Source organism: Catharus ustulatus, chromosome 1, assembly GCF_009819885.2.
Source record: "Catharus ustulatus isolate bCatUst1 chromosome 1, bCatUst1.pri.v2, whole genome shotgun sequence".
In the NCBI taxonomy this organism is placed as follows: Eukaryota; Metazoa; Chordata; class Aves; order Passeriformes; family Turdidae; genus Catharus; species Catharus ustulatus.
In genome coordinates, this window is record NC_046221.1 from 151,025,887 (window position 1) to 151,281,477 (window position 255,591).

The 255,591-nt window shown below is 43.0% G+C and overlaps 10 protein-coding genes, 1 long non-coding RNA gene and 1 other non-coding gene across 21 annotated transcripts; 4 read left to right on the forward strand and 8 right to left on the reverse strand.

Annotated features, from left to right (window-relative positions):
- Nucleotides 1-4,252: 4,252 nt before the first annotated feature.
- Nucleotides 4,253-19,729, reverse strand: DERL1 (derlin 1). Its single transcript, XM_033058583.2, has 8 exons — nt 19,415-19,729; nt 17,718-17,829; nt 14,523-14,587; nt 11,990-12,016; nt 9,942-10,037; nt 9,231-9,283; nt 7,961-8,071; nt 4,253-6,889 (listed from the first exon to the last, which is right to left on the reverse strand). The coding sequence occupies exons 1-8, from the start codon at nt 19,565-19,567 to the stop codon at nt 6,751-6,753; spliced, it is 756 nt and encodes a 251-aa protein (XP_032914474.1). The 5' UTR covers nt 19,568-19,729; the 3' UTR covers nt 4,253-6,750.
- A 518-nt stretch (nt 19,730-20,247) lies between these two features.
- On the forward strand, nt 20,248-43,863 carry TBC1D31 (TBC1 domain family member 31). 3 transcript variants are annotated; one of them, XM_033058597.1, is made up of 22 exons: nt 20,248-20,324; nt 22,589-22,735; nt 23,289-23,404; nt 25,249-25,427; nt 27,769-27,920; nt 28,324-28,483; nt 28,720-28,920; nt 30,525-30,701; nt 31,480-31,559; nt 31,662-31,808; nt 31,988-32,121; nt 33,093-33,226; nt 33,795-33,974; nt 34,957-35,189; nt 35,776-35,928; nt 37,088-37,223; nt 38,143-38,235; nt 39,942-40,082; nt 40,971-41,165; nt 41,560-41,710; nt 42,726-42,842; nt 43,499-43,863. In XM_033058597.1, exons 1-22 carry the CDS (start codon nt 20,248-20,250, stop codon nt 43,639-43,641), a joined length of 3,246 nt encoding a protein of 1,081 aa, XP_032914488.1. In that variant the 3' UTR covers nt 43,642-43,863. The 3 variants fall into 3 exon arrangements, with proteins under 3 accessions (XP_032914488.1, XP_032914495.1, XP_032914502.1); XM_033058604.1 differs by lacking the exon at nt 20,248-20,324 and adding an exon at nt 20,361-20,729; XM_033058611.2 differs by lacking the exons at nt 20,248-20,324; nt 22,589-22,735; nt 23,289-23,404; nt 27,769-27,920 and having other exon boundaries at nt 25,316-25,427.
- Nucleotides 43,864-45,238: 1,375 nt separating this feature from the next.
- TRNAM-CAU lies at nt 45,239-45,311 on the reverse strand. The gene has a single exon. It is a non-coding gene; the product is annotated as a tRNA-Met (tRNA).
- Nucleotides 45,312-46,137: 826 nt separating this feature from the next.
- FAM83A (family with sequence similarity 83 member A) lies at nt 46,138-58,606 on the forward strand. The gene is made up of 6 exons (XM_033070053.1): nt 46,138-46,212; nt 46,888-47,072; nt 47,158-47,767; nt 50,420-50,587; nt 52,598-52,722; nt 57,353-58,606. The coding sequence occupies exons 3-6, from the start codon at nt 47,192-47,194 to the stop codon at nt 57,897-57,899; spliced, it is 1,416 nt and encodes a 471-aa protein (XP_032925944.1). The 5' UTR covers nt 46,138-46,212; nt 46,888-47,072; nt 47,158-47,191; the 3' UTR covers nt 57,900-58,606.
- Nucleotides 58,607-66,350: 7,744 nt separating this feature from the next.
- Nucleotides 66,351-76,414, reverse strand: C1H8orf76 (chromosome 1 C8orf76 homolog). 2 transcript variants are annotated; one of them, XM_033072298.2, is made up of 6 exons: nt 75,935-76,414; nt 75,466-75,561; nt 72,967-73,110; nt 71,672-72,186; nt 68,666-68,798; nt 66,351-66,639 (listed from the first exon to the last, which is right to left on the reverse strand). In XM_033072298.2, the coding sequence occupies exons 1-6, from the start codon at nt 76,202-76,204 to the stop codon at nt 66,433-66,435; spliced, it is 1,365 nt and encodes a 454-aa protein (XP_032928189.1). In that variant the 5' UTR covers nt 76,205-76,414; the 3' UTR covers nt 66,351-66,432. The 2 variants fall into 2 exon arrangements, with proteins under 2 accessions (XP_032928189.1, XP_032928199.1); XM_033072308.2 differs by having other exon boundaries at nt 75,952-76,082.
- On the forward strand, nt 76,138-76,941 carry LOC117002837. Its single transcript, XR_004419420.1, has 2 exons — nt 76,138-76,228; nt 76,408-76,941. It is a non-coding gene; the product is annotated as an uncharacterized LOC117002837 (long non-coding RNA).
- A 5,483-nt stretch (nt 76,942-82,424) lies between these two features.
- On the reverse strand, nt 82,425-109,896 carry ZHX1 (zinc fingers and homeoboxes 1). Of its 3 annotated transcripts, none has more exons than XR_004419417.2 (3): nt 108,960-109,502; nt 88,205-93,054; nt 82,425-83,286 (listed from the first exon to the last, which is right to left on the reverse strand). XR_004419417.2 is itself a non-coding variant. In XM_033072268.1 (3 exons), the coding sequence occupies exon 3, from the start codon at nt 92,811-92,813 to the stop codon at nt 90,189-90,191; it is 2,625 nt and encodes an 874-aa protein (XP_032928159.1). In that variant the 5' UTR covers nt 92,814-93,054; nt 108,960-109,065; nt 109,880-109,896; the 3' UTR covers nt 82,425-90,188. The 3 variants fall into 3 exon arrangements, 2 of the variants coding, with proteins under 2 accessions (XP_032928159.1, XP_032928176.1); XM_033072268.1 differs by adding an exon at nt 109,880-109,896 and having other exon boundaries at nt 82,425-93,054; nt 108,960-109,065; XM_033072285.2 differs by having other exon boundaries at nt 90,640-93,054.
- A 1,310-nt stretch (nt 109,897-111,206) lies between these two features.
- On the reverse strand, nt 111,207-142,092 carry ATAD2 (ATPase family AAA domain containing 2). The gene is made up of 28 exons (XM_033060640.2): nt 141,854-142,092; nt 137,738-137,877; nt 137,190-137,239; nt 135,663-135,816; nt 134,535-134,631; nt 134,050-134,098; nt 133,603-133,713; nt 133,079-133,157; nt 132,059-132,151; nt 131,049-131,157; nt 130,718-130,833; nt 129,839-130,013; nt 129,084-129,172; nt 128,586-128,745; nt 127,145-127,235; nt 126,367-126,681; nt 125,307-125,412; nt 123,938-124,121; nt 122,311-122,496; nt 120,917-121,052; nt 120,567-120,763; nt 119,187-119,346; nt 118,705-118,827; nt 118,468-118,608; nt 116,976-117,332; nt 115,318-115,442; nt 113,510-113,638; nt 111,207-112,105 (listed from the first exon to the last, which is right to left on the reverse strand). Exons 1-28 carry the CDS (start codon nt 142,058-142,060, stop codon nt 112,067-112,069), a joined length of 3,918 nt encoding a protein of 1,305 aa, XP_032916531.1. The 5' UTR covers nt 142,061-142,092; the 3' UTR covers nt 111,207-112,066.
- On the forward strand, nt 141,897-154,403 carry NTAQ1 (N-terminal glutamine amidase 1). Of its 4 annotated transcripts, none has more exons than XM_033060661.2 (6): nt 141,897-141,979; nt 142,692-142,791; nt 143,450-143,500; nt 145,438-145,586; nt 145,900-146,024; nt 154,114-154,403. In XM_033060661.2, the coding sequence occupies exons 1-6, from the start codon at nt 141,954-141,956 to the stop codon at nt 154,245-154,247; spliced, it is 585 nt and encodes a 194-aa protein (XP_032916552.1). In that variant the 5' UTR covers nt 141,897-141,953; the 3' UTR covers nt 154,248-154,403. The 4 variants fall into 4 exon arrangements, with proteins under 4 accessions (XP_032916552.1, XP_032916557.1, XP_032916543.1 ...); XM_033060666.2 differs by lacking the exons at nt 141,897-141,979; nt 154,114-154,403 and adding exons at nt 142,262-142,515; nt 147,780-147,905; XM_033060652.2 differs by lacking the exon at nt 141,897-141,979 and adding an exon at nt 142,267-142,515.
- A 12,384-nt stretch (nt 154,404-166,787) lies between these two features.
- FBXO32 (F-box protein 32) lies at nt 166,788-190,815 on the reverse strand. The gene is made up of 9 exons (XM_033062311.2): nt 190,512-190,815; nt 187,400-187,512; nt 185,646-185,695; nt 184,896-184,988; nt 177,947-178,040; nt 176,943-177,127; nt 173,812-173,994; nt 172,484-172,627; nt 166,788-171,818 (listed from the first exon to the last, which is right to left on the reverse strand). Exons 1-9 carry the CDS (start codon nt 190,625-190,627, stop codon nt 171,729-171,731), a joined length of 1,068 nt encoding a protein of 355 aa, XP_032918202.1. The 5' UTR covers nt 190,628-190,815; the 3' UTR covers nt 166,788-171,728.
- Nucleotides 190,816-219,036: 28,221 nt separating this feature from the next.
- Nucleotides 219,037-226,406, reverse strand: KLHL38 (kelch like family member 38). 2 transcript variants are annotated; one of them, XM_033060986.1, is made up of 4 exons: nt 226,179-226,406; nt 224,521-225,629; nt 222,694-222,799; nt 219,037-221,485 (listed from the first exon to the last, which is right to left on the reverse strand). In XM_033060986.1, the coding sequence occupies exons 2-4, from the start codon at nt 225,499-225,501 to the stop codon at nt 221,199-221,201; spliced, it is 1,374 nt and encodes a 457-aa protein (XP_032916877.1). In that variant the 5' UTR covers nt 225,502-225,629; nt 226,179-226,406; the 3' UTR covers nt 219,037-221,198. The 2 variants fall into 2 exon arrangements, with proteins under 2 accessions (XP_032916877.1, XP_032916064.1); XM_033060173.1 differs by having other exon boundaries at nt 224,152-225,629.
- Nucleotides 226,407-232,229: 5,823 nt separating this feature from the next.
- Nucleotides 232,230-243,173, reverse strand: ANXA13 (annexin A13). Its single transcript, XM_033063447.1, has 10 exons — nt 243,047-243,173; nt 240,759-240,853; nt 238,916-239,086; nt 238,315-238,348; nt 238,153-238,232; nt 236,974-237,042; nt 236,655-236,756; nt 234,663-234,738; nt 233,735-233,847; nt 232,230-232,555 (listed from the first exon to the last, which is right to left on the reverse strand). The coding sequence occupies exons 1-10, from the start codon at nt 243,171-243,173 to the stop codon at nt 232,436-232,438; spliced, it is 987 nt and encodes a 328-aa protein (XP_032919338.1). The 3' UTR covers nt 232,230-232,435.
- Between the last annotated feature and the right edge of the window lie 12,418 nt (nt 243,174-255,591).

The window sequence follows — 255,591 nt, forward strand, 5'->3', positions numbered from 1 at the left end:
TAGGCTCTGATTTCAGCTTTTAAGGGTTGACTTGAACTTTAAAAGCAAAACAGAAAACCCATTATACCTCCTAAGATAACTGAAATGTCATTTTAGAAATAAAAACCTGAAGTATTTCATCCTCACCAGTATCACCCAAATAAAATACTCATATTGCAACCTCACCTCCCCCCGCCCCCCACACTTTCTCTGCAATCCTGTTCCAGTGAAACCTGTACAAGTTGCAGGCAAACAACTGCAGATCTGATCTCCAGCTAAGAACCTTCCTTCTGCACACACTGAGGCTTTGCCCCTTCATTTTCAGATTAGGACCCTTCCCTTCTACAGCCTTCAGGAATGGCAGTTTTCATCTCAAGAGGCTTTCCTGAAATACCCTCGGAAAGGCTGTACCCAAGAGATTCCAAACCAGGACCTCCTCAAAAGAATAAAAGTACATCCCCACCAGCTCAACCCAGACAACTAGGGAAAGTCAAATAAATCAAGCTAACTATCAGGTCACCCCTCCCACTATTCCCCTTCCTCTTAGCTCCTGTGGAATTTTTTGGCACGCTGAGGTGTGCTGGTCTCTCTGGGGATTCCCTGCCCCTGGCTAAGTTCATCTTGTACTACCAAAGCCAAAGCAGATGTTGATACAGCTAGAGAGGAATGTCTGTCCCTGTGAATGAGCAAGGACTGCACTTCAGTTTGAATATTACTAAGACAGAGCTGTAGAGTAGAAAAAAACTCAAATATTGCTGTGCTGGATGATCCATAGCACTTCTAATTACAGCAGAAGTTTGAACTCTGACAAAACCTTTGCACTCCTGCTTGTAGATCCCAACCAGGTTCTTCTAAGAACATCAATCCCTAAAGATGTAATCTGGTTTCTGAAATTCACACAACACAAGGGCTGAAAGAACAGTAAAAGCTCTTTATGCCATCAGTTGCATAAAGCTTTGGGGTCTTCAAGCTTCTTGAAGCTGCCCCAGAATCTTTGCTTTCCTTTTCCAACATTAATTGGATTTTGATCTTACATACCTTGGGGAAGAAAGCGAGACAGAACAGAAAACATGACAAGATTAACTTTCCTAGACGTTTATACATGCAAAGCCCCAAACCCTCTAGCAGCCGAGCTTTGAATCAGATTTTAAGAAAATTATTCCGTATGTAAAAGCTCCAGAGTGAAAATACCAGAACATTAACATTAGTTAAAGTTAACTCCTTAGTTTAAGCCCCTTAAAACAAATAAGGTCAATGCCCAAGGCACACACCTGCCATTTTCTTTTTCCAGTTGCTTAAATTCTTAACAGCAGTAAGCACAGGCAGTTCAGAGTCAATGGACAACTGCTGAGAATGGCAAGTAAAGGGGTGTTACAGGCACATGATCAAGGCTTCCTTCCAGCCAAAGGCACATCCCTGACACAGCTGGGGGTACAAATTCTAAGCAGTGCCTCCCTTTGCCCCTCCACCTTCTGTGGGGTTAAGGATTCAGTAGATGAGGACAGAGACAGGTGCTGCTTTTCTTTGCAGTCTGAATGGAGACTGCCACTCTCTGAGCCCTAATTGCAGATAAAAAAGCACTCTGAAAAACATTATTTGATTAATACAATCCCTGATTAATGTTTTTCTTTCTCATTCTGAAGTCCAGTTAAAAATACAACTTCTCAGCAACTTTAGATCCCTTCCTGACTGATTAAAAATATTTTTCACCTGAAAAAGAGCACCTTAGGCTTCTCTACCTCATTCATACACCAACACCACACTACTTTCCCCCCAAAAAGAAGCCATGATGTAACCCAAATTGCATTTCTCCATCACAGCACCTGTTCCCCACAGCCTGGGGCTGTGAGCACACCTGCACAAGCACCAGGAACTGAAGCAGTTTGGACTGCACTGATCTGAGATCATCTGCTCTTCAGGAACCACACTGTGCAGAGGGGCACTCCACAGACTGCAGGAGGCAGCAGCCCCTGCAGCCTCACCCTTCGTGTGCCCTCTGTGAGCTCTGTACCCCATGCCCAAGGGAGGTTCCACAGCACCAACACTGAGCAGTGCCAGGCCAGTCAGGCTTAATGAAGACAAGTGCTACAAAAAGCCTTTCCAGTTGGAGTAGATGAGGGAGCTTTTGATTTTAAAAGAGGCTGAGGAGTCTGTTAGGGTTTACTAACTAGCCTGGGCTCATTAGGGAGGGCTAGCTGATACACCAACTTGAAACCAGAGGGAAATGAACTGCAAAGAAACTTCCTCCATTTAACTAAATGCCACAAGGTGACCTGAACTCTGTAGTCTGAAGAGATCTACCAAGCAGCTTGAGAAGTCCAAGGGCTGCCACAGGCATCCTCACACCTCCAGGGGCAAAAACAAGTCAATGAAACCATTAACAGAGGGATCCACCTGCTGTCCTTTAATCCATGTCCAGTCCAAGGACTAAATACACACATCCTCTTAAGAAATACCTGTAAATATCCAGATGCAAGAGGACTACTGACAATGGTTTTGATTTTGAACATGGTCCAGTGGCCATGATGCTCATCAAAAAGGGTTAGGATTGGTCTGGCAGTCAGAGAAACATGGCCTTAAAATCTGATTTTTTCTAATGGCATTTTGGAAGTGCCTTGTCCTTTGGAGAAGGGGCAAAATTAAAAAAAAAAAATGAAGTACTAGAATTAAGGTTTCATCATCACTTTCCCCCTCCCAACATCAAGATTCTCCAGAGGCCTTGCCAGCATCCCACAGCCACAGCTTTTCATGCACTTTTGCTCCCAAATAGTATAATCACTCCCAGATCCTGTTCCAGATGATGAGTGAGCCATGGCTGTAAATGGAATTCTTTTCATCACCTGAACAAGTGTGCTTGAAAAACACAAGCAGCTGAAGTGTTCTCATCTTTTCAATTCTTGAGAACAGCATATCATCACCTTTTAGATGTAAGTACTTCTGCTTAATATGCACATATTACAATATTTAGCTTAATTAATCAACTCGTGACAACAGACTCAATTCTGAACTTCACACTGTTGCTATTACCCACAGCAAAATAAAAATCTAGGGATGCTTAGAACAAGAAAATCCATTTACTAGTGCAGGCGACAGCAATGCTAAGAACATCTCCACCAAAATTAGTGCTCTGTCATACTATGGCAATTACAGATGGATCCACCATCCTAAGTCTAGCACAGAACAAGACAGAGTATGAATCATCTTAATTTATGGATGCAGAACAGGATTACAAAGTCATTACAAAGTGACTTGTTGTATCAGAAGCTTCAGACTGTAAATTGGAGTGCATCTCTCCAGCGCACTACCTGAACCAGCAAGGCAAAGCAATCTTCCTCCCTGGTAAGGTACACAGTGACACATAAACACAGGAAGAATCTTATGTTCAGTGCAAAAAATATGCTCCCCTGGAAATGAAAGGCTCTCAGTTTTCCTAGTGCAACCATTGGATGACAACAGACAATTTCTTATTAAGTCACAGGAACACACCATCACTGAGCTGTTCTGAGAGAGGAGCTGTTGCCAAGAAGTAGTGACAGGAATGACAGATGAAGCATTGGGTTTCATATTCTTGGCTCTTCTGCTGACTCTTTACACAGCTGGAGCAGAATCAAAAGGCACACACTTGCCATGCTCTTCCATTAAGTATGGACCCAGCCTTTCCAGTTCAAGGAGCACAACTAATTCATATTTTACAGTGCTTTATGTACCAAGTCCAGGATTTTCTTTGATGCCACAGTGGTAACAAACAAGAAAAGTGCAGTCAGATGAACGCTGAGGGCTGGAAGAGTCAGAGGATGCCCAATGTGTCCATCTCCACATCAGTTACAGTAAAGAGCCTCAACAGGAATTCTGGCAGCTGTGCATATCAGTCCAGACAGAGAAGGTATGCAGAATTCCAAGCTTACCTCAGGAAAAGTGAGTGATCTGTATCAATCCCACGAAGTTTGAGGGTAAGCAGAAGGATGCTTTCTCCCAGGTGACAAAGGATTAACAATCAAGTATATAAAAAGCAGCTGTAAAAATGGTAATAGCCCAGGAAGGACACCATCTGTCAAAACTCATGGTGTAAACAGAGACAAAGAAAATGCCTTCATGATTTTGCATCTGATCAGAGAAGACAAGACTCCTATCCAAAAGCAGGTCCTTTTTGTGAGTACTTTTATCAACAGCAGGAGATGGTGTCATAGTGCAGCTGTCAGACAATACTCACAGACCTGCAGATCACAAGGCTTGTCTTAACCTAAAATACAATTTAGCAAAACAAAGACAGTAATGAGATTAAAATTTTAATTTAAAACTTTGCCAACAAAAATTGATTACAAAAAGGGAAATTATCTGTACAAAATAAGAAAGGAGGTACTCATTTTAACAAGAGATTGCCATTATCAATGTGTGTGGGAGGACAAACAGCGGTTCAGGTCAAGTGACAAACTGAGAAACAAACAAACTGAGCTCTTAATATGGAATTCTGAAGTGAATTTTCCACAAAGTAAATTGACCTGAAGCAGCTCAGAAGCTAATCAAGGTTTATAAGAAGTCTATTTTCCTTGCAAACCTTTTCCTCTTAATATAAAGAACATACCAGAAAGCAAGACCCCATGCAGTGCAGTGGGCCAGCACAATGCCTTTTGCTGTGCTTTCTCTCATTCAAGCCTTCCTCTGGGCCTTCCATGCAGAGATATTCTGCAGTTTGAGTGTGCCAGGGGTTTAATTGAGTCAAGCTATTGCATCTTCACTTAAAAGTTGGGTCCTGACTCAAAATGAAGACAAATGCTTTGGAGACTGTGATATTCCTATGACTATAAAGACTCCTATCAAAATTATGATTCTCAGACTATTCAAGTCCACAACAAATAACAGCTGTTGGTCAACAACACATCTGTATTTACAACACTGCACTCCTCTTTTCTACCTACCATTTTACACAAAGAAACAGACAAGAGCATCTTTAAAACTCATCACCAAATAGACAAAAATGGCAGGTGATTTCTAAACTCCAAGTTCTTGTGAAACTTAGGCACACAGTATGATCATTACCAGTTTTCTACATTTCTCCATGAGCCAAATCAACAAACTGAGCTGCAGTGAAGACATAGAACACACATTTTTTTAAATTTCCAGTCTAACTGCTTATTTTCCACACAGCTTTGCATCATTTAATATTTACAAGTTTTTACACTTTCAGAACCCAAGTTTAGTGAAGAAACAAAGTAGTAATAAAATGTATCAGCCCAGATTCACTTCCTCTACTTATAGATACCTGAGATACCTAAGTTGGGGCAGAACAGCTTTCTGTGCCCCACCTACCCAGCAAAACAACAGACATGCTAAAGGATAATTCAGTCAGATTTGAAACTTATCCTAGCGACAAAGCTTTTCCTCCTCCAACTATAAAACAAAAAGTGAGCAACTACATTCTGACTTAGAAGTCTTGGCTAAGCTTAGAGTAATTGTGTTTCTAGCTGAAGTGTTGGATTTATGTAAAACTTAAGCCTTACTTGCTCACTAGCAGCTCCCAGCTAGGGAGGTCAGGGACAGCTGTCTTGTAAGAATACTGTGAGACATGCACGAATCCTCCTTACAGCTGGGAAAACTGATAAGTAAGAAGTTTGCTCAAGAGCATGCAGTGAGTCAGTAACAAGCTGGCATTACAGCTTCCTGATCTTAGTCACGTGCTCTGCCCATGGGAATCCAGTGCAAGGAAAACTATTGTACAGAATCATTCCCTTTTCCATGTCAATATTTTTTTATCAGAAAAAAGTACAGATACTAATGAACAGTGTATGCAATTTCTTATTGTCAATGAAAGAGTCCTGCAGTAACCTGTTATATTGTATCTTCACCCTGCAAAAGATTATTTCCAGCTTTGATTCTTAAACATCTTAAAGCTTTTATGATAAAGCTGAAGATTCAGTTAAACAACGCTGCAGTCAGTACCCTTAACCACAATGTTACATTTGCTAGTTTAAGCAGTATTTATGCTACCCAATTTGGCAATAAAAGAGAAACCTTGAAGCCAAGAATTCACAGATCTGGGGGGGAAAAAAAACATGCCAGACTTCAGTTTCACCAGAACAAGCTTTGTAACATGCCATGAAGAGTTCAGATTTCAATTCTGTGAGTATCTGTTATTGCCACTTCAAATGAAAGTTCTCTAATCCTTAGCCTTGCCCAGCTCATGATGTAGCAGGCAGGACAAATGCTGCATGGCAAGAAACAGCTTTGCTCAAAACACAGCTTAATGATGGAAATTAAACATTTGCAATTTGTTTTATGAATGCAGCAGAGAGATACCACTTAAATAATGTTTCCAAAGACCCTGGGACTTAAGCACAGCTATGGAAGAAGTCAGCTTCCTAAACCTGGGACTGTTTGAGACATCTGCCTCATACTAGATTCTTACTTTACTGTGGTCAACAAAGCTTTTAACATACCAGGCAAGACAGAACACCACTAGCTTGTTCCATCCCATCGTGGAACAGGAGAGCCAGTGGATCCTGTTGCAACAGACAATACTGTATAAAGAAGGCTTATTTTTAATGGCAGAATCACACTGGACACTACTGGCTAACCTGCAGCAAGATCTACATTTTTTCCTTCTGGAGTTTTTAATTTGCTCTTGAACCAGAAACATTCTTTCTTTCTTTCTAATCAGTTAAATCCAAGAGTACTACAGAGAGCTCAGTTCTTAAGCATGCTCTGCACCAGGAACGGTCGGTTCTACGTCCAATTGAAACCAAAGAGTTGCTGTTTTCCAAGGGCAGGAATTCTTCACTGGTCCCCTAGCCGGAAACCTTGGCCCCAGTTGTGTCTTCCACCACCCTGCTGATCTTCTGCAGCCCTTCTCATGCTGGCAGGAGGGACACCAAAGCCAGACACTCCTCCTCTCCTGTTTGGCAGCCAGCGGTAACTAGGACAAACCAGAGGAGGAGGAGTTAGAGGAACAGCTGTACCCTGTGGATAAATGCCAAGGTTGTGCTTTCTACTTTTCCATGCACTTCCTCTTAAGCTGATATACTTTGTAATAGTAGAACTTCAGAGAATTCTTTCCAAATGTAATGCCTCAGCACACTGACAAATGGAAACACTGTGAAACCTCCATCTCTGGGATGTGTATGGTAACGAGAATTGCACAGAACCAACAAGATTGAGGGCAGTTTCAGAACTGTTACCACCTTGAAAAACATTTTTAAAAACAACCTTGTCTTCTAATCTTTATGGAAAATTAGGTTTACCAGATGGGCTTGCAAGCACAAAAATGAGAGTATAAAGCTTCCCTATTCATTGAAATTGGTACAGAAAGTAAATTATCAGTGTAATTCAACACTTTAAGCTATGAAAAGGGCTGACTTGCTAACCAGAGTTTGATAGAGGAGGAATATTTGCACCCCAAAAGGATGCAGACAAGGGCAACTGAACTACAAACTTTGGTTTTTGATCATAGTATTTCAATGCCAAAACAATGAACATATCTCAGGAAAAAGCACTTCAAAAATCAAGACCTGCAGTCCCAGTGAGGGTGAGTAGCACAGACTGCAAAGCAGAATCATTTATAGCTCTGAACAAGTCTACAATTGACTGTTACTGTTAAACATTGCTGAACTGGTAGCTACTATAACAATACATGGGGATACAGAAAACACATCATTTACAGTATAAAACTTCTTTTATATACCATCTGATAATTGTTGGGGAGTTCTCTTTACTGCAGCTCAATTCAGCAGCAGAACTATGACATTGACTCTCACTCTTGAGAGTGGGTAATGACATAAACCATTCCAAGGGGCAACAAAGAACTCTCACATGGGCCATTTACAAGTAACTCAACATTTTTATGACTCACCAGCTCAGTCAATATGAGAGTCTGAAGAAGGTTCACTTAGCAAAGTATTTCACACTTTACGATCCCACCAAATAAATGTCTGACAAACCATACAAAAAACTGGACCAAATAGTGAGGTAAAGAATCAAGTCAGCTTACAGGAACTGAGGTGTGGACAGAAAATTCCTTCCTCCCAAATCCATTGGATATTTAAACATTAAGAAGAAATACAGATGTCCAACCAGGTTTCCTATCAGCTCATTGATGACTCTGTAAAGCAAAAGAAAATGAATGGGTTCACATACTGTCTTCTTTGAAAATAAATGAGTGACAAACTTCTGCTAACCTGCCACCAGGCTTTGCCAGGGACTTGACACACAGAAAATTTCCCTTTCCTCAGCATTTTGCAGCCACTTCTTTAGAAGGGCCAATCTCCTGTGCCAACACATCAATAGTCTGTTCCACCCTCTGTTCCAAGCCTTCTCTACATTCTGTATTGAAAACACAACTAAATACTTGTTTACATTGGGGAATTAGACCGTATAGCGATTAGTGCCCAAAATAATCATCTGCAGAGCTAGAGAAGTTACTGCTGTTTCCACTGGACAACCTGTCTCCTGCTGTACTCAACTGTTTTGTTCCCGGTTTTGTAAAAGCACAGTCGACTGGAGGCCCTTGAGTATCTTCTGTCATGCATAGAAACAGCAGGTATCTAACAGCAAGCATTTTTCACAAGTGACAGATGAGTCAGTAGGAGGCACAGCCAGAAAAGGGAATTTGGTTTTGCTGCACTATCTCCTCCTTTTATAACTCAACCACAAACTTGTTATTGTTACTAATTATGTTACAGCGGCACCAAGAGGCTCCAATCAATGCAGGTCCCCAGTGAGGGGGCCCACACTGTGCACGGAGAGGATTTCTGCATCAGGGGGTTTAGTTTAAAAAAAAACCAAGAGAGACCAAAAAATTCAACAAGTGCTAATATGCTATGCTGTGGACTCATTGCCATTTTCCCTTGTTTAATAAACTGAAAAAAAATATCAGGTTGGACAAGTTTGTGAGGAAAAGAACAGCACTATCAGAGTCAAGCTAAATTTGTTTCTAAAAGCAGTAATAATGGCTGGTTACAGAGGACAACATCTTTCTTGAGTGTGTGTTACTTTCTTAGTATGGAGAAGGCCTAATGCACAGTTACTAGAAAATACACCAAACTCTCATTACTCTCCCCTCACCTACATTCTGTTCTCCAGTTCTCACATGCGTATCTCCTTTTTGCTTTTATGTTAAATGACCACCATATGACACTGAGCATTATGAGTCAGATCATATAGTTTTAAGCTATTTTAATGTCACTCCTAAATTCAGCAGCAAGTTAAGAAGCTGTAAAAGCTTTTATAACTTCAAATTGGCCATGTAAGTAAATACATACGATCCACCAATGATGTAGTTGAATCCCAGAATAACCCATGGAAGGTAACAGGCCTGAAAAAGAATGCAGTGGAGAGAGTAAGTAAAAGTTAAGGATGTAAACCTGCTCTCAACTTCCCACTGCACTAATAAACATGATCATAATCTCAATGCTTTAGGCATTACACAGGTCCTGATCTATTAACTTAAGCAGATTCAACCTAAAAAGGTTATTCCAAACGGAGCAAGCACTAACATTTTTTGACAAAACATATTCATTCAAACATTATAAGCAAATGTGCCTTTTGCACCCTATGTTCCACAGCAAGTTTGCATCTGGAACAAAGTCCTAAAGTTTTTGATTTTGAAAAGGTCTAGCAATTATCAAAAGAGTTTTCTCAAAAAGATCTGACAGAAACATCCAAGGTCAAGCAGAAAAAAACCCCAATTTAAAATACCAACATTTTGTCATTGCATTCAACTTTTATCCAGATTAATGTTTATCAGGATTTTTTTCCTTCTTTTCAGAACAATGAATTGTCAGGACATCTTTGCAGTAGAGACACACTGAGTGATACCACATGGAAGACTATGAACTTTGCTGCATCTCAAGGAGTACTCTATGTGAGAGTACAGGACACCTTTAATAAGAGCAAATATTTACATTTTGCCCCTCACCCACAACACATGCACTTTATGGGCAGAAATCTTCCCAATACAGTGTCTGACATACCTTAAATCTTGTTCCAAACCAAAATGATACAATCATGTCTCTGTTCAGCTGGGCCCACACATAAAGTACTGACATGATGAGTGGAATCATCAGCAACTACAATATTTAGAAAAGAAAAAGTTACCATTACTTTCACAGAAGCACAAGAAACTCAGGCAGGAGGAGCTGTGTTTCAGAAGTGGTTTGTAACCATGGTACATCACTTAAGTCTTAACAGATTGCCCCAGAATCTTTCCCAATACATGCCCTGGATTTGTTAAAAAACTATTGGGAAGGTTAAGGAGAAGAACCTACTTGGTCATTCTTATTTACATGAGCATGCCAAAGCAAAGGGCTCTGACCTGTGCCCAGTGAAGGAGCAGCTGCAGGGAACTCCTCTGCTCACACCTACACCTACAGCAGTGACCCTGGACCTGTGCCACAATCACTGCAGTGCACCAACCCAAACACTCTCATCTGGGCCAGGCTAACATGCCAGATGAAGTGTCATCCATCCAAGTGCCACCTGTGTCCCAATCCTCCTGAGAGCACCACAGGGGGAAGGTGCTCCAGTCAATCCCATTTCAGGGTATCACAGCCAGCCCTGGTAGAGCCTGGAGCTAACCTGTGCTCCACACCAGGAGCTGAGGTTCTTTCAAGCACTTCTTTGCACTGACTGTATTAGCTGATTGGACTATTTCTAGTGGAAGAAAGACCAAAGCACTGCTTTAGCTATCTGCCCATTTCTGCACCAGCAAGATTTCCATGAACTGCTGAATGCTGTAACCAGCTCCTGTGTTTGGAAAAGAGGCTAAAACTCATCCCTTCAGGGGTGCTGCTATTTAACTGAGTCCACATTAAAGTTGGCATCCTGGCATCACTCCAGCCTTTCACAAGCCCCAAGGTGCACTCTCACCCCCACACAAGAACCTTAGGGTCTTATTAAAACCCTTTTTATTTTACTGCAAAAAGAGCAATATCTAATATCTGAATGCATTTGTCTTAGGAATAGAGGCCAAGCTATCCTACTCTCTCTCCCTTCTGAATTTCAACAAAGGTCACTCAAGACAAGTAAAAACCCCCTTATCTTTAAGAAAAAACTTTTCCATCAAAAAATTGATTCTTCTTTAATCAATACTTTGTATGCAGTAAAAACAAATTAAGTACCTCTTTAAAAATATAGAAATAACACCATCAGTCTAAAATTTGTATAATGTATGGGTAACTCTAGCATGCTTTTCAGAAATTTGTGCTATCTCCCCACAGAAAAGTAAGTATAAAGTTATGGATACCCCTTAAAACAATTCACTCCAGACCAGAGATGCATGATCACTTGTTTTGTCTACCAGGGAGCCAAAGAAGTGATCTAAAAAATGCTAAGGTAATTCTGTATGGAATACTACAGATATTGGTGCAGTCTTTAGGTATTGGAGACAGATGAAGAGGAGAATAGCAGAGGCAGACTGAAGACATGCAGTTATCTGACACTGTCGTGTCAAAAAACCCACTTTTTCACCCTTAGTATTTGGAGAGATAAGAATTATTTCATTGAAAGCACTTCTTAAGACCACTATCTTAATCATTCCTATGAGGATTTTGTAATTCACAGTTCTGGTCTCAAACTGAAGAAATTGAAACTTGACCAAAAAAATCTCCTGTTGGCAATTAAAAGGCATACTGAAATAAATTTGAGAAGATTAAAAAACCCAAGAATCATTTTTAAATAGAAAAAAAAAAGAAAGTAGATCCACATTCATTGAGAGAAACAGTGCATAGGTGACATCTTGTGTCCATTTTAGTAAAAGTCTGAGCACTTCCTGACCGCACAATTTTTACTTCTTGGCTCCCTAACTAGGTTAGGTGTGGCAGTCAGAGCCAAGCTTAATGCCTTCAGCTGAGGATAACCCAACCTGAAAAATTAACAATACACACAGCAGCCCATTCTGATATAATCTGAACAGCCTAGCTTAACTATGTTCTGCAGCTAAGTCAATAATGCTCTCTATAAACTCACTAAGTAGTCATAACGTTTTGTGCAATTATTATCTAAGAAACAGCACCACACTTACCTGCATGTCCATTACCAAGCCAGTTATCTGTCATTGCACCATGAAGGAAAATGCAGAAAAACCTGACAGACTATAACAATAAAAAGCTGCAGATACATGGAACACACATGCAAAGATCTTTAATGTTCAAAATTAATACTATACTGTTTTAGGTTAAAATTTCCAACAATCTAGGGATGTTTGTTTCAATAATTGCTTTTTGGCAGCCTTTCAAGTTCCAACCTCAAGTCATTACCCAAAGGGCCAATGGGTGCACTGGCTTTTCCTCCCTGATGACACTGGCTAGCTACAGACTCAATCAGTCCTTGCAGAAAGGCACATTAAAGTTTAACAACTGGATTCTTCCATTAGTTTAACACTGACATTTTGGTTTTCTAACTAAAGAAATAGTAGATCATTAAAAAAATACCAATATATTGCCAATGAGTCATAGAAAAGAAGCAATTTCTGAAAGTGCATCAATGCAGGCTTTTAGAACTCCTCTCCCACCTGGGAGCTCAAAGAACCTGCAGTAGTAACTGCTGAGTAGAAATAAACATTGAATGATTTTAATATGATCAGGATGCTTTTAACAGTTCATAAATACATAGAAAATGACACCCACCATTTCCCCAGATCATGCATCCACATTGGCCCTTACATCCCAGAGGGAACAAGCAACTAGAAGTTTTTAAATGACCAGTTTGAAAGTCACGTCACAATTAGATTAATTAAATGCTCACAGCCAACAGCCTGCAATCATAAAGAAAACTTTCATCTTCATAACAATGTAACTAAATGCACCTCCTTACAGTTGTGGCTCGACAGGACTAGCAGGAAGAGCAATTCCCTCCACATAGTGGAATGCAACTAGAGATTAATGCACTGATAAAGTATTTCTACACACCAGCTCTCCTGGCTGAATCTGGTTTACACCAATGTCACTGCTCCCTTTTTTCCACCTGCTGTGCCACTGCCAACTGCTACAAGGAATGGGAGCATCTCCAAGAATGGCAGTTTCACACCCTCTCTTGGCCAATCATGCCAGTGCTTTGCTGCCCTTACAGTGAAAACGGTCTTTCCTACACTTAAATGGAATTTCCTGTGCTTCACTTTGTGGAACTGGGTGTCCAGTTCCAGACCCCTCAGCACACAAGACATGCACCTGTTGGAGTGGGACCAGACAAATTACTGGAGGAATGGAACACCTCTCTTCTAGGGAAAGGCTGAGAGAGTTGGGGGACAAACTTTTTAGTAAGTCTTTTTGTAATTGGACAAGTGGTAAACTAAAAAAGGGTTGATTCAGACTAGGTATAACAAATTTTTTACTATGAGGGTGGTGAAACACTGGCACAGGTTACCTGGAGAGATGGTGGATGCTCCACCCCTAGAAACATTCAAGGTCAGGTTAAATGGGACACTGAACAACCTGATTTAGTTGAAGGTGTCCCTGCTCATTGCAGAGGGGTTGATAATATTTCAAGGTCCCTTCCAATTCAAACTACTGTATGGTTCTATGACAACACCCCAGGCTGCACAATCCCAGCTTCTCATGTGACAGCTGCTTCAACCCTTTAATCATCTTTGAGATCCTTCACTGGACTCTCTCCAGTACGTCCATGTCTCCTTTGGACTTGGGAACCCAGAGCTGGGTGCAGCCCCCATCAATCTCTCACAGGCTGAGCAGCGAGGAGCAATCACCTGCCTCAACCTGCAGGCAATCCTCTGCCTAGGGCAGCCCAGGGAGCTGGTGGCCACTTTGGCCATAATGGCACATTGCTGGCTCCTGGTCAACTTGGTATCCAGCAGGACAACTAGGGCCTTTTCTGGAAGATGCTTTGCTTGTCAGTCCCTGGTCTGTCCTGGTGCCTGAGGCTGCTCCTTGCCATGAGCAGGACTCTGCACCACCCTTTACTGAGCTTCATTCCAGGCCAGCCCATTTATCCAGCCTCTAAAGATCCCTCTGAAAGGTGGCACAATACCTGGTTTATCAACAACTCCTCCCAGTTTTTGTATTCAAGATCTAAAAAAACATTCAGGTGGACAGCAAAGGTCACAGAAATGTTTTCCAGCATTCCCAAACCAACAAGCCCAGATTTTTCAGGAAGTTGTATCGGTGAAGATATCACAACACAGCTTTCAAATTACTTGTACTCAGCAGGTAAAGGATCTCTCCATGAATTTCAGGGAATGGCAGTGATTTGCACATGGCAGCTTGAACACACTGAATTCAGTGCTAGTCCACACAAGAGCAGCTCAGCAAAGCAACCCAGCCAGCACCAGGGACACTCACCCAGCACATGCTCAGCTCTGTGTAGGCAGAGCTCAAGTCCTCACACTGCACACTGGTGTGAGCACATTATTAAGTGTTCTCTCTGCAAGTCACTCACTACCTTTTCAGGAAGTGAAAGACACTTAAAAACTCTATAAACTTGGCTGGGAATATTTGCTATATTTTAAAACTGTTCCTTGATAAAACCTGGTCTTTGAATGTATTTCAGGCAGAAACAGGAGAACCAAAATGTTTCTCAAAGTTTCATGATGAGAAGGATACAACAATGCAGATCCAGTTAAACAGGAGCATGAACATGTAATCTGCTGGCCGTCCATCAAAAGCCCCTGAAAATAAAAAGAATCATTATGAAAGGCACTGAAATTTTGATTAAAATTTTTCAGAGTCTAAGGAAATTCAGTTAATAACAGTTGCTTTGCATGCAGTCTGTGGTCTGTGAATTTTTTTTTAATTTTAAAAAGCCTTAGAATAGCACATCCTACAGACTGAAAAATAAGACATTCAGCCTACTGCATTAGAGCACAAGCAGTGTCTGTACTTACAAAAAACCACACTGACTCTGGAGATAAGTAGTTTTAACTACATAAGACTTCAAAAATGGAGTTGGACCACACAGTTCATATGAAACTGTGGGTTAGAAGCACAGAATAAGAAAATACACGTCCACAGCAAAAGCAGAAATACCAAGTCTAATAATGACTGAGTCATGTGAAAACCAGCCCTTACTTAGGCAAATTGCATCCTCTTTGCATCATCTCATCAGACTCAAGAGATGCAATGGTTTTTATACTCCAGAAAAAAATAGCACACATGAAAAGGAGGGTATGCATGTGCAGCACATTCTGTTCCTTCTGAGATGTACTGATCGTCTAATTCACCATTCCAAATATGTGTCAATTTTTTCAGGACACCGGACACAAAAATAATAGAGTAACATTCCCTGCAGGTCATATTAAATGAAATTATCTTCGATGCTCAGCTGAGTTTGTGACCTGATAGAGACAAGGACTAAAAGATAAGCCCCTAGCAACTCCCTGCAAACATGAAAAGCTGAGGTTCTCTTGCTAAATGGAGCAAAAGGCTGACAGAGACCTCAGCATCTATGCAACACTGACATCAACTTTCATATAAACCCAGGCTGGAAAGGAATGCCTGAGAATATTGTTGAAAAAGACCCAGACCAGTGGGGGTGAAACAGTGACAGCAGGAATGACAGTGACACACACAGCATATCATGGACAACCTGAATTACACACTCCTAATTAAACATCACAATGCCTAGAAAGAACACCACTGCTTAATGTGAGCACTGCTCAGCTTCACACAAGTGTTCTTAAAGGAAGAAAATCTACTTTTAAGCATTAGCTTTTTAGAACAGTCTATGTAAAACAAAATTACTAAAATACCAGTTTTATTAAGTTCAGCCATGCAAATTGCATGACAGGAAATAAACACACTTTGAAAAATACATCAGAAAGTTTTACTGTTGTAAAACTACAAGAAACTGAAGGTTTTTTCCCTACTGTTGCCATACAACAAACAAAAAAAAATAAAAACACATAAAGAGAAAAAGCTGACTAAGGCTGTAGAAATGCCAGCTCAGGAATCCTTCCAAAACAGGAAGAAATCAAAGCTACTATCACTCTTCTAAATTATTTTTCTTCTCATTCTCTACAAGATTGCTAACGAGAATATCAGACAAACCATTTAAATTCACTTTTTGATGAACATCTAAGCAAACTGGACTACAAACTGCCAGAAAGCTCAGCACAGGTATGGGGTGAGCTCTATCCCATGGGTCCTTCTGTGAGGCCTGGGGTATAATCCACTCATCTGGGAAGAGGTGCAGACCCATCATCTCACAATTCATACAGCTGGGGAGTGAACTCTGCATGTTCTGCTTACACTGTTGGTATTTGTTATGTCCTTCTCCAACCAAAGCAAAACAAAACCACATCAATCTCCCTTTCCTTTGGAAGTTACAGGTCAGCCTGTTAGGAAAGCACGAGCACAGTACAAAGCTGTACAGATATTTCTGACAGCTAAATCTGAAGCTGGCAGGCAGCAACAGTGTGTGCTCAAAAACCATGCACAATGTTGAAAATAGAAGTTTCTCAGTTTCACTGACAAAAGGAGACACAGACCAATGCAGACTTCCATCTGTAAACATTATCAGCAACTCATACACCTTCAGAAGGGTTCAGGCCTTTTCCACAGAAAGAAGGGCCAACCTAACCAAGGACTTCACTTACACCTAGAAAAATAACTGTAATATAAAAGAAATGCATTGGTTCAAACAACACAGATGATTCCCAGTTTCAAAATCTGGATCTGTTGTACAGCAGAAATTTACTCCCTTTCATGAGATTTATGCCACAGCACAGACAACTAGAGCATTTTATAAGTATACCTACAAGCAGTGAGGTCTTTTAGTTTCCACAATTAACCAGGAGCTCTTACTACACCTACCTTTGCCCAGGCAGAACTGCCAGCACTCTTATGTGCTCATAAACTACTGCAGAAAGGCTCAAAAGGAAACAGTAACCATTTCCAGCTATTAAAATAATATTTAACTTTCACTAAGAAAACAGCCAAATATAATCTTGCACCACTCCTCCTTTCCCTGCTACTCTTCTTAAGACTTAAACGTGATTTCACAATACTCCCTGGATGGAAGGGGTACCAGGGATCTCTCCTCTCTCATAGAACTTCCCAAACATCATCTTCCAAAGCATTCCCCTTTACACCATCAGTTCTAAGACTCCATTAGAACTATACTGAAATTCTTGTTCAGAAAGGCTTTCAGGAGGAGTCTGGCTTTGCAAATACTTTAATTATTTATGTCAATTGAACCAATTTTTGTCTAGCTTTAATGAACTGGGCAGTGCAAAAGGAAACAAGCTACCTTGTACCAACAATCCCTTTTTTGAGGGAAATTATCTACTATCTGAGCTCCCTTTTTTCACTTAATAGTTTCCCCTTACGTGAAAATCCTTCTATTCTCTTAACTTTTCGACATATCTGTTAGGCAGAAGGGTAGACTTCTTTTGTAGGAGGTATCTCCCAATTCAACACAGACAGTAGAATATCATAAATAAGTATCCCTATTAAAACCAGAAAAAACTGATGTTATTTTCTCCCAATGGATAAACACATTATTACATTATGCTCTATCACTCTTCTATGATAAAAAACATCAGATACAAAAAATCCAGAGGTAAACATCATCTTCTAATCTCTCTCACTTACTTCCTTAAATCCAGTAACTAAAAGCACCAGGCCTTCCTACTGAAACAAGTATCAAGTTCAGATCCTAAATAGCCAAAGGGAAGGAGCCAGCCACAGAAAATCAGTTTTCAAAACAGTTTCACATTGACCAACATAAGCTGGCACAGAGAAGAGCCATAAGCTCCAGGCAGGGCTCACCAGGTGCATACAATTTAATGGTCAACATACCTGTTTCTAATCGTGATGAATATTGATACAAGAAATACAAATTCACCAAGTAGAGAAATCCTGTTCCAGGTCCCACTGGGAAGAAGAAAGTTGCTGTTATTGGCCGCCAGATCTGTCCGGATCAGAAGAGAAAGATACATTTATAAACTGCAGAATGAACTCATATGCACAGGCTTTTAATTTACATTCATTGATTGATAATGAATGAAAACTTGGAACATCAAGAAGAAGACTAGAAACAGTCCAAGTATCGATTGTTGCTGCTTCAGCAGCTTTTATATTTGTGGCTTTTTTCCAATCCGGTAAGCAAAGCTATTAAGACTACCCCAGAAATAATGCACAACTTTTCAAACTGCTTTCCATCACATCTTTGAAGTAGTGAATCTTTAATGCAGAGCAAAAGAGACTCACTGGCAAGGATGCTACCCTGTTTAAAAAACAGCCACACAAAACCCATTCTCCCCTGTTGAACAGAGGCCAAGGAAGCCTTTGGTGTACCATTCCAGACAGCACGTGCTGCTGCATTTGGGATCTGCTCTGGGACAGTCTCCAAGCTATGAATATTGGGCACAGCCAACTGCATGGCAGCACATAGCACGGACAGAAAATGTGTGGTCATTCATGAATGAGCTCTTTAAGCAGCAACATTTCCAAACTGAGTATTAAGATCCTGCACATCACAGTTTAAGAAGGAATAACAGAACTAGAGGAAAAGAGTGATTTATGCATGTTAAAAGAGACCTCAGTGGGTGATCTAGGCCAATCTCCCTGCTCAAGCAGTCATTCTAGACTACATGACACAGGACTGCACTCAAATAGTTCTTGAATAACTCCAGTGAGGGAGATTCAACAGCCTCCTTGGTCAGTCTGTTCCAGTGCATGGTCACCAAGTACAGGTGGAACTTCCCATGCACCAGTTTCTGCTCGCTGGCATTTGTCCATCCTCTGACACCATCCTCCTGATACTTATGGACTGATGAGGTCCCCTCTCAGTCCTGTCTCCTCGAGGCTGAACAGGCCCAGCTCCCTCGGCCATTCCTCATTAGAGAGAAGCTCCAGCTCCGTGTTGCCCTCAGCTGTACCCGCCCCAGGAACTCCATGTCTCTCTTATAGCTCTGCCTCAAAACCCCCTGGGCCAGCTGCAGCCTGGGATGTTCGAGCACCCTGTAAGCCCAAAGTTACAGTTCCCAAAGCCACGGCCACACGATGACACAGAGCTGGGCAAGTCACCTGCAGCCATAGCCATAGAGCTCCTTGGCACAACAACCAGCGCCCACCAGAACAACTCCCACAAAAAAAAATGTAGGAAAAAACACACCAGAATGAGGCACAAGACAAACTACAAGGCTGACAGGGGCAACAGCCCCTTCTGTCACCCTGGCAGATACGCGCAGCCCGTCACGGCGGTGGGGGCCCTGGTAAATTCGGGCCCAGCCCGCAGGCCCTGTACAGGTTGAGCGGGAAGGCGGCTCCACTCCCGCCGGAGGGGATCTGGTCACCCCGGGCTCTGTCTTGATGCGCAGCGACCCCAGCGAGGCCGCGGAGCCGGGGGAGCGGCCGGCCCTGCGCGCAGCCCAGCGAGGCCCCGCAGCGCGGCCGTACACTACAACTCCCAGAAGGCCGCGCGCGCAAGGAGTCACAGTAAACTACTGTCCGAACGCCGCGGGGCACGCCGGGAGCGGTAGTGCGGCCCATACCTGGAAGCGGTGGATGAAAGCATCAGGCCAGAGGAAAAGGTTGACGGGGCTGACGAGGCCCAGCTTGCCCACGAGCGGGACCGCGATGGAGCCGGCGAACCAGTAACGCGTGATCAGAGGGATACTTCGGAACCAGTCCCCCAGGTCCGACATGCTGCAGCTGTGCCTGGCCGTCGCCGAGGCCTCGCCACGAACCGGCCCCTGAAGAAGACACAAGACGAAGGCTCAGCCGCTCCTGCCGCCCGGTCACGGAGGGGCCCGAGCCAGACGTGGCGCCACCGAATTCGGCCGAGCCGCCGCCGCCACTTCCGGCCCCGCCCCGGCGGCCGGGAGTCCCGCCCGGGGGTGGAGCGGGGAGCGAGCGGCCGCTGGTGCGGGATGGGGCTGTGGGGTTAACCGGCGTTCCCTTGCCCGAGGGGTGCTTGTAATGCGGCGGCGCAGGAAATAGGGGAAAACCGGCAGCAAGTCCTGCGCCTGCTACAGCCTACAGAAGCTATATTCTGAATAACCTGTTGCACTGCGTTATGAACACATTTGCCTGCGAGGACGCGACGTTTTTACTTCGTTGCCCGGAGCTGGCCGCGCTCCACTCTACCGCCCCACCCCCAGGCCCCCGCCCGACGCCCGCGAGGGAAACTACAACTCCCAGCAGCCCGCGAGGCAGCAGTTGGAGCGGTTCCATTCTCCGCTATCTGGGGGGGAGCGCTCGCCCCCCTTCCGACTCCTCCCCGTTGGTGAAGCGGGAGCGGACTGTACCACTCGTGCTGCGCCCCCCGGCGCGGAGCGTGGGCGGAGCCCTGAGGGCAGCGCGGGAGCGGCGGCGCCGGGCGGGGATGGAGCGCTGCGATCTGGGCGAGCGGCGGCGGGGGCGCATCTGGACCCGCAGGGCGGGGGCGGCCGCACCGCGGGGGTAACGGGGCCAGGCCGGGGGGAGCGGCTGCCTGAGGGCAGCGGCTCCCGAGAGGAGCGGGCGGACGGGGCAGGGCCGGCCCGGGCCCACCTGAGCCTCTGCAGGGTGGTTGAACGGGCAGCCCGGGTTAGATAACGAAAGGAGCACGTTCCCCTTGACTTACAGAACCGCTGCGGTTGGAAGGGGCCTCTGGAGAGCATCCAGTCCAACCCCGCTGCCAAGGCAGGGTCACCTAGAGCAGGTGGGCTTGGAATGTCTCCAGAGAAGGAGACTCCACGACCTCCCTGGGCAGCCTGTTCGGTGCTCGGCCATCCTCGACGTGAAGAAGTTATTCCTCCTGTTGTGGTGAAACTTTTGTGTTTTAGTTTAAGGCCATTGCTCCTCCTCCTGTCGCTGGGCACCACCGTAAAGGGTCTGACGCCATCCTCTTTGAGATACTTACATTTATTAATGAGATGCCCTCTTGACGGCAGAGCAGGTCCCCAAGGATGCTGTGAAGCCTCTGCTCAGCCTGCTCAGTGCTCCCGTTTTAGTTGTATTCAATAAAATGCTGTGGGGGAATTCCAGGAGATTAATCGCAGTGTGGTATGCTGTGTAAATACTGCAGCACAGTTGCTGCTTTGGGGGCCTCTGCCGTGGGGCACTCTGGAGGCAGCCCTGTGAACTCCTGGCTGGGTTCTCCTGGCTTAGTTTAGTGGCAGGGCAACTTTTGAAAGGCAGAGAGTGACGTTGAGAAGGTCTTGGGAGGTGCTGTAGCTGCAGTGATAAAAGTACTTATGTTTCAGGGTGGTTTTAGAAGCAGAAGTCATTCTGCATTTGTTAGGGACTTTAATGTCATAATCCCACACAAACATCGCTGGATTTTGATAACATTTTAAAATATTTTATCTCTCTAGTTTCATTTTTATGGCCCTTTTACTGAAGAAGGGAATGGTGCAGTGAGGTGCAATTAGTTATATCTCTAGTCTGTACCATGGCTGTACAATCTTGTGGTGTTCACTCAGACTCTGTAACATACCCCCACAGCCCCATGAAGGTGCTGGGTAGCATATTCTGTGTCTCAGAAAGCTGTCAGCATCTTATATAACCATGGTCAGAGCATTCTGCAAGTGCTCTGCAGTCTTTAATCAGCCTGCCAATATCCAGCACAGTTTTGGTGTTTAGTTTACCTGTGAATTTACATCCAAGTGATAATACAAAATGATTAGGCCATAAATCCAGGAATAGCAGATCTTCCAAATCTTGATGTCATGCTTCCTGGAAATACCTTCCTCTTACAGCTTATTCTGCACATTTCTGCATCTGGCTCCAGTTTATGAGGACAGCACCCTACAAGGATAGAAGTAGAAAACTGGAAACTTTTCTATAATAGCTCAGATGAATAGCAATAAATAAGTCTTTCTTCATAGAATCATAGAATGGTTTGGAGTGGAAGGGGCTTTAGAGATCATCTCATTCCAACCCCTTGCCATGGGCCTGGACACCTTCCACTAGACCAGGTTGCTCAGAGCACCATCCAACCTGCTCTTGAGCACTGCCAGGGATGGAGCATCCAGGACTTCTCTGGGAAGCCTGACTGTCTCACCACCCTCACAGTAAAGAATTTTTTCCTAATGTCTAAAGTAAACCTACTCTCTTTCAGCTTGAAGCCATTAATTCTTGTTCTGTCATTCCAGGCCTTTATAAAAAGGTTTTTTTCACCTTTCTTGTAGGCTTCTTTCAGGTAGTGCAAGGCCACAAATAGGTCACCTCAGAGCCTTCTCTTTTCGAGGCTTAACAATCCCAATGCTTTTGAAGACTGAAAAGAAGTGATATTAAAACTGATTTTCCCCACATCTAATCTGAGTTGTTTCTTACAGTAAAGCACAGCTTCTCAGTTTTCTAGAACATTTCTTTGCAGTGGTAATGATGAGCCAAGTTCCTTGCTGAGTATTGAACTGGGCTTTCAGATACATCAGCATATATTAGTGTTATCCATTAATAATGGAAATCAGGTGACCAAGAACCACACAAGAGGATCATGAATGGTGAATTTCCCCCATCTGCTTTACATGTCTCCTACCTACCTTCCAACCCAGTGAATTACTTCCTTTCCAGTATGTTTTTAATATTAGAAATACATGGGTTTCATAGAAGACTTTTCATAAAACATGGGAAATCAGAATTGTAAAATCGTAAGACAGAAACATTTTAATCCTATGTCTTGCAGATATAAATGGTAATAAAATTATTCTAAGCATGGTTGTTTTGCTGCCTTTTTTCAGAGTTATAGTGAACATCATTCACAGTGTCCAAGGGTACCATTCAAAGACAATACATTTTCTGAATGTGGCTTTCAACCATTCTGGGGATTCTCTCCTCGCTGGAGACCGCCAAGGAAATATATATCTTTTTGACTTGAATGGGAACAGGTAAGAATGTTTCTGTCAAGACTTTCTAATTGCCTGAGACATCTGTGGCATTCAGGGGTGTGGAACTTGCCTGGACAGAATCCCACAGGTCAAGTTTTAACTAGATAGTTTTAAATAGGTAATAGTTTGCTCAGGGCTGTAACTTCAACCCAGTGTCTAGTATAGGCTCCCTAAATGTTATTTCATTAGTTCAGCTGCTCAAAAAGATCAAAGGCTTGCAACTGTAAACTCAACAGCAATGCCATAGAACTGAAGTGCTACCACCAGAAGTTATTCTTGGGCCAGTATGGGTCAGTAAATGAGCCATGAATTACAGTAGACTAGATTTCATTTGCAGAAATACATCAACCAGTCTTTCAGCAGTTTACTACTGAGTTTTAAACTATTAGCACTGATTTTTAGATCTATTATAATTGGATATGATTTGCTTACTCTCTTCTTTGGAGTTTATTTTTTCCTCTCTGAAATCTATTGAAATCTATTGTAAGTATTTCACTTGACATTAAATGAATCAAAGTTTCCTAACACAATCAGAATGTCTGTTTTTAAATAGGTTCAACCTTGTTCAGAGAACAATGCAGGCTTGCACTGCTTTGGCATTTAATCTTCGCAGAAAGACAGAATTCCTCGTGGCTTTGGCAGATTATTCTGTTAAGTGCTTTGATGCAGGTAAGGAGAAATTTCAAGTCTTAAATGCTATCTGTGTTGGCATGAAAACTTACATAGTTTTAGGTTTGATCTTAAATATTTGGATAGTTTGTTTTATGGAAATTATACTATGTAATTCATGCCATCTGTCTGAAAAATAAAATTTTGGGTCATGTTGGTTATAGTCCTTGGGTAAATGAACCTAAATGAACCCCTTGCTTTGCCAAAGTTACTTATTCCCACTGAGTCACACAGGCATCTGTTTAACTGAAGTCCACCACAGGATTGTAGTTAGGTATGTTACCTTTTTTTAAAAGCAGTTTTTAATATATTTACTTAGAATGAGGTACTCTATTAAAATAAAGCCAAAACAGTTGACAGTATGTTAGTTTGCAACTGAACAAGTTCTTACTATATTTACAGTAAAATATTTGAACAAAGTGACAATGTACACTAAAAGAAATGTCAATACTTTTGAGTATTCAAGTAGTTCTATACCCTCATTCAAAAGCAATATTAAAAATTAACGTCACAGCTCTGTGTCTCTGTCTTGATTAGAAGCTAAATGATGAAGGGCAGTGATAATTCATTCTTCATAAATTATTCTTTACTTATCAGAAAATGCAGTTTTAATATCTCCATTATACCCAAATATTACCTGGATTTAAATATTTTGAAAAAGCTGTAGAAATCACTCATCTGCAGCTTTAGGGTCTGAGTTTGAGCTTATCTGTGAAGATTTTAATGTAGCTCAAAATGGAGGAAGCGTCAAAGTTAAGATTTGAAATCCTCTGCTCTTTTTCTCTTCCTTTCAACAATAGCAAGACCATACTTAGATGTTTGGATGCACTTAGACAAATCTTTATTACTCCAGAGAGTACTGCATGTTTATATGGTGCTGTTTTCCAGATATCAAGTCATGTGCTAAAACATGAATGGTACTCACCTAAGTCAGTCCAGCTCCTTAGGGTGTTAGACAATACTTACCTGATGGCTCCATCCCTTTCTTTAGAAGACAAACTCTCTAATCCCATGTCACCTCTCAGGTGATGATAGCTTTAAGCACTCCATTGTCTGTAAGCACAGCAGAAAGTTTGACTGTTAGTCTTTATGAGCTGCTTTACAGCCATTTCCTATCTTTGATGCCACAGCCATAGCTGGAACCACCCCATGGGCTGCCAGGCAAACCACCCAGTGTAAACAGTGTAACTGCCACGCGTGCAGTTTGGTTGCTGAGGGAAGATTAGTGGTCATGCAGTCACAAGTGGGAGACATTGTAGTCAGAGGAGCCATTTCCTTAGAATGCAGTACACAGCATAAAAATGCTCTAAAAGAATTAATGAGCTGTTGCTTTCTGACTCTTGCCTTTCTATAGTCATAGCCGTTGTCATTAAACCTTTCTTCTTTGCAGCTGTAAATAGTTGTGTAATCATTCACACATTCTGTCCACAAGTAAAAACAAGTGCAGCATTCTGACTAGAACATTCAGTCTCAGCTTCTATGGGTGTTCACATCAGATATTCTGTGAGGCATGCTGAACTTAACTGATCACATTGTTCATGACTTTTTAAGATTGATTTTTAGGCTACATTAAACAAGTCTGTGCAAGCTGGCTTTCTGTGCAGAACTGAGCATAACTTATAAAATCTGTTATTTGGAGGTGAGGAGAAGGTTGTGCCTCTACGAGGTGTAGTAGCTATGTGAAGGCTGATACCTTTATTTGTTGTGTGTTGAGCTGTGATGGCAAATGGATACATACTAGCTATGTTTAGAAGTCTTTCACAGCATAGTGTTGACAATGAAGACTAAAGTAGTAGTTGTTCCATTTTTAATGACTTTCATATCTTTTTCATCAACTTCTGCAGGAACCCAGGAGCTAGTTAGTTGGATGAGAGGCCATGAATCTTCCGTGTCTTCCATCTCTGTCCATGGCTCGGGCAAGTATGCCATCACTACTTCCACTGATACAGCTCAGCTGTGGGACTTGGACACCTTTCAAAGAATCAGAAAGCTGAATGTTCGTCAGTCTGTGGGTATACAAAAAGTGAGTAAAGAGCAGTTGCTAAAGGGTTAACAAGCACACCACAGTAGGTATAACATCACACATTAAAATCACATTACTTGTAAATAGTCTTTAAAATACAGCTGAGTCTTTTTTGTCATCTTTGGGTATCTCAACTGTCATCCTATCACATCACCCAGACCACTGAAATCATGACTCAGTAGTTGCAGAGATCTGCTGGGAACTTTTAAGGAACCTCCATCTTTAGAGATACTCAAAACTTGCTTGGACATGACCTTGACTAACCCAGTTTGACTTGGAAGTTGGAACCATCTTCTAGGTTGACCTTGCATTTGCCTAGGGTGGGCTCAGAGGACCTCTGTAAATTGATTCCAACCTGAATGGTAGTGGGATTTAAGGGTGTTGTTAAAAAAAGTGGTTTGTTGTCATAATGGTAACTTCAAACAGTCATCACCACCTGCCCCATTCAGCTTCTTATTCCAAAGCTCTTCTGTCTGCGCATGCAAAGCACTGAATATGGGAACAAACGAGGCTGAAAAGGAACTCAGCAAAAAGAAATCACTGTTTTAGCCCAGTGTTTTCTTTGCTGTACAGACACACTGCACAGGGAACAGCATGGGATGAGAAGGATGACATGTTTGTGTCAGGGAGTGGTTTAAGTAGGTGTCCCTTAGCATTACACTGTTTTAAACAGGTCTGCCTGCGCCACCAAATGTCACACTTTGGTCTAAGTACTACAGAAAGTCCTGACCCAGTGCCTGAGCATGGCTTGCACACGTGCTACCCTGCAGTGAATAGTCTGACAAACACCACTTCAAACCAAGGTTCTCGTCAGGCTGGCCACTAAAAAGCCATGCTGCTTTTGCAGAGAACAAGGCTATTCATTTGAGTGTCCTCAGCCAGTTCTGGGTCAGGCAGAAATTCTGTCAGCTTAAAATAGTCACCCAGCAATTACTCTGTGGAAGATCATCCATAAATTTTTGCTTGTTTGTTTTAATAAAACTGTTGTGTTGCTAAAATAATTATAACATCTTCCCTCCAAAGATGGATGCATTTCTGTACTGGAGACAAGATTTTTCTACTGCTCAGTATTTTTCTTTGTGTAGGCTATGTGTAGGGACTTCTTATTAGTAAGTGGCTCTTGGAATTTGGTAGGATCAGGATGTTGCAGTATGGAAACAACCTTTAAAGGCAAACACTAGTGATTATTATTGAATTAATAGATCACATTTGGGAATCAAGAGCTTATTCTCTTGGTTTGGTGACACCATTTCTTATAGGACCTTATGCAAGTGCTCTAGATTACCTTTTCCTGTCTTTAGAATAATGGTATTTATTCTCATGCCACAGTCTAAGACATGCAGATAATAAGTGCTTTGCTGAAGTTCAGATTTATTAGACCACAAGCCTGACACTCATTGTGCAAAGCTGGAGTCTTGCTTGTTCTCTGAGCCAGTGTAGCAGTATCACACCCATTTTGTGTGCTTTTTGATGCCTCTTAAGCCCAGCTGCACTCCAACATACACCTTCTGTTAGGTTGGTATGGGGTAAAGCTAATTTAAAAAGATAGAGTCTGAGGTGCAGAGTGAACAGACAGCAGGTGAGACAAATAAGAATACAACAAATCTACAATGAGTGTTTCCAAAGCATCACTGTTTCTTCAACAGCTGCTTGTGACCATCCTGTGGTATTTTTCTATGGCAAAGCAGAAAATGAGCAGCTCTTTGGTACTCCAGTTTACCAAAATTCATCTGCTCTCAATTAATTGTCTAGTCTTCCTCAGGGTCCCTGAAGGAGGACAGACAGCTCAATCTGTCTGAAGATAAATTACTCTGGTAGCTGAGATGACTCTTTTCCCCAGAGGTTACTTTTGCTCCCTGTCAAGTGACTCATTTGGCCTGAATGTCCAATTTTCAGTCAGTGAGATGAAACCCAGCCCACATATCCGTATTTCCAGATTTTCTAGGCCACAAGAGATCATTCTGACCAAAACTACGAACTTTGTAGCACTGACTTAATCACAGCCAGTGATATCCCCAGCGTTCATATTGTTCCTCTCTGCACTCATCGAAACAATACAGTTTAACTGTCATAAAAACAAGACAGATACAATTTAACAGCTATTTCAGTGAGTTAAACTGTCTTAGCAAAGGTACAACACATTTTAACCAGTGCAAGGAGAGCACACCTACTCCTCTAGGCTGTCACAGGGGACAGGAACTGGTTCCCTCTGGCATCCAAGCCTTGCACACTTACAGTAATAGCCACACCTTCCATGTTTTATTTTGCCATGCACTTTGTTAATTTAAAATGTACTTCCTTGACAACATCCCATTTTTTTTTCTTTTCCATATTCTTCCAGGTTTTTTTTCTTGCATTGAGTAACACCATTCTCAGCTGTTTCAAAGATAATTCTGTTTTTGCATGGGAATTTGATACTCTTCGCTGTAAATACCAGTTGCCAACTCCTGTAGAAGGTTCTGTATTAATTTATAAGGTGTTTGCAGTTACCAGGTAAATTGCTATTTTAAACACTCTAAAAACAGACTATAAAAATGTTGTTTTGAACAGGTTCTCTTTCTTTATTTGTAATATTTTGTGGAAGTACTGAGCTATATACTGTGATAAGCTTTTGAACTCTGTTGATACTTTCTGCAAGGAGCTTTTATTATAGTCCCATAACTGTTGAAATAAATTAGGTTGATTTTTAGTGACCACTAAAATAAGGTTTGAACTATCCTTTACTAAAGCAAATTTTATTATTTAGGAGCCATTTTGTTCTTTCAGGAGAGTATCACAGGAATAGTGGCTGATTCAAAAGTGATTTGAGGGCATAGAACAAAATGAACAATCTTTCTTTTTAGCTGACACTGATTTAAACTATAGTATGCTAATGGCAGTTTTACCTGTGATCCAGGGATGGTCAGACTTTGGTAGCTGGTGGGAAATCAAATCATCTCCACTTGTGGAGTTTGGAATTAAAGCAGTTGATAAGAATAATCCAAATGCCTGAGAAAGTGCGAGCTGTCCGTCACCTGGAATTCCTCCCTGACAGTTTTGATGGGGGCTCCAATCAGGTCAGTTTCTCTATAAAGCTTAAGACAGGAGTATTTGGTTACTGGATTCAGCACCTACACTTGGAGGGCTTTTGGGGGTCACTGGGGGTAGAGGGGTGTACAATACAAAAGGAAAGTTACTGTGCTGAATCTTTGCTCAGATGCTCCTTTTAGCTTAATGGAATGTTGTTGTGAATTGGGTATTCCACTTTGTTTTACATTGGCAGTATTAATGGATGAATCCTTTTAACTTACAGGTCCTTGGAGTGTTAAGTCAAGATAATATTATGAGATTTATCAATATAGAAACATGCAAACTTCTTTTTGACATTGGGAGTCCTGAAGAGGGAATCAGTACAGCAGCAATTAGCCCCAATGGACGGTATATTGCCTCAGTAATGAAAAATGGAAGCCTTAATTTATACAGTGTCCAAGCTTTGACTCAAGAAGGAAATAAGGTAGAGTATTTTACATTTCTTGAAATAGCAGTAAGTCCCCTTAAAGATGATATTTGTCTCATATTCTTTGCATCAGCAGTAGTTTGCAGACATGTTGAAGTGCTGTATTTAACAATACAAATAAAGAAAAAGTGATTTGTACAGTTTCCTTCACAGTTCCTACAGCCTGTCAGGTAATTTGATGTTTTTAAGGTATATATATCACTGTGTTACTTGTGTTGGAAGGGGGAGATGGTATTTCTCTCTATACCAATTTGTGTGTATCAATTTCTTTTTGTAATGGTGTTTTGGAGGAGATAGAAACAGAGTACAGTAATTTCACGTCTATAAGGCGCACCCTTTTGACTAAAATTTTCCCTCGAGCCCAGAAGTGCGCCTTATAGTCCGGTGCACCTTATCTGAGGTACAAAGTTGCAAAATTTGCCAAACCGGAAGTGTGAGCTGTGAGCCGTGGGGGGAGCCGGAAGTGCCACAGCAGTCGGCTGGAGGCGGGCCGAGGGGCCCGCGGCACCGCCCCTGCCAGGTGGAGGCGGGCCCAGGGGCCAATGGCTGCCGGGTTGAGGCGGGGCCTCGGCCAGCAACTGCGTAGGGGGAGCCGGGGGCGGAGCCTCGCTGCAAAAAAAAAGTGCGCCCTATAGTCCGGTGCGCCTTATCTGATCTACAAAGTTGCAAATTTTGCCGACTCCCGGGGGGTGCGCCTGATAGTCCAGTGCGCCTTATGGTCGTGAAATTACTGTAATTGTGCCTCTTCTGTTCCATTTCCTATAGGAAATGTTTTGCAATAATGCTCTCAAACTGTGGGCACGAATGGTGTTTCTGTTAATGTGATTTGGTTCTTCCTACTGTGTTATTGAATACCAGCACCCATCATTTATGGCACTCCTAATCCTTCCTAAATAACAAACATTCTAAATACCAGTTCTTATTTTATTACATTAACTTATTAATGGGAGTCAGGTTTCTAAATACAGAATTCCATATATCTTTAATCACCATGTCTTTGAAGTAAACAGTAAGCAGCTCTGGATAATGATGGAGCTGGGGCTGAGGAAGGATGTGTAAAGATGTCACATGCATTCCATTTGCACTTTTGCTGACGGTTTGACATGAACTGGGATATCCACTTTGTCACTTGCTTTCACAATCTCCAGCACTGAATTAATTAATACCTGCCTGACACTGAAGACTAATTAAAGTTTGTAAAGGTCTTCTGTATTCTTTTAACTGGTGCTATAGAAATGCAAAGTATTTTAATGACATTGGGAAACACACTAAAGTAAATAACCTGAACAGTTCATGATACACATCTATACTATCTCAATTATATTTTTACTGTTTGCTAAGCAAGGAAGTAACATGATGTTTGAATTAGCTTGGAAGCTACGTAAACCTTCTCATAGATAGAGCAGTTTTATTCATGGGCATTCTTTTTCAGGATTATACAATCTATATCTGTTTATTTCCAGTATAAATCTGTTTCTAGTCTTCTTTTTATGGCCATCAAACTCAAAAATGTGGCATCTAAAGTAGAGTTAACAACAAATTATATTTCTGTATAATCTGTTTTACAAGACTTTAACCAAAGTATTTGCACTTAATACTAGCCTCCACCATTCATGTTCAAAACTGTAGAAGATGGGCCAAAGTACACACCAGAGGCAAATAAACTCATCACAAAAGTGACTTCAGGAAGGTCAAAGGGGCCATGGAAATCCAAACAAAGCAAAATTGAAAGCAGATTGCTAAAACTGCAAGAAAATACATGGCTTGAAAATAAAGAGGTAGGAAGAAGTCGCAAATATTTTGTCCTTCAGTCTGCAGTGTTTATATTTCATTTGCTTTAAAATATAAATTCAGGCACTGATGCACTTGGATATTTGAGCAGAGTGGGAATTAAGGAAATTTTAGTACCATTTTCTCTCTCTATTTAGACCATACTCCTACAGTACGTGACACAGCCAGAGCTGCCTCCAGTCTGGGGTACCTCTGCAGTTGTTCAAGAAGCAACTTGTGACACATTTGGCATTTGCTAGATCTGATCTGATTCCCTGCAGAAAGCAAACTGGCACCTCTAAAATGTCTGCCTAGAATCCATTTCTTTATTTTTTTCATTATTTAGAAGATGAATTACTGTTACATTTATTCCCCTCCATTTTCTCTCTCTGTCTTTATCTTGTGCCTTTGAGGTGTATATATATATATAAAATATTCCTGTTTATGTGTCATCTTATGATCTATTTCTTATGTTAGTATACTTCATGGTTTGCTATATCCATCATTTAATAGTACACAGTTCAGTTAGTTTGTGTCTGATCTGCTTCTGACCAAAAACAATGGCAGCTGTTCTTTGAGTTCAGGAGACAATGTTGTGAATTATCTTTTTTTTGTTGTTGTTGAAATTCCTAGGACTATGGAGTAACAGACAGAAATGTACTTTTGATTCTTTTTTTTTTCTTTTTTTACACTATGTGATAAACTTCAATATTTAGCCACTCTCATTGATTAGTGTGCAAAGAAACAGAAAATGGTTACATTTATTGTTGATCCCCTGTTTTGTAGAACGAATTGCCAGGTGGATTGAACAAGAAACGTCTGCAGGCCTTATTGAAAGGATTTGGAGAATATCCAGCTAAGTACAGGTGTTTTTTGTGTGCATGTTCATGCTTGCACAAAATAAAATTGCTTATGTTTACTGCCTATGAAAAAGAATTTCCTTGACTAAGGCCACGTTTTAATTGCAGGATGTTTGTTTGGCGTTCCTTATTACAACTTCCTGAAAACCACTTGGCATTCAGTAGCCTGATAGATAGGGGAATCCACAGTGCATTCATGAATATTCACAAAGAGTATCCTATCAAAAGTAGGAAACTGCTGAGAGTTCTACAGAGGTAATATATATATATTTCTATTTATTAGTGCCCTCATGCAATTTTGTTTTGGTAACTCGTACAATCCTGCATGTCTTGAAGTTCACAATCTTTCTATGTTGTGATTGTAAAGTACATATTATATTTTTGTTCCGTTTTGGATCAATGTTTTCTGCACATTTGTTTGCCTCTGTGTACAGGACCTTGTCATGTCTAGCTCACTGGTCTGCTATCTTTGCTGAGACACCTTACATGCCTTTGCTAGCGTTCCCATTTGTAAAAGTATTCCAGAACAACCAGCTGATCTGCTTTGAAGTTGTTGCTACAGTAGTAGGTAAGCAATGATTTTAAAAACTCAAATATGCTGCAACATGTTTAAGCTTTACAATGCAAAAGAGCTTTTCCTGCTGAAATGAATAAGGTATTTCCTTATTTAGAGGTCACCAAGGTGTTACCAGGAATTAATATGGAGCATAAAACAAAAACCTCAAAATATGAGATTTCCTTTTGCACTATTGCTAACAAAAAGTTAGCAGTTTTGAGAGTTTTTGTAAAGTCTGATAGAAATATGTCTAGCATTTGCAAACCCAAATGTATCTAGAGTAATTATATCATAATAATTAAGTCTCTGAGACATGGGAAAAGTAGTCTCAGCCACCCACCCCACATGTAACCTGCTCTCAGTCAACAGGGAATGATCTCTTTCAAGGTTTTACTGTTTAGTTGTCCTGAGCATGTGGGAACTCAAAACTAGACATTTGTCTGAACCCTGGCTGTGGCTGTCTTCTGAAGAAACATTCGAAATTAAAGTTGTTGTAGTTGTTTCAGCTGCTGCTAAGTCTACAGAAGCTATGTGCTCCAAGCATACGTACCCACTTTGCAACCACATGCTGTTGGTCAATAAGTATCCAAGTTTACAGAAATTATTCTTAGTACATTGAAAATTACTTGATCCATGCTGTAGTTTTGTGAGACAGAAATACTGGTTGAAGTCTTTCCATCTGCCTCCCATGCCTCAGTCCCACAGCTCACTTTTTTTCACTTTATATTTGAGCCAGATTAGATCTACAGTGTGGTTCACAGTGTACTGACACAAAACTCATGCCACTACTGCTGGAGCAGCAGTGTACTGTGGGAATGGTTTAGGAATACTTGGAAAGAGAAGAGATGGGAGTATCTTAAATAGATTTTGCTGCCTGAAATAACATCTTAAATGTATCAGCTTTATAACCAAACTTCGAGGTTATCATGAGTCTTTTGCTCTGGATTACAGTGGATTGTGTTCAGCTTCTTGTTCTCTTTCAGTTAATTTTTGTCAGCACTGGTTTGAGTACTTTCCCAATCCTCCAGTTAATGTCCTTAGTATGATGGAAAATGTTTTGGCACATCATGACAAAGAACTACTTCAGCATTTAGTAAAATACAAAGTGACTTCACAGGTAATATTCTAGAGAGCTTTTGTATACAAAAATACACTGTAGCAAATAATAGTGTGCTAGCTTTTATTTTGATGTATTTCTAGTTTGGGAGAGTTTTCATTAAAGAACAGTGAATTATGTGGGAGTGTAAAGAATATATCATTGCTTTCCCATTGTGTTTCCTTGTCCATGATCATATATATGCTACTTTAGTACTTTAGAAGTTCTTTGCTTTCAAGTCCACATTGCTTGAAAATCTACTCATCAGATTATAAATGGACCCTTTTTTTAACATGGACATAAGTGTGATGAATTAATTTTGTAATCCCTGTTTATCATTACGGATGTTTTTAGCTTCACAATTCTAAACAGAACATTTAGACATCTAGTGAAATAATCACCCCAATTAACTTTGCATGTTTATAGAGTGGGTGATGAAAATTACCTTGAAATGTTCTGGTTTATTTCCTCTTTCAGTCATAAATGAATAGATTCTTGGTATAAGGCAAGAAAAATCATTTTGTTTCTTTAAAAGGGATGATAAAACTGTACTAATGGATTGTTTTGTCAATTTTCCCAAATAATTTAGGTTTATGCTTGGCCTCTCCTAGAAACACTGTTATCTGAGGTTCTAACAAGAGAAGAATGGCTGAAAGTGTTCGACAATATTTTCTCCAACCATCCTTCATACTTCCTAATGATTGTTGTTGCCTATATTATATGTTCCAGAGCTCCCTTACTCCACTGTAATCAAGCAGCAGATTTTGAGGTAAACATCTTGATATTTAAGTCAATCATGTGGAAAAGATGTATAAAACATTGTATCTATTGTTAGGTTACAAGGAGAACAATTTCCACGTTACTATCTGGTACTTGACAAATACACAATAAATTAGTAAAATATTGAGCAGTTTCCTGCAGTTTCATGCAAGGAGAACTTTAAAAGCTTTCATAAGATTTCTAATGTCACTAAAGCCATTTTAAAAACTTCCGTAGTTCATCAAGCACAAAATAATTCTGTCTCTTTTTTGAGGATCTAGTAGGGACTTCTGCCTCTAGGGACAATACACAATAATTCTGTGATGTTGTTTCATTATCCTCTTGTCAGATTTTCAAAATTAGGCAGTATTATTGGATGTTCTCTGAAGCTAAATTAAAATGTTTCCTTATGTTTAATGTTCCATGGTAGGAGGATTATTTTTCTTACAAAAATATCTCTGTAGGCAAACAAAGGGTTCCACCTCTAAAATGTGCATATGAGCAGTCAGTCTGACTGACATCAAGCAGATAACATTATTGCTATGTTTCATAATGGCCATTTAGAGATCTTCTTGGTGGATAAGATCTTTGACAGGAAGAACAGTCCTGCAAGAGGAGAAACTTCTGAGCTGCATGGCTGAACACTGAAAGTCGAGGCAGTTTATCCGTGGTAGGAGTCACTGTTGGACACTCTAAATTGACACCCAGCTTCCCAAATCCCTTACATAACTGCCATTTGAAGAGAAGGAAAAGAACCAAAGCATCCTTTCCCACCTTGAAGAAGTTTGGCTCAAGTCACTTGAGCTGGTAATGTTTTATGAATTGGTGGGGAAGACTTCAAAAACTTTTAAAACTACCTGTTGAAATATAGATCTCACTAATTTTCCTGATTATTCCAAAATATGTGTATTAAAAATAAATATATGTTTATGTGAAAATACATAAAAGTGCATAATCTTGTGTAGAATTTAATGGCAGCATGTCTCTTACAGTATTTCTTTCATCATCGTAACAACGTGGACATTAATGTTGTGATTAAGGAAGCCTATCGTCTCATGGAGGCCACACCGCTGGATATCCATCCACAGCATATGCTTGATGACTTCACACCACTTACAAAAGGACAGTACCCTGTATTTAATAAATATCCCATGTTCATTGTGGATTATCGAGCTCAGGAACGGGAGAAGATCAGACAGGATGAAATGGAATACTTGCGAGAGAGGTATTAGTGGGAAATTGGAGACAGTCACACACTGGGATGGACAGGTGGACATAATTGCCTTTGTATATTGTAATGTGTATGCTTGAGAACAGAGGAAAAGGACTTTAAATAGCTGTTAAAGGTTGAAAGTTACTTTGTTTTACATTAAACCATTAGTCTTATCTTAAATAAAAAATGTTTGCTAATTAGCAGAAGATATTGGGCCACAAGTCACCAAACTTGGAAGCTCAGAGCCAGAGCCTAAACCTCTGTTGACCTTGTGGGGTCCAAGTTTTGAAGGGCCAGGAGTTCTTAGCTTGGTGTTGAAACCAGTGGGTACCACGATGCCAAGGCACCCTTGGAAACCAGTTTTTGTTAAGAATGTGAGGAAGAAAGCACCTGCACTCCTCTGTAATGCCCTGATGTCTCTAACAGTCAATATTGTAACTCCTCCTCATGTACTTTGTCACTATGAAGGGGATGCCATATTATTTCATGTTGTCTCATTTCAGCAGTTCTTTGCTAGCATTGTCATCGATTTCAAAGTAATCAAGTAATTTCTTGGTATTTTCTTTGAATTATTAACATGTGACCTCTTTCCATGTAGACAATTAGCACATGAATCAGAAGCCAAAGCACAGGAACAGAAAGCAGAAGATGAAGTCTGGTATCGAAAGCAGAAATTACTTCAAGAAGCTAAAGAACAGAGGCAGAAAATCCTACTGGAAGAAGAAGAGAAGTTGGCAGAACAGAGGCAGAGGTATTAGAATATAGGAAGCATTAGGGGTCTGGCTACTGTAGCCTGCTATTACATTTTTAACCACTAGTAAAAGAGAAATAACCACTAATTTGTATAAATTGTAATGTGGGATAACTGTGGTCTGGTGGGTCATATTTTGGTGTGGAAATTAAGTGATCTGGATTGTATTACTACCTCACCTATTAATCCCTGGAGGAAATACAGCAGATTAGAGGTCAAATCACTTCGTATTTTGTCTCAGCTCCCAGCCATTTGTCTGGTTCCTTTGGATTGAGAAGTCTTTTTAACAGTCAATTGCTGTGTGTCTGCTCACTGAGACTTCAGACTGCATTGTGGGCAGACTCACGCTGCAGATATGAGAGTGGCTTATAGGATCAGTGACTGCACCCAGCCTTGGATTTCTAGTGGATCTAGAAAAACAACTGCTTCCTGTATCAGTTGATAAGCAAAGAGTTGTGATAGTAATGAAGCTGAACTGTAAGTTTGTACATTTTGCAGTTGTGAAGGTTTAAGGGAATCTCAACATCTCATAGTTTCTTAGATGAACTACAGGTAATCATGCAATCATTTAAGTTGAAAGTTTCCTTTGAGATCATCAAGTCTAAAGGTTAACTCAGCACTGCCAAGTTCACTTATAAACCATATCCTAACCACCACATTGTTGACCACATCTCCTAAACCTCTATAGCCTACAGAGTTTTTTTTAAAAAGGACAGAAAGCCTTTATTTACAAACTAATGCTTGAGTTTGTGATTTTGTTCCTTGCAAGAGTTTGATATTTACCAAATAAACCTGGGACTAATTTTGCGCAGCAAGACACTGGCAGTTATTCTAAGGAGTATTTTTGAGTTTTGGATCCTTGTAACATTAAACTAGTACTTACTAAAGTGGAGCAGAAACAGGGCACAGGACTTCAAAGCTTAACTGGAAATACTGCCATTAGAAGATGTGTATCTGTGAATTTAATTTTGTCTCATAAATGAAAACTGGACAATTTACAGGAATGAAAGCAACAGTCCTAAGCTTTGCTAAGCTGGAGATGAACTCACAGTAATTAATGGCTAACTGCATTGTGTGTTTGTGCTCTTTGGAACTGACCTTTTACATATATGGTGTTATTTCTGTTATTTGTTTGTTTCTGTTTATTTTGGCCTTGAAGGCTTGCTGCCGTGAAAAGGGAACTGAAAGTAAAGGAACTACAACTTTTAGATGCTTCAAGAAGGCGTTTTCTGAACTACCAGCAAGATCAGCTTCAAATGGAACTGAAACGTCTCGATAATGAAATTGCAAGAAAGGTTGAGTATTGGTCAAGCAATTATTTTCTATAAGATTTAATAGATTTAATTTAATTAAATAAACAAGGAAAAAATGCATAACTAAAAATATACTTAATACATTGTAGTTTGTGAGCCCAGAGGTGTATTTAGCATGAGGAGACTGCTTTAAGTGGTAAATGCATAATTTAACAATTTTATTTAGTACTTAGTATGTTCCACTGGCTTGGTTTAACTGGCCAAATTCCTGAGAAAAGCCAGATTCACCTGATTAGTGGCAGTGTTGAAAAATGTAATGAGCTCCTTAAAGGACTAGTGAATTCTCAGCTGTCTGTGGGCTGTATGTCCAGATTGCAGATTAACTCTACCACTGATTGAGAGGCTTCACAGTGGCCTCTGGCCAGGCCTGGCTCTGCTTCCAAATCAGTAACCCAGGCACCATGGCATGCAGGTGCTGGGAATAGAAGCTTTTGCAACTCATGGGCACATATTGAGCCTTTGCAGGGTTGTTCCTTGTGTCTCAGCAGCACATTTTGCAGAGCACAGTGCAGGTGGGTGGCTGTTCCTGCAGTCAGGGCTCTGTAACATTCCTTAGCTCCAGCTCAGCACTAGTTCTGCCAGGTGCAAAGCAGCCACTGCCCCTTCTGCCTACTGTCCTCCACAGCATTCTGGCTCCAGAGACTCCTTACTGGATTCAGAGCTGCATCTGGCAGGTTTTTAGCATTAGTTCAAGACTTCTATATACATAGCTTGGCTGGATGCAAAACTCTTTTATGCCTTTTCTCCACCTTGCCCTGTGCTTTCATTTCAGTATTTTCCATTCTTCATATGAGAGAAAATCAAACAGAACTTAGGGGCATGGGGCTTTGGACATTCTTTGTAATGATTTTTAAAGCAGAATTTCTTTACTGTATTTTCATGTGTTTCTCTTCTCCACAAGGCATCTATGAGAGAGCAGGAAACAGCTGCTGCTGTTCAAGATGTAGAGCTGCAATGGATGGAACTTGAATCACAAAAACAGCTTTTTGAACAGGTAATTTTTAGGGGACTATACTAAATACAAATATTTAATGGTTCTTCCTTTGAAGTTCTTGGATTTGACTGTATTCATTCAACCACACCTTGTAAGAAGAAATGGAGGCCTGGTTTTTTCCTCTTTTTTCTCTTTTTCTCTTTAATTTTTTTAGAATAAATCCTCTGTTGATAAAAACATCAACACAACTCACTGTTATCTTGGAGAGTTTTAGGTGAAAATACTCATATCCTCCCCATTTTATTCTTCTCCTGTGCTGAGGTATCATTTAGTTGCTGCAAGGTTTAGTTACGGGCTCAGCTGCTTGAGGGAAGTGAGGAATGTGTAAATAAGAAGTTAAGTGTATAACAATGTGTTCCTCATCCAGAAACTCCCACCTTTTCATCTGTGACATCCAGACATATCTGCATTTTCTGGAGAGAACAGTATAGCAGATTGATGTAGGTGATGAAAAAATGTCTAGTTGCCAACAGCATCATTAAGGAAAAATGAGTGGATTGTTCATTGGGAATGTGCAGTTCCTTTCTGAAATGACTGATTTATTCAGAAATACGACTATTCAGTAATAAACAGCTTTAATCAGTAATTCTCTTAAAAGTAAAAATTTAGTTAGTTATTATAAATAATTATTATAAATTACTGCAAAGCAAGGATGCCAATGGAAGGTTTTAGAAATGTTAATTTTGATTAAAAACACTCAGTTAAGTGTTTAGAAATCAAAGCTACATGTACCCATCTTGAGTATGTGTAGACTCAGTGGGATAAAGGAGAAGTAGACATCCAGCTCTCTGATCCTCATTTTGCTTATATTTGGTTTTTTAAAGCTTTTGGTCATAAACTTTGATACTGGGCTAAATTTCTGTTAGCATTTATTTATTCAATACACAGCCAACTGTATTGTGGCTACATAACACAAATCAGGCTAAGCTCATTTGTATTCCAGCAGATGTAAAGTCAGCTCTCTAGGGGAACTAATTCTACAGTGATCATCTTCTCTAGACTAGAAAGGTAGCAATTATTTAACTAGCTGAGGATCTCTGTTTGCCCACAAGAGTCTGTGCCGACAGGCTTTGCCTGCACTGTTTTGTTGCTGTCAGTGTGGGTCCCTGCTCCAGCTGCAAAGGATGTTGGCTTTGCCTCAGTTGCTGTATAGATTGCTGCAGGCTGGGAAGGGGTTACAACTTTTGGAGAAAATTGTGTAGATCCCTGGTGAATGTGAAGAAAAGGTGGTAAGCTAAAATGCTATTTCTAGGTCTGCTGCTGAGTTGCACTGCTTTGGCAAATCACCTCTGCGTTCAAGATGCAGATGTGTTTATTGTAAATCTCAGGGATATGAAACACAGTTTATAGTTATGAAACATTTTGGGGTTTTGCCTAAATTTGCCATAAATTGCAGAATATTTTCATGATGAATCTAGTTGATTTAGGTTGGAATTCTGCTTTTTTTCGCCACAGCAATCTGGAGAATGGAATTACATCCCCTGTCATGACTCAGGCCACTCTTATGACTCATGCTTCATCTAATTCCAAGTGGATAAAACAGCGGGGTCTATGACTTTCTTGGAAACTTATGAGATGTAGTGGGATGAATGTTTGGATATATTCAAATACTGGTTTAATGAGATTTTAATAAATGTTAAGGAGATAGAATTACCAATGTGAGCTAGTAGCTTAGCAACAATAATTTTTGTTTGTGTGCTTGGCAGCATGTAATCAAAGACCAAGAGGCAGTTACAAAGGAAGTGAAAGAAGAGGTGGAAGCCCATCGAAGAAAGGTGGATCTGGAAGATCAGCGTGTCCAGAGACTGATAGAAATAAATAGAGAAGAAATACAGAAAGCTCGTACAGTAAGATGACTGGATCTTAACATGTGTTCTGGGGAGTCTGTATGCTAACATATACAAGTATAAGTTAATAGTATTTTTACTGTAATTACAGTAATTTCACGATTATAAGCTGCAACATTTTGACTAAAATTTTGGTCTGAACCCAGAAGTGTGGCTTATAATCAGGTGCGGCTTGTAATAGTGAAATTACTGTAACAAGTTCAAGTTAATATGGAAATATTTTCTAAAGAAATCTCATTTCTAGATACCTGTATTAATAGATTAAGATTCTATGTTTAAAGTTTTGAGATTTCCAAAAATCTGACTGAAGTGTCCAAACATCTGTACAATATTGACATTCTCTGGACCTTCTCAAAACTTAGAAAGCATGTAAGACTCAAAAGTGCTTTTCAAAACAAGTTATCCTGCTGATAAGGAACATGATTTTTTGTTTGTAACCATAATGAAAAAAAAGATAGCCTCAAAGGAGATTTCAGTTAGTAGTACTTGGCAGGAAATTCAGCTGTAGAAGCTGTCTTCTAGATCACAAGAATGAATGTGTGTAGCTTGACATTAGGAATTGCTCAGATTTTCAAGCTCAGAACTTGTAATTGCACAGTTGGAAAAATAGTTGCAGCTATCCCACTGCCCATATGCTTAGCATGTGCATTTGTGTATTGTCTAGAAATAAACATATGGGTTTGAATTTTTGTAAACAGCATTTGATTTTTGGAAGCAGATGGATGTGGGTGAAAGCATTGGCATTCAGGTATCAATCTTATGTCAGCTGCACCTGTTGGTGAGTGGGTCTAGCAGGGACATCTGACAGGGATATTGGAGGACACCTCAGTTTTATCTTGCCTGGTCTGTAGTCAAGTTGGATTTCTGGTAAAAAAGGTGTTTTATTAGGTGGCTGAAGAAAATTTAGCCAAAGCTGAGCAGAAACACATTGACACTGACTGGAAGCTGCAAGCACAGAGGAGACTCAGGCGTGATGACCAGGACCGGGAGAAGTCCTACAGAGAGATTGTCAAGCTCCTGCATGACAACAGGGTGAAAGAAGCTGAACTGCTGAAGGCCATGAGGGAGACAGAAGAAAAACAGGTATTTGCATAATTTCTTTTTCTAAGTGGGCTGGCAAAAATGTAGCCATCTTTTGCCTATAACAAGCGAGTGCAGAAAGCTGAAATGTATTAGAGAATTATTTTGTTAGAACTCTCCTTTTCTGTTTTGACTAAAAGTTTCTGGAAGCACAAGAGTGAATTGGTAAGGATGTAAGCATATTCCTATTTCTGTAAGTTCCTCTCATTTTTATTCTCTGACCCAGGGCTTTTTACCTTTCTCCAGATGTTTGAATGAGACATTTTTCAAAATGAAACCTTCACACAGCTGACTAAAATATTTTGATTTTAGGGTGAAGTGTAATCTGTAATAATCCAGATTGTTGCTTTTTCCTTGCAACACATCTGTTAAGACATTTAGTATCTCTGTTGCACAGCGGGAAGATGCTGCACACAGTAAAGCTCAACTGGAGGAAGAGCAGAAGGCGGCTGCTGCTGCAGATGGGCAGAGGAAGCAGTTCTTAGATGACAAAACGAATAGTGCATTAGATTTGGCTGAGAAGCTGCAAAGGGAAGATGGCAGTTTTGGTGAGCATGTAAATAAAGCAGTTCTGTGTGGGTGTTTGCATGAAGCATTCAACAATTAAATACAAATGAACTGTCCAATATTGGCGATAAACTTAAGCATAACTCCTTCACCAAGCACTCCATAAGTGCTTTTTGACAATATTCTGTCATGAAGCAGATGTATGCTTTCCAAGATCAGATTTGGAAAGAAATCTCAGTTTGATACCAATCAAATGCAGCAATATAAATGGCATTTTTGGTAGGAGCACAGGTTTAGCTCATCTTAAAACAACTGTAAAATCGCATCCATTAGAAACTTTCTGTTAAATAATATTGTCCTGTGATGACATACAGTATTATACCAAGAAGTGGCTTTTCCAAGTGTTTGTTAAAAAAAACCAACAAAACCAAACAAACCCCAACACATTTATGTGTTCCATAATTGGCCAGTACATCCTTCTCAAGTGCTGCATTTGTGTCTTTTTGCAGGTATTTCTCCTATCCTCCCCCCATGCTTCCAAGGCTCACATAAAATTAGTGATTAATATTAGAGTTAGGTGATTAGTATTGCTTTGGGCAAACTTTTTCAGCCTTTGTCCCTATTTACCTAATGTTGTAGTATGGAGTAATTTGCAACTGTGCATAATTAAAATGGGTGGCTCCTAAAACTACAAACATGAGTAGCTATATTCCATATGATCTTAGTGGCCTATTTGTCAGAAGATTAATTATATAGGAAGAAACAGCACATGTAATTTCTTAAAGAGCTGTAATTTCTTAAAGGGAATTTTAAGAAATTAATGAAATTACAGAGCTGTAATTCTTTAAAATGAAATGCAGTGATGCATAGCTTTGACCCGAAGAGTAGAAACATTGACCTCTAATTCTGAGCAAATTGTACTTGCCATTAACTGGAGTGGGTGATTGTTCTAGCTTTGCTTCCTGGAGAAAAACTGCTTTACCTCCAGCTAGAAAAATTCACTAGAAACTTCAATATTTTTAATTTACAAGGAACCCTTCTTTCCATTTCCCACAGAGAGACTGCGCGATTTAAAGGCCAGGAGTGCAGAGAGAGGGGTAGAATTCCAGCAGGTGCCAAGCTCTGGAAACATCTGTCTCAATGATTTGTCTACATTAGCATCATCACCACACAGTAAGTTTCTAAGTTAGGAGTCTCTTTCACATTTAGTTTCAGAGCATTGCTGGAACACCTGGCTGTGTGATTGAGTCATTAGGTGTGTAGGTGTTTAGTGGATAGTAAATGAGTTTATTGTTGTGTTCTCTTTCACACCTGCAGAAAATGTCTTTGTTACCAGGGGTGGCACAGGGAGGAAGTGCCTGAAATGTGTCACATTATGAGAGTGGTCCTAGTAAACCTCAGCCTAGTTTAGTTGCATTCTGATCTGATCATCTTGCCCATGCTTTTCCTGTCTTCATAGCTGTTTATGATTTGGGAATGTTGAGAGGATGTAGAGCTGTCTTTCATCAAAATCTGACTGGGAGTTATAGTCAAGAATTAGTCTTATTTCCTCTGGTCTGTCTTAGCTACTCTGGCAGTGAAAGCACCTTCCAGTGCACCTTATGTACAAAAGTCTGCAGGCAATGGGAACCTCTGGACCTGCTGTAGGTCCCATTATCTGACCTGATAGCCACTGCTTCCAAAGAACTTGCTCTTACCAGTCTGAGGGCTGCCTCACATCCAGTGGCACTGAAAACCAGCATTTCTCTGCCAGAGGTGTCTGTTTTCCAAGATATTTGTAGTGTTTATGGAAAACCTCTGGTTGCAATGTTAATTTTCTTGCTCTTCAGTGTCTTCAGACAGAAGACGAGCGGAACTGGCACGCCGGGAGCGGGAGCTGATGGCAGAAGTCTGGCAGCTCAGACAAAGGCTCATCTCACAGGCCCAGGCCAGGCACTCTGCAGCTCGTTTCCCAGCTACAACGTCACCTTGAGATGGTTTGTTCTAGACCTTAGCTGTACTTTCAAATTATTAATCAGTGAAAAGCTAAATATGTATAGTGTGATTCAGGATGGATCACTGACTGTTTGTTAAAGGCTTTTGGAGATTCTTATATATTTTAATATAAGAATGAAATCCTAGGTAGAAAATACATCTTTTGTTTGTAACCTTCTTGTTATTTTTTGCTTCTAAAATAAACTCATTTTTTACTGAGTGTGCAGTATTGGTATACTTCATTTTTTCTGGTGGCTGCCCTGACTTGAAGAAACAAACCACTGTTAAAGTGTTGGTTTTGTCAATGATGTGTCAGTGGATTCTACAAGTTGCAGCAGGGAAATTTGCAATTAGAGAAAAAAATCCTTTCCAGCGAGAGCCAAACATTGAAATGAAGGCCAGGAGAGGGTATGGAGCACCTGCTGCTGGAGATGTGTGTAGTTGTTACACATACTGGCAGGTTTATTTCATGAGAAAGAGTGGGAGAGAGGATCTAAACAAATACCTTGGTCTTAGTAGGCTAATGTTTTTGACCCAAGAGTCAAGAACATTATGTGGTGTTAGAGTAAAAAAGAATAGGGCAAAGTAAATTCAAGTGAATCATCCATAATTGCTACACACAGTGCTGATACAGGGGTAGACTTGGCCCTGTGAAAATACCAGGACTGGGATCTTAATTTGTTCTGCCTCCCCTGGGGTTTTGCTGATGCTCTTTGGGGCAGCAGTGTTGGAGCAGGGCTGCCTGGTGCTGGCCCTGGGGGCTGAGGAACCGGGCAGACCCAGGATGATCCCTCTAACCAGCAGCTTTTTGTCACCTGAGGCTGGGAACAGCATCTGCTTCTCCTTAAATTACATGAAAACATAAAAGCACAAAGGTACTTAGTTATCCTTGCCTTAGCATCCTCTGCATCTGGAAGTAGAAGGAGCCACATTAGCAGCAACCAGGATCCATGGAAATCTCTTTGCAGCCCCCAGCAGAGTGTGGAGAAGAGGCATCATTCCTTTTCAAAGGCAGAAAAATGCAACAAGCCAGGATCATCTTGGAGGCAGAGGGAGCAGATGAGAAAAACTGTCTTTTTCTGATGATAGTCTTGGAGTTTTCATATGATTATTTCTATATTTAAAGGGAAATAATAAACCCACAGAAGTTTTGGCTGTATGTGTGGGCCTTATGTTTTAAAATGGGTAAAGCTGTAAACGTGCATGAACTGGAGTGTTGCTTGCAGGCAGGGCTGGTGCCCTGCGTGTCCCCACAGCCGCCCCTGGGCACGGCCTGACCCCGGCTGTGCCCACTGCCCAGCACAGGAGCCGTGTCCCCGTGTCCCCGTGTCCCCACGTCCCCGTCCTCTGATCCCGCTGCGGGCTGGCACACAGCCCAGGGGCTGCGCACCGCCGGCCAAAATCTGCAACAAGTGCGCGAGTCACTGCCGGGAGCCCAGCAGGGGAGAGACGGGCCCTGCACCTGGAGCTGCCGCTTGGGAAATCACGACAAGCGCGACGTGGAAGCGCCCGACCGGCTCCGAGCGCGGGGTCGTGCGAGCTTGTCCCGCTAAAAGCGCAGAGAGGCGGCCGAGAGCAAAAGAGCTGCCCGCCTTTGCCCCGTGTGAGGATCGAACTCACGACCTTCAGATTATGAGACTGACGCGCTACCTACTGCGCTAACGAGGCGGCTGATACGCTGCTCTCCGTAAGGGCACTCGGTCCTGCCGGCGGCCTCGCTCCCCGCCGCGGCCACGGGAGGACACGGCCCGGCCTGGGCTGGCCCGGCTCGACCCTGCCCGGCTCGGCTCGGCTCGGCCCGGCCCCTTCTCCGCCCACAGCGCTCCCACCGGGCGGGATCCCGTGCGGGAGCTCGGAGCGATCGTGTGGGAGCGCAGGTGACAGCGAGGTCCCACAGTACAACCTGTGAGGAGCCCGCCGTGCCCGTGTGGGGGACCAGGGTGACCCTGAGGGACACCGGGCTGACCACGGAGATCCTGGCCGAGGAGGGGAGGGCCGTCCTGGCCCCGACCGGCGTTGGCAGGGCACAGTCCGGCATGGCAGGGCAATTAGATGGCATCATTTTCGGCCTAATTGCGCCGAACAGGTCAGGAGATAATTAGTGACTTTCGGCCGCGTCTGGCAGCTGCGGGCGGATGTTGGGGGCGGAGGGAGGGACGGGGTAGTTTTTAAAATCACCCCAGCAGCTCAGGCCGGCCCCGCCGCCCCTCCTCGGCCCCACGTGGTCGCTCCGGGATTAATATCCGCACCATTCCATACTCTTCTGCGTTTCGTACATCTTTACGTGGGATTTTATTTTTTTTCCCCCCACCCTATAAGGCACCTGCCATAGACCCAGAATCTGTGAAGCTGCCCTGAAAACCTGTCCCTGTGACACCCGTGTTCCCGAGGCCGGGGCAGCGGGGCCCACACGCTCAGAGCCCTCAGAGGAGCCGCACACCGCCTGCCCCGCACGGCTGTGGAGCACAGGGAGCCGGGACACGGAGCTGGGACACGGAGCTGCGGGCGAGGCCAGCCCCCCGTGAGGGAAGTGTGTCACACGTGCCGCTGCAGCCAGGCACGCACACAGGTATGGGCACCTCGGGCAGGTGCTCAGCCCCGCCTCTGCTCGGTCGGACCGGCCGGCCCGGCTGCCCCGGGCCCTGCCCGCCACCCCCTGCCACCCGCCTCCCTCCGCCTAATGACACAGCACACAGCTGCCACGGGCACAACGTGACTCCAGAAGCTCCAGCCTGGGAAGCATAAAAAAAAAAAAAAAAAAGAGCCAACCCAAAAAAAAAAAACCAGCCCTAAATGTGCACAATCAAGTGATGAGTGTTTGTATTTCTGATGCTTTCAGGCCAGCTCACAACCCTCCCTCCACGTAATATTCAGGATGTTTGGGAAGGGGTATTTTTCTTTTAATAGGATGGCGTAGTCACAAAAGCTTTAAAGAAATAAGTGAGTGAATCGTCTACGGTAATAGCAACATACTCCGGACGGGGCACAGTGACGAAGTTCACATCAATTTTTAAGCCTGCCTGGCAGCATGTAGGTGCAGAACAGAGCCCATGACCCTTTTTGCTGTTTTGAAGCCATGGATAAGGCTGGTGTCTCTGCTCCAATTCAAGATCAGAGCTGTTTTTTCTCGCTAACGAATACCATGGGACGACAGAGAAGCCTCAAGCTGTTTTGAAGATTGTGCAATGATGCTTGGGAGCCTACCTGCTTTTGCTTGAGTGCTTTCCTCACTCATATTTCACAGGATGCGACAGGAAGGGAAATACAATCGAATCCGACGGCCGTGGTAAATTTGAGTCGAATCCTTCGTATGCCCTGGGGCTGAGGTGGGTGCCTCTCAGATAAGCAATCTAATCAGCTTTGCACTTGGGTCCCATCTGGAAACAGATTGTTGCCGGAGTACACCACCACCTGAGAAGCAAGCTTCAGGTTCGTTTTGAAGATAATTGTACAGACAAATTCAGGGAGTGTGAATTTGCCTGTGGTAATAAGATCTCTTTATTTTTATTCATAGTTAATTCGTTCATCCGAGGCGATTTCATGCCAGAATGCAGTCCTCAAACAAGAAGGACGATTGCACTGCCTGTGGCACGCATATGCATGGTGCCTGCCCGGCAGATCGGCTGCTGCGACAAAGAGCCATGAACCACCCCAGACATATGGGCAAGATAAGGAAGAGGCTGGAGGATATCAAGAACCAGTCCTCGAAGTTGACGAAAGTGGATTTCAGCCACAATGAAAGCATAAGATTGGCCACCGACGCCTTCTTGGATGGTGGGACAGACTCCTACCTCGAAACTCTCAGCAAAGAGGGTGAGGTGGATTTCCTCTCCTCGGTGGAAGCTCAGTACATCAAGGATAACGCCAGGGAGTCTTACTATGCACAGGAGTCCCCAGGGGCCGACGGGGCAGCCGCGCCGAAGCAGAACGATGCCGGCTCACTCCCTTCAGGGACCTACTTCCCCACCATTTCTGACAACAGCGAGTCGGCTCTGCTCCACACATGGATTACAGCAGAGAAGCCCTATTTAAAGGAAAAATCCACCGCCACTGTGTATTTCCAAACAGAGAAGAATAGCAACATCAGAGACATCATACGTCGGTACATCCACAAGACCACTCAGGTATGAGGAGAGAATTGCTGTTCCCTCTGCACTCGGTTGTTCCTTGCTCTTACAAGCTCAGGTGAACATGGTGTTTAACCCAAGGCAGCCCTGTGCATTGCAGCATAGCTTTGCTCTAGAAAATGGCTGAGAAGAACCTATTGTTGAACACAGGCAGTGCTTTTTAATTTTTTTTTTAACTCACACCATGTTTTTTCACGTTGGTGGCTTAAAAAAAGGCATTCCCTCTTCTCTTTTGTAATGCCCCATTCACCTAGCAGATTGAATGTGCTGTGCAAAGGACAGCTTGACTCTGTCCCTTCTCATGTACCTACAGCAGGATGGTTTGATCTGTTTAGACCACTGCACCATTAATGAGAATTAAGCCTAAGTGAGCTCTCAGCCATTAGGAATTTGTGGGAGATGTGGATGAAGGGGAAGCCAAAGAAAGGCAAGTATGTGTGGTATGTCAGAGGAAGGAAATTATTCAGAAAATAGACCTTTCATCCCTAATATGTTGTCTGTATCACTTAAAATGTTATGTGGGCTCCATACAGTCTGCAAAATAATTTGGCATGTGGGAAAGGTGCAGATGATGCCTCTGACTGCATACAGGTGATGGAGGCCACAGAGGTGCCAGCCCCAGCCAAAGCCAGGCCGCCCACACTCTGGGAAACCAGGAACTGAGCAGCTGGAGGGAAGACAGAAAACTGATGTCATGTGTGTTCTAGGAGCTCTCTTGTTTTCCTGGGAAAAAATCGTGATACTTCAGGGCTGTGTTCACCATCATCCAGGAGTTTTGCCCTTACATAAATTCAAAAGAGCAGCAGCAGTTTCAGCCAGGAATGGTCAGGGGCCAAGCCAGGATGCAATAGTGCTGCCCAGCTCAGACTTCCAAGCCCTCTGAAGCTTTGTTATTGTCCTGCAAGGGCAGGTGCTGGCCCTGATAACACAGAGGTAATGGCAGGGGAGAAGGATCCCCACTGGCACCTGCTCTCTCAAAGCCTACAAGTGCTTACCACACCAGGAGAATTACAGATCAGTCATTTTAAGTTGGAGGCATCAAAAAGGACACAGAAACAGAAGAAGTGCCTCTGGAACAGTAAAATAGGCATCAGGTAAAATATCAATCCAGACCAATTTTCTGCCTCAAGAAGAGAAAACTTGTATGCAAAAAATTGGGAAATGTAATATAAATCCATGGTTCACATGACCTTCTTAATAATCTAATTTACATTACAGGAGTGTGCTGAAGCAACACTAACAGTATAAATTTGTGACCTGCTTTTTGAGCAGTTTTCCAATGGCACCAATTATTAATTAGCATCTGGTAAGGGTCCATCCTGGACAGCCTAGTATTTGATATATGCATTACAAAATTAAAAAACAGAATAAAGACTGGGTTTATGGATCATCTGAAACTGGAAAGGATTGGCAGGGGATACCACAATTTTAAACACATTTGTGGAATTGGTGCAAATCAGAAAATGAAATTTGGGCAAAAGAAATGAGAAGTACTGAAAGTAAGAGAGGAAAGTCAGGTGCAGAAATATAAATTGGGAACTGATGGTGAAGAGCAGTACCAGAGAGAATGGTCTGAAGCTGGGGCATTAATAGGAAGTGTGGATGTGAAATATTTGACATAATTGTGCTTACCCAGCCATGGCAAAGCTCTTTCTGAAGCACCAGGCTTTGGCAGCAGGAGGAAGGTGGGATCCTCACTGCTCCACAAATCGTTTGGCTGCCTGAAGAGGACGCTGGCTGTGCAAGATGTGCCTGCTCTTGTAGGAAATCCTCATGGTGGCAAGGGGAATAAGCCTGCTGTTAGGTGTGGGGATAGGCTTTGCAGTAAGATTCAGAGCAAGCTGGAAGCTATTAGTAAGACAGAGCTACAGAGATGCTATGAAGTTTGTTTTGATTGAAGATGACATCCCATGAGCACAGTTCTCAAAGGTTCCCTCTCCAGTCAGAAACAAGCACGAGACCAGCACTTTCTGGTATGGTTTTATGTCACATTTACAGTTCCCTTGATCCACACTGGCTGCAGGCTGTGCATTTAATAGTTGTAAGGGCTTTTATGCCCAGTCCTGAGACTTTTACAGTTTTCTGCCGGTTGTGAATTGGGGAGTATGGATGTGTGGTCAAATTCCAACAGTTTATAAATCAGTGTTTTAAAGAAGATGAAGCTATTGGAGTCTATCACCCCACCAACAACAGCAGGGTGAGGTTTTTTATAGCCAGGGCTGTCCAGGTGTAAATCATAAAAGAGAAAGCATTGTCCAGGGATTCTTGCTGAATGTGTGTGGCTTATGACACGTAGTGAACTGTGTGGAAAAGGTCTTTTATTTAGCTACATCCTTATCATTCTGTGATAAGTATTTCAATATATTTCCTAGTGCTGAAATCTCACCTACAAATTCATGTGACATGCTGGGTTATGTGTTGTGTGATATATTGGCTTTATATGAGCAATAAAACAATGAGGCAATATGTTTAATCAGTTTAGTGATCCATGCATTTACAGGGAGAAAACCAGAAAAGATATCCACATATAACTGAATATTTGTATTTATTGGAATATTTTTTAAACAACTAAACTACATCACAGTGCCCTCACAGCAACCTTAAGTTATGTAAATTGACCCTGCTAATGCCTTTGCTCTTTTTCTGAAGGTGTTAGCTATCGTGATGGATGTGTTCACAGACACTGAGATTCTCTGTGACCTCCTGGAGGCAGCTAACAAGCGCATGGTCTTTGTCTACCTGCTGCTCGATCATGGCAGTATAGATCTTTTCTCGGAGATGTGCGACAAGTTGCAAATTCCTGAGGATCTCTTCAAGGTACTGTGGCTTTGTGAAGCTCTTAGGCTGAGAGTTGTCTGCCTAACTGCAGGCACTCTGAGCTAGAAGCATAGTTATGCTAGGGTCGATCCACCTTCTAATTAAAAGGGAGCAAGAGATTCCCTGAGGTAGTTTTAGCACCCCCAGTTCCTCTTTGAAGATGCCTGTATTTTCCCATGGATATTATAGAAAGGTAAGGCATTTCCATAAGGTCCCCTGATGAAACTAATCTTGGCCCTCAAGTCTCAAAACAGGATTAAATTTCCCTAGTAGAATTATCTAACCTAGAGTTATTTAGCTATCTAATAGGCATTAGAGCTGCTTCTGTTTAATAGCTCTGCAGCAGCTGTGGTCTGGCAGCCACAGGGACTCCTTTGCATGGCCATAGCTTGGTTGCACTGGGTGGTTTCTGATAAAATGTGTTAAAGCTCTTTAAAAGATAACACCTCAAATTTAGGTGGCTGCTAGTTTAATCTGCCTTCATCTCTGTCAGAAGGAACTGGCTTTAAAAGAAGCCTTCCAGGGATTATTTCAGTTGTTGCTTGAGATGCTGTAGAGCTCCTGTGGCATCTTCCCTGGGCATGGGTGATACTGCAGAGGCCACAGACCTCTGAAATGGCAGCTGTGGGCACACAGCAGATCTGAGGGCATCTTACATGCACCAGACACCTGGTTTTCAACAGCTGAATTCCATCCTAAATATATAAAGAAGCTGAAATTAATAATGAATGTGTATGACTGTTTCCATGCCTGTAAACCCTCACTCCTAAGGAGAACAAGCCTGTGCTATTTATTGTAAGTCTCCTGCTAAAGCACATAGGCTTCCACAAGGTGTGAGTCAAATCCTTGGTGCCACTCACTTACTAAGGCCTAGATTCTGTAAAGTGTGTGTATGGACAGAGAGTAGGGCCTGAAGGGCACTTGCTCAGGTACAAGGAAAGTGCAGAGCATCCCATGGGCCAAACTGACCTGCATCTCCCCTCACACAAGTACCTGCATCTGATCCCACAGGACAGCCTTTGTCTGGGCAGCTCCATCCCTGCAGGCCCAGATGGATTGGAGGAGCAGAGGTTTTGCCCTGCTGTGTCATGGCACAGCCAATGTAAATCAGGGGAGTACAGCTACAGCAGCTTGTGCCTGGGGTGTCAGTGGAAGGCAGGAGGCTGCTCCCAGCTATGGACACATCCATGCTCCTTTTGGCTGGGGTAGGGTCAGTTACTGTCACACAGCACTGCTCCACCTGCCTGAGATTCCACGTAGGTTTATACGCCCAGTGAAACCAGTGAGAGACCTTTGATGCCTCATTTGTGGGGGGGGGGGGGGGCGGGGTGAGGGGTGAGGGGGCAGGAGCTGGGTGTTCCTCCAGTCCAGGGGTTTTCCAGATGCCTTGAGGTCCCTTTTTGGGTGCCAGAACTGGGTGCCTTGAAAGGCTGACCTAGAACAGAGACTAGGCAGAGCAAAAGCAATAAAATAGGTATTTATAGAAAGGATGCTCTTTGGGCAGTGTAAGAGCCTGGCTGGGGCTACACCCCAGTCCAATCCAAGATGGATCCCAGACACGAGTCTTTACACTTTTATAAGTTTTGGTTCATCTACATATTGGGGTCCAACCACAGCCCCAGGCTATGAAGTCTCAGCCCCCTGGCTTGCCCCCTTTCCTTCGCCGTTGTTTCTGCTTTTTGGGTACCAGTTGTCCTTGATTCTCTAGCTAGGAAGGGATTGTTTTGTCTAACTATCCTGTGAAGAGATCTTACTAACACCTAATATGAAGTTTCAGAGTTACACACTGAGCAGCAGAGAATCTGAAAAATACAAAAGCTAAAACCCAAGGCATCACCATGACTAGGTTTCCTCTGGACATAAACCTTCAAATATCACATTGGAGAGTCCATGAAGAAATTTGACTTTGGGGCAGTGAAGAGCTAGAGGCAGTGGGGGAAAAGGGTCTTCCCTATCTGATTTTTTAATTAAAAAGACTTGTAATTCACTCAATTTTATTTTTATTTCCAGAATATTTCAGTCCGCAGTGTTACTGGAGAGGTTTACTGTGCCAAGTCAGGCAGAAAATTTTCAGGACAAATTCAAGAAAAATTTCTTATCTCTGACTGGAGATATGTCCTCTCTGGATCTTACAGGTGAGATAAGCCATTGCACTTCATGTCCAGGTGCTCTTTTATGATTTTTAGTATTTCTTCCCAAAAATGTGCCATGGAAATTTTTGTAAGGTAAGAAGCTTTTGTTTAACAAAAAACACCTCATGTTTTCAAATATGTGCCATTTTTCAAAAATCTACTTAACTTGCTTTAAAGCTGCTATTAGTTCTTTATGGAGCATGGGTTTTAATTTAAATGTTCAGAAATGTAAACAACTTTGCTAGTGCAGCCCTGGGGCAAAACTAGAAATGTGTACAGCTTAATATTATGCTTTCCTCATTGTTTGGGTTCTCAAGTGTTGTGATCATGAGACATGATACATTTCTGTTTCCCTCGGGATCCCTTAATGTAGCATATGTCACTCAGCTTATCTGAGGACTTGTTCTGTGACAAATTTAGTGATTAAAGGTAAAACAGAAATACTTCAGAGACTGTTTTTCCCTGTGTTTCATTAACAGGTGGGCAGTATATAGCTACATAACTGCTGTACCTTCATGTTTTCCCTTTATAAAAATTTTCTTTCTTTGTATGTTTGTTTGTTTGTTTGTTTTGTTTGTGCTGCTATAATTATTTCAGGTAGTGGATATAGCATCTCAACAACTGGATTTTTAAGTAAGACCCTAGATCCTCCGGTCAGGGAATTTCAGGAGACTCTGAGCTTACATCAAATAAATGAAGTTTCTGAGCATCACAGCTACATAGATATGTTTCACAAATAAGCAAGTTATCCTAGAAATTCAGGTACAAAAATACAAGAGGTGATTATTTAATTTAAAGGATGTGATTATTTTTTTTAATTCCAGTTTACAAGTTGGAAGCTTAAATGCCTCTGGTCTGGTAAGACTGCCACCAGGAAGTTTACAGAACGATAGTAATGAAGAAAAAAGTGAATTTTGGGGGATGGGCTGCAGGAGCTGAGATGTACACTAACACAGGCACCCACTTTTCATTCTATTTCCAAATGAACCATCAGACAAAACTTAGTGGACAATCAGGGTTGAAGGTTTTTTTATTGACTGTCTTTTGTTTTCTTGTTATTTTGGATGCCTTTTCATCCCTCGCCAAAGATGTGTTGAAATCCAACAGCAGACTTGTACAGAGTAGAAGTGAAGAATGTGGAGGAGAAGGACAGAACAAGATCTATTTTCTTGGGCAAAGGAGCTTCCTTTTGGCTTCTCTTTCAATACCAAAGAAACTAAAAACACTTGAAGTCCTGTGCAGTCACTTCTGCCTTTCTCTACTGCTGTTGAGTATCTTCTAATATCAAGTACCTTGTCAAACGATGTGATTCCATATCCAGCACACAAACAGAGAGGGTGGGGAGGAACAAGTGTACTTAAAACTATTTTAAAAAAAGAAATTTACTTCAGCATGTTCAGCACCAGTTTGCAATTCACATGGGTTATAGCTGGCTACCAGTATGTGGCATTTCTTGCTAGCTCTCACTTCATTAATCTGAAAGATTTTTGTTATGCCTAAATCTTATCTATCAACCTTTTCAGGTATAAACTGAATGATGTTGAGTGAAACAGACTCAAACTCATACAAATTTCACCAAAGTGCTAAGCTCTGCATGCTGTTGTAATAGTGGTGGAGGGAACAGGCTGAAGAAATAAAATAGCCTTTCAGGACATCCTCTCAATTTTTATTGCCAGTGTCCATGGTGAGGGGTTAGAATGCAGTATTTCTTTTAGAATGCAGTATTTCTTTTTGCTGTCTCTGTGTCACTCAATCTCATCTTATGGTAACTTGTATTTAAATTTTTTAAAATGAATTTGAGATTAGATAGTGCATGAACTCAGCATTCCTAAAGAAGCCAAAATGAAAACAGCAGAAAGCACAGACTTTGATCCCCAGGGGCAGCTGAGTATCTCCCTGGCTGCCACTCTGAAAGCCTCTGGCCTCTTCAGAGTCAGCATCCAGCAACTAACACAGACATGCTTTGCCAGCTCAGGTGGGGCAGGTTTCTCCCACACAGATTGTCCACCAGCAGGGAACACTAACATGTAGGGTAGCCCAAACCTGAGCCCAGTGTGTCCTTCCTTCCGTTTGAGGTTCCGTGTGTGTTGTGCTGCACATTGCTGCAGCACTGCAAACACAGGGATGAGAACATCCCTACTGAACTGCAGCTCCAGCAATGCAGAGAGGACACCCATTATAATACAAGTCCAAAGCTGAACAGGAGATGTGGGATTTGACTGAGACTATCATAAATGAGAGGGTCTGTAACAGGACATAGGACAAAGCCCTGCAAAGATGGCTGAGAAGTATCTATCTGTGACTGAATTTGTGATACAGTGTGGGCCCCAAGCCAGGCATCATTTCTTTGTGCTTTCTCTTCTTTTGATGGGCCTCACCCAAAAAAACCTGGGAGAAAAATGATCCCTCTGGACAGGTGGTAACAATAACAGACTTCTCTGAGCCTGTCCCAAAAGAGCACTCAGAATTGTAAACTAAGGAGCAAAACAAGGCCTAAAACCTAAACAATGCATTTTATCTTAGAATTAAGCTAATGAAAACCTGTTGAGTCTTTTATGCCAAGTTCTGTTTTGTTCTCCAGCAAAGTGCACAGACTATAAATTTCTGGGACTGACTACATGACAAGTGCACAAATCTTTGTCTAAAATCACAAAGGCTTTACCTTGTAATTTTGAGCTGACCCATTTGTTCTTGGAGAATCTCTGGGCTATTCATTTGATCTTTCTCTGTTTAAAAGGGTTACAGGTAAAATCAGTGACCCACAAACTAGTATCTGTCTGTCAGCTACTCCAGGAAGATACACATGGTAGTAAATTATCAGTATTGAGCAGAAGAAGTTTTTTCCTCTTATTTTGTTAGGCTTTTCAAAATAATTTACAAGTGTAATTGATTTTAATTTCTGTCTAAATTTCCTTTTATAAACTAGGTGTTATCTCTAGGACATAAATATAAACATGATACTTTAGACCTCAGCTCTTTCATGAGTTTGTAACCTTCAATGTAGATGTCCTGGAAAAATTGTGTGCATTTTTGTGCTTATTCCTGACCTGTTGTCTCTTTAACAGTTAGGTGAAGGACATGCAAAGGTTTGGAGAGCACTGCTTAGTGAATAAAGGACAAATAAAGCAATGTTGAGCTGGCACAGCAGATGTTATGATGAGCACAGCCAGCAGGGAGTTAGCTTGCTTGTGCTCTTTACCTTGGCTCCCAAGGTTTTGTCCAAATTTAGAATGATTTGAACACAGTGGATGAGAAGTACCTGTATTCTGGTAACTTACTGTGTGTTTTCATGTCCAGTCATAAAATGTACAGTATAAATTGTATGGGTGCCCAGTGGCATTAACTACTGATTTCTTCACTCCTCCCCTTGCTCTTGAAGCAACACTGTATACCTCAAACCCAACCCTCGTCAGGAATGCTCTGGACAAACAGATGTAAATTGTCTGTCCTAGTGCCTCAGTATCAGCTCGGGCTGTCAGTCCCACTGAGCTTCACAGGAGTTTTATCAAAACATGATAAGATTTTAAGTGCACACACCTACAGCCAAATCTGGCTCTCAGCAGTCCTTGTGCAAATCTAGCGTAGCTAATAAAGTCATGCAGGAATAACCATGGCAGAGTTTTGCCAACGCAGAATAACCTCAGGGTTAAATCCACCGCTGCTCTGTATCCTCTGCTGCACAGCTCAAGCCCTGGTCAGTTCAGGGAGTAATTACATTTCATTCTCCCAACTATACTCATTTTATTGGTGCTGCTGCTGCTCAGACACGGCAGCCTGCGCAACACAATCAAGGTGGCTTGTGGTTTTGTAAAAGCACAAATTTATGTTTGCTGAGTGGATTAGGGAAACACATAAAAGAAAAATAATTTTAAAGCTGTGGGTTATCCTAAGGTGTGTCTCTGAACAACCAGAATTAAAACTATTGTGGTGTTTCTCCCTTACTTTATAAAGAAGTATTACGTTTATTTTTGGAAATGCTGTAGGAAATATTTGTAATTTCATTTTCTCTGTAGTGAAAAAAACACTTGTCAGGTGTGGCGGCTTGTTTTGTGGTGTGGGACGTGACAGGAAGGTTTGGGTTTTATGTGTTTCTCTTGACCAATGCAGAAAGATTATGGAAAAATGAAAACAAAGGATGGTTCTTTTTTCCTAGTCTTTTTCATGTCATTTGGAGTGGCTGAGAGTGGTATGGCATGCTGCAGGGTACAAGGTACAATTGATGTGTGTGCAGATAAGACGTGGCAAGACCTGAATTTAAGACTGTGCGTGGAAGAGAGGTCCCCAAGAGACGGGTGTAAACTCCTTTCCGTGGAACAGACACCCGTACCTTGGGTATTGTATCTGACATTTATCCCTGCAGTGCATCTGGATCACCACTCCCTTCAGGAGGTTGCATAACTTTGCAAGGTTTCCTGAAGGTTTTAGAGGCAGCTGCAATAACAAAGATTGATCCAAGTCAAAGAGCACTGATGTGAACTGACCTGAAATTCAACTGCGACACCATCTTCATCCTGTGTTTAGACAAGAAGCTTCAGCAGTGAAACACATTTGCCTTTCACATCACCCCTGCGGGGGATCTGCAGTTCCTGATGGCCGGCGTTCACTCTAACCTTTACCTTGTCTCTCCTTCCAGCTTCACGTGGCTGTGTGGCCAGGTTCACCGCAACCTCCTCTCCAAGTTCACGGGCCAGGTTGTGGAGCTGTTTGACGAGGAGTTCCGGCACCTGTACGCGCTGTCCAAGCCCGTGCGGGGCCCCAAGACCCCGCCGCGCAGCCTCCCGTTCCTGTTCAGCCGGAGCTGGGTCCCCCCGCGCAGCCTCCCCTACAGCGACGAGGGAAGCGCCAACACCCTCTCCGACCCCTTCAGCAGCCTCTCCGCTGGCAGCACGCACCAGAGCAAGCAGACCCCGAGAACTCTGATATTCAACAGCAACTTCACCCCCCAGTCACCTCTCCACCGAGTCAACTCCTTCCACAGCTATGTCTCATTCACTCCCCCGCCTTCACAGAACGCCATCCAGCCTAACTACTATCAGCCACACTACATGCCCGAAAACTCCACGGTTCCCTACAACAACATGAACATTTACAGACCCATAAGGCTCAGGCAGGAGGAACCCAACAGGACGGGGTTAAACTCCTCCTGGAGATGCCTCCACAAAGCTAACCTGTTTGCATAATAACCACCTTGTTTGGAAATGCAAGTAAATGTAGTGAGGACCTGTTTAGCAATCGCTTGTGTACTGATGAATATAGAAATTCTGTATAATACAAATGAGGATGATTTCAAGCCTCTTGTTTTGTTGCTTATGGATGCTTCATTTCCCTGATGAAAAAGCCAAGGCTGCTAATGTGTGAACCTCAGGTGCATCAGGATCCCAGGAAGAACACATCTGAATAATGCTGCTCACAGTGTAACACTGCTGCTGCCTATCACCTGCCCCTGGCAGCATATTTGTGTACCAGAAGAACAGTAACTGTTTTTCGTATGTCTCAGCAACTGAAAAGGGGGTAAGGCGCAGTTTACTACAATGCATTGAATAAGGAGACTGAAGGCTGCTATTTCCATGGCACACAGAGATGATGCTGGCAGCAGCAGCTACCTTTGTGCTCCCATCAAACCTTAATCTTGATTTAGGGGGACTGCCTTCAGGCTGGCAGGGAAGCACAGGTCCTGCCACAGCAGTGTCTCAGAGCTCTCTCTGCTTGAGCTGCACAGCAAGGACGGTTCCCAAGGATTCTTAGGAAGGGGCCTGGTACCCTTGACACAGCCTGAGACAGTTCCAGTTATGGAAGACACCTTACATTCACTGAGTACTTTCACTTCCACTGGTCAGCAACATGGGTGTGTCCCAGCACACTTGGTTATGAACCTCCAATCCTACCAGCTCAGGGCAGAGCAGCTGTGAAGGTTCAGAATGAAAAATGAAGCTGAGTTAAAGAAGCAAAGTCCTACTCGTAACACACCAGGACTGAGTTGCAATTCATTTGGATGGACACATGGATCTTTGAAATCCTTTCTGTGGTCATCTGATTGAACATGAAGTTAAAGATATTGCTGAGTTCTTCATGGCCTCTAATTTTTAAACATAAACTGGGTGTCTGTAGTGCCCATGGGACTAGAGTTACAAAGGGAGTTACAGAGGTTCAGCAGCTTGAGCCAAGCCAGAAAAACTTTCTGCAAATAATCCATGAAAACTAAGGAAGCTTACTAAGTAAGCAAAAGTAAAAAAATTCATTAAACAAAGGATTTCCATCCAAAGTTATCCAGATGTCTGACAGCTCTTGATTTTTTTCTACACCTGCTTTGTATCATCTCTCATCTGCCTCCAACAGAAAACACACTTGCACTTCTGGTCTGTTTTCCCTGACTTCTCACCTGCTCAAAAAGGAATACAATTCAATTATGTAGACTGTGGATGATGATAATTGTATGCAGGTGAAGAAAGTTTCTCATCCTTGGACAAGCAATCATTTTGGAAGCATATCTGTAAAGTTTAAAGAACATTGGGAAAGGTACAGGATGGACACATTCCTGCTCTATATGGGTGTTAATACCAAATTTTGGAGTCCATAATAATAATCAACTATTGCCTATAATTGTAAATTCTGTACATAGCCACATTTTTTGGATTCCTTGGGGAGAAGGGAAATTTGATTTTCATTCCTACAATAATTCTACTTCATTATCTGAATATAGCAACCATTCAAATAAAAGACATTTTTTCTTCATATTCTCTTGTCCTGTATACCTTACTCTAGTCTCTTCCAAAAGCTGAATGAGTCCCATGCAGTCAGAGCCCAGATGAAGAAGAAACATATTTTGTTTCTTCTGAAATCAACAGGAACAGAATTAAGGCGTCCTAATAGACTAATTAAGATTTTCCTTCCAAATGGAGTTTATTTCACTGATCCTGTAGTGGCCCATCTGGGGGGGGTACAGAGGGGGAAATTTGTAGACCTTGATTTCCTCAGACCAGGTCCTGTGAAGTCCATGAAGGAGCTCTTTTCACCTCTGTGAGGCAAGACAGTTCGCCTTCAACAATTTTGGAGAACATAGCTAATGAAAAGTAGGTGAGGTTCAAGCTAATAATCCAGAAGAACCACTGTGAGTTAAGAGTTAATTTCAGCTGGATCAGGAAAACAGCTTGTGTTGGTTCAGGCAACATCTGAACCTGAACATCAAGTGAATGAAATTTCAGTTTTGATGGAAAACAGTCAGTTTACAGTTTCAGCAATGAGTTATGCTAAAAATCCCAACAGGCCCCACAACTTAGTGGTAAAGAACGTTTATAGGAAACTGCAGGAACTGTCACAAAGGCCATGGCAGGTGCTGACCTGCCCTGTCCGTCTGCAAGGGCTCAGATAAACTCAGCCACCACACCATGCACCCTCCTCAGGTCTGAGGATGACAGCAAGCTGAGTGCTGCAGGTGAGTCACTTGAGGGAAGGGATGTTGTCCACAGGGAGCTGGGCAGGCTGGAGGCCCACATGAACCCCATGAAGTGCAACAAGGTCAAGTGCAAGGTCCTGCAGCTGGGCAGGGGCAGTCCATGGTACATGTGCAGAGTGGGGGATGAACGGATTGAGAGCAGCCCAGAGGAGAACCTGGGAATACTGGATTGTTTACTGGACATGAGCTATCACTGAAGGCCAGACGTGCCCTGGGCTGCATCCTGGGCCCGTGAGGGAGAGGATTCTGCCCCTCTGCTCTGCTCTGCTGAGACCCCACCTGCAGTGCTGCACCCAGCTCTGGGCACACACCCTGCAAAGGCCACTAATGACCCTCCCTAGTGACTCAGGATCTCATCTGGCCTTTGCTGAGGCTTTGTTGGATTGCCCCTGGTGCCCTCCTATCTCATCCTGTTTTGAAGGAAGATGATCTAGGTGGGGCTAAAAAGCTTAAATAAACATAGTCTATACCAACCTCCAGATTATTTACAGAAGTGAATTTCTAATTAAAAGTGATTTTTTTTGGGATGTTAAGACTTTTGTAGAATGGGAGGACCTGTGGAGGGCAGGGTGGGCCTTCAACAGGTCCCAGCAAAGCCCAGGTAAGACCTCAGAGCACTCTGGAGGGCAATTAAGTCCCCATGTGGGCCCTGCAGAGCCTAGCAAAAGCCCCAGGGCTTTCTGGAGGGCAACTCTGCCATGTCAGAGCATCACTGGCGATGACAGCAGTGAGGACACTCCTGTCAGGGCTGGTTCTGTGCATGTCCTCACCACGGGGAGCAGAGAGCAGGCAAGTGCCACTGCCCAAGGGACTGCTATGCACCAGGAACCCACAGGTGCCCCCAGGTTCACACCCTGGAACTAAGCTGGATGAATAGGCTGGGCTTGGCCAGGATTTTCCAGTGTCCCTGTGTCTCTTCCCCAGCCAGAACTAGCCCTGCAGGTCTTCCAGCTGGTGTCCAGTGAGCAAGTGCGGCCCATTAAGGTGGTTTGGAATGTGCATCCTGGTGCCTGGACATCTGGATCCCACTGGTAATTGCTGCTCACATTGGAGGCACCCAGAGGAGCCTGTGCTGGAGGACATTCCCTGTGCTTGCTGCCTGAACCTAGGAGCATTTCACTGATTGTTTCTTCCACAGGCTGCTTCTAGTCCCTGGGACTTCACCTGACTTCCATGACTTCAAGCATCATGGAGAATGGCTTGGCAACCACAGCAGCCAGTTCCCTCAGGACTCCAGGACACATCTCACCAGGTCCCACAGACTTGGGTACGTTCAGGTTCCTCAGGTGCTCCGGACCCTGATCTCTTACAGTAGGAGGGACTTTGCCTCCCCAGTCCCTGCCTTGAGAGCCATTGACTCAAGAGGCAGAAGAGGTGAGGTTGCCAGTGAAAACTGAGGCAGAAAATTCATTGAATACCTCAGCCTTCTCTGTGTCCATTATTAGCAATTTGCCAGTTCTTCCATGGGCTGCCTTTTTTTTTTTTCCTTTTCTTTGTGGGACAGACAGTTCCCTGGTCACCCTGTTACTCCTAGAAAACAAAGACCATCCAGGTGTTACTCCTCCCTCAACCATTGCACACCATATTCCTTCTCCTTTTCCAGGACCCTTGCTAGGCCTGCCAACTGCACCTCCATTCCTGGGGAGATGACAGAGCAACAGATCTTGGAAATTATTTCCAGCTTGTCCTGTGATGGACAAGAAGGTGATGGGGAATAGTGAACAGGTTTGCCAGATGAGGCAATTCTACCTTACCATGTATCACATAGGAGGCAGGAAGGCCAACTGACTCATATCAAAAGAACCTGCCTAGGGCCAGTGCTCAGAGGGTCTCACCTCCAGCATTCCAGCCGCTCATTCCAACACAGAATTACATCCAGCTTGATGGGAGTCCTGAAGTACTGTCAATGTTCTTATAGTTTTCCAGAATTTTTGTCACCAGTGAACCCCATTTTATCTTACCTACTGCACTCCCTGATGACTGATGCTATCCCCAGTTTTGGCACCTTCCCAGGGAGTGTGGATCCTGCAAGAACAGTTGGGTGAACTCACCCAGTACTGGCTGTGTGGTATGCCACCACCACACTCACCAGGTGGGGAGCCCATAGAATCCCACCTGGGTTCCCAGATTGCTATCAAAATGGGTTTGCTTGTGTTTTTCATCTAGCTTGTGTATCTGTACCAGAAAGAAGTCAGGAGAAGTTAGCACTACCTAAAATCCCTTTGCTACTGCCAGCAATGAAGCTCTAAGCTGGGAGCACAAGCACGACTCCATGTTACAATCCTTGATTCCTCATTTTTACAATGACTGCCGGCTGATGAAAATAAAGAATAAATAACTTTTTGTTTTCCTTTGTTTCCTTCGGCACCCTTTGCTTTTTCTCTGTTAAACTGCCTTTATTGTGAACCACAGTTCCTTTTTCTATTAATCTTATTTCCTCCTTTCCTGTGGTGCTGGGGGGAAGGGGGTGATAGAGTGTCAGGGTGGGCACCTGGCAGCAGGCCAAGGTCAACCACCCAGCCAGTAACAGGATGACAGGTTTTAAATTGAAAGAGGGTAGATTTAGACTAGACACAAGGAAGAACTTTTATTATTAGGGCAGTGAGGCACTGGAACAGGTTGCCCAGAGAAGTTCTGGATGCCCCATCACTGGCAGTGTTCAAGATCAGGTTGGATGGGGCTTTGAGCAACCTGGTTGAGTGGAAAGTTTCCTGCCAAGCCCCCAGGCAGGAAGGCTGGAAACTGGATGATCTTTGAAGTTCCTTTCCAACCCAAATCATTCGATGATTCTGTGATGAAAACTGTGTTAACATTGCTAATTACAGCGCTAACGCGTTCCCTCACCTCAAAGCCAGCAGCATTCAAACACTCAACAGCAACACACACAATGGTGTTTGTAGACAGTGATCGCTTCAGGAGCATCAGAACCAGCAGCAGAGGGTCCTTCCCAAAGTACCTGTACCACAAGCAAGTGTTAAAATAACAAAATCAAACCTCAGTAACTGTTAATGGATTCTCACGTGCAATTTGCAATACTAAAATTTGCTGTTTAAGTCAGAATGGAGTACTGATGCATGTACTAATACCAACAATAATATCATAAAAGCCAAACCGTGAAGAAATCTATTACAGGCAGATGTAAAATTATGCAGAACGTAGAAGCAACAATGAAGCATTCAATGCAAAATGGAAATGCAAAGCTCCTCCTGAGACATGATCAGAAACAGAAAACTGGAGTTAGAAGAGGCACAAAAAAGGGAGAGAGGGGCCAAAAAAGGAGGAACCGAATTAGCTGAGATGAGAGATAGCCAGGCAAAAACGGGACAAAGGAACATTTTACAGCCCCAGTGCAATAAATGCTGGCTATTTGGAACAGCAACAGTGTGACACATTCAGAACAGCATTCATCTTCTTTTCTTTGCAATAGTTAAAACCAACATTTTTGTTTTATGGTTGTGTTTTAGAAAACAGCTCTTAAGAGCTACCACTTGTCTTTAACTCCTGGAGCCAGTGGGGAGTTAACCTTTGTGTTCCTAGCTTAAGAAACAATGTCAAGTCAAACAATCTGCACAGACAACAAAAAGTTTCCAAATCACCTTGGCTAGCTGCTGTGTATTTTGGACATCTCAGTCGCAAAATGACAACATTTGGCAAGTATTTAATTTGCTGCTAAAACAGTTCCAATGCTATTTGTGAAGCCAAATAATTTGGTGAGTTTCCATTAAATGTCTATACAGACCTGGTCCCACAAAATGATGTCCTAACAGCTGAGACAAAACAAATTACAGCCTTTTTATGTGGCTACTTGTGACCTTCAGTTTAAGAAGAAAGTGGGAGATGTCCATGTTTCCTTTTTTTGCTGACATATTTAGCATTAAGCTTTCCACATTTGCTGTCTTTGCTGTAAGATTCTCCTGATGATGCCAACATTGTAATTAATTTACAACACATTGTGGACGGTCTCTTCTGAAGAATTGCAACACCTCTTAGTCTTAAAAGCATCCCCAGCCCTTCAAGCGGGCTTCATTGCCACCTGACTATAGCGCAAACGCACACAAAGTTTCCACGTAGCAAAGCGCACGCATGACTAAAGCAAATCTTCTGTGGTACATTATGAGTGCACTAATGCTCACCCAAGCATACTTGCCAAGTCATCATCTTTTGTAACCAGCTGACCAGGATGTGGTTTAATCACATTAACTCACCAAACTATCAAAAGTAATTTGACGTGGCTGAAGGCAATATCCCATTTTTCTGGAGAAGTTTCAGTCAACTTAGCAGAGGGCAAAACCACACCAAGGGTTGAATCTCTTCATCAGTCACGCAGACGAAGGGACTGAGTGCACCCTCAGCGAGTTTGCAGGTGACACCAAGCTGAGTGGAGCAGTTGACACACCTGGAGGATGGGATGTCATCCAGAGGGACCTGGACAAGCTCTAGAATCTCGTGAGGTTTAACAAGAGCAGCCCTGCTGAGAGCTGGGGGTGCTGCAGGATGAGAGGCTGGACATGACCCAGCCATGGACATGACCCAGCCATGGACACTTGCAGTCCAGAAAGCCAAACCTGGGCTGCCTCTAAAGCCCTGTGGGCAGCAGGGTGGGGGGGATTCTGCCTCTCTGCTCTGCTGAGACCCCACCTGCAGTGCTGCACTCAGCTCTGGGTGTCACCTGAAGGCACCCAGCACAGGATGGACATGGCTCTGTTGAAATTAGTCCAGAGGAGGCCACAAAGATGTTCAGAGGGATGGAGCACCTCTCCTACGAGGAAAGGCTGAGACAAATGGTCTCTGCAGCCTGGAGAAGGCTCTGGGGAGATCTCACTGGGGCTTTCCCGTACATAAAGGAGGATACAGGAGAGCTGGAGAGGGACTTCTTACAAGGGCCTGTAGTCACAGGGCAAGGGAGAATGGATTCAAACTTAAAGAGGGCAGATTTAGACTGATATTGGGAAGAAATTCTTTGCTGTGAGAATGATGAGACACTAGAACAGGATGCCTACAGAGGTCTAGTGGAAGGTGTTCCTGCCTGTGTTTCCTGATCTTTAATGTTCCTGCCGATCCAAACCATTCTGTGATTCGTGATAGGTTCCCTGATCAGTATCTGAAAGCTTTAAAATTCATCTGAAAGCAGCAGATACAATTAATGGTGAATCATCATTCAACTGTGAATTATTTAAGGTTTTGGCACTCTTTAATACTTCAGAAAGAAAACACAGGAACACATAAAGAAAAGGGGCAGCAAAGTATGGATAAGACTCCTGGTTTTAAACCATATCCATTATAGAACATGTTTACAGAAAGCTACAGAAAAATTAAGTCTCACATTTTAACAGAAGATAGGGGAAGAGCACACCATGTATTCTGAAATGTAAACTATTTCAAGTGAAAGAAACTACAGGAGGGTCTTTGCCCTCTTCTAGATGCCCAAAGCACAGAGCACCAGTGCTTGAGAATGCAAAGCAAAGTGTTGTCACTAACAACTGAAAGCACAACAGAAGGAGCTGGATGAGGCAGAAACAACAGTGCCAGTTTTCACAGCAAAGATCTTCCTTGTAGGCTTCTACAAAGGATATGATCTGACTAAACATTCTTCAGCACATATAAACAACCTTGTCAGTTTTTCTCCTTCTCAGCTAAGCACACTGAACACGAGACTATTGCTTGTTGACACCTGCAATAAACACTTGGCTTCAAAAAGAAAAAATCTCCTAGTTTTAAGTTAAGTATTTATTACTTATATTTCCTTACTAAAAGGTATGGAATTATTATTATTGACAATTTCTCAGCATAAATATATTTGAGATTTCCAGCTATTCATCTCTGAACAGGAAATCACTATAACATTAATCAAGAAATATTATATTAAATTACTTAAGAAAACAGCTAATTCCATGGCTCTAAATGCAACAACATCTAATTTGATACCAAGAAACTTTCAAATTGGACATCAGAAAGGAAGCTTCCATCTCACCCACACTGCAAGTCTCAAAAAATTCACAGGCACCTCAAGCACAAATTGGTGAAGACTACGATGGAAAGCTACCTCTGAAAACTTGATTTTATACTGTATTCTTAATAATTTTAAATACAAACAAATCAGTGAACAAAGAAAAGGATACAAAGTTAAGAGATTAAATGTGGAGATTTATCTCTGTTCTTAAAAGAAATACAATAAGAATTCTTAAAAAATATAATATGAAATTTATTGCATGTATCATGCCATAATCATTTGGAGATACAAGAATAAATACAAAAAAAGTCTATGTTACTGAAGGTGGGAGATAAATATCTGAAGAAAATTGTCTGTCAAAGTGACTTAAGTCATCTTGGAGATTACTAAACCATTTGATTTCAAATTCCATGATGGAAGCAGTTAGCAGTGATGACAATGCTGAAGGGCCTATGCATTTTACCTCACCCTGAAACTCCTCTTTTAGTTTTTCTGGTATAAGATCCTGCCCCATAGCCTGCAAAAAGAGTAAGAAAGAAGGCAATCAAGAAAATAACTTGCAGAAAAAAAAAATCATTAAACATGGCATTAATAACAGTTTTTACAGGCAAAGTCCTTGTCACATGATCCACACACCATCCTGGAGAAGTTTCCAAGCCATGATGAAGTTGCCTGCCTTGGCACTCTCTGTTCAGGGGGAGCTGAGACCAAAGCTCAGTGCTGCACAACCCTCCAGCTTCTGGCTGCACTTGCATAGGGGGTTTTCATTCTGAATAGCAGCTGAAATCTCAATGCCAGCTCTGCATTCAGTGCTCATCTTGCATCAGCATCAACACTGAACTCCTGGGGCATGTGCGGGCAAGGGATGCAAGGAGAGAAGTTTCTTTTCCCAGCCCTTCCCAAGCCTGAGGTAGCCTGTGTGCTACTGCCCTCTCATGGATGCCATTCCTCCGGCTGCCTGCAGCCCAACAGTGGCTTGGCTGTCACTAACTTAAAGCTGCAATGCTGACAACAAAGTCAGAATCTCCCTGGCTTCATTTCACACATCCTATTATTCATTATGATAAAAGTCAGAAGCTCTTTAAAGAGCACTAAAAATGTTTAATCGCTATGAAGAGATTAAATGCAATATTGCTCTCCTCTGTTGTTTTGTTTAAACTAGAACCCAGTACATTAAACAAAACAAAGAAATGCAAAAGAAAGTCTCTGGCTTTTTCTGGAAATAGGTACAGTAATTTCACGACTATAAGGCGCACCCTTTTGACTAAAATCTCCCCCCAAAACCGGAAGTGCGCCTTATAGTCCGGTGCGCCTTATCTGATCTACAAAGTTGCGACATTTGCCACCCCGGAAGTGAGAGCCCGTCGGCATCGGGGCCTCCCCCGTGCGGGGCGGGTCCGCCGGCATCGGGGCCGCCCCAGCGCGGGGCGGACCCGCCGGCATCGGGGCCTCCCCCGCACGGGGCCGTCCCGCCGGCATCGGGGCCGCCCCCGCACGGGGCCGGCCCGCCGACATTGGGACGGCTCCCTTGTGGGGGGTGTGAAAACCGCAGGAATCGGATCGGCTGCTGCGCGGGGCGGGGCGAAAGCCCCCGGAATCACGGCGGCCGCCGCGCGGTGGGGGCGAAAGCCCCCGGAAGCACGGCGGCCGCCGCGCGGGGGGGGCGAAAGCCGCCGGAATCACGGCGGCCGCCGCGCGGGGCGGGCGAAAGCCGCCGGAATCACAGCGGCTGCCATGCGGAGAGGGGGAAAGCCGCCAGAATCGGAGCGGCTGCCACGCGGGGAGGGGGCAAGCAGCTGGAATCGGGGCAGCGGCGGCACGGGGCAAGCCTGCCGGCATTGGGTCACCCGGAGCGCCAGGGAACTCCCAGAACAGCGGGGCCCTGGGGATGCTGCACGGAGCGGCGGTGGGCATAGCCCGGCCCTGCCGGGTACAGGCAGGCCCGGGAGCCAATGGCTGCCGGATTGAGGCGGGGCCTCGGCCAGCAAGCGCGTGGGAGGAGCTGGGGGCGGAGCCTCGCTGCAAAAAAAACCCGGTGCGCCTTATAGACCGGTGCGCCTTATCTGATCTACAAAGTTGCAAAATGTGCCGGCTCCCGGGGGGTGCGCCTTATGGTCGTGAAATTACTGTAATACTTTTTATGCAAGTGATGAGTACTGCTGTGGCTATCAAAGTAATCTTCACTTCCATTTCAAACTAGTGATTCACTTTGGGGCATCTAAAACCCCTGAGCTAAAAGATGTGCATGCCAGGAAGTGCACAGTGCTGATGCATCTGCAAATACAAGTCCAGTGAGAAACTTAAGAACGCTGCACATTCCTGAAAGCAGAATCTCAGCAGATCAGAGATCCACCTGTGTGACACAGGCCAGGGCTCTACAGGCACCTCTGTCAGTTCCAGATTACACCCTCTTGCAGCCCGCCCCAGCTAATTAATTCCCCGTGCTTCCTGGCACAGTTAATTAGCTCTGGGAGTGTCTGCTTTGAGGACAACCAGCCCACACAGAGAACTGAGACCCTGCACACAGTGAAGCATCCTCTTACTTTGGACATCAACAGCAAGGAGTTTTCATCGAAACCAAGTAGAGCCACTTTGTCATCAATTTCTTTTTGACCTTTTCTGTTATTCTCTAGCACAAAGGACAACTGTTGTGACTGGGTGAGCTGAAGTAAAAGCCTGGAATGAGAAAGGCAGTTAAAAACTGGCACAGCTGGAAAAAGAGTAAGTCAGCAGACCTAAAAACAAACAAAATGTTTAATACTTTAATTAACACTTTTAATACTTCAATACTTTAAAACAGCTCTTCTTCCTGACTTTTGCCTACTGCAAACAAGTCAATACATGTGTGTCAATCTACCTGGATATTGTATATCTGTGCTATAGAACTACTGAGAAGTATTTCTGAAAACCAATATGCCAACAGCTCTGGTTACTCTAGGCAAAAAAACCATTTTTGTCCCATATATTCATCACACCATTCAGAAGTGAGGCTTGGGCCTGTGAGTCATCAGGTGTCCCATGTCCTTACTACAGCCTAACAAAGACAGCAGCACATTTTTGGCTATGGAACCCGAAAAGCTACAAATGTGAGGGTTTGGACAAATATCAAACATCCTCCCCACACAGGCCAACCTTGGATTATTTTCTAAAAACATTCACCAGTTTTATGTTCCAGGCAGTGCCCCAGAAGTCACAACCATGAACTGGTGAAGGTCACACACTCTGCTCATGACAGAGGTTGAGGTCACACAGGGCCCCATCACCAACTGCTTGACCAGCAAGAACAGTGGCGGTTTCCAGAGTCCCTCTCATACAAGGGCTGTAAAACAGGTCAGCAGAGGAAAACATCCAGGTGTCTATGCATTTGTCTCAAATCCACTGTCAGACAGATAAACAGTATTATATTTATTATACAGTTCTAGGAACAGACACATTGCACAATCTCCTGTGAACTCACTGAAATTCATAATGGGTATTAATGCAGAGATAATTACAGTTTTAGAGAATTCACTGGATCTAGAGAAGGGCCACAAAGGTGACCAAAGGCCTGGGAAGCCTTGCTATTTGGGAATGGGCAGAGAGAACTGGGTTTGTCCAAACTTGAGACAAGAAGGCTTAAGGGACACCTCCTCACCATGTTTCAGTATTTACAGAGTGGCTACAAAAAAAATGGGGACTCCCTTTATACAGGGAACCACATGGAAAAGATGAAGGACAATAGGTATAATGTTAATTCTGGGGAGATTCAAACTGGACACAAGAGGAAAGTATTCTACAATGAGATCAGTCAGTGGAATAATCTCCTCAAGAAAGTTGTGGATTTCCCAGTGTTGGACATTTTTGAGATTCAGATAGACTAGCTGCTCAGCCATCTTGCCCAGATCATGTTTTAGCCAAGAAAGGATGACCCTTGAGGTCCCTTCCAACCTGGAATTCTATCATTCTACAATATTTAACCAAGGGACCATTAGAACTTAGCAGTGTTGTTACTGAAAATGTGTTTAATACAAACTTTACGCAGAAAGAGAAACAACAACATTTTTTATCCCATTTACTGAAGTGAAGCTGGTGTTACAATAATGGTGTGCATATTTAAGGATAAGACTCAAGATCTGAGATGAAAACTTCCATTTGAATACTACAGACATCAACACTTATAAATCTGATTTTCTCAGTTAAAACTTCACAGAATTTACAGATGATTTGTTGGTTCCAAGTAAAAATGGAAAGTATTTTTAATTTATAAAGTATTTTTGTTTCAAAATTTGCATCAACATAGTATAAAAAAGAATGAAATTTAAATGAAAATTAAACAAAAAAACTCATTTTTTTTTCAAAACTATGAGAGTCAATTATTCATGATGCATTACCAGAGAACCTTATTTCCTACAAAAAGCAATACTAACATCCCTTTTTAAGGTGTAACTTATCCTGCACACACATTTATACGACATCTACATCCTACTTAAAATCCAACAGACCTAAAAATATTAGACAACTTGGGCAGGGGAGAAGCCTAGTTGGGACAAGTGTATCTGCAAATGTAAATCACAGTAACACTCTGTGCAACTGTGCAGCCAAGCAAGGAAATGCCACCATTTACAACTGTCTCAGTTCACTGAAACAAGCAACACAAATTATTGATATAAATGTACCTTCAATATTCAATATCAGTACTAAATCAATGAACTTCTTTAATTAAAGTCTTCATCTCTTATTCTGAGTACAGTTCAAAGTTACTATTTGGGATTTTTGCATTTCTTAAATCTTGTCCCAGCAGGGCAGTTATAAAAGAGCTCTCTGTAAACATTTCTGGACATTCATAAGATGCCTTTAAAAACATTCAATGACTGATACATTACTGAGAGGCAAGAGGGGGAAAAAACATCCAAGATTATTTTAACAAAACCAGTTCCTAATTATCTCTTTGAAAAACTATGTTTTGGGGATTTTTGCTGTATGCAAGAGTTTTAGGAAGAGGGAAAAGGAAAGAACATTTTTAATGCAGCCCTGTCAATCAGTTGTCACAGAGTTCATTTTCCAGCCTCATCCATTATGCAGATTGGGGTATTATTATAAAATACATTTTCACTCAAGCATAAGGCTTCAAGCAAATAAGACAGGTGGCACTCACAGAAGGAAGACTGGCTATGCCTTCCCTTTGGGGCACTTCTGCTACTGCATCTTTAATACCAGACCAGCGAACAGCAATGGTCTAGCAGGAGCATTTGTTGAAGACCAGACCTTTTTGTATATAATTACTTGAAAAGATTCACATTATAAGCTCATTAAAAAACTCTTTACTTCTCAACTGTGTGTGACACTAGTTTACTCTTTCCACTCAGATTCAGACTCTGCACAGCCACCACACAAAGTAGATTTTGCTTTTTAGATCTGAAGCAGCAGTAGGGTGCTTCTGAGTTAGTGTTGCCAACTCTGAAACAAACATTTAAATTGAAAATGCAAACTGAAAACAACTGGGAAAAATATGCTTTACATTGCTCTTGACTGAGAGAACTTAATATTATTCTAAGAATACACAGAATTACCTTGCTCTGATAAACGAGGCACATGCTTTTACCCCAACTTCCTTTAACATGTTCTGCTTCCAGGACTTGGAGTCTGCACATTTCTCTTCGTCCGTCCGTTCCAGTTCTCCCGAAGTGCAGAGGAATTCTTTCACTGCTTGGCTGCTGGGACAAGTCACTGCATTCTCTCCCTTTGTTTCTGCAACAAGGCTGAAACAAGGGCCTTCTTTCTGGCCATCTGATCTGTGAGGCTGCAAATTAATCTGTCTGCCATTCGTTCTGAAATTGCTGTTACTTACACAAACCTCTTCAGACTGATTTAGATTTGCTTCTGGAATGTCCATGGGAGACAAATTCTGTAAAAGGCTCATATAAGCTTCAGCAAGTAACTTCCAGAACCAGGGATTGAAAGGATGTAAACAGATCAGTTGCTGCAGACACATAATCTTTTTTTCTACATTTTCCAGACCCTGGTAAATGGAAAACTGCAGGTTGAGAACCGTTGTTAAGTGATCCGTGTTAGTAGCGCTGTTTCTCTAGAAACGAAAGATAAGAGATTGAAAACAGGAGTAGAACAGAATCATCCTTCAGAGCCTAAAAAAATGTCTCCCTAAATAATGACATACAAGTATCTCAAGGTAATTTTTAAACAAAATGGTGCTCTTAATTTAAAATGATACAACACAATCTTGCACAATCAAGCTGACAGCATTCCCTCGTGTTGCCTTGTCCCAGTCTGAGAGGCAAAAAGGTCCTAAATGCTGTCATTTGTTTATCTGCCTCCAGAGTGTTCTACAGCTGCCTTTCTTTGCGGCATAAATACCTTTTATATAAAATAAAAAGCATCAATAACATTCTAGCAAACTTCAGAGCCTCTGGACTTTTTCCTTTATGGGAAAAACTCAATCTGTGGCTACATACTCTTCTTGGTGGCAGTTTGGCAGTAAGTATATGGAAAAGAAAGGGAGTTTGAACTGTCACTTGTATAGTGGAAAGATTTAAGCACTCATTTATTCCCTTTCTTATAATTCCTATTACATTGCATTAATTCTGCCTGACAGAGCATGATATTTAGTCCCTTCCAGGACTACCAGTTTCCCTGCACAGGGAGCTCATTGTGGTACAGGGTGTTCCAGTTTCTAAAGAGTGATTATATCTGCAGTGACAGTTACCCTCTGTTTACCAAATACTCCAAGCACTGAACATCCTGAAGGATTATACAAATGAAAATTATTTTTCCAGAAAATAGTCCATATAAAAGAACTAGTGGCAGTGTTTTCATGTTCAGAGCCTAAAAGAAAGACTTCATTATTTACCATTTTTTCTGCAATATCCAGAGCCTCCTTGTGCCTTCCTAGGCGAGATAAACACCGAGCCTGGCCCTCCTGGACATCACGTCTCATTGCAATGTTGCTGGCAGGTAAGAGTAGCAGGCAGTCTGAGTATTCACACAGGGCTTTCTAGGAGTGTGACAGGAAGAAAAGCCAACAAAACAGGGAGATATTTGCATTTAAAAGCAAGCCTGACAGCACATTTTCTTTATGACTACAGTCACAAGGGGAATTCAGAACCTGAAGTCCACATTTACATTTCTCCAGACTCAGCTACTACCTGTGTGAGCAAGAGACACGGCCCCAGTACTACACTGCCAAGCCTAGATGGTGATGAGCAGCCTCAATTCTAGCTCAGGTTTAGGCCCAAGCAGGATTCACCACACATCTGTCCACCTCTCTCCCACCACACTTGATCCAGAAGGGATCATCTACTGACCTGGGTAATACGTGACACAATGCATCAACGATCTGTGTGCTCATCTGTCCTAAATCTGTGGGACCTTGTTTCCAAACCATTATATTCTCCATGAGAAGGTCTGAACCTGCGAGTACCTCACCTCAAATAATCAGTAAGCCAGAGAATACCACAAGGAAAGTGAATCTCCATTGTTCCTGTAGGCTGGTTTTAATGTACTTGAAATAAATATTCATTGGGCTAAGGAAAAAGGCAAGAATGAGCAATACTTCTGCAGCTTAATGCTCAGGGCACTCACCAGGACTCCAATTAACATTTAAATACATTAAATTAAGTATTCAGTGAAGCTAGGACTGGAATTTTGATTTCTCTCTCTTTGTGTAAGTGCTCAGAGAAAAGACTGAAGAACAGTGCTCATTCTCCCATCTCTCAAAATGAGTATTTAATTATTTCTTACAAACTTTAATGGTTCTAACAGAAAGAGCTTCTAAGTACCCTAAATGCTTCCTAGCATAACGGCTGAAATATTTTTCTTTCCTGATGCTGAGCTCACAGTCATTCTTAAGCAAAAGAGGGAGCTCCCCTCTGCCCAGTGCATGCAGCCACTGGTGAAAATGGATCAGAGGGTTGAGGACAACCCTGCTTGCCTTGGTATCTGACAAAGGTTCATGATTCTACAGAGATTCTTCAGTCATCTATATCCTAAAAACAGGCACAGTTTAGATGATTGCTGTCCTTGACATTTCCTATCAAGTGGCCTATCCTAAAGAAAAAAAACTGACAATAAGAGATTACTACCCCTATTTACATATTTCCAGCCCCCTTTCTAAGGTCAATGCTTCCAAATCAGTAATTTTATGTGCAATCAAGCTCTAGTTCTTGTTCCACCAATGATCTAGATCAGCAATAAAACTGAAAGCATTTCTAACATGAATCACTGCAACAGAAAAGATTTAGGAAGCAATGGTCTGTTCTGTTTAGCAGATCTGAGGAGGTGTTTTTTTCTCCTGATTGGTAACCACAGCAAGGAGAAATCTGCTTTTCCTGGGAGTCAGCAGCTATATCTGACCACAGCCTGAGGCAGCTCTGCTACCAGCACCCTTTTAAGAATCCCTTTAGGGCGTCTCAGCTGAGACTAGAAAATAGCTGTCAGGTATACACAGGGCTGCAGTGGTGCTGAAGTAACATTAGGATCAGTGCCAACCAAAGTACAAGAAGATCTACAAATCCAATGGGCAAGGCAAAAGGAGTACAGTCAGAAGTCAGCTGGAGTGCTTTGAAATCAGGGAACTTGTAATGAAAACCATAAGCTGGAAGAAGCAGATACACCTGAAACAAGGCCTGGAGATGCTGATTTCAACAAGGAAACAAGGTAATGAAAGACTAGATCCTGCAACTAGGACTGCAAAAGGCAGGAGAGCATCGCTGATGAGGAATGTGGCTCAGGACGCGCACAGTGAGGTCTGTGACCACCGCGGGCAGCAGACACGGACATTCACCACGGCAAAGGTACGAGCGGCCTTCGGAGCGAGCGGAGGCGGCACAGACCTGGCACAAGTGATGCAGAGGCAGCTCCGCGACTGCAGGAGCCTGACAGCCACTGCAGCTGTCATCGGACAGCGGGGGGAGCTCTGAGAAAGGTGACCCGCAGCCGCCTGGTGCCGGCGATCCGACAGCTTTGTGGGACACGGCATTATCTCCAGGCTGAGACACCCACACGCCAAACTCTGACCGAGACTTCCCCGGCCACAGACACCCGCCCTGCTCACGGGCGAACTGCTGCGATGCTCCCGCCTGCTGGATCAGTTCCGGGGCAGCGCCGCGTTCCTGCCCGGCTTGCTCCAGGCTGACTCCGGATGGATCGTGGCAGAACACAGATGTGGCGGGCCCGGGGCTGCCACGCGTTCAGCACGAACCAGGAGCGGGAATAACCGCGGCACAGGCCGTGGTACACAATGCACCAGACCCGCAGACCGTGGCACATCCTGCACGGTCACCCGACTGCAGCACCGCCCCAGCCCGTGTCCCCACAACTTCCCCGGCCCGGGAGAGCGCCCTGGAAATACCTCGAAGTCTCTCTGCCGGAACGCCCAGTCCGCACGGAACTTGCTGCCCGTGACCCCGCCGGCGCCTTCCCCGCAGTCAGCCGCGCTGTGGAACCACTGCGGGCACACAGAGAGCACAGAGAGCACACAACAGAGCCGTCAGCCGCGCTGTGGAACCACTGCGGGCACACAGAGAGCACAGAGAGCACACAGAGCCGTCAGCCGCGCTGTGGAACCACTGCAGGCACAGGGAGCCCACACTGCAGGCACACAGAGCGCACACAGAGCCGTGACGGGCCGTGCAACCCCTGCGGGCACACAGAGCACACACAGAGCACACACAGAGCCGTGACGGGCCGTGGAACCCCTGCGGGCACACGCGGCGCTCACAGAGTACACACAGCGCCGTCACGGCCCGCCCCGCCCCAGCTCCCCACGCCGCCCCGGCCCCTCACGCCGCCCCAGCTCCCCACGCCGCCCGGCCCCTCACGCCGCCCCGCTCCTCACGCCGGGCTCGCAGTGCCTGGCGCCGCTCGGAGCCCCGTCCCCGCCGCGCTCCCGCCGCTCCCGGCTCGGCGCGAACAGGGAATCCTCGAACTCCGGGCCCAGCGGCGGCTCCATGGCCGCTCCCGCCGGGCCCCGCGCGGGGGAGGAGCTCGGGGCCGCGCAGCGAAGGGGAAGTGCCTCCAGTGAGGAGCTGAGCTGCAGTTCCGCGCCTTGATGAACTAACTGCGTATCTGTGGAGGTGCTCTGTTAGCATCCCGTCCTAGTGACTGCGCATAGGGTGAGTGGGAATGTGTCTCGGTAACTTTTCCATTTGGTTTCAGTTCTGTCTCAAAGAAGAAAATGCATAACCTGCTCTAGGTGACCCTGCCTTGGCAGGGGGTTGGACTAGATCATCTCCAGACCCTTCCAAACCTAAAAATTCTGTGATTCTGTCAAATTCCACGCTTTCCACGACAGGCTTTCCCAGAGCACCCTGCACTGTGCTGTGGGAAACAGGAACACAGCGAAGACTGATCCTAGGCTCCTTCAGGATGCCAAGACTCGGGCACCCGGCCGCTCACTGAGAGCTCTGCATGCCCCGCCTGCCGGTACTGCTGCACAGCGTGCTGTGCTCTAAGGCTGCTGCTCCGCTGTTTGCTCTCTCCAGTCCGTCCATCCTGGAAGGTCCATTTTGTCCCATCTAATCACTACACAGGTTTGGAGAAGGCGAGCTGAAAAGTCATCCTTGCACTTCCTTAGCCTGCACAATGGACTGATGAACTTGTCTATACCAGAACACCTTTTGAAGCAAAAGCAATGCTTGTATAGATGATTTTAAAGTAGACGTGTAAAAGATGTGGCTTGCTTTTTTTTCCTTCTTACGTGCTTAAAATACTCTTCTATACCAGCAGAGCTGTGACTGGATGTAGCATGATCTGGCATAAATGCCAGGGTAGAAACTCAACTTTGGTAGTTGGAATTGATCAGAAAAATAAAAGCAGATTAATGTTTCTTATGCTTGTAAACTTGCTGTTTGGCAAACAAGCCCTCCAGCACAGAGGAAACTTTCAGCAATTAAGTCTTGAGAGAACCAGAGTTTGTTTGACATGCTTCAGACCTTCTGTTAAAAGTATCAAAGTAGGTGAGGACAGTCACTTGTATGTGCACATCAAAACCACCTGGCTTCCTCCTGCCTGCAGACCAGGGCAGGCAGAGCACACAGGGGTCAGACTGTGGAGGTTGGCACAAGAGTCTGAACAGTTTCAGCACCTGCAGTGCTCCTCACGTACACTGGACACATACATTCCCTTTCCCCCTACTCCAGGACCACAGGTCATGCTGCAACACACCGGTCTGATGGACAAGGCACAAAAATCCAGAAAGACAAATAGGCACAAATCAAAAAGAAGAAAATCCAAAAAAAGAAACATGAGTAACCAAAGTGAAATGTGGCTGCAGCTCAAAGGAAAACACAAAAAGCAAGGCACTCCCAGGGGCAAATCCCACAGCAGCTGGTTGGCTGCCAGCTTGGATTGCAGAGTCCTCCAGGGCTGGGGGGTTCGACCATCCTTTCTTCTGAGGATACCAACGTGGTCTGCAAAAAGCTCTGTGTTGCAATGCAGAGAATGCCTTTGTCTGGTAAATCAGTGATAGGAGAGCCATGATTCCCGAGTGCCACGCAGGGGGCCTAGCAGCTGACTGTGTGGTTTCAGTTGTAAGTCATGGGCAAAGTATTGCCTCTCTTCATTTCTTCTTTGCCTGGCTCTCCCCTGCCTCCCCTCAAGACATTTAAAAAAATTCTTCATATATTAGTTACAGAAATGAAAAAATGCAACTTTAAGAATTAATCCTTCTCTCTTGTCAGCACTGGAGGTTTGCTTAATTTCTCCCCCAAGATCCAAGTCATCAGTGTAGCTGCCAGAATACAAATTCTCACTGTACTTAAGTAAAGCTGTTTACCAGAGTTTGCATGGCATAATTTGCCTTGATGCTGTTAGCCTTGGCTTCACAGAGGAGAAAACATCATCCCTGTGAGAGGCAGCTTTGAGGGGGCTCAGAGATATACGAGCCCTGCAAGAGCCTGTGCTGCTGCAGCTGCTCTGTAGGCAGCTTCAGGGATGAAAGGAAGCTATAGGTTAATCTCTCTCTGAAGGCAGCCAAGATCTTACTCCACTGCCAGCCACCAGCTCGGCACATGAACACTGGACCAATAAAAATGGGCTCCAAGCAAGTTCTTGCTCATCAGCAAAGCCATTGTGGCTGCTCACACGAGCGTGACTCGGAGAGGCAGTGGTGAGGGGCTGTGACCCAGCTTCACCCCGGGTGAGTGGGGGCAGGTGAGTGAGGGTTGGCCAGTGTGCTTCATCTTGCAGCCAGGGTGAGCCCAGAGACAGCCCAGGTTGTGAAGGCAACTTCAGCAACAGGCAGGGTTTTTCCATGCAGTCCTACAGCCAGAATCTTCTGGCCAGGAGAAGAAAGCAGCATGGAAGACAGTTTGTCTAACGCCCTTCTTCTCCCCATTTCCCTGTCTACTCTGAGACAAAATTAATTCAGAAGAATCCTCCTCCAGTGTTTCTTTAATTACTGATGTTGTTATTTGTATTGTGATAGCCTGTGTGGGTCCTAGCCACAGTCCAGGCACTCTTATGCCAGCACACAGACACACCACAAAGGCTTCAGAGACCATCAAGCACACACAGCAGAAAAAAGAAACCTCAGCTGGCAATTAGGGCCCTATCTTGGTAGGCACTACCCACACACATTGGCCAGGAATAATGCAGCACACATGGCTTTATTAAAATATACTGGAAAGTAGCTGCCTTTGGAAAAAAGCAGAAGAGAGAGTAGTTCTCTCCTCAAAGCAAGAGAGCTGCCTGTAGTGAAGAGGCCAAGTAAGGCCCACAGGCAGCATTCCTTAAAGGACAGGGTGGCTCCTGAATTGTTAAGTGGATTCTTCCAGACACTGTTAAATATTCATACCTTGAGGAAGATTAGTTTTCTTGTTGGATAGTCATAACATAGCCTCTTCCCTAAACACACTCATGAAAGGAGAAGACGAGCAGCTCTTTATTTGCTGACATTGTCTAATTGTGTCCTTGCCTCTTTTATTTAGATTAAAAGTTCTTTACAGCAGAAACCATCTTTCATCTTCTTTGCATGGTGTCACACAAAAGGGTATATTGTCTGTGACTGCTGGGAGGGCAGTAAAAACACTTCATGTTTTGGGGCAGACAGAGATTATCACTACTAAAAACTGCAAACAAAAAAAGCTCTGATGAGCTCAGATGAACTCTAGAATGACTTAAAATTATGACAATAAGTTCTAGTTAGACACAACAAAAATTGAGTGGAGAGGTGAGGGGTGCATTGTGGAAATCAAAGAGAGTGAAATGTTTGTTGTCAATAGAAGTTAAAAGCTTCTTAGGGGTCCTTAGGACAGAGAGGAGAAGATGCATCCCCCAAAAGATGGTTCATTTACCTGCTCTACCTTAAGACAGTACAACCTTTCAAGCCCCTGGCAAACCATATTAACTAGGCCACAATCCATCCCCCTCAGGCCTCACAAAACCAATAAAGTTGTTATTGCCAGAAGGGTGCACTGCACACAGATGTGTTCAGCTATTAATGGGGTTTGCAACTATTTTCTGTCTAGTGGGATAAATGATGAGGAGGATGAGTACACCCTTGGGTTTGACCAGAGAGCTGTTGAAAAGAAAAGAGGATAAAAGCTTTCTGGAAAGACAGAAAGAAGAAAGTGATCAAGTGCTAGAAAGAATCCTAAAGCAATGATCTTCCCAGGCAAGCTTACACATTTCCAGTACTGATGTGATCATGTGTCTGAACTGTTTCACTCAGCCATGCAATACAAGCATTGAGGTTTTAACTTAATGGTTTTCAGAATACAAAAGTCATGGCAAAAGGGTTGGTAGCTCCAATCTACTGCTCTAACTGGAAAAACAACCAATGGAGTCCTAGGGTTGGCATGGTGAGGTTTGTATGCCTCCTTCTACACCCTTTTTTCAGTTTTATCAGTTTTTCTGAAAACTCATTAATTTGCCCTGGCCACTGTTATGCTTGTTGCTTAATTTCTACTTGTGATGAAACCAGGCCACAGAGACCACAGTGGATTTGTTAGTTCTCTAGCTTAAAACTTTCCTACTGCAGTTTTCAGGACTGGGCAGGACCAAGCAACACTGGTGGTGGCAACTCCTCTAGGACACCATTTAAGACCTTTTTTATAACAACATTGAATAAACTGAGCTGACTTACTACAAAATTGCTGTCTAGCAGGAACAAAGAGAAACAAATCAAAATAATTAGGAAAAAAATAAGCTACACTGAAGAAATACACCCAGAGTTTCAGGCCTGCCCTCACAATTCAGTTTTTTTCAGGCCTTGCTCTGTTTTTCCATATGGAGGCTGCCTCCACATGGGAAACAACCAAACTGTTGATTCTGCAGTGCCTCGTTTCCCATACAGCTTTTGCACTGCTGGAGAGGACTAGTGGAAACTGCTATTAAATTTAGCTTCTGTGTCTTCTTACTGCCTTATACAAGTAGCAGTGCCTGAAGAAAGTGTGAGTCACAGCAGAGGGAAAGCACTGCTCAATGAACACATGCAAACAAAATCAGAAATCCAGAATGGACTTTGCCCACAGTTGCTCCCTTCTCCCAGTAATTGCATGTGAAACACATTTAGAGCAAAGAAAACTGTAAAACATACATCAGTGATGCAGTTTTTAACTTTGTGGTATCTCTAGGAAAAATGATTAACCCCTTCCACAACAGTACATCTGTGGGGCTCCAGTTCTGCATGTTGTGGGTGCCAGGTTCTGATACTTGCACAGAAATTCTTGCAGCTGAACTTCACCTGGAGGCTCTGGCCAGCTGCTGGAAACTCCAGAACTGAGAGCAGTTACAATTGCAATACTATTTGTACCATCTCTGGTTCAGAACACGTCATTATTACAGGCTATTTTGTGGGCTCTCTTCCTTGTTAGTCCCTTAGGACAGGCTTTACTGAAGTTACGTTTTTTTTTTTTCTTTGGCTCTCATTTAGGAAAACTGAAGTTCACTAAGAGGAGAATTGCTGCCAACACTGACCTTTATTTTCACCCAAAGACACAAATCAACTAGGTGTGACACACACTTTCTTTCCCTTTTTCCAGCTTTTCTTTCTTCTACCAACTATTTTAAGGTAATGAAGATCAGCTCAGCACTGAACCTGTAAAGAAACACACATGGGACAGAAATTAGTCACAATGCTAGTAGTTCAGTATTATAGCAGTAGAAACATATATTCAAATATTTCATTTTTACAGTATTTGAAGTGCAACAAGCAATTTAACCACCAAAATATTGGAAACCACCATCTGTCTGAGACTAGGGACTTCCACCAGCAGTATTCCCAAAGCAACACCAAACCCACAAGGAAAAATTTATAGAGGGGACTTTCTGGCATACAAAGGAAAAAAGGCAGTACACAAAGTGGCTTGGTATTTTAAATTTGCAAAAATAGTAGCTGATAGTATTGTTATGAAAACATGCAAGCTGAAAGATGCTGGGAAGAAGGGGCTGGGAAAGGGAAAATAACCCACAAGGCCAGCTGATCTCTTATGAAAATACCTACTGAATTGCGGCCTTTTGGAATTGTATAGCACTGTAAACAAAAAAGGTACCTTTAAAAAATGGTGACTGCATACATAATCCAGTGCTTCTCGTAACTCCCTCATTAGCTGATGGATTCTTGAAAATGCTTTTTTTTTTTTTTTACCACACACCAGGCTGTGTTGACAACTCGTGCTCATCTCCAGTCCTGTGCTTAGGTCACTACTTCAGCTAGAGATGTCATTTTTCAGACTAACATTAGCTACAGCACAGGAACACTCTCTTGCTTTAAACATCTTTTTCTTTGCTGGGGATACATGTGTAAGCACAATGCCAGGTCCTGCAGGAAAATCTCAGGCTCAGGTTCCTCCAGTTGCAGCTCAATAGCTGGAATAGACAGGTGTGATGAGTCACACCTAAGCAGGACAGTGGCACTGCCTCTGGCAGGCTGGGCTCACGGAGGAAGGGCAGAGGTGAACAGACCTCAGACCCTTCTCATCTCAGGGAAACACACGTGTCAAAGCAGCCTGTCCAACTGACAGGGACTTCAGTAAGGAGGTGGTTCCTACTCAGCCTTCTCTTCCCACCCTGAACATTTAAAATGCCGTGATAAAACGCATCTGCCACAACGAGAACAATCACGTGAACGTCCCTGGGCTGCTGACACGGCAGAGCAGCTCAGCACAGCAGCTGCACTGACTCACACGTGAAGCTGACCTCACGCTGGCTGTTCCGCCAAGTCCCTTCTCCAAATGCAGTGCATCTGAGGAACTGCTGAAATTCCATTTTGTGTAACAGGGAAAATGACATTTGAGAAGATCTGGTTTGTGACATTTTCATACAGATGTCATTCCTGGTTTCTACACCACCTCTTAAAACCACACACACTCAGTAAGGAGACATTTATTCCATTATTTCTGTTTTCAAATTTTTGGTACAAAGTTTATTTTCAGAAGTTCTCACATGATCCTTTCTTCTACCAGCGTCTTTAGGATTTTTCTATCTCTGATTTATTTTCTTTATCTGTTGAAGCAAAAGCAATAATTGCTACAGAAAGAAATAATGGCAATATTACAAATATTTTACAGCAGCATCCATTCGTTTCTTTGCCTCAAAAAAATAACAAAAATAAATCCAAAGACAAGATCCATACAGCCACAAAGGCTTAGGTTTGTAATATCCAGAAGTATGCCGCGTTCCCATATACGAGTTGTACAAGTCCAGCACAACTTTCCAAGTTTGTGCAGAGCCTGATAAATAAGACACAGAAATATCAGTTACATTATACTGTTTCTAAGAACTTTTACTCTGTAAAATGTTTGGTCACTCAAAGCTATAAGCTTAATCACATATCGAAGAACACAGGCAATAAAGCCCATCTTACTAAAACATATAGTATTAGCCAAACAAAATATAAGAGGACAAAATCTAGTGGTCACTGAAGCCTCTTCAAAAAAGGTCTAAAACAGAATGTTTCCATCATGTATCAGAATAAAAATGTACTGTATTAAAATTTGATTTTTTTTTTTTTTTACAAGCTGTCTTTTAATCAGTCTTCTATTTACAGTGCAGAACTGCCAACTGCAGTAGTTTAACTTTGGCACAACACTAAGTTCCAATCCTTTTGAGTATTCAAGTCCTGTGTGTGTCCAAAAATTTTCTTGGTTTCACGAAAGATTAGGCCCATTCACAGTTAACCAGTTATCTTGAAATTTTTCAAGAATTGCTTCCCCTTCACCACACTGGGCAGCTACAAAGGAAAGACATTGTAAGCTATTGCATCATTCAAAAGAAACTCTTCATTCTGAACAGTGACAGTATTGTTGCTTCCTTTAATATCACGTCCACCAGACAGATCACACAGACGGCTACATACTGGACACCTTTCTAAAAACCTTGCTGGTTGTTAGTGAATCATCTTCCTCATACTTCAAATACATAACAATGCATTAACTTAATTTCATTTCACATGTCAAACAGGACATTTAAATATATTGCAATATATTATAGAAAATTGCAAAGCGCCATCATTTCTGTAAACGAGACTGACACCTGTTAACTCTCCTGTGCACATGAAGAGCAGTACCTAGTGCCACATTTTCTATACAATATAAAGCCTTCCCAGGTAGGGCAACTCATTTTAGTGCATTTCTGTACAGACTGTAAGCATACATGCCGATAGCCAACTATGCAGGGTTGGAAATACTTTTGTAAGCTGAAACTGGAAGATGGGAGGAACATTCTGAAATCACAGCAGAGCTCTTGTGGTTGATCATTTCATAGCATAGATGAGGACTTGACTCTTCTGTCATTCTAGCAGATTCTTTAGGGACAGTTTTATGATAGGTATGTAGTATTGAATAAGTATAAGGAAATACTTTCATCAATGGGGACACAAATATTATGTGTCCTAACACATTCTAGGTTATGCACAGTCCAATGTTCACACAGAAACCTTATCTCTAAAATACTTGAGAAAACCCAAAGCATTTTTATGCCACAGTATTATAACCAGTTACTTTATCCACCACTGTAGTGCTGCTCTAAATAAAAGAAGGAAAAAAAAAAGGCCTCATTTCCCAACAAGCATGAAGTTGGAAGCAGAGGTCAGTACCATCGCTAACCACAACACAAAGATCAGTCCTGCAATCCAGCCAGAATATCTCTCCCTGTAATGTCAGATGTCTGCAGTGTCAGCAGCTGCCTGCAAGTCAGGGTAAGTCAATGGAGCTGGGGTGCAGTTCCTCTAAGGGACTCCAGCCATGCAGAATGAGCAGGTTTACACTCCTTGCTGTGCTGACTATCTGCAGTGTCTTGCCCCAGTGCAGACATCAACATGCATCAGACAAATCCCACCTTAATTCATGAAAAGTGCTACAGGATGCTCAGTTATCCCTCTACTTTTTATAATGCTGAGTTGGTTTTGTAATGACTGTTCATTGAAAAGGTGCAGATGCTCTTCACCACAGAAAGAGAAAAATCCCCAAGAACTCCAGTCATTAAACTTGGGAATACTGGCTATAACCCACCTGTGCTTCAAAATATCCCTTTTCAGAAGTTGGGAAAAAATTCAGAAATTAGAGTTATTGTGTGTTAGTAGCCATTAAGGGGATTTTTCCCTTTCTGTTGAAATTCTTATTTCAAAATATATTCCTACAGAATTTTAATACATCAGCAAACCTCAAGTAATTTGACCTGGTAAGTTTGTGTCATGTTTCTTGGTAAATCTACTTATCTTAGGATATCACAAGCTGGATGGAGAATACAGACGTAACCCAGCACTGTTCAGTGTAGGGAACTGAATCCTCTACTAGCCCTTTCCATCTTTAAGTTGCACCATCATTCCAGGTATTATAAACAATTCTTAAAAGTTTTACTGTTATCTGGTCATGGATACTATCTCTCTATTACTACTGAATGCAAGCAAAATTGTTTTCAAAGAAAAAAATAAATTAAAGAAAATAGCTATATTTCATTGCACTCTACTTTTGTGCCTTCAGGTTAGGGCAGGGATATTTAACACTACAGAAGCTTAAAGAGTATCTTCTCTCCTTGGGAGATATGAATCTAGACAGGTATTGGACTCAGGTGGAGGACACACATCGGTACTACCATATTTACAGAAGCAAATACTGACATCCAGCCTGAATACACAGTACTCCATTAAGTGCAAAAGGGAAAACACTCCCCACCTTAAACCACAGCCTGGTTACTCAGCAGCCAGAGATCAGTTGTCAGAGTTACTGCTGTGCTCTCATTTCAGAGGAAAACGGAGGAGGAGAATGTCTGCATCTTTGGGCTTTCTGGCCTACGGGGACCGGGTACAGCCATGAATCACTTTGTATGGGATCCAGAAATGCTTTCTTTGCTCTGTAGAGGGGAAGGGAGTGCATTGGCCTGCCTCAAGCATTTCTTGGAGAGCAAAAGAAAATCTGTTTTTGTTCAAGGTGAGCAAATCATCCATTAGAAAATTATTTCATGTCATGTGTGGCATTGCATGAGTTTCCCAATAATCAAAGTTACAGTCAGTAACTTTGAATTATGAATTATAGTTCATGGAATGAAAAAGCAGTTTTCAGCATGGTACCAGATAGGGTTAAAAAAGGGCATGGCCTAATTTACTGTAGTGTATTACAGATAATACACTGAATTCTAATAATCAGGTACTAGGTATCTTTCTTCTTCTTTGCTTTCAAACAGAGATTTCTATGTGCTAAAAAGGAGTGACTGTAAAAATTTACTCTTTCTGTCAGAACAGAAGGAGTTAAACTTGTTTTGCTTATCAACTTCTAGAAAAGTAAATTCTACAGGGCAGGCAAAAGTCAGAGCCTTCAAGCTTCTGCATTTTCCCTTCTGTTCACTTCTTACAAGCCAGCACTGTTAGTTCATTCAAACCTCCAGGGGAATACAGGCCTGACTTACTTTTTTCCAGCATTAACTTTGGGGTCATTGAGAGGTGATACTGGGAAGACAGCACTGTTTAAGATGGAACTGTGCTCTTTCACTGCACTGGGAAGTGAGGGTGAAACATGAAGCAGGATGATACTGTGAAAGTGGATGTTGTCCCTGGTTGTAACACTGCTTTCTGCCTTTTAGCCCTTCTCCCTCTCCACTCTGGCACTGGATTATCTGTATTTTCTCTTTAGCTGAATTCCAGAGACAGCACAACTGGCATCATGAGAGCAGGTAGTCCTGGCAGAAACAGCAGATGAAGAGAAATGCACTAGCTTAGCTCTAAAGGAACTATGCTCACAACTGAATTCTGACATAGTGGTCCCAACGAAGACTGAGAAATCAGCCCAGAGGAAAGATCTAAGCAAGGTAAGAGTTTCTTTGTCTCGATGTCAGTGATAATCACTGAAGCCTGGTTCATAATGAGCTCAAACCTAAGAGGTGAAGCTCCACAGAAATACAGAAAACATACCACAGGTACATCTGGACACAGTCCTTACCATGCAGGAAATCAAAAAAGTCACATGGACACTCACTCCTGGGCAGATGTATTTCCTTTCCCCTTCCTTTCTCATTTCAGTCCAAATGGCTTCCAAAACACCTTGCAGGTGTGCATAAACTTTAAGAGGGAGCCAGACTTGCAGGGGTGTACTGCTGATGAGCACAGAGGTGCTTGGAATCATAATAAATTAAGACACTCGCTTATGTGCTTAATTAAGTTCAGGGAGCTTCCTGGATGTAGTGGTAGAATGAGAAGGTGCCATATCCTTTTCACCCACCAGGCCATTTCTGTGTCTCTAGGTGATGGAACTGTGCCCACAGCAGCCTAAGGGTGGCTGAGAGGAGCCTGGGCTAAACCACTGTTACCAGTAGCTTTGAGTTGCCTCCAGCCATGACCACAAATCACAGATACAACTGACCACAGCACTTTCCAATGCTTCCCCTGTCAGTGCTGATGCAGGAGGCCTCTGGAAGGAGTTTGCCTCTCTCCCACTATGCAGTGCAAATACACACATGCTGTAAACATGGAACAGACTAGTAATTAGTGGACTCTGTTCAAACAGAAATAACAATCAGAGTATGGGCAATAATGAATGCATACAACTTCTGTCTTCAAGCTGAACCTACCCAGATTTTCCTCATCCTGAAAGGCTTAAAATGTGCATGTAGCCCAAGATGCTGTGTAGACTCTGCACCTCTCATTAGGTGATCCACAGCACATGGTTTAATTTAAAATTTATGTTCTGAAAAGAGATCATTTTCTCATTGGGCTGTAAATACTGGTATAACCAGTGGAATACATGGAACTCTAATATTTACAACAACCAAAAATCTGGCCCAGTATGCATCAGCTACTGTCTCTGACCATTCTCTAAAAGAAGACCTCCAATCCAACTATATTTAGTCTGATAAACAATGTATTTCCTCTTCCTGTGTTTTTCAGACCAGATGTGCTAAGGCCTACCATTGTAGCTCAGTGTTATTTAACAGAACACTGCCAAAGTGGAAAATATCCCAGTTTAATCATGTAATTAACTTGGATCTCTGTATTTTTCCCCACTTTTTAAAGAAAGTATTCCTAGCTAACCTAAACAAGTCTCTGATAACAAAAATGGAGATATTTATTTGGACAGGCTGCTTGGTTGTTTTGGGTTTTTGGGTTTTTTTAAAGAAAATTAATTCTGGGTCAACTTCAAGGATTAAGGCAACTCCAGATCTTACTTGCTAGAGGCATATTCCCAAGGATTTGGTTTAATATTTTTGGAAACTTAAAAATAGTATCTTTTCCTTCTAGCTTTGTTCTTTCCTACTCAGCAAGCACAGATTTTTGACCCTCTATTCCCAACAGAGCTTGAAACTAGCATGAGTCTTTCTTGTTGCTGCCATCACAACAGCACACTATTACCATCATCCACACAATTACCACACAAATGAGAATCCCTCCCAACCCCATGCTGAAAAAGCCAGATCTTGATCTCTCTCGTACCACTGCACATGCAGTGTCATAAACATTCCCATGCAATATGCTTCTGCCCCACTCCAAAGTTAAATTGAGGGATTCTTGGCTATTCCTCTCTAGCAATGCTGACCACTTTGTGTCTCACCAGCTCGAGCCTTGGAAGCCAGGGAATAGTTTCATCATCAAATACATGACACATACCCTAAGCTATTGCCTTTTTCTCTCCAATAATCTTAAAACAGTCAGAAGAGCTCACCCAGTAAATGGCTTTCATATGAAACATCCTCCTGCAGTTCAGGGAGCTTATTCAATTTGTGAGCAGAAGAGCAGCTACAAGAGTCCAGAGAGGGAGGTCTGGGAGGTAAGCATTATTTTTTGTCAGACACTATTCCCTTTCTTACTTTAGCCTGGGCTTCACCCACAGTCAGATATGAAAACCAGATCTAATATGGACTCCTCTGCTTCAGAAAATCATGACTAAAAGGGCTTTCTTGTTTATGGGTTTTTTTTGACAGTTATCACAGTCCAGAAGAAAGACCAATTCTACAATTATAGAATAGGTTATTGAAGATGGGGAGACACTAGGTCCCATTTTCTCTGCACTAATCTGTCCTCATTAGTCATCAGATGCAGAAGCCTACGGAGAAGATGCTGACAGATGTGCAAAAGGACATTGCTAGTATCCATTCCATTAGTGCCAATGTAAAAGCAGACAATGCTGGTGACAGCAGCACCAATTCATCACCATCTTTTGACATCTAAAGTAATTTATCCCTAAAAATGCAGGATGGCAGTAGCAAGAATACAAAGTAGTCCTCCTCAGAGTATCAGTTCTCTAGGATGCCAAACATCTGCCTAATTTGTGTGAATTTGGCCCACTGTTTTTAAGTTGCTAATTCAAACTGCACTATGGACTTCACAATATTGAGACCAAATAGCTTTTTTTTTTTTCCTATTTTATATACGCTTATTTAAGATGGGAATGTTTTATATCAGATTAAACTACTTCTGGAGTTCAGTTCAGGTAGAGCAAATCCCCTCCAGAAATAAGTGTGTTCACCCAGTCCGAGGAGCAATCGGCACAATGGTGAATTCAATCAGGATGTTTTACAGTTAAACCTGCACACAAATCACTCAAGTGGGCCATCACTGAAGAACAATTCAACACTATCGTGTTTGTAATTACTAAGCATCTAAAAGCCATACTTCATTTTGTTTGTGAATTAAACACTATGTCATTGCCACAACTTACTTGAAAACCTTTCTTACTAGCCTCAAAAGATGCTTTTCATCTCTGTATCTGTGTATTCTTACAAACCCCTAAGCAACCCTTAACAACTTTTAGGCAGTTTCTGTCTTATGTTAACCTTAAAACTCAGTGTCAGATTTCAAGAAATTATTCTTTTTTTGCTAGAAATATAGATACTTCTTTTACCATTTCCAACAAAGGAAAAAATGCACAAGGTAGAAGTGAGTGTTACTATTAACTGCATCAAGTCTGTCAGGCATTTAAATTAGATTGATGTGGGATACACTGATTAACTGTAACAAAAAGCATCTTCTAGCATCAGATTCATTCAGTTAGCTCGTAATTATCAACAAGGAACATTTCAGTCTAAGTTCTGTAAACCCAAAACACTCCGAAGATATGCAAAAGGTGCAGATATCACCTTATTTTCTTAAACCAATCAATCCTCACCCCTAGGTTCATTGGTTCCTTTTGTCACACTTTTCCCCTTCTCTTTGTTTCAACGCTTTCCTTAAGAAATAAACCCAGGCCTTGAAACCTTTCAGATGAAATGATGTTTGCAAAAAGACATCTAATGTTTTTGTGTTTTCCTCCTTCACGAGCAGGCAATGTTCTCTTACAGCAACAACAACAAAAAAAAGTGTCTGTGTTTTTTTGGAATTAAACAACATAAGGCAATTAAATATTGAGAAGCAGTCACGTGTATGATGAACATGAATCTTCCCATCAGTAGTGTGGAAAAGGAGGAGCTGAACTTGATCTGATTTGTAACCTCCTGTCCCAGGCCAGGCCTGAGGATGTTCATCTCTTGTAGCAACAAAGCAAACAGTTCTTGCCTGCACAGGTAGCATCTTGCCCGTGTACTCTTAGGTGGAAGGAAGATGCTAAGCAGCTGCTTGCTAAACTGAAGGCCATGAAAAATCATTTGGCTCTTCACTGTAACATCAAACCTAATTCATAGGTTTTTGGCCCCCAAATTCCAAATTGTACATCAGTCTGTTTTTGAAAGTTTACGTTTAACATGTCTGGGGGGTTCCCAAGTATCACTATCATCTGTTTCCTCCTCATCCTCCTGATCATCCAGCATTTCTTCTTCCTCCTCATTCTCATCAAACAGCTCTATTCCAAGTTCTAATCTTCTTTGCCTTTCTGCAAACCATTCTCTAACCTGCTCATATCCCATGTGCGATTTGGCTACCAGTTCATCAAGGTCTTGCTCATTAAGGAATTTGTGCTTCATATAATAGTCCTTCAGGATTGCTGTTCCAGTTTTAAATTTTATGACAGACACACCTCTGTCCCAGCAATTTAACCTCTTGCTTCCCCGAGGCCTCCCCCGAGGCCTCCCTCTCCCCCTCCCTTTCGGTCTTCCTCTCCCTCTCTTCCTTGCAAAGCCTTGGCCATTCAGACTGTTTGCATTGGCACTCTGGTAATAGTAATACCATTTCAATCCACCATTTTTCCAGGCATAGCGAGTATCTCCAAACCAGCTCACAATTTCTGATCTTGGAAGGCCAGTTTCTTCTGCCAGCTTGTTGTATTCTTGTGGAGATGGCCACTGAGTACGGACAAAGGAACTTTTGAGCATGTGCAACTGCTCTGGTGATTTTTTGCCTATTTTGCTTGAAGTGGAACACCCTGATTTTGTTCCTGCTGCTCCATCTCCCACAGATGTTTCTCCAGACTCCTCTTTTGAGCTGCCAGCATTGCTTTCATTCACATCAGCTCCCTCTTCCTTCAAGACATTTGATTTCCTCTTTTCTGTAAACCAGCCATCAATCTCTCTCCTGGTCAGTTTTGTTTGGGCTCTTAACCTATTCATCTCTTCCTCAGTAAGTACAGGGTTATTAAGAAAACTTGCTTGGAGGACTTGCAGCTGTTCAGAAGTCTTCTCTTTGAATTTCTGTGGGGTGAAATCAGGGAAAGTACCCCAAGATGACTTGCTCTGTGGAGTGACTCCTGTGGGAGATTCATTCATTTCATCACTTGAATCAATAACAATGGTGGCACATGAATCACTGTTGAGATGAATCCCATGATTATTCTTTGAGTTTCTCTGATTGTAGCGTGTATCGCTGAACCACTTTTTGATTTCTCCTTTAGTGAGGCCTGTTATTTTCATAAGTCTAACAATTTCTGAATCTTGAGGAAACTGGTTTTTAAGATAGCTCACTTTCAATTCTGCCAGTTGTTCCTTAGTTTTTTTTGCTCGGATGCCAAAGGAGTCAGGATTCATCAGTGTGGATTCATTTTTGATAGGCTGAGGGGCTGGAATGGCAGCTACTTGTTTGGTTTCTGCAATAGGCTGAGCACTGTGAATCTGACTCTTCTGTAATTGTGTTTGGTTTGGGACTCCTGCTACAGTCAAAGCTATTGGGGCTGTTACTGGTAACGTATTTGTACCTGCAACTTGAGTGAGGACAAGTCCTGGCTGACCAACTATTTGGCATGTCTGTAAAATGGAAGGTAAACCATTGCTAGCGGCTGAAATGTGTGCTGGAATAACCGTAATTGTCTGTGGCACAGTATGCACTGTGCCATTAAATTGTTTCCTCCTTGCTTCTTCCACCTCCTCTGGCGTCCAACTCACTCCGTGTTTCAGACGCTGGGCAGAAAACCATATTTTAATCTGCTCTTCTGTGTACTTAGCTTGAGAGGAAAGAACAGTGATTTCTGACATGGTTGGATATGGGAATTTGTTGTAGGTGTTAAGCAAAAGAGGATTGTTATCCAAAGCAGTGTTATAGGCTGGAATGCTATTTACAGGTATTAGTACTTTAGGAATCAGGTTTGAGTTCTGTGGAGCTGTAACAGCTGTTATAACCTGTGCCACCCCCGGCTGAAGCACCGGTGCCGGGGTCACTACAGCACCAGCCACATCTCCTGCACTGCAAACAACTGAATGGCTTGGTTTGGACTCAGAAACGGCTGGTGGGGGGTTTTCTACTACTTCTTCAGAGTTTGGCTCATTTTCAGTTCCCTTTTCTTCACCAGGAATGTCATCAACTACATTGTGGAAAACAGCAATACGTTTAGCCTCGGTTTTGTTTTTCATCATTTTCATGATAGGAGTTTTGCTAATGGAGATCCCTGATGAGGGGACCTCAGAAGACTCAGCCTGTCCAGCATTTTCTTCTCTAACAAAACTCCCATCAAAAGTGAGATCATTTACTGTCTGTTCAAAGATTGTCTGGTTATTACGTTTCACCATAGTCAATTTAAAATTCTCCTCTCCAGGATGGTGCTTCAAATTATGTTCTGAGAGGGCATCATATCTTTTGGTAAGGAAATTACATTCTAAACAAACGTAGGATGAATTTAATACTACGTTGGGGTGTTCTGAATCCACATGAAAAGTAAACATATTGAGATCTGGAGTTTGAAAAGTACAGTATTTACACTCATAACCACCTTCTACTTTATTTGTGTTTTTCTTATTGTCTGAATCCACATATTCATGAACATCCTCATCACTTGTTACACTCTCTGCTGTAGGGTTATCTGCTGGCGTGAGCACAGGTGGTCCTTCCTCCAAGTCTGACACCATTTCTAGATCTGGATCCTGCTCATTGGCTAAGACCATGCAGGGTGTTGTTGATTTTCGTTTACTTGCCATGACTGTTACTGTGAAAATGATAACGACTGGTCAGATACAGACTTAGCTTCAAGCTCTTCTTGATTAATAATAGTAATAATAATAATAATAATAATAGTAATGGCTTTCGGTACTTCAAGTCAGTTCTTGTAAAGTCTCAACATTTATCCCATTAGCAGCTTTTCTTTCGTAGTGCAATCAGATTAAAAATAGTTGAGGATGAGATGTTGAGACACACTGTTTTAAAGTCCACATCCACCACCTGTAGTAAAGAAGAGACAGTGGAATTAGTTTAATTTGAATAATAACTTTTATTTTGCTACATATTATGGTTTAGGGTAATTCAGTCCTTTGGGGTTTAATGTGCCACTGCTCATCCCCTGGAAACAGCAGACCCATTCCAAGAAGAGACAGCTGAAGCTAAGATAAGATAAGTAAAATTCAATCCACTTACTACAGGCTGAAATTTATTTCAGTTCCTGTTAATACAGTGACAGACCTAAACAACAGAGTGGTGTAAAGCAGGTAACTTCCTGACTGTTTTCCTTGCTTCAGAAGCCTTTTACTTGGCACAGTGCTCATGTCAGTCTTGCCCTTGGACTGCTTTGCCTAAGCTATGTCAACTCTTGCCTGTTCTGTGAGCTCAAGTCCCTCCTATCACTGACTTGAGCCCAGTACGACATTTCCACTACTGGCTGTGTCATGTTTTCATGTCGGAGGCTGTGAAGTGTCCCAGAAAAGGCAGGTTTAGAGTATTTTTCTATTGCATTATACATGCAATCACAATCATGTGCAAGGCCTTTCTTCCATGTCTGAAAACAGGCCAAAAAATGTCTTTTTAAGGCACTCTGCCATAAAAAATACAACTATCCTTTCTTCCTAGCTTCCCAAATGTCATTCCCCAATTGAAGACCAATCCCAAACCAATTAAAGTTGATTGCTAGCACGTGGCAATTAACTAAAATCTGTTTTCATGCCTCTGTGCATTAACAGACACATGACTGATTGTGTAAACTATAACAGAGAGAAAAAGCATTAAAGACTGATATCCCAGGCAGAAACCTTAGCTTCACATGTTTTCTTTAGGCAAAAGACAAAAGTGTTCATCCATAGCTGCCACCCAGTGCCGCTCCATAAGTTCTGTTTTTGAAACTGTGTGTCACCTTACTGCTTCATAAATATCCTCCTTAAATGTTTTTAACAGTCACCCTCTGCACCACATCTGTGACTGCATCCAAAGTGCAGAACCTCACATGATACACTTTTTATGCCAAGGATATGGTTACATGGCATTAAGGACACTGAAAATGCTCAATAAATCTTGGCTAATCATCATTCCAGGATGACAATTATTTAATGGTACTGGAGTAGAAAGATATCCTTTTCCCACAAGTTAATAGTGGCAGTCTGTAAAACTGAACACAGAAGTGCAAAAGATATTTATTTTCATGTATGTACAAAGTACATATTGCAGGCCACCTCATTTCTCCAGCAGAACCATGAAGCAAAGCTAAGTAGATCCATTTGTCTCAGTGTCCTGAGGGACAAGAGGTAGAGCATTATTAACTGTGCTGCTTCTCTGTGGGGCTGGAGGGCTCTTGACAAAAGGGAACACAACTGCCAAGACAAGGTTGAGCAATGCTCTGGGGGAAGAGCTGGGTGGTATTACCTAATGTTTCTGCGATTTTGAGTAAAATTTCAGAAATGGCAGAAATGGCTGTTTTAAAAAGCAACTTAACAGCTAGTTTTGCTGACTGAAGTTGCATTTTGGGAAGTGATTGTGGTACTCTGCAGTGCCTCATCCCTAGCACAGCACACAGGAGCTATACACACGGCAATCTGAGTGACCTTAGGTGCCTGCCAAGGGTCCCATTCTGGCGTGGCCCAGAGCACAAATGAAAGCAGCATTTGATCTGACATGCAGTACTGAAGCACGCTGAAGGCAAGGCCAGAGATAAGGAATAAAATGGGAAACCTGTTCAGCAAATCAATAAATGTTCTTTTTGCAGTCTCCTCGTGTACCCAGTAGTGCTTACAGTGCCTGCAAGCCAACAGGTCTATGTGCAACTGCAGCACCTGCGGGCTTTTAGCTAAATCTGTATCACAGCTCTGCTGTGCTTCAGTTTTGTTTATGGTGCATAGGCACATTTTTGTGTCTCTCCTGTTTACCAAGATAGCAACACGTTTCAAGTTTCAGAAAAAGAAAGCTGTACCTGTGCTCTCCTGACTATACTGTGTAAAATTTTTTTTTTTTTAAGGATTTTGTGATGTCAAAACCCTGTTTAATTCATGGCTATGAAGAGCTGTGACAGCATTCAGCAAAATCTCAACAAAGTGAGATGCCTGCAACCCTTCCCAGCCTTCTTTCCTCTACAGACTTTGCAGAAACCTCCATTCCCTCCTCCCAGGAGTTAATGTGATTATTCCACCTGTAGCACCCTGCTTGACATGTTTTCTCAATTTAACAGAGGATTATGAAAATTCACAGTTGCACAGTTTATCCAACATTATGCATCATTCTTGGAATCTTCATTTCCTCTAAAATACCTCTCTTGTTTTGCTTAGAGGAGTGTGTGGGACCTTGCCACATAGCTTGAGTAAGGTCTGCAACATTCTGCACCAGTAGGCCAATGACTCCAACAAAAAATGAAGTAACAGTGTGGTTTTGCCATATCCACCTTTCTAAGAACCTTGTTACAATTCTTGAGGTTCTTACAGGTTGTTTTTTAGTAAGTTCTTCCTGTACTGAGCTGGGAATCATCCCTTTAACTGATTCACTATGTGTTCTCTTCTCAAGAATTTCCCTTGGTTGGGCAGTCTTGTGCTTGCCTGTCTCAAGGCCACTGAGACCTCCCTCATATTCCATGAATTCATGAAGGTCATCACTAATGGTTCAGAGAATGCTTTTGCTTGTCCCTTACATACCTTAAGGTCAAATATGTGACAAAATATTGTGAAATATTTTCTCTTTTTATCCCTCTTTGTAAATATTGACATTGCATTGTGCAATTTGGTTTCCAATTAAAGAATCTGGGTGTTTATTTTATGTAAAAAGCAGCATTTTTTAATAAAGGAATCCAAAGAAAAACTTTCAATTATTTACACTGCAATCCCCTTCTGTAATTTCACCTCAGATTTTCATAGAATTGACATTCCTAGCAAATCAGCCCACGAAACAGATGTTTTTCTAGGAACATAAACCAGCAAGTGCAGGCATACTTTTTGCAAGTCCAGAATCTGATATTTTATCTTTCTCAGGACACTGTTCTTCAGAAACATGACCAGTTAGCAATCCCAATTAATTAATAATTATATTAAGACACATTCATTCCGGAGTGGAATTCAACATTTAAAGTTGTCTTTATAGCAGATTTGGATGAAGACTTATATAAATATTTTCTAAATGGAGGCAGAAACATGCCCATTTGATTAAAGTCTGGGAAGGAAAAGACATAGACTTGACCAAAGAAGACACATATGGAAGAACCTGCTTCCAGAAAATTTTTTTACTCACTTCTTCCTTCCCTCCCCCAAACAGGAGTAGCTGATGCAGCAAGAAAAGTAAGTAAGTTTACTTATTTACTCATTTGGAATATTGTAGAAAATATTCACTGTGTGTTCAGGGTGTATGCTCTCTGAAAAGGCATTGCTCCCTGCTTGCTGTATGACACTTCCATCCAGTGTGCAGGAAAAGCATGACAAAAAAATTCCAACTCCATGTAATGTGATTTTAAGGATATGCAAAGAGTAGCTCAGAGAAGATGAAGCAACAGAACCTGCTTCTAACTTTTAAATCCACTTAGATTACAAATTGCTTACGACTTCACACAGAAAACGCTGCCTTCTTATAACCTGTGACAATATGCAATTGTTGCTCCTTTGTTTAGCTTTCTTCTGCTACCATTTATTCAGAGTAGATGCATCCATGTCAGAAACTATCCTGCAGAGCTCAGGATAGGCTAATACACTCTGATCTGTGCTGCCTCTCAGTGAGAAGGGTGAAGGATTTTGTTGCAGTGCCATTTTTTTCAGTTGTTCATTATCTGCTAAGTTCAGAGAGCCTTACTGCTTATGACTCCAAAATAAAGCCACATCTCTGTTAATCCTGCAATATTCACATTTGATTCCTCTTTTAAAATAAGGTCTGGTACTAATCCAACATGGGAGTGAAACTTGTCAGAGTGATTTCAGCAGAAGCCCTCATGTATTACAAAGATAAAGCCCACTTAGGGTCCTTGCTCATCAGGACTGGTAATGAGGGAGGCAGGTACCAAAAGCTGGAGTGCCCACAAAGAGCTCCAGGCTCTGCCAACGCCAGACCCGTGATGGAGCACTGGAAAGCTGACACAAAGCCCAGCAGAGGCTGAAGGGAGCCTGCACAGGACATGTGACTGGACTTCCTCCGTTACTTCCTCTCAGTGCTGGTTTTAATGGCTAACAAGCAGTTCCATCAAAGTAAATGTCAGAATTTCATGCCAGAAGTGACTGCTAAATGACCTACATTATCTTTCTCTATTGCACAATACACCCCAGGTATTGTCTGGAGAGCACAGTAAGTTGTGCCCCTGCTTTTGATACAGAAAGCCATAACCAGGTTTGGTATCTGATCCTATAAAGTTAATGACCAAACATCTCCAGTACTTAAAAACCAGGGGTGTGCTGACCAAGAGGTACCTTTAGCATGAACGGTGCACGTCTCTGCTCCTCAGTCCCACAGACAGGTACTTCCTGCCTGATACAGACACCTTGGCAGCTACACTCACCCAGGCATTGACTCTGAAGTGTCCAATTCAAACTGTGACCACTCAGTACTTTTAATGTCAGACATCTCTGCATGACTGTTTTTGAAACTGAGTATCAGACTTATGTAAATGCTTATCATACCAAATAAAACGGCAGCAGAGTTGGGGAATTTTTTCTTTTCATAGTTACAGCTCTATTTTGTTTTAATTGCTGTGCTGTTATATACAAAACAGAAAGGATGAAGAAATAAATTACTGACATGAAGAGAAATTTTAATGCGTTCTGCATTGAATAAACATTTGATTCAACCCTTCAAATGTTTCATGTTGGTTTTAAAAAAAGTAGAACAGTAAGAAATTATTAATTTTAAAAACTGTTTATCAAAAATGTTTCTCCTTAAAACACCAAAACAAAAGGTTTTATTATCATGGGATTTCCTTCTTCAAAATTAAACAATCTGGCCCACATATGACTTCACAAAATGCTCCTTTCAACTTCATTCTTTTTTTTTTTTCTTAGATGAAAAACTTCTAGAGACATTCATTTTCCCAGGCCCTAGTCCAGTGCTCCAAGCACAAGACCTTCCTTCAACTTCCTGGAGTTCATGTCCCCCGACACCTCTCAGCTCCTCCAGAGACCCAAGCTGCAGTCCTACAGATGGTGTCCTCACCAGACAGCCCAGCTCACTGCCAAGTCATCGCTGGTGCTGAGCAGGAACCCCCGCGATTTCGAGGTGACACAGCCCAGCACAGATTGTCTCGCTCTCCTCTCCCCCTCCTCCACTGATTCCAAGGAACTGTACGAGCCCTCGTCACACTGGAAACCAGATTTCACATTGGCTGCTTTCTGCTTTCATTAATACTTGGCTGTCACCACTCAAAATGGTACTTCTCAATAGCAAATAAGAGTATTAGTAGCGCTCTACCCTTAAAAAGTAGGATTGGGTCTCAGGGTTTACAGCTCCCAATGCTTTTACACCTTCTATTACACCAGTGGCATTTGCAGAAGCCCAAGGAGCAGCATCAGGTTAAGGACTACCCTGATGCATGACAATACAAGAAGCTAGACAGACAGAGAAGGAGACTGCATTAAATATAGGTGGTTTAAAGCAGGCTGCAGATGTGCATGACAGGCATAAAAGCATGATCAAGAGCAGGTAATAAAACATCCTGCAAATTCTACCCAGGATACAAAAAGGTAGTGATACATTATGACTCATAATTCTGCCTTTTTCTTTTTTTTTAACAGCGGTATCCATTTCTCAGACCTCAAGGCCAGATCCTTGCCAAATTTCAAGTTCCTATGTCCAATCCCTGAGGCACAGAGCTGCTCAGAAAAAGAAAGATAATGTGGCTTTTACATGGAGATTGTCTCTCTTCCTCTCCTTCCTTCCCTCCTCATTCTCTTAATTTTACTCTTGAACCAGCTAATGTTCCCCCAAAACGCAATGAACAGAGAATAAAAGCAACCTCAAGACAGAAACAATGTGGGAAATTCTCATTTTAACTATCATATGAAACTGAAAGCAGGGACTTGGAGTGAACTGACCAGATGACACTAATACACACTGCTACATGCTCCACACATGCACAGACTTGCATACACCAGAACAAAGACCCATAATTTAAATAACTTGTAAAGGATACCAAAATACTTGAAACAAGTGTATAAACACAGTGTTTGTATGAACAAGCAAAGACTTCGAGTGTCAGTTGTAAAGAAAAAAGATCAGTTCTACTGCATGGATCTATATAATCCCATGTCAAGGTGGAGAGTGTAAGGCACATTTTCAAGGTTTCAGCTGCTCTTTAGAATCTCCTCTACCACTTGGTCCACTACGTGCTTTTGCTCAAATGTGCTGCTCAGAACCTTTCCTGTGTACCTTGGATCCACCTGCTTGCTTCCCACCCCATGTCCTCCTTAAAGCCTCCCCCAGTCTTGCAGGTCTGCTTCCACTCTGTGAGAAGGCCACCCCTGCAGAGTGCATAAAAAGTCCTTTATGTTCAATAAAGGCACGTGATTTGCATCTCCACTATGGATGCAAAAAAACTGACTTCAGATCTGGTATTTTATAAAGTTCTTTTTAAGGTGCTCCAGAATGTTTCCAGTGTCATGTAACAGCTTTAAAATTGTAAACTGAATCACATAAGAACAGACACAACAAAGAATAGACCTAGTCCTTACTGGCAGACTCCTCCATAGTGGAAAAATGCAGAATTTTATGTTCATGCTTGCAAATACAGCTGATCTGATAGAAGTTCTCTGTGATGCTATCCTCTGGCTTGATCCAAACAATGCTGATCATGGAACAGCATATTCACAAGTAAAATACAACATGTAAGTTCCTGTCTCTATATTCAGATTACTTGGACTAAGCGCAAGTTTTCCCAGTGCAGCACTAAATTACTACCAGGACCAGGGTGAGATTAGCAAGCTCACTCAGGCTTGTCTTTCCTTGCAACACCAATGCTGCAGATGACTTCAGGGGCATAGTGATGGTGGAGCAACAGCACTTCAGCACTGGTGAGGAATTGTAACCAGTTGTCTGGAGAGTGTAAAAATCTGCTTGGGATTTTTAAGGAATTTCCATCCTTGCAAGTTTTCAAAACTTGGTAAGACCCTGAACACCTGTATCTACCATCACAGGAAACTTTGCTTTGAACAGGAGGCTGAACTAGATGATCTTCAAAAGTCCCTTCTACTCTGCTGTTTCTCTTCAGGATTTTGAGATGTTCAAGCATAAAACAATGCAAAAAGAGGATAGTCCAAGCTGCCTGCATAAACACTCTCTGCAGGTCTCAATTATCTAGCAAAATATCAGTGTGTACCAAGTTAACCTTTGTGAAAAGCAAAGCATTTTTATTTGCAACAGTGACGTGACTCCATGCCCCTGCTGAGTACTGTACTGTACTCCTTGGATACTCCTGCTGATTTCTGTGGGAGATAATGTCTTATTCTATGTGTGACAAGACCAATTTCCTCACTCCCCGCCCCATGCCCCCATCATTCATCCACAGAGTGGATAAACATTGTTTACTGCCTATTAGCCCAGTGACAAAAAAGGTAAAAGACAGGGGACTGCAGAGGCTTTCAATACAACGTGTGGACTGGAAAGATGAATCTGAAGTACAGTCAGTGCACAAGTCTGAGAGATGACTGTGTACTCGAGTTGCCATGGGGTAATGAAGAGTCCTGAAGAGTCAGCCGATCAGAACAAGCATCTGGGCCCATGGCACAGGGAACAGGAGGTTTGCAGTTACAGCATTTCACAGGCGCTGCTGGACCTGGCGCCCTGCAGTCCCACGCTGCCCCAGCTCACCTGAACAAAGGCCTTCAATGCAGCAGCAAAGAATCAACAAGTCTTTGACCAGGCTGGTTCCCTGTTCCACTGTTTCCCAGGCTAATGCCCTAAACTTTGACTGTGAACCTGACCTCTGTGTCTTAATCTGTGCCAGACACATGACCCCACCGCCACTGCTCTGCCCTGGAGAGGACAATCCCCAGCTTGGGAGCCACTGGCTGAGGAAAGCTGGAGGCTGCACCTTTTGCCCTGCTCTGCTGGAGCTGCCTGTCATGTGAGTCACTGCTCCAGGAGAAACACAAACCTCCCATGTTTCAGTCCTGGCAGGGAAGTAAGAGAGTGGATCACCGAAAACAGACTGCCCTCTTTCACTTTGTGTCTCTCAAGTATAATGGTGGAAAACTAGCACAACATGATTTAAGTGGAAAATATGGAGTTAACTAAAACACTGTACTTTAGTAGTTGTGGAGCTGTTTTTTTTCTCCTTTTTTTAAAATTAGATTTAAACACCGTAAGAAAAACGGATTTGTTCTGTTTTTAAAAATACAGGTAGATAAAAGCTGCATAAAAATCCTAGCACCAATATCACACTCTCACTGATTTAAATGAGAATGAGTAGTAAAATTTTTAAAGGAATACTGTATGTGTTGATAAAACACATGTAAGAGGTAACAGAAAAGTCTAAAAAACATTACACAGCACAAAACAGCATGGCAGTTGGGGGGGGTGGGAAGTAAGAGAAGAATCAGTATTATGTTTAAACCACCTATTATTCAGCCTGTAAGTTTTAAACAGAAAGATTTTGTTAATTTACAATAATGTTTCAAGAACACACTCACACTTCCCTCATAGAAGAAACACCAATCTTATTTACTGACATTAAACCAGACATAATCATTAAGAGCAGCAATTACTGCCGGAAGTTCTGTTCTAATTGTAAACAGCTAAGTTTTTATTAATGGAATAAAACAACTTTAAAAAAATCAGTATTATAACAGATAGTTTTAGTTCATGTCATTACTTTTTTACTTAAAAGTTTTTACTTAAGTTGGAAATCCTCTGTGAAAACATTGAATTATTGGCAGTTAACAACTAACCTTATACACAGAAATTCACTTTGTAGGCATCTGCACTGAGTGAAGGTAGAAATTACTTCCTGGATGACAGAAGTTGCTGACTCAAATTTTAAAAAGCAGGATTGGATTTTTCTGTGTAATATCTCCAATTCAGGCTTAAGGATAAACTCTGCCAGGGCTAAAATCTTAACAGACATGGATAGATCATAGAAGCAATAAATTTACTCTAGGAATTATTAAAAAAGTATCATAGTTTGTCTCAAAAAATCAATAGGCTTAAAAAAAAGTCATGTTTAAATAAATGTACTCTTAGATATGCTACATATTTACAATAATTTAATAATACAGACATGTTATACCATTTAGGTGCATTTTAAGTTAAATTTTAATTTCCAATCAAATGTAGTTAGACATAAATTTAGAAAAACAGGAACTAATCAATAACTGAAAAACAAGATATGCATAATTCACTTTTTTCTAGGAAAATGACAGAAGTAAAAATTAATAATCTGAGTGTATGTTGAGATAAAATAATCCCTGATATAATTGATCTCTTTAGAAAAAAACCTCTGCAAACTACCACAATACCAAACAATGAGAATCACTTGCCATTTTCCAAAATTATTGAAAGCATAAATTCAACTCAAGATCAGGAGAAATCATTTATATCAGGGTTCTCTATGTTCAGATTCAAGCTATGACCAAATCACCTATTTCCATTATTCTGGGTTCCATTTATTAGGACTGGTTTTGAATTAATGCATTAGTTAAATGATAGCTGAGGGAGACAAGGAAATGCAAAGACTGCTTAGGAGAGGTAAGACGAACACATCATTATTGAATCAACCAAATCAGAAGAGGCCAGGATACGACTGGGGTGTGGTACTCAAAGAGAATGTTTATAAGAGTGTCCAAGTTTAACATAGAAAATAGGCAGGCCTGGAAACCCTATGGGAATAAGATGCATCTGTTGTTGTAAGCAGCCCCAGCAAAATGTTACTGGTTCACTAGCCTGGGGCAAGCTTTTTCTTTTTTTTCCTTCTTTTCCTTTTTTACAGCCAAGTACAATATTAGCTTGCTTGCTTTTTTTTTTTTTTTGTCATCGTCAAGCTGAGGCTGGGTGAGAATATTTTGTGTCTAGACTAATAAATGTTTGTAAGGATTTTGCAAGACTGGTTTATGGGAATAGAATCCTCTTTTTGTTTTTCTGCTGGAAAAAGCAGCATTAAAAACAAATGAGCACCATCATGCATTTGTTTTAAATTGCATATTAGAGCACTGCTATTTTGTGTGCAATCAATACATAATTTGGAAGAAAGATGCTTTTAAAATTCAAAGCTATCCCTGAGCAGCTAAGGTTCTCTTGGAAACTGAAGGAGGAGTCTGAAATTATTGTTCTTTTGTTTGCATCCCCCAGTGGGAAAGGCAGCACACAAGTAGAAACCACTGTGCTTTGAGGCTGCACGAATCATTAAGAATAAAGATCAACCCCCCCCTCCATTTAAACATTAGATATTAAAACAGAATCTAGGACAAAGATAAGCTAATCAGACTCCTTTTCAAGCTGTTATTGGGTTAAATATAATATCAAATGGATTACATAAATCTTGTAACTCTCTCTACAGAAATTTTAAAAAGATACTTATATTTTGCAAAACATGGCCTGTCTAAACACCAATTACAAGCATCAACTTAATCAGTGGAAATTAGTAGGATATTAGGGCCAGAACCTACATTTTCTTCTTAATATTTGTTTCGGAGGGCGGGGTATCTCAAGATGAAATGGCTGACTGAGCTTTTTATTTCATTGCATTGCTTTGGGTGGAAATGACCGAATCTTTCCACACAAAGTAGTGCTGAAGAAATTGCTCTGGTGCAAAGCAATCTTCAGTCCTAACCCTCCAGTGAGCTCTCACCCTCAGCCTCTCACTCTCTCTCGCCAGCTCTCTGCAGCAACAGGGCTTAAACGTTGCCTGGTGAAGAAGAGGGCTCCTGTTCAGTACTTCACAGATAGTAATTACTATCTGTAATTGAGCATTTCATACAGAAATAGGATATTCACTCATATAAAGAAGCATATAGCTGTAAAGTCTGAACTTAGAATTACCTTGTCCCCATGTGCATCTGACTGAAACTGCAGTTAAAGTATTCCCCACTCTTTGTCAGTGTGTGTGACATCACAGTATGGTGCTCACACTGTCATCATCCATGCAAATATTAATATACTGGAAAGCTTTCCAAACAAAAGAATTGGAATTTCAGTGTACACAGCGATGTAGAACTTCCCCCTCTCGGGACTTTATGTACAATAATTAATGTATCTTTCTAAGGATCTGTGCTTGTGATTATTTCTTTGCTATATGTAGGAAGAGTAAACTTGAACTTTTCTTCAATACTACTCTTTTCTCCTAACATCTCCCATCTCTTCCCTCCTTTACCCCTAAAGAAACAAACAGCTGATATTAGCAAGGCCTTATATTTCCCCTGGGGGAATCCTGGAAACAGAGAATTTAAAAAAAGAAAAGAAAAGAAAAAGAAAATGGTACTTGTCATGAATCAGAGTTAAAATGAATGGTTTTGGACTGATAAAACACCAAAAGTTGTAGGCTTCTCACAAAAATCCTCATCAAAAGTAGTCTCTTCTTAGCTAAATTACTGTTTTTAATGCAATAAAAAATGAGTTCTCTATTCACCAACAAATTCCTTCAACAAAATTAAGCAAAATGTATTAAGAAGTCAAATTTAAAAAACACTCATAAGCTACAAGTACTGAAACTGTGTGTGTTTACATCATATTTAAGCAGATACCTACAGTGCCAGCAGGGAACTTGTATGGACATCAATTCCTCAAACTGATCCATGAACAAAAAACCCAAACTCACATGATACTCTAGGTGAACCTTTTGTCAGACCAGATTCCCCTGATAAGTTTGGAAGACAGAGAGCCATTAAGTATTCAACATAGCAAACAAGGCTGAACATTGTGCAGTGCTGAACACTCCAAAAATTCCACTGCATCTACAAATGTATTTTACCTTGCTGAAAATCCTGCTGAGAAACCAAAACTCCTGAGCTTTCCTGCCTGCTCTAACTCACTCGGCAACCGCTGCCAAAGGCCCAACTCCTCCTGATACAGCTTGGATTTGCAGAGCACTTTCAGCTCTCACTTTGTTGAAGGCATCTGAACCATGTGTAAAAATGCAGTATCTTTCTGCTTCAAAGGTATTCTAAAGATTGACTAGAAATCTGGGGTTTTTGAGGAAGCACACAGCTGTAACTAACATTTTACTTCCACTATTTTACAGTCAGGTAGTCAAAACCCGTTTTACTGACTCCTTCCCCTCTGTTTCCCCTTTACTCTTTTTCAGACATACAACACTCCTAGATCTCAACTAACCTAATTACCAAGACAGAGCCTTATACCCATGCACAGAGCCAGTAGGAGAGTTTTACAATCAGTGGCATTTTGACATACCAAGTCTTTGCATTATAACACAGGGAGGAAAGCAATCACATTAGTACTGCATTTTGGGTACGTTATTCTATTTCATACCTTTAAGAAAGGCAAGCTTAGAGACCTCTACCAAGATTGCCTTGGACTATGCAAACATGCACTTCCACCTACAAAGTTCTTAGCAACTTTCTGAACTAAGACAATGTTAAAATAATTGCAATGCTAACCTATAACCAATGATTCAAGGCCTAAAATCTCTGTGATTACCCAATCCACAGAATTAATTGTGAGCTAACAGCTATTTTCCACCAAATAAACATGGTTTGAAGATGCTTTGAAGATTCAGAATGCTGAACATGTGGAGCTGTTACCATAGCCATTAGAAAGTTCAAAAGCTCATTTCTGCCCTTCTGTCTGGTGAGGTGAATTTGGCGCTCACAGAACGACGCCGGCTTTGCCAAGCAGCGAGGGCTGGCGTTCCACACGCCTCATTACACAGTTCTGTCTGCCCACTCTTTAAAAATAACTGTCAGCCTTCAAGCCTTGCTTGAGCAATGGTTTCAAATTGTGGGTCCCCTCAAAGCACGTGGAGTTCCTCCAAATCCTAGTGAGACCATTAGACAAGGAAGGTGAGCAGCATATTGCAAAATTCCACCAGAGAAGGCCAAGTTGCATGAAGTGAACCTAGAATAACAAAGTCACTTTCTTAAATGGCTCCAAACATGATGCAGAACCTGTTCTTTTGAAGTAGAATATATAAAATTCCTTTAGACCTGTCAGGCACAAGCAGAGGTTATGCTAAAGAATGTTTGCAAAATTAAGTTCTTTGCTACCTTTTAGATCTTTCAAGAAGTGCAAACAGTAGCATATTGAAAGTTCTTTACAGTTTTTCCTGAAGGGTCTCCAATCACACTACATCTGCTCCTCCTTTAGTCTTCAGCAATCTTCCTGTCTTCTGTGCTTTAGCATGTCAATGTGTCTTGTAATTTTAATGGTATAATAAATGTAGGCTACATTCTTCGCCTTTAGATTATACTCTTTTAAAGGGAATTATACTGAACTTAACATATACTATGATCTCAAAGCTCTTAAGGATAAAAGAGTGGTACACACCTCCTAACAAGTGACAGTAGCTGACTTCCGCTCAATTTGGGCTGATCTCTGAACCTGATTAGAAAGGATCCACTGATAGTTCTAAGAAATACATTACAGTTCACTGAACTCTGAAGGATATGAAAAAGACCTGAGTGAACCCCCTGAAGTTCCATCCAGTTCCTTGACAGAAAGACCACAGAACTGGAAATGAACCATCAGTGCAAGTGGTGCAAGGCATAGAATTATGAAATGCCATCTGGTTGGTACAGGATAAGGAAATGTATCATTTTGGTGGCTTCCACCTCCACAGAAAAAGAAAGAACTGTTTATGCAGCAAAATGGTCTGACTATTTGGGAAAGTCCTCAACTAGCCATATTAAAAAAAAAAAACCAAAACAAAAAAGAAAATAAAAAGAGAAAAATGAGAAAAGATTAATTGGAATAAAAGAATAAAAGACAGTAAAGTTGAATTAATAGAACTAATAATGCTGAAAACTTAAGCAGTCACATCCCTTTAATGCCTAGTTTGACAATATCAGAAAGTTAAATAATAACAGAAAATTTTATTCTTAGAGGTGTATATTCAGCAAAGGTGACACTGCTGACAGGTAGTGGGGAGCTACACAAGTAGAGTGCTATACTCACTACTGCTGCCTATTTAGGAAATAGGAAGCAAACAAAAGGGAAAATGGGACTTAACTGCAAATTGCATCACTTGTTTACAAGTCCCTGACAACTCAGAAGCAAACCATCTTGGACATTTATGGATCAATGACCCTGCATCTGAAGCACAAGGAGAGGGAATATTGACCATTTATACACAGAAGAGAACAGCATGTCCATGCACTCAGCTAAAAATGCTCCAAACACTCCCCCACGCCATGACCCCAAAACTGCTATCACACAGGATTTTAACACACTGATCATCCTGAAAATTTTACAGCAAGCTCAGGATTTATAAAAATTAAGAAACATAAAAATACTGAATTTGATACCATGAAATCTTTACTAGACCTCAGTTTGATAGGTAAAGAGAAACTGATCACCAAAATAAAGATTAGCCATAGCTCACTTGCAAGTGATTGTGCCTCGGTTGTATTTATTATTCACAAACAAAAAAACCCCACTGTTTATGTGTACTTGGTTCTTTAAAAGTTCCAGCTTCGTAAAGCTGCAAAAAATCCTGAACTCAGACTTAAGGAAAGAATCTGACTTCAAAGATGAATGACTGTTTTTCAAATAAGACTCTTCTAAAGTTACATACAAACAAATGGGTCACCAATCACAACTAGATGAAAGTTAACCCAAAATTTAAACCTTTTCTCAGACTACATATAAACAAATGGTGGGAAACCAAGGGAAAATCTCAGCTATAGCAGTAAGCTTAACTGAAATGCTACAGACAGCCCAGTGAAGCAAAAGACACAAGAAACTGCCTTCTGGGTACATTAGGAACAAAAGGAATGGTAGCAATATTACAAAGTCCATTATTTGATAGGAATTCTTCAGTGTGGAGAATCTATGAAAGAGAGAACAGTTCAACACACAGCTCTACGTCTCCAACGGCAAGTATTGTGACAAACTTTGTGATAAACATTGTCTATTCTGTAACAAGCAACAGTTATAAACAAACCCAGCTAAGGCTAGATATCAGGACACTGGATCCAGCTAATGCACTCACATCAAGAGGGGTGTTGCAAGAGAGGAAATGATCCAGAACAAATCCATAAGAAACATCAGAAAAGCAGAAAAGTAAGCTTCACAAAGGAAAGCTGTACCTCAAAGTACTATGCTTCCCCAAGACAAGTTTAGGGGCAATCATAGTAAACATACACATTATCCAAATATGATAGCAGAGGGCTTTTCAGTCTAGCCAAGATACAAGAACCACTAGCCTAAATTTAAAAGCAAATAATTTCAGTTATACAAAATGGCATCTACTTCTAATCCGCTCAGGGGAATTCATTTAACACCACCAGTGGAACTGACTGCCTTGCTGGCAATGTTTAAAGAAACAAAAGGGTTTCTAAATTATGCATTTTTGCTCCAAGAGGTCTTAATTCAGGGCAGTCCTCTGGTCTACATCACACAGGTTGTTTTAAACAGGGTTTCTGTAAGTACTCACAAGCTTTCTTTTTTTTGGCATGAAATCCTTCTGAATAAAAACAAAAAAACAAGACCGCTGGTGAAAACCAACAGCACAGCTTTTAGAATTCCCCTCTCAGTCCTACATTTGAGGGAATATTTGTTTTCATGTACCAAGTTTCATAACAAAATCCACTTTTTATTTACACAATGTTTAATATGCACTTTGAAATCTCAATATACTCTTTGTATATGCCTTGTTTTAAAAATAAGTGGCACCTATACCAGCTTGCAGACCCAGACATCTCAGCCTTCGCTATTTTATGTGACACTTTGTACACAGTAAACTTCCTCACCTTTCCATTAACTATTGAAGCTACCAAGCAGGTCAGAAATAAAGTACAAGTACCTACCAGGTAACATTCACTACTGCAGATACTCTGGGTCCTTTCAGAGATACAGAACTGCCCCAATTACATGGTTTATCGAAGTTGGTGTTGGTTTCCAGTGCTGCACATCCTGGTACAGGGGAGAGCCGAGTATCAGAATGCACCCCAAAACCCAGGTACCCTCAGAGGAGTAAATCAGACATCTTCCCCAACTTTGCCTGCACATACACTGTACTGCTTCTTCTCGCTCGCCCCCGCAGCGCAACGCCACGGGCTGCAGGATAACTCTGGAGCCAGAACTTCATGGCTCGCTGCCTGCCGTCCGTCCGTCCGCCCGCCCGAGCGCCAGCGGTGACAGCGGGCACGAACTCGCCGGCTGCTCTGAGCGCATCGGGATTGAAGTTCTCGATTCTGCTTTCTGACTGATGAGTCAAACGGATTTTCCTCCGCCCTGAAGCGAGCAAAACCCCGTGCAAGCTCCCGGCACGGGGCGGAGGAAGAAGAAAGGGGAGAGGAGCCCGTCCTCGGAGGGGTTTGACCCCACTGCGGGCCGGGTCGGGGTCACGCACAGTCCGCTTCCAAGGGATGCCACGGCTCTGCCTCCGCTCTGCCTCCCCCAGCCCGCCCGGAGCCCGCCGCCCCCGACGGGCGCTGACCCCCGGCCGCGGGGGCAGCGCCGCCGCCAGACAATGGGGAGGCGGGCGGGGCGCGGCCGCCCCACCGCGCCCACCCCGCGGGCTCCGGCCCCGTGGGGCCCGGCCCGCCCGCCCCCGCTGGCCGGGAGCCGCCCCCGCCCCGGGGCGACAGCGCCGTCCCGTCCCTGCCCGAGGAGCGCCCGGCCCGCTCCCGGGGGAAGCAGGGGCGGGCGCAGGGCGCGCCTCCCCGGGCAGCGGGGTCGCACTCCCGCCTCCCGGCGCCGAGAGCCCCCCTCAGCGAGTCCCTACCTGCCGGCGCCGCTCCGCCTCGCCCCCGCAGCCCGCGCCGCCGCCCGCCCGCCGCCTGCGCTCACGGCCGCGCCGCCATCTTGCGCTTCACAAACTACTGCACTTCTTTCGGGGCGGGGGGGCGGCGGATGGGCCGGGAGCTCCCAACGCCGCGGCCGCCCGCGCCCTCGCCTCGCCCCGCGGCGCCCACTCGCATCCTCCCGGCGCGGCGCTGCCCCGGGGCGAGAGCGCGGCGAGCGCGGACAGCGCGGCCGCTGCCTCGGCCGCCCTGGCAGCGAGCGGGGGCGGAGCCGCTCCCGCCGCCCCGCCCGTCAGGCGGCGGACACCGGGCGCGGGGGCTGCCCCGGCACCGCAGCGCCGCAGCCCGGGAGCACCGGCGGCTCCTCGGCCGCCCGGGGAGGAGCGGGGCCGGCAGGGTCGAAGCTCCGGGGCGGCAGCCGCGCCCCCGCCGGCAAACTTGAGCTCCGAGCTGGCCCTCCCGCCGCGCCCGGGACGGGCTGAGGGACAGCGTCGGGCTGCCCGGGCAGGGCTGCTGCCGCCGAGGGAGGACACGGCCGAGGGGCCCGAGACCCAAACCAGGGCGAGTGAACACAGAAGGAGCGGCTCTAACTAAAAAGCCATTTCCCACACCTTGGGGTGTTGGGGATTTCTTATTAGTTAGAGAACTTGCAGAAAGTAGACCAATATTTGGGTTTAACGTTCACTGCCCAGTTCTCAAAAACGTTGTTTCCCTGTACTATTTTTTCTCATCACTGTGTGCTATTTTGGGTCAGACTGTAAAGTGTAAGGGTTTCCCTAAGAAAGAAAAAGAAAGGTGTGGCTTGTGAACCCTTAACTGTTCACAGGTGGTCACAGAAGATAAAGATTAGCACACTTGAGAACATTTTTAAAAATCTGCCTAGGTATAGGATCCTGTCAAGTCTAGTGACAGAGATTTGCTCAAAACAAAAGTTTTGATCCCAGAAATGTATCTGGTTCCTCAATTCCTGTCAGTTTTCCAAATAATGCTCTTAGGGGATGCACTCAACAAACTGCCTGCCCCAAGTCACATCGAAATGGGCAATGACAGCCAAGAGGAGACCAAGTTAAGGCCATTAGTTCATTTATTACATTTCCAATATCATAAATTTCATTAAAATGTAAATTTTCAATTTAATTTTTTTCTCTCTCCTGAGCTTGTCTTGGCTGTATAATCCCTGCACTGAGTGGAGAAGAAGCTGAGCACATGCAGTTCTTTTTTAAAATCATAGTATTTGTGCTGGTGTCTTAATTGCAAGATTATCAATGATCAAAATTGTTCTGTGATTAAAATAGAGCAGACAACCCATCACTAGAAAGAGATGAATTTTTTATTAATATCCACCAAACAATACAGAGAAAATAAAAATCTGCATAGCAAACGAATGTTTGAACAAACACAGTAAAAGGACACAAAAAGAGAACACTAGTGACAGAGGTAAAAAGCCAAACACACAAAGAGGGATTGCACAGTTTGGCATTCAGTATTGCCACGTTGTGTATGGGAGGTGACAGAACAGAAGAGCAAAGGGTCATGCCACATGTTTTATCACTATTTATATCAGATTTTATTCTCACATAGTTAAATTTTGTCTTAGTCTCTTTTTTAAAGTAACTATCAAATTAACAGATAAATTTTCTCTGCAGGTTTGAAGAGAAATACTTCTTCAAAATAGAGTGCTGCTTTGCTTTTACTTCAGTATATTTATCACCAACAATATATTCACGTTCATGTAATAAGCAGATAAAATTCTTTCCTGGTAACTAGAAAACTATTTACAACTGAATTCAACTACAAGCCATCTGATGAACTAACAACTTGCATTAAATACTTTTCTCCAGTATTGTCATTATTACAAGCATGATTAAACTTCCTAAGGTAAACTTACAGTAGTAAATCTTGTTTTGTTTCAAGTTGCATTTTCTTTTAAGGAGAGGTACTGAAATTATCTATTCAAATCTGCTGAGTTCCAAAGGCAATCACAGCAGTCTATCACATTAATATATACATATCTAAAAGGGAAATATCCGTATTTGAGCTTTCTTAATAAATTTTAAGATATCTTTGTATAAATATATATGTAGAACTAGTATTTATTGAACAATGCAAAGAAAAAACAGCATGCAATAAAACATTACAGAGTGTGTCAAGGATGCTGAAATCAAGTATCATGGATAACTGAAGGCTGTAATTTCTTTCTTCATTGCCTAAGAAGAAAAAAAGACAACTTAGGAGTCAGTGTGAATACAAACTTAAGAATCCTGTTTAGCACTTCATCAAAAGAAGTGAGAATCTGTGCAAGCGATTGTTAGTAATGATTTAGGCAGTACACGTGCTACCACCATCACTGTTGTTCTATACTCACCGACTCCAACACATCCTTATGCACCCAAAATAGAGAGTAGGCTAAAAGGACTGCAGGGATCTGTATCAGGACACTAGGGATCAATGGTGCTTTCAACAATTACAAAGAGCCACAGCTAAAAGCTGAACTATTCTTTTCTGCACTCTGAATAAATACTTGTTGAAGTCTCTGTCTTCATACAGTAGAACTTACTCCTGGACTGACTTGTGCAATCCCTCTGAACAGCAAATATTCTTTGGTTAAAGCTCAAAGAAGCAGAAAACAAAGAAATCAAGTACTGTCACAAGCCTCAAGGTAACAAACATGTAAATCATGTTATTATGATACATGAGAAAAGGGTGCATTTTTCAGGAATGGCATCCCTGAATCCAAGTAATCCTCACTGTTGCACAATCAGAGCAAGAGCATCTGATCTGACTCTATCAGATGTGGAAGCTCAAGATGACCAGGACTCAACAGAAGAAGCTTCCCAGCTTTTTTAAGGAAGACTAAGACATATAAAATAATTTTATCTATTCTTATGCATGACTACCTGGAAGACAAATGGATTCAAGGACTTTGAAGCTGAGACTGAATATTCAACCTATCTAAATCAACACTGGAAATGTCAGACTGGGACCATGGGCTCCTATGGAATATTTCCGCCAAGTTCTGACAGCTTAGAAATCCTCTCTTAGAGGAAGAGACTACAGAATTTAACTTGTTAGCTTTAAATTTTCATAGGCAGGGAGCTCCCCATATATGAAATTAATGCTTGAGCCATTCTAGCTATAAAGAAAGTCTGGTGAGACTAAAGTGTCTTATTCTAATTAAGACTCATAGTTAGTTTCCTTTCAGGAACTGAATGACTACTAGGCAAGTGTTACCATGTGTGACTGCCCGCAAGAGGAGAACGAGGAAGTGACAGACTGAGAAAAGCACCCTCCTTTCACAGTCCCCCCAGCACTGAAAAGGTTCTGGAGCAGGAGTGGTGACAGACTGAGGTTAACTGCTTTGAGAGGGCTCTGGGGGGGATGATCGTCTTCAAGCATTTTCCTGCTTAAACTGCCAACAGCTAAGCCAAATGCAACAATAGTTTTGCAATATGGAGAAATGTCTTCCAGACTGTAATGAACAAATCTTGTAACACAGGCAACTAAGCAGCAATGAGTAATACTAAATAACCATGATGTTCACAGGGCACACATATATATGCATAAAACACATCTGTAATAATGACAAAGTAGTACAAGACAAAAAAAATTACCTTTACTAATTCATTTTTGTCACCATCTTCCCGATGTTGGTAAATGCACTGGCTAAGGACAGCATATAGTTTTTCCATGCGAAATATACTGACGTTCTCAGTTACCACGGCAATAGAATGCAACACTTGCTGAAGAAATAAATGGAAACCAGAGTTCAGAATAGCAAAAGATAAGCTGCAAACAGAAAAGGTAGGACATGGCACAGGTATATGGCCAACTTCCCATGCAAAACTTTTTAACTGCTGCCACGTAAGTGACTGCACGCTCTTGCATGTGTTCATCAAATTCTAGGCCTATTATCAAACAAATAAACAAAAAACCCCAAACCAAAAAAACAAAACAAAAACAGCCCAGACAAAATCAAGCAGCTACAGTTTGGAGGTTCACCCAGCTTATTGTCTGCAAGTGAATTCCAAAGAGGCTCTCTTAACACAAGCAGCAAGTTACAGTGGCACTCATGTTAAGGAATCAAGTTTCCTAAAAGATGCATTTCATGATTGTAGCTTTGTCCTCACAGCTGAAACATCTGTAAGGGCTTTATGGTACCATCTCTCCAGTGGGCAGTACCTTCAGAGCACATGCTGTTGGCACCCTGACTTTAGAGAAACCCATGTGGATTCCTTACACAGGCAGACATGAACAACAGTTTCTTCACGAGGGGAGGTAGAGGGGCAGGCATCATTCCATCTCTGCTCTTTCAGGATCCAAGGGAACAGCATGAAGCTGTGTCAAGGGGAATTCAGGTTGGATGTAAGGAAGAAGTTCACCCAGAACACGGTCAGGCAGTAGAACAGGTTCCCCAGGAAAGTGGCTACAGCACCAAGCTTGGCAGAGCTCAAGAAACATTTAGACAGTGCTCTCAAGCACATGGCAGGATTGTTGGGGGTGCTCTCAATGGGGATGCAGGGCCAGGAGAAGGACTCTATCCTTCTAGGTCCCTTCCAACTCAGGATATTCTGTTGTTCTATGAACACAGCTCCATGAAGTTGGCTTGCTTAGGAAGCGTGTCTTAAAAAGTTAATTTCTCTCTTCTCACTTCATTTCTTCTCATGGCAGGTAAATGGCAGCCCCCTCTGGTTTGACCCACTTCCAGGACCTCCACCTGGCCATTTCCTGAATTCTCCTCACTGCAACATCTCCTGAAGACCAGGTCCACCAACCCTCTCCAATTCATGCAAAGAAACTTCTTTGACCCCCTGCAGCTAGGCATAATTCTGACCCTTTCTCAAATGTATCCTAGGATAACTTCTCTCCTACAGGGGACTGGAAAAACCTTGCAACACTGTATACCTATATGAAAGCAAAATTCTATTACTGGATTTTGAAAGCATTTGAGAAGAGCAAGTATTAGTATTTTATCCAGGATGACCTTTAAGTCAACCTGCTAACTTCAAGTTGAAAGTAATCTCTGCTTAAAATCAAAGTACTCTTCCAGTTCCTAATAAATGAAAACATGCAAACAGCAAACCAAAACAACCTCCCAGTCCATAATAAAAACCTGCCAAGACACTAATAACCACCAGCCCACTACTAGTGGGCTATTTTAAAATCTAACAAGCCCTTTTCCATTAAAGAAAGGAGATAATCCAGTCTCCTAAAATTTAGTTAAACAAAAGCAAGAACAGCAGTCTACATCAGCTGTAAAAACAGTCTTAGTCCATTATAGGTTGAATTATTTCACCAGCAATATATTCCTCCCATACTTTGTCTGAATTGGCATTAGTTAACAACTGACTCAATTTACAACTCTGCATGTAGCAAGAAAATATCCTACTTTGGTATTAACGAAATTAAAATTTAAACTTACTTTGAGCTCACAGTAATCCACAAACACTCTCTGACTGCCAATTTTCATTGCTTTCCCAACACATCCCAGCTGTTTCTCTTCCACCTGAGATGCTCTTGTACGAGTCACACGGTGTACCCACAAATCTGGAACGACACAAGTTTCTTAAGTCAGGATTTCTCTTTCTCTGGAACACAGTGTGAGTGAAGTACCCTGTACTTGGAGAAGAGAACCTCTCTGCAACAACAGACAACTGTTACCATTTTTCACTGAGAAATGCTTGACACTTTTGCCTCCTTTCTGGCAAAAGGCTTCATGAAAACTAGAAACTTGAACACAAAAAAACAACACTAGACAAAAAGGCAGGGGAAAACCAGGGTGGGAAAAAAAATCCCATTGCCATTATAGCATTGCACTGTAAAACTCCAAAGTACAGTAATTTTATGATTATAAGCCACACCTGATTATAAGCCGCACATTACAATACAGAGTGTGATAAAAGGTATCTATTCTATCACCATCTGTTGAGGGTGGGGGCAGTGATCCTTATCTCCACGGCAGATATTCTGCTAATGGGCCATCCATTGAAACCAGGCAGGGCATTGTTCTTTATCTTTTCACACCCCATCCTTCCTCCAGCGAGTCATTTTCTGCTCATGGCCATTGAGTCCCACTGTGTGACTGATAAAATTACTGCATCCCATTGGAAGTTGCTCCAGCCAGGGGGAAGAGACCAACATTTCTTACCAAGATAAAAACAGAGGTTTTGGGACACTAAGGGAGCCCCTTTCTCCACTGGACTCCAGAGGAAAACCGGATTTCTCCACATCACCACTGGAGCTCCAGAGGGAAACTGCACCTTCTACAGAAGCACTGCTCCAACTGAATCACATCTGTCACTGCAGGAGGACTGAAACCACCATTTAATGGGACTGCTACTAACACCCTGCCTGACAGGGTGTCAGGTTGTACTCTGACTTTGTCAGGGTTTGGAGTTTGTTTCTTTGTAGTACTGTATTTCTATTTTAATTTCCCTAGAAAAGAACTGTTATTCCTAATTCCCATATTTTTGCCTGAAAGCCCCTTGATTTCAAAATTATAATAATTTGGAGGGAGGGGGTTTACATTCTCCATTTCAAAGAGAAGCTCCTGCCCTTCTCAGCAGACACCTGTCCTCCAAACTAAAACATCAACTTTTTGTTCTTTGTCCATATATAAGCCACACCTGATTATAAGCCGCATTTTGGGTTCAGACCAAAATTTTAGTCAAAATGGTGCGGCTTATAATCGTGAAATTACTGTAATTTATGTCAGAAAACACCTCTTACTCCACAAACACTAGGATATAACTCTATTCCATGCATGACCCTGAGTGCACACTTCTGAAGTACAGCTAACTTACACTTCTTACTGCTGGAAAGACCCTCATGCAATAAAATAAAGCCAATGATTGTTTTTCAGTTAGGTACCATTTGTAAAACAAACTGCAGATTCAGAAATGCAGCAGCTGCAGAAATACATGAGTTTTGCTAGCATAACTCGAGGGGCAGCACCATTACACTGAAAACACTGTGCAGTGATTTGAGAGACAACCAAGAACAGAAATCAAGAAGGCCAAAACCTGGCAGGTAGTGTAACCCTCCTCAGGAAGAAGGGATTTTGTTTGATCTTTCACTTACTGTTTGAACCTCTGTCTTCAGAAGTTCCAGCTTTTTGACAATCTGGCATCTCACTTTGCTCTCTTAGGTCTGAATGTTCTCTCTTTTTTCCAGAGGGAGATTTACCCACAAGGAGAACTCTCTCTCTTTCATTTTCTGTCCCATTTTTCTGTCGTTCTTGAAGTACACTATCATGTTCTTCCACAGGAGTATCCTGAGAAGATGTAAATTCATTGCAATCCGTGTTAGACTCTTCATTACTCTCTACTTCATTTTGGTCTTCAGGAATTTTATTCTCTTTATTGAACTGAATATTTCTCTTCTTCGCTGCAAAACTTGAAGACTCTCTCTTCCTTCTGCGTTTTCTTCTTGACTTATCTACAAAGAGATACAAGCAAAAGTAATCCAAAGCATTACCACAATAAGAAGCATGTTCTTCTTACTTGTCTCACAAGGAAAATGACAAAATGAGCTTAAGTACCACTGCCCATCTCCCCATATATGTGCCTAGAGAAAAAGCTGCAATTTAAATTGCAGTCAGTTAGCTACTAGATTTAAAAAAAATCCAGCTACAGAATTTAATTCACAAAACCATCAGCTTCAAGAGGTTATGAGGACAAAAGTTCTACTTTCGACAGGAAGTCTTACTGCCAAGCAAGATTATTAGGTGACGTAGTAAGCGATGTAATATATGTGAGCAACAGAAATGCATTTGGAGATGAGCCCTCAATCTGTAAATTTCACAAAAGTTAGACACATTGGGAAGAGCTGAAGAGGCACTTTTAAAAGAGTATTTGCTTGAGAAAAAATTCCTCCACAGAGACTTACACTTCAAAAGCTTTCTGATTCAGTTCAGTAAGATAATCTTGTTCAATACAAGCTTGTCACTTTGCCTTCCAGAAAACACCACCATTCTTAGTACTCACAGAGTACCACGTAAGGTCTATGGGTTAAGTCAGTGGCAAAATTCCCAGACATGCCAGCAAGATCAGGAAATGTCACGTGTCATGTGTTTTAACAGAAAGATACCCAAGGCCACTTTTTTCCATCTCCTTTTCATGGTAAAGTGAAGAAATTATGATCTTTCCTTTACATGTCTATGATCATTGCTCCCCTTTTTTTCCCAACCCTTTCCCCTTCAATTGGAAATCACAGGAATAGAGTTTAATGTTTGAAGGCAGGGAAGGGGAAAACACTGTTGCACGTAACTAAAAACTAGGTATGCATCCAGAAACTGCCATGTACAACTTTTTTGACTTTAAGAGGTGGCAATGTAGGAGCCATCAAATATCAGCTGGGCTTCCAAGGGCAGTGCCTTACAATGTCTACCAGCCATTACACTTGAACTTGACAACCATACTGAATTAATGACCTCTGGATTTATCCCATGTTTTGCAGCATATTAAGAAATTCAATGCATTTGGCATGAAGAGCCAGGCATCACAGGAACCTGTTAGGTCACAGGAGCAGGGTATTAAGCACCTTCTCCAGGAAGGTCTAAATTACAACTTGCCTGTAGTACAGGGGGTACTGACATCCACAGGCCTTCCTGGCATCTTCAGTTTTTCATTACACTTTGGGTCTGTTTTCTTACCCCCAGGAACACAGTCCTCCTTTGGCGTTGCCCACACATGTGAGGAAGCACAGTCTGAACCTTGCAATAAAGAAGAGAGAGCAAAGAATGATGTCTTGCATGGCTGGTTACAAACACTGAGAGAAGTCTTTAAATCCTCAGTGCCAAAAACTGTACCTCTTTGCTTCCGAGATTCTTTGATTTCTTGGCAGCGTTGCTCAAAATCTTTATCCATTTCCTCCCTCACTATGGAATAGGCAGTATCTCTCAAAGCACAGGCTCTGTGCCTAAGGAGACGATCTGAAATTTTACAGTCAGAATTGAGTCCTTCTACCAGCCAATGAACCCCTTTATTTTGTTTACTTAGAAAGATTTTTCTCTTGTCATAAGTAAGTTTTGAAAGGTTATCTCAGTCAATCTTTTCAGCATGCCAACTGATAAGTTAATTATTAAAGCAAAAGCAGTAGTTTCCAATCAACATGTCTATCACAATTTCATGCCCAATAAGTTTATTTGATGCTGCAACATTCACAACCTGACCAGAAATGTTCTCTGGGGATCTTTTAAATTATCTAATCCCACATCTACTGACACAAATTACATTTATCAACTTGTACATTTAAAATTTTTACAAATTAGTGATAAAAACACATCCTCACCTCCAGGATCTTTAACTGGGTTGTACTCTAAAGCATTGCTACAGATTAGATCAATGTCTTTTAGAAAGTCTCTTGCAGTTGGGTACTGGTGCATGTCAATCTTGGACAGAACTGTGGAGAGGTCCATGGGTTGTTTAATAACAGCATTGTAATCAGGTACCTACAAAGGAAATACACATGCTCAGATTTAACACAGCAGCCAGTAAAAATAATTATTTTCATAAAGTGAAATAAAGGACTTCTTAAAAATCCCAATGACACATCCAAAGATGCAAAGTTACCCAATTAGTTTACTGAAAACAGAAAGGCTGTTTCAGCTGGTTTTGAAGAGGCTAGAAGAGGGGAAAACAAAGAAGCAGGGAGGTCAGAAGAATAAGTGGGGCAGAGAAGGGACCCAGCATCCAGACTGGGGCTCGTTTCACTTCCTTTCAGAAAATAACAGCAAAAAAACTCAGTAAAGTCACCTGAGATTCTCTTTGTTTTTGATAGCAAGAAAAAGGCTGCAGGTATTGCACCTTTGAAACATCTGTCCTAGGCACCTAGAATGAGTCAGCTGGACCCAGAGGCACCAATTTTTTTTATTCAGACAAGAGGAGCATAATGGCTAGTTCAGATGAGGACATTGTGTTTGTTTAGTTTATTCAGATCTAGAAAACTACAAGGAAAGGAAGTAAGTCAGTGGACATTTGGGGAAACAGGACCTTGTGGAAATGCAAAGCTATCTCAAATCTCCAGCTGACCTGGAAGTATGTGCCCCAGCCTATAATTACTAAATGAATTAAATGAGAAGCACATGGGAGGAAGAAAAAAAGCACACAGCCTTTATGGTCGATCTTATACCAAGAAAAGCCCCCGGAGAACAGAATCTGAAAATCTGACAAATTGATGATTCTGCTCCTATTCTTGCAGAAACTATTGACAGTTAAAGAGCTTTAGGCCTTATTAAAACAGCCCTAGAAGTACTGTTTATAATTACAGAGAACAAGAGAGATCTCTCCTTTTTAGTGCTGTAATACACCAACATATCAAAGCCTTTTCACAAGCAAACTGAGTTGGCATTTGATATAATTGGCACTTGGACTAGATGATCCTTGTTGGATGACCCTTCTAATGGAAATACTCTCAATTTTTAAAGAGTTTTTAGAAGGAACACAGGGACTTCAGCAAACACTCAAATAACAGACATTTGAGTGACCCAAAGAGTGAAAAAAAGTAAAAGCAAAACAAAAATTCACTCCCCCTATCCTGGAGACCGATAATACTGTGATCCTAAAGACAAAGATAAACCTTCCTGAAAAGAGCACACAAACACAGAGGAACATATAGAGAAATTGTGAATACACACAGGTATAATAGTATTGCACATCAACACTAATTTACCTCCTCTGGGTCAACAGGCTTTGTGAATGCCCTGAAACGTCTGTCAATGAAAAGTCTGTGAGCCACATCCCTTAAGTAAATCCTCAGTTCACGCAGTGTATCCTCTTCCTGCTCCTCCAGTTGTTTTATTTCTTCCTCTGTCAGCTGGCGAGGCTTAGGTGGCGGTGCCACAGGCAGAACTTCCAACGGCTGCCGAGCTTAAATTAATTGGAAAAGTAGTCAATTAATGGTACTCAAATACAAGCACACAAAAAATAATTAGAAAATTACCTCCAAAGGAAACACTGTATTGCATTAGCTGTTAACTTACAAGGTTTTACAAGCAAGGTTTTATATTCTGAATATCTTACCCGAGTTGTTTTTTGATGCAGGAGGTTCAGCAGCTTGCTTCATAACTAAGTCCTCAAAAAAACTTCTTCTTTCAGCACAGGTAGGCCACTGAATGTTGAAAATTTCTTCACAATCATTATTAAATAAAGCTTTTATCTAAAGCATGATGAGAAAAGATATTTCACATGTAAGTCCGCACACATTTTTTGTATTTTTTTAATATTCTATTCCAAAAAGGTGACTACCTTTCTAAACTAAACTGAATATCCATCTGGGTAAGATAAGCTATGTAAAGTCATCTTCTTGTCTTTAATGCAAGTCTAAATGTAGCTTTAAAAGGCTACATTTTCATAGCATGACAAATTAAAACACCTGCTCTGAAGAGTAATACTGTCTAGAGTAGGCCCCATGAAAAAAAAAAGTGATAAATCACTGGGAAAGAGTTGACAGTCACCACTTCCAAGGCTGGTTATTTTGTATTTACCTGCCTTTCTGTTCTTTAGTTTGAATCTTTATGGCAGCCATAGAATGGGCAAGGTTCAACGTAAGTGCCGGCTTTTTGTTAAGGTGGTCTTTAAAATTTTGTTTTTAATTAGTTTAAATGAAGTGTCTAAAGCTGTATATTTCGAGGTTTTACCATCTCTATTACCAAAGGGTATGGAAGTAATTTAATTCCTTATTTCAGAAAGCATTTAAAAATCCTTTTTAAAAAACTTTTGCTACCAAGACGAAATAATCAGAGCATCATATTCACATTTTGAACACCTTCCTTTAACACTCTCTGATGTTGTTTCTGAAACCCCAGTGCAGCTTGAGAAGGGGGGATAGTTGCACCACCACAAATATCTACAAAGCTCAGCAGGTAGTCTTACTGAATTTTGTTAAGGAATACAACTAAAAATTGATTTCCAAGTTACTTAAATAGAAGTTGGACTTTATCTTTACAGTATGTCAAGTTTTCACATACCAGATGTAAAGAGAAACTGAAATAATAATAAAGTTATTTAAATTTGAAATACCATTCCATCAATAAGTGTGAACACTGTACTTTGCAGTAAAAGTATCTTTCACTTTTCAGTAAAACAATCTTTTTCCTATTTCGAGCACTGTATATTCTTCACTAAGCACACACCTCACCATCTTGCTGATTGCCTGAAGCAAATTTGTACATCTGTCTAATAAGCATCAGTGTGTGACAAGGGTGAGATCTGGAAGTCAATCTTTTTACTCAGAAAACACTTTAGACAAATGCTTTCAGCATTGTTTTATCTAAGCAAATTTTAAGAGACTTTTAAGAGGGTTTGGGTGCCTAAGTAGTATGAATTTGCTTTAGAGTAGCACAGCATTCTCATGCTTCAAGGAGTCATAAACTAACAAGCAGAAAAGGAAGAGTTAAAAATGTATTGATAAATACCTCTTCTGGGAGATCTCCATGTTTCACATCAGTTGTTGCAAGGAGCAGTACTGGAGCAAACGTTGGAATGTTCTGCAGTAGCGTCATAAAAACAGCTTTCACTGTAGTTCCAACAGTATCCCACCACAAAGCGATTTGTGGGACATAAATGATACTTGGTGCTGTTCTTTGGGCTTCTCGCATCAACTGGCAAAATGAAAGCTCAGATAAGAAAACTACATCCTGTAGAACAGGATATTAAATAACTATGCATCAAACTATCTCATGAAATAGGAGTGCATGAAACTAAAACATCAAGGCAAACCAATAAATTAATTACTCCTCAACAATAAGGTAAAATTTTCACTTTGACTCAAACACAGACATGGCTACACAGACAGACTGGAATCTCTGCCCAATTTCAAAACTACTTAAGTGTAGAACTCCCAAAGAGCCTCAGCACTCAGCCAATCTGGTGGTGTGCCTGAAGAAACAAGACTAGTACTTCAGCAAGATCTATTAGCCTAGAGAAAACTGCCACACAACTGCAAGTGTACCAATCTCAGTTCAGAGCAGGCACATACCCAACACAGACTCTGGAGCACAGACTCAGCAAACAAAGACCTATGTGAGAAGCCTGCTTACAATGCATAATTTCAAGTACCTTTTATAAGAGGTGACCATTCTTTTGTCTGCTTGAAGAGCAGATGACATGCTTTGGAAGATCACAAGCCACTGCTTACAGATGGCACCTCAATCACAGGAGACAAAATGCATCTACTGCCAGAGGGAAGTGACAAATTTCTCCATGTGCCCTCTCAGATTAACAATATTCAGAGAGCTCCCGTCAAAAGGTGGGAAGTGCACATGGTATGTCCAGGCAGTCACTACATAGGGTAGTTACATGTGCACGGATGCAGCCATCACATAATAAAAGCAAAAGTGCTCCTCCTATCTGACACGGAATTTCTCTGTCTTGACTCCTACAGCTCTCCAGTGCTGCTACTAAAGGTCAAAATATTTTCATACAGTTGCCAAACAGCATGTATTCCTGACCTAAAACTAAAAAAGAAGAAAACTGGCACTAACCTGATTATATTTAGTTTTCCTAGCGATGGAAAGCACACCAGTGTAACAATCTAAGTGTTACATGAATTTCAATTCCTTTACTGCATGTACTGCAGTACTGCAAGCTTTATATGTAAAAAAATAAAGCTTTTCCCCCAAACCTTGACTGTCCTACAAATATAATAAAAAGTAGGGCTTCAGAAGGTGCATGATTCCATCGGGCTGATGCAGAGCCATCTACTGAGAGCAAAGAGGCTTAAGCAGCAATGAAAACTTCCTGGACCCACCACAGACCAGCAGGATTTTCTGCCACAGAGTGTTTTATTAGCAAGCACCTCCTATCTTCCTGAGCTGCTAGCAACACCCTTGCTGCCTCCTTTCAAAAGGAAAGCAGGACTATGTATAATCTTGTACAGTATCAATTTATCTAGAAAAAACAGGTTTCTAGACAGAAATAAACATAATAGCATATTCCAACCAGGTATCTACTATTAACAGTGAATTCTGCTTATTTCACAAGTTTATATACAGTTTATATTCAGTCTAAGAGTCCCACCAGATTAATGAGAAGAAAAGGTACCTGTGCACATGTTTCTTCTGGGGATGTGATGCTAACAAACAAAGCAGGTAGGTCTAGTGTATAAACAGGAAACTTCTCCAGGGCATGGATTACTGCAGGTGCCAGATGAAAAGCCTGCCCACACCCTGGATCTTCAACTAATAAGAACCGTGGCCTGAAAGATGTTGGCTGGCAACGAGGATTTCTACAACAGTAAGAAGAAAGCAAGTTTAAAAACAAGTGATTAATAGGCACACAGATGCTGAAGTTTTTTCTTATATGCCTTTTTTTTTTTGGTAAATACACTCCATGTTCCACTAAATAATAAGCTGGTCTGTGATCAGGAAGACTATCAAAGCCTATTTTCTCAAAAACTGGTACCATGCCTCCACTAAGAAATCCTGCCAGTCCCCAGCATGTCTGCCATTCCTTTAGCTGGGTTAAGTAAGAGCTCTTAAATCCTTCAGGGAAACTGTCCAGCCAAATACACACACAACACTGGTCAGTGACCTGATATGGGTAGAACAACAACTCTTTCTTTTCTAAGCACAAACCAATCTGGGTCTTTTCATTCCATGTACACAACCATTTTTAGTGGGTCTTGACTTCAAGAAACTGAGATTTCTACACCTGCCAAATCTACACCAACATTTCTATGAAAAAAATAAATTAATGTGGGCACTGAAACACATTAGTTGTATATGAAGAAGCACACAATTGGATTAGTTAAATTACTTCTATGATTTCCTCTTTGAACTGTCTATTAATTTCCTAATCATCTTGTTTTATAGGCATGAAACACACTTATGAAGAGGTCTGTGGGCTTTTCTGCCTCAAGACTGTTGTACCTTTACTTGTTGAAGTCAAAGATCATAGAGACCAAGCTCAGAAGGTCACATTTTCTGGACAGCACAGCAATAGAAAGGGAGAATAACTGACCCAACAGTGACAACAATAATCTACTGCTTCAGCTGTTAATTTATACAACTTCCACAATAAAACATCAAAAGATTAACAAACTCTGTAGGTTAAAGGCAAAAAACACATTTCTGATTTAACAATATTGGAGGGCAGAAGGGCAAAAGAATGCTACACAAATCCATACAGTTTAAGCTAAAACAGCACACAGTACATTTTTTGGGTCTTGAAACTTCGGATTAAATCAACATGTTTTAGTATTCTGTGGACCATTTTGACTTAGGCAAATAGGGCTGTGCCAGGGCAGTGTATTCGGTTAGAACATGTAGTACCCAGCTGGATCTTTACACTTCTTGCAAATATTGACCAAGCCCTACACACCCATCACTCCTTCATCCAGCACCCCTCACAACAAAACAGTTTACACACCCCGCCATCTTAAAAATATAAACATAAAGGGGACAAACAAGACCTGTTTAAAGTGAGGAATTCTGCCTTTTCACTATCAGGTTTTTTCTGAGTTGGATTTTCTTCAAAGATTGATGGTGATTCCTCTTCACTGTCAATCACATCATTTCCTAAAATGGGATTTAAAGATGAGAGCTTTGACTACTTCATTGATTTGAATAGTTCAAATCTCACTCTTGTATTAATACACTTTTGAAATCAGTGCAGAAAACCATTCTCCTGTGTTTCGTTTGAGGGCACACACTGAATTGTGTAAATCTCACTGAACTTCGAGACTGCACAGCTTCTACAAAGCTGTCCTAATGTCCCACAATTTACATCAGGTTTCTCTGCTGAAAAAAACTTGGGAGGTTCTTGTCCTCTTGGAATAAATTTGATTAGGAACAACTCCTGTACTTTCTAGACACCTGAAAAACCCAATGAGGCCACTGCTTTTTGGAACAGGTTCTCCCACCAGATGTGAAGAAATTACGTGAATGTAATGACTACAGACTTCCATTTGTCCAGAACTAGTCAGTCAGAGTACAAAGATCCACACAACTTCTAAATAAGGATCCTCAAAGATCATGAGAGGAGGAGATAATGGGAGGTGGACAACAGAGACAGAGCACAACTATCCATCTCCCAGCCCCAGTGCTTTCAGTGTGCTGGTGGGTCCCTGCCTGTTTGATCAATGCAAACAATCCCAGCTCTACTGGGAGTGGTAGTGGGAGAACACTCTCCAGAGATTAGCATAGTAACTAACTATTCACAGACCTTCATTAATCAGGAGAGAGTGTATAAATATTTATTTGTTCTCACCACCTGACAAACTAAACCTGATCAAGGCTGATGCAGTGAGGAGCATGAGCTCACCCCTATGCTATGGAAGCCAAGCCCTAAAGTGCAACTACTAAAACACTGAGTATTGCAAGTCACTCACAGCTCCCATCCAGCACTCTGGACATCCAGATTATAAAACTGAACTGTCATTATGGCTGAGAGGTTATTGTTGGCTGTGTTATTGCAGACATCAGTAGCTTTTGCTTTGGCAGATTTTTAAACAAGTGGAGTTGTTGTTATACCTTGCTGTTGGTCCTTCTTCAGTGCAAGCTCTGTGTGGGGAAATACTCTCTGTAAGGCTTGTAGAATTCTTTCCAATGTGTTTTCTAACAGTGGTTTTAAAATAGGTGATAGTGCTCGCCCAGGTGATGCCACAGCCCTCTGTGACGCTGGAACAATCTTCTGCATGGCCATGACAAAATCCTTTGCTGTTATTTTAATTGAAGCAATATCCAACTGCAGTTTCTCACTCCTTTCATAGATCTGAGGATAGCGGCGGCGCAACGCACAGAGTGCAGCTTCAGCACATAAGGCTTTAATATCAGCTCCACAGTATCCTAATCAACAAAACAAGAATCAAATGTTATGTCAGTCTCAGGCAACACCAAAGCCAAAGCCAAGATTTCTAAAGTGCAACAATGAAAGACTTTGCATGCAGCCAAAAATTAACAGGGTAAGAGATAATTTAAAGAATTACCACACTGCAGAGAAGTTTTGACATGTGCCTCACAGCCTGGTATCTCGCACTAAGGAAGTGACCCCTTAGTCAAAACTTTACTCCTGGGAAAGATGGCCTATACCCAATCAGTATTAAAAAAAAAACAACCAAAAAACTCCAAACAAACAAACAAAAAAACCCTAACCTGAAAGCAGCATCTGTCTGGGTTTGCTCCCAAGACATGCCAGATGTGTCACTGCCTCGCTCTGCAGCAAGGCACAAGAGTTCAAGTACTGCCTGGAACAAGCTCTGGTTCCCTATGACTCAAGTCGTGCAGGGACCAACAGTGTTTTCAAACTCACCAACACATTTCTCGGCCAGCTCTTCAAGAAACTTATCCAGTGGCCTCAGGGTCCAGTCTCGTGTGTGAATTTTGAAAATCTCTTTCCTTGCCTGAAAACAGAACACCTGCATATCAGTTTGCCCAAAATTTTGTCTTAGAACAACCACAAAACCCCCAAAACCCTCACACTAATACAAATACTTTTCTTATCTGCCAAACTCTGAAGCATTTTAAGGGTTAGTTAATATATTCTGATTTTTCAAGCAGGAAACTTCCTAATTTTACATTTGTTATGTTAAACTCTTGCTAGGGGCTGCAATGAAGTAAAAGGTATTTACACCTTCCATAAAAAGTGAGTTTTCAAAAGTGAGATCCACAAGAAAACAATAGTAAAAAACTCCAAACTTAACTGCAAACAGATTTCTTACAGAAAATTCTCTCAAATTCAGCAAAATTTCATGGTGGCAGTTTCATTAGTTCATCAAATTTGCTCTTCTGATAGCTCATGCAAAGAAAACAGTCCTAGCACCCAGTTGCTACTATTACTACCAAGTAAAACAATAATTATCACTCAAATTAATGTCATTCATCCAGAAAATGTCAAATGTTGCATATCCCCCATCTCTGATCTTAGCAGGACTTTCATTGAAGTATTTAGGGTACATGGACTAATTATGATGGGTTTCTAAAATTCTTCCACAGTGGGGAAGTGTGTATTAGATCTGTTCCATGGCACCTCCTCTGCTGCTCCTGAGAGCAGATAAAAGTGAAGAAAAATGTTTGCGTTCAATGCGCTGTTTAGTGCACTTTTACCAGCATTCAATTCAGCACTTTCCACAAAGTGCTGTGAAAAAGAACTATCAGTGACAGCCAGAAAGAAAACAAGAACTGCATTCCAGTTTTGCTCACTACCCCCATCCACAATTTTTTCATTGCCTATTGCCATTGAACTAGAAGCTTTCCTAGCCCTGCACCTATGCAGTGACTTCACATTTTTGTCCAAGTCCCTATTACTGAGTACTAGTAAGAACATCAGTTCCTAACATACTTAATTGGTTCCAGCACGACCCTGAATCAAAGCTTTTATTACTAAAAAAGAATTCTTGTCTGCACACCATTTCTTTCAATTTCACAGTGCTACAGCAGTACTTCTTTACTAATTCATAAAGCTCATTTTTAAACATTTCAGCGAGTAGCAGCACCCCATTTTCTTCACTGGTTGCAGAGGAACCAAAACTAATAATTAGAGGACTATCTATTACAATGATCTTCATGATATATAATTCAGTGCCAGGTCTGCCCTCCACAGTACAGCACAATCTCTCCAGTGAGACTTTTTTGTCCAAGTAGTACAATACTGAGGATACTTTCGCTGCTCCATGATCCTGCTGTGTTGCAGAGGTTTGTTACAAAGATAGACTCTGGCACATTAAGCACTGAGGTTGAGTTCAAGTTCTGACCTCTTTGTTTGGCAAGCTGAAGAGAAACTCTCGATCAAAGCGTCCTGGTCTTCGTAAAGCAGGATCTATGGAATCCAGCCTGTTGGTGGCTCCAATTACCACAACCTCTCCTCTGCTGTCTAAGCCATCCATAAGGGCCAGAAGTGTTGATACAACAGAGCTAAGAGAAGAATACAGTTTTTACTTAGTAGTTAATTTTCTTCAGTTCCAAATAATGATCAATGCTCACTCAGAAAGGGCAAGCTCTTATTAATAAAATGCTGACTAGAAAAAGACAAATCATTTTAAGACATAACAAAACAGATAAAGTAACACAGACCTTGTGCTGGTATAAAGTTTAGCGAATTGTTTTTAATTACTATTTAAAGACTATCTGAAATTAAGTAGTACTGAACTACTAGCTTTCAGGATAAATGAATGTGCCACATCAAGTTAAATAGGTTGTAGTCTTTTCACAAAGATCAAGCAGCTTCTATGTTGACACAAAACATGCCCCACCTATGAACTTGGTCTTGTTTACTGGACCGTACAGGAGCAAGACCATCGATCTCATCAAAGAAAATAATTGAAGGTCGCATCTGGTAGGCCTGCAGTGAAAACATAGGAATATTGACATCAGGAAAACAGCACTATTTGGAGAAGAAATGCACAAACAGCACTGTGGTTACAAAGTCACTGGAAGTTGATTTTTCAGACCAGCATCAGGGATTTCTACTCATTGATCTAAGCTAGTGCAGTGTCCTGAGTAACAGAAGGCAGGAGCATAGGTCATCTCATTGAGATGAGTGACAGGAAAAAAAAAAAAAAAAAAAAAAAAAAAAAAAAAAAAAAAAAATCACACCACTGGTTTTCACAGCTATTTGGCAATCACCAAGAACAGAGCCAGGACTTAATTGTATTACAGGTTCTGGAAGCAACCTTTGTTACCAATTTCAAAATAACCATGCTTTCAGCCTGCATTTATTTCCCTCTGATCAAAAATTTACCACTTCTTGAAACCTTTTTTGCAGTTGTTTGGGTTTTTCTTTCCTGAGGCAAGAAATTGGGGGTGTGTGTTGCTTTGCAAGGTTCTCTTGACTGCTTTACTAACTTTTCTTAATGCATCTGAAGACTTCAAGCTTCTAAAAATGTTACTGAAAAAGGAAACACTGACAATCCTACTTCAATGGAAGGAGATAACAAAAGCAGAATTGTTCTTGACGACAGAAATTTAGTTACAACTCAGGCAAACATAATGCACATTTCAGCCATACCTGATCAAATAACAAACGAAGCTGGCGTTCAGATTCCCCGACCCATTTACTCAGGCAGTCAGCACCTTTTCTCATAAAAAAGGCTACTCTCCTGTCACCTTGGCTACATTCATTAGCAAGTGCACGAGCAACCAATGTCTTTCCAGTCCCTGGTGGGCCATAGAATAGACAGCCTCTGCAATTTAAAAAGAAAGAAAAAAATTCACCTAAGAAAAATATCACAGAAAAGTACCTGTTACCACCCTCATCCCTGAAGCACATAACTTATCTACTAAAAGCTCTCTTCATTGTTTGTTTCGCTTTTAAAGTTATTGAAATCAAAGAATCTGAAGTCCTATTTCAATATATCATCACTGAGCGTTGATGGCTCAGAATATATAAATCTAACAAATCTCCAAATCTCTAATAATTTTATTTCATAAACCAGAACACATTCAGCTGTGTAAAAAGTGGACAGATGCATTTTTAGCCCAAGCACAACCAGCACTGCAAAGTTCTAGTTACAAGTTCCATCAATTATAAAGCTGATACAGGAACTCTTGAAAAGAGTTGGTGAGACAATTGGACTTCCACAAAACAAACTGCAGCTGACTAACTCTTACAGACTGATCAAGTCCACTTGAATGTGGAACTGAAAACCACTCCACCTCCCCCTTTCTGAAAGCAAGACACTTAAAACAGTCTCACCACACTATAAATCTTTGAACCTACATATATGCTGGATTCATCAATTTTTTAAAAATTACTTTTTTTCTACTGCTAAAAAAACCCAAAAGCATCGACACTTGAAATTCTGAATGTGGAAACATAATATTTCAGTTGAATATTTTTCTGAAAATAGGTGAATCAGAATTTACAGTTTTAAATGGCATCCCTTACCTTGGAGGTTGAATTTTGAACCTCTCAAAGACTTCTGGATAAAGCAATGGAAAAACAACCATCTCTTTTAAAGCTGAAATGTGGTCAGCAAGACCACCAACGCCATCAAATCGTACCTAAAAATGAAGGCAACAGATTTAGATGTTAAAGCTGCAACCTTGATAAAGTTCCATCAGAAATTAGATGTTGGCACAAAGGAAACATTTATGCCGATTTTCAAACTGCTTGAAACAAAACTAAGCCAAGGCAGTTATGGACAGCACATTACTGTATGAAAGCTTTCTTAATTACTGAAAATGTCTCACTGATACAACGAAGTAAAAATACTTACTGAACAATCTATTTGCACTGGATCAACATCAGCCAGACTCGCTCCAATTTTCACGCGGTCTTTGTGAACTCCCTTTAAGTCACTTTTCCGAAAGTTGACAGGAAGAGACCTGATTTGAATTAAGGACAAAAGGAAAGGTTTTCTAACTAACAATGTGGATTTTTGATTTTCTAATAATAGCAAATGAATGAAGAAGATCTTATAAACAAGTGTAAGCTTCCTGAACTGTTAAATATTGATTCCAGCTGTCTTACGTTTAATATCTGTGAGTAAAGGAAGGAAAATGGTCACTCCAGATATTAAACTGAGTTAGTTATTTAAACTATTCTTAGCACTTATAAATATCCATGCCAGCCAACAGGGCATGTGTAGGAACACAAATTTAGAATAAGTTATTCCTTTTATGCAGACCATGGACTGATAATGATTTACGTGAGGAAGAAAACTGCCCCTCCTGACCCCCAAACACACTGATACTTTTCAAACACTTTTAACCTCTATATTCAGAAAGTTACAGCCCAAGATGATACTCATTTCAGTTGGTTTTAACATTACAAAGGCTGCCTATCACCGCCAGTCCTTCCCAAGGTCCCTGGAACTTGTGTGCCAGTAGCCTACTCTGAAAACATATTTGTTAGACTGTTATCAAAACGGCTTTTCTAGAGCATTTGTTAAGAAACAACCTCCACCACTTCCTCTATTTATAACATCCTCTGTTATAGTGGCTTTCTCTCTGAATCAGCTACTGTAAAGCACAGGAGCAGCAGAATTTTACATTAAGAAATTTCATCAAAGTGTTGCTACCCTCATTTCCACCTAGAAATCAAATTGCTGATTAAAATCCATGCTAAAAATCCAGTTGTAGAGAGTCCAGTTACAGTTGTACCAACAAACACAACTGTCAGAATTTAGAAACTGCACAAAATGAAGATGGTAACACTTCACAGTTAGGAAGATGTAATGTCCTCCCAAGTAGTCTCCTTCCTCCCCTGTTCTCCAATTGCATTAACCTTCTTAAATTTCTGTTCTTCCTCTGCCTCTCAAAATCCTCTTCATCATCAGATGAGGAAGAAGAATCACTGCTGGGGACTGTGTGTCTCCTTCTGAAAACATTCAAACAAACAAAAAAATAAGTAACATCAAAATTTAAGTGAGTACTCTTCCAGTTTAATTTGAGATCTAGCAAACTTCGAGATTATTGTACTCTTCATTAATCTGATTTTAAACTACATTATGTTATTTTCCTCATGACAGCAAAATCTGATTTGTATTAGGAAGGTAAAATGTTTAACCAGTGTGCAAAGAAATTTCTTAACCAAGTTACTTTTTGTCCACCCGCTCTCATACATAAATCAAGTTTCACTTAGCATTATGTTATCTACTCTGTGAAACACCAACCCTTTAATTTCAAAATTTGGTTTCAAAACTCCCTCCTTCCATAACTGCCTGCTTTCAAAGATGCTAAATAAAGCACTCCTATCTAGCAAGGAATGGCATTGAACATTTGCAGGATGCTAATTCTATTTGTCATTTCTACTGCAATTTGTAATTTAGAATTTAACTTAGCATTTTTCTTGCTTTAAGCATAGTTTCATACAGCATCTTGAATTGATTCCAAAGAGAAACCAGAATCAGTACCTGAGTGATCAGAAAAAAATTCATTAAAACTTCCATAATCTCTCTTTGTTTTATCTAGAAGGATGGAAATTATTTTCTTAAAACTAAAAAAAATCTGAGATTTTCAGAGGGCGATTTTGGCTTCAATTCCAGAACAAATTAATTCAATTATACAATCTCAGCCATAACCCTCACCATTACCACAAAACCTGAATTCTCTAATAAAATCTAATGGGCAGTAAAAAGGATGGGTTTCCCCCCAGTATTTGCCTATTTTTTTTTAATAGACTACCACAGCAATAACCATATTGTTAATATCTAATTATCACGAGTCCAAAAACCCTTGAAAGCAGCATTCAGTTATGTGAGTGACAGCACTACTGAGAAAGAACTATCACTAACCAAACACGTACCTGTTAGTTCCCTTGCATGTAACTGTCTCTCTGACAGGTGAAGCCCTGTCTGAAAAATACATCTTACATTGTCTTGGTTCTGTTGAAAGCAAAAAAATTTGAATAATGTTACAAACAAGTTTAAGAGAAAGCAGGATGCTGAAAGAGGCAGAGAATGGGACATACGTCACTCATCTAATTTCTGGGAAAGTTTCAAGAGCGGGGAAGAGAGATGATTTTTTTAAAAAAGTGCATAATAAAAGCAAAAACATACACACCTGAGTATTAAGAACCACAAGAGTAAGGTCATCAATCTGTTTAATTACTATTCTTTCAAGGATACATAGGTGGCATTTTTATTGAAAAACAACAATAAGATGCAAAAAAGCAAGGAAATAGGATGTGCACAGGAGATATGCCTTTAACGAAGGTGCAGGTAAGATACTGAAATAGAAGTTAAGCGTGTGTATATATACTCATTCTTAAAAATCCCCATAACACTTTCAAGAAATTAGCTCTTAAAAGAAGTTGTGCCTATAACCTACTTTGCAATGGAGCTTGATAGCGCTCAACAGTTTTCCTCTGCCGAAAGGAATAACGCTTCCGAACGTCCTCACCATCGTCTTCTTTGGCTTCACTTTCTTCTGAGGAACCCCCTGCACATCAACATTATGTTGCACTGTTTAAGTACTGTTGCAAATTATATTAAATTCAAAATGCACTACATCAAGTGTATTCCCACCAGTGCATAACCTCTTCTGCTGTAAGAGCTTTGGACAAACAACAACTTCTCTTTTCCTCTGAAAACCTATTCTAAGCTCACTACAGTAGAGCCCTAGATTCTGACTGGCTTATAATGTCAGTAACAGCACAGATTATTTTCAATAGATGAAAAATACCCAGTAGTTCATCCCATCTCAATTATTTAAGATAGAGTTTTTGGCTAGAGTATAGTCAAGTAAACTTAAAACAGATTTATCCAACAATGCTACCTTGATTATCAGCTATTTCTTCATCAGTCCTTTCCGTATCGAGGCTTTCCTTGGAAAAAAACCACAAAAGAAACATGAAAGGCCGGTCACAAATAAGCATAAATCCTGTGGGCATATTTGGTGCCTATACAGTATCATCATCAAGGCACTCATCTACACAGAAGATGCAATTATTGTACAGCAAAAGGGAACATCATTCTGGAACCAGGATCAATAAGATTAATAACTAGGGTTTCCACTCTAAAATACGAATGTAGATTCAAACAAAAAAAATAAATCTATGAAAGCAGGCTATGATAGTGTTTTAAAAACCAAATTAACTGCCATTCAAAAGGACAGTGGACTTATTAAATAAAGCACAACTAAAACAGAGGATGTATGATTGCTGTCTATCATTTTAACATGACTTCCTCTTGAGGAAGGGAAATAATTTTCCTATGTGAAATGCCCTACTTATACAAACCACCAAAATAAATTATATCTACTTCTTCTGTGTCGTGGAACTCCTCCAAGTCTCCCATCCTTCGCCGTCTACGCATCTTCTCCATGTCATCCATTTTCTGCAGGACTGCTTCTGCAGTACTAAGATGCAAAGTTGACATATGAAATCAAAAACAGGCAAGTACAGAAAAAGCCCACTTAGAACAAGACACATAATCATAATATTTTAATACTGTGTGCACAACTTAAGTCATTGACACTTTGCCAAATTTTTCAATGCTACTTAAAAATTAGGTCAAATGTTTACTTTTTAATAGAGAGAATTAAGAACAAATGTATGAGTACCTGCAAACATACACGGTTTTCAGGTTTCTTTTCCCCCTCTTGCTGAGCACAATAAAAACCCAAACCAACTATTTTAGTAGGAAAAAAGAATTCTGAAGATCACAGTAAAGTAACAAAGAAATTATGGCAGTTTTTCCTAGCACTTAAGTTGCTCTGCATGAGAGCATTCAGTCACTTGGTTCACAGCCTTCTTCAGACAACAGATTGCTTCTCTACACTGTTATTTAAATATCATGTTGATTTTCAATGACTACTTATGCTAGACACAATGTCTTACTGCTGTTACACTTTCAGAAAACCTTTGAGAAAACAAATTTCAGTTTGGGCTTCACAGAGGGAATTAATCCACAGATGGGCAGAAACACTTGAATTACTTCACTTTGCCAGTATCCAACTTTCCTTAGTATCTTAAGTTAAATCGACTGGGAATCACAACATAAGCTGATTGTTTTTGTTCACAACATATCAATCCACCCAGCCCACACAAACCAGACCAGGTGGCTCAAAGCCCCAACCTAACCTTGAACACTTCCAGGGAGGAGGCACCCACAGCTACTCCAGACAACCTATTCCAGTGCCTCACCACCCTCACAATAAACAATTTCTTCCTAACATCCAATCACTAAGACATAGCACATACTAGCAGCTCAGAGGAAGTCTCAGTCTGACCAGTGAATGCAAATAGCTCTTGCTGCCAGGAAAAACAGTACCTTTTCCTGTTGTCAAAAGGAAGAGAAAGTCCCTAGCCAATATTTTGCACAGTACAAAGGGTTGCTAACAAGGCTCATTGTAGTAGCTTCGCAAGACGGTAAGAAAAACCTCCTTACTTTGTTATAAGTTTGTCAAACAAAACCGATTCATTTGTAGTGCTGTAACGGTTTTGTCGAAGTCTGCAGCTGCGGCGAACCTCCAAATCCCCATTTTCTTCATGGACTTGCTCTGCAGCTTTTGAGTCAGATCTAGTTTTCAGTGTTCTGGACACTAAAATGCAATAATACATAAAACTTTCTGTGATGGAAAATAGGTCAGTCACTTTATTTCACTCTTGCTTTAGGAAAATGTAAATGCCTTTTATTTGAATTCAGTATTTAAATTTATAAAAGTTATTTTTAGGATCACAGCATTCAACCTAAACTACTTCTGCTTAAAATAGATATTTAAAAGTCTCATTTGTCTGGTAGCTTTTTAGTAGACTGGAAAGCCAAGCTGATGGAAACAAACACCCAGCTTTTGTTCCATGTAGGAGGCAAATTCATCCCTGTTAGCTCTCTCTGGAAAAGTGAAAACAACAAATGCCTACCTCTAAGGTGTTTTCCCTCCATTCAAGTAAAATTGTATTTAACAGTTTTTTCTAAAAATTGCTTATGTGAGAGGTCTCTTCTAAAGATACATGGTTTTGGTACACTGTCTAAGCATGCATCATTTTCATTTTCTGCGCCATGACACAATAGCCCTAGAAGACAAGAAATGCCTCAAGATAAACTCCCAAATATCAAGAACTCAAAAAAACGCTTGCCTGCTTTAAAACAAATCTGCCCAATATTTACCAGACAGCATCCTTTGCTGTGGGTTCATTACTTGTACTATCATTAAAACTGTTAAGAGAGGTCAGTGAGAGAGTAACAGATGTATTACCATGTCATTTTAATCACATCTAGGTTTGATCTCATCACCACCAACTGTAACACTAACCTTGAGTTCAGTAAATAGTAATTTACATTGCCCAAGAAGAACTTGAGTTACTACACACAAAGTGCATTTTAGATCCCTTCCCACATTCAGCCTGTAGCTGGCACAATGCTGCCTGGAGCCAAAGGATTTTCCCTTTTCAAAGTGGCCTCACAGCACCAAGCCTGCTTGTGTACTCAGCGTGGCAAGTTGGTTCAAAGGTGAAATGCACAACTTCAGGGACACCTTCCCAAGGCCAGTGTGCATCTCATGACTGAATTACTTTATAACTGACTTACATTACAGTACTGCAATACCCCCTCCTACTTGAAAGGCTGATTTACAGTTAACCTGTAAAGTTAACCAGTTCTGCAGACTCCAGAAAATAGCTGACGCAAAGAAACAAGAAACGAACATATTTTTAACACCTAAAAATTCAGGAATTTACAATGCATTCTTCCCAAGCCTGAAAGGAATTAATAGCATCTCCTCCTATTTGCCCCATAGTCTTTTCATAAAACTCAGTGGAAATTCCTTTCTTCCATTATATATATTCTCACAATTTCAGGTGATTTTGGCTGATGAGTTCAGAAGTTTTTGAGGCAGTTAAACGGACAAAGTGATCACATTCAGTCTTCCTCAGAAATCTGGCTAAAAAGGAATACTAAGGAATTATAATTACTTACCCTCTTTATAGTCTTCCCTTTTTGGGCCTGATTTTGGCTTTGACAGCTGCCTACATTATGAAAAAGAGAAGAAAGGAGAACAGAATTGTATTAGAAGTACAAAAGTATTGAATCACATTGCACTGCACATTTCCCCCTCAGCACTGGGGAACTTTAATCTAATACTCCATGTCATGCACAGAAAAGCCTGTGGACTCCAGGGAAGATTTGGATCCCGAGTCTACTGTGTACCATATGCACACAGCTCTCTAAGGACAGCTATTTCCCAGCCTGCTCATCTTGACATCTCAATAGGGCAGGTAGTATCTCAGTAACCAAAGTGGAGGAGAGATCTCAAAGGACTCGGCAGGAGAAACATGCCTTTACAAAGCAGAAAACTTTTACTAAGAAGAGTGATTCTAGTTGTTAGACACTGGCACTGACATTAACGCATTCATATTCCCTTGTGGGTTTTTGGTTGTAGATTTATCATGATGTGACTCACTGTGCATGCTTTCACTTTTCATTCTACAACTTAAACAGAGATTGAACACCCAGAAATACAATACCTTGAAAAGTGTCTATTGACATTTTCACTCAGTATTTCCATGCTTTTGTCAAAGCTTGAGTCTGAACAGCGAGGCATGTTTTTTCTCATTGATCTTAAGCAGTGTCCATTGAAACATTCAGTCTTGCCAGAGGAAAATTTCTAGGAAAAGAAGAACCAGTTATTTATCTAAACAATTTACATTGCCTCATCTGATCAAGTTTAGTCTGTTACACTCCTGATTCAAGAGAGTTGCAACTAATGGCAGGTAAGCCTCAAACCACTTCTGCACCAAGAAGTAGCTCTGATGAAAAAATCCACACCAGATTTCCAAGAAAAATCCCAAAATCCTTGATTTCAAACTTGGTTCAGTGACCCCAGTAACCAAAATGTCATCTATAACATGCATTATTCTACCTTTTTGGGAAAGGTAAAAAATTACACTACAAAAGGAGGGGTTTGGGGCAAAAATACCCCAAAACAACATCAACCAAACAAACAAGCAAAACAATAGAGTAAAGCCCCTCTGGTTGCTTTGGATCAGCTGATGGACAGTGTCACTCCTTGTCCCTGGAGGGACACCTTTAGGTGAATTTTGTCTCCCAACTGTCTTGGAGCACACCTGGGAATATTTATGTAGATCTATTGCTAATGGATCTCTGTCACTATTCCTTCTGTAGCAGCACACAGTAACACTCTGCAGGGGGTGCATTTACCACCAGCAATTCAGAATCCTGTCACTTCAACTGCCTGCACTATTTGTGAATCTGGATCCTGTAAGCTCCTATTGAACTTGGCCAGGCTGACAGCGTCCAGTGGGCTATAATCAGAACTTAGGTGCAGCTGCACCCAGCTCCTCTGATTTCTGAGGAGCAGCTGGAACCCAAGGAGGTCCATTTTCTGCTAGATTTCTGTCTCTTTAATGCAACAGAAAAATGCCTAGTACTGGGATTAAAATCCTTTTAGAAGAGTTTTCCCCCATCTCTGTTCCATTTATAATGGCATTCAGAAGGATATAAAAAAAACTTCCTTCCAGAAGGTAGCATTTATCCACAGAAAACCAAAGGGAACTCAAGACAAATACAGTTCTTCATGGATGTTCATCTTGTTCACCTTGGTGTTTCTGCAAGGAGGAGACTATTGACTTTTACTGTGTGAGGAAAGCTGCGATGACCACGAGAAGCAGTTGGTTCTATTTACAACCCAAGGTCTCATTACAAGTATGCCAAACTAAATCTCACACCGAAAAGGGCAGAAAACAGACCAGATTATTCTGCTTCTTCACACTACTGTTACCAAGAGGTAATTCCACTGATTTATGGAGATGACAAGTGAAGAAGGACCACAAGGATGTAAGGTTATGCAGAGAGAAAATTACAAGGGCCACAGCCCAAACAGAATTTAATCTGACTACTGCCATAAAAGACACAAAACATTTTAACAAATACATCAGCAAGAAAAGGAAGACTAAAGAGATTCTCCATTCTTCACTTGATGCACAGGCAAACACATGAGAATAGATGAGGAGAAGGCAGAAGTACTTTGCCTCAGGGTTTAACAGTAAGACCAGCAGTCCTCATGGTACCCAAACAGGGACAGAGAGCAGAAACCCCCATAATCAGTGACCTGCTACACCACTTGGACACCCACACTTCTACAGGCCCCAAAGGGATCTCACCCAAGGGTACAGAGGGAACTGGCAGAGGAGAGTGCCAAGTCACTTTCATAGAATCATTAAAGTTGGAAAAGACCTCCAAGATTGAGTCCAACCTTTGAATGGTGAACAAAACCACAACACTAAGTGCCACATCCAGTTATTTCTTGAATATTTCCAGGGCTGGTGACTCCACACTTCCCTGTGCAGCCTGTTCCAAGACTTAGCCACCCTTTTTGTGAAAAATTTCTTCCTGATGCCCAACATTCCCTGGTGCAGCCACCTCTTGGCCTGTCAGAATTATGGGCTACCTGAGAGAAGAGGTTGATCACCTACAACCTCCTTTCAGGTAGTTGTAGAGGGCAATAAGGTCTTCCCTGAGTCTCCTTTTCTCCAGGTTGAATATCCCCAGCTCTCTCATCTGCTCTTTCTAGACTTTTCCCCAGCTCTGTTGTCTTTCTCAGGACACATTCCAACACCTCAATGTCTTTCTTGTCACAAGAAGCCAGAACCAGACACAGGATTCAAGGTGTGGCCTCACCACTGCTGAGCACAACAATCACTGCCTGGTCCTGCTGGCCACATTTCTGCTACAGATCAGAATGCCCAAACAAAAAGGGAACTCTGGAGCACACTGCCCTCAAACACAGGTCACAAGAACAAACTTGTATAGCTTGGGGAATTACAGTAGGGTTATAGACCTGGAGACACATGGCTTCCAAAGGGATAGCAGCCACTTTGGATCTCACTGGGAGACTCACTCATGAAACTTACCTGGACTGGAAACCTGGAAGAGAATAAACTCAGCAGATGTTGGTTTACCTAAGATCTCCTGTTGTATGCTTCTTACTGCCTACGGATGAAATGAGCTGTGTAACTAAAGATAAACCATATGCTGATATCAGGAAAAAAAATAAAAAAAGCAAAAGCTGCCACCACTAAGTCCTTGCACACCAACAAGACAGGAAAGAGGCATCAGGACTTGAACATTAAGCCAGCACCAGCTCTCATGATCTCTGTCAGATGGAGCACTTTTCCACTACTTCTACAGTTAAAACCCCCAGAAGAGCCCAGCATTCTACAAATGAGGTAATGACTCCATGCTCAAAGCACAGGAAAAGTCTACAAAAAAGAAAGGATAAAAAAAAAACAATAAAACAAACCCAAACCAAAGAACAACCTTACAACCAGTTTCATAACAACGATTCTGCTGTGGTTTCAGGGATGACTTTACACTTAGTTTCCTCATTCCTGTTTTCCACACAGAGAACACATGCCAGCAGTGTTACCTGCCTAACGCTGCACAGCCTTCCCTCCTGCGCAAAGCCTGCATGAGCCCCTGACAACCATTTCTAGTGCAGACTACAAAAACAAAGCAGTGATCTTTAAGCAGATCCCAGGACTCTTTGTAAGGGGGTAGGAACCCACCACTACAAGGACTTTTTCCTTCTTAGTTCAGTAGTCTTGAATATAATGCCAAAAAATATAAATCCAGATAACTGGGACTCCTGAAAACATCTGCTGGAAGGAAACAGAGTCTTTGAGCAGCATCACACCAAGGCGAGGCTCCCCTGAAGAGCAGGCCACGTCTGAGCCACAGCTAGTCTGCCTTGACTTGTCACAGAAATGCAGGACAGCCTGCAGAGCAGAGCCTGACTTGGAAATAGAGGAAAGCTTTAGTTTTTCAAAAGCTGTATTAAAAACAATGGAAAGTGAAATTATTCAGTTATTACAGTGGCAGTGCTGAGATGTAAAGCACAGGACACTCAATATCTATCCTTTACCACTGTGCAAGTTGTCTGTCTGCCTTCTAGGAGGGGAGATCAAGATTACAGAAAGCTTAAGTAACATTTTCACCGGTTTGGGTTATGCACTTTAACTACAAACGAGCCCTGACTTCTAAACAGTTTCTTTTTTAGAGCATCCGAAGTACTATTTGGATACACATGACTAAGGAGTATTTAACAGGCCCATAACTAGAACACACTCAGAGCTCCCATACATTTCGTGTCGCTCCGGTTTTGATGCATTTCTGCCATCTAAACAGAGAGCGCTCTCTAAACATTACTGCAACTAAATCAGAGAGTTTTCTTAGATCTTTTCAAGGTAAGTTTTTTAGATAAGGAACGGAACCAAAACAAACAGGGATGGAGAGTGACATACATCACATCAAACCATGAGGTGATGCAGGTTTGTATTCCCAGAGCCCGGCCCTCAGCGAGCTGCCACAGCTCCCGAACCAGGGCTTGAGCCGAGCCCCCTGTAGGCGCGGGGCGGCCGAGAACGGGGAACAGGCCGGCTGCTTTCTCACACACCCCCAGCCACAGCCGCTCGCCCCAAACACTCGGTTCTCCCCTCTTTTTACCCCCACGGAACACCAGCCCTCTCTCAGCTCCTCCCCGCAGCCCCCGCCCCGCCCCTCCGGGCCCACAGCCCGGGGCTGCCCGCCAGGCCGTGCTCACCCCACCCCCACCCGGTACTCACGGCCTCCTCAGCCCTCCTGGTCCCCCTGGACTCCGCGGCCCTAGCGGACCCGGAGCGCGTCCATACGCGGTGGTTCCTGAGCGCGGGGGACTCCAGGGAGATGAACTCGGAGCTGGAGTCCAGGAGGTCGAATGGGGGCCGCCGACAGCGGCTGTCGCGGGCTGCCATGCGGGGCGGGCGGGCGGTGCTGCTCCTCAGAACCACCATGGCGAGGGGGACACGGAGCCGCGCTGGCCCGGCCGCGCGCGCCGCCCGGATCCCTCCGCCGCGCTGCCTCCCGCGCCGCTCCCCGCTCCCCGCCGCTCCGGCCTGCGCGGCGGAAGGACAGGCGGCGCACTGCAGCTCGCCGCGCCGCGCGCGTTTGGCGCCCAAAACTCGGAGCGCTGCGCCAGGCGCCGCGGGGCGGGGCTGCTCGGCGGCTCCGCCTCGCCCCGTCCCGCCTGAGGGGTCCCTGCAGCTCCGGCCACAGCTCCGGCCGTACCCGCCAAGTGCCCGGGCCGAGCTGCGATGGCCGCGGTTTCCTCGGGGGTCGCATAGCGGCTGCCCCAGCCGGGCCCAGCGCCGCCCTCAGCCCCGCTCGGCCCGGCCATGGCGCGGCCCGGGGCCGGTTATGAGGCGGCGGTGCCGCCTCGCCCCGCCTGCACCTACACCAGCTGCTACTGGTAAGGGGAGCCGCAGGGCCGGGAGCGGGTCCCCCTCACAGCGCCCTGAGGCGCCGGGACAGCCGGAGCCGCCGGCGGGGATGGCTGCGGGCTGCTCTCACTCCTGGGCTCCTTTCTCGTCACCAGAAATGAAGTTGGAGGGAAACAAAGCGAGTAATCGATTTTGTGTTTTTCAGCGAAGAAAATGTTTGGAAGCTTTGTGACTACATCAAGAGTCAGGATCGGTTCCCTTTAGAAGAATTTTATGCGGTTTTCATATCCAATGATAGGAGGATGGTGAGTGAATGGGATGTGATCAGTCAGCTATGGAAAGGCTCGGGCCTTCACCCGGTGTGGGTGAGACATGGTCCCAGCGATTTGGACCACAGCCCAGTGTTGGGGAGTGAGCCTTTAGCCCAGCCTGTCGGTGAGATACAGTCCAAACCTGTCCTGTAGCTCAGTTTGGCTCAGAGGTGTGCCAGCTACACGTGAGATCTTTCAATAATGCGCTGCATTCAGGACAGGGGAATGAGGCACGGTGTCCCTGTGAGCTGTGGGAATAATTTTGTCTGTAATCTGTCAATTTAGAATAGTTACCTTTATAAAATCATAGAATCAGTAACAACCATAAGGTTGGAGAAGACATCCAAGACTATGATGCCCAAGTGTTAACCCAGCACCACTACATTCATCACGAAACCATATCCCCAAGTCTTTTGTATGTCTCCAGGGATGGTGATTCCATCACTTCTCTGGACAGCTGTCCTAATGTGGCCCAGAATAGCATCTCCAATTTCATGCTCCTGAGAGAGAAACTAGAAGAAATTTTCTTACTGCAGCACAGATGTAAGCTGAGGAAGTTGATAGGTTAGCAAAAAAAAAAACCTGACCAATTCCCCTGAAATGTATCAATCTGAAAGATTTTATTCACTTCAGGTTCATTTATAACTTTCAGATTCCACTGTGGAAGCAGAAATCTGGACATGGAGATGAGCCTGTTGTCTGGGTAAGGCATTCATTACTCTCAGTAATTTTGATTGTGTGCCTCTAGTTGATAGCTGCAGGATCACACAGGGATGTGTAACACACTCTTCCATCTGAACATAAAGGAACACTTTTTACCCTGAGGGTGATAGAGCACTGGAGCAGGTTGCTCAGAGGAATTGTAGAATCTCCATCCTTGGAGATTTTTGGAAGCTGTCACAGTGTCCTGGGCAGTTGGATGTAGGAGAGTCCCCTTGACCAACAGTTGGACCAGATGACCTCTTAAAGTCCCTTCCAACTTCACACATTGCATAGTTCTGCATTAATATTTACAAATCTTTTACAGATTCATAAATAGCCTAAATCTGGTGCTCCTTTGCACCATCCCTCATAAATTAATAGCAAGACAGTCAGTAAAACCTACAGGTGACAAGTTTTAGTTATAGTAAAAATGTGTAATAGATTTGTGAAAATTATTATCTGGGTTTTGAGGCTGCCAGGCCTATAGAATTGTAGGTGGATGACTGTACTTGTAAGAAGTAGATGGATGAAAATATTTATGTAGGCCTCCCAGATGATAGAAAAATATAAGCTGTGTATGTATTCAGGTGTCAGCAGTTGAACTGACCCAAACAGTGGCTTTGAATTGTCATTTGGTCAATTCCTTGATAGCATTATAGAGTCCTTTCAGTGTCTGGCACAGAAAAAACTATTTTTTGTGGCAATTTCTTTTTCTGAAATTCTGCAAAGTAATCTGCAAACTTCTGAAGTTTTCTGATTTGTTCATCATTCACTTTATTCCAAAATATTGGTATCTTTACAGTACAAAAAAAAAAAAAAGTTTGGTTTAAAAAGGGATCCAAGTGTTACAGAGATGACCTGAAAGGGAATAGCAGTCAGGAAAGGCCATGGCAGATTGTGGATTTCTTGTAAAAATTAATTTTAACTTTGACATTTCAGTGGATCATAGGTTGTGCAAAGCTTGTAAGCTATTTTTTCTTATACTCTCTAATAAGTTTTTCTAAATACTGTTGAATACAGTTGTGTATGTATATTGGTCTGGTGAAGTAGATTGCCCAAATCCTTTTCATTCAAATGTCTTTGTGGTTTTAATACTGAAAGTGTCAAAAGACAGTGCTCAACTCTTTTTGTGAGTGGATTCAAAGTAAATTTAAGTTGTTAAGGGCTACCTTTGATTTAATTTTGGGGAACAGCAGTATACATACCTGACACCTGATGCCAGTAACTGCAGCATCCCCAAACCTCCACCTGTGTTTCTTACAAGTTAAGGAGTAAAACTGCACTGCATAATCCAAATGTCTTGATAAAATATTTGCCTTGGAAAAGTGTGATGTGGTACCCACAGATATTTTTCCCCAGCTTCAAGAGCTGCTACAGGAAGTTGTCTTACTCCTGTGGTCCTCCCCATCTGAGCTGTTTGCTGGTTTTTCAGTGGTGTGCTGGTTTTTCAGGTGCTTCTGGCAGCTGAACACTCGACACTCAAATTCACAGACCGTGTTACTGCAACAGGTACAGAATCTCTTATTAGAAGAGATCACTAGGTAACTTTAATGTTAACCAATCACTTTATCTTGTGAGTTTATTTGTGACTGGATTTAATGAAAAAGTGCTTAACCAAACAACTTTGGTGGTTTGATGTGGCACATGAGAGAGATTTTCTGTTTTCTTAGGAGTAGTGTATAGTTTGCTGTCTTGGCTTAAATCAAAGGAGGCTGCAAAGAAGGAGAATAGCAAGGTTTCTGGAAGAGCAGATGGCAAGATAGACATTAGGAAATCTCTCTTCTGGTGCCAGAAATGTTACAGGCTTAATATCCAAGGACAGCAAACAGACTTTAAGAAATGGATCTGAACTTATGCTTCTAGGAATCTTTTTTATTCCACTCTCTTTACCAGTTCATTAATTGGTGTTTAACTAATGGCAATTACCCTTTTTCCCAGGACTACCATGTTATTCTACTTCACGTTTCCAGTGGGGAGCAGAACTTCATTTATGATCTTGACACAGTGTTGCCATTTCCATGTCCTTTTGATGTGTACAGTGTGGAGGCCTTTAGGTTGGATGACAGCCTTCGTCCAGAGTTTCACAGGTGATGACATGAAATATAAAGACTATGGATGTTATTTCATGAAATCAGAGTTGAAGTTCTCTTTGTGTATGCATAGTGACCGAGATTTCTTTACCATACTTCAGTAAAATAAATAGTAGTTCTTTACCTTAGTCATCAAAAGCCCTTTTCTTTCCTACTGTAGCTTCATGTTAACAATTTGGCCCAACGTTCCTGGTTTGTGTATTTAATAACATTAGTGCTCCTTGATGAGAGGAACATGCTCTTATTCTGAGTGATTAGTGCAGTATTGTGTACATGCATCTTTTAATACAATTTTGCAATTTTTTTTTAGAAAAATCAGAATGATTCGAGCAGATTTGTACTTGAAGACATTTGCTTCAGACAGGTCTCACATGAAGGATGCAAATGGGAAATGGCAGAAACCTCCTCCTCCATACCCTTGCATTGAAACTGCAGGTGAGTTACCAGAACTCCTTCTTCCTGGTTATAGTGCTGAATGAAGTAATCCAGGATGCACATGGGAAGTAAATAACTTAAATAAGATTTGTCCAGCCAGCTTATTACTTCCTATGGGAAAAAATAGGGTTAAGAAGCATTTGGTACTCACTTTTTTGAACACATAGTCTAACAGGCCTTCTGGCATTTACTTGCATTGAACATTAATTACTGATACTCATAACCTGAGCAGAGAGTGAGAGGTAAGTAATACTGTTCTTGTGTTACAGCAGGGAACTGAAGCAAACAGGCTAAATAACTTGCTTAGAGGTCAAAGTTTTTCACACAGTGATTATACCACACAAGCACACAGATCCCATCTTGGCAAAGTGGTGTTGGCAGGAAGAAGTTTTCAGGCTCTTTTCAGTGTGGTGGCTTTGCCTGCATCAAATGTTTGAGGTTTCTCTACCAGGTGAAAGGATCTCCAGGATATTTTAAGTCACTGCCAAGTTGGCAAGCTTTTACCTAAGTGTTAAGCCTCTTCTAAGCGATAGCCTAGCTAATAGCTTAGGGCCAGGCAGAGAGAGAGGTAAAGACTTGCCATCTATTCTGTAGAGCTGCTTAAAGAATTTTTGTCACACACCACTTCAGCTTACTCTAATCATGTGTTTTGCAAGCTGAGTAACATTTGCCGTGTGTGTGTTTGTTCTCTCATTTTCTTCCAAGGAAAGCATGGTGACATTTTGCTTTGAAAGAGTTTTCGTGTTACTGCTCTGCATGTTTTGTTTTGTTGATTTTTAATAATGCAGTACTGCTATGTGTTTTTGTTAGACAAGGCAGGGCCAAAGAAACGTTTTCTGTCTTTAGATCCAAGTGGTTTTAAGTTGCTGGGAAATTAATTATCAGTCTTTGCTTTGGTTTTAAGGAAGCTTGGTGTTTCACATGATAGTATAAATGAATTATGAGAGTGAGCAGGAACACAGCTGTAGTCTTTGTTATGAGGCTTTAGGTGTTTTCTAGACAATCCAGGTTATGAAGAGCCTTGAATTCTAACTCTTGGTTATTTTCAGCAGGCTTTTATGCAAAGGTGTAGGGAGTGTAGGATTCCTGAACTACAGTGAAGGTTTTCTGTTAGCTGGAGTCTCGTAGGTGCTGAGAACTCTTTGTTTGTGGAAACCTTGTTGTTTTGGTAGCTGAGAGGTAATGAAAGTGTGAGGAATATAGATGAAGTCAGACCAGGAAAGCAAAAAATTCTATTCAAATCGAAAGAGTAAAAACCATTACGTGTGGGTAGTAAGTTACATAATGATCCAAACAGATGCAGATAGGCACTTGTATCTGTAGCTGGAGTAAATGACTCCATAGCTGCAAACCCAGTAACTCTCCCCTTACCTGTTATGTCTGGCTGAGCTTTACCTCACTGGTGAGCAGCAGCCACAGGCCTCAGCCAGCCTCCAGATTGTGATGCTGGTAGATAGTGAAGGATATGTAGCTCTTACTTCCTCTTATGCTTTCATTCTTTGCTCTGTACCTTGCCATGCTGAATGAATTGTCCATAGGTCATCCCATCCAACATCTGCCAAAACAGGGATTTCTCAAGCCTCTGTCCAGCTGGTCTTGAACACCTGCAGAGATGGTGATTCCACCACCTTTCTGGACAGTGTTCCAATGTTTGACCACTGTCATGGCAAACAAAAAATTAATAAAAAATCCTAGTATGTAATCTGAATTTCCCATGTTTCAACTTGCTTTTTTCATTTCTTGTCCTGTTGCCAGGCTCCTCCAAGAAGACTCTGGCTCCATTGTCCTACCTGTGATCAGGTAGATGTAGGCAGCAGTAATGTCTCCCCTTCATCTTCTCTTTTTAAGACTGAGCAGACCCAGTTCTCTGAGCCTCTCCTTGAATAAATGTTGTCCTGCACCAAACAACTTGATTTTCTTCTTCTGGGCCTACTTCAGTGTGTCCATGTTTTGGGGTTTTTTGTGTGCTGAGGAGCTCCTAATGGACACAGCACTGCTGATATGCTCTGGTTTCCTGGTCACTTGGCTGAAAGAAACTTGTTACTCTACACCCACTGAAGGTGAAAAGTCATTCACTAGGGAGCCTCAAGGTCTGAGAACAGGACTAGATTGTCTCAGATCTAGGACATGTGGTTGAAGTTGTCTTTCATTTAGTACCAGTTCCTCCAGCTTGGCTTTTTGTCTTCCCTGTGTATTCGCTCGAGATACTTTATAATCATGCGTGCTTCAATGTGCACAGTGTGTGAGTCTGCCAGGAGTCTGGGCCCAGCTGCAATGCCTCAGCACAGTTTTATCAGGCATAAGGCTGCTTTATTTTTAACCTGATGTAAAACTGGGTGGCAGACCTTTTGTTATCATAGAAGAGCCTGGGGTATTAATGTTCATGTCTATGCCAAATTCCATTGCAGATAACTGTTTTCTCCCTGCCGTTTCACTTAGATAGAACATTCTGCTTTTCATGTTGATTCGTGTTTGCTTAAGATTAAATTACTTACATATTTCATGTTAGTGGTGACTGCAATATAGTGGCTGACAGAACCAACCCCATCTTGTTTTAATACCAATTTATTTGTGAGGCACATTTCTATCAGAGTGGGTTTGTTTTGGTTTCCTTTTTTTTTCTTCTTTCATTTAGAGTAGCCAAATTCCTAAGCTTTTGAGAAGATGCAAGGTTTTTATATTCCTTCTGTTTCCTATATGTTTTCTTTGATGTTTGTGGCAGTTTGACCCTGCCTGCATGCCAGGTGCCCACCAAAGCTGCTCAATCACTCACCTGCAGCTGTAGAGAGAAGAGAAAATGCAGTGAAAACTCATGAGTTGAGATAAGGATGGGGAGAGATCACTCTGATTACTGTCATGGGCAAAACAGACTCGACTTAGGGAAATTAGTTGAATTTATTACCAATCAAAATCAGAGCAGGATAATTAGGAGCAAAACAAATCCTGAACACACCTTTCCTCCACCCCTCCCTCTTTACCAGTCTTAGCTTTATTCCCAATTCTCTACCTCCTCCCTCCCCCCTCAGTGGGGAATGGTGGTTGCAGTCATCACAGGTTGTTTCTGCCACTGCTGCTCAGGGAGAGGAGTCCTTCCCTTGCTCCAGTGTGGGGTTCCTCTCATGGAGTTCTTCATGAACTTCTCCAGTGTGAGTCCATCCCATGGGCTGCAGATCTTCATTAACTGCTCCAGTGTGGCTCCCTTTCCACAGGGTGCAGTCCTTCAGGAACAGGCTGCTCCTGCATGGATCCCCCATGGGGTCACAAGTCCTGTCACCAAACCTGCTCCAGCCTGGGCTCCTCTCTGCACAGGTTTGTGAGTCCCTGCCAGCAGCCTGCTCCAGCATGGGCTTCCCATTGGGGTCACAGCCTCCTTTCAGGCATCCACCTGCTCCTGCCGAGGCTCCTCTGTGGGCTGCAGGGGCACAGCTCCTTCGCCATGGTCTTCACCACAGGCTGCAGGGGAATACCTGCTCTGGTGCCTGGAGCACCTCCTGCCCCTTATTCTGCACTGACCTTGGTGTCTGGAGTTGTTTCTCCTGCATGTTCTCACTCCTCTCTGGCCACAATTACTTCTGCGCTATAGCTTTTTTTAATTTCTTAAAGAAAGAGGTACTAATAATAATCACTGATGGTCTCAGCCTTTACCAGAGGTGAGTCCATCTCAGAGCTGGCTGGCACTGGCTCTGTTGGACATGGGGGAAGCTTCTAGAGAAGCCACCCCATAGGTCTCCCCTGCTACCAAAACCTTTTGGAATTGAATTGAGCAATCTCGATCATTAACAAATTAAGCATTTCTCTCCTACTTGTAATTCAAAGGGAATAAATAATCAAAAACAAACTTATGTGGAGCCATAAATTCCAGTCTATGCCTAACAAAATGAAGCTGGCACAAGGTGATTTTTTAAAAGACAAACAAATCCAGTCCAACCAATAAAACAGCAATAAAAAAAAATCCCCTGAGACTCATCAGTATCTCCTTACAACTCACATGCTAAGCATTAGTCTCTTGGAACTGGCTCTGCTCTTGCTGTTGCCCAGAGTTAGGCCTCTGTGGTTCTTACTGGCTTTGCTCTGGCCTCTGTTCTGCTGTGCTGCCGTGGATGCCAGGAGAGACTGGCCAACCTAAGTGGCTGCACAGTGCTGTCTTACCCTGCCCTGTCCTCACAGCTGCTCTGCTGGAATAAACATACCTAAGCTGCAGTACATTTCCCTGGTCCCACCTGTTTGCCAGTGATCTCCTGTTGAAAGAAAATAGGGTGTTCTGTTTAAATAATGAAAACTAAGAAAATGAGATTTGGTGAACAGATTAATTATTCTAGAGCTGGTGAGCCCAACCTTGGGTTTTCTCTTAAATCTTCTTTACACAAATTAATGAGGTCTGATTCTGTTTAGTTTCAGCCCTCCTTACTGCAAGCCTGTGTAAAATACAGCTTGCACAGTGCATTTCAAAATTACTCCAAGCAGATGGTCCTATGGCTTGTGTGCAAGTGATAGCAGCAGCTCTAGCCCTGAAAAGCACTGGTTTGAATTTCAGTTCTCCCAAGGTGTTCAGTAGCACACCTGCTGGATTGATTTGCAAAAGCTTTTTGTTCTTTTTATTATTGATAAAATCCGTGGTGGCCAATAATGATGGGGCTTTACTTGTGTTGGTTTTTTTTATTATTTTTATTTTGAAGAGGATGAGTAGGACAGCTGAGAAATTCTGGAGACGCTGTGTATCAAACATGTATGTAACAGGAAATCTGTCAGACAGAGGCCCAGCAGTTGCTGCAGTTGCTTTCTGTATCTCCTCCCCGAAGTGGTGGCAGGATCCTAGTGAAAGTGAAAAGGCACTGATAGGGATTACAAGTATGCACTAGGATAGGGATACTCCTATGCACTTCATGGGAACCTTCTGCTGCTCTCATTTGAGAATAAAACTGCAGTCTGTCAAGTTAGCTCCTTACTTCATAAGTTTTTGAGGAAGTAATGAATCAAGTCAGATACAATAAAGACACAACTAAGAAGTATTTAAATGCCCAGAGTGGTTTATTGAAATTACACCACTTGATGTAAAAGATAATTTTAAGTGGTGAGCTGTGTTTTCGTTGAGATCAACCAGGATGGTTTGCACAGTCAGTTATGTCTCAGCTGTGGAGACAGCAGCCCCTGGCTGAGAGTGGGAAGAGTCCTTCTGACTTATCTCCCTGCTCAGACAAGGGAGGAGGAGCTGAAGAGAGCTGTAAACACCTACACAAGTCTGTGAAGAGGCCTACTTTTAGGTGCCCCAAGGTTTTAGGCCTCAGCAGAGCTGATCTTTGAGGCTTTGTTCCAGACTTCCTTGCTTCCATCAGCTCTTGGGCAGTCATTATGCCGAGTTAGTCCAAGGTCTGTGAACGCTGCTGTCTAACTGGTGTTGGCAGAAGCCACAAAGCCTGAGATGGTTCATGGCCTTCTGTTTCACCCCTACTGAGGGTAACAGTGGCAGACAATTTAAACAAAAGTAAAGTTACACAAGAATCCCAGAATGGGACAGATAGGTCTCATTTGTAGGGGGAGGTCTTTGTAACAAGTGTGTTTGGTCAAAGAGGAAGATGAGCTCCAGGCATGCACAAATGCAAACTAGTATAATAGTCACAGCACCTAAGGAGGACTGCAAGGCTAATGTAAATCTTAAAAAGAAAATAATTCAGCTGCTATTGTTCTTACAAAAATGTTGTAGAATACATGTTCCTTGCTTTTGTGGAGACATGATCTTGGTCACCAGCTGTGGCATCCAGATGTGTCTTTTGTAAATGCTTGTGTCTGTTACTCTTCATCTGCTACTGGAAGAGGACTTTGTGCTATTCTCATGCATTTTTGCCGAGCTGTTTCCTAACGCTGTAAGGTCTAACATGACATTCATGGCCTTCAGATAGAGCCCATGAGGAAGGAGCAGCGTAGCGGGGCTGTTATTACACGGATAAAACGGGAGAGGTCTCACAAAGTTTTTTCCTACGGGTATCTCCCGTGCTGCTCCAGTGCCATCTACTGACAGCTTCCTGGGCCATCACTCTTCATAGGAATGGGCTTGTTTGCTTTGGTAATTTTTCTTCCCTTTCATTATATTTCGCTTGTAGGCTTGTTATGCTCTGCCACAATCCTGAAGTTAGAGAATATTTCATTTCCTACAGGCATTGTGGTAGCAACTTCCAAGTTGTGAACAGCAGCTGTGTTTGTAACTACTGGAACAATCTCCTTTGGACTGTTTTACCATTCACAGTACAGTTTTATGAATTGTTTTATTATGCTCAATGCACATAAAGCAGAGAATTGTTTATTTATTTAATCTTAAAGTATATGAAGAATTGCATTAATTTTGATAATGCATCTGTGAGGAAAAGACAAGTTTGGAACTGGAAAACAGACTTAACACTCTGCCAGCAAGCACGAGCTGTTATCCACTACTAATTTGTTCCTGAGTTATGACAGCAAATTGCTGAGCTTTTGCTATTTTAAATTCCCACATAGGCAGAAATTGTCCCTGTTCTGCCAGACTCACTTGAAGGAGGACCATGCTTGGCTGGACATAAGGATTTCCCATATGCAGAGTTCAAACAGAGAAGATTTAAGAGCCAGACCTCAGAAGGGGTGAGAATTGGGATTAGGGAAATCACAAACTGTGCTGTAGTGTAGATGTGGTGCAAACAGAGGCTGTCAGGGGTCTGGATTATGCCTGGGACTGCTGGGTCTGGGGTTCCTGAATATCATCTTCCTTTCCTTGCTTACACTGTCCATGATGGTAAGCCTAGTTACACAAGCATTTTGCAGCTGAGGCAAATTCTGTCCTTTGGATTTTATAATCTATTCATCAGAGCCTCCTCTTGTTTGATTCTTATTCCTTAAATGCACATATGAATCATCCGTGGTAAGTACTTAATACAGTGGAAGAACTGTTAACAGTCATTCTCTAAAGTAAACGTGTAACAGTGGCTTTACCACTCTGTTCCTTAAACTCATTGTCTGCCAGTTTTCTTTTGATGGGCATTTAAAAAGATTGTGCATATCACCAGTGAGAACCTAAAACAAGCCCACAGATGTTTGTCATCAGAACTGAATCTCTGATCAGCATGCTTCTGAGTCAGCAATGCTTGTACCAGGCCAGCTCTGGAAAAAGGATGTATAAGGCACCTAAACCCAGAATTGCACACCAGTGCTTTTCCAGTGAGCTCTCTGGGATCCCTCAGTGGGACAGAATGGTTTCTACCCCTCCTGCAGGGAATAGAGCAAATTAAAATCCTTGCAAAGAGCAGTCATGGTTACTTTTCTCTTGAAACTGTGGCTGTTAAACTTTTCCCTCTGTCTTCATTCTGTCATTCAGGATTCACAAAAAATAAGTATTTGTCCCCAGTCTAGGTGTGTGCTCTTCTTCACCTGAGCATCCCTCTGGGCTGGGGGCTGGATTAGGTCACACATCTCCCCTCTGCATATTCTGGCCCTGCAGTGGGCCCATGTTCAGTGAGGACAAAGTTCAGGGTTGGAGGGAAAACAAATACTGTAATCTGAAGGGTAACAATCTGCAGGTTTGCCAAGGGGTTTATCACTTCTGAGAGACAATAAGCATCTTGCACTTATGACTGCTGCTGTGAGCCTGTTCCTCTGTGGTCAGTGTAAAAGTTGACTCCGTTGACTCTGGTTCAGAATTTAAATGGTGAATAATATTTCCCCTGCTTTTGAGTCATCCCATTTGTGTGAATGCAGGAGGACTGCATTGCACTTCCCTGTGTTGGTTGTTATTTGCACTCCAGTTCTCTGACCACTACTTGACCCTTTTAGGCTGTTGTTGTAGGGAAAAATCTTACCCACTCACGCTAGTTTCTAGTGACTTACTGGATGCTTACTGATCCTGTAATGTGATTATTGCCATGGGCAGAGAGGGGAATCAGGGCAAAAGCAATGTTTCAGAGACTGGAAATAGATGTTTCTGTACTACCATACAATTTGCAGAATCTTGCTGGAGTGGAGTCAGCTATTGAGGAGGAGTTTGGAATGTTTTCTTGAAAGATGTATACCTGTGCTACAGAACCTGCATCAGGAACTTCAATATTTCCCTTTTCTGGTCCTTTTTTAGATTCCAAGATGAACTTGGATGATTTCATCAGTATGAATCCTGAAGTGGGATGGGGCTCAGTGTTCTCCCTTTCAGACTTTGTGCATCGATTTGGCAGTCAGACTGATTACAGCTATTCCTTGGAAGGACACTAAAGTGAACAAAGTTCTTCTGGTTCTGAGTGGATGTGTTTTGTTTTGCTGCTCTTACACTGTATTTATGGTTTATGTTTCTGTACATGGAATGGGTGTTTGGAAAAATAGAACACCCAGACAGAAATATAATGAACTGAATAAAAACCTATATTTTAATTATGTAAGAATGCACTTGGGTTTTGATGTTAAATCAAAGGCAGGTGTGCCACCATAAGCATATTGTTTTTCCAGCTACTGTGCCCAAACTGAAAAGAGCTGCAAAAAAAGCTTTGGGAAAAATATGTGCGTAAAATACTGAACATTGTAGCCTTAATTACTACATGTTGTCACATTTTAAAATTGAGATGTGGTTTTCATCATGTTATGATTGCTGTCAATTACATATAAACAGACAGTGCATTTCAGTTTCTTCACTAGCTTTACTGATTAGTCCTTATTTAGCAGAAGTGTAAAGGGAAAATTTATTTAGTAGTTCAGTTATGAACTCCCATGCACTATATAAAACCAGGTAAGTATCCAGGTTTCCATGCTGTACAAGGGGAGAATTAAATCCTGCCATTTCATTTAAATGTTCTAGTGCTGACAGTTCCTGGAGGATGCAGTTGCTATTTTTGCTTCTCATGCTGGCTGTGTGCATTTTCACCTGCTCCCATCTTCTTGGACTTGGTGTTTGTTTGGCCTTATGGTAATTCAGGGTAATTCTGACAGAAAGCAGGAAGTTTTGTTGAAGTTTTTTTTTCTGCCTCTTGGTTGCTTGAGCTGCCCTGCTATGAGGTCAGACAGCTGCTCCTGCTGGTGTAAGGAAATCAGCAGGGCCATATGGCTGGGGGGAAGGGAATGAGAAAGCCTCCCCCTTCAGAGCTGTCTGCTGCTGAATATCCTTAAAGGTGATACCAAACTGCATCCCTGCAGGGCATCCCAGGAAAGCCATCCTGCTGACTGAGGGTTTAGAGCAGTCTCACACTTCTTTAGAAGACTGCCCTAAACATAGAATTGCAGAAACAGGTTAAAATAAGGTCTTTAATTCACAGCTTTGCATCTGTTCTACTTTATGCCCTAGCACATCTGAGACTCAGTGTAGTGGAAGAACATGGGTTACAAGAGGTAGGCAGTCCAATCTCCTGTTCAAATCAGGTCAGACCAGGCTGCTCAGGGTTTAGCCAGCCAGGCCTTGGAAACCTACTGGGATTGAGACTACAATAAACATTTGTGATACGCTTCATTCCTGTGAGAAGCACAGTAAAGATTTTAAGTATTAAGGGATCATTTTATTTGTAAGTAAAGAAAAATATCAAAACTTGTAAAAATCTTGTGTTACTTACGTTTATTGTTACATACATGGTGTTTTACTGTATCTCTCATCAGTTCTAGAGAATTTACTCAGCATATTAACAGCAGAGACAGCCAATTGAACAATTGTGGGATTGATTCACTTCATCCAGACATCTCTGTATCATAAGGGCTGCTGAATATTGGTACTTAAACTTTCTGTTGCCAGATGCAGCACAGTTGTTGCCTGTGCAGATAGCTGCTACTACACATTCCCTGAGTGCCAGCATGGTCTGGTTAGGAGGCTGATTGTTGGGACACTCCCCTCTGGAGTGGGACAGTTGATCTGCAGTTTCTGTTACTCTGAGCAGTGTCACTGGCTGAGAAGGAACTGAGATGAAACTCAGGATTCCTGAAAAAACTGGTGCACAGAACCCCCTGAGAAGGGACAGCTGGATTGAACCCAATACTCCTGTGTAAAAGGTCTGATGTCTCCGTGTTTGGATGAAATGGCAGCTCTTTCAGCCTGATACTGGTGTAGCAGGCACACTCTGAGGGAATGAAGACGTGATTTGCTGGTGTTGAGTGATGTTGAGGCTGGCTGTGACAGTGCAGAGCAGCAGCAGTTTGCCTGCTCAGCTCCCTGAAGCTGCCAGTGCACTGGGTTAGACACAGAGTTCCTGTGCATTGCTCAACAGGCCCTTTAAGTTGTTAGAGAACATGAGGTTCTCATCCCTCCCTGCTTGAGTATGTCATTTGATTTAACCTCAGCTGGTTTCCGGTGCCTGAAATCTGTGACACACTCCCTTTAGTGGGGGTCAAGACACAAGAATCTGCCTGCTTTTATCTAGTTTCAGCATCAAGGCTGTTAAGAAGAACAGTCACAACCATTATTCAGAATATGCAAGTTTAAAAAAAAATCAGTGTGAAGAGTTAGTCCTTTTTCTCTGTAATCATTCTGAACAGGTGCTTAATTTTACATGTAGCAGGCTGGGTGTGTGTTATTATAGCTTTTCTACAATTAGTCACCTTTTTGTGGCTCTTGTCAAGAGTTGTCATTCCAGAGGGATCAGTAGAAGCCAGAGAATTATTTATTTCAGTGCTGTCTCTCTAGCCCATCAAGTCTGGGGGTGTTTCATCACCTTTCAGGTGGCGTGGTATCAGAAGGAGGGAATTCAGGAATATATCAAGTGCTTATTTAGGGCCCAAAATACAAAGATAAGCTGGTTGTTTCACTGTAATTATCAGAAACCAGCTCTTTTCTGATGCTTATCAGTCCTAGTGTCCCATCAGAGGATCTAAGTGACTTCTCTCCCCTCTTTGGTCCTTTCTCCAGGTAACCCTAGCCTGACTATTTTGTGGAACTTGCTGTGTTTAACCTCTGCTGTCAATCCATATTTGATGCATGAGGTGGCCCCACCAGTGTGGTTTCCCCACTGAACATCACAGTGAGTTGCAGACAGAAAAGCAAAGTTTGCTGAGATCCACTTTGCTATGTACCTGTAGAAATACAAGCAAAGAACTGTCTGATGGCAAGGAGGCAAATTTATTGCCAGACACCACTAGTTGTCAGTTCTGTGATCAGTAATGTATTTAAACCCCTAAGATTCAAGGAACTTCACAGCACAGTCATCCATGCATGTGTGGGGTACATGGCAGGGCACAACTGCTGGTCCTCAGGTGCAGCTGGCCAGTGCAGCACCCAGCTGAAGTGCTGCTTAGGGAGACCTCTCCTTGATGCAGGGGAACTGGGCTCATGCCACTGAGAGACAGGAAATTATAGGAAAGCACTGTTGGCTGATTGTCTGGGCTGCACTGGCACAACAGGATCAGCCTGTGCTCACTTACACTCCTTGCTGTCCATAGACCTTGAGACTTTTAATCTTTACTGTGTCCAGATGCTGTCCCACTTTGTCCAGGATAAAGATGTGCTGCTTATGCACTTTCAGTACAATGATTTCCTAGTGCAGCTCAGCTTCCCATTCCCTTTCAGCCTTCTTTACTTTGTCCTTTTCCACAGTGATATCTTCCAGTTATTACAGTTTTTATGAGCTTCTGTGAGTACCCCTAAGTGGTGGCTGTTTGGACTAGGGGATCCTTGAGTCAGGCATTGAAAAAAGCAAGGAGAAACCCTCCTGCTGTCAGGTCAGTTACTCACAATCCCAGTCTCCCAGCTTCTGTATTCTCTCGATCACTGGAAATTCTCCAAGCCTTTTATTTCTAGACATCATAGGGTGAGACTGATAGCTTTATAATGGGGGCATATCCCATCTCACAGGTGGTTCCTCCCATCTCCAGCAGGCTATTGCAGCAGTAAGCTGAAATATGAGATGAACACCCACATCTCTCCTGCCTGGTTCTCTTCTTTGCTGCTGCTTTTTACCTAAGAATATAGTTAATTTGATAACTAACCTCTTTTATTCAGCTGGTTTTGGCTTTAGAAAAATAGGCACTTTTTTCTGGCATGCATTTGCTTGCTAAGTGCATTTTTCCAAACTTGCATGTGACCAGGTCTGTCTTGAGAAAATCCCATTTCTCAGTTGGCCAGCAGAGAGAGCAGTCAGCATTCAGTGGATGTGCAGGTTGGGACACGGTCCCCTGCATGCTCAGCCCTGCCAGTAGCTGTTACAGTTAAAAATGAGTCATTCTGACGGCATTGCAGAGGTGATCTGTGTCTTGCAAGGTTGTGGCTGAAGGCTGAGGTATTGCCCTCAGCTGTCTGAGCCTGTGATGTCAGTGCAAGCCCTTCCTGCACACCAGGGGCCATCTGGGAGCATCGTCTCACCCCGTGCCAATATGGGAGATCTACCAAAATGGGGCTGGGACACCGAGGGATGTCAGACCAATTGGTTTGCTATCAGTTTATGGTTACATACCTGGGGATGTTGCAATCTGATCTGAGCTATTCAGGAAGCAAAGGGGCAGTGGGGTGCATTTGTATAATCAAACTACAGGATGAGAGCCTTGGTCAGGGCATTTTGACATGTGACAAGCACCATTCCTCTCCAAGCTTCTACTGTAAAATGGCCATTTCTGGTTGGTCAGATTTTCCTTGTTAGAATGAGTTTGGTCCAAATTTTCTCATTTTTCACATTTTTTCCCCTACTTTTTTAGGAAACAAGGGTTGTAGACTAAATGACCTGAGAAAACTGTACCAGGAGTAAGAATGAGGTGTGAAAATACCACCATGTCCCTACAGTAGTGACAGTTGCCTTGCACTGAGTGTCTTGCAGAATCATTACCCAAACGCTGTCCCTGACCCAGGTGGTGGCTGTCCCCCACACCTGGCATGAGCCACACTGCTGGAGGGGAGGACATGCAGAGCATCACTTCACATGTCACCCAGCAGAGCAGATGGCTCCAACCTTGGTGGGGTTGCCCTCCTGTGACACTTTGGATTCACAGGCTTGGAGAACCTCATCTCCTCTCGAGAGAAAACCTGTCTGGATGTCTGTCTCTCTTCAGGCAGTTATCTTCTCAGAAATTTGAAGGAGAGAATGCTGGTGATTTTATTCTGCCTTCTGGCTTCCTCCTTAAGCAGGACATGGCCCAGTTGAGGCCAAGGGTAATGAGGCACACCCGAGGAGGGAGTGTCTGGAGACATCTGCCCAGATTTGTGCGCACTGCCCCGTGGAGCTCCCCTCTGTTCGTTTATGATCATGGAGTCAGAAGTGAAGCACTCTATACAAATGCAGCCTTTCAGCGAGTTAAATGCAGCTGCAGTAGTGGTTCTGGAAAATCTCTTCAGTTTGACCTAAGATAAACAAATATGGTTGTTTAAGTATCCTCAATGTTTCCTTATACTTACAGTAGGAAATACTTTGGATACTGAGGGCAGTTAAATCTTACTTAGTTATCTGAGGCCTCTGGCAGGTCCCTGAGTTTCTGAGTGAGCTAAGCCACTTCCTAGGCATGAGGTGTACAAAGCCTCATTTTTATAGTCATAAAAATAAGCATTAAGGACCTGAGCTCTGAACTGTCACTCACAAAAAGTGATGTTATTCACCTGGTACTTGTGACAAATGTCTGCTTCCTGCTCTGGAAGATGAGCAGGATGTTTCCAGTGAGCTGATTCCTGACATTATATTACTTAAAAGCAGGAAATGCTCATTTTGCTTGGTTCAGCATCATACCAGCCTTCCCATGCAAGGCTATATCTGGAACCCAAACACTACAATAAGGCAGGAATCATTATATGTTATTTTTTTTCAAACAGCCTACACAGTAAGAAGATGGTAGTTATCTCAGCCTTCCCTTCTTTTTAGTATGCAATTGTGGTGGCGTGCTTCCCCGTCTCAGCTTGGCTGCTGAAATGGCAGCACACCAGCTCCACGCTGGGAGCCATCCCGAGAAAATGTTCTGCTGGGGCTTTTAACCATTTAGCTGTAAAGCTCCCACCACTTCCACCATTCTAAGTGCTGGGATGAAGGAAGGCTTGTCAGTCCTTGCTTATAGCAAGAGTAATCAGTTCCACTATTTACACTATGCTCATTACAGAGCACTTTGCTGTATGAAATGGGCACAGTTATATTTATACCAGTACAAAAACAAAGTCATCACAAATCAAGGAGGCGACATTGAGAGTAATTTTTCCTTGCTACATGACATTATTTCTTTGGCAATTCAAACTTTTTTCAGGCAGAATCACTCTCTTAGGAAGAAAATACAGCCCACTGTAAGTCAGGAATCCCATCAGTATTTATCTGCACTTGTGTTTTTCTCTAGCATGAAGGAAATGCAACTATTTAGTCAAGTAACCTCTACCAATTGCTACCATGGAGTTATCTTAGTACAACTAAAAGCAGAGTTCAATCTGCTTTGCCAGAAGTACTAAAAATACCTTTTAATATGCTAAGGTATGTGTCTGGCCAGGAGTTTTCAAATGCATTGCTCATGGAGTTCCCATAAAGTAAACAGAGCTCGATAGGCTTGGTTCTGAGACACAAAACAACCAGGGCTGTGGGCTCCAGCTGTTCTCCTTGCTGGGTCACCAGCAGGGTGCTCCCCCTGCCTTGTTCCCAGCAGTAGGCTGGGAAGAAGGGACTCAGGGGGAGATTTGCAGTGCTCTGCCTGCCATATTTGTCAGAGATCCTTTACAGGATCTCTGTTTACTTAATTGTCATTCTCATTCAACTTCCTTGACAATTATTAAATAAAACACCTCAGGTTAGGTGCTTTTGAGATATGAAAGGCCAAGTGAGGAACTCTTTTGCCAGCAAAGAAAATACACGCACATTCCCAGCATCTCCTGTTTGCCAGCCTTTCCATGCTCCCATGGTGCATGGAGGTCAGATCCATGCACAGAGGCAAAGCCCCAGCCTCCTCTGAGCTGGTGCCAAGGGCTGTGTGAGCAGGGGCACCCTTTTCAAGGCACAGAGCTTGATGAAACCTCTCTGCCAATGTTCTCTGTGGCCCTACTGCTTTGAACTGCTGTGGGCACCCAGGGCTGTGGAAGGGCTGGCTGGCCCTGGCCACATGGGAGCAGGTCCCCAGCCTTGTCAGGGACCATGGGGTGCCCTCTGCTCACTGCCTGCAGGGGCAATGCAGACAGTGGAGGTTGTAGGACATTACCACCCCATTCAAGATCATGGAATCATAGAATGGTTTGGGTTGGAAGGGAGCTTAAAGATCATCTAATTCCAACCCCCCTGCTGTGGGAGGCACACCTTCCACTAGATCAGGTTGCTCAGACCCCCATCCAACCTGGCTGCTTGCTGGGCTTACAGACATCCTCAGAAATGGGTATTATTTGTGGTTGTTCAAAAAGCAAATGCTCTGGCTTAGCACATGGAGTCCAAAAAATCACATGTGGAGATTGCCCAGTGCTGAGGACATCTGAAGCCTAACACGTGGCAGAAGTGCTCATGTGGGCCCCAAAAGAGGTGTCACCATCTTCACTGACATTTAGTCTCCTCTGAGCTGGCATTGTTGTGTCTCACAGTAAGATCCTCTGCCTGGCCTGCATAATGCAAAAGAGCCTGCTCCCAAATACTGTTAGAGCTGCTCCTTGCTGCTGCTGCTTAGTGCCATTGGGAGGGTGATTCATGGAGCTCCAGTGCTACAGCCAGTGGCATGGCTGGATTAGCAAATGGAAGCTTTGTTTTGAGCTTTCTGTAATAAAATACCATGCTGCTGGGGCACACAGGCTAGCTAGGGTTTCACTGCCCACTTAAGAAAATGAGGGCAAAGGGTGATTAAATATTAAGCGGGATGCAAGATCTCAGTGCATGCTGTTCATCTGGTAACCTGAGGATGAGCTGGAGGTAAATGTGGCTTCCTAGATATGTGAGAGGGTACTACAGCAACCCATCCTGGCCAGCAAGAGGAGCTTTGGGGTTCCTCCATCAGTCTCCAGTGCCAGGAGACATCAGGGCTGACAGGTGTGGCCATAGAGACACCAAAATGAGGATCCTTGGAATACCTGTATCCTACTTAGCTTTCCACCTCTTCTGTGAATCAAACACCATTTCTGGCAGTAGTAGATTGTCAAGCAGGCTACACTGACATCAAGCAGGAGATAGTAATGAAAAAAATAGAAAAAATATTAATGACTAATGCAGAATCTCCCGCCCCATCACCCCAGGATGAGCCATGTCCTAAAGCCTCTCCTTCAAGCAAAGTTGCTGCTGACAGGAAAGTTACTGACCTTCCTTACAATGCAGAGCAAAGCTTCTGAAAGGCAGCTTGTGCTGTGTGCATGTCCATCTGCATGCATGTGCCCTGGGCCTCCCCACATGTGTGGATACAGAGGCACAGACAGCTCCTTCCACAGCAGCACATCTGGCAGTGGGTGTTGGCTCCCCAGCTCACTTCAGCATTAGCAATGGGCAGCACTGAATTATTTCCTCACCAGTCCTGTTAGCAGCTGGCTGTTCTTGAGGATCCACACCTTGCCTGTTGGGCAGGTACAAATGCTGCATGGGCTCCTGCTCCATTCCCTCCCTCCCTGGAGAAATTGAGGCTCTTTCCTTTCTGAGACCCCTAGGCTAGCATTCTACAGCTCTTCTAGTGATTTTAACTTCCATAATCCTCCTTACCCCATACCCCCTTGGAAACACTTAAAGATGTTTTTTTTCTGATATAAGCTGTGCCAAAGCTTGGTTCCTTTATGAAGACAAACTGGCAGTGGAAACATTGACAGCTATACAGGGAAATATTGTATTGCTTAAGGAACTTTATTTAGATTGCTCCATTGCAGGGACAGTTGTTTGTTGGTTGAGGTTTTTTTTTTCTTTTTGGACGGTGCTAAAGACGCCATAAAATTAGCTACAGTATTATTCCAGTGATTTGAACACGGCATGTTCATGTGCCTTCAAAATTAAAAGAAATCATGATAAAACTAAGCAAATAAATATTCTTGAGAGGACTAATCCCTTTCCCCCATGCTCCCAGCAGCCACCAAAGCCAGCAGGGATCCCAGGAGGGCAGAACGGCAGAGCCGGGCTGAGCGGCGCGGAGGATCCTTGGGGAGGCTTTGCTGCTCTGCCACAGGGATATTAATGCTTCTGGCCAGCTGACAGCATGTGTGGCAAATGTAAACATTTGGCTCCAGCAAAGAGATGCAGACCAGGGAGGCGAGTTGTGCACACAATGAAAAGGGTCCCTGCAGCAGCACCCGGCTGCTCATGAGCAGGGGACACAGGGACATGCAGCCATCCGGGCAAGGACAGTGCCTGTGCAGTGGAGCAGACATTGCTTGGTGCTTCTGCAGCCTTCTGGGGTCCAGGGAGGGTTAAGAAACCATGGAAATGCACCCCGGGGGGCACACATTAGGGGGCTGAAGAAAGTGCTCAGAGCAGTCTGGAAGATGCTTGTAGCACTGTTTTTGGCCATGGTGTGTTTGGCATCAAAACAGCAGCAGTTTTGCAGGGAATGGGGGGAATAAGTGGGTAAAGAGCACCCAGGCCTCTGCTTTCCATCCCAGGCCAGCTGTCCACACTGGTTCTGGCTTAATTCATGCTCTGGGTTCATTACAGCAATATTTTAAAGCTGGAGCCTCACCCTGTACATTCTTAGCCACAGCAGTATCCCTGTGCTGCTGCCTGGGGCCGATGAGCCTTTCAACTCTTACTTTCCTGAAGGGCCAAGCAAAGGAATTTTGCATTTTTTCAGCCTCTAATCCAAATAAAAAATAACTTTGTAAATATTTCAAAAGTACCTTGAGGCCTTAGGCAGCCTGAGGACAAGGGGTGCAAGGTGCTGTTGTGCCCAGGGATGTTACAAACCTCTCTGACTGGCTCATGGTGCTGCAGGGTGGGTGTTGTGGAGTGGCTGCTCTCTTGCAGCTGCCACACGTGCTCGTGCATGTGTGTGAAATGGGCTAACTCGGCTTTTCCTTCTTCTGAATGTTCAGCATAAGCAGGGAAATAAAATTCAATTTTTCCACAGGGACAAGAGGAAACAAATTACTGCCTGGGTGTAGCTGAGGGCAGAGTCTGGCACATTATTTTCTGTGTAATAATTCCCACAAGGCCTGCCTTGTAGAAACCCAGCCTTTTTTTTTTTCCCTTCTCATTTTTCTACTTCCTTAAACTTCCCAAAATACTCTGCTGTGACATATTTTCTTCAGTCCCGTGTGTTAGTGAGGAGAGAAAAGGTTAAATTCCCCTTTCGTACTATAATGTAATTCATTTCCTGTTTTTCACAACTGTCTAGACACAGATCTAACGAGCATTAACCCTGTATCCCACCATTGGGTTAAAAATAGAGGCTTTAAATATAAAAGTGTGGGGTAAGAGTAAGATTGTATGTTTCTACCTACCACTAGGAGACAGCGCTTTTAAATGAGAACCATTTAATTAGCTATAAGTAACAGAAAAAATTACTTCAGTTTCAGAGGTTTAAAAAGGCTCCTGGTAGCTTTATATATACCAGCAGTAGCACAGGCCCTGCTGACTTGTGTCATGGGCAGGTTGATTCCCCCTCAGGAGTTATATTTATCTGGATTTACACCTCCAGCTATATTAAAAAAAGAATAAATTCCACTTCAGTCAGAGAGCTATAAAAAGATTGGGAGAAAGTAATTTAAGAGAGGACCTACGTTGAAAACCATGGTCAGCTTCTGGTGGGAGACCTGTGGACAAAATGTGTCCCAAAGGGAAAAAGTGATGGCCATGGTACCAAGAGAGAGCTCGTGCTGGGAAGGCAAGGCCACGGAGTGTTGGGTCCCAGCCTAGCACAGCATTGGAATGCTTGCAGTCATCCCCAGGCCCAGAGGAGCTCTCAGCAGTTTAGGCTGGATCATGTTTGGGCTGGAGGCTGAGCCAGGCAATTGCCCCCTGTGGGTGTGCTGCCTCCTCTGACACCTCCTACCAGGGGTCTGTCACACTGGGGTGGGAGGAAAGAGAGATTTCTGGCTTGGAACATGAGCTAAATCCCTCACAAAAGTGAGAGTTTTGCTTGTGGAGGGAAAGCAAGGAAAAGCAAAACTGCAGCCCACCCCAGCTTGGCACAGGGTGCAGACAGGGAGCAAAGCAGCTTCTTGGCTGATAGTTTATTACACACACCTTTCACATCATATTTTATGTGCTTCAAGAATAAAAATAAACGCAGTAAGAATTAGCTTAACCCAATGCTTAAAGCCCTGCTAAAATCAGTCAAAATTCCTGGTGTGCTGTAACAAGGAAGAACTCACATTTCCTGCACTGACATGTTTCTCTGTAAATGAACACAAAGCCTGTGGGATGGTTTGTTTATTTATCCCATGAAGCTGGGAGTGGGTGTCGTTCCTGTCCCACCACCCACTTCCAGCACTGCATGAGAGCAGCAGCACCTTTGGGGAACTCTGGGGTGGACCTGGCACCTCAGCTGCAAACCTGTGTGTGCTGCTGTCTGTATTCAAGGTCTGTTCTGACCAGGACTGAAATTATCCAAGGAAAACATATTAAAAAGACATTTGCTTGTTTTCAACTAAAAAGTGCAGTATACTATGCATCAAGAATGGTGAGGAGTGAACTGGTGTCCTTCCAGCTTAGGGAAGGCCTTTGAACCTACATGAGTTATTTATAGAGCCTTTTGGAAAACATCTCTTTCCAATTTCTGCAATTCTGATCACAGGAACAGCTCGAGTTTTGTCAAAAATAAAGCAATCCCCTACATGATTCACCCTAGTAAAGCAGAGAAGCAGAAATTAAGATTAGGGAAAGGTGGGGACAAAGCAGAGTCATAATGTTAATATTCATTGTACAAGAGATTTTGCAAATGCTTTTTGGCCAAAATGTACTTCTTTTATTAGGCTCTAAGACAGACAGTGAGGGCACTCCAAGGAAGTATAGAGGGTGACTCGTTATCATCGATCAGGGCAGACCCTCGTCCATGTTTCAGGAACCTCTCCCTCTATCTCTGATTACACTCAAAAGGGTGGAGGTGGTAGCAGCAATAACACAAAAATGGACCCCAACATACTCCTAGAAAGATTCAGTATTCCCCTTAAGGAATTTAGTCTTTGCACATTTAGTCTATTAAAATAAGTAGAGTTTGTTATTTTCAAAAAGTTTGAACACGAAACAGGTCTTAACAGCTTTCTCTTGTTTAAAAGGCTTTGTGATCTTGTCCCATCCTATGGTCCATAGACCTGTGTCTGGGGGCTACAATCCTTTAACTGCAGAGACTTAGGAAACCACTCAAATGTACCTTATATGACAGTGCAAATGAGATTAAAAACAAAACATCTCCATTTTGTCTTTAGTTCATAGCTGGCATAGCTTTCATGAGGCAATTAATCCTGTTTTACCAAGTTCACCTGTTCCAACCAGAGGCACATTTCACGTGCCTTCTACAACTGCTTTTTCCCAATTTATGAGGAGTCATCTCAGTGGGCTCCTACTCACATTCCCTCTGAGCAGGAACCTAGGTCAGATTGTTTGCAGTCCTGATACTAACAAGATGCAATCATTCCCCACCCCTCAAAAAAATTAAAAAAATAATCACTTGGGTAATAGAACTAGAGAAAAACTACATTATTTTGTAAGCCATAAGGTGGAGCTGAAGGTCTCAGATCAGTGTGAGCACCGGTGATCTCTTTTGGGGCAGCAATCACTCCTGCCCTGTGCGCAAATTCGGATCCATGAGCAGAAGCTCACGGTTTCTGTTAGAAGCCAGGGCTCATTTCCTTTGAGATGTGATGAAGCAATAGCTCTATCTGGGATGTTCTCCTGCAACAACAAGCCAAGTTCTGGATGTTCCTGGAGAAGAGTCTTTGCTTACAGTCATCAGAAGCTCAAGGCTGATAAGGTCACCACCTTGGAAGCAATGAGACAACCAACACTGCAGTTCACATTGTTTGAACATTTATTGCAATTCAGTGTCAAAAATGTCTTACAAAAATACTGTCTGCACAGAACAGCTGTAAAAATCAGTTGAACATGCAAGGAAAGAGGAAAAAAGTGTGCAAATTTATAATGGAAGGATTTTAACCACACAATAATATTAAACAGAAGTCTTATATCAGGGATGCCTTTCACTTCATCTCTAGTTACAACTTCAAGGAAAAATAAAACAGAACACACACTCTCTTCCATATATAAGTAGGTATTTATAATTACTGTAGGTTAGTTCCTAAAGATGAGTATATTTTCTATTTCAAATTAAAATGTTCTCTTGGTAGCTGACATGTTAGCATTCTGTGCAGCACAGGATGGCTAAAGAAAGGCAAATTCCACCCTCAGCTGCCCTCCCAGGAAGAGAAGCAGCAACACTCGGTTAATAGAGGGAATTCCTCTGGTGTCAGGAGTATCTTATACTTGAGACTGCATGAGTCAACAACAAGATGGATTTGTTCTCCTAGGGCCAGATCCTGCAAAGCTGATTTGCTACCAAAAAAATCACTGGAGGAAGACACTGGATAGAAATCAGGTGCTGGTAAAGACTCAGAACCCAGAAGTCACACACTGGCAGCAGTGTGAACACCTGACCATGGTTTCAGAGCCTAGAACCAGCATCACTGTAGACAACAAAAAAGCAGCTGAGAAAGCAGCACAACAGCACACCAGAGTCCCAAACCTTGAAGGAGGGAGTGCATCTATAGCAGCCTGATCAGCCATCAGCTCCACAGGGCCTGTGCTTGTGCAAACAGGCCAGCTACAAAGAGGGGCATTTTAATTTAAAGCTATGTCTTTCTGGCAAGGTGCTGATCTACAGGGAAGATGTGCAACATGTTTGCAAGGACAACCGCAGAGGACAGTGCTGGTTTGCTGTACCAAGCAGGAGATCAGTGTGAAAAACAGATTTGTTTGCTACACCATAGGATTTGAAATGTTCCTGCTCTAAATAGAATACCAGCAACTAATGACCAAGGAACTTTCTGCGCAGGAAAAGCTGGTTTAGTACCTGTGTATGTTCTAGAAGGTGACAGCTTCACAAAAGTAATTGGAGTCAAACAGAAATGGGAATACAAACAGTTTAAAACCTGGGGCAAAGAAAAATAATATAAAATATATTCCCATATACAGAAAGTGGCAGGGTGCAATTAAATGTTTACATACAAAGCAATGTCTTCAGAGCTATACACATTTTCCTAATCACTTTACATAAGAAAGGATCTAGAAACTCCCACAATTAAAAAAAGAAAGCCAGAAAACTTAAGAGGAGGTACACACACTTTATGATCAAACTTCAGCATACCATGGTTAGTATAAAAGGCTTAAGGTATGTACAGCTGAAATCGTGCCTCTTGAAATGGCCATCACATCAAAAACCGGCCTCTTCTAGAAAGCTGAAACAAGAGATCTCTGGGATCTCTCCCTTCCTTGCATGGATCTATTTTTCCTCTTTACAGCACCATGTTATATGCTGCTGCACTAGTTAATACATCCTCTAAAGACAGTGAGATTTCCCTGGATATGCTGGCAAGAGAAAACCCCTAAGAGGAAAAATTCTTCTTTCCTAGTATAAGAAATGATGCATATCTAATGGAAATGCATCAACTAACTAGAACATGAAGTGTCATTTGAAAAGAACATTCTATTTCCAAAATACAAGTCTGTTTTCTCCTTCGCAACAGCTTTGCCACAATTGTCTTAAAGAGGTCCTTTTTGCCTGAGATCAGCCTTAAACTATCCCTCTTGGAAGCCCCTGATATCACTGTCAGTTTTGTTACTCTGCCCTCCTCAGCCAAGCTGCTGCCTTTGCACTGCTAAAATACTGATTGCTTTGTTTGTAAATGGTTAGAGTAAGGTATCTGGATGCAACAGCATTTTGTTTTAAATACAAACCCAGGAGTATGGAATTCACTGCAACATCTCCCTGTACCAGCCACTCAAGAAACAACGGGTCCCCAAAGAGACCAAGGCCATCTTTGACAATTGCTGCAGCATGAGGGTAATGATTGAGGCAGTAACTGAATAAGGCTTATTCTGTTTCTTTTTTAGTCTGTTTTGTTCTGTACAGTGGTTGCTTGGTTTGCTGCTAGTTTGGACACTGACAGCAATATCCCAAGACCTCACACAAAGCAACAGACAAGTGTCTATGCATAACAAATCATCTTCAGCACTTTGACCCTTACAGTGCTAAGAAATAAAATACACAGAAATTGAAGTTTTATAAATAGGAGCCTCAGTTGCCCATTACATCTGTTGTCAATATGACCCATGGTCTCTGGGTAGAAGAGGCCAGTGAAGGGTTGATAGAGACAATGGCTAGAGCCAAGACATTCCCAAATCACAGCTCAGTGTTGAGAATTCCCATCTTCTTATGCAAGGAATGCAGTAGCCCAGATTCAAACTTGAGCTTAAAATTCACCCAGTGTCACAATCTCACAGAAGGTAGGTGCTAAGCACAGATGCAGAGTAGGCAGAATGCTGCAGCATTTCATACCAAAGTACTGTCTCCTCCCCATCACAACAGGTTGGCTCACCATGGGTGGCAGAGGCAAAACTACAAAACAAACCAACCCTAAGAGCTGGAAACAAAATATGCCAGGAGACACCGGTCTTCTCACTGCTGGAAAAAGGAGCTACAGGACTCTCCAAATTCAGTGGCAATGCTTCACTCACTTCACTTGCAAGTTTCATTCCTTAATGTCCTCACTCACGAAGCCAGATTTCAGCCTTGTCTACCCACTTCCATCAACACAGGAAGGAAAAAAAACTGGCCTCCTTTACTCATAAACATCCCCAAACAAGCATAAGTGTATTTTTCCAAGGTAGCAGTTTTTAAATCACTTTCAGTTGACATAAGTATGATCAGGGGGCTTATGCTTCCCACAAGCAGTCAAACTGATGAATAGGGCATCAACACCAAGATAAAGCTTGTTATCCTGCATGTGTTTTCCCCTCATCTCTGGAGAGTGACAAGCTCTGGACCATGGCTAAGGGTGGTACAGGCTCACAGAACTCTCTAGAAGAACAAACTCAGGATTTGCTGTTAGGTGGCTGAAGAAGGGCAGTTCTTGTCAGCATTTTCCTTGTTTTCCTCCTCTCTTCCCACTGCTCCATCTAGAGGCAGGTTTTTTTCCCTTTTCACATCTCTTCCAAGAATACGCAAAGTGATTTAGTTTGCAAAAACACAAATACTGTCATTTTGAAATACAAACAGCTGCAGAAAAGTGTTCAAAGTCAGTTATAAAAATGTAAAAAAAGGAACAGCATATTTAACAATAATTAACTCAAGTAGTTCTTCCTGAATTGTCCTGAGTACTCCTTTTCCTCAAAATTTTTGTACATAGTCACAACCCACTAAATATTTACCCTTACGAGGTATCCTGCTTACATCATACACAGAGAAAGTGCTATACAGGAAATCTACTGGCAAACTGCAAAAACTTTCCACTGCAGGTTTTCAGATTGCTACAGATGAGTTGGATTCTTCAAGCTCCACTGTAGAGAAAAGTGAAGCATTGCATGCAACAGAGGAGACAGCCAGATCACAGCCACAGTGAAATGGCCACTTACTCTGCAGGACTGAAAATTTAGCTCTGGGTTAGGGTTAGAAAATTCCATAAAGTAGCTCAGCACTGGAAGCAGAAGGGACTAGGGTCCTTGGGTCTTGAAGAAAGAACCAAAGATATCAGTATGCTGGAAATCCCTTGCTTACCCAAGTCCTGACTGCTAAATTCCAATCACTCCCTAAGCTCCAGGGCTCAAACTCAACATTTCTGCCAGTCTTCCAGTAAACAAAAACCGCATCATTTAATGATATTCAGTGGCCCAGTTCTCCCTATATTTTATCAGCTCTAAGATGACTGAATTCACTTGACAGCAGTGGGAATACAGAGCAGTGTATATGTTGGAAAACATGGGCTTAAAAAACAGATTCTAACCTCACTTAGGATTTCAACTAGTGCAATAAACCTAATGAAGCAAATAAGAATTTACCTTGTGAGATTAAATCCAGTCCTTTGTTTCCCTATCATAGAACTTCCTCCCTTATAGATAATGCTCATCCTTTTGTCTTCTATTTTCACATTTGCATAGTCTTCCATAAAACCAACCAATTAAAAGAGGATGGAGTAAAGTCTTAGGTATTCATATGGTGCCTATCATCTAGGCATTCAAGCACTGATTAGAGCAAGAAAACTAATGTAAAGAGGTAAGCATTAATACAAGAAAAGATGCTTACTATCACAAACATTTCCCTTTAAATCATTGTACAAAATACAAAAGTTCACATTGTTACACTGGATTTTTGTTTGAAAGGTACTCAATCTATTAGAGGTAGAAAGTGGTATGTTGCGATTCTGTCTCACAAGTAGGCTAGAGTTCTATCTTAAGTATTTCAGAATGTGTCCTTTTAAAAGCACAAAAGTATTATTAAAACTTGTCACAGGGATATTTTTCATAAATATTTCTAAAATGTCATACTTATAAATATGTATGCTAAATAAAACCAGATGGAGGAACAGTTCAACAGTCCTAGCCTCATATTGCTTTCTCTCTATTAGAAACAAACCAGAAGAGTTCTCAAATGGATGCGGGGCAAATTCATTTTTAACTTCTAAAAACAAAAAATGAAGGGTTTTTTGCCCTGTATCTTGTACTCTGATGATAAAAAAGGGACTCTGTACAACATGCTGTATTCATACACCAGTCCTATGGAAGTCTGTATTCCTTAAATGCTGCATGTCAGTGAGCAACTTCACCTTTCTTCTGAGATCCTCTTGTTGCTTGACTCAGGAGCTTCAAACAAACATGAATATTTACACTATTTACAAATGGACTGTCCAAGCTCTGTGACGAAGTGTCCTGTAGGAATTGCATAAGCTGTGCTGACCCAAGATCAGAACCTGAACAAGTTGATAAACTCTTGTGGTGAAAGAGAGGTGGAGCAAGTCTCTGGGTTGTTGGCTGTGCAGGGGTGATCAGTACCCTGGGAAAGGAGAAAACAGTTCTATTTAGAGAGATTGCAGAAAGGGTGCCAAAGCATCAGCCAGCTTAGCAACGCCCCTCTGCCAGACATCCCATGTGCAAAGAGGTAGAGCAGAACCCAGAATAATAGCTCAGAACTGGGCTTAATATTTTAGGGGGAAGTCATCAAAAAAAGCAGCAAAGATCCAATTAATTCTTTGCCCTCTTCTGAGGGAAGAGCAGGTAGAGCCTACCAGCAGCTACTGGAGTTTAACTCCAGAAACATGCCTTGCATATCACCACAGTGGTCAGCAGATTTTTGTCCTGAGCCGTTTTGCAGCCATCAGCTTTCATTCCAGCTAATCCTGTTGCCAAGACCTCCACTTCCACACAGCCGGTAGAGGAAGCTGCTGGCAGTGCTAAAGTGATTTCTTGCAGGCAGCCCTAAAACATGCCCATCTTCCAACCCTCTGGCCCCAATGGACACTACTCATGTTCAAGATAAAGATATGATCTCTGAAGCACAAAGAAAAGGTCTTAATAGCTGAGGGAGAATTAAGATGTAGGAATTCCCTAGACTATGCAGGCAAACAAACTGCTACACCCTAAGCCAGTGGCAATCAGAGGAAGCACTGGATGCCCCATGGCTCCTGCCCCAATCAAGTCTGTCACAGCAGCACCTCATACCTTCCAGGAAAGGATGTGGCAGTGCCTGCACAGTTGCAGTGTATCACCATACTGCTCCTTCCGTGGGTAACACCTTATGAGCTTGAAGTACATCTTCTTCCAATCCAGCTGTCCTTTGTCAGATAAGATCAGACGTTTGCGAATCTTAGAGAAAAAAATACACACAATTACAGCAGGTCAAAAAAGCAATTTGTTCTGTTCAGCTCATGATGTTCTGTCCCTCACATATCAACCTTGCCAGTGCCATAACAGTTCCCTTGCAACACCAAGAAAGCTCTTACTTTGAAGACTTATGATCTTTTCTGAGATAAACTCTTCCTTTCTACTTATAGCTGAAAAAGCTGTAAGTATTTTCCAGATGGGAACAGCCTCATTCAATGCTATTATGAGGGTCTATTCCCACATCACCAGTTTCACTCTAGGAAGCATGAAGCTCTGGGAGCTATTTCATACTACTTTGACCACTGTTTCTGGCTGGCAGCACAGCAAGTACAGTTGAATTTAACAGTTGTAAGTGTTGAGATATTTTTCCTCTAAGAGTCAATAATTCATTGTATTAGCTTGGGAGACACCCATCACTCTTTTAGGGTTCATTAGTTGAAGAGGTTGGATTTGAATTTACTTAATAATGGAAATAACTCCTCCAGAGTAATTTCCAAAGTCAGATTCAGAGTGAGTGTATAAAGCCAAGTCAGCAGAGAAACCTGGCACATGGTTCCTGAAGTGCAGAGGTCTCGTATAAACACCCCAGACATTCACCCATAAACAAAGGGATTTCTGTTTGTTTGCTTTTAAGTTTAGATGATCCCAAATGATTACCAGTCTGCCAGAGATGTTTACACAGGTATGAAGTGGGCAGCAGCAGGGCTGTTTTCCACATACCATCCCATCACTCACAGAACAGCTCAGAGAGGATTTCTTGCTCTATAGGGCAAGAGAGTACAGCTTATGGACCACATCCACAAAGATTCTCTGCAAGGGTGTCAGTCCCTGGGACATCAGGGTGATTGCTGGAGCTTGCCTGCACGTTTTTGCTGCACACGTGGGGCAAGGAGCAACTGCAAGTCATGCAGTTGTTCCCACCTGGATTAGGATTCAAGTTCAGTGTCTGATTAATTCCTCAAGCTCCTATTTCAGGAATCATTGCTGTGGCATGTAAAACCCTTTATATAAATCATCTTCACAGCCATTCTCATGCCAGCCTATATTATCAGCTTGCTGCACATTCCTCAGATCCAAGAGACAGCCAAGTAAGAGAACAGGCAGGGCAGATTCTCTTTCTGGGGGGTAGACTCCGAACTGATGGTGGCTTGCACCTCTCCTCATACCTGCCTGTCCGTGAAGTGGTACTGGCACAGTTTCTTCCACAGCAGCCGGTCTTCACTGAGCACTTGGAGGTCAGGAGCCACCTGACCCAGGCTAACCAGGTCCCTCCCATCACTCAGTCTCTGCATGATGTTCAATTGTAAACACAACGGCAGGTCGGTGAAAGTGGTTCCTTTAAAGGCAGGCTGGAAGAGAGAGACAGATCTGAGCTCCCAGGAAGCTGAAAACCAAAGAAATCCTAGCTTGCAGCATAGCTACTGCTTTTTTAAAACTTCACACAGAGAACAAAGCAGCAGTTCCCTCTTCTAAACAAAGGAGACATTTTACATAGAAATATTTGACCTTCTGTCCCAACAGTTTGAGATAACCTGAAGGAAGAGGACATGTATCTGCAGTATGATAATTAGGAGAGTTGCAGTCCAAACCTCCTTCTCTCCTTTTTGTCCACCCCACATCCATATTTGTGAGACTCTGTTCCCTGAAGTATCATCATGAGCTTTCACAAAGCAGGACATTGGCTGTACCATGGTATCAGCTATTGCCCATCCAGGTCTCTCCACCACAAGGCAGATGGGCATTACTTCTCAAGTTCAGCTCTGGTTACACACAGTGCTGGGAATCTCATGCTCTTCTGACATGTGTTTTAGCTTATGTCATCACAGGATCTTGCTGCAACCATAGCAGTGGCTGGTGAGTACCCACAGCATGGATTCCCAGGTCACTGTTAGCAGGGCTAGCTTTTCCTCTGGGAACACTTAAAGGACCTGCCCCTTTCCCACAGCCTGCAGCCCTGGTTTTCCAGGCTGTTCAGCCACACAAAAGCAGATCCTAGCCTAAAGAGACAACAGGCACCCCCATCCACGTTTGCTTAGCCTCCACAGGGTCCAGGATTGTTTTATAAGTTCATATGGGGTACAGCTCCAGGACAGATTGACCACAACAGATCTGCATGTGCTGCACTCAGGGGACAAGGTATACACAGGAGGAAGGCATCAGCAAGGACTCCAACCTGGACTCCAGCTGCAGCTTCAAAACCAGCCCCAGCCTTATTAAGGCAAACAGCAGCGTCTAGGATTGGGCTCCAACAAAGAAACAATGTTAGACAGATGTGCCAAGTCCATCCTTTACCCTGCACAGAGATGCTGCTATTTTAAGTTGCAGAGTCACAGCACCCACCCCATCTTCAGCAGAGCTATTAACTGTTTCAAACAAGCAGCACACAGCCCACCAGCAGCAGGGGAACACTGAATGAGGCTGTTTTTAATCATGTGGTCCCATTTCCAGCCATCCCACAGCATGGGAGACTCCAGAGGAACAATAAGTAAGTCTGCACAGCAGCAGCTCTGCCTTCCCTCCAGCACCTCAGTGCCAGCCTGCCCAGAGCAGAGACACTGCCTGGTACCTGCAAGGACCAGAGGGTCTCAACCAAAACATCCATTTCTGCATCTCCACCCACTAGGCAGGCCTGACACAATCACTCCAGAAGGAGTGAACTGTCTCTGCAGTGGCCAGAGGACATTCATTTCCATGATGGCCTGGGACATTTTTTGGGGTAGGAAAAATACACTGGATCCCTGGATCATGTCCCACTGCTCTTCCTTTTTTGGAAAGAGCAAATTTTGCATTCTTCTGTACTTTGTCTACATATAAGCTTTGCTAGGGTACAACAGGCAAGAGTAAGCTCAGAGACTCCTGGGTCAAAAAAATCCAAGAAACAACCAAACCCAAAGCTCATACTTTTCTCTTTCTGAAAAGACTTGTGTGACTCAAGCAAATCTTTACAGGTTTTCTGTATCAGGCCAAAAGCTTATCTGTTACTACTTTTCCCTCAGTACTTCTTTCCAGAACTTTTCAAGCATTACTTTTTTTGGAGAAAGAACACAGATTAGACTAGAACAGATCAATGTGCTGTCATTTTCTGGACAGAAGTGGCTCTTTAAAAGCAGCTGCAGCACATATAATACTTTGCAAAGTTGTTTGCTTGTTTTTTGGTTTTTTTTAATTATTTAGGGTCTTGTATGTTGCAAGACATTTCCCCCTTTAGAAACACCACAAGTTCACTGCACCATAAATAATTGGGTGCACAGAGCTGAGCTTCTTCCTTTCTCTGAATTCATCTGATTTTGTTCCAGCTTGAACTGAAGTTATCTTCAGTGGTATGAATTTTTTTGCAAGGTATACATCTATTTTATTTACTTTAGAAAAAGTATCTGCAAACCAACACAAGTAGGTGTAAAAGGTGTTTCCTTTCACAAGCAATGTTTTGGTGCACTTTTGTCTGACTAGGTAGAGTTCTTCTGGACTACAAGGGAAACACCAACACAGGTATCAGCATGGGGGGAAAGCATTAGCATTTCAGTGGAGTAAGTACCCATTTGAGGTAGAAGTATATATATATAGTTCTTGGCAACTTATTCTTGATATCCCTGCTTGAGCAGAGGGGTTTGACAAGATGACTTGCAGACATCTAATCCAATATCAAACCTGCTATGAAATGGAACAAGTTCAGATTTGATTCCCATGTAAAGGCAGTTTAGAAATTTATCATCTAACACATCCTTCCCATTCCCACAGATGCTGTTAAAAAAATCAGATTTTGTGAAAGCAGGACTCATCCAGCTGGAACAGGTAACTCCAGACTACTGGAAGAATCCTTGGTATTTTCAGCCAGGAAGCATGAAGTTATGCAACTGTTTGAAAATTTGCATTTAATTTATAGATTAAGCAAATCCAAAAAACCTCAAGTCTCTGATAAATGAGTTTTGAAGGCAATTGCTCAATTTGAGAAAGCTCAAGTTGACTTTTCACACTGAGGCCTGGCCTCTGAGGACTGAAGAGGGGGAGATGGTTTTCTGCCCAGTTGTGTTCACACAGCACTTCACAACCGTAATGAAGTCAAGCTACAGTCTGTGACCAGTAACCCCGAGCATGATCCTGGGTTATGTACATTGAGTTTGAATTAAGGGAGTCAAGTAATGCTAGGAATGCATCCAGATATTTTGGCAACTCCAGGTCCTTCCAGTCTGTCCTTGCAGTGGGAGTAGAGTGGGAAGCAGTCACCCAAATGAGAGCCGTTAACACAAAAAGGTTTCATGATAGAGACAATATTTTTAGCTTTCAGGATTTAGCTTACCCTGGTGATCTGAATGTTGTTCAATTGCTGCTGCCAGTGGAGAATGCTCTCCATCCTGTGCACCCACATGTTGATATTTCCAACCAGGACAGACTTGCCAACCCGTTGAACTAACGTGCAGAGGGATGTGTAGAGGGTCTGCAGCAATTCCCGTATTAGTCTGATGTTCTGCTGATCTTCAAGGACTTTGGAAGAACAGGAAAGGTTAAAAATGAGAATTGTCAAAATCCTTCTCTGAATCTACATGCTTCTCAGGCTAGTCAAGTTACTTGCTTTAATTTCAAGGGCCAAGAGAGCCAGCCTGTGCTTTTCTTTTTAGAGGAAAGCACTTAAACTAGCCAGTCACAGCAGGTTAGACAGCAGATGGAAAGAGAGCCTCCCAAGATAAGCAGATGAGATCTGCAGCACTTCCCATTTCCAGCTGCTGGCAACCAGCCAGTTTTCCCCTCTGATACTGTGCAAGAAGTTATCTATGTGCACCTCTTCCCCATCTACCCCAGCTAATGTGCATTTCTCATGTTTGCTGTCAATGCCCAGGCTTCAGGGACAGCTGAACATCCATGAGGGAAGTGCCACATCTCGTTCTCCTGAACAGGTGAAGACACCCCTCCAGAGCAGTGGGAGCCCCTCCAGAGCAGTGGGAGCAGCAGGTACAGCACACTGCCAACAAGGCGGTAGCACAGACTGCAGATATGCCCAACTCAGGGCAGGAGCAGCCACATCTGCAGTCAGAAATAGGAGACTCAGTAGGATGCAGAAGGGGTGGGTAGTGAGGAAGGCTGGCAAAGGAGGAGGCACCTCTCAGATACCTACTGGACTACAGACACCTCCTCCCTTCCCCCCGAAGTCCTTCACTGAGGGAAAAGAAAGCAGAACTGCACTATAGAAATAAGCAGTGGTGCCCCTCTTTACCTATTTTGCATTGCCTGACTATTCTCAAGGATGTGGTTCACCAAAGTATATCAGATTAAATCAGACTCCCACTCACTGTTTCTGTTTCTTACCTTTCTGAACCACTTTTTCCAAAATGTTCATGTAGTTTTTCTGGGCAATGCCACTCAGTGACGTCAGCTGAGACTTTGCTATCAGCTCCAACAGCTGTGGGTAAAAATAGAAGTTGCAAGCCTTAGAGCACAGAGATACCTTTCTAATCTTAACTCCTAGTCACATGACACAGCAAAACAGTCCAGAGACTTGTTTGCTACTTGAAAATAAAAAGGAGACAGAACAACAGAGCAAAGTAATGCAAAGGGAAAGGACAGCAGAGGCCAAATAATTAAACTCGCATCAAAAGAGGTAGGGGGAAAAACAGGCATTTTAACTATTTTCAGTGTGGGGGAGAGGGAACTTGATTTCATGGTTCAGAGATGCAGAGAAACCACAGCGGTGCTTGGACTGACAGCCGCTATTCACACCAAGGGAACGGCGAACCGCCAACGTCACCATCCCTCACTGGGGCATAAACAAGCAGTGTCATAAGGGAACACGAGCAAATGCCTGTTTGGATGGGGATATTATTGACAGACCATTAATGAGAATCAGACTCCACAATTTACGTCAGCTCCTGGGTTGCATGGGTTTTGTCAGAGCACTGTCACCACGACAGAAAGGTTAAGTACTGTAGGAAGAACAAAAATCCTCCCCACAAAAACCCCTTCTCTCCCAAAGTTTCCTCCCATGTTCAGCTCCAGCTACAATAACAAATCACCTTTCCCTGTCTGTCCTGTTTACTTGTCAACCTCCCCTAATGAAAGTCTTGCTTTTACTTTTGATTAGAATTTACTTCCCATCACTGACCTCCTGACTCTTGAGCAAGCTAAACAGTGAATTTGGGCCACAGTTGTTGAAGGAAGCATTTCCCACAGGGAAGGATGCTCTCTCTTCCCTGCCTCTATGCCACAAGAACAGTTGGGGAAGTTTCCTATGGAACATGCTCTGCAGAACATGTGGCCTGTGATCTTGCAAGCCTTTCTCCCTTCCCCCAACATTATATAAATGCACAGACTGCCCACATGTCAGTCCATTTGTTTTGGATGTACATAGCCTTCTGTTTTAATTTAGAAAGGAAAAACCTTTTATGCTACAAATCAATCAACACATTGCCGCATGACCAGTTTATTAATCCTTTATCATCTGCAGCTCCAGTATCCCATTGCTGGCACCACAGAGTCCAGAGAAGGTGCAACTACTTGTGTCAAGTAATTAAGATGGCTTTTGACTAGACTTGATAAGTCATGAGCTGAACTGTTTGCCCTGCTATAGGAATGACAGGAATGTATCCAAAAAGTCACCGGCAGCTTGCCATGAAGTGGGAGCTGAGGGAGAGGTATTACTACAGCCTGCTCTGCTCATCTGGGGCAGCAGCATGTGACTGCCACTTCGGAGCAGTCAAGTCCCCTCCAGTGACCAATATCTTCTTCTGTTTAATATCCAGGCCAACACCACCATCAGATGGCTTTGAGTTTACATTCTATTAATATCTTGTACCTCACATGACCAAAAAAAAAACCCCAAGACGAAAAAAGACCTGCACTAACTCCTGTCAAGGGCAGGCTGCTTATTTTCTTGGCTTGTTTGGAGGAAACAGTAGATGCAAGAGAGTTGGGTAACAGTTGGTACACAAGCATCAGTGGATTTTCTGGCTATATCAGCTAAATGAGACCACAATAACTAAATACTCCTAAAAACAAGGCAGCTTGCAAGATACCTGAAAAGCTTATAAAAGGTCTTTTTCCATTTTTTGAAATACTGGATGAATAAGTAGGGGAAAACCCAACCAATGTCCCACGTAGTCTGTAATACTCTGTTACCCTAAACTGTTTAGCCTTCAGACCTTTGATTACAGTGATCAATTTGCCAGACTCCATCTGTACACTGCCACACATGCACCCAGATCAGCTTGTCTGTGCATAAACAACTGCTGTCTCCAGATTGCACTGTTGTGGAACTGGCACAGAGACAGCTTTCTCCAGGTCGGGCGTTAGCAATATTGTGCCCATTACTAAAAACGCCAAAATGCATGCAGTGATAAGCATCATGTAAAGTAATACCAGAGGAGCTGGACACCAGGGCTGCTCTTTTTGAAGAATAAGGATAAAAATCTCAGTTCCTTGAAGAACACTAAACTGGTACAAAATTTAGCTGAAAGAACCGATTCAAATTTGTCCTGTCTGTGTTTATCAAGGTTCAATTTATGTTCAGTGAACCAGCTCAGATATCATGTGTCACCTCCCTTCTCCTACAGCAATAAACACAGGATGAAATTCCATATGAAAACTATGTTGTGAATACTTCTAGGGCTACTCCACTCCCCAGGGACGGTTGACTGAAGCAACTAGCTAGTCCTCCAAATCAAAAGACACTTATTCTCCTGTGCTCATCTCATATAATACACAAAAACCAGGTAAGCAGTACAGTTAATCTGTGCCCCACATGCCTCAATGCACTGAGGGTCCTTTAGTGTTGGCACAGGCCATGAGTATGGTCTCAGTTAATGGATTGCCAAATTAGGGTCTAGAGCAGTATATTAAAAAAAAAAATCAATGTTGTCACTTGCATAATATAGACTAAAGCAGACCAATGAATTCAGATTAATGCTGAGTAGGGTAAAAAGACTGGAGAGCTGCAAGCATGTGTTATGATGTGGCTGCATTAAGTCCAGCCCACGCTCAACTGAGAGGGACAGATGGTAGGAGAGAGTGCACAGGAAAAGGTTAAGAGCAATTTTAAAAGGTCTGCTTTTCAAATACACTAAGTAATTGCATTCCAGCTGATTTTAACTGGAGCTGGGAAGCCTGCAACACCTCTGGAAAACACAGCATTAGATCCAAATTTACTCTTTCAGCTCCTCAGAAGCAGAGAAAAGTGACCTGGTAGCTCCACTAAAAAAATCCTTCCCTATTTTGTTTGCTATGAGAGGTTTGCCAGATCTATAGAGAAAAGAGATGCAGTGAGCTATCCCAGAGCCTCTGCAAAGCTGGCAGGAGGCAGCATCTTCCAGCAGGGCAGTAACCTGCTTACTTGCCCTGAGTGCAGTGGGGCTCCTGCTCAAATCCACCAGCCACCCGTGTGGAGCAGGCAGCACCACAAAGCCTCTCAGCCTCAGCAGCAGAGCAGATCCTCCTCCTCCTCCCATAAGCACAAGGTAAAAAATAGCAAACAGAACAGTGCCATGTGGCAGGGAAGTAGGGCCTCTGTGTCAGGGCCATGAAAACACTGCTGTGCACCCATGACTACTGCGTGCAGCGATGCTTAGACCTGCTATAGCCAGATGGCATTTTGGCTCGTTCAACCCAGGGGTGTGTAGGCAATCCATACCCCAAATAACCACTGCTGGGGCTTACAGCACACAGAGCCAAAAATCCTCAGCAGTCCTGCTGTGCTGAGCAGGACAACACAACCTTGACTCAAGAAGGGAAATGCTCTGTAGTGATTAAAATCCCAAGTCTTAAACTACTGAAGTGCAAATTCCCCACTGAATACCTCAAAAGCCAGCTATATGAGAGCTGGACTGCACCATGTGGGGATCAGTAAGGTCCCAATGGTTGGGCATGTGACGACTCCACATCTGCACTGCTTAGGAAAAATGAAAAATTCCTCCTCCAGCCTATCTTCTCTCACAGCCCTTCACTTTCAGTGGCTGAAACATCACACTGGCAGTCAGCTGACAGGTGGAGCAAGAGCAAGGCAAGTTATAATGATTTACAGTGCAGGTGCTGACAGATCTCCATAAGATAGCATCCAGCTGTCCATTCTTTCAGGACAGCATAAATCCAGGACTCCTGAAACTAACCTCTATTACAACTTACAAGGCAAATTTAAAAGACTACTTTAAAAGGCTGCACACAACCTAGATCATGTTATTTTAGAAGAGTTGTGCCCAACTTAACCTGACCTAAGCTTTTATGATCAGAAACATCACCTTCCCTCAAGACTACACAACTATCAACTTCAGAAATCTCTTTCTGAAGAAGCAGCCTGCAAAACCTGTAATCTGAACACAGTGTTCCTGAAGGAAAATCAACTTCTGGGCTGCAGGCACCTTTGTCTCTGCTCCCATTAATTATGCTTACAGAATGCTTCCAGTCTTTTCATTATATCTCTAAGAACAGAGAAACCAGGGCTGCTTCAGACCAACAACAGTTTGGGTTCTCTGGGTCAATCACACACTTCCTTATTAGCCCAGAAAAGGGAACACTGATTGTTCTGTAACATGTAAGCAGATGCACTGATTTCAAGTATCAGCAAGGACCAAGTCATAGCACCAATACCTGTAACTCAGCACTTCCAGAGCTGTACCAGCAGACCATCAAGATAAGACTGATGCTAGAGGAAAATTTCTTCTGCTTCACTTACATGGACTTACTGGCTCCAGCTGATGGTATTTGCCCATGAAAAAAATACCTGCTAAGCTTCTTGCAGCTCATACCTCCAACCCCAATTGAAGGAGGTGCCCATTTTATCTGTGCACCATAAAAACTCCAAGAACTTAGTTTGGGTATATCTAAAGCAGAAACTTCTGTGACAAGAAAGCAAGCACCAAAACCACTTATGCACTCTTCCCTTAAGTTCAGAAACACAAGTTGATGTTAAGCCTGAAAGCCCATTTTGCTACCAGCAAGTGATGCAGCTTATGTCTCTACAGGGCAAGCTTAGGCATAGCCAGCAAAACCTCAAACCCGCAGCAGTTTCCTTTCTTCCCCTACTGACATCATATTCTTCCCCAGCCTCCAAATCCAAACTCCCCTCCTTGAAAAGCATTTGCTTGATGAATTAGGTAGCATACATTAATATCAGATACCCTGAGCAAGGAATAAAACTAGAGAGAAAAAGGAAAGGAAAGAAAGGGGAAAAATGTTTTGCCTGCCAATATTCAAGGCATTCTCCAGATTGCCCATCCATGTGATCTAGGAGGCCTGAGACTTGCAAAGGACCATAAATATGATCCATATCTAGGGAGAATGGAGTAATTTAATGAGTAAATCTGGCATATAAGGCATTTTATGAACTACTATTCACTGGAGACTTGGCTGGTACAAGCCTTTCATTTTAAGAAGTCAGTTTTACTGTTTGATCCATGGTACCAGGTTTAAGATCTTCTTTAAACTGCCAAACTACAAGTCAACTTCAATTAGAAAGCTTCATACTTCTCAATAGTACTGTATCTGTAAAACTACTGGGGGAATGCTACTCATAAAAGCTCAGAAGAGATAACTTGTAGAAACAAGGACATGTGTCTGCTTCCATAGTTTTTAAAACTGTTTTTGATAAAAGCATCCTCAATGTGCTGTGTATGAAATCCTCATGAGAAAAAGAGGTCAGCTTCCTCACCAGATCAAACTGACTTCACTGAAATTTAAGTTTGTTCTTAAAAAAAAAAAATAGTGGGACTTCTGTTCAACCACTGCAGTCCCATATGAGACATCTATCACGTTGGGCCAAGCAGCAGAAGCCCATCATGTGCACAGCATGACCTGTGGCCATGTGTAGCAGAGGTCTTTGGAGTTCTTCACTGTCATAAGAGTCTGCCAAAGGGATATCTGCAGCACTAAACAAGTTTTATTTTACATTCCTTCTTTATATTTGACTAAAGGGTTATGGCCTTGGCATGAACTGTTCCTTCTCCAGTAATCCCCCTGAAGATGACCCGGCTGTGTGTGTATATATATCTCCCCAATATCAAGAAACACTGACTACCTCAACACTGGTGATCACACAAGCAGGAAAACAAGTTGCCCCAAGATTAGCAGGGCTAGGACAGCCTGAGTTTACATGACTTGGATCCTGCTTCGACTCCTGCAGAATCCCCACTCCCTCTACCACTCCAGTAGGGGGACATCCAAGTGACTGCCCTTCCTACACAGCCAGTGGGTCATCACCCCCGATGCTTGTACCCTTCCCAGGGTGACAGAGGTTTCCACAGTGACTTGTCACCTAGACAACCTAGGTGAACAAATAAAGGTAAACCTGCTCCGATAATTTCTTCCTTAGAACTTTAAGACACTTGACTCAAAGGGAAAGCAATACCACTGTTGCTTGCTCCAGAACCTAACACCTGAACAGCTGTTGCCTCACCAGTGATCAGCTGCTCACAAGACATGAAAAGGAGCTGGTCATAAACAGCCTCAAGTAAATAACTTTCTAAACCTTATTGAATTCCAAATCTTGCTAAGCATTCTGAAATTCAAGATCAATTTGCAGATCACATGCAGGTAAACATACAAGTATCCACAGCCCTCAGGACAGTAGGTCCCCCAACCACTACCACCTCCTTGGCCATCCCAAGCCAAAAGAGAAGCCCTGACCTATTATACAAAGCCAGAGATGATGGGAAACTTGAAGCTGATGACTCCTTTATTAACTACTGTTGTCAGGACTAAAGTGTTTCACCCACTGAAACCACTGCCAATCACAAAGGATTATGAGCAACTGATCCTTAACAGAGAAGTTAAGATCAGTGCCACCAAGAGCTCAGCCCATCCACTCACTCCCGAAATGCTCAGCTCCCCTTAGTTTCTCCTCTACCACCTCAACGGAGACAAAGCACCACAGACCTCAGACTGGAGCTTTCAGTGCACTGCCCTGTGGCATCTTCAGAGAGCCCATGTTCTTTCACAGAAGCTGAACTGTAAATTCAGGAGTCAGAAGCCAAGCCTTCTGGGTTTCAAAAGTGAATGACGCAATTGAAAAGTAGAAGGAATGTTGGGCTAAGGACAGCTCATCTTCCACATTATAACCGCTTTCCTCCCTTTCCATTTTAATAAACTAAAGACAAGATTTGGGCATCTATCCACACACAAAACTTCCATGAATTACTTCATGCAGAAAAGTTTAACACTCCCACTTGCACGCCCAGACATCTCTTCTTTGCTAGTGCTTCCCATTATCCAACTGGTGCTCAGTTCAGAGCCTGCACCACAATCCCATCAAAATAAACCCTGCATTTTGACTCACCCTCACGACATAGTTGAATCGCCTGGAATCCAGGATAGCACTGGAGAAGTCAAGTCGGTTGAAGGCTTCCCCCAAGGTGCAGTAACCATGACGCTGAAAAGAAAAAACACTCTGGGTCATGTTTTGGCAGACTTGAGTCCAGACAGCACTAGGCAGACCTGACCCAGAGCAACTCGATTTAGCAAAGCTGATGGGTACAAACCATGGGAGCAAGCTCACAGCCAGAGGAGGCAGGCCTGGCTCCTGCTGAGCTGCACTTACTGACATCAAGAATGGGCACAGCTCAATGCAGATTGTGGTAGCTTCCCAAGAGAGACCCATGCTCTGCTCATGACCCATGAATTTACGTGTGAGAATGAGCCACACATTCCTGGGGTTCAATATATAGTGTGAGTTCAGAGCAGTCTCTTCTCTCCATGAGGGCAAGTGAGCCCTTGTGATAAATTCCAATGATTTTCCATGTTAGGACTGTACTGGGTGAAAGCCAAGAACAGTATTATGGCTTGGCCTGCAAATGGCTGTTTTTTTTAAATGAGGGAAGCAAACAAGTCATATTTTAAACACACGTACAAAGCCTTGTACATCAAGCACTGGATCCCTGATAGGGGCTTAAAAATCATTACTGAAATTCCAACCACAAGCCAGATCTTCCACTTATCTCTTAAGAGCTTCTGCTGATTTATATCAGCACAAGATTTTATACTTGTAATAATCAGTAGAAAAGAGGACAAAACCTATAGACACACTCACCTCTTTTGTGCTTCCCTTGTGAACATAAATCCACTTCTCCTGATGGAAATCTGTTTGGACAAAGATATTTCACTCAGTTAATCTTCCACCTCAGAGGGCTCTATCTCTGTTCTGCTCATAACACTCACTGTCTTTTAGTATAAATTATTTTGTTTACACCACCACACTTGAAACCAAATCTAGCAACTTGCTGAGCTCCTTTGTTTCTATACAGCTTCATTTGAGACTGTAGCCCTAAGCCTCAGAAAAGGCTTCTGTTTCATGGACACAGTTCAAGACTGTAAATGTTTAATATGCCAGCCACAGATATACCATAGTACCTCCTCTTCTTTGGTCCCAGACAGTAAGCATGGCTGACAGCCAGGTTTTGTTGTTATTGATTTTATTAACTATTTATTACCGTGGTTACAGGCTTGGGATTGTATGTCAAATGTGAAGTTGAGCAAAAATGTCATGAGACACCAGGCATGTAAGAGAGAGCTTTTAGCAGTGAGGTCAGGCTCAGAGGAGCATGCTTATGCTTGCAGCTAACTTGCTAAAAAAGAAAAAACTATGTGGGACCAAAATTTTCCCATTTCTAATTGCTCCTCCCTTCCATCAGAATGGGAGTTGTCCCATCCATTCCCCAAAATAACTTCCCAATACCCAGGATACACTGCTAACTCTGTTTGCAGAAGAGCCTGTACTATAAGCAGTTATGCCACTCAGTCCTTCTCCCACTCCATTTTCACATGGGCTTTTGACCCTGCTTCCACCATACACTGGCAATTTAACTGCTAGCATAAAATAAATTCTCCTCCCCACCCTGCTGGAGTCCTTTCCATAAAGAAAATATTGAGCTGCTAGAGCAACCTGTAAATTAATGAGCTGAAGCTATGGAATGTACTCCTGCCTGGTACTGTAAGTCCAAGGACAGATCCAGTCTCAGTTACAGGCATGCTGACCCTGTACCAAGCCCTTTTTAATGGTAGGTCACAGCAGAATCCAGCCAAAAACTGTCATGGTAACATTTGTTTGTTCAGAGAACTGAATACACTGAGGGGCCAACTTTTGGCAACAGTTTCCAAAATCCTGGGGGATGCACAATGAGTTAATAGCAGTGTGGGAATTGTAACTCGTTTCCTCTGGGTATGTTTACATTTGTAGCCTTCACATGTAACTCCAGTACCAATATTGCAATCAGCCCAGTGCAGACCTCACTGTCCCTGCAGGCTCCCTTGGGTCCTCCCCCAGGGCCCCATCTGAGACCCCGCTGCTCACTGTGCACACAGAAAGACTTCAAGCCTTCTATTGTTTTGAGAGAGCTGAAATCTTATTTCATTTTTCATGCACTCCGAACACAGAGATAGGATCAAAGCTTATATTCAGGCTTGTAGCCTCCAGTAACAGATTAGTGCTCAACATGCATATGGAAGGAAGAATAAATTTAGCCTCTTGTGCACAAGGAAGTCTACAGGGGGAAAATACTGGAACTGGTTCATTTGAATGTACCATAGGAAAAAATTACCCTCCTGACAAACAAATGACAAAAAACTGAGCACAACAAGCACAACTCCTCAGAACAGGGATTACTAACAGGGGCATAAATCTTCATGTTAAACTGCATCCAAGTCCTCTACTTAGGTCAAACACAGGCACAAAGCCCTTCAAGACTCTAGAAGGCTCCTCATGCACTGTGCAAAAAACAGATAGGAAGCATTTTCCATTCTTCTGCAGAAACTTTTGTTTTAAAAGAAGTCCAAAAAAATTCTTACATTGAGTCTTGGCTTTGTTATTCAGCAGATCTTTTTTTCTCTTCTTGGCAGCAACATCATAGTTTATGCTGTTGAAGAGATTCTCTTTGTTGTGATCATCTTTTTTACAAAAGCTGTGAATGACACAAAACAAGGATTCTGTTTATTTCTGCGTTCTATTGAACACTTTCCTGCAAGGAGAGAAAATACACAGGTTTTTATTGTGGCCTCCAAAGCTGCCCAAGAAGTAGTCTGCACACAGTTTTAGCATCCACTAATGGCATTTTTAAAGGAACCTCTGGTGCCTCAGTTCTGGGCTAGCCAAGATACCCATGACAGGAACAGAACACAGATTACACAGTTAGTGCTGGGACACAGCTGACCAATGTTCTTTTCCACTCTTTAACCTATTTCTATCCTTAAGTAACACCATATCCTCCTCGCGTAGGTAGCAGACTGCTCTGAGCCAGCCAGACTGCTACGGAAGGACATATTTAGACATCCCTGAAGACATATATGTACTCAAAATATTTATTAACAAAAGAGTTCCCACAAAACACTATTTCAAGTTTACTGGAAAAGCTTAGCTGAGGTTCAGACTTATCTGATGGTTTTCCAGGCCTCGCATAGCAGTGACTACACAGGTTAACAGTTAGGATCTCTTGTCCAAGACTGCCCATTGCCTGTTTCTGCTGTAACTGTATTATTAGTGAAGGGACCTATAACCCCTTATAATGAAAGGCTACTTATAAAGAGGCTGTGCATCAACATCCCCACATTCTGCAGACCTGCAAATCAGCAGATCCAAGCCACAAGTCGAAACTGAGAAGTCTCTGGGCAGCCACGGCACTGCTGCAGAGATCCCCAGGGTGGCAGGGGAGGGCAGCACCACCAGCAGCTCTCAGCAGAGGCCCAGCACACAGCCTGCTGCCCAGAGCTGCAGGGTGCCTCGCATGTGCCAGGGAGAAGACAGGCCATGCATCCAGGAGAACAAAACAGAGCTGTGCCCATTTCTCTAGCAGCTTGCAAGGGATGAAACATGGCTATCTGCAGGCCTAAACCCAAAGAAGAGTCCCAGGCACCTCACTGCACCTCTCAGCTGCTGTGGCTCAGACAGTCCTGGAGCTCTGACAGGTGCCAAAACATGCTACTGCTGCTTGCAACCCTGGACAAGCTTCCTCTGAGACAGTCACAAGGACCCTTACAAAGCCAGGAGGCTTCCTGGACAGGCCATGTGTTTACACTGCTTAGTCTCAAAACCCAAAGATGAGCACCATACCAAACACACCTCTCACAGCTATTCAGCACAGTCTTTTGCAAAGGAATGAAACCTGAGGGACAAGACTTCTTGTTTCCCCTGTTCACTGGCTGTCTGCATGGCCACACCACCAGCATACACAAAAGTCAAATAACCAAGTCAGAGTTTCATCCCCAGAAGGAAACCCAGATTCCCTCTGGCATGATCCAGATGGGCGTTCTGGTTTGGCACCTGCACATGCCCCCAGAGGAGGGAGAAACTGCTCCCAGTTTCAGAACACCATGACCCTCAGCTCCCCCCTCCCATGCCACATCCCCCTTGCAGGGCATCTGAGCTGGGGAGAAGGCACCACTGCTGTTGGGCTCCACCACAACACTGCAGAAGAGGAAGAGCTGCAGCATTGAAGGTGAACAATATTCACAGAAACAACAGTTTGGGGAACCAGACACTTCTGCCAGCTGCAGCTTGCTCCAAACCACCCAAACCTGAGAGCAGAACATCTCAGCTGCTCATGTACCCCATCCATGCTGCTTCCTGGTGGGGGGACCAAAACCTAAGAACAGAATATGGCAGCAAGGAAGAAGCTGTATTGGAATATCCAAACTCATATTTTATCATGGTTGCACAAAATCAACAGGGAGTCAGGTTAACACACCCCATGCAGTGGCAGAATATGACCCCAAGAGCACAAGATGGATCTGCTTTAAATCTCATATGTCAACAGCACACCCTTGCCTGTTGACTTCCTACTGAATGACTCTGTAATCTGAAACCACCATAACAGCAGCAGTGGACGAAGCCAGCATGGGAGGCAGATTATTTCCCTGTTTATGTACTGCCAGGTTTCCACACACTTCTCCAGGGCATCTTGACAGGTTGAACAGTTGGGCACCTGGACCTTGCACTGCAAGGACCTCAGCCCGGGGTCAATATGTCACCTCCCTGCTTTTAAATGGGAAAAGGAATGTATAAACCCATGCTAAACACAGTATTCCCAACACACTACCACCAGCCAGACATCTTTCTACCTATTTGCAAATTACAAACCTAAACTTGATTTTTACTTACAGTTTACATGAAAGAGCAGGAGATACCTGCTACAATAAGTCTCCTTGCACAATAACATCATCAGTGGCTCACAGCAAATCCCTTCTTGCTCTGAGACCCTTTGCCATGGGCATTCCTGACCCATCCCTAGGCCTGGTGGCAGCAACCCCAATCCTGGCAGCACACAGCTGAGGGGAAGATGCAGCTCTGTGAGAAAAGTTTGGCTTTGACAGGAGCGATCTTGCTCGAGCCTATGACACCCACGCGTTGCAAAGCTTCCTGCCCGCACCATCTTGGGGGTTTGTTGATGTTTTGCAGCCAGATTAGTCAAGCAGCACGTAAGGTACATTACTCATGGCCTGGGGAGGATTTATGGCTTCAGACACATCATCCCTCCCAGCCCGAGACCGGGAAGCCCCGAGCAAGGTTGTTTTTGGAGGGGGAGGGTGGGCAGCCACCTCCAGGGCCCCCAGGAGAAGCTGAGCGATGCTGCCGGGGCACAGCCCTCCGGCCGCGGGACAGGTGAATGCTTCGTCTTTTCCTCGATTTTTCGGCACACTCCACAGTCGTAAGGACAGCCCGGCCGCCTGGGCATCAACAGCCCCCGTGGGCTCAGTGAACCCCGCTCGGAGCTTCCTTTAGAGCCGGAGGGGCCGCCGAGCCCTTCTGCCGGCAGGGCCGGGGTCACCCACACAACGCCGCCGCTCCGCCGGCACCGGAGGGTCCCGGAGCGAGGGCCCCGTCCGCCCTCACAGCCCCCCCGCCCGGCACCGCGCCCCCTGGCGGCACCGCCCGGCAGCGGGGAAACCGCGCCGCCGCCGCCGCTACCTGCTGATATCGCCCACGAAGCCGCCGCTCTTCTCGTCCAGGAAGCGCGTCCAGCCGTCGGCCGTCTTCACCCAGCTCTGCCCGGGGGAGCGCCAGTCCTGCCCCAGGAACGGCATGGCGACGGCACGGAGCGGGACCAACACCGGCACTGGGAGCGACGGCGGCGACTGGAGCGGTACGGGGCAGAGCCCGGAGCGGCGCGGGGCAGTACCCGGAGCGGCGCGGGGCAGAGCGGAGCAGTACCCGGAACAGCGGCTGGAGCGGTGGGGTGGCTGCGGGCGCGCTCCGCGCTATTTATGTGGCGGCGGCGGGCGCGTGTTGCCGGAAGCGCGGCCTGGCCCCGCCCCCCCGCACGTGGCCGTGTTTATCGGGGCAGGCCCCGCCCGCGGGGCGGAGGGGGCGGGGCCAGCGGCGCTGCGCGCGCCCGGCTGAGCGCGCGGCCGAGCCCCGCGCTGTCAGCGCTGAGTGCGGAGGAGCGGAGTGCGGAACACAAACAAACGTAAAAATAATGTGGGATGCGTATCTCAATGCCAAACATGGCCCCCATATTCGAGTTATTGGTACAAAATATAAATATTGATCCAGGCATGTTTTCGTAGATTTATAGATATGCTTTAGGTACTTATGTGTTGCAATATTGTAACGTGTGGTAGTATATATTAGTGCAATATGTAATATATGTATTGCAAAGTCGTCTTTATAGAAACGCACGGAATAGAAATCCTGCCCTGTGAAGGGGGTTAATCCAGGCAGATCCATGTCCCTGGAAATACCGTCATCCTTTTAATGAGGATCACTCGGCAGCTCTGCAGCACAGTTGGGTTCGATCTGCAGAGGCAGATGAAAAGAGAAAGAAGTGCTGGGGAAGGCAGACACAGGATTTCTCCTGTCTCTTTTAAAAGCCATCAATTTAGAACCTTCTGAAAACAGAATAAATATAATGTTACGTATTGGTTCTATATAGAGAACACTACATAAAATATATATTATGGAACATTTTCTGAATGTGTGCTGTATATGTATTTATACTTATAATGGTTCATGTATATGTAGCATTTTATGTGTCTGTTTTATATATTCATGTGGGCTTATATGTACTATGGGTTTACATTCAGTGCTATTTATTTTCATATTTTATATATAAACATGACTGAAAGCTATATAAATACATATGACTGTATTTTATATGAAATATACATGCTGTTTACACACAGTTTATTTGGTACATGTACCAGCACTTTTTAGTAAAACTGTTATTTATTGAATGTAAAAAATACAGGGTTTTTTTCATCCAAGTCCAGGCTGAGGGAGTATCTCCCCAGCTAAGAATGTGCCATGGCACATTCTGTGAATATAAGACATTTTGTATTATCACAATAATATTGTTGTTATTACATATTTGCCCTGTGCTATGGTATATGTATCTCAATACATATATTTTGTTTTTGTGAAGTCAGTGTTACTTGGCCACACCGTGTGTGGGGTGTTCTGTGTGTCTGGGAGCAGCTCCAGTGTCCCAGGCAGGGTGTCAGGACACGGCCTGGGCTGTGCTGGGGCTGAGGGCTGTGGGGCCGGGGGATAAGCTGTCCTAATCCCGTCACTGCAGCCGTTCCGTCTGTGCTGCCACCGCCGCGGGGCCTTCACAGCATCTGCTGCTCCTGAGCGACAGTTTCTGTGTTTGCCCTCAAAAAACCAGAAAAACCCCAATAAAAACAAGCCCTGGAGGTGTGGGGAAGGCTGCAGGTGCAGATGCAGTGCTGCTGGGGCTGAAGGCAGTGAGTGGGAACTCTCAGGCAGGAGAGCTCCCTGGGGCACCTACTGATGCTGGAAATTAACCCCAGGAGTGTTGGCTGCCCCGGCCACCCCATCCTGCTGTAGCTCACCTGTGTGGGTGTTGAAGAGGGCCAGTGGGAGGAAGAGTGGAAACCCAGTATCTAGAAGCAGCTGGATCTGAAGGGTTCTTGCAGCCCCATGGCACAGGGAGTGTTTGGGAGCAGTGGTGAGCCACAGAGCATGTGGAAGTTAAAATCCAGATATGGATTTTATGGGGCTGAGATCTCTTCCTTCTGCCCAGCTAATCCACCCCTACAGAGAAGTGGTCTCACCTTCTCTTTCAGACAGTGCCAGCTATTTCTTGAGTGTCAGGAGATATTGTTTGAGCTGCAAAGGTGCTTTGTTTTAAAATCATATCTTGCTTTTTTCTTCTGTAATTTAAATGCTCTAAGCATCTTTCACTGCAGGTGACACTACCCTCCACACATCAGGAGACTCCAGAGGGGACCAGATCTGCAACAGTGGAGATGCTTGGGGTGAGACCACCTCTTGTGTCCCTGAATGGCTGTGGTCACCTGTCACCACGTCCTGCCCTGCAGGTGTGCTGGTTTTGGCTGGGGTAGAGTTAATTCGATTCAGAGTGGCTGTTCTGGGGCTGTGTTCTTGATTTATGCTGAACACAGGGTTGATAATGTAGTGATGTTTTTGTTATTGCTGAGCAGGACTCACACAGCGCTGGGGCTGTTCCTGCTTTTTGTACAGCCACACTGGTGAGGAAGTTGTGGGTACAAGGGAGATTGGGAGGAGACACAGCCAAGATAGATGATCAAAACTGAGCAAAGGGATATGCCAAACCATATGCTCATGCTCAGTAAATAAAGTGAGGGGAAGAAGGAGGAAGGGGGAGATTTTTAGTGATGGTGTTTGTTTTCCCAAGAAACTGTTTTGTGTGATGGAACCATGTTCCTGCTCTCCTGGAAATGGCTGAACACCTGGCTGCCTATTGGAAACAGTGAATTAATTCTTGGTTTTACTTTGCTTGTGTGATTGGCTTTTGCTTTCCTTATTAAATTGTCTTTATCTCAACCCACAGGTTTTCTGGCTTTTATCCCTCTAATCCTCTCCCTGATCCTGCTGGTGGGGGAGTAGTGAGCAGCTCCTGGGGCTTGGTTGCTGGCTGGGGTGAAACCATGACAGTGGGTTCAGCCAGGCACATCCATGTCACTGAAAATACACCTCATTAAAAATGTGGATCACTTGGCAACTCTGAAGTGCAGTTGAGTCTGGTCTGCAGAAGGGGATGAAGAGAGAATTGAGTGCTAGGGAAGGTAGGTGCAGGGTTTAATTTCTCCTGTCTCTTTTAAAAGCCATTATGATCTGTCATGATAACCCACAAACACCATCAGCCCTTGTGAGCAGCCAGGGAACTGCCAGTGGGCTGCAACAGGTGGCTGACTGCTGACTGAAAGCAGTGTGTCAGACCATGATCCAGTGAGAGCTGCAGGTTCAACAGAGCAGGTGGTTAAAACCTTTAATTTTAACATGCTGTGGCAGGAGAGCTGCTGCCACTGGCACTATAGTGCAGCCTGAGTCAATGTTAGAAAATATTATGACTGAAATCCCAACAAAAACCCCAGAGTGAAGCTCACTGTGCAGACATACAGTGCTCACAGTGCAAAGTCAGGCTTGGCCAGGCTGGACCCACTGCAGATAGTGACATTGTAGAAATGGTGGCACAGCAAGAAATTGGAGGTAGTGCTCCAGTGCACAGATCCTCCTTTTCCTGCAGGCCAAAATAGATCCTCTCATGGCTGAACTGCTCTGCTCCTCCTCCTGCTGGGCACAGCAGCAATGGTGTGCAAGGAGCAGGTCACAGAGGGGCAGCATGCTTCTCTGACAGCCTGCTTCTACTCTGGCGTGTTGCAGGGCAGCAGCTTCCTTTATTTACTTCAGCCTTTACTTAGCAGGTGCCACAAGTGGTCAAACTCTGCCCTCAGTCCTCCACAGACCGTTGGTATGCAGGGGTTGATGAGCAGGGACAAAGCCATGTGCATGCCTGGGAAGGTGCAGGCATTTGTAAAGGAACTGGCGGAGGCATCGCCCTCAGTTTTGCCCAGAGCTGGCACACCTCTATCTGATCATAGTTCTGTGTTTACAGACCTGGAATCAGCAGCAGAGGAATTAAAAGCAGCATGTTTAGCTGAGAAAGGAGAACATCCCTGCCCTAGACAGGTGTGGTGGCTCAGTCCCTTGCTGCAGCATGTCCATCACAGCTGGCAACCGTGACAGCCAACTGCATGAGCTGCCTGGTGTGCATGTGTGCATGCAGACAGCAAGTGTTGCACAGACATCAAAGCAGCCCCTGACACACCCTCCTGGAGTCCAGCACAACCCACCTCCCCACCCTGAACACCTTCAAGGCTGGGCTCCTCTTGCCAAGGAATGAGTTTTATCTCAGGGCACATGGAATGGCTCAGGATGGCTCTGCCATTGCCCAGTGCTGGTTGGAGCTGGGGGAATTCACCATGCCACAGTTAAAAAAATAAAAACTAAACCAAAACCTTGTTATTTTTGGGAAGCAGGGTGACATTGCAAAGTGGCCACAGTGCAAAGTGGTCACAGGTTGCAGCTGGGAGTGGACACAGTCCTGGTGCTGCAACTCTGCTTATAGACTCATGGTCAGCACATACAGATACCACAGGTGAAAGATAACTGTGCAAATCTGGTTACAAAAATGGGCACTGAGGCTGGGGATGAATGGTGCTGCACTGGACAGTGCAGAACAAAACCTGGCACCATTGTTTTGCAGAAGAGCCATGGGGGATGCTGTGAACTCTGTGGGTTCCCACAGGTAAGTGGACATTGGAAGAATTATTGATGTGGTCATCACATTATCAATGTATGCATTAAAAGATGCATTTCCCATATGAGAATAAAGACAGAAACGTTCTTTCAGAGCAAACTCTGGGCAGCAAACCCTCATTTGCCACATTTTACAGGATCCTGCCCATGCAGGACTCAGGCCAGCCCAGATGTGCTCCCACCACCTGATGCAGAGATGTAGGGAACCCATGTTTGGCTGTGGCAATCTGTGCTCTCAAACCTCAGAACCAAACATGTTCCTCTTACCTAAAAAATGATCCAGCTGACAGATACTTCCTTAGAGAGGCAGATCTGGTAGCCTCCATACTCCTGTGAATCCCAGTTAGACATGCCAGCAGCTGAGTTAGTGTGCTGTGGCTCACACTGCTGCAGGAGGCTTTGCCATCTGAGAAAGCCATGCAGTGATGATGAATGGCATCTCACCTTGAGGACAGTGAGTCATGGCATGGCCCAAGCTTTATTTTACTACATCTCTGTTCCCTGAAAGTAGCAACACACTGACTGAGAGCAAATTCCAGAAATAAGCTTGGTTCACTGGCCTATGTGCTCCAGGGGTGCCTTAGGGGAGCTGTTTTTACCCTGTGACTCTCTGGATGCTCAGAGGTGTCCTGTGAAGCTTTATCTTTCAAAAACTTCAGTAGCTCTACCCTTGATCAAGCCTTCCTTTGTCCTTGGGCATGGGAGGGGATCCTCATGCCCCTGCCCAGCAGCCTCCTGGAGACTGCCTGGTAGACCTGGGTCACTCAAAGCACCCAACAGTGAAACCCTTTGGGATCCTTTCAGGAGAGGGACGTCACACAAACACCAATGGCATAAATGCCTCTCACCATGGAATCCTGATCTGAGCCTTACCCAGGCCTGGGCTGAACACAGGTCTAACAGCAACAGCGGCACCCGGCGATGTCTGCTGTTCTTCTCATCTTCAAAGCATTAGCTGGTGAGAATTAATCCTCATACCAGGCAGGCAAGTCTCATGACTCTTGCACCACAGAGAGGCAGAGTAAATGATGTGATGAAGGGTGAATCAGGTCACAGCTGCGATGAAATCACAGCAGCTCCTGCCTGCCCATCCCGTGACCATTAGACCTTATGTACTCATCAAGGAGGTAGCTGGCATGCAAGGATGTGCAGAAGCCTCTCCACTCCTCTCCTCTCCAGGCAAGTTGCACATCCTGCAGGGAGGTGCTGGGCCATGATTCACCTTTGAAAGCAGATTCCAGTGTTAGCTGAGGTCGAGGAGTCACTGGGTGCATCCTCCAGTGACTCACTCCAAGGGTCTGGCAGTACCAGGGCACCCAGTAAAGAATGCTGAAGGGCTGAGGGAGGCAGCTCTGGGCAAGGTCAGAATGCCAAACTTTTTCTTTGTTGCTTTTGAAAGTCGGAGCTTAAAATTCTAACGCTGTGGGTGGGATCTTGGCTGCTGATATTGGGGTGAGAGGGCCATTTGTGGCCTCAAGGGCAGCCAGCTGCTGCTGCACCTTGGGTGAGTTACCTGATCTCAGGGGGAGAAGACTGCTCCACACTGAAATGGGAGCAGTGCTGAGCAGCAGCTCCTTGGGAACCAGAGGGAGAGGAATACAGTTTCCTGGGCAAATACCTGTAAGGGGTTTGGTGAAAACAAAAAGCACTGAGGAAAAGTAAAATGATGCTTCTGTGAACCTCGGTTTGTAGAAATGTGCCCCTAAACACAAGGTGATGTGCTTAGGACAGACAATAGAGAGGAGAAAGCCACAATAGTACTGGCAGTTCCCCGTGCACAAAAGACAAACAGTGGGGTGTTGTCTGAGAGCCAGCTTCTATGTTCATTGCACGCAACGGGCCAGCCCATCCTCCCTCTTCCCCGTGCTGTAGGTAGAACTAAAGGAGGCAGGAGGCTGGCAGCAAATTAATGTCAGCAAACCGACTGAGAGGAGGAGCAGCCCGAGGGACTTGTATCTTGCCAAATTGGAAAAATATTCCTTGCTTACAGTAAACTAGCTGACAACAGGGATATGATTTCATAGAAAATATATATTTGCCATGTGAAAGGGTGGCTCCACCCCCTGCTCGCTGCATTAAGCCCAGGATTTTGCAGTCAGGAGCTGTTAGTACTGAACATTCAGTTCCACAATGCAGAGGATATGGAGTACAGAGCTACAGTGGGCAAGAGGCCAGCAGCTTCTGAACCGGCTGGGGCAACAGTCCTGCAGGATGCAGGCTTCTCTGTGGGACAGCAACAAACCAAGCCAAGAGCTGGGTCAGCATCAGGGCCTCCCCAAGGTCCAGAGCAGTGTGTGTGCTGCACTGCCAGTGCTGGGGAAAGCAGAAGGCACAGAAAGGCACTAAGCTTGAGGGTATCACACCTGCAAAGATCAAGTCAGCAGTGGGGTTGGCTTGGCTTTGTAGTACAGGTGAGGGTTGATCTCCTAGAATAATCAATGACCTCTTGTAATTATCCTGGGGACATCAAACAGTGGCCATGCCTTTCATCTCTTCTGTCCTCTCTGTGGCAGATCACAGCTGTGGCTCTTACAATAAGTCTGAAGTTTGTTCTTGGTGCTGCAGTGTTATCTGTGGTTTTTGTGGCCCCTGTGTAACAAGCATTGCTGCTGCCTGGCTGCCCACAGCCTCAGGGCACCCAAATTCCATTTTTTACCTGCTTGTATTCTCTGGATGCCTGTTGCAGAGAGGTGGTTAATGTCAAGTACTCCCTTTTTCAGCCTTGTTGCATCTTCATTTTCTTCATTGTCTCTTAAAGTGATTTGGAGCCTTCCGAAGTGGAAAGATGGTGCAATCCAAGGGTAAGCCTGCTACAGAGGACAGATGTCCCTGGAAGGGAAGGTAGGAACACAGATGGAGGGAATGGAGTGTGAAATTTCCACCCTTCTGTCCCTCCAGCAGCCTGCAGAAAGCAGCTGTTTCCATCGTGTGAAGAGTCATCCCTGGGCAGGGCAGTTTCTGAAGGTGAGAGGTGGCCCTGGGCGAGGTCTGGGAGGGTGCCAGGGCACTACAGCCCTGCCCATCAGGCACGCTGCCTGCTCCAGGCCTCCACTCAACATCATGAGGGAGAAAATCCAAAGATAACCCCTTGCTGTTGGACCATACAGCACATTTGCCCTCCCTCACAGACTCTGAAAAGAGCTGTTTCTCTCACTGTGCAAGTGCACATTTCATGGTCATGCTACAGAAAATGCTGTGGGGGAAGCAACCTAAGAAGTTGTTCCTGGATGGCTTTGAAGGTGCCCCTTAGCTGATCCTCTTGTCCCTTAGATGTTTCCAACCCAGAACTATCTGTTTTACAGAACAGATGTGTGAGAGCCCTCTCCTGCACCAGCAGGTGCTTTCCATGAGAGCCAGAGCTGAACTGCTCAGTCTCAATGAAGCCCCACGGGACTTTCTCTGATGCTCATCTCCATTTCTGCAGAAAGTTCCAGCCTGGCTTGCTCTACACTTTGCTTGCCTCCACACCCCCTGGCAGTGCCAGTGGCACACAGTGAGCCCCCCTGCATGAGAGGGCAGCTCGGTACAAAGCTGCTCTGGGGCAGCTGCATCTCATGGGTGCCCAGTGCAGCCACAGGAGCTGCTTGCAAGGGACAGCCAGGATGATTTGCTGTGTAAAAACCCCTTTGGAGAGAGGAGCGTGGTTATTAGAGAGTTCCGATCCTCCACCCTGTTGGTAGGATACACAACTTTTCCTAAACACAGCCTGTCCAGCCGCATTCCTGAAGCACACATTCCTTGCCAGCGTAGCTCACCCAGAGTGTGTCCAGGAATAGCACTGCAGCTTCATGTGGGACCTCTCCCAAATACATCTTTAATTGAATGGGGCCACTTGGCCCATGTGCTTGAACTCAGACCAGGACCAGTATTGTAATTACTGTTCTTCTTCCCATTTTCTACCCAAGGCCACCTATTCTTTATCTCTCACATCTATGACTTACAAGCACCACTATTTCAGCTTTGTTTTCTGTATCACTGCCCTCTTTTGGGCTGCCCCTTGGGGCAGCATGGGTGCCAGTGACCAGGGACACTGGTGGAGTCACCTTCTTGAGTTCACATGGTTAAGGCTTGTTGTTGTGCAGCCGGAGGTACTAATTTCTGTCTCTGAAGCCACATAGCTGAGATTCAGCTGGCTATTCGTAGCCACAAAGAATGCTTTGCTGGAAGGAGAGTTGCTGGCTTTCTGATTTTTATCGTAAGCCTTGTGATAGCTGGCTTTCTCTTGACAGCACCAATATCTGGAGCATAGTTTTGGGGTGAGAAGCTCAGCTTTCAGTTTAAATCCAGAATGCACATTTGGAGCCCTGACAATTGCAGAGAAGATACAAAGTAACTTCCAAGCATGCTCCCATGACTCAGAAAATGCAAATTAACGCTGTATTTTGGTTAAAAAGACAATCAGGAAGGAATATTATGTTTTTTAAGGCTGCACAGTGGTCCTTGAGTATTTGGCACTGGCAGTCTCAGGGAAAGATGCCAGTGTATCAGGCCTTTTTTTGTTATGGGGAAGCTTATGTGTAATTTTGAGAACCAGGACTGCAGAGATTTAGGTGTCCTGGAACAGCTGACAAACTCTTCCTTTCACTGTGAGGCCATGCTTGGAAGGGCACAGCTGCTCAGTGGGCCACCTCTCATGCCCAGGACTTTCACACCAGGCTGGCTCCTTTCCCTTGCTCTGCTTATCACTGCCCACAGGCAACCTTAATGCCAGCACTCTTCATCTGAATACATACAAGTGAGATATTTTTGTAATACTTTTCTTTTTTTATGAATAACTGCATGAAAACTGAACCTTTTCTTACCAGACCTCCAGCCCACTTCACATCTGAGTTTTCCCCTTCCAGCAGGTACTGAAGACATAACTTATGGGCTTTGGCTTCATCTCTCTCAGACTTGGTATTGCTCCAGTACAGGCAAAGGCTTTAGGGCTCAGCAGCAACAGTTTTAAATACTTATTTTGTGCTTTTCTGTGCTGTGTGCAGACATAACCACAGTGGTCAACCCCTGCTTTCAGCTTCCCCTTCGATGCCTTGTGATGTTTACATGGTGCGTAGTGTTCTGCAAGCGTCAGACAAACAGAAATAAAAATCAAAAGTGTTGGTTTGCTTTTCAGGACTAACCCCTGGAGTCAACAGCCATTCACTCCTTGGAACCTTTAACTCTCACAACAAGAGGCTTTAAGAAGAAATAAATAGAGTATCAACTTAGGGTTCCCATGTGTGTGTTTTCATATGAAAGCATTAAAAATCTAAACGCAGCATGAGAATGAAGCAATAAAGCATCTGGACTTTCTTGGCCAGGCATGGACTTGAGCATGCCTGATTTTTCCAGGAAGCAAGTGGATTTGCAGAGAAAAGTGCCAAGTAGTCACAGCAGCATCACTGTTATTACAAGGATGGATTTTTCAGCACACGCTGTGCTGAAATGATGATGGGCGGCTACTGCATTTTTGAGAGTTCTTTGTTTTTCTGCGTGCAATGGGAACTCAGCTCCTAGAAGACACAGGAAAAGGGGAGGCAGCCTAGAGATAGCCCAAGAGAGATACTCTGCAACATGTTTTTCATCAGTCCAGAGCTGGTAGCTGCAAAGAAAGGGGCCCAATACTGATACCTGCCAAAGTAGGAATGAATTCAGATTAAGTATTTCTTTAGCTGCAAAATCTTTCCCAGGACTTAGCTGAGAAAGAGGCAGTCTTCTCCTTGTAAAATAGAAGGAAGATCTAAGGAGTACTAAATCTATCTTTATAAATACATATCTAGTGGCTTGTTTTTTAAATTTGAAAGCATCACTGAAACTGCAGGGAACACCTGCTGCTTTGAGAGTGTTCCCATTCAGAGGACAAGCTCTGTCTCTTACTAGAGTTAGACAGCCTCGTGCTGAGTTGCTCATGTCAACACTTGAGTGATGGCAGAAGCATTTTATAGAGTATCACAAATTCCTTTCACAAAGGCTGAGGAATAAGCTGTGATAATATCTCAAGGTCACAAAAAAGCCCCTTTATATTCCACAGGGGTTCAGATAGTTGGGGTTGATGGAAAAAATTAATCCAGCCCATAGAAAATTGTGGTACAGAACTGCAGGACTCTGAATAACTCAGCAAACTCAGTGGGTTCCTAATTCCAGTGCCCAAACAGGCCACCTGCATAGCTAGAACTTAGATTTTTGGGTTTTATTGGCAAGAGCTGCTGCACACTAAGAGCCTCTGAGCTCTGCAGAAGCAGTTAGGTTCTCTACCCAGCTTTTCCAAACCACCCCTAAAGGGGAAAAAAAAGTTACCTGTCACTCTTTGTTGGCTCATGGTAAGATATGTGAGCTGCCACATTACAATTAAAGGCCAGTTGAGGAGAAAATTTTGTTCCTCTGATCCAAAATGCATCACCTGGCCCAGAAGAGGACTTTTCTTCTGTTTTATGACAGCCAAGAGGCAAAATGGCCAGAGTTTAACAAGTCCTTGGGCACAAGGAGAGCTGGAGGAACACTGTGGCTCCATGCTTCCTGTGTGCACCACCTGTAAAGTGATGGAATCGGCTCCCACTCAGTCAGATTACCTTGGATCCACTGGAATCAGAAGTCTGCTCTTAGGACAGTTATCCTGACTCAGCTCACAGGCAGGAAATTCTTACATTTCAGTAATTAACTTTGAGAACACATTTATCAGCTGAGTCTGTCCCAGCCTGCTCTTTAGGTTACAGGTTCCTGGGAGCAGGAGTTGCTTTTTTTTCAGAGCTATGTTCTCTGATGTGATTTCCCACTCATATTTCATCAAAAAAGGTGAGTCCTCATAAGTTTACGTTTAATTTAAAGTTCTCCTGCTCTAACTCACCAGACATGTGCCCAGGCTAGGTGGGACACAATAGCTGTATCCATCTGGGAGTTCAAAACACTCTCCTCTTCTGCTGCCTGAACAGCTAATTTGGCATCTGCAGCTGCTGTTGAGAACTTTCCCACTGATATCAATGCAGCAGGTTTTGATCTTGAATTTGCAGTGTGTGTCCCTAAAGAGTACTCTAGCCTGAAACTCTGTGGTGGTTCAAATGAGGCTTTTTGCTGATGGCTGCAGTCCCCTTCCACCAACCCTGCTGGAGGCAGAACTTGTGGTCAAGAAGAAAGATTTCCCAGAAGATTCTGTGCTATGTATTGGAGGGTGCTGAGCACTGTGCAGTGTATGCTGACTTTTACAGTGTGACCACTGTAAGTTCACCATCTGGAGCACAGGGAAGGGAAACACTTCTGGATCCAAGCTTAGTGATTCCGCTGAACATGAAACTCATGTAAGTGCTTAGAGCATTCATCTTTTGGTTGGATATCCAGCAAGAATTGCAGCAAAATTAATTTCAGATAATAGAACTGAGGCTGACTTAATGGAGAAAAAGCCTGGAAAACTTTTCTGGAAGGGGATGTGTTGCAGGTATCTATATCCATATCCATTAGGGGAAGGACATTAGCTGTGGTGTGGGAGGTAATGACAGACACATGGGCCCTGACAGAGCTCCTGTCATGTGTCTGTGGAAAATACGGATCATCCAAGGCAGCGTGTGTAGGAGAATTAGGAAACCTTGAAGAGGTGACAGCTGATTAAACAGCTGAAGTTTTAGATCTCTCTGAGCTATTTGATATTCAAAGACCCATCATAAGACAGCTACCTTAAGCTGCCTGATACCAGTTTTTCCCACTGTTCCCAGGCACTGCTGCTTACTTGTACAAAGCTGTTACTGTTTAGTCTGTGCAGAAACAGCCTTTGTCATCATATTGGAGTCCAACTCCTCCAGCTAAATTAGATCCTTGTAGCAGTGAAAACAATATACAGCTCTGCAAGCCAGAATGTAAATTTATTACTTTTCCCATAAAACTAATTTCATAATGTCTTTGGAGCAAGCCTCCTTGCTGTCTTTGAAACAGAGCATTTAAGTTGAAGAAAGAAAGGGAAGGTAAAGTCAACTTAAAATCTTCAGACCCAAGATTAGCCCCAAAGCATTCATGTCATCATAGTAGGAAGCCACCTTACCTTCTGGTGTGGTTTCACTGCAGCTGATAGCTTAGAGAATGACTGATACCATGAGAACAGTTCATCTCTTTTCACCCTTCCCCAGTGCTGGGATTTGTGCAAGATTACAGTCAAATGTATCTCTCAAGAAAAGTCAGCTGGGGATACCACTCAATGTCCTTATCTTGATGGACCCTCAAAGCCATTCTCCATCCCAATATTCAGTCTTATCTGGATATAAACAGATATGCTCAGTGCATCTCTGGGCCATCTTCTCCACATGGTCACACTATACAATATCAGCTGTTTCAGCACAAGTCAGTGTAAAACCAAAATGGCTGAAAGATTTGTAGGTGTGAAGAAGGGACAAAATGCAAAGCACAGATGGATGCTATTCCCAGAGAGGAGGGGAATGCGTGGGGGGTAATTTGTGCTCTTTGTTGATCCTCTTTACTGAGGTGTGTGGGGTCTAAATGGATCTTCCAGGGAGCCTTGGGTAAAGACCTGAGGATTTAGGTGATGTCAATTATGCCATGAATTTGTGAGTTGCCGCACACTGATAGAAAAACCACAGTCTCTCCAGAAAGGGGAGCCCATTTTCTGTCCTGGGGGGGACTGAGGTATGGAGAGCAGAGATTCCTGCACTGATCTGTCTGACTAAGCCCACATAATAGGCTTCACATCAGTAAGTCTGAGGCAGACAGTAATTGTGGTAACATGGGCTTAGTGGTGAAAGCACGGATCACCACAGGTAAACCCCAGCTGTGAAGAACATTCTCTCTTCTTTTTTTGCTCCTCACCACATAGGACTTCATTTTATAATTTAAAATTGTAGTGTGATTGGCACCCCAGATCAGAACCAACAGATGAAACGAAACCTGATACCCCTCCCTGCTTTTTAAAATAATATTCCAAAAATATCCCCCTGTTTCCCAGGCACGGATATCACAAAGGGCAGAAGAGGACATCAGCTCCCAGATCTTATCTTAGCCTATGTGTTGTCTATACAGTGTGCCTAAATATTTCTGTCATTAACAACAGAGAGGAAAAAGGGGCATTCTCTCAGCAGGCAAAATGTCTGACTGTGATATTTCTACCAGGAAAAGGTTAAATTCAAGTGTATGACATTTTTCATGAAGTTCCTGCTTTCCAGGGAAACTCTGGGTTTAGAAACATTAAGAGGTTGCAATAATTGTGATGTTACCTCATTGTGCCCCAGTAGGCAGGATTTTTGTTTCTCTGCTTTTCCATCCTTTTCTATGGGCTGTCTTTATGAGCCACTCAAAGTCTTCTGTGGTGCAGCCTCAATGACTCTCATAACACCATTTTTCTTCCTGAGAGGACATCTCCAGTGCTTCCTGCGGATTTTGTTCCTAGCCAGTGAAATGGCGCATACAGTTGGCAGCATAAAATGCATTAACAACACCAAAATGTTTAATGGGGATACCATGTTCATGGTTTTAATTTACTTTATCCTGTACAGGTTATCAGGAGCAGCCAGTCTGGCAGCAAACTGAAGGCTTTTTTCCTAAAAAACGCCACACAGAGATGACATACAGGACTGGGACAAACGATCCCGATTCAATGGACATTGAAAACAACAAAAAATTGAGCCTGCACATAAAAGTTTTAAAGGATGCAACTGATCCCTGCGAATAAACCACTGTTCTGGTTTGCTGGACTAACATAGTGAGATAAAAACTCAAGTGGCAGATACCAGATTTTTGGCCTAGAATGTACTTCTTGGACTAAATTCCAAGACTAAAATACAGTTACAAAGGCAGGAGCTTATCCAGTAATGGGTTGATTTGTTCTTCTGGAAAGACATTGCTTTACCAGTGAACCAGAAGGACATCTTTTCTCAGAAAACACTGCTGTGAACTTCAGAGGCATTGTGTTACATCCAGTGTTCATCTCTCTGATATGTTGGACAAAAATACTCAATCCAGAATAATAAGGTAGTGGTCTGTAATTTTGCATATTAAGAAATCTAGTCTTAAAAGCCATCAGACAGTAGCTCCCATTGCCTTAGCCCCTATTACAGGAAAACATGGTGTGTGTTTCAGTGCTGCAGGTAGCACTAGAACTGTCCCCTCTCAAAGAAGATATAACATTATGCCCAACATAAAATTGGCATGGATCTGCTTCTTCAGTATTTGGAGAAGAGTCCTGCTGGTCCTCCATTATATGTTCCAGACATTTTTCATTCCCTCCCAGATAAAATGCCCTGCTGATCTAATGGTAGAATTTGGCTCTCAAAGCTAGAAAGCTCCAACTGTAGCCAAAGTAATATCCTAAAATAGAAAGAAAAATGAGAAACCAGAAATGTTGTTTTCCTCTTTCAAAAGTTTCAGCAGGAAACTAGCAGTGAGAAACCACTAAAGTGGCTCTCTTCCAGCTACCTCTCCCAGTCTGGTCACTGCCTGAAATATTCAAAAGATCCCTTATCCTAAGGTCCAAAGGCACCTTGATTTCATGCCTGTGGCCCCAGTATCACTGGAAACCACCTAAAGTTAATTTAGCTCAGGATTTGGTCTTTCTGTATGAATCAGTTTTAGGGAAGCTGACAGCTACAAATCCCTGTGTTTTTGTTCTGATGAAAACAGCCTGATGATCTAAATTTAACAGTTGGTTTCACAATGCTCATTTTTGACTGTAAGTAAAATCACCCTGGAAAAGTAGCTTAGAGTAGGAAGAGATATGTTTTCCGGATGCTGGAAAAGCGAATTAAAAAAAAAGGCAAGCACGACAAATTTATCCTCATTCACATTTTAGATTGCTTTGTACTTTCTGTTTGGTATCTCTGGATAAATACTGTGAGTAAAAATGATGCTAATTACAGAAGAGATTAATAATTTCTGACCCCATTTCAGAGGAAGATGTAGCACATATCTGTGGTGTTTGGGTCATGGGAAACAATGCCTGCAGATCAAATCTGTGTTGTGAATGGTTTTTTCACATGAGGAAACCAGACAGAGTATTTTCCAAGATGAAGAAGATTCTTCATTCACACATTTATTCTGATGGATTCCTTCTTGTAAACAAATTATCCCTTTCACTCACCCTATGGTCACATTACTACACTTCAGCAATATAAAGAGACCATAGACTGGATGTAAATATAATTTATAGTTGAAGAATGGCATAAATCACCTGCACATTATGAGGCAATCTAGTGCAAATAAGACTGGTGCCTCTACAATGAAAATCTGCTCCCAAGAGTGACAAATGGCATCTTCTACTCAGCTTTTTGTATTTGAAACAACATCTGCTTTCAAATAAGCCAGGATGGATTCCAGAGGATGACCTGATCCTGCTCCTCCTAGTGCCTTGTCAGCAGATCACCAGGTTCTAGCCATGCAAATCCACGGAAGAAAGGAAGATGTTCACATGTCCTTGGAAACATGATTTTTATTATTTGGGAACATCCTGAACCTCGGATGCCAGCAGCATTTTTTCAGTCTAGCAATTAGGGGAAAAGGCATTGCACTTATAAACTGGGAGCAGCAGAGAGCAGCTACTTGAGAAATTACACACAGGCTTTCTTAATACATTGCCACAGCCCCCCCAAAACTGGAGATGTGGAGAGAGGACCCTCCATGGCTCAGGACTTGCCTTTGGCCATGTCCTACTGATCTAGGGGTGACAAGTGTCCCCTCTGCCTGTGCAGGTGCACATCTGCACAGACACCTGTGAGGAACTGGTTGGGAAGTGGGTGCCAAGGGCACAGGTATGGTCCAGGCTGCTGTCCTGTCTGAGCCCTGGGCCTCCCCTGCCCTGGGTTTCTCGAGGTGTCTCCAAGGCTGGTAGGTGCTCGAGCATGAGTCATCCTCATCTTGCAATTCCTTGGAAGTAGTTGTCCCAAAACCAACCCACAGATGAGGAGTGACACCACCTGTCCAGCACCTCTGTGAGCACCTTCTCTCCTGGAGGAGCTCCTCCTGCATTCCCCAGGAGAGCTGCTGGTGCTGGGACGGGCGGTGACTGGGCAGGAGCTGGGTGCGGCCGGAGGAGCCGCGCTCACGGCACAGGAATGCGAGGTGCCTCCCTGGGCTGCACTGCCAGTGCATTGCTCTGCCTGCATGTGACAGGTGAGCAGGCAGTGTGGCATGAGGCTGCTCTCTGGCCCAACCATGGGCTGCTGTCAAGCAGGATGTCTGGGTGGACGGCCCAGTGCTCAGGTCTTTGCAGCAGTCCCACCAGCTGTCCCACCCACTGTTGCTCTGCTCTGACCTGTCCTCTTATATCACATTTCTGTTTTAGTGTTTGGTCCTCAAGACAAATACAGCAATAAAAATAACTCTTTTTACATTGCTTCTTTACCACAACTGTGCCAGTCCCTTGGACCTTTAGTTTAGAGTAGACTGCAGCGTGTCTGGTCTGCTTTGTGGCTGCCTTGAGTGTCAATCTCTTTGTTCTGCCTGGCTCAACCCTGGCCCTGCTCTTTGGGCTTCACTCTGCTTTGCCCTGTCCACACTTACTTAAAAAGAGAAATTCTTTCTCCATTGGGCCTTGCTCTTTCCTAGGAGGACAAATTTTTCCCACTCTGAGGACTTGGAGAATTCACAGGCTTAGGTTGGAGCTCAGCCACCAGCAGCCCTAGTCTGTCAAGGACTGTGGATTTATAGGGCCAGGAAGTCTGGAGACACTCAAGAGAGTACCCTGTTTTCTTGGGTATTTCTCAGCCCATGTTGCCTACTCCTTGTTGTAGAGCTATAGTTTGATTCCTCTGAACAATTTAAAGTGAGGCTCTTAATGAAAATCTTAAAATACAATATCCCTTGAGGGACTCCTTACAGTACAAGAACTGGTTTTGATGACAAAGGCCAGCTCATCAGCAGAATTAATGAGTGCAGCATCAGTTTAGCATCAGTGAGGCTTTGTTGATTTGCAGATGCAGAGGATTTGGCCTCAGTGCCTGGTCTATATTATTTTACAGCAGATAATGAATGCAGCATGCCGTGCTCGCTTTTCTTACCCTTCTCTGAAATCGCAATTTTACTGACCTGAAAGTATTTTCCCACTATTAAACTTTCAGTCAGGACAAGTCCTTTTTAAGATGCTGAACACCACAGGATGCCTTCTCCTTGTGTGGGAACAGCTCTGCTGTACCAAGAGGAGGTGTGATCTTGACTTTTGGGATAGAGATTCCTTGTGGCACTGACTCATATACTGTAAATTTGTGCTCATTTTCACATCTTCCTCCTGATCCTGTTTTAGGCTGCATTTCCATTACTCCTCCACCCTGGGGGAGGAATCCTCAGCCAACACAGCTCTAACCCGGAAACCACAGGGGATGAAAAGACCTTTCATAGCAATAATGATGCCATGTTCCTCTCCTTTGCAGCTGCATTTTGAAAACAAAAGATCAGGAGGCAAAGGCACCACCCACAAGCAGAATTTGCAGCTCTGCAGCCATCGGGGACTGGTGCAAGCGGGCCTGATGCAGATGTCAGAGAACATACTTCTATTGACACCAGGGAACAACAAGAACTGAAAGTACAACCTAATCCAGGGTGAGAACAATGTCTACTTTTGCATATTTAGCAAAGATAGCCTTGAGCCCTGCACTGAGGCTTAACTTTTCCCACACCATAACATATCTTCATATTTTTATAATCATCTGTTTGGGTCCATAAAGACCATATAATGCCTGCAAAATAAGGTGGTGGATGCACTTCCAGTTTGATGCCCCTCAGTAGATACCCATGCCTGCAGCAGACACCCATGCCTGTTCACATTCCAGCTCCAGTGTCCATGAAAGATTTCCCATAAAACAGATAGGAGGATGCTTGGAAGTACCTCCAATAGTTTGGTGAGTCTGTAGTTCAACACAAAGTGTAAAACAGGTTGAAGACTGTGGATTATGACTTCTTTCTACTACAACATATTGCTAGGCCAGGTTTAGCTGCATGCTCTGGGCTGAAGCACTCCTTGGGACTTGCCTTTCCAGCATGTATAACACTTTTCAACTGGCAAAGGGTAGGTGATTGACATCAGACAGAAGGCCTGATTTCATCAAGGCTTTGGCATGCCACTTGCTGGAAAATGTATTCCAATAAGTGCCACCCAGAGTTATTAAATGTGGCAGCAAAAGGTGGACAAAGTTCCTGCCAAGGAGCTGCCACTCTGGGCTAGTTTGGTCTCTGCTCATGCAGGCAGGCCTGATGTTAGTCATCAATGGGAAAAGGTCAGTGGGACTAGGGAGGGTCTGGCTGCACCTTTTGAAGCCCTGGGCACATGGCAGCAGGGTAATCTTGTAAGCTTAATATATTAAAATACAGCTCTTCCTTCTCTTGGGCAGCCTTTTGAATGTGAGTTGGAGGTCAACAGTGACTACAGTATTTTGTGTTTATTTTACATGTCAGTGCTCACATGAGGAGTAGAACAGTGGAGAACCCAGCTCAGTGAGACACTGAAAAGCCTATGGGAAGTCTTTCTGAGCTTCTCCAGAGACTGTTTCAAACCTTGTGCTAATTGTTTTCTTCTTGACTGCTCTGAGTTCACTCCCATAGCTGCCAGGCCTTGATAATCTCTGGAGCACAGTTCTCTTCTTGGATTTCTCTCACTGTGTCTGTATGACCTGTCCTCTGCTGGGCAGAAACTTGCAGGGTCACATGAGGTGCCTCTGCTGGGCTGGAAATGGGAATGGGTTATTTCTTCTGAGTTGAGTGGGTCCCTAAAATACAAATCTCATTTTAAATAACATTTAACACAGCTGAGTGCATTTGTCTTCTCCAACATGCAAACTAGAGACCAGCTATTTTCTGCTCAGCATGGAAAGGAAACAGGAGAACTGAGACAGCAACACCCACATCTGTGAAGGTATTTAAGCACTTGCTGGGATCCTTGCATCGTGGCCAAGCTGTTTGTTGATAGTAAGACACAGTCTGTGCAGCAGATGCCTAAATCCCATTTTTCCAAAGTCCTAAGGTACAGTATTTATCACTAGGTCGTGTTTCTCCAAAGCTCCTTGCAGGACCAATTATAGGAAAGGGGTGAGGCTACATGTGCAGGTTCCTCTGTTTATTTTCCATGGTGCCCCATCCCTGCAGACACTTTTCCACCCCGTGTTGTGCAGGCGTCTCAGCAGAGGTTGCTCTCAGCACCCAGCACCACTCGTTCCTTGTGGATGCCACAGAGGAACCACCTGTTACTCTCAATCTGGCAGTGTTTCCTCATCTTCCCTGCATCCCCATTTCAACTTCTGTAACTACATCTGTGTGACCTGTTTTCTCCTGCTGTGTAGAAACTTGGGCAGTCACATGGGGATATGTGGGGTCACTCGTACTCCCCTGACCCTGTAAATGTAGAAGGGTTAGTTTATTTCCAGAAAGTATGGTTTACATATGGTTTTCCTTTCATTATTTTAGATGTCAGCTAGAAGGGCTCTGCTTGTTCCCTTTAGTAACAGCAAGTAAATAGCCGACCTGTTTAGAAAAACTTAACACTAGAGACCTGGAGAAATCTTTGGATGCAAGATGCATGCTGAACTTTGTGTGACCCTCTGTAGAGAAACATTAGCTTAATATATTAGTAAATGTTTTTTAGTGAAGATAAAAGAATATTAGAGAAAATATACAAGGCTTGAGGTCCAAGTTCCCTGTGCAGTCCATTTCCCATTGAAATCAAATGGCCAAAATGAAGAGGTCAGCAAAAGTTTGCTTGAATTCTGACTGAGGAAAACAAGGAAAGCTCTTTGCTCACTCCAAGCAGTGCCATTACCAAGAGGACCTGGTCACAAAGACCAAGGCTAGAGTTTTCAAAGGCAGTTGCTTGATTTGCTTGCCCTGCTTGAAGCACACTGAGTGGAACTGCTTTTGGGAAGGTGTGAAAAACAGGGAGATCCAGGAGCCCCTGTGATAGTCCTGGGAGACAACCAATGTCACAAGGCTGCTTTGAAGCATTTGACCTATCTACTGTCAGATCAAGCTCCAGGGCATAAAGTAGGAATTCTGACTTGCACAAGTGCTGACGAAGTTTATGCTGGTGAGTCTCCTGGGTGGCAGCTTGGGCACCTTCACACTGTGTCCCCTTTTGTACTGAGACACACATGCAGAGGCCAAAGAATGAAGATGTCTCATGTTAACTGTAAGATTTCTGGCTGAGTTGAGCTTACCAAGACAGGTGGTGAGTGCAGGCACCCAAGGAATCATACTTGGAAGACAAGATTGAAGGACTCCTGCAGTTCACAAATGCTGCTTGGGAACTGGATAGTCAAGTACTGCCAGTTCTGAGGATCAGCTTAAAGTTAATAGAGTGATGGCAGGTGCCCAAACATCTTTGCAATCCTACATTTGCAGAGATGTTTTCATCACAGAGCAGACAAAATAAAATGGTTTTTAAAAACAACACACAACTGCAGGTCTCTGTCCTTGCTACTGAGTATATGAAATTTAAACTAAAAAAAAAAAAAATCGTAACAAAAAAAGGGAATGAATTCCTATAAATTGGAGAAGCTTGAAAGCAGCAGGAATGTGTGAGACTTCAATGCATTTTTATCCTATTAAAATAAAACAGATGCTGAGGGGATGTTACAAGAAGGCATCTCAGAAAGGCTGGTGTAAAAACACTGAAAGAACAGAGAAACTTGCTTTTTCCAGGAAGACAAGCAAGGACCTGGTTCTACAGACCTGGGATGTAGAAATGCATGTTGTTTGGCATGATCTGAAATTGCAAACTTGGGAATTAATTGAGTGCATGGAGTGCTCCATACATCTATACATCATTATGCTGAATTTGGGAAAGAGTTTCAGATGACCTTAAAGGGATGATTTTTAAATCTTCAAGCTTACTTGGGAGATTGCCTCCAAGAAAGAGAGCCTTTGCTTAAGTGAAAGCATCACTAGTCCATGGACCCAATCCACCTGCAAATCCTGCTGTTGTTTGTGCCCTTTTGATAAGGTCCTCTTTTCCCCATGGGTCTGTAAGTCCATAGTCAATACATACTTGATTTCTATGGAATGCAGTGCTAAAACCCCTACATTTTAAAGGAAAAGGAGATGGGGGCTAATTCCAGCACTTCAACCCTGCTAGTTTTCTTTTTCTTTGTTTTACTTTTAAAAATTAATTAATTAATTTTTTCCTGAGCCTCAGTCAAAATCAGTCCCTTATTCTTTTCATAAGTCCTTGTGGTTATCCAGATGAATACCCATTTATTTAAGATTATAATTATATTAATTAAGAGCACTATTTCTATAGGTGTGGTTGGTTCCTAAAGAGCGAGTAGCTGCAGTAGGATTGTACAAAAGCAATCTTTGGCAATTCACAATTTTTTTAGGCTTTAGCAGATTCATCTTAAATGCCCTTATGGGGCTGGTATCATTGTTATTTTAATGATGTGGCATTGGAGATGTGAAAAAAAAATGTTTTACCCATAATCACACAGCAAGTCACATCCTTTCTCACTTAGTGGTGGTGCCACACAACTGCACTGCTGATACCCACTAGCAAACTAGCTCTCATTTTCACCATGACTGATAACCAAGAGGGTTTCCTCGAGTTAGACTTCAGGCAAAATTCAAAGCAGGCTTTGAGCTGTGAGACACAATTCACAGGCAAATGACATGACCAGAATGAGAAGGGATGTGATCTACCATAGGACTAGAAAGCTAATAGTTCTCAATTTGTCTGTTCAAAAATGTTTACTGAATTTCATACCACAAAAAGAGCAAAATGCTGTCCCCTTTTAATAATAAACATGATTTTTCACTAAAAGAGAAGTAAGACAAGCAGTGATAACAGAAATTCCTCTGAAAACAAGGAATTTGTTTCCTAGCAGATGCAAATCCATTCTGTCTCTCCCTGTTTCCCCCTTCAAATGCACTTGTACGGGTCCCACCTATGCACCAGGCAGGGAGATCAAGATCTGGCTCCACAGGGATGTCCTGAAAGCAAAACTTAATCCAGGGAGATGATAATGGACTCTTGAGTTACTGGCTCCTTCAACTCCATCTTTGTCTTGGACAAACTTCCTCTCATCTCCAAAGAGTTATCTGAGCACAGATCTCAGTATCCTCCTCCCTAGAGTTTATTATGAATTTACGGGGAAAAAAATCCCTTCAGCTACGAAAATTACCCTCATTTGTCTATAAATAGGCTTAACCTCTTAAACTGTGTCAGATGCTGCAGATTCACCAATTTGATCTAGATCTTCAGATCTTCTCTGCTCCTACAGCTCCAGGGCAATGACTCATGCTGTTTGCAAGTGCCTATCCCACTGAGCCTGCCAGCATCAGAGTGTCTGAAGGCTTCCACTAAAACTGGGCAGGGATTTTCTCCTGATCAAGCTGAGCTCACCAACATACTGCAGCCACAAACCACTATGTTGTGCTTACATGAAAATCTGTGTATTTGCAGTAGTCCAGCCACAGATCAATACAGGAAAATCTGTTCTAGAGTCAAACAAATATGATAAAGGCAAAATCCTATTGATCCATGTAATTGTTTCCCTGGCTGCATTTCCCTTCACCGGTGGCAGTCCTTGGAACTACCTGTTACCTTACCTTTGAAATTGCTTTGGAAATATGAAAGGGAAATGTCACAGTATTTTCAGACAATCTAAATGGCTTTTATAGCCTGTTCCTGGAAATCAGAGTTCCTTGAGCTGTCTGAATGCTGTGTCTATAAATAATTTGTTTTTAAAAGCAGAAGGGAGACAATTTCCTAGGTGTGTGCCCATTCCTGGAGTTATCCCAACCCTTCTCCTACCTTTCCTGGGGAAGGTAAAGATCTTTACATGAAAATCAGGGGAAAAAACTCTTCTCCTAGGTGAAGGGTAATGGTTCTCTTCTGGTTATGAGGCACCTGGGGATCAAAAGGTTGGTGCAGCCAGTTTTGTCCAAGTTTCCAGAAAGTTCTGGGCCTTGGCACTTGTTTGATCATATTTGTGTGCTGATCTGTGGACCAGGGAGACACAGGGAAGAGCTGAATTTTATTTTATTTTATTTTATTTTATTTTATTTTATTTTATTTTATTTTATTTTATTTTATTTTATTTTATTTTATTTTATTTTATTTCACTTCTACTTCAGTTATCCAGATTATGGCATAAGGTGTTGCTCTTGCCTAATGCATGAGCTGGATGCTTTGAAAATCCAGCTGATGGTGCTCTGAGGGCCATCTGTGTCCTCAGCTCCCAGCCTCTCATGAGCTCTTTGGAAGGAGGGCCTGTGTATCTCACGTTGCCATCACAAATAACAGGCTCCCAGCTTGATACCGTGATTGACTGTGCATGTCACATTTCATGCCATAAAAAACATATGCTCAAGGTTGGAAGGGTGAACATGCTTTTGGCTTCCCTGCTATTTGTAGTTCAGTTTGCCTGCAACCCTTCTTTCATTGTGTGTTGCTACTTTTCTCCTGAAAAAATTTCCAGAGCCCCCGGGAAGAAGAAACTGGTTTTATTTACTGACATTTGTTCCAAGTTATTATGAGGAGACAGCTCCTGTAGGCTCTAAACAGGATCTCTCAGCCAGAAACCTTCAGTCAAACCTACCAAGCCCAAAGAGCTCCTCCATTTAAAAAGGTCTGAATTAGCCATTAAATATCACAGCATCTTGAAGAACACCCATAGGACCTCTCTGCTTTCCTCCTGGGTCAGGGTTTGAGCTGGCACTCAGAATCTTCTCCGTTGGATGCCATGGCTCTACATGCACACACATGGGTTAGTCCACACTGTGAATTAACGGGTAATTCAGCTGCAGGTTCCACTGCAAGGGAGTGCCAGGGCTGAAATGTGGCCTGAAGCACACTGAGGCACTGTTGACACAGCCTGGGTGATGAGGAGCCTTTCCGTGTTTCTGCACAGGATGAACCCAGGGTCAATACACGGGGAGGAATCATTCTATGCCATCTGCTTCCTCTCTGGCAAGGCTCCGTGCATGGCAGGGAGTGTCCTCCCATGGCTCATCCCTCTGTGTGGCTCCAAGGGATGCAGCCCTGACAGGCAGCTGTGGGCAATAGCCATGTATGCCCTGATGCCCTGGCTTCCCATTTCACATTTGCTGATGGTCCTCGTGCCAGAGGCCAGGTTTACTTCACAGAGGCCATATTCTGTAGTGCTCAGGCTGTCTCTAAGATCCTACCCAGGGAATAGATAAACAGAACAATGTTTGAGCCTCTGGTACATTTTAATGTCATTTTCAGGGAAATATATGTGTCATAACAACACAAAGCAGGCATAGTTCCCTTGCTTTCGATCTGCCTGGTGCCAGGGTCCACGTCATTTCAGCTTTGAAACAGATCCAGCAAGTTCATGGTAACTTTGCTCTCTGAAGAAGTGCCCCTTTTGCCCCTTGGTCTGTACTTGCCTCTTGTCTTCCAGCAGTTGTCCTTACTCCTGTCACGTACTGTTATGTTAACATCTAATTTTCACTGGAAACCCTAGGGAACTGGGCCCTTATCTCCACATACCATGCACATCAAAATAGTTTAATCAAGCCTATTAATTCCAGGGCTTGCTGCTGATCTGGATAAAACACTGCCCTTTCCCAGCACTGAAGCTTTGTAGCCAAGTTTCACATTGCAGCACTCTCCACTAAGTTTGCTCTCTCTCCAGCTCCTCAGGGCTGAACACATTCCCATGCAGTCCCCCAGGTCTTACAGAGAGGTGCCAGGGTTCTGCTCTAACGCTCAGATTGATTTGGGCTGATTTTCCAGACCAGAAGCATCCTATCAATTTGAAAATTTGGACTTGAGAGTCCTTGGTGTCACTTCCTGGTGCTCTGGGTGGACATTGCCACATCCAAACGTTTGTTCAGTGCAACTGCAGAGCCTAGGAAGGTACCCAAGAGCAGACAGAAAACTCAGCAATGTGCCAAGACCAGGGCACAACTCAGGGGATGTCATTACAGATGTGGCACTGGGGGATCTGAGGAAGCAGGCATGCCTTTGTCCTTGTCCCAGCATGCCTGCTTTAGGGAGGGGTGGCAGGACATGGCTAATTCATCAGAAGGCACAGAAGTTAAGAAACAAACTTCAGAGAACTGGACATGGGAAGATTAGATAGAGGAGGATGCTTACAAGCATCTTCCTGACCAGATTACTCCACCTTTTCCCACCTCCAGCAGCGTTTTACCTCACAGCTCACCCCTGACTCTTAAGGCAAAAGTCTCCAACAGCTGTGGGGATCCTTGTGTTGAAAGCAGCCACGAGACATGTGCCTGTTGGCCCAGGACTGCTGGAGATGTGCTGCTGCTTGCTTTTCTGGGAAAGGGTTCTTGCAACATGAAAGAAGTGCAGGCAAACAAAGAGCCCTGGGGAGAGAAGTGACAGGCAGCAGCTGGAGCCAGTGGGTGACTTGCCGAGTGACAGAGCAGTTGGGCTCCTCGCTACTCTGCTGCTATTTTGGAAACATCAATAAACACAAGAGGCCAGATCAATCTCTCAGGGCTCCAACACAAACCCTGAGGAGCCCTGTGGACATGGGTGGCACCAGCAGCCTAAGACATGGGCTTGTCCATAAGAACCCTGCTTCCTTTGGACTGTGGGAAAACTCATTGGATTTAGCCACTGAAAATATTATTAACAGTCCACTAATTAGCAGATCTCAGCTCCTTTGCAGGTGCAACCTTGCACTGAGGAATTCATGCTCATTGTGCCATGGAGAATATGACTTCTGCTGGGGGAGTTTTCAAGCAGCTGGAAAAAAGTATGGATGTTTATATTTTTAAAAAGGGATTGTTTTTGCTGCTGTCAATTATTAATGGCTCTCAGGTCAGGCTAAGGAACAATGCCAGGGATAAATTACCCTGTACTCTATTCATATATGCTCTACCCAATTGTTTCCTTCTCAGCTAAAGGATTCACCTCACAGTGAACTCCTTGGCATTTGGAAAAAGAGGACTGACAAAGCAATGAACTTGGTGTGCCCATTTATTTATGCACTGACATCTTTCCTACTTTGTCAGGTGTGTTTAATCAAGAAGAAGCAGGAAATGCATTATAATTATAAACATATTACTGCAGAAGAAAAAGGCTGCCCTTGGAAAAGACTGCATTGTTTGATAAATTTTTACAGTGAAAAAACACAGGCTTAACCTACGACTCTGTGCTGAGATCAAAGCGAGGTTGCTACCACAGGCTGCCTGTGCAGCAGGACTCAGCTCTGGGTTTGCAGCAAGGCAAGGGGAAGAAAGTTGAAAAGAAAATGCAATCTCCTCCCTTCCTTTTTTTTTTTTTTTTCCCTGAAACTTTCCCCCTAGTATTAAAAAAATAAATACTCAAGCATTAAATATTTGCTATTAAAATTAATTAAATTAGTGATGAACCCAGCTGAGAACACAATAATTAGGGCCATGTCCAAAGCCCGTTGTTGAAGCCATGGAGAGAAATTGTTTACAACAGATTCTGACTTGGGATCCTGATGAGCCAAAGCAAAGATGGAGTTAGGGAATAACCCTGGGAGATTCTGGATGTCCTGCAGTCTTTCCATGTGACCTTGCCCAAACTTGCAAACATTCCTTAGCTGCGACGACAGCTGAACCCCAGTCAGTGTTGTGCTGCTGCTGTGAAAAGCAAAATCCTTCTGGGCTCTGAGATCAGGAATGCTGTAGGTAAGATGCAGAAAGGGTTTATTGCCCTTCTCAGCACTGCAAGTCTGAGCCATAGCCCTGCACTTAAATAAATAAAAATACCACCAACAGACAAACTGAAAATTGTCCAGAGGAGAGCAACAAAAATGATCAGAGGTCTAGAAAACATGACTTATGAGGAAAGATTGAAAGGGCTGGGTTTGTTTAGTCTACAGACTTTGAAACGTCCTAATAAACTCTAAAGATGTAAAAAATATATGGTATCTAAAAGGGTAATTGATTGCCCTTTGTCTCTGGCAGAAGGTACAGCAAGGAAGATAGAATTAAAGCCCTGAGGCCAATAACACCTCAAGTATGTTACTTGGGGAGGGATCAGAACTTCTCTTGGCAGATTTTCAGTGTTTTGGACAAGTACCATGAGGGACTGGGTAACTCAGTGTCCCCTGGAACAGACTGGTTTCAGCCATGTGGTCCTGTGGTTCCCATGATCTAGTGATTGTGTCAGGACACCTGAGAACAAGGCCTTGGAGGTCATGAACTTTTAGAGCACTCCTTGATTTGAAAAAATGTGGCAGGTGCTCAACCCTTCTAGAAGTTTCAAGAAGAAATCTTTTTTAAAAAGCCTCTTTTCCATGGCTTTCATGGTTATTAAATTAAGAGCAACAAATTGCCACCTTTTCATGGGGCCATCACTGTATTTGTAAAGAACCTTGCTGCACTTCCATGGGGGATTCCCATTTAGGTGAATACTCAAATGCTTGAATATTTAGATGATCAGACCTCTGAAAAAGCATGTAAGAGTGTATCAGGAAGTGACAGCCTTGCAGATCCTGCTCTGAAAAGTCCCCTCCTGACAATGGAGAAAGAGGCACCTTGGCCAACCCTTGCTAGCAGTGCTTTTACAAGAGTAGAGCAGTGAGGATGCTATTGGGTACTGGTCTAGGTGGTGGTCAGCACCAGATTAGAAAGGAAACATCCCTTGTCCCCACAGACCCCCAGAGCTGAGTATCCCATCCTGTAACTGCATGTGCTGCTCCCTACCCATGACTGAGTAACTTTGCTATTCCTTGTCTGTCTTGGAAAGGCTCAACTCTGTTTTCTGATTTCAACACCTCTTCTTCAAAGGGCCCCAAAAGCTTTGTCAGAATTTGCATCAAAACTCACCACAACAGCCTATTAGAAACCAGGTTTTTAATGCCCAGCAATCCCAAATTTCTTTAGCTATAGGCATGAGGTGAGAAGTTTGTGAAGGGAAGGAGCACAGGGCTGCAGCCAAAGCAGAGCTGGCCACAGACCTTGGCATCTCCAAGCACCTGGGGGTGAAGTGAGGGCTCCCCAAAGATGCTGTGCTCAATCCTGCTGCAGCCCTGCCTCTTTTTTGCCCTCCCCATTTCCTGCCCAGCTGTGCAAGGTACCGCTTGGTCCCACATGAACACAAAGAAAATCACTAGTTATATGATATGGGAATTAAAAAAATCTGCTTCTAAGCTTAAACCAATGACTGTGGCAATGGTTTGCAAACATGGGATTATGGCCCCAAGTCAACTTTTTTTTCCCTCAGTTTTGGGTACAGTCACGAGCCTGGCAGGAATCTGCATTAGCCAAAACGCATGGCAGCAACTGGTGTCTCCTGGAGTTCAGAGCTGAGTGGGATCACAACAGGATGGAGTTTGGGAAGGCAGCACTGCAGGGTTAGGAATAAACATCTCCCTGGGGCAGACTTTCCATAATTGGCCATGACAAGGCTTCTTTCTCCAGAGAGCTGGAGCTGGTCTGCGAGGAAGCAAGGATGAATCACTGCTCCAGCTCAGTTTGGCAAGTGCCATGATTTAGTTCTGCTTTGCACAGGGAGGAGATGATGATATAGACTGAAAGACAGAAGAGAAGTCTAGCCAAAGGCTTCTGAGCTGGGAGAGGAGTTTGAGTTCCCACTCCTTTTTCACAGGTTTACTCAGATCCTTAGAAGGAAACCCTGGCAATATCCAGTGTGCAAAAACAATTCCCTTTATCAACAAAGGGAGGGAACAATGGGTACTCCTGAACACAAAGCCCATGCAAACAATAATAGCCCTTTTATTTTGCATTGTTAAACCAGCAGTTGTTACTAAATACTTCCTTCCAGCCCTCTACTTTGTTAACTATTTCTGTCACTCATCTGCTCAATTTATGGGAGAGAATCTTGGTGTCTGGAGCTGGTTTACTGCAATGTGGTGGTGACCCACAGACATGGCTGTGCAGCCTTTTGTGAAGAGGAAGGTTGAGCGTGGTTTCCTCATGCCATCCACCCTTTGAGATGTTGCACTTTCTTTCAAATATGAAGAAAAAGGGGTGCTGTTTCGGCCATCCTTGCTCTTGATCATGGTCATCTGTAAAGCTCCTTGCTATCTCAGCAATCTTACCAAGCCCAGTGACCTAACAGCAGTTCACAGCCTGTTCAGTGCCTGATGATGAATCCCCTCCCTTTAAAAGTATGCACTTAGTGGCAGAACCCCACGAAAATATTGGTGGAGCCAGAGCTATTTTGCCAAGTGGCAGATTTAGACTTGCTCTTCTTGGAAAGCTGGCTTCCTGTCACTGGCTTTGTCTCATGGGCTTTTTTCCAGTGGTTTGGAGAGAGGAGAAAGGGAAAAAGAAACTGTTCCTCCCAAATACCTCTTCTCTTTCACATCCCCTTTCCTCCATGTGTCCTCTCTGCTATTCTACGTTTCAGGAACTCCATTAGCCAAAGTCATCCTAGCTAACTCCACTGCTATTCCTCATGCAAAAGGAGAAGGAAGATCCCTGCAAAATAAGACCCCTTGAAAAAGAAGATGCAGACAATCTTAATTTCCATCCCATCTTCTCCTGATCCTTCAGAGGGCAGGCAGATGGAACAAAAATCTTCCCTGCACTGTGGAAGAGTATTAGCTCAGAAAAGTCAAATCTGCTTCTTGTTGCAATATGAGAGTTCAGATCAAAGCATCAGTCTTTTGCCAATTTCTAATTAGCTGTTAGGAACATTAAAATTTTATTTCTTATGACCTGACTGCCACAGCAAACTCAGGCAGCTGCTCCTGGGCTGGCTACAAGACTGGAGCTTGGGGCTTCCTATTCTAAACACTCCCACCACTGGAAATGGAAAGCTCAGTCAGCAATGCACAGGGCTGGGGCAGACAGCTGAGTTTGCATGACAGCAAAAATCTTACTTTCCCTGGAGATACCAGCATCCCTCTTCACTTTTAAAGTCTGTACAAGGACAAATCCTACACTGGGTTCTTACCCAGTATCTTTTCCCTGTTTCCTCTTGAGATGCTGGGTAAGGCCTCCAGACTGGACTCAGCAGCACCACATGCAATATCAGCCAGGTGAATACAGTGTGAGCCCAAAGCTCATGACCTTTCTGGCACAGGGTCTGGGAAGGACTAACACTGCTGGTGCCTTCAAGGTCAGGACTTTGTGTGACCCCATGAAGATTGCCCATGTGCTCTCTGCAGAGTGAGGTGGGTCCTTTCTGGGAAGAAAAGCACAAAATACCAAGGAAGTACCAAAAGTCATTTAGAGGAGGTTAGAACAGGGGACACACTGGAGTGTAAGGCACCCATGGTCAAAGAGTTTGTGTGGCAGTTTTCCCTTTGGTGTCCATGTGTCAGTCTCTGGATCATAGCAGTCCAAGGAATCCAGGTCCTGGATGACATTGTCTGAGGTGAGACATCGTCCTCCTGTGACATACAGCTTGTTCTTGATGACAGTAGCCCCATGATGCATTCGTCTGTCCTTCATGTCTGCACATTTAACAAACTTGTTGCCTTTTGTATCATAAGCAATTATTCTCCGGGTGTACCCTGAATGCAAAACCAGAGGTGGAAGAGATGGGAATTAAGCACTTATGGCCAGCAGAAGGAATAATAATAATAATAACAATAACAATAACAATAACAATAACAATAACAATAAATTTCATGCTGGTCTTCAATATAGCCTATTATAGTAGTATATAATTTGGCAAAATTAAGATATCTAAACTATAAAGCCTATAAAGCTCATTGGATCAGGCAACCAATCTGCCAAACACAGCTGGAGCTTGCAGTTACCTGCACATGCCTTCAAACATCTGAAAATACTTGTTTTTACCAAACAGACTCCTAGAGCTTCACTTGGAAATGCAGAAACCAATGGCACATACGATGGGCCTTGTTGGGTTGGAGTTGTAGCTGTCTGCCGACTGGAGCTGGGCATGCAACATCATGGTGCCACCAGTGCCCACTCCCCTCCTAAAGCCCTCGGCACCACATCTGTGCTGGCCACTGTGCCAGTGACCCAGGGGACATCTCTTCCTCTGAGGACTGATGTAACCTCGGATCGACTGGGAGGTAAGGGCTGGTAGCAGTGTGGGTTCAATCCTCTGCTCTACTAAAGATACTGTGCACCTCATCTTTCCTTAAATAATTCAACACATGGTTCCTCCTGGCAGTCTGTGGTTAGGAAGAGCCATTAAGGGCCAGATTATCAATGACATGATACACCCAACTGCCATGGGCAGAGGCTGGTCCTCGGGTTGAAAAAGACACCGGGAGGTTTCCTCTTTCCTGTTTCACACTCCTTTTGGGATAATTCCCAATTACCCCCAGGAGGCAGCTAAAAGATCAACCACCACCTCATGGACCCACCCATCCTGACAAGCCATCCATGGCCCTGGGGTAAGCGTGCTTTCCATTCTCCCAAGTGGAGCAGACAGGGAGGACCAGGCTGCAGGTCAGCAGGATAGGCTCAGGACCCCCATGCTCCTGGCTGCCTCCCAAGAGCAGTAACTTGCATTGGCTTTTCCTGTTTCCTCCACCCAGGTACTGCTCCTTGGGGTAAGAAAGTGCCTCATGGAGAATTTATCTCCATTTCAATTGCCATGAGAGAAGTGTATGGAGGGTGGGCACACTTCTTTACTTCTCAAGATCCGGGTGCTTTTTGAGGGAGCACCCTAAACAGGAAGGCTGGGAAAACCCTCAGGATCTGGGCAGGAGGAGGGAGAGGGAAGGTGAAACAGAGCCTAACTTACCACCTACGATGATAATCTGGTCTCCAATCATGACAGCTGGTGCACAGACATTCTTCACTACTCTGGTCTCCATACGAAACCACATATTCCTGGAGACATGGTAAACCTGACAAAAAAATAAAGATATTCACACAGATGTTTATGTTTCATTTTAACTGACATCTGTAATTACAGAGGAACTTCTGGGTTTTATTTTGCCCTAATAAATACAATCCTCTGGCTCAAACTGCTGGAAATCTGAGAATGTACCTACTTTTTTCCCCTAATATGTCCCCTTGGAAAGCATTCTGAATCCCCAAGATTGTCGGCTCAGGAGATGCGAGCACAAGCACTAAAGCAGTGTATCTGCCATGTGAAGGCTTCTTGCACGGCTGTTAAATCACTGTAACTAGTTCTCCCAAAGGGCAAGCTGATTCATTTCATTTTCCAGTAATTCTGTGTATTCCTTATTAGCCTTAGCAATTTCCTGGGCAAACAAACTTCAGCTTCACCTAGCTCTGCTGGCAGCCACTGTGTTTGCCCAGCTGCTATATTTATGCCTGTGACTGGTATGCACTCAGACTGGCAAAGGGACTTAGAGTGGTATCTAAGTCATCGATTTATGTGAGAAAAAAAAGCTGTTGCCAGATGATGATCATTCAGTCATCTGCATCTGGATGACACAAACTTTTATGTCATGTTATCTGCTTCTTAATATAGCAAGTATCACCAGGGCATCTCCCCACTAACTGATAAATACATTTCCTTCCCCCTGATAATGAAGTACCGTTACAAAGCACTGCTCATGTCCTGGTTGCCATCTTAGCTTAAAGATCCTTCTCAGTTAAAGCACCTTGAACAGTGAAAAACACTCATAGGAAAAGAAACATTACAATGTTGCTAAAGCATCAAATCAGATAAGAAAAAATTTAATGTATTTTTTCCTACTAGTAGAGTGTAACGGCTGAAGGCAGGCAGAGAGCCAGCAACATGTGTCAGGAGCCACATTTTTAACACAACTGTTTATCCAAAATGACTGTCAGTTTGAGTTCTGGCCCTTTGATGAGTGAGTGTCTAATCGGTCTAATGATCGCGAGTGTTTGCGTTTGCTGTGAGCGAGCAGGTGCGCGGCTGAGACCCCAGCTCAGTGCCAAGTGGAAAGCACTGATTTTGGTGAGATTGGTACAGGCATGAAGCCAGGCAGGGGGAGCTGCTGCTGCCTGCCATGGCATCACCTGCCCTGGCCCTAGTGCTTATCAGTGGCACCCAAAGCAGTGCCTTGGGAATGCTGCCTGAAAAACATTCAGAAGGGGAAAATGGAAGAGCTGCAATGCTCCTTGAGGCCATGGATCAACTCATCCTGCCTCTTGCTGCAACACACAGTGAAGTTTTTTTGAGTGGTTTGATTTCCTCATGAAGGTGATGGACTGTTGAATATCTTAGAAGAAATTGCCTACAACAAGCAGGACTGACCATTACCTGGATAAGCCGAACAGGGTTTTGCATTATATCTTCTCCCCCAAAGAGGTAAACCCTCTGATCTTTGGCAGCAACAGCAGGGTGAAGGACGGCAACAGGCATGTTTGCCATGCTCTCACAGGTGTTGTAGACACTATCGTATCTTTCCACAGAATTCAGGATTTCCTGGTTTTCACCAATTCCACCGAATGATAAAATATAATTTTTATATGCCAGGCTTCTGTGGGAGTAACGTGGAACTAGCATGTGCTCAATCAACCTCCACTGATTGAGTTTGAGGGAGTAAATGTAAATATTACCACTGACCAGACTTTTCTTATTGCTAACAGGCATCCCTCCGAGCACAAAAATATTGCTGTGTAAACTCACTGCAGAGGCTTTGTAGAGGCGCATGGGAAGTTTGGCCAGGCTCAGCCATTGGTTCGTCTTGTCATCATACAGCAGGACATCCCTCGTTGTCTGCTGGCTGTCCTTCCTGCCCCCGATGATGATGAGGAACTCTTGGTTGGAGTACCGGCGAGGAACATGCATCATGGGTTTGATGTCGGGCGTGTTGGTGCTGTACAAGGAAAACATTTGTCTCCGGGCTGACTCCAGGATGCTCCTGCAAGTGGGTGAGGACTGAACGAGTGAGTCATTAGCAATGAAATGGAAGAGGAAAGTTGGATGGACGTACTGAAGTCGGACCTTCTTGAACAGTTCTTGGATGTAGCCTCGTCGTGCCTGGAGGTCGTGCCGAATCCAGACCATCAGGGCCTCGAAGACCTGCTCCTCCTCCCCACAGAGCTCATCATCCCCAAGGTAATCGATGAGCTCCATGGGAGACAGGTCCTTCAGGTCCTCAGAAGAGGCCACCACAGGAAAACATTTCAAAGCCATGGCCCTGGCTTTCTTATTCAGGCTTTGGCAGTTCAAGACTTTTGCCAGTCTGATCATGCTCAGACAGTTGTCAGGAGTCAGCTTGTCTTGGAGGTAGGTAGAGCAGGCCTCAAACAGCTTAGGGTACTGCAGCATGGATGCAGTCTCCAAGAGGCACAAGACATTCTCAGTGGATATTAGAATCTCCCCAGTGTAAACATAAAGGATAATCTGATCCAAAATATCAGCTTCGATGCCCTTCAGAATGACTTTAGGCTGGTAACTCTCCCTGAAGTTGTTGCAGAACATTGCCTTGAAGTATGGGCTGCTGGAAGCCAGCACGTTTCGGTGGCAGGGGACTTCAAAGCCCCCGGAGCAGAGGGTAACATCGGTCAGCAGCCTGCTCTGCCGCAGAGCATTCAGCTGCTTCAGCAGCTCAGAGGAGAAGTCCTGGTCTTTGAAGAGAAACTCTTCAGTGGATCCCTCTTCCATAGCAATATATGAGACAGATGAATTCTGGACTTGGCAGAAAAAAACCCAAATTCTTAGCAGCTTTTATTGAAATATCCAGCTCCAAGGGAACAAATCAGGACTTTGATGTTGCTGTAAATATCCGTTCACTATTACATATAAAAATGGAACATGGTTTAAGAACAGTGGGAAAATAATAAAGAAGCCAAAAGGTCTCTAAGACCCTTTAAAACTTTCATAAAGTTATCAGATAGGTTGCAACTCTGAGGTCAGCACTGCCTGTGTCGTTGGCAAGAAGCAAAAGCACTGAAGTTATCTCACTGATTTTGGATTAAAGCTGGAGGACTGAAGCAATTGGTTTGTCCGTTTCCATCATGTTGAATAAACGCACTTAGACATTTATTCACTGTTTTAAAGTATTAGCAGTTTAGTAGCTTGTGCCTCTTTCCTCTAGAGTTAGTCACTCCCAAAGAATGCAAATCTGGCAGAGCTGAACTCTGCAGCAGGGCAAACGGAACCCTAGAGACTGGGAATCTGCATTAAAAGTTATTTATTAACTCTGCTTAGCTGTGGTTTTTTTATGTTAATCAGACACACAATGACTAAATTAAGTGCCAGGCAGAACAATATGATGAGTATCTCCGGTCATGGCTTAAACTGCTCAACCTGCAGTGGAACCGAAGGGTAGAAACGTTTACCTTCTGCTGTCCTTCACTGCATGCACTTACTCTCTGTCGTTTATTCTCTGCTGAGTTTTTCCATAGCTAGAGCCTGGACAAAAACCTATAAACCCCCGGGAGGTTTCTCTCAGGAGGTGGGTGATTCATGGAGGGTGATTTCTGGCCGTGCTGGTGGCGGGGCCGGTGCCGGCGCTGCGCGCAGGAGCGGCGGGCATTGTGTACATTCCAGCGCTAAGAATAGGCGCACACGGGCTCCGCGCTCTTATCGCATGTGACGCCGCCGCTGCCTTTTGCAATGACCTGGCTGGTTCTGAGCATGCCCCAGTGGTGTTTTTCTGGCAAATGTTTACGTATAATAAATAGACACGGAGAGGAAAGTTCACTTATAAAAGTCCTGGCTGTCCGTTTGGAAACAGTGGCAGGACGCTGTCCTGAAGTGCCTGGGAACTCTAGAAGCCTGTAAACAGTCTGCAATGCCTGCACTAGGCTGTCACCGCCGTTTCATGGCGAAAGGCGGAGAGAGAAGGGCTTCGAGGGACTCCAGCGGGATGGTCCGTGTCTCCACCTTATGGAGAGATGTGGGGAGCATCAGCCTGTTGCAGTGTGGTGGGAGATGCTGATGCACCGGCACCCCTGCATCCAGCACTGCTCCAAGGTGGGCAGGGAAAGCCCAGCTACCTTCACCAAGCAGAAAGTGAAGTTCACTCTTGGAGCAGTTTATCTTTATGATGCTGCTTTATATTTCGTATAGAAAACAACAGGTTGTGGCCTTTTGTCTGAGGACCTCAGCTCTCTGAACCCCCTAGCAAAGAACTTCTCAATCTGATGGCTTGAGGAAGCTCAGTGTTACAGGTGGGGGGACTGGAGCAGGCTGCTCCACTGAGCAGCAAGCTGGAAACCAAGATTCCAGAGTGGCAATTCCCTGGGTAGCACAGAGCTCCCCAGGAAACACACTTTGATGGGAACCCTGACTTGCAGATGGCTGCACATGAACAAGATGTCTAAGATCCTGTTGCAGGCAGTAAGGTCTAGTCAATATAACTGACTCTGCAAGTAATTCAGGTCACCAGTATGTGCAACCTGTATTTGGGCAGGTGGACAGTCCTCCAGGCACTGCTGGGTGTCCACAGGTGCTCAGCTGCCTCAAACACATGTAGGTGTCCATATTTAACACTCCCATGGTAGGCATCTATGATGATGAGCCTAAATCCATCCTCAGGGCTGGGATCATTCAAACACTGTGTGCCAGGGGAAGATCCTCCAGAACCCCAGCTGGTGCCTTGTCAGGGTCTTCAGCAGATGAATTGTGATGTGTCCCGGCTCTATACCAAACTCCTGGGTGTTTCAAGAGAAATAGAATTGGCTGCCCTTGCCTGGGTAACTGGGTTGGGCCCCACATCTCTGTTGAGATTTCTCCCTTTGTTCTAGGGTTGGGTTGAACCCAAAATGTAGTTTTTAAGCATCATTGTGACAGGGAAACACAAAGCAAAAGTCCTTCTCATATTTTCAAAGCCAAAGCTCACGAGTGAGTCATGTCTGCATTTAGTTACAGTGAGGCAGATGAGCAAAAAAATCGTTGGGAGCCACAGTGCCCTGATGCCAACTCCCGTGCCACGCCGGTGTTTGCAGTCCTCCATACATTCCTGCCTGTGTCCCTGGTGCAGCAGGTCACAGGGATATGGGCAGCCTGTTCTCTGAAAATGCCAGCTTTGATCATGGCCATGCTGCACATTGCCTTTCCAAGAGGATTTTCAGTAAGGATGTGGAGAAGTGCCTGAAGGCCAATCCAAACCCTGAAGGGCCAGACCCACGTTAAACACAGGGTGGAGTCAGGCTGGCAGAGCTTTCTGGAGGCTGCCCACACAATCTGTGTGTGTGCACATGCGTGTATGAAGCGAGGTGAGGGAGGGGAAGAGCAGGAGCCACTGGCCTTGACTCTTAGATGAGTCACTCTGAGGGTAAACATGGCAATCTACAGCCTTTTCCTTCTTCTCAAGTAAAGCAATGACCCAAGAATGATGTTGAGGTGCTGGGGAAAATGTACCCTCCCTCCCTACTCCCTGCTGCTGCTGCCTCACCAGCTGGACATGATCTTGCTATAAATATTTAGAGTGGCATTAAAAACCCATAGGAGAATTTTTCTCTCTCCTTGTCCAGGGAACATTAGCTACCCAAACAAAACGCCCTCTTTCTTTCTAGCTCTGTATGCATATGCTCTTGTTGCAGTCCATTCTGATGATTGATTTAGCTTTACATCTCTCTTTTGGCTCCTTGTTGCCTGTTTAGTTCTGCCTCTTCCTGGCAGCAGCTGTGGATTATTCTTTTAACCCTTACAGGAAAAAATGAAGCTATCTGACTCATTTATGAGACTGGTTTATGGGGTTGGGAAAGGCTAGGTGGGATGTTCTTTTGCTTCAGATACTGATAAATGTGGCATTTATTTAGAAGATCCCAGGCTCGATGGCTTTGCACAGTTATGCAAATTCCTGCTAGCCCAGAGTACAGAGTGTGCTGTTTAAATAGCTTACTGCTTTGGGGAGGGTGGTGTTGCTCCTTGCTGAATCCCCACACAGGTTCCTGCCAATTTAGTGCCAGGGCTTCTGAGCAATGAGGCTCCTGCTGCCTGCCTTACAACTCTCTTCATATTTTTTCCAGAGATTATGGCTTCAAACACATCTACAACCAAGTGGGCACATCAGCAGTGTTCTAGTTAGGATTTTCTTTATAAACAGACTAGAAATCACTTTTCATGCCAAAGACATTATGTCCTGTATGCCCCTCACTCTATGGGGTGGGGAGGGGAGGTGGGGCATGAGCCCTGCTGAGAGGATAGAACTGTTTCTGCTGTGGGACTGTCTAAATTGTCAGATAAAATCTGTTTCTGAACAGCTCGAGGCCAGCTTTCTAGGGAGGTATGCTATTGACTGAACCAGACCTGCGTGGTCTTTCTTTTGGGAAGACAAAATTAGTGCATTACCATGGGAGTGAGACCTTGCAGAGATAATGGTCTTGTCTGAACACAAATGGGAAAGTGGGCTCATTCACAGGGTGTGTGACCCAGCAGCACAGTGAGATGTGGCCCTTGATGGGCTGGAGTCATTGGGGGCTATTAAAAACTGTGACCCTCTAGAATTGCTACTATATTAACTCCATCCGTGGCCAATTTCTAGAAAATAGAAGCATCTACCAAAGAATGAACATGTTGTTGCAATGCTTTATACTCACCCTGCTCCTGCTCTTTCTCCTTTAGTCTTTGGCATGGTTCACTTTTGGAATTATGGTGATTGAACCTTTGATCTGACCCCGAGCAGCTCTTCTTATGTTTTAATGCAATGGGATGACGAAATGTCATGCACAAGAAACAGAGTGGAAAAAAAGCTGTAATCTGACCAGACAGCAGACAGGTGCACAGAGATTGGTGATGTCAGAGAACCTCTAAAACTCATATACTGATCCTATTACAATTCAGGTGAAAATGAACAAATATGGATAAAGAAAAAGGACTGCTCAAGACAGAGACTTCACTGAGCTTATTCAGTGTTATGTGCACTGTCTCAATGACCATCAACCCCCACAGTAATCAAGAGACAGATCATCCCTTTACCCAAATTTTAAGTCTAAATTGACAGGGGACAAGAAAAAAAAAATCCTTATTATGGACTTAATAAAACTGTGAGGGGAACAAACCAGAGGATTATCATTCCTCATTGTATAAAGAGACAGTTACAGGGGTGATAATTAATCAGATGCCATGGAGAGGATGGGAAGATGCCCCAAGCAGTAGTGGTGGCTGGTTGGGTTGGGGTGACAGCCCAGCCTAGGCTGGGAGAACATTAGCTTGCTCAGGGACTTGTACAGATGAACTTTTGAAATCTTGAAGGATGCAGATTTCACAACCTCTCTGGACAACCTGTTTCTATATATCTGTCAGGAATTTATTTTATTGCAATTTGTGAATGCTGTCTCTTGCCCACAGAAAAATCTGCTTAACTTTCTTCTGCTGCTGCTACTTGCCAGCTATCTGATCTTCTTCCTATTCTTTTAAGTCCAGATATCCTTATGGTCCTTCTCTCTCATTCCTTTGTAGCTATTTCGTTAATAATTTTCTATTTAGCTGCTCAGCAAACCTGATTTCCCTGAGTGCTATTGCCATTCACATTGGTGTGATACTTAATGCTGAACTAAGGCTTGTTTAAAGAATCTGGTTCTGATTTTGTAGGCAAGGACAACAGGCTACATCTCTAGATACTGGTCTTGAACCCCTGACCTAAACTTATAGAGGCATGGGGACAAATTTTACAATATTGGAGTCACAGAGCAATTTCCCAAGAGTCACTGTTTGCATTGTGTACAGATAGAGAGATACAGCATGTAATTCAATAATGACTTTGGCCCAGTATACGTGGGTGTGAAGATGTGTGGGCTCCTGGCTTGGTTTCAGGCCAATCTCTAATTAAAGAGTGAAAGATTAAGATGAAAGCCATTGCACTCTTCTTTAGTCAGAATGACCTACTAGCGTTAATTAAAACAGTCTTCAGGCAAAAATAAATTTGGCTGCCAAAGTTATGTGCTTCACATTAAATAAGGACATAGCTGGTTTAAAGAGTGCTGAGCTTGTAGAGGTTTCACAGAAACCACTCATACAGCTTTGGGCACTTTTGTTGTAATATTTTAAAATAAATCCTTTGCCTAAACCAGCTACTTCATGTGTATTTCAGACACCCGCTGGCTTCTTCTTCAAACTACATAATTTGAGAATGAGTACCTGCCAGCTTATCTTGGTCTGAACATAGAGTGTGCTGGAGGATAAAATATCACCCTATCACTGGACACCAAATAGATTCTTCATCTATCCTTTCTATAGTCTCTGGTTACAACAGACCCATGGCAACAGCAATAAGAAGATACTTAGATCCCACATTGCTCTGTTTTTCTGGGCCTGAACAGTAAAATGCCTGTGATAAAGGCATTCAGGTATTCAGGATTTGCCCCTGTTATTTTTAGGTAGCTAGAAATGTTCTCAAAGAAGGATCAGGCCTTTAAAATGCCATAATATTCTATTACACCTGTGTGAAACACAAATCATTGTTCTTAAAAGCCACACATCTTTCCCATCTTTCATTTATACTGCCCCGTCTTATAGCTAGATGGCCAGGTGCTACTGCTGTGACATTTGTCCAAGAGGGGAGAAACAGATCCAGTGCTTCAGAAATATTGTTTTCAGTGGGAATGTGATGCCATCAGTCATCATACCTTTTCATACCTGAAAGACCCTTCATCATGCAGAGTGGTTATGCACTTAAAGAGGCAGAAGGGCCCAGACAAAGAGAAATACTCATGAATCTATCTCTTGGACCTAAATTCTTCACTCTTCTCTCATTCTTTTAGTCGTCAGGTTCTGTTATGTTATTTTTCATCTACATCTTCTCTCATATGATTATGAGATCTCAGGGTAATTCAGGGAGGAAGGGACCTCCAGTGGTCTCTAATTCAGGTTCCTGCCAAAGCAGGATGAGCCATGAGATCAGACCATGTTGCTCAAAGTTTTATTCAGTCAGATCTTTGAAATATCCCAGGATGAAGACCATGAGGCCATGGTCCTGAGGACCATGTCTTCTTTAGAAACAGCATTTCCTACTTGACATCTACCCTCCCATCTACCCAAAGACCCTCCTCTTGCCCTGGAGGTGGTGCTGGTGGGGACTGAAAGTCCTTATCTCCTTCATGGGATAATTTAGGAGGTGACTGCTGAGAGGGCAACTCACAGATAGGGAAATCACTCCAGCCTTCCCTGTTGACAGCAGGATTTTAATCAGGCCCTGACTTAAATCATTAATTCACAGCCCTCAGGTTGTTTAAAGAGCTGTGATAATGAGGTGAGAAAAAATTACTATCCATTTTCTCTTGGCAGGACTGTAATGGCATGACATGACATTCATTGAATTTAGAAAAGAGCAGGGATAATCTTCAGAATGAGAGAAAGACAGAAAATCTACCCAGAAGAAACAATGACAGAAGATTCCTCCACATATGCAAACACAAAAAGGTCAATTTATATCTAGGTTTTTCAACATGTCTTTATTGCTTAAGGGCATTTGGCAAGATAGACATAACATAAACCTCATGTCCAACATTACTTGGCAACATATTTCCCAGCTGGAAAGAAAATAAATTGGATTTTTTTTCTTTGTGCTAATGCCACATTTTTTGGATGCTTTTTTGGAAACTAATCAAGAAATGGCTGCTCAGCATGCCTCTTCATTCTTGATGGGCTTTTAGTGCAAAATTGCCAGCAGCAACTTTCTGAAGTCCCCAGAGGTGTCAGATCGGACAGCTTCAGCTAACGACTTCTGGTACATTTGCTGGAACTTCTCCTTTATTGCTGGCAGGTCGCTCTGAGGAGACACCAAGAGCCTCTTTAGAAGATGTGAGTGACATGCCCTGCCCCTGCCAGCACTCCTGGGGTCTGATTCAAGGCCCACCACACCCAGTGGGAGCAGGAGAGGAGAACTCAGGAGGTTTAAAAATCTTGGAGGACGTCCAGGTTAACATTTGAATTCGAGGTGAGCCTGTGTCAGATGATGATGAGGGGATGGATGCTGACTCTGAGGAGGGCCTGCATGGAAAGCTATGCTGGGTGGCTGGGAGAATCTCTGCCAGTGGTGCTGTGCCAGCACAGCCTTGGTACTGGAAAAACTCACACAGGCTGCTGTGAACTCGTGAGGTCATCCCTTGGTGGCAAACAGGGAAAGAGGTATGTCCCAGGAGTATGGCTAAAAGGGTTTTGCTCCACCCATAGAAATAATTTCCTGGTTACTGGGTGGGGAGAAACAAACTCCTTGTCTTGAGCTGTCCTGTAAAAAGGCACCTACAGCACAGGTGTGATCTTTATCACTGTGAATTTTAAATGTTAAAATGACTGGACTGTGTTTTAATAGAGAGAATACCCTGCAGCCTAATTTTTCTCACTGTGGATCATTGAGAAATATGCTTTCCTCATGCCTGTGAAAGGCTCCTCCTCTGTGTTGACTGAAACAGCCCTGGGGTTACAACCTACACAGCTTAAAAGGAATACTTAAAGATTGTGCTTAAATATCTCAAATGTCTTGTGAGGTTTTGTGCTTCTTAAAATGACAGTTAACTCCTTTTGCTTTTTATTTTTCTTCCCTCCTCCCCATCTGTTTTTCTCAGCTATAATCAGAGAAAATTGGCAACATATGTTTACAAGCAATTGTCAAATTGGAAACTGCTGCTTTATAATTAATTAACTAGGAATTACTTTTACACATCCTACAGAGGCCAGGCCTCCCCATGGGTTAGTTTTAACCAGGTACAGTTGACTCCACTTTAAATTGCCTACATGCTTCCTGGTTTAGTTCCTTTGAAAACAGAAATAGATGCAATATCAAAATTAGAGGTGCCTGGGTACAGAAGCAGAGTGTGACCACTGATGTCACTGGGCTGAAAATGGTTTGCTGAGCACATGATCTATCAGGACTCACTCCAAGACACCCTCTACATTTGTATTTCTCCTAGAGCTGGTGTGAGGCATTACAGGACACAGGGTACCCTACCTCAGCCCTGGTCACAAGGATGCGGATCAAGGTCTCTTCATCAGTCCCAGCTCCTTTCATCGACTTGTGCAGAAGTGTGGCGAAATAGCCTGGGCAGTCTTTAGCACAGCTGACTAAAGAAAAGAATAAGAGGCCTCATGATACTTGTACATTTACAGTTTGTGGTAAAACTTAAGCAGAATCAAATAAATAAGAAAGAAAAGGAAACTCTAGTGCTTATGCTTAGACATACGAGCTGGCAGGGCTTTTTTTCTGAGACTGATCCCCTATCAGTATGCAAGAAGAAATCTTGGAGTCTGAATGGGGATGTCTATTTTTCCACAAGAGATTACCAGCACTGAGTACTCTGCCATTCCACAGTGAAAATTACATGAATAAGAATGAGCATTTGCCCCTATGGGGGTCCTCTTGCCCATCCATTCTTGGGGTACCTGCTCACTCTGCAGATCACAGGAGAAAGAAAGATCTGGGAGAACCTAAATCCAGATGGGTAACAGCAGCACTGGTCAGCCAATTGGACACAGGGCACAGGTTTAAATACCAGTCAAAGCCAACCCAAGTGCTAAATTGCTGTCAAGTTGCTGTACATTTTTGTGGTGGCTGGCTAGCACACTTCTCATGGTGCCCAAGCATCTGCTGGAAGTTATCATCAGCCATGGTCCCAGGGGCAGCTTGGATGTGGCTACCCTGTGTTAGAGGGCAAATAATTCAGCTGTGGGGAAAGGAGCTGTGTCTGGCAAGTTTCATTTTTAAAACCAAAGGGTCCTAATCACTACTGAAAACTGTCTCTTTTGTCCCTGGCAGATAAGTTAGCTCAGTTTAGGGTGAACTCAGTGGCTGTTGCCAGGCTGTACACAGACCTCCAATGACCAATGTCAGGTGACGGCAAGAACTCGAAAACAAAGGTCTTGAAACTATTTCTTTTTACCTAGAGTCAGATAAGCCTTCTCCAGATCTCCAGATGTTTCACTTTTAATGGATTCTTCTATGTCCTTCCCACACACCTATGAGAACAAAAAGGAGCCATAAGAACTTCTGTCTGTTCGTGTCTTCCTACTGTCCAAACCAGCATCAGATTTGGGATTCAATGGCAAGAAGTCAATCTAGATCCTTTATAGCCTTTCCAAAGGAGTAATTTGAGGGCAAATGAAATTCTCCTCTGGTGTAAGTGCTCACAGATCCACTGGCTGAGAGAAGGTCTATGCAGCCAGGTAAGGCACAGTGGTTAAGTGATGGATAATCTACAATCAATAATTTGGATAATCAAGCAGTCCCAGGTATCTGATAGCTTCTAGGACAAAGAAGCTGCAGCTGCTTGAGTGACCCCTGGTCAGCAGAAACTGTTCGAGCTTTCTCTAGCCCCTCCATCAAAGGCTCTGGATGGCTCCCACATAAATAAGACAATTTTTGGAGCTTTACCAACTCTATGATGTTCTGTTACTTATTGTCTTTGGCTTCCCAGGCAAAGTTTACAAGCACTGTGGTTGTCCTAGAGTTTTTGTATTATTCTGTAGCGAATTGGAGAAGCAGTCTCTTCAAAACAGAGTTTATCCTGACTTTTGTGAACTTCAGGAACATCAAGGACTTTTACTTTTCTCTGCTTTGTGTAACAGGATGTGCCTGCATGATTCAAGACTCTGACTTTTAGGTCAGAGCTGGGAGACTGTGTGTACAAGGCAGCAAGGGCACCACGTCAGGCTTTAGGGCTTAAGGTCTGCAAAGCACCAATCTGGTTTAGATCTTGCCCTATGTATCTCTCCAGCTGAAGAGAAGGGCATGTTTGCAAGATTTGGGCTCTAATCTTGGCCTATGAGTGCAGCCAGGCAGGATGTGGTGGGTTGGTTTGGGCAACCTGATCTGCTTGGCTTTAGAAATCAAAAGTGAAGGTAGCTTGGCTATTGGAGCATTTAACTGAAGCCCCAGGGTTTGGGCCACTCCAAGAGAAAATCAGTTTGTGACTGGGTTTGTTCTCCTGCCAGCAACAACCCAAAACTTGGATTAAGCTGCAAACGTTTTTGTAACTATTGGTTCCTTATTATGCTGACACTGAAATATGGCTTTGGCTTGAACTCTTTTCATCCTCACTGCCTAAGGCTACAGTTTTTTAATGAATTCAGTCTTCCCAGGGAAGTTCAGGACTGTGAGCCAGAGTGTGGAGTGAGACTCTTTCCTGAGAATGTCACTGCTGAGCTTCCACCTTGCTGCTAGGAGAAGAATCTCCTATTGCTTTGACTTTCAGAGGTAATTTCCCAGCAAGGTATCTCCATATCAGCTCAGGTTCAGGCCCAGGCATGAATAAAATGTCCTTGCTGGGTGATACAGGGAGAAGCACTAAACAGCCAGAATCCTGCTGCCTACTTTGCCTTATGTTTGGAGACAGGGGAAAGCACAGCAAAGCACCTGCACAGGCCATCTGCCCAGTGTGGGCAGAGAGGAAAAGGCTGGAGATAAACTCCTCAGCCAATGCAAGCATGTGAAGCAGGGGGAGACACCTTGCCAGGCTCTGTTTAGGAGAAGAAAAGACCAGAAGAGCAAACCCTTCCTTCAGGGCAGGGTCTGTAAACCTGTCCCTTTGCTCAGGGGGTGGGGGCAGTACACTGCCTCACAGCTGTGGGAAGGAACAGACATTGTGACATTTGTTTGGCTGAATATTTTGTACGTTATGAAGGGGAATTGTTGTTCACTGACAGAAGATACAGCTTCTCCTGTAAATCACCTATTTCTGTATGCTCAGCATACAGTTGTATAAACATGTTTTCCAAGATTCTTAAAGCATTCATGAAGTTATAGAATGGCAGATAAATGATTGTCCACTCTACATAGAATCATTTAGGTTGGAAAAGGCTCTTCTTACATGTCCTTAGGGTCTGCACCTGTATGTCAGGGCCCATGCAACCCACATTGCAGAAGATAAACTCACCTTTTCGTAGGCTTGAAAAGTAGCTCTCAGCTGGCTGTAGCTCCTCTTTGCTAGGACCACATTGAAAGCCAGCTCCTCTGTTCCCCAACGGCCTTCTCCTGCCTTCAAAATCACATGTTATTTTTTGGAAGCACTTGTTTGTACTCAGTGTAGACATGAGGTCAGCCAGAGCCCTTGATCCACCAAGCTCCAGCCCGTGCCCCCCTCGCTCCCCTCCTTGCACTGCCATTGCCCCCGTGCTTGGTTTGTTTAGTCCCCCTAAGGCAGCCCTTGCTGCACAGCACAGGGAAAAAAGGGATTTTTGCACAACTGCACTTACTTTATACAGATCTGAGGCATCTTGCTCAGCCAGCTCTGCATTGACCTGTGGGGTCTCATCCCGGGTTGCCTGCAGAAAAGGAGATAACCATACAAACACCGGACCAAGCGCTGGTGATGTTCCAGCTGGTGGCTCTCACAGATATTTTGGTTGGAGTTTTGCTGCCATCTGCTGACACTAGGGATGGGCACGGTGACTCCCTGGGCTGGCTGCCTTCAGGCATGAACACTTTGTGCAGGATTTATCCCCAGCTCCATGTGCTGTGCTGGGGCCCTAAGGAGATTGCGGTGCTGGTGGCTCTGAGGAGGAAGGTGCTCAGTACCTGCAGTGAGGTGTTGATGATTTTCACAGTGCTGGATATGCCCTGGTAACTGTGCAATGTTTTCCTGACTAACCTATGTACTCTGAGCATTCACCAACACTGTCATCCCTGGAGAAGTGATGAAGGAAAAGAATAAATGTATTTGCCACTCCTAAAAGTATACAGGAGGTTGGAAAGAGCTGTATCTATGGATGCTTCCCAGAATGAGAATCTAAACTGTGATGTATTTAGTGATGTTACTGTTATGCCATTAAAGCTTCTTTTATTTATTCAGGGCTGTCAGGTCAGACTGACCAGCACATTGCATTTTTCTTAGTTATAATGTGTCCTTATGAAGGTATTGATTTTTTTTGCTCTATTTCACAAAAGGGCTTTAAAGCAAAATGTGTTCTAATGGAAAAGACGCTTTTTTTTTTTTGATGATGAAAAACTAACATAACAGCAATCTCTTTCTAAGTTGTTCAGTATCTGAATTCTAAAATCCTTAGCTGAGATGGAAATAAGATTTAGTGGTTTGGGGCAAAATTCAGAATAAGGGGGCCATGACTTCGAATGAGTATTCCAGCCTTTACCATGGTATAAACAACAGTAAAACAATGCTTTTATTTTAAAAGTATCAATATTAATAAATAAATTAATAAACTTCATAAGCAAAAACTGTACATATTCAAAAGTCATAGATATGAAAGGCTCTTACACTGAAGAATGTCTTTTGTTTACTGTAATTACCTCATTATTATACTACATATCATAACTGCATTATTATAAATACCAGCCAATACTTATTATGATTGCTCAGGGAAAAAAGGAAGTATCTCTGTCAGGCAGCTGCATAAGAGGAAAGTCCCCAGCCTTACCTCTAGCACCATGACTAATATCTTCCGTAGGGAGCCACTGGTGTCACTTTTAACATCAGCCTCTAGATCTCTATCAAACACTGAGAAGAAAAAAAAATCCATGAGAGTTCAACCAGTGAGAAAGGATTTAAATGAAGGTGTTTGAAAGATAAAACTACTTACGACGTTTGTAAGCCTCCTTTATGTTTACAATTTCCTAGGGAAAAAAATGAATAAAGTAATAAATAAATAATTTTTTGTTTATTAATAAATAAATGAGCAAATAAAACACCAGCAAGTCATCACCGTGCCTGTAGTGTGTGAGGCATAGCAACCATGGGGGTGGGAGAAGCCCTAAATTCCCAATCCCCGTTGGGGACAGTGCTTTGAGTGGTGCCTAATTCATGCAGGTGTCCCTCTGGTTTTTCCCTTCATTTAGGCAAGAGCTAATTTTTTTTTTTACTAGGATCACATTCCTGCACCTCTGAACCATCAGAGCAGTGCCAAAGTTACCTTTTAACATGTATCTGTGGATTCTTCTCACCAGTGCTGCCTCCATGCCATCCAAGGCAGGTGGGAGTAGGATAAAGGACAGAACGTGAATTTTATTTGTCTTAACTCCTGTTAGAGTTTCAGCTCTAGTATGGCAATCTTATTGCTGCAAACACTGGCAAGGGGCATTTCAGCCACAGAAGCTGGACTGATCCCTCTTTCTCCTCCCAGAGATCCTCTTGGTGAGCTCTTTGCCCTGCTGCCCAAGGAAGGTGCCCCGTGGTGCCCCAACCTTATTGTTTCGTGTGCAGAGGATCTCAATCAGCAGCGACTCGTCTGTCCCAGCTCCCTTCATCGCCTTCCGCAGCTCTCGGGCCTCGTACTCGCAGGGCAGGTCCAGCAAAGCCAGCACAGCCTTTTCAAAATTCCCACTCAGGTCTCCCTTCAGGTCCTTTTCCATCTCCTGTGGGGATAGTCAGAAAGGTTAGGGCAAAAGCTGAGGTGAGATTAGAGGATTTCTTAATTTATTTTAGGAAATCTAATGATTTAAAAGCTCATTCTGTACCAAAAAGTGACAAAACTATTTTTAAAAGGCCTTAAAATATACAGACTTTTTTGGATTTTTTTGCAAAATAAGTTCCCTAAAAATTTTGGTTTCAGATTGATTGAAATGATTATCCCATCTTCAAACACCAGCCAATATCACTCCAGTTATGACTCTTAGTTGTGTAAACAAATGCAAACTAGTGTTTGAAAAGCTTAACAGGAGTTAAGCTTCCTCCTTCTAAAGAGCTGCCACACAGGGTGTCAAACTAAGAACCTTCTCTGTCAGTTTTGGTTAAAACTGGAAAAAGCAGCAGATTTCTGCAAGGTGCTTTTGTGCCAAGCAAACAGCATTTTTACACACACCCACCCACATCACCCTTAAATCAAAATTTAGTGAGACCCTAGAGAAGGGCTGGCTAGTGCATGCTGAGGATGCCAGCTGAGGATGCATTTGAAGTCCTGTCTGCAGTTAACATTTCCTGCTCCATGGGAAGCACTTGACAAGTTCAGAATGCTGAATGAGAAGTCCAGCTCTAAGTCCATTATTCTCAAGTTCCTGCTTACACAACCGCACGTGAACACTCAACTACTCCAGTCAGAGGCTGCCATCTGTGCTGGAGCAGTTTCAACACACACACCATAAATGCTGCAAGTTCCTGCAGCAGCAGGAGAGTGAGGTGGTACCACTTGTGCCTCCTCCCAAGAGGTTCAGGCTGCCCAGGAAAGCAACAAGGGCTGCTATGAGCTAATGTCACTGCAATGTCTCATGGCATTTGATAATTTCTAATGCCTATTTTTATTAACTCTCATTATAGAACAAAATCTATAGTATTAGTATTTACATATTATTACAATATTATACTGTAGTATTATAGTATTTATGTAATCTGTGTCACACTTGCTGTAAATTTTACATGTACAAAGCTTTCATTCATCTTCAGTGCTGTCTTATTGATACTGATTAATGAGCAAGTAGACACTAAGAAATTACCAATTTAATAATAAGGTCTGCAGGATTCAGCTGTTTACTGAAATAATATTTTAGAAGCTTTATTTTTCTTCCACACAGAATGATTAGGGCAGTTTATGCCTCCTACAGCAGAAATCAAGTGCTCAATGAAACTTCTTAGCTTTGCAACATGTTCTATTTCATCACTGGAAGAAATCAATAATTACTTCTATTAAACTCAATAAAAATATTGTTGTGCAAGATCAGATAGTTTCTCTGAATTTGCGTCTGGTCTAAGTGGGCCTCTGACTTAAAATTTCCCTTTTACATTAACTTATTTTTCTGGATGTGCTGAAGATGAACACAAGCTGATATATTTTCTATTTCAGTGACGAACTGTTTTCTAGCTCTCCCAGCTTTGATTAAAATGCTGTGATCTGGTTAAGGCTGACTTCAAGAAGACTCTGAGGCCTAAAATTAGAAATATAATCAGTATTTTAGAAGATAAAATTAATTGCTGAATCAGAAAGTAACTGGTGTCCTCCTTAAATCCACTATGCCCTTGATATTTTCAAAAGCAGAGGCCTATAGGCTGTATTTCCAGAGGCAGTGGTTTCAGAGAGGACACATTTCAAAATACCTTGTTATATAAATCCTTGTACTTCTGTTTTATTTGTTGTCTCTGCTCTGATGTTCGACTTGATAAGACTTCAATAATTTTCTTTTCATTGGTTCCTGAAAAAAAAAGTTGTGCATAGAGATTATATAATCAGGAATCTAACGCAGAGGAAAGAAAATGTGACCTCTAAAGAGAAAAAAAAGCATGTACATATCTCCCCAGTGGTTCCATCTTTAGGATTTGTAGCATCTAAGACTCTTCTAAGGATAATTTTAACTGTAGTCAGCTACATTGTTCATATCATCAAATAAAAGTTCACCATCTCATGCTGTTCATATCAAAGAGATTGAGTCTTCTGTTCGAGAAGGACAACACTGCTCCTAAAATCAGGGTTATGCCAGTGCCCCAAGGGTGCCATACATGTTTTTGGTGACAATGCTTGTTTGAGTAGTGATCAGCCACAGGTCCACTTTATTAAGTGTGTGAATGCTGCACTGGCACAACAGAATGAGGACAGTGGGCCAAGAGGCTTGGGCAAGCGAGGGTGTGTTTGAATTAGCTTCATTTGCCCAATGCCTGGATGTACAGCCTGTAAAGAACTGGTTTTAATTTTGCTACATGGAGTCAGGAGAAGGAGCTGGAACCAGCCTGGATGGTCTCAGTCTCTGCCAATGCTGTTTTGCTTGGCAAAAATCAGAGAGAAGCAGGAACATGGGGTGCCCAGGGAGATACAGCTGCTGTGCTGCCCATCACAGAAGGGAGCTGAACATGCAGCCCCCCTCCAGAGGAGAAACCCTCAGTCAGCTTTGAGCTCTAATTTATGCAATGGATTGAAGAAGCTTCCTAAAGGCAGTGAGCTTGCTCTTGTACTTTATTGCCCTCTGCCATGTAAACAGATGTTTGCACATAAACAGATGTTTGCACTAAACAGAGCTGCTGGAAGGAATTTGTTACAGCTAAAAAGAGTGATGTTACCTGGCTGCAGGAAGGATACAATAGCTATTGCATTAACACAGGTGTCCTGGTGCACTTCCATCTAAGGGCCAGCAGATTGAGTCAGGCATTATATCTTCGTGACAAGTATGGAAATTGAGAATGTGAGCCAGGACAGACATATGAGCCAGCCTGTGATGGGCACTGCCCAAATCCCACAGTGTATCAAGGATTAGGATGGCAGACCAAAGGCATCAAGGCACATGCCAGGTCTGCTGATGCCCACACATCCTGCTGGTGGTCACTGCCCCACGCTCTCTTTGTGCTCTGCCATCTCTGGGCTTTGTACTGTGCCTTATCTCAGGCTTTTAGGAGCAGGAACCAAGGATAAAGGTACAAATTATATTGGTATTCAGCAACAGCCGATATGTTTTCATCCCTCATACCACCACCAGGTACACGGAGGACAACTTCAGGGCATCTTGTCCAGTTCTTCCTGCCTAGATCCAAGGCAGAAGGCATGGTCCAGTTTTAGAAGGAATTATACTCCTATTTGGTAATGTTGGGTTAAACTCTCAGTTAGGAGAGTCTCCTGAGCAACTGTCTTGAGAGGGCTCAGTTGGCACGAAAGGAAAGTTCCTAAAATTCAACACTAACTGATTCTGAATGTCACTGCTATACCAGGAAGAAATGCTTAAATACATATTAACTGTGCAAATACTTGGAGTGAATTAATAACTTATTGATCTTGTGTGCTGTCTGGATGTTCTTCCTTTACTGAACATTGTCACCTCCATGGACCTTAGGATCCCATGAAACACTATACATTCCTCGTTCACATCAGTGTAGTCAGGCAGCTTACTTCAAGCTACTTCAGAAGATTGTGAGGGACAGTTATTTTCAGTTAAAAATCACTGATGAAGGTTGAAATCAGTGTAAATTCCTTTCAACTGATGGAGCTGCAGTGAGCTCTGATGAAATATGAAGGTGGTGATGTTTTTTACTGGTCCCTGGAGGTATGAGAAAGGATATATAACCATGACCTTAATCTGACCTGACTAGCTGGAGCCTGCGACTGTCAAATTAGTCTTGGCAGCTTGATGTTCCTATCACAGGGAGCAAATACCATATTTACCCTAATCCTCTGGAGACATGCAGTTGTCAAGCTAGATCTCACTAGTCTTTGAGGGACAAGCTGGCTTCCGTTCCCATTTATCTTCATGGGTGTGAACATTCTTTGAGTCAGTATATGACAGAAAGCATAAAGATTACCTAAAACTGGATGGAACAGTTGGTTTGCCTAAGTTCATGTATATGCTCTTTATAACAATGATCTGCCCTTTGTACACAATCCAAAAATCTACAGTCATTCTTACCTGCTCCTTTGCAGGCACTGTGTATTTTCTTGGCATCTCTCTCTGCATCAAAGCTGTGATGGTGGCTCTGCTTATGGGTTGACTGGGAAGACAGAGACAGACAGACACATGGGAAACAGCTTTGCATTAGAATGACAGCAGTTCGGGCCAGGTTCTTGCTTGGTCTTTGTTCACACCACCTAAACCTTGAAGTCCAGGCTGGGCTTGGCTGAAATACTGCATCTATCCCTGGGCTCCTAGAATGGATCCACGAATTGCTGTCACCACATAAAAAACACAGTGGTCTATACAACTTTGTCATCATATATATATATATATATATATATATATATGTTTATATTTATATCTCAACCTACATAACATGTCACCATATGGCATACGTGACCAATATAACTTTGTTCTGCCAGTTCTGGCTTATTAAAATAATTTAAGGATAATAACTTTCTACTTGACATCTTCATGCCAGATTGAACATTATTGGTTTATGCCATGTTAGCAACAGACCAATACAAACACCTTAGCAGAAGCAGAACCTATCACTGTAGTACATTTTTAAATACTGTGGACAATCCCAATCATCTGCATAAAAACTGCTGCTGAAAACCTTTCTTGTATCGATGCATTAATGCAAACAAGATAACTAGGGATATATAATGTGATAAAGCCGGGTTTTTTGTTGTTGCTGGGGAGGTTTTTTTGATCGTTTCATTTGTTTTGGTTATTTTAAAATTTTGGTAAAATAATACATGTGGCTTTCCTCTAGCCCAATTTACAGGGACAGTATAATAACTCAAAGTCCACAGCCATTGCAGCAGTTTACAGCCTGACATATCAATGTAAACAGAAAAACCATGTCTGCTCCTTCTAATCTGACGAGTGAGTCACAGGGGCTGCAATGCTGGTACGCCCTTCATTCTGCTGTTTCTCAGAACAGGGTAGACTTATCTGAGACCACAATGACAGCAAAAATTTCAGCTCCTCTAATAAGATTAATCAAGTATTTTAAATGCCCAAACTTTAAAACAGTAGTAGAAAATAGGTCCTGGGCTCGTAAGTCAAGTAGCACAAGTCAGTATGCACACCCCAGACTCGGGGGTCTAAGGGGACACTGGCAGTGCTTTGGCATTTCCATTTAAACAGCAACACGTGGATCAGGCTGCTTGCTTTGCAGGGCTGCCAGGCACTGGCACCACCACTGCTAATTAAGAATTATGATACTGCAGGGCATGGCACTCTGCTTTTAAGCCCTTCTGGAAATGCCACCAGCCTGCTGAGGAGCAGAGGAGAGTAAATGGCTGATTAACCCCCTTGTCTCTGGTGGTAGCACAGGGCAGAGACCATTCCTGAAAGACATTAGGCACAGCATCATTCTGCTTCTGGAACAAAGAGAATTTAGGCACATGGCTGTGGGCCATGCTCTGCCACATACCCATCAGACCAGAGAACAACATCTTTTATCTACAAGTATAGATACAGTGAAAAAGCCTGTTTGTTGGTATGATTCAGAAGTTGCATCCTGTCATCTACTAGTTCTGGTGAAAGAGCTACAACGCTGGCTAACAGGGTCCTCTGTCAAAAGGCAAAGGGTCATTTCTCAAGGAGGAAACCTCAAATCCACTCTCTACTCTGCTTCACCAATGTGCCTTTGTGATTGACTGAAGCCATTTAGGTACCTGGCTTTTCCAGTGCCGTTAGCAGCTAGGATGCAACCTACTGCTAATGGTAGCTGACAGAGAAAGTTATTTTTACAACTAGTAAAGTTAGTAAGGTATGATAACAATGCAATAATTTCTCTTCATCTCAACAGCACAAGGTAACACTTTGACTGCCCCATCATTACAACAAATACTGCTTTTAAAGATGTATCCTACTGTATGCTCACAAAAGTTTTCCTAAACCTTTCAAACAAGATGGAAATTGTTGCATATACATAACTAACATTTTCTAGTGGGGATTTTATTTAACAGTCTTTAAATTTCCCAAGAGTTTGGGTCAAAATGGAAAGGGAAGAACACAAATTATAAAGCAGATGTGCTGATAACTATTCAAAATGAATTCCATTCACAGTTTTCCATTGTGGCAGAGTGTAGGTGCTTCTCCTTTGATGGCATCATGTACAAAGGAAATGGACTGACAGGCTGAGGGAGATGGGCTTGTTCAGCATGGAGAAGGTTCCAGGGAAATACCATTACTTTGGCTCTGTACTGTTAGTATGCTTATGGCAGATCTTGCTGTCTGTGTTAGGTAGCCAGTACTGAAGTTATTCTAGAGCTGTTTGCAAAGCAAACCAAAAGGACCAAAGAAGCAGCTGAAAAAACAGAAAATAGGGGAAAATTCTGTAGCACAAAATACAGAGAAAAGTGCTAACCTACCAAATGTAGCTATTTGACTACTTTGTAATTATCCAAGTGCTGTTCTAATTTATAGACTCTCAGATTGCCTGCAACAATAAAAGTTGAGAACTGTTGCTTCACATTCACTGCCTCCTGACCTGGGACAGAAGGTGCAGTGGTGAGAAGTGAGAAGAAAAAGGCTTCACCTGGGATTGTCTCGCACTTTTCAGACATTCAGCTTGGACAGAAACACCTGCACAAACACACAAAGGCAGGAGCTGCTTTGTCCTTTGCCTTGCCCACCAGAAGTGCTGGGCTGTGGGAGTTGCCCTTGCCATGCTGGTGCTGCTGCCTCTGCAGCCCCCACTGCCCCAACCCTGCTGCAGGTGCACCTGGCCATGGCAGGGTCATGGCAGGACTTCCAGAGAGTGGTTTGCTCTCTCATGCCTTGATGGCTGCTCAGATATCCTCAGGTTTAGTGAGGATCCTAGGTACAACCTGTATTGTAGGTGTTGTGTTTGTGTGCAGGACAGGTGCAACAGGCAGGAAAATGGTACCACCAGAAACTGAAGTAGCACTGTAGATTTGTGATTATTCATAAAGACAGAAACATTTCTTTTCAAGGCAAGAATCATGCAGGAAGGAAAGCCTGTTTTGATGCTCAGGACATGCTTGCTTTAAAGCACCAGAGGAATTTATTGAGTCAGCTCTGCTAAAGCGTCTCTCTTCAAAAAAATCACTACACAACATAAAATGATGTGCCTGAGGGATATCATTCTTATAGTACTGTGTGTAATACCAGCATCATCTTTATAAAGAGAAATCTGACACTGTGGTGACTGTCAAAGCCAACTCCTGGGTTATCTGAGAAGCATTGGCTAAAATTCCCTGCTTGCTGAGTCCCATCCTTGACCTTCCCACTGACATAGCTTCCCAATGCAGGAGAGGGAGAGCTGTTTCAGAGATGTACTCCTGTGAATTTTGACATGTGGATTTTCCTGCAAGGGCTACATGGCAAAATCAATTCATGTTTAATATGATTTGTAACCTGTAGTCATTTTTATTCTAAAAATATGGTCAGAACCACTTTACTATAGTTCTTTTTTAGATTTAGGATTTAGATTAGATTAGATGAGATTAGATTAAATTACATTAGTTACTGACTTAGAAGTATTCTAGGAAATTTGGTGAGAGCATGATGTGGAGTCTGAAATATCAGGTGGACAGATTGCAAACAACTTTGAAGCTGGATGTAGGGTGTAAAAGAACTTGCTTTCACAAATTGGTCCAGCTCCATCCACTCATTTATTTAATTTTCTTCTCGTTTCTCTCCAATAGTTCCTTATTAATTAATGTGACCAGAGTTCTGCTGGTAAAAAATTCTTTTTATTTCCAGCATAGTTGTATTTATGGCCTGTATTGACTTGTTTTCTCTTATCCTGAATAGTTTTTTGTCTCACTCAAGCATGTTTTAGACAATAATCTGTTTCCCTTGCAGCTTTGGCTAAAATTGCCACAGATTTATTTATATTAAACTGGACAGTTTATAAAAGATCTAAAACTAACTTGCTTTGTTCTAACTTGTTTTAGTTTGAAGTTTTTCCTACTAAGATTTATGTCTGACTTTAGGGAGCTGTAAGATAAGTTTATAGTTGAAGATGATCTGCAATGCTTAGAGAAGCTTTGTAGATTTTTCTTTGATGTTTCAGCATGTGGAGCCCTTATGGAGAACAAATAAACAGTTTTACAAAGGTCTGCAAACCCAAAAGGACATGGTGGGGGTGAGGGAACAAGAGCTCTGACGGATTCAAGGCATCAGTAGTTAGCATTGGTAGGTTGCTGCAATACATTGCAGACACTCCTAAAAATCCAGTATTTTCCTCAGGCTAAAGACAATTAAGTTTACAAAGTGCTCATCTGTCAGTAGACAAGAACAGAAGTGTTACCACGAACTTGTCAGGTAGTTTCTTCTATTGCAAAAGAGAGCCCTCCCTGAAAAGAGCTGATAATGGAGCTTGAGCAATCACAGCTATCTTTCCATTTCCATCATCTCATGCAATGCCACGAGCCTGCTCAGGAACAGGCTATGGAGGAGTACAGTCAGGACAATGAAAAGAGCAGCTGGTCAGAGTGCTGGTCACCCACTGCAGCTCTAACAGAGATCAATGCTGATGATGTACATGGATAAATGCAGGCACAGACCCTTAAAGCAGATCACTAGGAACAGCTAGGAGGAGCGTGGCTGCTGACCAGAGCAGATGAGATGCAGCTCTAGTACCTGTAGGCAAAGCTCTAAAAAGAGCTGCTTTGATGCAGGTATGCTGAGTGCTTATCCCAGTCTTCATTTTTGCCAGGTACAATTTATGTGCTTTATTTAGTGGATGTCTAACTTCAAGCTTCTGTTTGGCTGCCGTTTAACAGAAATAAAAATTAAATCTAAAAGTGGCAGCAGACAGAAAGGGCAGACTGACCCAGCCATGCTCTTTACAGCATTAACTCATGCACTTGAGTGGGATCAGGAATAAAATTTGGGGCAGTATTCAGTTGTCTAAACATAGGTCTCTGGTGCTGTTAGAGATGTCCCAGGGTAAGCTGCCTGCTGCCTGTCAGACATCAGTGGTCTCCTGTGGGTCTGCACCCTTCAACCTGATGTGAATGTCTCACATATCTGAGAGCATCACCAGTGGATACTGCAGGTGGACTACACAATCATGCCAGAGTTTTAGCACCCATCTTCTTCTTCTTCACTTATATTTAATTATCTTCTAAAAATGCATTGGAGAAAAATGAGGTTTTAAAAAAAATGACATAAACAAGTTCCATGTGCATAATTGTGAACTTTTCTTTCTGTCAAGCAGGTGAGCACCAGCAACCTCTCTGCCTGATTTCCTAGAGATTTACAGCTCTTGTCTGGCTGATTTTGGTTTCTCTACTGCCTACTGCAGCTGAAAGAATTCCTGTGATGGGCACAAGCACAATGGGCCAGCACTGTGTGTTAGAATGGTTGAGTTCCTGCCTCAGTCTTTTTCTCAGGGGATTTCTAATACAGTCTCTCTGTTCTTAAGATTTCCAAGAAACATAACAGGCGCTACTAATTTTGAGATTAGCACCTTGCTAGTAAATTAATCTAAGGTTGTCTGGTGGGTTCAAACATTTTTAGCTAGTATAACAGACATATACACATTGCAGCATCTTGCATCCTCTTGCATCCCGTTTCTTTGGGAAGCCAAATCCCAAACAATCCATAATGTCCTAAAGGTGAGGACAGAAAAATAAAAAAAAGTAAGTCAAAACAACTGAAAACCCATGCTAGATAGGAAGCTATAGGACCTGTTGAGATTTCTCAGTTCTCACCGTGCACAGTCACTGAGCCACCAGATTGGGAGCCCAATCTCCAGCTCAGGAACCATTTCTCCAGCTCAGCACTGTGAGAGCTGTCAGGACTGCTTTGGGCAGAGCTTCTTATCCTTCACAGATATTTAATTATTGCTGCAGGCAATGGTTAAGTGAGTTGACATCTCAAGGTGCCTTCCAGTTCTATGATTCCTGTCATTATCTTTTGTGTGGAGAAGAAAATTTATTTTCTCCATGTACCAGGAAATATTCCAAACCATCTAGTCACCTTGTTAGCGTAACAAACAGAATCAGGGTGTGCATCTCCTTGGTTAAACTGTATCTAATACACTTGGATCACAGAAGACAGCTCTTGGCAAATCGGCACCTACATGATTAATTTTTTATAAATGCACACATACTCAGGATTAATTATTTATCTTGGCAGAAGTCTTTAATGAGCTATAATGCAACTGGAATCCAGGGTTAACTAGACTAACAGTAATGACTAAGAAAAAGAAATGGACATGTGTTCTCAGATCTTGTGGTTAAAACCTTCTAGTACCACACATGTTCCAGGATAACATCCTGGAATCAGAAGAAACTCTGAACTCCCACCCAAAGCAGTCTTTAAGAGAGCCCAAACCTTATCACTCATCCCAAGCATTTCCATCTGTGGGGAATAATAAAACACAAGAACAAACATAGGAGTAGGCTGCTGTATTTTGATCCTGATCTACTTCCAAAGACAGACTGAAAACATGATGCTGCACTTGTATTTCATCCATAGCCTGATTTATTAAAACAGACATTCCCAGTCATAAAAGGTTGACAAAGCTCAAGACCACCAGTCAGAAAGGGCAAAAAAGCAGATAAAGCCCATTTCACTGCAGTGTGTTTGTACTCCCATGAGGAAAAACTTCCAAATATTAGAGCTCTTTAATATAATGGCTGAACAAAAGAAACAAAGAGCAATTACTGATAGGCAAGGTCAGGTCTCATCTAACTGGGTAAGGCCACTCAGGGCGAGAATATCTCGTCATTAGGGGATGATGTGTTCACTATCTCTTATCATCCTTCCACCAAAGTAAGGGATTCTTCTGCAAGCTCTTCTTCAGTAAAGTTCAAGTAATGGGGCTCAATCCTTCAGGTAGAAATTTCTGTGAAATGTAAAGGCTTTTACACAGAGGTCAGAGTAGATGGGCACTAACATCTAAAAACAAACAGCAGCAAAAAGCTGTGGGCGTGTTGGCAGCAGGGCTGTATCAGCAAGCACCGGGGTTTGTGCTGGGGTAATAAAAAGGTGGGGCTGACAAACACTCTTTTGGCAAATGAATTGGCAAAGTGCAACCTTAAGACGTCCTTTTGTCCTCAAGGCTTCTGCTTCACCTGTTTTGTGAAACATACCTCTCATTTTTGTTTGTTTGAGCATTTTTCTCTGTCAACCACAACATGCAGCTGAAAAATTGCCAACTGCCTCCTTGCCTGCTCAGAGGATGGTATCAGTGTCTCCAAATGCCATCCGCCATCTGCCAGCCAGGCTGTCATTCTCCCAAATCCTTGTGGCTGTTTTTGTGTCTAACAGCTGCATGACAGCAACACACACTGTCAGCTTGCTTGTTCCTTTTGGTTTGGTGCTAGCAGGATCAAAACTATTCCTATATGAATTCTGTACTGGATAATACAATATAAATAAGTTTTATGGATTAATCAACAGCCTTTGCAATGACTCTTTACTCTTTGCAAACTGAGAGTATAAACCTAATATTTTCTACATCTGGGACTAAAACTGTAGTGACAGCAAGATCCAAATAAAATCAGTCACGTTTACTTTTTCCTATTACAAACAAGTGGCAACAGTGAAGATAATTGCTCTGACAGTTATTTAAACTGCAAAATTAAAACCATCTTTCTCCTACAATGTCCCTCCTGTTTCTAGTAGCTGTTAATATATAATCTATGTTTTTTTTATCCAATTTATTCATGCTCATCACTATGACAGAGAAACCCACAACTAAGAGAAAAATGTAAGTTTGGGGTGGTTCTTTCATGGTGGAGTTTTATATGGTCAAGTTTTAATGTTTTCAAAACTTTTTGTGGCTGATGGAACACCTTAACACAGAGTACTTTTAAAATCTGATAGCTACCAGGGAATCATGCAGTGGGAATGCCAAAGCTGCAAAACTACAGCTTTTATTTCTAGAGGGCTCAATCCAGATCCTTAAATAGAGACACCTCTGAGATGTGTGGGAGTACCCAGCACCTGCATGGGACTGGCAGAGGGAACATGGGGATGACTCACCTGGTGGGGCTGCTGAAGCCAAGGCAGGAAAGCATGCTAGAAATTTTCAAAGACACCATGCCTGTGTTTAGACATGAGTCATGCCTCACATCACTTCCTTGGAATACTTATCTTGCAAATGGAAGCCATACAAAATGCAAACAAATGGCTTTATTCACCACAGATAAATCTAGTATTTCACATTGGCAATAATTCTTTGTTATGATGGAGGCAGACTCCTTTTATTTTATTGACCATAATACCTGGTTGGAAGACACTCAGATAACAGCAATTTTTGCTTTTTTTTTCAGCTAAGATACCAGATTTTTAACTGAAGTGTTCTTATATCTTATTAAAAATTTGACACTCATTACCTCCACCAAGACTGCGCTAACCTTGATGGAACTGAAGTAAATTCTTGTGTATGCCAGCATGAAAGCTTACATGACTTAAGAACCCTGCACAGGACTCAAATCCATGGGCACAATCTTTGGGAATATCATGCTCACCCTAGCATGTATTTTAAAGCTCAGTTATTTAAAGGGAGAAGAACTTGAAGGATGCTGCACCCCATCAGGGAAGCCCCAAGATGACATGCTTCACCCCTTGGTCCCTTCACTGTTTCTAAAATACATCTTTACAAGACACTCTATCTAAACACCATCTATACATTCACAGACACACAGCATATACAGACTTGCATGTTTGGTGTCCAACAAACCAACTGTGCCTACAGAACTTGGAGGTTTGCTTGTCTAATACTTTTCTACCTCATAGGAAGGAGGTGGAGGAAGTTTCAAGATACTTCCAGGTCAGCTGAGTCAACCAAAGCAGCAGTAATCTGTCCACTGCTTCAGCCACTAGTCATAGTTAGCAAAAAAGGCAGAGTCATTTTCTGTAGAGCAACTGTTGAAAATTTTATATTATTTGAAAGTAGCTAAGTTCTGCTTGATATAGGTAGTTAAGAGTTGTGCTAGTTGGGCTAGAAATTGAACTTTATCTGAACCATACGGCTATGTTGCGTAAGTCAAAGACGGATTACAGAGAAATCCAGAGCTAATAATCTGATAATTAAGAACAATAAAGATAGATTGTAGTGAAATGTGAACAACCAGAACATTAGTAATAGTTAGAATAGACAAAGTTAGTAGCTTAAATATTACTTAAAAAATAATGGCTTGAGTGGACAGCCAATTGATTGTGGTATATGAACTGTAACAATCATATTCCAACATGGAATACAGAACTGACCAAAACCCCCACCAAAACCAACCTCAGGGCATGTGAAGATGACCGTGTAGTAACCAGCTGGTAACAACGCAGGGAACCAATACAGAGGGAGAAGACCCCTAATATTGCCATTGGTCTGGAATGAGGAGTTTAGATTCTGAGAGTTTAGTTGCCAAAGGGTTTCTTTGTTCAAGATCCCTCTTTTGAGGCACCTAAGCTGGAGTTGCCAGATATCATCCCTGATTTGTGCCAATAACCCACGTAATGGAGGTGAGAGTCTAGTGAAAAAAACTTCTTTAACAGCAAAAAAAGAACTCGGTACAGTGTATTAAAACTGTTGTACACAAAGAAGTGCATTAGAACCCAGATACTTTGGATTTTTTAATGTTTTTGTAAAACATAACTGCTGGACCTATTTACATCATGTAAAACATAAATGTAGTAACTCTGATATTTCAGATGGGTTCTATTTTTTTGCCACAAATGCAACATAATTTTTTTCATGGGTAGATACTTGTTAACACCTACTACAGCAGCACTCACAGGACAGCCTCAGATCTAAAAGCAGCAGCAAATATCCTGGATAATAAGGGACCATGGAAATGAAAAGAATTTGCCATTGCTCTTCCCCAGTGGTGGGTAGTTAAACAAGAAGTTATTTCTGTCTTCTGCTGACTGTGGGCTTATGGCCAAAACTGAACAAGAATCGCCTGTCCCTGAACACTGGTCTGCCAGGGGAAGCAACAAAGAGCAATTGTTGAGCTTCATGATGAGATAACAAAATCATGCTGTGATAATACTTGTACTAGGGAAACATTTCTACAAGGACTGTAATGTTCATAGGCAACAGAGAAGTCCTTGTGATTTTTGTCAGCTTATGCCCAAGACGGCTCCTTGGGCAGATATGTTCTCCAGGTAATACTTACTTTTTGACCTCCAAGTTGTCCAACCATATGGCCCACAACAACCTGCCATCCCCTTGTACTATAGAGCCCTTCCTGGAGGAAGGTTTAGTCTGCTTTGCAATGACAAGATGAAACTCAAGGGTGTTGCAGAGAACCTCAAAAAATTTGAATTAAAACCAAACAACCCACCCGACCCCAGGATTAATTAAACTCACAAACACCATAAAATCATGCATAAACAATCTTAATGGATTTTTGAGAGACAGAAGATTTTTTTTTAAATTATACAATTTCACATAAGTAAAAATCCATCAAACTTTTCAAATCATAGAATGAAAACCATTGCTGCCATTCCCAAATTGTCCCCCAAGCATCTTCTTTATAGCAGAGCAGCTATCTAGATTTCCAGGTGGATTGACTCTACTTGTGTTAAAATTAATGACATCAGATATGATGTCCTTAATTTTAATACAAAATCCTGATTCAATACTGCAAAAACAGAAAATAATTAAGAGACTTTAAATTGTGAAGGATGTGCAGTCAAAAACATTGATTGGAGGAAAAAAGCTCTGGACTGCATTCAGAGATCAAAAAGCACATAAAAATACACAGATTTCGAGTTGTAATGTTGCATGAGGTGCAGCTCTTAATTGGGATCTCAGTTTCTGAGAGAAAGGTATACACTTTAGGATTGGTTGAAAAATTTTTGCTGAAAGCATTTTTTTCAGCAAAATTTGATACTTTTGTTCAAACTAATATGTTCAGGAAGATACCAATTTTGATGAAAGCTCCATTTTAAAATGAGACATTCTGATAAGCTGAAAAGTTCCATTTTAGCATCCACATAATGGGAAGCTTTTCACTGAAGAATGGTTAGCTTTCAATGAGAACTCCATTTAAAAACAATAGTTTAAAAAGAATTTAAAACCTAAATTCATTTAACCAAATAAAATACCTCATTTGACATGGAGGATTCATTTTATATTTCTCCCAGCAGGAGCTATTAAATAAAAATTTAACTTCTGAAATTTCAAAGCAGAAAAAATTCTGTTGTATTATTCAACAGGATGAAAGGACCCATTTTTACCCAGGTTTCTAGTGCCAGTATTGACCACAAAAGAGAAGCTGCCTCTGTGCATTGCAGAGCCTCCCAAAGCCACCATAAACCACAGCAACAGGTGCTGCAGCACCACAGTGCCCCTTTCATCTTCCACAAAAGAAGTTCTTACTGGCTCATCTGCTGACAAACTGGTAGCCCCTATGGCTGGTTTCCGTATTTCCTCCGTGATTTTGTAAGACTGGCTCTGGAGGTTTAAAAAAACACAATGTGTAAGACACTTACGAGCCTGTGGTCACAAAACATGAGATTAGGAGAAACAGCAAACTGCAGCTGAAAAGCTCTGGCGAGAACTTCTATTTTATTTTCTGCTCTTCCTGAAGCAGTTCTCCAACACACATTCAGCCATTTCTCCAAGATTACCTGTAACTTTCCAGGAACAACACAGAGATGCAATTCCCAGATGAATCTGGGTTGAATGATGAGATCACCCCTGTTCCCACTGTAGCCTACAGCACAACTGTGGTGCACTGCACCACACCCAGACTCCAGCATGGAGCTCATTCCCCTGCTGATACCTGTGTACTTCCAAACACAGCAGTGCTGTGCTCACTCCTGCCACGGATGCACCATCTCTGGAGAGTTCAAATGTGAATGGAGCATGTTTGCTCTGCACTGCATTCCCTGTATTGCACTGAGAGCCTCTCCAGGGCAGGACCCTCAGGAGATGCCTGCTGCCAGCCCTATGATGTGTGCGTGCCCTGTGCAGCAGGAGCCTTCTTGTCCTGTCTCCTGTGCACAGGTGGAATTGCTGGACACAGGTAGAGCTGCTGAACTTGTCACTCCTCTCCCCTTAGGACAACAGCCAGTCTGCAAAAGGAGGGTGTTGAGATGGGACCATCATCCCATTCACAGGGGGACAAAAAGCTCCTTGGATTTGTAGCTGGAACTTTATGCAAGTGGTATGCAGTGTCTTGCTCACTCTGCAAAAGAAAATATCCTGGGGAGCTGGTCCAAAAGCATCAGAACCTTGGCATGACTCCAGGCCTTGATGAATTTGGATTTAAAAAATAGTTACATGATAATATAAACCTCACAGAAACTCACTTTAGCCTGCATCAGCAAGCAGGCTGTTTTCTATTGATACATACTGCAAAACTTCATGTATTCTGCATTCAAGGAGAAAATGCACTGCTGAATAAATATTGCTTTTATCCACTAGTTTCAAAATTGGAGCTAAGACCCCCAAGCTACTTAACTTGCAAAGGAACGAATTATTCAGAGCTGTCACACAAAAAATTTTTGACAATGAGGTAATTTTGAAGTTAAATGTCTTCATGCAGACAAATGTTACTAAAAATTGTCTCAGTCAAAACTCATACAGTAATTTGATGCAGTAAATCCCA

Coding starts and splice junctions, on each gene's coding strand:
- DERL1 (XM_033058583.2), bottom strand. CDS start 19,567: ATGTCGGACCTGGGGGACTGGTTCCGAAGTATCCCTCTGATCACGCGT. Junction 10,038..11,989: donor GCTTGGTAATGGACATGCAG/GTAAGTGTGGTG, acceptor TAAATATTGTAG/TTGCTGATGATTCCACTCAT. Junction 6,890..7,960: donor CTGTCCACACCTCAGTTCCT/GTAAGCTGACTT, acceptor GGTTTGTCCTAG/TTACCGCTGGCTGCCAAACA.
- TBC1D31 (XM_033058597.1), top strand. CDS start 20,248: ATGGAGCGCTGCGATCTGGGCGAGCGGCGGCGGGGGCGCATCTGGACC. Junction 31,560..31,661: donor GAATATCCAGCTAAGTACAG/GTGTTTTTTGTG, acceptor TTTTAATTGCAG/GATGTTTGTTTGGCGTTCCT. Junction 35,190..35,775: donor ATGGAATACTTGCGAGAGAG/GTATTAGTGGGA, acceptor CTTTCCATGTAG/ACAATTAGCACATGAATCAG.
- FAM83A (XM_033070053.1), top strand. CDS start 47,192: ATGCAGTCCTCAAACAAGAAGGACGATTGCACTGCCTGTGGCACGCAT. Junction 50,588..52,597: donor TTCCTGAGGATCTCTTCAAG/GTACTGTGGCTT, acceptor TTTTATTTCCAG/AATATTTCAGTCCGCAGTGT. Junction 52,723..57,352: donor GTCCTCTCTGGATCTTACAG/GTGAGATAAGCC, acceptor CTCTCCTTCCAG/CTTCACGTGGCTGTGTGGCC.
- C1H8orf76 (XM_033072298.2), bottom strand. CDS start 76,204: ATGCTAACAGAGCACCTCCACAGATACGCAGTTAGTTCATCAAGGCGC. Junction 68,799..71,671: donor GCCTCGTTTATCAGAGCAAG/GTAATTCTGTGT, acceptor TTCTCATTCCAG/GCTTTTACTTCAGCTCACCC. Junction 66,640..68,665: donor CCTTGCTGTTGATGTCCAAA/GTAAGAGGATGC, acceptor CTCTTTTTGCAG/GCTATGGGGCAGGATCTTAT.
- ZHX1 (XM_033072268.1), bottom strand. CDS start 92,813: ATGGCAAGTAAACGAAAATCAACAACACCCTGCATGGTCTTAGCCAAT.
- ATAD2 (XM_033060640.2), bottom strand. CDS start 142,060: ATGGTGGTTCTGAGGAGCAGCACCGCCCGCCCGCCCCGCATGGCAGCC. Junction 137,240..137,737: donor GTCAATAGACACTTTTCAAG/GTATTGTATTTC, acceptor TTCATAATGTAG/GCAGCTGTCAAAGCCAAAAT. Junction 127,236..128,585: donor TCAGCTTGCCAAACAAAGAG/GTCAGAACTTGA, acceptor TTCTGTTTTCAG/GCAAGGAAAGAGATTTTCAA.
- NTAQ1 (XM_033060652.2), top strand. CDS start 142,442: ATGGCGCGGCCCGGGGCCGGTTATGAGGCGGCGGTGCCGCCTCGCCCC. Junction 142,516..142,691: donor ACCTACACCAGCTGCTACTG/GTAAGGGGAGCC, acceptor TGTGTTTTTCAG/CGAAGAAAATGTTTGGAAGC. Junction 143,501..145,437: donor GAGATGAGCCTGTTGTCTGG/GTAAGGCATTCA, acceptor CCTTTTTCCCAG/GACTACCATGTTATTCTACT.
- FBXO32 (XM_033062311.2), bottom strand. CDS start 190,627: ATGCCGTTCCTGGGGCAGGACTGGCGCTCCCCCGGGCAGAGCTGGGTG. Junction 185,696..187,399: donor TAACAAAGCCAAGACTCAAT/GTAAGAATTTTT, acceptor TTGTCCAAACAG/ATTTCCATCAGGAGAAGTGG. Junction 171,819..172,483: donor GCCACATCCTTTCCTGGAAG/GTATGAGGTGCT, acceptor CTCCTTTCCCAG/GGTACTGATCACCCCTGCAC.
- KLHL38 (XM_033060173.1), bottom strand. CDS start 225,501: ATGGAAGAGGGATCCACTGAAGAGTTTCTCTTCAAAGACCAGGACTTC. Junction 222,800..224,151: donor ACCCTGTTCGGCTTATCCAG/GTAATGGTCAGT, acceptor TTTTTTTGTCAG/GTTTACCATGTCTCCAGGAA. Junction 221,486..222,693: donor CCAGATTATCATCGTAGGTG/GTAAGTTAGGCT, acceptor TTTTGCATTCAG/GGTACACCCGGAGAATAATT.
- ANXA13 (XM_033063447.1), bottom strand. CDS start 243,173: ATGCAAAGCTGTTTCCCATGTGTCTGTCTGTCTCTGTCTTCCCAGTCA. Junction 238,349..238,915: donor TCTGCACACGAAACAATAAG/GTTGGGGCACCA, acceptor TTTTTTCCCTAG/GAAATTGTAAACATAAAGGA. Junction 234,739..236,654: donor CTTTTCAAGCCTACGAAAAG/GTGAGTTTATCT, acceptor TTGTTCTCATAG/GTGTGTGGGAAGGACATAGA.